This window comes from Lonchura striata, chromosome 8, assembly GCF_050655825.1.
Source record: "Lonchura striata isolate lonStrDom1 chromosome 8, ASM5065582v1, whole genome shotgun sequence".
NCBI lineage: Eukaryota > Metazoa > Chordata > Aves > Passeriformes > Estrildidae > Lonchura > Lonchura striata.
Window position 1 is genome coordinate 21554356 of NC_140710.1, and position 233785 is coordinate 21788140.

The window sequence follows — 233785 nt, forward strand, 5'->3', positions numbered from 1 at the left end:
GTATGCTTTATACAAAGAATTAATAGACATATTCTCCTTTCTTTTTTATAGAAACTAGAGTGGGTGGCTGGGATCACAGCTATGTATAGGACTGTGTAAGGGACCTCCAAGAAGGGTGCATGTTTCTCAAGTTATTGTTTTGGCCAGCTGCTCTGCCCTTGTTTTCAGCAATGAGATCTATTAGCATGAGGCATTTTGCTAAAAGAGGAGGAAGTAGGAGTGTTTGATGTTGCTTAATGGAAACAAGACTGTAGTTTTATCTTAATTTTGCTGTTTGAGAGCAGTCTGACGATTAACTCATGAGAAACAAAGACATGGAATTATATTTGTAGTCTTAGCAGATAAATCTCTGGAATTTAGTTAACTAACAATGCTGGTTAAGCTTCAGTAGCTTTATTGCCACTAGGAATATAATGGCATTAACTACAGTCAGCTACATTTAATATGAGCTCAGGATATGGTCATTTCTGCTTTCAACGTGCCACCTTTGAGATGTGTTGCTGCTTTCAGTCTGAGTTGCTACTACTGTGTCATGATGTTCCTAAACCTGTTGGGCAGTGGCAGTCCCATTGCAGAAGAGCCTTTTCTGCCCCTGGATTCTCCCAGCTCTTGGTGTCAGATTTTTCCACAGATGCAGAGAGACCTTGAATATCTGAAAGGCTTTCTAAGTTTCAAAGAGGAAGAACACTTGCAGAAACAGGGAGAAAGTATATGCAATTATTCTGCTATTTTTTTGGCTGCTTCTTTTTAGTGGATGCATAAGACAATTCTAAAATTAAGCATTTATGTGGGAGTGAAAAGAAGGATGCTCTTGCCCTGCTGTTAACTGGTGATTCTCTAATTCTTTTTCTAACACAGAACTGTCCAGCTTTTTCTGCCAGCATAGACAGAGCATGGGACAAGGTCTCTGTCTGCTTCATGCTGTTCCTGCCTTTTGCAAGAGTAGTCTTGCATCTCTCAAAGAGATGAGCTATTGTTTGGAAAAGCCTTTTCCTTTTTCTATTGTTCTTCATTTCAAAAAATAGACTGTAGAAGATAGATGACATTTGCCTTTTAATTAATTTTGCTGTGTTTAATTCAAGAGCAACTTCAGTGACTGTTTATCAAATACCATCACACTGCTTACTTTTTAAAGGAAATGGAAAAAATGTCTGAAACAAAGGCATCTGAAATGAAACACTAAATAATCACAGTATATGAAGATCTTACCTACTGGAAATACTGTGTGTCAGTGTTAAAAATAAAACATAGACTCATTTAGTCCTGAGCAATTACAAGTAAATTGTTTGAAACTGAAGAGAAAGGATGGAAAATTAGTTTTCCTGGGAAATAAACTTGAATACTTCAACTTGTACTTCTTGCAATAGGTATTTTATCAGTGTGTATAATAAATGTAAAGTTGTTATTTAGTAATGTGAACAATAATGTCAGCAATAATAAGGATGGGTAATGACAGTCCATCAGCATTTTCTGGCTGAGCATACCAAGGGAAAAACTGTTATTACTCTGCAGTTGGTAAAGTATTGTATATATATTTTCTCCTTCTCACTTCCTCCAAGTTGCCTGTCAATCCAGTGTTACTATGCTGGTTTATGTCGGTGCATTATAGGATGGGCTAGAAAAGCTACTCATGAAAGATGCAGCTGCATTAAAAGAATTTGTTTAAAAAAGGAATTCCTTACTGGCTTTACAGGACTGCCCAAAGGAGTCAAACATTTATGGATATGGCAAGTAGCTATTTGGTGGAGCATAAGGAGCCATAAAGTGTAAGTATGGAATATTGAATCCTGAAAAGTAAAAGCAAGTGTGATATATGTTTTGTGTAACAAACATCTTTAAGGATGCAAATTAGCCATAGAGAAGTCACTTAATACCTTGCTTCCCTTTCTACCCCTCTTCAGTTCACACTAAATGTGCAAACTAAATTAGATTCTGAGTGAAAATTAAATACTGAGAGAAAAAACTCAATGATTTTTTTTCCCTTTGGAAACATATTTAATGACACTTGCCTAACTGCTTCATATTTCTAGTCTTTCTTTCCCTCCTTGAAATGGAAAGATTTACACAGCATCTGCAGTTGTATGAAACATGACAAAACGATTGGGTAATTGTTGGGCACAGTATGCTAAACATATAAAGCTTCATGTGACAGAATAAGGTATAAGCTGCAATTGAAGATAAATGTATATTCACATATTCTGCATACTAATTGGTGAAGTTCTGCTTGAGCTAGCATCTCCCATATCCTTCCAACCTGAAAAATGTTTTCTTTAAAGAGAGGGATCGCAGTAGTGGTTTGCACTTAAATTTAAGATGGTTTTATATTTTTATTTTTATATTCCTTGATTCTATTAAGAATAATTGTAGATAAGACACAGGACAGATTTCCATGTTTTTAGCTGGAGGTGCTTTTAGAAGTATCAGATCTTTTTATTGCTCTTTCAATTAAACAGTGAAAAAAGAGTTAAGAATGAGTTACAATGCAGGATGAGTTTATAGTTCTCAGGTAGCTGCAGGTCAGTTTAATGAAAACTATTTTTGATAATTTCTTCAGTGTGTGGGGGGGAATGTAATAGAAGAATATCTGTTATTTCACAATATCAAATATAAAAAAATTCACAACACTCAAAGTGCTTCTGATTACATAAAGTATGTTTAGTGTTAATTTACATATCCAACTTTACAGGCTTTTCATCATAAGGATTTTTCTTTTTACATTGATATTTCCTTTCACCATTGTTCTGAAAAGGAAGGGGAAAAAGAAGTCTTTGAAGTAAGTACCTATAGTTGAAATTAGTGTGGTCTGAATTCAGTGTAGCATAGAAGCAACATCACCTCAAACTGGGACACAGAGGAGGAGACATAGCTCATAAAGTACTTGGTGCAGTCAAAATATTTAGTTTGACATTTTTCTTGCTATGGCTTTCAAGGCTTTGATCTCCTTGCAAAAAAGGAGACTTGCAAGGGGCAAATTAGAGCCTAAATATTTAGTAAACTTTATGGTACTTAGAACAATTTAAAAAATGGAGCATTTATGAATTGGACATTAGCATTAATTATTAGTGTGAATAAAAGTATGATTAGTTAAGCTATTATTTGGTATCTTTAGTGTCTAGAAGTGCCCCTTAAAAATTGTTTTCATGTTTGCCTTAAATGCTACCCTTCCCCCCCCCTTCAGATTTATTACAGTAGTACTACATTTGTAGGTTTTCAAATGTAGAATCTGAATTTCCTCAGCCTTTTTCTGTATAGCTTCTTGCCTTCTTGCTTTCTGTTTCACTCCAGTTACCTTTTTATTACCCTGAATCATTGTCTGTTAATTGTTCTTTGTTTCTCTTCTGGTCCAACTATGACTGTGACCTTTAACACACAAAGAAGGCCAATTTCTTTTTTTCTGGTATTACAAATTTATGTACAGGACTGTGATTGTCTTTGCAGAGAAACTACCTCTTTTGTTGGCTTCAGCCAACTAAAAGCTCTGTATTTAAATTCTTAATTAAGACTTCTGTGCATTAAACTTTTTTCTCCAGATCATACACCTCCCATGTGAAGAAAACACACGCTTGCAGGGTGCTGCCACTGCTATTTCCCTTTGACTGCATTGTAGGGATTTTACACCCTTTAACTTTCTCACTGTGGGAGATAACTTTGCAGTGCATGGTGGAAGGAAGCACTGGGGAGCGGAGTAGCTCTGGCTTTAAAGCCAAGTCAGCTGCGTTGTAGAGGCTAAAAGCAAAATTCAGCAGTGTGGAGAAAAGAAATTGTCTGGGAGAAATAGTTTATTTGTGATGGTTCTGTGACATCACTGAACAACTGAAGTAAATGTTTGCTAAGTGTGTCATGAAAGCAGCCCAACATCCTCATTAGAGGAAGTTCAGATTTTTTTTTTTAATAGACAAAAAGATTAGATGACTTATTCATGGCTCTAAATACAGATGGACAAAAGTGTCTTATGTTAAAGTGATTCTTTAAATAAATGTATTCTGGTTAATTTCTTGCCCCTTATTGCATCAGTATTTTAAATTTTCTTGTTGCTTGTAGCTTTGACACATTAATTTAAAGAGCCTAATATTTTTAGGATCTGTCTCCTTGGAATGGCTAGCCTGTCCTGTTTTACAGGAACATACTCCATGCAGATGCTCAGTGGAAACAACTACTTTTCTATTAGTTGCCTCAAAATTAATTTTTTATGTGTGTCCTCCTCCTTTGTAAAGTTCGAGGTCAGTTTTATTAAAAATAGTTGTGTGATTTGTGTCTGTGACTCGGTGCTTTGCCTAGCCCATCAAAACAGAAATGGTAAGGCCACCACAGGAGTCTGCCTTGGGTTAACATCAGCGGTGTGTGAAACGGGGAAAGCTTTAGTACCCAAATATAAACAAGGCTCTTGGAAAGTCCTCAGCGGAGGAACATGGGCTGTTTGTCAGTTTTGTAGTGTTTACATGCTTTTCCTATGGTGACAACAGATTTTATGTCCGAAAGCCTGTTTGAGCCTCCATGTCCATGTGCCAACCCGAGCGGCTCCTTGGGCGCGCGGGGGCTGAGGCGGGACAGGCGTGCGGGCCGCCCCTCATGGCGGGGGCGCGGAGCCCTTCCTGCGCTCTGGAACGCTTCCATCCTGCCTGTCCCCAGCAGCCTGCGGGCCGGGCCGGGCCGGGCCGTGCTCCCGCGGCCCTCAGATCCCCGGCCCGGCCCGGCCCGGCCCGGCCCCCGGCGAGCGCTGCGCGGGCAGCGAGCGCTGGGAATGGCGCGGGCGCTGCGGGCGGCGCTGGCCCTGCCGAGCAGCTCCGTCCGCAGCAGGGCCCTGGCGTGGCAGGGAGGGGCTGAGGGACGAAGAGAAGCCCGAGAGTTCAGCGTTCCTCTTTCTCTTCCTCTGCTGACTTTGGGGCTCCGAGTACGGTATTTCCTGGCTCATTCCTTGAAAGTAATCAGATTCAGCTTTCTGCTGTTTGAATGAACATCTTAAGGCAGATTTACGAAATAGTCAACAGATGTATGTTCCCTGCCATCAAATAGGAAAGCAGTTATAGTTTGCTTCCCCCGTCCCTTTTTTTTTTTTTTATTTTTTTATTTTTTTTTTTCCCAGTATGTATAATAGAATATTGTCCAAGATGTCCTGGAGGGATTGGGAGTTTCCATGAACTTGTCTTTCGGTATTTTTTTTAAGGAATACTTTTTATTCTTAAAATTTATGTTAGGCAATTCCTCATCTTGCACTTCTCTGCCAAAACGCATGATTTCTTAATCAAGCTTGTACCGTCTGTTTTTCATTCAAATATTCATCGTGATTGAATCCTGTGTTATCAGAGTGACTGTACTTGTTCCCAGTCACTAACAAGGTACATAGTTTGCTGACATCTGCATATGGATAGGTTTGAAACTTGTTGTGTCCTGTAATCACTCCTCAAAGAAAAGGCTTGGTGAGGAATGAGCCCTCAGGAGATGATGGCATTTATGGAGGGGTCGTCAAAATTCCTTTAATAGTCTGTTATTCAGTGGAGTCATAGCCTACGGTTCTCTGAGTTTTGCAAGTTTTGCTCAGTTTTAGAGCATACTGTTATCAAGTCAAGGGTTCTTAGAAGATGTTTTTGGGGGTGTTTTTTTTTTTTTTTTTTTTTTTGTTCCATTTTGAGCTGATTGCTTCAATCCTTTCCACCAGCTAGACAGGGTTGCAATCTATTTGTAGGTTAAGCTGATCATAGTATCTTAATGATAACAGAATTGTTTATTTTCCATATCATGATGATTCTGGATGTTATTCTTTCACTCCAGGGCTTACAGTTCAAGGGGAGAATTTCATTGCAGAAATGATTACTTTCAGGTATTGCTTTAGAATTGAATTTGTGTGGCTCAGACGTTTAGTATTTAAATAATTCCATTTAATGATACATTTTGTAGAAATGATTACTTAGTTGTAATTTCAACTCTGTTTTTCTCATTCCTTAACTAAAAATAATTTTGCAGATAATGTTTGATTTTTTCTTTTAATAATAATTATAGAATGGTTAGGGTTGGAAGTAACCTTAAACATAATTTACTTCCAACCCCAAATTACTAGTTGAGAATATGCAAAATTTCTGCTCAGGTGACTGGGGAGAAGCTGAACAGCTCTTGATGCTCCTGTTTTCTGCCCCAGGTAAGGGAGAAGGAAATGTGCTCAGTATCATGAAGAAAAAGAAACTGCAGTGTTTGAAGAAGCTCAATGAACCCGGTAAATTATTGTCTTGATACCACTGTATGTAAAGGTGAAGGAAAATTAAGAAAAAGGTGTTGAAAGCTCATTTAGCAGGGTCCATCTAAGTGTGATTTCCAGCCTGCTGAGTAAAGAACCCTGATAAGCCCAGATTGTCTTTACCCTCCCTCTGCTACTGAGGTTAGGAAACTGCAGCAAGGGAGATGTGATGATGCTGCTCATTAATTTTCCAACAAATGAGCTGTTGCAGATAGGTAGGAAATAACCCAGGAGTTGGTTTTGTGGTTTTTTTTTAATTTTATTTTTAATCTTTAATAATGGCATTTGAGCTTGTTTCAAGTAGTTACAGATATAACTCACAAATGGTTCAAAAATTATTTCTTTTTTCTTTCTCTGAGAAGTACGATCTTCAAGCAAGGAACTTTTCTCTACCTTTTCTTCCATTTTTGGTTTTTCTTCCTTTGCACTTTTTGACCTGAAGATTTGGGCCAGCCATCTATTATTTTTGCTTTCTAAACAATTTACAGTGATGGTGTAGCTGTGCAGTGTATGTAAGCTGTGTGCCACAGGTTGAGAACAATTTTATTCCTGTATTAATTGGCTTATAATTCCTACTAAACTCTGTAGAATTTAACTGAAAGTAATTTAAAGTAAATGTATTATTATTTCATAATAATGCATCCTGCAGAGGTGTGTAATATTGAATACACATTCTCATGCATGAAAACTCCTGGAGTCCTTTGAGTCAAAACTGCCATTGGTTACAACACAAAGGTGGTTTGTTGTTTTTGTTAGGTTTTTTTTTTTTTTTCCATTTGGTGGAATTTATAAGTTTCTCTCAGCTTTATAGACTGTTGTAGTGTTAATTTAAAAGGTGTAAATACTAGCACTGAAAGGATTCATTTGAAAAGATGGTAAGTTAAATCATATATTTACTATGAAGTTTTATTACTAGATATTTAATCTTGGACAGATGGAAAAAGTAGTGAGTTACCTGTTTTTTCTGGTTTGTTGGATTACTAAGGGAGATGTCTTCCTTTTGCTACTGGTAGTACTTAACAGACATGTATTCTACTGCTGTTGTGGAAAGCCAAACTGGAAATGGCGAGTAGTGGATTCTTTGCAGCTTCTGAGCAGATGATTCTCTAAATAAATCAGTGGTTAAAATAATTTGAAGCAAGCACTGTTTCACTTCTACAGCCAAAAGAATGGTGGCTGTTGTCATGAGTATTACTGAAGAAGAAGTATAATATGTATGTTTGGGATATTATCCAAAGATTCTAGAGCATAAAATAGAAGTTGCCTAGAAACATTTTGTGTGAAGCCAAGTTGGAGTCCTGAAGTACCTTATTATGCCTAAGAAGTGTTGATATATATATTATCTTTTAATATTAAACATTGTTTAGAGTAGTATTCAAGAGTCATCCTTAACATTGGTTTCTCTCCCTTTTGGATTAGCAGATATGAAGTAGACAAAATAGCTGCAAACATGTTATCTGTTCTGCCTTTGCTGTGGATATTTGTGATCCACTCATACACACTGATTGGTGTCTCAAGGGCTTTTTTTCCTCATCCTTTCCTTTTGATGTAATAAATTTAGAATTAGTTAAGAGGAAATGCAGAGATGGTCTGTAGTGCCAACAGTCTGGCAGCTTGTCACAGAGACATTGCACCTCACCATTCCTCCTGAAAAGCTGGGCTCCAAAGGCCACTGTCACGCTGTGTTGTCTCTGGAAGTGACTTTCCATTCTGAACAAGCTGTATTGGCACATTCTTTTTCAGAAGAAAATGTATGTGCTCCTGCATTAAGTTATGCTGGCTCTGGATTTTGTTAGATTAAAGTTTACTTCTTTACTTCTTAGTGCCCCTGGCAGTTGTGTTTTATGAGACATGGATAAATCAGCCCCATTATGTTTGTGTGCTGTTTCAGGTATGGTTTTGCATCTGTAACCAACCAGTGGGTAGTGAACCTTAGGATAAGCAAGGGTTTGTCTGCTTCAGCAGATTGGAGTACTGGTCTCTTCCTGCATGTTCTTGCTAAAATACCCATTTGCTTAATGACTGAAGACAAATGCATTAAGGATACTGTGACCTATGTCTGGAATCATTAAATAGGGTTGTGATGATGAAAAAAGAATCAGGAAAATTAGGTACTCCTTCAAGAATTTTTTTTTTAATTTTTGTTGCTGAGACCAGCTTAATTCACTAGTCTAACAGATTTTCTCTGGCTTTTCTTGCCCACAGACTTTGAAAAAAAGATGGCTGTTTTTCATTATTAAATCCTATCTTTCTCACGTGTATCAGTATAGTGGTGACCAGAGAAAAACTGACTGAAGCACATATTATGTTGTTATGCAGTAATTACTTAAGACATGCAGCGATCTTTTTCTATTCCTGTCAGCTGTGTAGCAGGTTCAGTTAATAGATCCACTGCCCTGTGCCTTGCTAATACAGACTTTTGTGGTGTGTGCTCAGGCTGACTTGGAGGAGTCTGGGTTCTGGGCTGTTTTCCTTGCCTGTGAATCATGCAGCCAGTGTATTTTTAGTGCTGCAATGTATTTACGTTCTTAGCGACAGCCTCTCCTGGACATGGGCAAAGCTAAACCAACTGGGAATGCCTCCACAGAAGATGATGCTGATATTCTAGAGGGACTCTTAAGGAGTGTTATGTTATCCATCTGATATCTTAAGAACATCAAATAGTTTAGGTGCAAAACATATGAAAAGTTGTGAGTACAAGAAACAGTCCCAAAGTACCTTAATCCTTCTATCGATAGCACCGCTATTGGGTTACACGGTTTTAATCCCAGAGGAGTTGTTGCCTGACATTAAACTGTCCAAATAGTATTTATATCTGCTGCTGCCCTGCAAGATCACTTAACCCTGCACTGCAGTTTAAAAGTAGTTAATGACAGACCCAGCATGACTTGCCCCTTATGAATGATCACATAAGTTCGACCTGTGCTGTCATGGTTTATGGAGGAAGGCAGTTTGTCCATAGCCTGCTTCAGCCACAGCAGGTAATTTGAAATGAAATGAGACAGTTTCTACAAGCAGATTGATTTGGGAATCTTGCCTGTTCTTCCCTTTGACCCTTGACAAGTTGACACTACAAAGATTGTGACTTTAAAAAATGATTGGGTGCAAATACATTTAGGTAGATGATTTACTATGTGTTAAAGCAAGGACAGTGCATTTAGAATGGAGCTATGAGGGAAGGTAATTGTAAACTTTAACAACTCGTGTTTTATGCTTCTGTATCTTATTAATTATCTGAGTAGGTGAATCTTTTGATAACAGGAGACCAAGTACTGTATCTAATAAACTGTGTGTGAGAGTCCACAGACTCTGCTTACCAGTATGCAGTATTTTGGTTATGCAGAAATAAATGTGTGGAATTTAGAAATGCAACTAGAATGCTTTCTTTGAGCTGCAAGGGTTAAGTCTGAAGATGAACATCTGGATGTATAGGTTTCCCAATCCAAATATGTCTCTGTTTTGTTATTCTTTTGTAAATGCAGTCATGCAAATACAAATATTGAAATGGCAAGTTCCAGCATACCATAGATAACTGGCAAATAGTGAAATCATGAAAGGATGCCAGAGACAGAGAGAGAGAGAGAGAGAAAATCACAATTATATATCTATAAATACTCTGGTTTTGCAAAGCATGCACCCTCTTAGTTAAAAATAATTATGTAGATTTTATAAGACACTAAATGGAGATTTTATTCTAGTGCCTTTTTCTAATTTTTATAATTGGATTTTTCCCAACTATTATGTGATTAATTGCATCATTTGAAAATAAATAGCTAAAATGTATTGCTTCTGAAGAATTACCCTGCAATGATTGAGGATAGTATGAAAAACACAAGTACAAATGTTGCTGAAGTATGTATCATATACATTTCATTATAATTTAAAATTTAATGTTTAAATAACAGTCCTAGAAAGCACAAACTAATCTTTGATAAGCCACCTACATTAAATGTGCTATGAATGTGTAATTGTAAAGGCATAATGCAAAGTAAATGTTTGCACAAAATTAATCTCTCTACAGGTCTTTCTCCTCCTGTCTGTTCCAAATGCTTTGTATGCAGCATTATTTTGAAGATGCTTATAAAAAAATTCTTATTGGTCTGGGTTGAAATTGTTTAATACCTTTTTGACTGTGTCTTTACTGAAGAATATTAAAAGTATTTTGCTGAAATGTTCCTTTATGTTGTCCATTGGTTTTAATAGACGTGCCATTTAATAAGCTCTCTACCTGTAAGGATAGACTATTTGACCTTTGTGACCTGCCAGTGGTAGACATAGTATAAGATTGCTTTGTGAAATAAAGCTGTCGGTAACATCAACAAAATAAAAAATGATCGTATTCCAATACTCTCTGCTCAGTACTATGACAGCACTGAAATATGGAATAAAATTGAAAGTAGATTAGTTTTGGGTCCTAAGTCATGTTTTGACAAGATATAAGAGAGGAGAACATATCTTTGAACTTTTAGTTTTAAAGTTTTTTAATGAAAATATTTATCATTTTGTAAGGTTCCTTCTTTCTTTATCACAACGGGGCTGTATAACCTTAAAACAATCCATTCTCTTATTGTGAGGGATATAAATACTGTACTATCTTTTATATTAAACATCATAAAGGATACATGCACAGTATGAAATTGCTTGACACTTGCAAGTAAAGGACTGTCATGTTAATAAAAAGCTTATTGGAGAGGTTGAAAAAGAAGTCATTAATAAGCCACATATTTTTAAACTATGTAAACCATGTAAATACTGCAGACAAGAAGGCAGGCTTTGCCATATTTTCTCCTCTCTTTTTGAAATACTTAAGGTCTAAAGCAGTAGTGTAAATGAAAATTATCCACTTGCCCCTTCTGTGCTTATTTCAAACTTTGTATGATTAGAAAATAAATGAATACTTTTACTTGCAGTTATTAGTCAAATATTAGTCAAATCAAATGAAGAGTTTGGGGGGAGCAGTGATGATGTGACTGTGAATAATAGAATTTAGTCAACTTGCTTTCAGTCTTTTCTGAAGAAGAAAAAAACAAACCAAAAGAAGAAACATTTAAAGAGGGAGTAGGAAAATCCTATTGCCAAAATCCACTTTGTACTATAGCTACATAGTGTGCGAGATGGAAGGGAAGGTATATTAAAAATTGACCATAGTCTCTCTGTCTTCATTTATAGAAATCAAATTCATTTCTGCTTGTTTATTTTTTAATACTATGTTTTTTGAAAATGCCTTTTAGTTTGGTTATCCTCATTTGTCTCTTCTATTCCCCAAAGTGCTCAATTGTTAGTCTTTCTTAAAAATACTTTTATATTAATGGAGTGGATTTTTTTTCCCCCATGGCAAACATTTATTTTTGAAGCCAAAGGAATAAAATACCTTTCCTGAATGAAGTCAAAGTATTTCTGCAAAGATACTAGGCTGGGCAAATTACGGCATTCTCTGAGGAAATGTGTTATTTTTTAATGGTAACTTATAAACAAAAATACTAACATAAAATCAGGTAGAAAATTCATACAGAATTTCTGTCTTACCCAGTGCCTCTAAGAGAGCTGCAGTGATGTGCTTTTAGCAGAGCTTTATCTTCTTGGAGCATGATACAACTCCAAAGTTTAGTAAAACAATGTAAACCGATAACAAAGGAATGCTGCCCATCCTCAGGCTGTGCCTCAAGTTGTTTGAGTTGGAGAAAAGCTTGCAGGAAAATCTACCTGCTCTGCATTGGACTATACTAAAGGACAAATGCATTTGACTGTGTTATGACTTTGTGGTTTTGCCCTTTCAGATGATGTGAAAGCAATATAATTGGATTATCCTCTGGCCCCACAGATGGTTGAGGTGCTCTGCTGCTGAGATCTTTGGTGGAAACTGTTCTCTCTCTCTTTGAATGAGGTTAATCCCCATTACTGTTGGTTTCTGTGACTGTGAGCCAGGAGCCATGGCCCCGGTAGCAGCATCTTTGCTGTTTTGAGTTCCCAGCACTCTAGGGTCATTTCAATGCCAATGGCCAGAAAGTGGCGCGTGGATGGAGCGCATGGAGTATTGGCCACAGACAAACACTGAGGAGGAGTCTCCTGCTGGAGCTACCATGTGCCGCTTTCTCAGTGGTGAGAAGCTCCTGGAGAGAGTAAACTCTTGCTGGCACAGTGGGGTATGGTTTCCATGTTGCCTGGCTGGGGTTGTCAGCAGCAACAGGACATGGCTTTGTTGTGGATTCACTTAAGCAATGCTTCTCTGCTTCCTCAGATTTTGCATCAGTAGTGTTTCTTGTGGCGGGACTATTTTTTTTCCTTTGAGACTTAGGAGCATATTTTAATATATAGTTTATAGTGTTTTTCCTGATTTCTGGTGATTTTGCAGAAGCCTGTTTTGTTGGAGGTGAACTGTAAGGTAGTGAACAGCACAGTGATGAAGCACATGGTTTTGTCTGTAGCTGTTAATTTGCTGTTTGACTTCATGATGTGTCTTCTTTATCCTACCCTACTGATGTTCCCCCCACCCTGCACAGCCCCTCAAAATATCCTAGGCTAGCTCAGAGGTAAGCAGGCTGTGAAGGGGAGGAATATCAGGAGATGGCAAAGATTTCCAAAAGAGGCTCTTACCCCAGGTATGTTGGTTCAGCTCTCTTTATTCTGTGGTGTCCCAGGGGAGAGCGGGACAAAAGAGCACGAACAGGAAATGTCAGGGTCTCTACAGACTTTGGACAGGGTGGGCTTCCCTGGCTCTCCGCAGCCCCGTTGGGGCAGGAAGGAGGGGTCCAGGGATATCTGATCAGAGTCACAGGGTCCCGGGGAAGGGGAAATAGAGTGCCCATGAGCTCACTGTAACACCCTACTATTCCTTGCCCAAATTGAAGAAATAGGTAGAATTGCTCAGAAAATGGGCAAGAGAAAATAGTGTCTAGCTGCCCATGATTTGCCAGCAGTTCTTTGCATTTAGACTCCTTGCCTGTCTATGCCAGGTAGTTTTTAGTCATTACATTGCTAACTCCCTGAGATGAACCATGTGGAATTACAAATGGACTAATCCTAAATGTTTTTTTAAGAGTCAGTATTTGTCAGTGCTGAGAACTGTTGTTACAAAGATGATCAGGAATGTGTTACTTTAAACTCAGATTTTTGGAAACCTTTACCTCAGTGGCTTAAATAGACTGAGAACATTGAAACAATCAAGCAGGTTTTCTTGCCTTTCAAGAGGAACTTTGGGGTCTTATGCCTACTTGACATGGTATGTGTTTCTTAAAACTTTTGACTTGTTTAAACAGCTGTGTAACCATGTATCTTTTAATTTAATTGCTTTGCATCAAAATTCATAAAGATTTAAGCAGAAGCTCCAGATTCTCCATCATTGACCTGAATAAATGGCTTAAAAATGAAGGTGTAAAAAGTAACATCTAAAACTTGACATTAAACCAAAGGTAGAGGGCAGGACTGGGAAGCATCAAGAGAAGAGGAATGGGGTAGCCCAAGAGACAATGGTGTAACATACACTGTCTCACAGATCTAGGTCACTCATAATGCTGCATCTTACTTGGACAGTTCTGGGTGGTTGTGAAATAAGTCTCAGTATAGTCCAGACACAATTGTGGAAGGCAGCTGTCTGTCACTGTTTTGGTTGGTCTTGGAAGAGAGCCTGAGACTGAATGAAGTATGGGTAGGTGGAAATTTTTGAGTATGGACCTATTAACCCTATTACAAGGAAGCTGCCAATTAGCCCATTATATAATTTCTGAAAAGAAACCTTGCCTTTTAAGAATGCTAAGTTGCTATAAATCAACACTTGAAAAAGAAGTTATCCCACGGATCATATGGTGGGCTCTGACCTGGATTACTTGGCTCAAGAGTGTTTTGACTGTCATTGTGTAAAAGCCTTTCTTATGAGTTCACTCACTGCACACTGGCACTAGAAATTTAGCTTAGATTTGCCCTTTTGAACAGACATACAGAAGAGTGCAGATAGAAATGGTGAGCACAGTATAAAATACATACAAATACCTAGTGTAAAAGAGATGTAAATTATTCACCAGTAAGTATATTTCTTTGGAAACTCTCCCAATTTTACTATACAGTATAGACTTTCTTTTAGCAATTGATCAGCCTTTCTTTTCTTTCCTTTCTCACCCCATCTGTGATTATTCTCATACCTTTCTACAAAAATCATAATAGTTGAATTTGCTACTAATTGCTTGTTCTTGAACTTACAGCTCAGTTCTTTATAGCCTTTTCCCAAAATGCTGCAAAAGATTTAAATTGCACAAATAGGACTAATTCGGGAAGCAGTATAAGCAGAGGACTCGTGCAATGATTTTTTCATTCCGCTGTGTCCCTGGTCGCTGAGGCCCAGGACGGTGCAGAGCGGTCCGTGTGGGTGTCGCGCTCAGGATTCCAAGGCTCGCGTTTCGCCGGGCGCGGCGGCGCCGCTGGTTCTGCTCCCGCGCTGCTCCGAGTGGCCGAGAGGTGGCAGCACCACCTGCGCGGTCCGTGCGCGGGCCCGCCGTGGGGCGACGAGCGGGGGCAAACCTGGTAGAGCGGAGAGTGCCTTGTGCCAACGTACAAGTGCTGTGTTAGCATGAAAAATGCATTACTGTGCTGTGCTTTGCTGCCTGCTTGTGCTAACAGAGACACAGAAAGTCATGCTAATGATTTTGAGTGTCGCACGCAGGCTCTAGGCATGACATTTCAGTGACACTCATGAGTAAGTGTGTGTTTGTGTAAACCCAAATATTCTCTTCCCCGGTGCAGGGAGTGGCAGCTGATAACGCAAGTCTCAGTCAGCTGCGTGAGGCCCTGGCACACTCTGCATCTGTGAGCTGCTGCTCCTGTCAGCCAGGGCCACAGCAGAATCGGCACAGTCCTTTGCTGGCTGTCTGTTGTTCATGGAAGGTTTCGATTAATGACTTCCAAGGCATGAAAACTGAGAGGATTTGCAATGGTGGTTTGTCTTCAGTTATTCTCGTAATTATTTTTATGAGTAGGACGTGCTTAAATAATGTTCTGCATTTTGACCACGACAGTTTGCTTTGGAGTGCAGCCTTTATAGCAGCTATTACTGCTGCATGTCACTTTTATGATCATAGTGAAATCATCTGAAATACAGCTTATTTGTGTTGTACTGAGGTTTTCTTCTTTTTGAGGATGTATGATTTTTGGGGTTTTTTTTTTTTTTGTTTTGCCATATTGAGTTAAAGTCAATGGTACTGCTTAAAAGCTGTTCATTTTTTCCTTCTTTCTGCTTCTGCCAAATGCTTTTCCATTCACTCTTTCTTGATGTTTCCTGCATGATGTTTTTGGAGGCAGAGGACTTGATGTTATTACCTTCAAGGGCTTCACCAACTGGTTTTCACCTTTCTGTTGGTAATCTGTGATAGGTGAAATGCACCTTTATTGTGTGTGTAATTCCATTTTGTCAGGCTCCAGAGTTTGTTTCAGAGTTAAGCTTGCAAACAGAAGGCACATGCTGGAGTTGGTGGAGGTCTGTTAGCAGTTTGTATTACTCTTTCTTTGTGTTCCTAATATGGAGCAAATGTTAAAGGGCCTTGTAAAATGCCTCCTATTTTCTCAGACACAAGAAAATGGTAATAGACTTGGGCATTGAGAATCACAGGAAACTCCTTAGGAGTGGGAAGCATGCTGCTTTCCCTGTGGATGAATGAGCTGTTCTCCACTACAGTTCGAGTCCCAATTGACTTGGGGAGAGAAATGGGAGACCATAATGATGAATGAAGCCGAGTGTCCCAGATGACAGTGTTGTTTACTTATGAAGTACTCTAAGTTATTTACTGATTTTTTTCCCCCCCACAAGGCTGCACTGCTATACATAACACAGGTCAGATCTCTACAAGAAATACTACAGTCTAAGGTGTTCCTGGTACTTCTTTTTCTGCCCTTTCATCTCCTCACACTCTTCCTTCCTTCTCTTCTCCCCACCCCCTTCTGTAGGAGGTAGAGTTTAGATGATGACAAACCCCATCTATCTGACCAGTGCTGGATCTGCCTGTACAGCTCCGTGTTACTGCAGTGCACTATGTAGCAATTGCATGTCAGCTCTAAAACAAAGTTTATGATGTTTTTGAAGACTCTGTTAGTTTCTGCCAATGTTAACCTAGAAACAGCAACAGCAATTCACTACTCTGTGAAGTTATTTTATGGATCTGGTGGTGCTTGCCAAGAGGACTGTTACCCAGAAATGGTGGCATCCTGCAAAGAAATAAAAAAGGAGTGGGGTGGATATTCAAGTGATTAAAGAGCTGGGGTATTGCATGGTTTTGTCACTGCCATTATGGTCAAGCCTCCCATGGAACTGCTCTTTCATGCCACCAGTTAGCCAGGGGAGCTGAGTAAGATACAAATGCAGCATAAATAATAGTGGTTTCCTTGCCACATCTATATACCTGGGATTTGTATCTCCTTAATTCTGAGAGCGACTTTAATTGGATGAATTAAAAAAAACCGAGCCAAGACATCAATATTATGAAGCCTTATGATGTGTTCCAGCAAGGTTTTTTTTCTTGTTTGTGGTTTGAATATGATTTTTTTTTAGTAATCATGACTCTGTGTTACTTCTGCATTATCCCAGCTGCTGAAAAAAAAAACCCTGAGAAACACGTTGTAATCCTCTCCTTGAATGTGTTATTTTTCTTTCTGCCTCACATAGCAATGTAATAATATGTAAGCACTGTCAATCATGCATAGGCTTATCTACAGTCCTTTGTGGAGGTAGGGAATACTATAGAATGGCACCTAAAGTACAGGGTCTTTGCGGAGTTCACATAGGATGGTGGGCCCTGTAGTTGCTGACTGCAAGACCCATGTTCCATAAACCATTTTACTTCTCTAATATATAATAGAGGTAGAGGACTAAATCTGAAAACAAAACAACAACAAAAAAAGAATCCCCAAATGTGTATATTGAGTGTTGCTCAAAAGCTCTGGATATTTGCAGTTTGAATCAATAACACGCAGACAAGATCATGTGCACGGCAGTCTGTGCACATAAGAAAGAGCTGTTTCTCATGTGAACATGTTTTTATATGGAACTGTAACACCCTTCAAATACTCCTTTGTGATATTTTAGTATAGTGCTTTCATAAGAAGATAAGACTTAACCAGTGTGCTATTAATCCTCTGTATTCAGAAGAAATGCAGCTAAGTGTTGCTTAGTGACTTGTTTCAGCTATTTCTGTGCAGGGCAGCTGGATGTAGCATTCTCCCTTATCTTTTTCTATCTGTGGAAGATATAAATGCTTTTTTTTGTAGTTTCTGAGACAAAATTCGGTGTTTTTTTCTTTATCTGAAAATTAGCACTGTATCATGGTAGCATTAGTTCAGCTTCAAATACTTTGTTGCTCAGATTTGTTTTGGATTGAAGTAAGGAGCTGCTGAGTATCCTGATTCCCTTCAGACCTGAGACCTGCTAGTGCCTGCATCAGGGAGTGGTGTGGGTAATGAGGGACAAGCTCTGTCAGTGCAACTGTAATTCCTGCTTGTCCTTCCTGTTTCAGGATAGCCCCATTGTGGGGGTATTTGGTGAGGTTGGAGATGTGGTAATGATTTGTGCCAAGACTGTGTGGTGCTAGCAATGCTTTATTGCTGTAATCCTTGTGTTGCAAGTTTTTAGGAGACTAGCAAAGGCTTGATCTTCCATGAAAAGGAAACTCTGAAGAAACTGTCCTTTTACATGTGGTAATGAAACTCTTCTTTCCCAGAGGACCATGCCATATCTGAAATCCTGAATTGCGTGGCACTTTGATATGGAGGTGGTAATTTGGTTAAATTGCAGACTGTCTTAACTCTTTCTGAGGGGCATCATACCCAGTTTGAGGATTTTTTTTGGAAAATAAGTATTTGTCTTTGCTGGCCTGTTCTGCAGGGTTCGTGCAAACTGCTGCTGTCCTCATGTCCTCAGAGCAAGGCTGAGGTCTTCTCTGCAGAGACACTGCCTCTCTTTGCTAATGCTCTGAACCCACTGACAGTCACCTGCCTCGGAGTAGGGCAGAGCCACAGGCATTTCATTCTAAACCTCTGTTTCTCTGCTGAGCAAGAATTTATTTTATATATATAAAATGTTTATAGTAAAATGGAAAATCTGTAATAATATGTATTTAATACTACTAAAACTAAATTTATAAATATACAAGTTCTGTTCCTCATCCTGTACTGAGCGTATATAATATTGAGATGGCCCTTTGTATTTCTTCCAAAAATACAACAAAAATAATTAAGGTGTTGGCTCAGAAATAATACTGTTTTATTTTTAAACTATAAAATAATATTTGGCTTCTTTGGACTTTTTGTCAGGGTTTGGAACCTACATGGTACACTTAGATTTTTTTCAAACGCAAACTTTATTTTAAATAGGAATCTTCTGTAATCTTGTCTCTCCATGAGCCTGATGTTAAAGTGAAACATGAAATATTCTGCAGCTTGCAGTAATACTCCGTAGTCTGCTGTAGAAAGCAAGTGTACTATGTGATCCTTAATAAGAATTAGCTGATATTTTTCATGTCTTCTATCTGAATTGTTTGCAGGCTCACTGTGGGTGTGTCCCTGCCCACATAGATTAAAGCCACAAGCCTATCTGTTCTGTAGAAAATGGAATATGAAATAGCCTTTAATTCATGCTTGCTTTTTCCTGGCAGAAGGAAATAGTAAGGAATTCAAGTTGGCATAACATTTGACTTAGAAGAGAAAGATTGGGCCAGTGGATACCTGTATGAATACTTTTAGAAGTATTCAGAAGTATTTTATTGGAAGTAAACTTCTGTATTTGTATGTGAAATAAGGTTTTTGGTAGGATTCAAATTTCCAATGACATGGTGTAGGCCTGTATTTATCTCTTGAATGAATGTGTTGAATAGCTCAAGAAGTAACATGTTTTGTTCTTCAGAATATTCATATTAAATTTGCTACCAGTGTGGGAAAGCTCTCACAGCTATAAGAATACATAAAGCAATGCTTGAAATTGTAGGTGAACGACATAATTATATTCTGTAGTGTTATAAATGTTATGAAAAGACACTACAGAAAAAATATGCAACTATTTAATGCCTATTTAATGTAGAAAGGTAGGAGCTTTTCAGAGAAAGATTTTAAGGCAGCTGCCTTGCTTTTCTGAATGAGGAGAGAAAGGAAGCCCCTGAAGGCAGGAATGGGTGTAGATTTTGGGGATTTGGATTTGGGTTTCGTGTAAGAGCTGCTGCTGACCATGTCACGTATTTTATATGTTTTGCTAGAACAAGCTTTGAAGTGTTTGGTGAGGCCAGAATTTCAGTGCAGGGATAGCTTTGAAGTGATGGGGATAAACAGGCCTCTCCTTGAACACAAACAATGTGACTAGCTTCAGTGGAAGGAAAAATCCTTATTCTTACAATAAAGCATTAATAGCACACGTACATGCCATTAGCTTCAGCTTAGGGACGCTGATATTGACAAGGGGAGAGGAAAATTGCTTTGACATCTTAGTGGCCATGTTTGAAAGGACCTCTCTTTTATCTCCATCTGAAAAGGTTTTGTCAGGATAATGCCATTTGGTTTTGCTTGCAGTGATGTCAATAAGTATTTTCCATTGTAACAGGAGAGTGTGTTCAATATTTAGGTTGCCTTCTTTTCATTCATATATGCTGTAGTTATGCTGGCTGGCCACAGTACTGTACCCTCCTTTTGTTCCTTGACCTGCATGCTGATGCAGAAGTGACTCTGAGACAGAGGACAGAGCAGTGCAGCCCATGCTCTTCCTGGGACAGCAGCTTCTCTCCATCTGGGGCCATCCTTCCTCCCTTGCCCAGCATACTGCAGTGTGCTCCTGACAAGCAGGACAGCCATGAGGGCCACGTGCCTTCCTCTGAATCAAGTCTCAGGCATGGTTAAGAGGTATTGACTTACCAGCACTAGAAATCCCTTGTGTGTTTTGGGGCAAAGTGGGGGATGGGTTGCCAGCATAAGTTCTTTTTTTTTTTTTTTTAGTAGTAAAAAATAGTCTAATTAAATAGTAACTAATCTGTCCTTTTGTCAGTGCTGCCATGATGGACTGCCTTGACCAGTCAAGTGCTGTGTACCCCTGTGGCAGTAAGTGGCTATAAGGAAGCTGGGAGGGTAGGAGTGCCTGCTTGCTTTCATCTGGTTGTAGAGCTGTGCATCCTCCTCTGGGCTCCTGACCACCTTGAAGTCCCATTGAGGCAACACAGACTCCTCCTCTGGCCCATAGCCCCTGTAATGTTGTCCATGAATCCCAAGTGCAAAGGCTTTAATAGCTTTGCAGTAACGTGAGGTACAAATGCAGTGTCTGTTGCATTGCAGAATCCCTGACAGCAATACCCGGGCTGGGAATTGTAATTGAGGTCCTGTAGTGGTAGCAAGTTTCTGGATCATGTCATGCAGGGGTAATAGACTGATTCTGCAGCCCAAAGGGAGCAAACTCTGGAGGAAGGGGTTCCAGATGGCTGAGCATGGCTCATTTGGCTCAGTTTGTTGGAATTGCAGTGAGCAAATGACTCAACTCTACTTTAATAAAGCTTTGTGGATACCAGAACAAAGGAGTTGGAGGAGACTGTAAGGTATGACAAGACAATTGAGCCAGGCTACTTAGCTGCTTATAGACCCCAAGAGAATTGCTTATTCTGCTGTGTCTGAAGGTATATCACATACAAATTTATCAGGTGCTTATGCTTTAAATAAGAAGGTTCAAATAAATTATTTTGTATATTTAATCTAGGTATATAAAATATACAATTGTGTGTAATATCTATTTATATATAATGATATGTGTATTCTTTTTCTGGTGGGAAGCTATTTTAAAATTTACAGTTGCAATAATCTCTTTATATGTATTCAGATTTCAGATAATGACTCCATCCCTCAGGTTGAGTGACTGATCTTCATTTTCTCTTTGAAAATGTAGATCAGCTAGGCAATTTAAAATGTGTTGCTTTCTTGCAGGTCCTGATTCTGCAATCCTTATGTGGAACAGTATTTACCTGAATGAATAGTACCATTGTACTAATTTGCAGGAATAATTGCTCTTTGGTTTAGTAAGGGTGACAAAGTTGAGCTTTAATTTGCAACAGCTATGACATGTGCTAGTGATTTTCTCTTTGCTGCACATAAACAAAGAGTCAGCACAGAAGTATACAATTTAAGGTTTTCCATGTTGGTATTTTCTGTTTGGTTCTGAGGTATTAAAGGAAAAATCTTAAGGCAGCATTTTTTCATTGTATGAGAATATTTGTCTAGACTTGTTAAAACAGGGACCTATTTCTTCCTTTCTCCTTTAAAGAAGCACAACATTGATGTCAGAAAAGTTCTGACACTTAAAATTGCTTCTGCTCTTGGGAAAAAGAAATGGGAAGAACCAAGTACAGATTTAAAAGAAAAAATGTTGATAGAAGCTTAGAATTAAATACTTGCTTTTGAAGAAATAGTGAAGTTCAGGCTTTTCATGGAGATTTTACAGTAACTATACTTGAGCATACACGTGATATAATCCCTTATCACACGTCTCGGCTATAGCTGGTCAATTTATTCAGTCAGTGGAAAACCAGTCACTCCTTCCTCTCCATCTTTCCTGACAATATCAGGTAATAGTGTAAAGACAAAAAAACTCTCCAAACAACATGGGGGGTGTGTCATATACAAAAAAAACCCAAAAAAACCAACAACCCCAAAGCAAACAAAAATTAATTCTTTCACAACAGTTTTGCTTTCCTCTGCCAGATTACACATTTTTTTCCATCACCTCTAAGAAGAAGCTTCTGTCTCTGAAGAAGTAATGAGATAGAAAAATACAGGGGCTTGTTTACCTTGGGTAAAGCCAGAACAAGTTCAAGAAACAGGGACACAGAGACTGCAGGAATTCCTATTAGCATTTTAATAAATCACAAAGAAAGCGAAGTGTCAAGCCTTTTAGTCTCACGATAAGTTGATGGAGGCTTTTCTTTTTTAGTAGATCAGAAATCCTTATTCTTACCTCCTGCTTGTATATTTTTGTTGGTGAAAAGGTAGAGGCAAGTGAGAGAACAACATCTTGAACTTTGGGGTTCTTGCTGTTGGATGCTCAGGACAGAGACACTTAATGATATGTACCTAAAGATGCTGAGTTCTACTTAAAACGACCTGATCTTTTCTGGTTTTGTTTGAGGTTTTTTTGTTTATTTGTTTTGTTTGGGTTTTTTGGTTGGTTGGTTTTTTGAGGACAGGAGGGAATTTCTGCAATTTTTCTTTTTTCATTTCAGTGAAATGCAGTTTTGGGTAAAAATTTTCTTTGTTTTGGTGGCACAGTCCCATTATAGGCTGTCTCAATGGAAGTCACTCACAAAAGAAAGGACCTGACACCTGGAAATCTTGTGCTATCACAATAAAAAAGTCCTCCTTTCCCCCACAAATTCTGCATACTTATTTTGTAGAATAAGTCAACTTCAAATAGTTTTTCCATTGTGAAAGAAAAAATATAAAATAGAAAAACAACTATGTCCCTTGCTCTATTGTAACATCTGTTAAATATCACCTCTTAGTTTATTTTTAAAAAAATATCTCAAGTAGTGCTACAGCAAGGTCTATGTAGACCTATTTCTGAAAAAATGCTTAATTTAACATTCTGCTTGCCATATCACCTGTTATTTATCACTGAGCTTCCTCCAGTCTCTTCCTGTAACTTTAGCAAGCTGGACAACAACCTCTTTTGATTAGTATTTATTTAGTTTTATATAATTTCTTTTTTCCCCCAAGTTAGGTAATTTTGCAAGTGTTAGAGCATTTGAAGAGATTGGAATACAATGTCATAATTGTGACATCCTTGTAATCTGGTCACCTGTAGAAAATGCAGTGCTTCTGGGAGGGGTTAGATCCCCTGAGGCCACAGCAGCTGAGGTACTGGCAGTGGTGACAGAGGTGACAGCTCGAGTTCCCTCTGTGCCTTGCTCTTTGAATACACAGATGTGACCATGCCCATGTTGGACCTGCATCCCCCAGTCCAGTCCTGAGGCCACCTGTTGTTAGCACTGGGGAAAGGAGCCATTTAGAGCTTGTGCTTTGGGTTCCTCAAGGACTGAGCTTTTTCCCTAGACTCTCTGGGAGCTCCCTTGAAGGAAGAAGCATGAAGCAGCTCACAGCATTCCAAATACCCTGCTGGGAACCATTTGGGTTCCTGCTTGCTTCAGAGGAACCTGCTGAACTCTTGCTTGAAGGGACCAGGCAATTTTAGGTGTTTTCCTATACATTTCAACCATATTGTCTAAATATCTCTTAATTCTGCATGCACATGTAATGCTCTGGCAAAATGTATGCAGCTTAAAACAGACTGGAGAGGGTGTTCACTTGGTTGTCTTTTCCAATTGCAGAGAAAACATGATTTTAATTCTTACTTCAGGCAAGTTCCTATTTCACAACCTTTAAACAGAACTGTTCCGGAGACATGTATAAAGCATATTGTCTTAGTGGGCTTTCATATGGGAAGAACTTAAGCAACAATTCCATAACATGTAATATAATTTCAACTTCTGATTGTCCCTTAAGAGACTTTCAGTTGTACTGCACTGACTTGGTTGTGGGCAGCCTTTTGCCTGTGAGAATTCAGGACAAATGCATGGAGAGCACTGAGGGATGGTGAACACTAAGGCTGCAAAAACAAAGCACAGTCCTCTAGCTATGAAAGTATTAAATAAATCTCTGTGGCATTTCTTTTAAGTGGACTTTCTTGTATATTAAACTGGTTTGTAGAAATAGAGGTACGTTTTCTGCTCCATGTTTGCTCCCTTCCTTCTGCTGAGACAGTGGTGTACCTGCTGTGATGGGAACATTTATTCAGCTGGACTGAAACCATCAATTCATTTTTACAGAGGTCACCAAAAATCCATCAGGTGGTAATGACACTCAGTCACTACTGATGTGGGCTGGATGCAAGCCAGTGATCTAGAGGGGAAAGGCAGTCTAACCCATTACCAATCCCCTGGAGCCACTCAGTCCCCCACTTTTCGCTCATCTTTCTGCTTCTACAGTTCTCATAGGTTAATCTTTCTTTTTCTCTGTCTAATGTGATAATCTTTCTTCTCTTACATATCTGCTTTTGACTTTCATGACAGTATGGCTGACAAACATTCTCAGCATTTTTCCTTCTGATGCAGATGATATTAGTCAGTAGTGCAATGGTCAATAGGGGTTATTAAAAAGAAGAAGAAAAAAAAACAACCAAAAAATAAGGGCTGGAGAGAGAAGGAAAAAAGGCTACTAGACAAAGGGAAATCTTTATTTTAGACTTTCACTGTAGGAATAACTACTTAATATTTTGAAATTTGTATCTTCTAATCAGAATATGGCTGTGAAGGCTTACTGTCTATACTGTGCCTGTGGTAAAGTGTCCTGTAATTCAGGGCAAAACTGGGAAGGGGGGAATAGCCACCTCAGCTACTAGAGGTGATTACACTGGGAATTTGTACTTGTCATGCTCTAGTGTCCTTGATGTGGAGATGTCTGGAGTAATTTGAGTGTTGAGAACAGGCCCACTGTTCTGGACAGCAGCAGTGTTTCAGCACATCAACCTGCTGGGACTCAGGTACAGTGCTGTGCTTGGGTGGCTGTGCTGCTTCTGATGTTTGGGTTGGTTTGAAAACCTGTGTGTCCATGGGCCAAGTGACAAGAATCCAGATTCAAAATGGGATACTGATAAAGGTTTGCCTGGACCATGTTTATTTTGAGAGAATAAAACCCATTAATTATTCTTGACTTTTAGAATTTTTCCTCCTTACTGCTATACTGTATAAATGCATCCAAATGAGTATTTCTAATAAGAAACCAAAAATGAGATATAAACTATTAAATTGTGTAAGTACATATTTATTCTGGAACAGGACTTGCAGACATTCTGAGAATACTGCTGGAGTGTACCTAGTTAGGGAGAGAAAATATCCTGTGACAAATTAATAACTTGCAGGAGTTGCTGTGAATACTTTGGGAGATGTGCTGAGGTGATTTTCCCTAACAAACCATAGTCTATTTTTATGTACTTTGTCAACCTAAAAAAAGCTTTGTTACTCAAATTAAGTCTTGTTGCATCACCTCAGATTAAAATGGATCTTTTGCCCTTTATTGTGCGATATTCTGATGAACTGGGAGTTATAATAGGAACATATCCTCTTGTATCCTGTGCTGTTTTCCTCCCCTCCTCCCCTTCCAAATTAAAGAACCCGGGGCCTACTGTTTCCATTTAGCAGAAATTGTTTTAAATTAGCCTGGAGGTGTGGTTACTCCTGTAATACAGTGCTTGTAAACATGTGATCCTGCCAATAGAACTGCACAGGGTATTTTAAGCTGATACAAAGTGGACCTATGTCAAGAATTTTTTTGGTAGGAATAATTAAGTCTATTTTTCAATGTCATGATTTGCTCTCTTCAACCTCAGTTACAAAATAGTTCTGAAAATAATCTCAAACCTTCTGTGAGGAAGTAAGTTGAAAGTGCTGAAAATTACACTACAGCAAACACAGCAAGCCTCCTTTCCCTGTTACTGCAATTTTCCTTTCATTTACGTATTTGAAATCTGAAATTACTGGAAATGAATTGGTGCAAAGCTAATATTGCCACCACTTCCCTTTTGCATTTTATTACACCTTGTATCTTTTCAGGAACAGTTTGCACTTATCAGTGGAGCTTTAAATACTGCTCTAGTGAATAAACATTTCATTTCAGTAAACAATCCCCAGAAATAGATTTTTACCGCAAGTAGTTTGTTTTTAATAACACGTGTTGCCTCTTGGAGTTAGATTCCTAAAGGAACTGTAAAATGAATTTCTATCGCAGCATCTGACTTCCCTTCTTTGTCAACCTTCTCACAGATGTGTTGGGTTCCCTGTAGCTACAGGTCAGTTTCTGTGTATTAAAAACTAAATCAAAACAAACCAAAAGGAAAAAAACCCCTGAAAAAAAACAGTGGAGTGGGGAAACAGAAAAGGAGTGTACATATACCAAGATACATGCAAAATTGAAAACTTTGGAGTCAAAGCAATTTTTTTTCAAGTAAAAACTCCTCACTTCTGGAACACAAATTTCAAATTCTTGAGTGTGGTATGAAGGCTGATAGGAGTCAGCATCATTGGTCTTTATGGTTCCTCTTTTAGTCAGAGAGTTTTCACTGTCATTTTGATGTTGCCAGCATTTTTCAAAGTTAATCTAATTTCTGAGGAACTGATTTTGAATCTTTTTTAAAGTAATGTAAACAAAGCAAGATTTCCCTGTGCAAAGCACTGTGGAAGCAATGACCAGATATTCAAATCTGGATCTGCAGCAGAAAGCTCCCCTACAACTTTTACTTTTTACATATGGTGATTTGAAAACACTTTGGTCTGTCAACAATTTTCAGGAAAAAAATCAGCTGTGAGATTTTTGTGGACCAGAGGAAAAAAATCAATCCCTTGTGGATTCATAGTGCTTGTGTATGAGGATTAGGCTAATGCAGATTCACAGGCAAAAATCAATACAGATTTCAGAAATCCCTTCTGCAACGATGGAACTGATCATGCAGTTCACAGGCTTAATTATGTATCTTCTTTATGAGACAACAGTAATATCTCTTCACATGGGCATACAAGCTGAATTTAACCTTCACCCTGTACTAATATTTTTCTTACTGGAAAAGTATAAGTAAAGCACTAAATATTATTTGCTTGATCAAAGAGTATTAAAAAATGACAGACTATTGTACAGTTTGTTCAAATTAACTACACTGTAAGGAATAGATTGACTTCTCCCATTTGTCCACCCAAACATCAAATATAAAGACTATTTCCAGAGTAATTTCATCTACAGAAGTTGCAGCATTAGACAGAGGTTTAAGGTAATTAGCATAGCTATCACACAGATTCTATGCTTTTGTGGAGTAACCTTGTAATCTGAGGGTAACAATATTTCTGAAGGGGAAAAAAGGACACATTCCTTTTAAAGGGATGCATGTTTCACGTGAAATCTCCCAGCTTGTTCTATTGAAGCTATTGAAGAGCTGAAACACAGTGAAACCACTAGTGATTTTTTTTTTGCCTAGGGATTGCAGAACAGTGCTCCAGGATGGAGTTGTATAAGGGCACAGAGAATGCAGGGATGGTTCACACCCCAGTAAAATTTACCTTCACCATAAGCATATTGATGATTTTAACAGGAGGGGCAGGTCCTGGGGATTTCTTGCACTGCCTGCCATGCTTCATTTTGAGACATGCCAGGCTTGTTGGTGTTAGGCAGATTGCTTTCTCCAAAAAGGGCTTGCCTTCCTTCTCTCTGTTTGTCAGAGTCATCTGTCCTGAGTTTCACTGCATACACTGTTAAATATCAAATAATATATTAAGCCACATTTTCTGCCTTCTGACCCCTTTGATCTGTCTCACTTCTCTCTGCCATCCACCCACCACCCACCACAGTTAGAATTACTTCAGCTGGTTCTGCAGTGCTGTGGGGTTCTGCATTAAGGTGAAACTCTTCCTGTGGTCTTGAACAAGGAGGATGTATTTGAAACCACTGTCTCTTGTGATGTTTACAGAATAAGCTGAGAGTTTTTGTTACCATCCTTTGTGCTTTAATGCATGTGGAAAGGATAGAAATAGTTTTATTTGGTGCTCCCTAAGGTACAAGTAAGGTTCCCAACAAGCATACATTAAGAAATAGATATTTGCTATCTATTAATTACATTTTTGGGTATTTTTAGATTTAAAAAAGTGAAAACAAACACCTGGGTTAATACGAAATATTTTGCTGAGGTTGAGATGCATCCATTCTTTGTTCCTTCTAGAATAATGCAGCATATGGTGGTTATTGCTGGATTAAAGAAGAGGCCCAATTTTAATTCCAACTGTAATCACCTGCTTTTTTTTGTGACTTACAAAGGCTGATGAGAAATGGATTTAGAATATGGGATTTGAATTTTATTACCCGAATGTTCTCTTAAAAGGGAGCTTTAAATTGCCCATTCTTTATAGATGTGGGTGTGCTGGAGCTGTAATGTTAATGGAAGCTGGGCACAGCTGGGGTTGGTTAGGATCATCTTCTCAAGGAGACTCCACTGGGTCACTGCAGAACGGAGGGCGATGCAATTTGTTAGGTGTTTAGAGTAGTTGAAGTTTATCCATTAGACCTGAGATATAACTCTGAGATGTAATGTATTTCTAACTTACAATGTATAAAAGACATTTTAGTTCACCATTAAGAACTCAAATGAGAAGGGAAACTCCAGAGGTGGTGATAATTAAGCTCAAATGGAAGAAAACTGTCTAGATGGGAGAGAGACCTCTTCAACCTTTACAAAATTGTAGTTTGAGTTTGCCTTGTATCCTGCCATGAAGTGGCCAAATACTCAGTGTTCACAGGGGGATTTTGCTGTTTTCTAAGATTTTGTTGTTTCCAGTGTTATGCTAAAGTTATTTAGGAGGGGATTTACAAGGAGAATAAAATTTATGGATGGGAATTTCCATGCTCTTTCAAGTATATTTGGTGTTTTCCAAAAGAATTAAATCTCTTGACCTCATGAATGCTTTCAGATACTTTTCCTACTTCCTTCCTACCCCTTTCAAACATAAACAAGCCTCTTCTGTACTTGACTTTGCTTCTCCTCTTGGTGATTTTTGCATGGTGAAGTCAGATTCTCTCTTCACTACCACTGCATTTTTCTTGAATAAAGTCAATAACGGGTTTCTCAAGGCAAAATCTACTTAGTCTGTTGAGGTGGGTTTTTTTTGGCACTTTTTTTTTTTAAATACAAACAGTATTTTCTCTGCTTTTAAACTTTCATCCTTGGGCTTCCAGGTTTCAGTCAATGTTTTTCTATTGTTCTTTGCACATTTTCCTTAGTCTTCATGGTTACTTGTTCCTGTTTGGTCTTCTCTGCAAAAATTCTTCCAAATCCTCACCCTTTCTTCCTGTGCTTTCTCTGTGACTGCCTTCTACATTTGAAGATTTGAATTGTATTTTCATGTTGATTGACATCTAAATTTCCTTTGAAATATTTTCATATTTCTCTTGCCTTTTCTTTCCTTGTTCTGGTTACCTCCAGCTCCGTCCCAGTCATTGTTAACTTCCCCAGGTATCTTGCCATTCTCTGGACATGCTCCAGCTCCTCAGTGTCTTCTTGTGAGCAACCCAAAGCAGGATTTGAGGTGTGGCCTCACCAGTGCTGAGTACAGAAGGGCAATCCCTGCCCTGGGGCTGTTTGCCACACTATTGCTGGTACAGGCCAGGATGTTGTTGGTCTTTGTGGCCACCTGGAAAATGTCCAGTAGCTGTCATCCTGAGCCAGCTACAGTCACTGCCTTGACTCCAATCCCTTATCTGCTCTAGTAATAACTCACTTGCTCCTACTTCTTATGGAGTACAGGGGAGAGAAAGAAAGTGAAAATAGCAGCACCTTCCCTCCTTGCTTATGGTGAAATATGGAAGATAGGAGCTTGTACTCTAAAAAAATGTGAAGGGGAAGCAAATCTGTTCTTTCCATGGCCTTGCTGAAAAAAGAAAGGAAAAGGGGGTGGAAAAAGAGGCAGGGAGACAGCAAACAGATACTTGAGAAGCTCTTCCCAGAGGAGCTTGGTGAGAAGGGCATGATGGCACCTATCTGCCCAAAGATGTGTTGATTGCTGCTGTAGCAGGACTTCCACTTTCCAGCTTTGCTTGTATCACTAATGCTGATGGTGTGAGCCCTAGCTGTGTGTGTCGGGATCAAACATCACCTCTTGCTTGAGAGTCATGCCAAGCATGATGTTTTTGGCTGTAGCCTAATGAGAGAAGTGTCTGACCAGAGAAGGCAGTGCAGATCAGAGCCAAGCCTTCCACTACTGGGCAGCTTGAGGCAAGAGATCAGTTTGTATTGCCGAGTATGTGAACTGCAAGAGGAACTAAAGCAGTTGTCTATACAGTCACCTTATAGATAGTTTGCAATTAAAAGTTAATTTACTCTTGGGCTCCTGTAAAAGGATGCATGCAAAATGCTGGTGTATAGATTTGTGTTGTGGGATGACAGGCAGCACACAAAGAGAGTCACAGCCATCTCATGCCGCCTCTCCTCTGCCTGTTTTATGTAGCAGTCATGTGAATGTGATTAAAAGGGAGCAATAAAAAATTAAGCAGTAGTTTGTTAAAACAGCATTGAAGGAAGTGGTAAACTTGCTTAAGTCCATCTCACTAACTGTTCTGTATCCTTTGGGTCTATTTGGTTCCACCTTGTTTATACAATATTTCTATTGCAGTCATAAATAATTTCAGATACTACTTTAGCTGTTTCTAAGCTCAGATTCAAAGTGTACATGGCACGTAGTGCCTCCTGAAATCCCGCATGCTTTGCAGTAGACATTTCTCTCTTATATTTACTCAAATAGAAGTGGATATAGTGTTTTCTTCTCAAATTTTTGGTCTGACTCCTGTGACTCTGACTCCAGTAAGTAATGCCAGTAGCATGGGTAGACAGATCTGACAGGGCTGAAAACTAACAGCATGTCAGACGCTTTTCTCCAATGAAGGCTATAGATCAGAGCTAGGAATCTGCTGGAGCTGGAGAGGGTGACAGGGGAATAACATCCCTTTCTCTTCCATCGACAGGGGTAATAACTCCTGGCTCCCTAGGGACAGATTGTAAAAGCCAATAGCCAGAAGCTGTGAAGCAGGGAGGGTAGAAGAATTGAAAATTAAAGAGGGAGTGAAAATTTTGTGGAAGGCTTTAGTGAGATGTTGGAATAAACCATCAAGTGTCAGTCTTTTAATTGCCTTATTGTTGACAGGGTTTTTGCAATGTTGGGTTTTATTAGTTTGTAAAGTTAAAATACTAGTAAAATACTAGTTAAAATTATTAATATATGCCATTCTTACTTTTATATGTAGCTAGACATTGTGTATTCTATGCTGTTATTATTGAAAGTATGTAGAAAAAATGTTTTGCAAATACTGCTTTAAAATGAAATCAAACAATTTTGTTAATATCATTACTACACATAAACATATTTTGAGCATGGTGATGCTGTACACTATATAAAAAACTGATCAATTTAAATGACTATATGATTTATAGGTGGTATCTCCATTTATAAAATTCCGTGTTGAATCTCTCATAGTTCACAAGCATTTAAACTTTGGCTGCCTTTGTGTTCAGGAGGAGTGTTCCAGTCCTGATAAATTTTACTAATGTTGTGGTACTTGCATTATACTGTGGGTCTTTAATTAACTTCTTTGTGGAGCAATAGCTTTTAACAGGTTAATGACAAACACTTGAAGAAGCAGAACCATAATAAAAAGGCACAGCTCCTGAACTTTTAAGATATAGAAGTGCTTAAAAGTGTTATTTTTTATATGAGTTGTTCTTGCTTAGTTTTTAAAGTGTGACTGGTGTTTAGTTAAATCTTTTACAGACTCAGTTCACTGAAGGTGACAGAAGTACTCACTTGAGCTCAATGAAAAGTAGACGTGACAGTAAATTTTTCAGTCAGAGACAGGAGATCTTGTTATAGGAGTCAGTATGGGGGTCAGGGCAGAGCCTGTTGATGATTGAGGAAAAGAGAAGTAAATTCATTCTGCTTCATGCACTTTGTCAAGTGCCAGTAGCTTACCATTGAGAACTAGTCACCCGTTCTAGTCTTACGGCCCTAGAGGTCACTCATTTGATATAAATCATAGCACTGCATGGGCTCAGCAACCTATTGCCATTCCAGATGAAATAAAAAGAGAGGAATGCTTCATTCTGAATTAAAATGGCTGTGAATATCCCACCACATGTTGCTGTTCAATGCAATATGTGGTTAGATATTGATCTCCAAAATCAAGTCATTAAAATGTGCAGTTTTTGTTTATTGGAATGAAGCAATTAAATGGTTCAGTTATGCCAGACCTTACCTTTTCTGATGAAAACTATTGATTTCTTGCCACAGCTTTATAAGCGACAATGTTTTTGATTACTCTTGACAAACCTCCTTGGAGTGTTAATTAAAATTGTACCAGATGAGCAGGTGTGGGAGATCATTAGATTGCCCGGATCACACACTGTACTTCATATTCTGCAGCCTTGCATAATGAATAGGGCACAAGAGGGGAAAAACAATATCTTCATCAGCAGAATTAGCATCTTCTCTCTCTTTTCTTTTTTAACTAGGTGACATTACGTTTTACAGTACATCCATTTATCATTTATTGAATAACTTCTTCTGAATCTGATAAAATTAAATTTCTTTTGTAATATTACATTGCTACAAAAATACAAAAAATTAAGTACTCAATTATTTTGTGTGTGAATGCTGATAAAATTGCAATACCCACTTCATTCTTTCAAAAACAAAGCAGAAACTTTGACACTTTCTGAGATAAGACATTTTAATAATGTCTGCATTTTTCTTTTGCTTAACTACATGATTGTATAAAATAGCATGATAACTATTGATTATTGGTTTTCAAAGAGCAAATTATTTCATGATTTATTAGTTTACCTTAGATATCTTGTCTGATATAATAGTGATTGGTTGATAATTTTTTAAACCTTAATATTATGCTGAGAAAATAACTGTGTTCTAGTTGTGTTGTACAGTATAAGGATGGTCCATGGTACTGATTATGGAGTCTGTGCAGGGCTGTTCTGTGAACTAGGCAGTGTAAGGGAAAAAATAGGAGTAAAAAAACTGAAAAAAGGATGTAATGTAATTAAGGACGGGATATTTGTTTGCAACAGCAGAGGGAAATGGGTAGAATATGTGATCATAAACCTCTTGGCCTGTAAATAAATAGCTGCCATTAACATCACAGGTGTGTTGCAGTTGTCACTAACTGGAAGCTTGTGTGATGTGTTTGTAGCTCAGGCCAGGTCTTATTGAACTGTCAGTTTGAGCCTTAGAGGCTTTAAACTGAAAAAAGGGGGGATATGAAAGAAAAGACATACTTGGGATAATACTTGGAAAAAGGTAGTGCATGAGCAGTATCTGGGATAGGTGTTCTCTGGAAGGGGGCCAGGTAGACATATATGCCCTTTGACTAAGCTGCCTTCTCTGTGCCTGTCTATCTTTCTGGAAATTAGGTAAAAATTAGTGGTTGCAGTTCTTAGTTTTGCAGCACTTATTTAATAGAATAAATAAATAAAAGAAATAAAATAAAATTAAAATAAAATTAAAATAAAATTAAATTAATAAAATTATTTGAAGTCAGCATAACTGTAAATTCAAATCACAAAGAGAGTGGAATTTCTTAATGATTAATTAGCTGTGCATTATGCTTTTGAAAACCTGTCCAAAATGGAAATAATACTGAAAAGAGGCAATCCTATGTTAACTGTTCCTGTTGCAGAATTGTAAAAGCTAGCACATTGCAACCATAGAAGAGAAGGTTCAGAATTTACCTACACATTGGAAGTGTGGGTGTATTGTCTTCTAGCAGAAATCCAGCTGGATGAGTTGAGTTGTCCCATTGATTTAGGTGAGCAATAGAAATGACTGGATATTGTTAACTTCACCTGTAGTGACTCCTTTGCAGTAGTAGTGGTCTATATTTGAATGTTGTAATTTGATAATGTTTTGAGCTTGACTATAGAATGTGTTGATCATGTATATTTTTTGACCTGATTCTAGAAGATGTGGATATTTTTGAAGTTCTGTAGAGCATTCTTTAAATAATGAATCTGTTACTTGCTGACCTCATTCACAGATATTGCCTCTGTTGATTACATTTGAAAAGGATGACATTATGCATATAATTTTCAGGACAATTTTCTGTAGATTTCAAATATAATTTGAAAGGTTTCTCAGTAATTTTTATAGAACAAAGTATTTCTATTCCTGTTACTATGATTTCTTTGGGGTTAGACTGAAAGAAAGGGAAGAAGATGTTACTTGCAGAGCAACAAAAATTGCCATTCACATGGTGTTTGCTCAGTAGCTTCAAAGTGAAGATTCATCCTTGCAGGATGGTTTAACATGAATACCTCTAACAGCCACTGTTGCTTGGTACCCTTTGGAATAGCCTTCGGGAGGCTGTTAAAGCAGGATGGAAACTAATCTGTGCTCTCAGCCCCTGTCAGAGCTGAGGTATAATGTGGAAACCTTGGAGTGTGGCTGCTTGTGTGCTACCTTTCTGGTGGATAAATAGGCTACTGCAGCAGCTTGTAAGAGTCAAACAGGTGTAACAGCTAAACTTTGCAGGAAAAAGCCAGTGACAAAAAAGATGACATAATGTAACAGTATAAGTGAAAGAGAAAGGAGAGAAGCTTGTATGCTATGGGCAATTAGGGTGGGTTTCCTTCCCATGTTTTTCATTACATTTGTGCCGGTTGATTTGAGATTTAAAAATCAAATTCTATTTGAACTAGTGTTCTGAATGTCTCATGTGATTTAGTAAATAGTAGTACTTCCACAGATGCAAATCCAGTTCTGCACTATATGATCAGTACCGTAAGAAAAGGCTGAGTGCAACAATTTCAGTTTTTTACCCAAGATGTGAAAATACTTTTTTTGGTATGTGAATACACTTAATTAACTTTCAGATTCCTGCCTTTTCTGCTTTCCAAAAGTATTAGTTGTATAAAACTGAACTGAAGGGGTATTTATGTAAAGATGCAGAACAGTAGTAGTAATAATAATAACAACAACAATAATAAAAAAAAACTTATACTTTTAATTTAAGGAGTCAAAGCATTTCAAAATCACAATTTCATTACAGTCAGTGATTAAATGTGAAATTGTCTGAGTACCTGAAATACAACTTTGATTGCCAGCTATCCAAAATGCAGGCAGTATATAATGTAGTACATGATAGGATAGGCATGGGAAAATCTCCATGCTTCTAACTGTTGATTTCCTATCTTTTCTTCAGAACAATTACATCAGTGCATTTATAAGTAACTTTTTTCTTTTGTGGCATTCCCATGGCTGTTAGCCACATTGCATGTAAAATGAGTAAAATCTGGAATCTCTCAGGATTAGTGGTTCTCTTTATTCTTTGCTCCGTATTGAAAATCGTTCCTGTCAGCTGGTGCTCTCCAAGCTGCCTGGAAGAACTTTGGCATAGTTTTCCTAACCTTTCAAACAGTAAAAGCAAAATCCTTCTTTGATTAAAAGAGAAAAACAAAACAAAAAAAAAAAAAGCAAAAAAAGCCAGAGGACTTTGGCCCTGAGCCATTAAGGATGCAGGCGACTGCGCTGCGGGCTGACGCCGTATTCCACAAACCCTGCAAAGTTCTCCTCGGGGTCCCTGGAGTGGCTGAGGCACTTTGCTTGTACTTAACATATATCAACTGTCACCCGACGGCAGTCGGTGCTGCACTGAACACAATGGAACATCCAGATGGTCTAAACAAAGCCAACAAATGTTCACTGCTATTAAAAGCTGTTTACATCAACTTCCAGTATTTCATGTGCTGCAGTTTATATTGTGTCACTACTGGGGTGCTTCGCTCCATCCTCAGTTCAGAGCAGGGATTTCTAAACTATTGTTGCTTATGTGTTAAAATAACATTCTGAATCTGCCTTAAATACATGCCACTGAACTTTTTTTTCCTTTTAAATAGGAAATTGGTCATTGTATGCTAATTGCATGCTTTCAAATATTGTAATTGATTGTCCCATCTAATTTCCACTTGCTTTTCCTCCCCGCAGTAGTCTCCTCCAGCTCCTTCCCCCTGGCCGTGCATGTCCCACCCATGCTGCCCCTGTCGGGCACACAGCTGGTGGTGCCAGTCTGGGCTGTGTCACTGCCTCAGCACAGGGTACCCCACTGCTTCCTGGCCAGCTGGTGGAGGTGCTGGTGTGTGGTGTGGTTTGCTTTCATCCCTGAAATACTCTGAGGCATCTCCTGCTGTCCTATTGGTGATCAACACGCGGAGGTGACAAACGGACATTTTACACCTCCTTCCTCTGACCCTTGTTCCTGGTGTCTGCTTTACTGGAATCCCACATCCCTGCCTTCTACTTGCTGAAATAAATTAATTGGTGGGACACAAGCTTAGATCAGTCTATTGTTTTCCATAAGGTTGCAATAAAATTCTTAGGGAGACTGTGAATGAGGAAATCTTTCCAAAACAGTGCTATATTTTGCAAGTGTGATTTCTGATTAATCATATACTCTTCTTGAAAAAACTGACCAAAAAGTGCTTAAAGCACTAAAATATCCCTTAATTGCAGTGCTTTAAATAATTGAGAAGTATAATATTCTTTCAAATATATGAGTAAAAGATCACATGCAAGCTGTTATTGATCCATGGAGTGTTTGCAAAATAACAAACAACTTTTTTTTTTTTCAATTAATTTAAAATGAAGCCTGACTAGCCTTCCCTTCTCCCCACAAGTACCAGATTAAGGCATTAGAGAAGAACAAATTCAATCCCTAGCCTTTTCAGGTAAGAACTTTTTCTTTTGTTTGCACCCTCTACATCTACCTGTTACTGGCCACCATGCTAAAAATAATAAAATAGAAAAAAAGGAATCAAAAAAACATTTTTAGAGCATTCACTACTTTTTATATATCTGTGGTTTTTATCCCAGCATATGTCATTTGCCTGAATGTTACTTGTAGAATTAACTTTCACAAAATGAACAAAAACATGCTTATTTCTTCTGACAGAGAAATCCAATCACACTTTATGTTTTCTAAATAAATAGAGCTCTGCAGTACTGTAACAGGGCTACTGCAAACATGTTTGGAGGTCTATATGGGGTATGCTAGCAATATTCTTTCAAATTGTTTATAGTTTGAAGATTTTTGAAGATGTAAATGTATGAATGAACAATTGAAACTGTCTGAATCTTGCTTGGTGTTTTTAAAATCTTACAAAACTGAGGTACTTCTGTACCTCTGAATGCAATGTGTTATAGAACTATTTTCCTTTTTGACAACAGCAGGTGACCATAGAGTAAGTAAAAAATATTAAATTTTCACTATTAGATGCAAAGGGGCAAATAGGGAATTTTCCTGGTGTGTTCTAGCTGATACAAGACTAATTCCTATTCTCAGAATCTTAGAATGTGAGATTCCCAGGTTCAAATTTGATTTGCAAAACTTTTTATAGTTCCATTTCATTCTGAGTTTTATTAAATATTTAACTTTACGCTGTTTGTTTGAAAATCTTGTTTGTAAGGATTTTCCCCCACATTCCTCAAAGTGTTGCAGAGAACCAGAACAAACTCCCCTGTTTTTCATATTCCTCTCTGTTGAAAATGCAACACCACACCTCTCATTATTTTTCTGTTGCATAGCTAGATCTCCTTTCCATACTCTGTTGTACAAAGACCAAATCCTTGTCTTGGCTAACATCCTTAGGTATAAAGTTACTGCTGTTACTGAATTTCCATGATGTTCCACAATGTTCTTGTTGTTTTCAGAGATGAAGTGACTCCTTGCAGGCATCATTATCTGGAATCTAATGGAAGGGGCCCGATACATCTCTCTGTCAGGAAAGGTCTGTGATTCACCTTATTGTCCTGAGTGTTTCTGGTCATTTTCCTGTCCTGGTTGGTAAACAGCACTCTCTGCACCGAGATCAGCTCCTGGCATTACGGTGAGGTTGTGTGCAGGACGCACTCTGGAAACACCAGGGTAAAGGTTTTGCATAATGAGGTTGCACAGTATTCAGTTCTTATGGGGTCATTGCATCAGAAATGTGGAATATATAGAAGAAGTAGGGTTAAGTCCTGGTGGAACTGAAGACATAGCATTTGAGATTTCTTTTCTGGAAAATCAAGCTAGTTCCTATGTTTTGCTGGAACATTGCAATAAAAGAACCAAATATTATTCTGCATTAGAAAATGATTAATCTCTGATGTTTCCATCCCAGAGAGTTTATTGCCAAAACTGTAGGAAGTGGATGCATAAGGAAATGTTTTACAATAAAGATGACATCATTAATCTTCAATATTTCTCTAAGCAAGACCTTTCCTGGCCATGCACAATGATAGAGAAAGAAATATTTTACTTTATAGAAGGGAACCCTGAGAGGTATTAGGACTGAAAAGTCTTCCAAAGCCATGGTTTTCATGTTTGACAGGGGTCAAGCTTTGTGCCCGGTGTAGATGAGCCTTTTGGAGCCAGATTGTCAATCCAAACGCAAGCTGCTCCATTTCCTGTTTATGCCTGTGCAGAGTTACACATCCTGACTCGCCTGCCTTCAGCTGCAGGTTTTTCCGCACTCCCTAGGAGATTTCTTCCTTAAAATGGTTTGTTATTTATCATTTAAGTAAGCCATTGGAATTTTGTTAATTCCTGTTTTATTTAACGCATGCAAGATGGTATCATTAGCTAAAGGAAGATAATGTTAAGGTAGTAAGAGTTACTAATACTACTAATTAAATGACCTTTGCAAAACATAATCTGATCAGCCTATGCCTGAATGTAGAGAACTGATGCCAAGTTTACTGCTTCACAGAGGACTGGCCTATTGTATATCTGACCTGAGGTTATCAGCAATTGAAACCTGGTCTAGTAATTTAAAAATAAGCTTTTGTATATTGCACATTTCCATTTTTCCATCTGTCATAAGATTAAACATGTTTCAGCATAAAGGGACATTCTTAGAAGAGCAGTTTACTTGGTATGCTTAGGAAGCTCCTCCATTGACAGACTCTAAGAATTTTTTATTGTTCAGCAGTATAGCTGCTAAGTAGTATTTTTGTTTTTTTAATTCCGTCATCCAGTAAAGTGGACTGAAACCAAAGAGATCTGACAGTTCATGTTGCTTTCTCCTTTGCCTTTAAGCTGGAGCACAATGAGAAAAAATTTTGATTATAGCAAGGTTAGGGCTGTCAGAGTTGTTCTGCATTGGCTAAGTCATGCTTTTCTTTATAGGTAAAGTTTTACTGAATTTAATGAGCTTTTGTAATAGGTACCAAAGAGCTTTTGCTAATGGTGTGCATGCCTGGCTTAAAAGCTAAAGAAGGGTAGTTACTGAGGAAGGTGATTGCTAATTAGGCCTTATTTCCAAGCAAATGTGATAAAATGACTGACAATGAACTACATATTCCTCCCTCCACCTCTTTTGTTGCTTTACTGTAACTAGAAATTGGATCTTTAACACATGCTACTCTGATTGATATAAAAGGACCATATAGAAGTTTGGAATGGATTTTATTAGTTTAACAGTGAACTTTGCCATAAAGTAATTAATATATAGCATGAGCAGAGTGAGTGTGTAATAAAAAGTCATAGTATTGTTGGACCAGCATAATTGCAAGGCAAAAGAGAGCATTTTGCAGCTTTTCTAGAAATTTGACAGAATTAGGAGGAGCCATATTGTCACTGTACTCAGTAGGAGCAGAATTGTACATGATCTTCAGCTGGAGTCAATTGGCCTAATTTCAAAGTTAATGGTCATTTTGGCCTTTACACTATCAAATAATATAACCAGTGATAAACTGATAAAGACTGGCAAAAATAGCAGCTGTGATGAAAATTAAGAATTTCTTCCTTTGATCACCTTTTCCTAGTTTGTGCCTAACTCCATTAAAATTAGTATGGCTACATATGTTTATTAATATGGTTCCTATTGGTATGGTGTTAAGTACTTCCCAAGGATTAATGGGTTTTAATTTAGTGATACCACCATGAGGTACAAAAACCTCATTGTTCCCATTTTAGGAGACTGAAACTAAGTGACTTTATGCATTGATTTGTCTAACTTAGTGTAATACTCTTTGAGACATCTTAATTCTTTGGTGTTTCCACTTCCTGCTCTGAGGTGGGCTCAGCCACTCCTCTTAGAAATTCAAGTACCAAAGATACACACCTGAAATCTTAATACTGAACTTTGTGCCCATTCAAAACTCTCCTTCTCCCCACAAAAAGGAAACCCAAGGCAAACAAAAAGCCCCCTCCAAAGCATCCCAATCCACAAGCCAGCTTTGGAAAAGTCATTACGCAAAAAAAATTTTTCATATGCACAGCTGAATGAATTCCTTTTCTCCCAAAGCTTGATTATATTTAACGACACGGTAGAGCAGAGGTTTAGAAATTTGGTTTTAATAGATGTTAAGCTAATCATTAAATGCAATCAGCTTTGTTTCCTATGTTATTTGAAGTCAAAAGGGTGGTCAGAGGCTCTTTCCAGACATTCCCTGCTGTCTTGATAATTTTTTTTAAATAACAGCTGATGAGAATGTTTATATCTTGAGTAATGTCAGCATTGTTTGTCTATATTTTTCTATTTTATCATCATTTATTGTTTGCTTCTTACATTATAGATATGCCTGATGTAAATTGCAGAAAATGGCATTTTAAATGCTTTTCCTGAATTGTCTTCTAAGTACCTGTAAGATCATGAAAACACCCTGCTGTACCCAAGTTAACTTAAGAAGGGTTAAGCAGCAATTCCCTTGGTGACCATGTTCACATTGTGAGATGCATCACCACACATGTTTTGTCTATCAAGCCAAAAGAATATCCCATTTAGGGCTTTTCCCCACAGTAATCAAGGCTGAAGACAGTGAAACAGCATTCCCTTCAGAGGATGCAGCAACAACATGAACTCAACCTTTGTTAAAGGCTAAGCTCTGCTACCAGTTCCTTTTGCAATATGTTGTAGTGTGACTTAGTTTCCTACAGTGAAGGCAGCCAAGGTAAAAAATACAAGACTGCAGAATAATGTAACAAAAATGTGCTGCTCTGCATAAAGCTCCTGAGTTTCAGACTTGCTGCTGGTCAAAGCTGGCCTATTAACCCCTGTCCACTCTAGCTGAGTAAACCTGCAGGTCTTTGCTAAGGTATGTTTGCAGCAGGAAAGGTCTTGGGCTCTGATTAAATACAGAAGGCATGCAAATAGGCTTTCCAGATGGTTTAGTTAATCAAATTAATATAAATCTGAACCTAATGCCTTCCTTTATTTTGGAGGTGAAAGCAGTGTTGGGAAATACTTGAATCTTTGAAAATGGTATTAAAACATAGTATTTGATTTTCTTTTTTGTTTTGCACTATTTTTTTCACTTACAATGAAATTAATTTTTGCCTACAAAAAGCATTTTGGCTGTCTCTTTCTGGAAAAAAAATTGACTGGCATAAAAGCAAACAGTCTTTGCTGTTTGTGGATTTGGCACGGTGATAAACACAAAGATTTCTCTTCCATTTGCAGTAGAATATTGTATTATAAGAATCATAAATAGTAATCTCACTTCTATGCACCTTGGGACGGCTTGCTGGAGACCACTCAATTTTACTTCAAAAACCAACCAAATATAACTAAGGAAAACAAAACAAGATATGTTCACAGCTTTGTTTTAAAATATCATGGGCATATTTTTACTAAGGACACAGTTTTGACAGCCTCTTCTTTGTAAAATTCTCATCTGTTCTGATCATTTGATAAAGGCTAATTTTTCCAGGTTGCTTTCCTTTTGTTTATTTTATTTTTTTTCTTCAGAATTCTTAACCTTTTCATACTTTCAGTGTATTTTTAAATTATTGCAAAAATTCCCCTTCCTTCTCTGGTGGCTAAGCAGGAAGCCAGCAGGATACCAATACTGCTTACTCACGGAAATTAAAAACAAAACAATAGGTAAGAAAAATAAAGAAATAGAACAAACAAGAGACACTATCTTTTCTGTTAAAGCTTAATGTGTCGTGCACTGGATATTCAATATACTGGACCTTAAAGTACTGAAACCTCTGCAGGAGAGTTTCTGCAGAATTTGACTCTTAGTTATTTATTTCAGTGTCTGCAGCTGAAACATGCAGTTGAACTGCTAGTCTGTCTGTGTGCCCAAACTCCAGGGAGAAAAAGCAGTAAGTCAGCAATGCAGCTTTGCAGTCCAGAGCCCAAGTTAAGGGGTGATAGTTTTTGGAGAGGCATTCATTCTGTGTACTGGTTAATTTTACCATAGCCCTGCCAGTGCCGGTGTGCATGGGGCTGTCTGGACATGTGTGTTCCTCCTACTCTCAACATGTGAGGTGTCTCACTCTTGTCAAGTCTTTCCTGAGGTGCCTGGACTACTTTTCCCAAGCAGAAGCACTGTCCTTTGAACCAGCTGAGACATAGCACAAACATGTCCCCTGCTTGGGCAGTTATAGAGAACCTTAGGGATAAAGGCAAGGGGAAAGTATGCTTCCATCTTTTTTTCCCTTCCAGTGATGTGATCTAGTTGCCTATTTCCCCTTGAGTCAAAATACATCTCATTAGGGTGGATATTTGAAACCTCTTCTGATGCAATTACTTAATTTATGTAACTTGTAACTCACCACGCCTTCAAAAACACTGATTCTGAATTCTCAGACTCCTGTTTTTCTCCAGTGTTGCCTATATTTTATTCTTTTACATTTTCATTTGTAAGTTCATATGAATGGAGGCTTGTATCCAATTCAACATCTTCCCTCTAGACTTTGGGATAAATAGACTTCCCCATTTGCCACTGGCGTGAAGAACAGTTCATAACATGATTGAACTCCATTGATTTTTCATAAAAGTTTAATAAGCTGGTACAGGTCAAAAGCATTGCAAAATTTGTTATAAATTCCTGTGGTGATCTGAACAAGACAGTGGGGAGAGCTGGCACTAGATACACTTTGAATTACATGGAGGATAAATACATGCATAAATACGTGTTGAATTATGTGGAGGGTAACAAGGACTTGAAACCTTTTGGTTAATTATTTTGAATATTATGATTCAGATTATGAGCTTTATAACATTGCATAGCTCTCTTTGTTTATGATCTATATTTGTTTACAGGTGATTTGCTCATAACTGCTTTAGTAGGAGATGGATCTTGGAAAAATAATTGCTTCCCAAAAAGAAAACCTTAGATTTACGTGTGAGCCCCCCTAAAATAGTTGACTAACATTGCATGAATCCATTCAAACTGGAGGAGGTTCTAGCTGTGCTACAATTTTTACTCAAGTCTGGGCAGAATTGTCTGATAAGTTTCCTGAGCTGGTTGCTGTATGAGTTAGGTAATTTGAAAATTGCCTGGGCAAAATGCAGAGCCAGTGGTGCATCAGTTACAGATGTCCTTTGGGCTTACAATGCAGAAAACTCAGTAGCTTCTCCAGGAGCTTGGAGATTGCCCCAGGCCCCATGCCCTTCTCTGTGCTGATCTGGGGGCCTGTGACTGCAGTGGGGGAAGCCTTGCATGGCCCATTGCTGCTGCTGAGCTTGTGGCCACGGGCCAGAGCTGCAATCTGACCACTGGCCACATCAGTCTGGTGTGTCATCCCTCAGGACATGAATCTGTCATGAGCAGCAAAACCTTTTTATGGCTTAACTTTGTTCCTTGAGCGTGCAGAACTGCAGAGGAACAGGATGTTTATTGTATGTACAGTGACCATTCCCACTGAAGAGGGAATCCTTTAGGATGGCACAACGCCTTTGTGGGAAGCACCTCCTGTACCTTGGCACAGGGGTGTAGATGTGGGTCCTGAAGACTTCTAGTGTGTGCTGTGTTCCTCCCAAATGCACTAAGAATAGAATTTTTTACAAATAAGGCACCATGTTTAATGTAGTCCTCAGGTCAGCATTATCAGATGAGGTCTCACAGGGTATGGTAACATTCTTATCACTAGCTGATATTTTGGTGTCATATGTGCCATATAGATGACTTCATGAATACGTGTAGAATTTTCTTTCAAATTCAAAATCTCTACATATAGTTTGTTAAGAACATTAATAGGTTTTTGCCACAGGCTTTGTGGCGTAGTGCAAGTATCCTTTAAAGATAATCAAGAATGCTAACTTTCATATGGATCTAACACAGTGAAAAATGAGCCTTGTGCTCCCTTACTAGCTCACCAGTATAAGGGGAGAATTCAGTGCATGAATCCAAAATCCTCTGGAAAGCCTTTTTTAAATAGCTCCAATAAAGTCCTTTAGCTAGTTCAGTGTGAGCTATTGACACCAAAGACACCTGAATATTCCTTAATGTACTGGAATGTCCCAGAGGGTCACTAGTAAGAATTGTGCATTTTCTGGTATGGCACACAGTTTTTAAAGGTTCCTCTCTATTATCATCTTCATTGCTGTCCTACAGATGAAAAAAACCAGGCAATTTCCTCTTTGCTTTATGTGCTGCCTCAGTGCAACAGCCGTGTTCCAGCGTGATGCACTCAAAGTGTCAAGTACAAACCCAAAACTGGGGGGAGGATTCTGCAGGAGCTATAAATTCCCTCTTTTCCAGATGTTATTTCTGCACTCACCCTTGATGTGCAGAACTTATTTCTGTGTTTGGGTTAATGTTTAGGTTTTCTTTATAGGTCATCTTTTATTCTAAAAATTAAATAGAAATCCTTCTGTTCATCTATTAAATTTGTGGGTTCTGTGTACTGTACAATATATTTAAGGGAGGGGTATTTTCTTTTTTGTATTATAGTTCTTCAAGTGAATTGGTTATTTTCTCTATAACCTTTCCTGTCAGTGCCTTCAGAAAGGCAGTCCAGCAAATCACTTAGGTGTTTATATTTTATGGTTAGTATCTTATAATTAAAATATGTTTTCATATAATTTTAATTTATCCAGTCTGTACATCAGGCTCAAGATCTTTGCACAGTGTCTGTTGCTCCTAAGACACAGGAATTTGTTAATAGCTCAGCATCTGACCTGTTCAACATTTCCTTCACACAAATAGGTCTTGAGTACGTTGCCATTGGTTTTTGTTCTGATATAAAGTATTTATAGCAAGATAGGGACCTGCAGATGGTTAGCAGGTTTCAAAAGTCAGTGGAGAAGTGATCGTTTAGCCAAGGTGTCTCACTAAGGAAAAAATATTTTCTGAGCTGGTGATGGACCCAGGAAAAAGGTGTGGAGGACAGGACTTGGTTGCCCACTGGTGGGTGGATGGCACACGTCTCAACTGCAGCCTCCTGCCTTTGCTCCAGCTCTGCTCTCAGGTGTAGCTGGAAGGGCAGGGTCCTAGGACCACCTAGTCTTGTGATTTATGCTGAATGCTGGACAAAGTAGGATACAGAAGCCATTAATTTTCCATTCCTGTTCTGCAATGCCCAAATTACAATGAAATGTTCCTGAAAGTCACTCAAGTTGGATAAGTTTTGTGTGTCGTGTGTCCCCCTGCCTTAGCTGTAAAGGGGTTTCATCCAGGCGAAATATTTTTTGGACCTACTGGGAAAGAGACTGTATTTATGTGAAACTGTTTGTTGGGATTTTTTTTGTGCTATGTGGCCATTGACTTTAGACATGAGAAAAGTTATTTTTATGAATCCTTTCCTACCCTTTAAACATTGAGCATCTTTTTACTGTTGTCTTGGTTGTATATTGTAGTGCGTGTTATTTTATCCTTCTCTGCAAAGACTTGTGACTTTTCAAATGCATGTGAGTAGCATTTATCCCTCTCCCTTCCAGTAATATTTTGACTATTTTATGTTTCTGAAGGATTCAGCACTGTGGGAAAACATAGACTGCTGTGTAGAAAAGAAATCAAAAAATATTAACGGATTCAAATGAAGGGATGTGAAAATTGAATCCAGACTCACATTTGCCTGTAAATTATTAGAATAAGCACAAGTATAATTTAATAGTAAGTAACTTAACTGTAGCTTGGTACTGCTGTACTTCATCCTGTGTGTGAATAGTAAGAAATGTGGTGTGCTAGGCAGGGAAAACAGTGTTTCTTACAGTTTGTATTTGACAATTGGAAAACAGTAATGTAGGGAATCTTAGTGAAAAATCCAGAAAAAACAAGTTGGCATTTATAAAATTGGCTTATTTGCGTACAGACAATACCAGAGCTGCAGTTAACTCCGAACGCTCAGGAAACTTTCAACATGGATTTCTGTCACAGGTCTCTGAATTTTCTTCTTGTCTCTTTTTTGTCTTCTCTGCCCTCCTTGCCATGTTCCTCTTGTTTTCCAGCTCCCTACTTGGCAGTTCCTGCTCCCCTTGCATTGTCTCAGCTGCCCAGGGAGGTGGGCACTAATGCCAGTATGTGGTGCTGTCTTCCACAAGGCTGTCTGAAGGTGGAGGTACTCCAGGAGCCACTGAGGACTGCCATTCTCACAATGCCTTTGTAGCCACGGGTAACCTCCACTGCCCTAAGCAGGGGCAGAGGACACCCAGAGGGGCTGCAAGAGCCCCTCACATCAGCACACACCACACAGGCTGTGGGAGTGAGCCTAGAGAGCTGTTGAGGAGCAGTGATCTCTGTGCCAAATGCAGCCACCTCTCACAGCAGGAGCTGCAGGAGCACGGAGAGACTGGAGTTTTTGGAAAGCAGTGGGTGTGTAGGAACAGGCCTTGTCTCTAGTGGGACAAATGTGCTGCCTTGGACATGCCACAGTGTTGAGCAGAGGGGGAAGCTCCCTGAGGATGGGCCTTGCCTCAGTTGTGGGGATGCTCATGGGAACTTCAGCCAAGTGCTTTAAAATGAAATGTATACATGTTTCCTGTATGGCAAGAGCTGTGCCCTGAGGAAATGGGCAGTGCTTTGAATGCAAAGGGCTGGTGTCTAAGCTAACTTTTCTGGTGCCAGAAAAGGAGGAGCGTGGGGCTGAGGAAAGGAAATGCAGCTGAAGGATTTATGTATCTTACTATTGTTTTCAGCAATTATTGTCTTTGAAGTACTTTAAGTTAAATAATTGAAAAATGTATGAATAAATAATAGGAGAAAATACTTAATTTTGGCCATCAAAATATTTATTGACTAAGCTTTTAAGCTTTCATCTTAGTGTGTTAGGCTCTGTAGTACCAAAGAATGACTAAAATGTCATTAATTTTCATTTCCCTTTTACCGTGTAATTTTCATAGTTTGTCAGGGTTTGGGGCAGTAGTCTGTAAAGTGATGGGCACCTTTTCTCATGCAACCTGTGTGCCGATCTCCCTTCTGCCACCAGGCTCTGAGCCTGGGTGACAGGTGCTCTTGGGCTTCTGCTTTGCTGCCTTCTGTGACAGTCTGGATGCCTTGCAAGGTCTGTTAGGAGAGAGGGGGAAAACCTTTGTTTGTCCCTCAAAACAGAGGCAAGCAAATACCAAAATACCTGAAAGCCTGTAAAACTTTATGAGAAAGAGGGAGGTTCAGATGCACCATTCAGTGTTACTGATGTGTCTGAGAGCCCCTATCCTCTGGTTTCTGCTTTTGTTTGTGCTAGAGGAGTGGCAACAACAAAATCACAGGGGCTGAAGTTTTCCTTTGTGGGTGTTGCTTGGGTACAGTTTTTCTGAAAGGTTTTTGAGGAAGGAACTTGGTTTTTGTTTTTCTTCAGTTTATTTGTGAGGACTTTTTTTCTTTTCTCTCTCTATTTTTTTAACTTTTTCTGTTTGCTTCTCAGACTATAATTCTCTTTTCTCCTTTCTGTCTCTATTTTGCTGCACGCACTTAATTTTAGATTTTTGTTATGTTTATATCTTCTGTTATGTCCCAGTGTGTAGGCTGGTTTTACCTTGAACTTTTGCAAAATATCCTTTCCCAAAACACACATGCCTTCATGATCTGCTTTATCTTGTGGATATATAAACTCATTGATCAGACTGGTTTTGGTGTGATTTTGGCAATCATGCAGGTAAACACCAAGAGCAGACCTACCTATTCTATGTGAACAGTGAAATGCAACTATTATCAGAGAAATTAAAGACTAGTTTATCTCTACCAGCATTACCTGTTTTGCCAGGTGATTGATGTTACAATCTGCACTGACTAAAGCCTCTAAATCTCATAGAAATGCATGATACAGATGATCAGTTGAAGTTTTTTTAAGGGGTTTGAAATGGGGTGCAACCTCTATTTAAGAGGTCCCCCCCAATCTTTCTGTAAATAGCCTCTATTAGTAATATAACACACATGTCACTGGTATGGTCTATGTTCTATGTCATGAAATGAGTACAAAAAAGATGAAATTTTCATTTTGTTAAATTCTTCCATAGGTTGCCAGCAGAGGAGGGACATTGGTGGATAGTGCCAGGTGCATAAGTGATGAGTGCACACCTCACAGTTTTGGTAGACCTTTTGGTACATCAGTGCAAATGTGAGCGCAGATTTAAATTAGTGAATTCTTTTAAAATTAATTAAATCCCTTTTCTGGCAATACTTTATTGAATAAGGTTGTCTGTAAGAAACCCTTGATTTTACAGAGCCACTGCTGGTGGCTTTAAGGAGGAGCTGGTTGTTTGCAGCATTTGGGTGTGACTGCAGAGGGGTGATGCCCCAGCACTGTGTGCAGGGGCTCAGGGCAGAATGGAGCCTTGACCAGCACTCCCCTCTTCCCCAGGTGTGTGTGCCCTGGCACAATGATCCACACTGTGGGTTAGGATGTTGTGCTGGTTAGGTAGTGGACTGTGAAATAGCTTCTTAGCTATATCAATATTTATGTTATGACCTTCTGTCCCTAGTAAGTGCTTATTTCTGAGAAATTAAAATGAAAGAGAGAAACAATCCCCCTCCCCCACAACAACAAAAAACCCCACCCAAACTCATAGAATGTAAATAGGTTGAAAACCCCACAAAACTTCTATTGAGAGCTTTCTGGCTGTTGCTGTGTTTTGGAATAATCCATTGTCCAAGATACAGCACTGCTATGATGTATTAGACTAATATATCATAAGAGTGTCATAGCTTTGATGATGTATTAATGGAATACATCATTAAGGTGCCATAGCTCTTATGATGCATTACTCCAAACATGACCAGCTGGGTGGGTTAGCATACAAGCATGTGTGTGTATGAAGTAGTGTTTCTCTACCTAAAAGTTCATGTGCAAGAAAAGTTAGGAAGACCTGAATGTCAGGAGCTTCTGAAGAGGGGGGTTGAGCTGGGTGGGACCAAAACTAAGGCTGGAGCTGTATGCTTGCAAAATCTCTGAATGAACAGAAAACACAGGGAGGGAAGAAGAAATTGTCTTTATTGAAGCAATGATGAATATTCATTCCCTTTCAAAGAGTACAGTGATGTGTGTGGTATTATATGAACAAGTTCAGCATTTTTCAAAAATGTCTTGACAAGTTTTTTTCAGAGTATTCTTTTCAATGTGCTATCATGTTTTCTGGGAAAATTAGGTTGAGTAGGTTTTATGCAGACTTAAATATTTCTGTCGTAGCAGTTATTCATCAGTTTTTTTGTGTATATGTCAGCTATTTCTGATTTCAGAAAAGAAAGTAAGGTAAATTCTGGTAAGCAGTCTTTTAACAAAGTTTGTTTTTACCACATTTCTAGACATAGTCAGCTTTAGACAAGCTTTGGAGAAGCAAAGTGATAAATCCCACTCATTGTGAAAGTGGTATCAAACTTGAACAAAAGGCATTATAAAGCACATTAAATACTGATGATGATACTCACCTCCTTGTTCCCTAACAAAAAGTCTTTGTGTTGCGTGTGTTTATACTTACAGACTTTCTTTCTCTTGCCTTTTTAGAATGTCCTGTATTGTCATGTTATGGATGTTACTGACTGCATGTATGTCCTTGAATAGAATCTACTTATTGCCTGGTTTTGTTGAAAATCCGGCTCACAATTGCTCCAGACTTGCAATGGTACACTTTTAATAAATTTGAATATTGCTGTTTAATGTAATTAATCTCTTGGGGATTTTTTTGCCATTCATAGAGCTGGATGCAAGATTTGCCCATTATTGAGTCTTTTCCCCCTCTGCCATGCTTTAGAAATAGAAGGATGCAGAGGCGGATGTAAAATACCACTTTTTGCTAAATCTGTAGTGGGGAAAGTGTGAGAACGTTTCCAGGTACTGAAAATCATCCTTTCCAGTATAAATTGCTCTTTCTCTCTTTATGATGAGAAGCATAAAATATCCAGTAAAAAAGTTTCATTTTTCAAATTTCACAGCATACAATATTTGCATAACTTTGCCCACTTTTTACACCACAGTATCTTGAACACTAGATGGCATTGGCATTGTTAGTGTAAGTGGGAAGGAGATGGAGGATTTACTCAAACCTTCTCCCTTCAATGACCCCTGTCTTTCTTCCTGCCATTCAAGAAGCCAAATCGGACAAGAAAATCCTCAAGTTCCCAGAGTTACGACCATACCAATGTTGCATTTTCAGGTACCCTTCACTAATTGCTGCCCAGTCAGTGCAGAAATGATCCAACCTACTCAGCAGATTTCTGTTGCTGGGTGGTTTTGCACTGCCTGTGCAGAGCTGAGATTGCACCTGCAGTTATCCCAGACATAACCTGTGGAAGACACTGTGCATGGACTTGCCAGCTACTGTGCTACAATGCACTCACAGTGATTAGCAGACTGCATTTTATCTTGGCTGAGGTCTTGTTTTGTTTGTTTTGTTTTTGGTTTTGGGTTTTTTGTTTTTGTTTTGTTTTGTTTTGTTTTGTTTTGTTTTTTTTTTTTGTTATCTGTTAAGCTCTGCAATAGTTACTGCAGTGGCTAATTTCTTCTGATCCTGTCATCACTCTTGTCTGTAAGTACAGGAAATTATTATGTTAGTAAGTATTCTAGGCATCTCTCATTAGAAGCAGCAGGTAACTAGGGATGTTAAGAGCAATCTGCATATATAGATTTGTATATTTTTCATGCCAGCAGAACAGTGTTTTGCAGCATGAAAGCTGATATTAAAAAGTTGTGTTGCTGTTCTTTAATAGTGCTGGTATGACCTTGGCTTTGTGTTCCATTTTGTTACAGGCTTATTTATGAAAACCAAGGTGCAGAGCTTGAAAAAAATCTTGGGAAGCTGGTTATGAGAGGTAATTTCTCTGTGTTTCTGCTTCAAAGCTTGGTGTGAACTGATACCAAGTGACTAAGTCTGGGATTAGATGGCATCCCTGCATGGTATGGGAATTTGGCATCACCTCAGTGATACCTAGACTTTCTTTAAAGGGCTATTCTGACCCAAAACATTCTAAGATGATAGAAATTTAATTGTATTGACTGAACCTGTTCCTTTAGGGATGGCTGTGTAAAAAGGGCTGTGAAAGCTATTTGTGCTTGGTGATACTGCAGGATAAGACCAGTAGTAGACCCACAATTCCCTTATTTCAGAAATATACTGTTTAAAACACCCTGGGTAGGTTCCATCCCTTAATTAATATAAATTCCATCTGTGGAATTTATATAAGTATTAAAGGAATTGTTTGAGAAGCAATGCTTTGTTCCTACAGTACAGCAGTGTATTTTATACAAGTTGCTGTAGTCTTTGACTGGGAGTCATGTATAACCTAGTATTAGAAGCAATTATTTTAATGACAGTTTAGTGACATGTCAACAGACTTGGAGCTGATGGGTAAATGGACTCCCAGAAAACTGCCTTTTGTTCTGTGATTATTATCTAGCTTTTGCTGATTAAAATTAAGACAGGAGGTAGCAAAATAATGAAAGTAGTAGAGCCTGAATCAAGAAAGGGACTGAACTGTTTCATAAGGGAAGTAATGGAGAGAAGTATGAAAGCAGGGCTGTTTCTTGCCTGCTATTCCTTTATTAAGCATAAAACCTTTTCAAATGCTTATTGTGGTAGTAGCTAGAGACTCAGCCCTACGTCAGGGTTTTGTCGTGCTAATGATTAACATACAGTTTCCTGTGCAATGGATGAAATTAGTGTTTTGTTTTCTTTAATTAGGGTTGGGTTTTTTTTACACTATCATACAGGTAATATCAGTACCTTATTATTAGAGAGCAGGACATTTCAATTGTAGACATGCTGTATTTCACCTTCTCTGAACACAAAAGCACTCACTGCTGAGGCAAGGTGATGGAAAACTCTCTCATTCTTAACGTACTTCCTGTGTGTTGCATCATCCAGAGCTAGAGTGTGAACACACTTAGTGTTTGAAATGCACTCTTTTGAAGAGCTGTAATAGCTGTGCTCTGTGGCTTTACTTTACAAATCATATGGCACCAGTCACATGGTCCTATGGTTGATGCAGTCCTTATGGTGTGTTTACAATGTTAAGTGTCCCTCTGGAACAGTGGTTCCTCTCTGAGGAACCTGTGAACGTGAGGCACCTGAGGACCCTCCCCAGGAGTTGTGTAGTTTGAACCCTTGGCAGAGTCAAAGAAGAAAGGAGACTTACTCTTAGCTGTTGTTGAACTAGGAGGTCCAAAGCAGAATTTTCTGAGGGATGTATTTCCAGATTTGTCTGCTTTCTTCAAGGAAACTTGGAATTTGTGTTCCAGGAACCTGTCTCCTCTTCTACAGATGAATTTAGTTACCATATTGTTGACACATTTGCTTTAATATTGTAAAATAATCCATTATTTTTACTCTGTTTTCACAGGCTTAATGCTTCTAAAATGTTTGGTAACTTCCTTCTATGGGGAAGGACAGCTGGGCACAGTCCTGCTCTGCTTGCTGTCCTGACCAGCTCTGGCAAGGGGTGGCCAGGCAGTCTCCTGAGGGGGCATTTCAAAGCAAGGAGGTGGGGCAGGGAGGAGAGTCTGATGGCCTCTGTGACTGCTGCCCTGGAGATGCACCTTAGTAATGAAGCATAAACTTTTATGAACTTTTAAGGGATGTTGTATTGCTTTTTGAAATGGAATACAATGTTTCAATGCATTTATCTGGCTGCACTGCAAGGTTACAATGGATTTTGAGAGTAAATTCTTGACAATCAGTGGAACTCTCAGAACTTTCGTTGTAGTAGTTTGATATGGGGTCCCAGCAAATGTTGTAGCATAATTTATCGATGTCAGTGCTGGCTGTGTGTGCAAATGTGATCTTCCTGAAAATATGCATTACTAGAAGCTGCCATGTTTATCTCTTTGACAAGAGAGGCCGGTTTGGGAAATCAGCATAGATTTTCTATCTGTTAGCTGCACAAGAAGTTCCTTATAACTGTAACCACTGAGACCCAATGAGGCAAGTCCCCTCATCAACTGTTTCACTTAATGATGTCTTTTCTTACAGTTCAGCAACCCAGTTGAGTAGTTGCATGGTGAACCAAGTGCCTCTGAAAGCTCAGCAGTAAAATTTTTGCACATCAGGTGCTGTGGAAATGTTCTCCCATGGCTTGCATAGGCATTTTTAGTGTGGTTTAGGAGAAATGACACACTAGCAAAACAAATCAGGAGAATAAGTAGCCATCAACCTACAAGTAATGATCAAAGATCAGTTTTGTTGAGAGAGGTTTTAAAATGTGTTGATATCACCAAAGACATCTCTGTCTTGTATTTGACAGCAAATACAGAATGAGACCTATTCCTAACCCAATTTTTTCTTTTTTTTTTCTTTTTTTTTTTCCTTTCTTTTTTTTTTTTTCTTTTTTATTTTAATCATACCCATGCAATCCTCCCTCCTGGCTCTTCCTTGCAGAAAAGTGCACTCTTCTGTGGATTGGCTTGGGAGGTTTCCAATTTGCAGTGTGTCAGGGAAGAGAAACCAAATAAACTCTGTTATGTGAATGGGCTGTGGAAATAAATTTCAGTATAAGAAAATGAATTGACTGCCCTGAGTAATTCTCAACTACTTTATTTGCTCTAATTGGTTTACTTTAATTAATTACATTGTTTGCACTTCTGTTGTGATTTTGCCGGGCTTCTCTTTAAGCCTTGCTTTTTATCTTTTCCACTCTTACTGATCTGTGCAACAGGTATGCTAACTACCTTTTAGCATCCTGGCTGGAAAACAGAAAGGTTTCCATCAGCAATGTCTTGGTGGTTGTATCTATTCTACACATGCCATGTAAGTGCTGCTTTTAAACAGCCTGGGCTGGGGCACAGAGATCCTTTTGTAGTTCCAGAGGTAGGTGGTGGCTAGGGAATGAGGCATGGCAAAGGTCTGAAACTCAAGGGATTTATTTCTGGGGAAGTTCACATCCTTAAGTTCAGTTTTGTAACACAAGCTCAGTTTCTTGGAAAAGGCCCTGCTTAGTTTTATGTTAATAAAAGATGTGTATTTGGCTTCATGTCAGAAACAGGAATTCAGAGACTTTGAAAAACCTTTGAAGACTCTTACAGCTGTAATTGGTGTGTTTTGTCTTGGGTGGAGAATTTGAAAGGTTTATTTCGAGAATATACACTCTTAAGGGCAGGAACTGTTACTCATCTGTGTTTGGAAAGCAGCACCAACACAGTCTGGATAACAATGATACTACAGAAGGTTAAAAGAACAATTAAAGAGTGGAAATAATGACCTAAGGGAGGAACACTTAACTTTAGCACGCCGACCACTGCACATCATGTGTTTGGGGAAATCAGAGGGGGGAGAGTGAGAGAGTTGTCAGAGAGACTAATACTCTCAGAAGAAATATGTTGAAATCTCTGCTTACATTTCACAGAAATTATATCAAATAACTTGAAGAAAAATCCTTTGAAACAGAAAGAGGGAATTTGTTCTCATTTGTGTTTCCTCCCAGGAGAGCTTGACTTGTTTTTTGCTTCTTTCTCTTTCCTTTCTGAATACCTTGGGACAGAGGGAGTCTGTCAATAAAGCAGCATCTCCAAAGCCACTTTACTGTGTGCAGGGACATGCACACAAAACTACTGGGTAAATCCAGCTTCCCAAGGGCACTCTTCCAGAGCAGCCTGGATGCTCTGGAGCTAGCCAGCATCCCTCCAGGGTGGATACACCAGAGGTGTCATGTCTTGATACCACTTAGCAGCTATTTTTTGTGTTTCTTTCAGGTTTGAAGTGTTACTGAGATTGTTGTCTTTCTGGAACAGCACAGGATGTAGGTCAGCCTTGGCTGTGTCCTACAGGTGGGAGGATCAAGGCAATGCATCCTGGGCATTTTCAGGGATTGCAGGCAAGTTTGTGACTGAAGAGAATTATGAATTCCTGGGTTGTGTGCTCTGGATCTCCAGAAAACAACTTTCATATAAGCTGAAATACAGACCTGTGCTTCAAATACCTCATGACTGACAGACCTATTGAAACAGAACAGAGTTTTATATATATATATATATATATATATATATATATATATATATATATATATACACTATTATACATACAAAATCATAATAATGATAATAAAAATTAAGAATAATACTTTTTAAAATGGAGAGAATTTTCACTCTTTTATCCAACTTCTGGAACATGTCAATTATGTCTGTATATGTTTTTTTCTAAAATAGTTCTTTAAACTACAAACAAATTACCATTTTCTTCCTGGCTACAATGGTATTGTATTGTATTACTTACAGCTTTCATGAGAAGACATTAAAACAAAGCAGAACAACTATAAAGAAATTACCAGGAAGAAAACAGGGTTTTTCTTGTGTTCTTGGCCTCGATTTTATCACCCTGAAGTGATCATTTCCTTTCTGGAGCTTTTTTCTTGTTTTGTGTATATTATTTCTGTGCGTAGTTGGTCACATGAAATCATCCTCCTAACAGAGCCAAAATGTAAATTAAAAAAATTTGGTGAGAAGTGAAGCTAACAGCATCAGTAAAGTGATCCTTTAATAAATCAATTATAGTCTAAATATCTGAAAATACCTGTTACTAAAATTCTGTTCTTTTCTTCACAGCTCCCACAGGCAATAAGCAAACAGTGATTCTGTGCTATTAATTACTTCCAAGTATATACATGGGGAAACACAGTTCTAGAGCTGCAGATAATCTCCCTCCTGTCTGTGTTTCCAGGCTGGCAGCTGCTGACACTGATGTGCTGTGCCATCACATGGGGAGCAGTTGAGCTGTGCAGTGTTTGCTTCCAGTGAGTGCCCCTGTTGTCTCCTTGGAGCTGCTGCTCCATCCTGAACAAGACAGTACTGCGACACCATTGATGCTGCTCTGCAGGACCTTCTCAGGACTCTGGCACACCAGGTGAGGTACCAGCCAGCTTTTCTGACAGCATGGAAAGGTGTCTCCAATGTTTCACTACAGAAAGTACAATGGGTTTTCTTTTTTTAAATTTTTTTTTCTCTGCCATATGTCCAAGGGGCAAAATTGGGGCAAAGTTTGATAAATAATAATTAAACCCCCCCCAAAACAAAAAACCCAAACAAAACCAAAAAAACACAACAAAAAAAGCAGTATTTTGTTCCCTTTCCTCTTTTTGCCAATGGTTATTTTCTTGGTTATGCTGAACATTGCTGAGCATGTTATTAGTGAAAAAAGGGCTGTGTTCAAATAGTTTAATCCTAGTCCAGATGCCACTGCTCTGTTTAGATTAGTCTATTAATATTTCTGTGCAGTTCTTTAACTAAAATTCTGGGATGTTTCCTCTTTCTGAAAACAATGTTTGGTAAGGACTGTAGGTTGTTTAGGTCTGTGGAAGTGGTCATTGTAAGCCAAGACACAGAGGGCTGATTGGTGACCTTGTCTTGCTTTTGGCTGGAGCTTCTTCAGGTCGTTGTGACCAGGCCCAGCAGTTGCTTTCCTGTTTTGACATTGGTGGTCACTTTTCTGCTTCAGACATGTAGACAATTTTATGTCCTTGACTTTTCCCACTCCTTGACATATTAAAAACTCTCCTGAAAATCCTGATACGTTGGTAAAGTTGACTTATGAGTTTTGGTTTTGTAACAAAGAAAAGGAAAATTAAAGTAGAAATGTGGCAGAGGGAACCTGAGTGGTACAAAAGGAGTGGGAACATAACAGAAGGGTCCTGTGAAGAATGGGGGCTCTCACTGGCAGGGTGTGGGGAACATCAGCTGGGTTTTCAGTAACACAACTGAGCAGAGGAGGGACACTGAGACAAAGAAAAATACAAAAACTGTGGGATGTGTCCCAGCCCCACCTTCTCAGGTTCAGCACCACTGAGGTTCTGTATGCAAAAGCATGCAGGACTTGGGAGGAGGCTGCAACTGCAAATGCAGGTATTGTGAGACTCATAGGAAGGTGGTCTTAGGAAGAGTAGAACATTTCTGTGGAATACTTCAACTGCATTTGAGAATTGAAAAAAACAATTTGACACAGTTTGTTAGGCAGCTGTAGTGTTTGATGCTAAATGAAAGCATACTCCCATAATAAGCTTCTGTTTTCACAGCATGAGTTGAATGAATTGATTAAATAAGTCAATCAATTATTCCATGTCATGTTTTTTATCTGAAATTTATATACAATGAAAAAGAAAATAAAATAAAGTTTATTAAATGAAAATTATGGCTTACTATGGCAGGTCCCTAAAATACATGCATGATAATTCATTTAGGCCTTCTTAATACTTCAAAGAAATTATAATAATCCAGCATATTTTATTTAATTTTTTTCTTTTAGGTTTCAAGTGAATCAAGATTAAATATTTATGAAACATAAATGTCTTTGTGTCTCCTCCATGTCCATGTGCTTCCTTTTTCATTTCACTTTTGGAGCTATTCCTCCCCCATTATCTCTTTTGCTCGCTACTATAGTTTATGGACTAATCATAACAGACATTTACAATACTTGGTATTTTTTACTGTTGAGTTCAAACATAGGCAGTCCTACAGACCTTCTCTTAATGCACAGTTGTAGTGTGTTGCCTTGGTATGGGAAGCAGAGCTCTTTGCAGAACTTCCCTTCTTTGATGCATGTTGATCAAGTTGTAAAGAGCAGGACAGCTGTCGTAGTGCAAGGTAAAACACCAGGGTATTGATTTGAAATGCCTGCCTCACCTTTCTGCTATTCTGCACCAACACTCTTCTGCTTATATGAGTGGGTGGACACCACTGCAAAACAGGAATTGAGCTGTGTGTATGACTGAAACTCTATGTCCCTCAGGGAGCTGTGCCTCATAAAATATTCTATATAGGAACAGAAGTACTGGATGTTTGAGCATGCTTTAGGAATTCCCAGAGGTGGCATGTGGGGTGTGTGCACACATCTGTAGGCATGCCAGCAGCTGCTGAATGGCTGTCAGCATTTTCTGTTGTACAAACAGGAGCTTGTTTGGGGTCCTTCCCACAAACACGCTTTATTCCCTCTGCTGCAGAGTCCCTGTTTTGCTCCATAATTGCAACTGACAGCCTGGATTGGTGATATCCAGCTAATGTTCAGCAGCATCAGTGGCAGGGTGATTGACATGAACACCACACAGGGAGGCTCCTGCTCTGTGAAGGTTCTGATCTGCAGCAGCATGATAAGCAATCAGTGTTTCTGATTGAATCATTCTGACATGCTGCACCTCAACCTGAGAGGCATTTCACCCATTTACACCCTGATCCTGAACACAGGAAGGGCAAGATGTCAATGGACACAATTTTGATTCCAGTTCTGTTTGTTTTGGCCTCTGTTTTATCAGCAGCTAATGGTAAACCCTGCAGTCCTTGCTGAGGCAGGGCAGCAGTGGTCTAGGCCTCCATGAATACAGACAGCTTCAGGAGCTTGTTCTTCACCACCTTGCTTTACCTCAAATCTGAATTATTCCCTGGGGCACGCACAGGATGTTCACAGCAGTAAACGTAGGACTTAGAGAAGTTACAGTGAAATGGAAATGGGTCAGGACCTTCCTGGGCAATGCTGAAAACTCACCTAGTATTGCAAGTTCAAGCTTGCATGCCAGACTTCAAAACTGTCAGTAAAATTGAGAGCATTCTGTTATGTACTGGAGCAAACCCAAAGGTTTGCAAAGCGTGCTTGATGCAGAGAATCTACATCTTGTTCCACCAATGTGTGAATGTGTGCCAGACCAGACTGTAGCTATCAAGTAGTTTGTAGTGCTGCTGCCTTCTGCTGAGATCCACTGGCATCAGAGTAGGCATCAACTCTGTATTCCATCTGAGGGTCAGGTCCTCTTTTACCCTTATCATTTATGAAAAGTTTTTTTTGTTGACAAATTGCCCTTAGAAGATGAATCTTTTTTCTACTCAAGTGCAAATTGCCCTTAGAAGATGAATCTTTTTTCTACTCAAGTGCAACTGAATTTGCTTGACTGTTGCAGAAGTATTTGGGCTCATGCCAGTATCATAATGTAATACAGCTCTAGGATCTGCCCCTAAAAGTTTTATCTGCAACTTTCTTGGTTTTCTAGTCAGTTTAATGCTTTTGCCATTCCAAATTCTGACAGATGCAACTATATGCAATTTCCCTGGAAAAAAACCCAGCAACTCCGTTGCTGGTAAAAAGGTAAAAATATTGTTGAAACTCTTGTGATGTATTTAGACTATGGGCTTCAATGTAGGGGTTAATAGAGTGTTATTCAGTATTCCAGGAAATTGTCAAGATCACCAAGTATTGTACTGACTTGACCTGTGTTACATTGAACTCACTCTTTCCATGTTTCCAATAAAAACATACAGCAGATTGTTCCAGAAGCAGTGTCAAACTCAGTTAAAAATAAATCCCCTCATACTTTAAATGTGTAGTGTGTATACTAAATATATCACATCAAAATATATCTCTTGTAAGGAAAACTATCTAAAATATATCAACCCTGAAATCTCCCCTGGGTCTCTGCAAAACCATGGGTTTCTGTTATGATTCCTAGAAGTTAAAATAATCCTTCCTCATTTATAAGCCACCAAATCCTCTGTGTTTTACTCTGCTTCTATTGCAACACTAAACCAGCTTTGTTTCATTCAAGTGCAGGATTTGTAAATAACTAATTATAGCCCTGTTTTTTCCTTTGAAGCATTAACATTTGGCACCTGAGAGAACAGCCCCGTTTCAACTCTCATATAGTTCAGGGGAAGCACTGAACTCGGTCTCAAAACTGTAGGGTACAGCTGACAAGCTCTCTTGCACCACTTCACCTCCTGCTCTCAGAACAGCAATCAAGTGAGCCAGAGGGCAACTTTAGGAAAATATTTTCCTCTAGTAGCAGTAACATCTGTCTCCTTGGCAGCCTGCACTGGCAGTTGTGTTGGAAGCTGTGGGTTTGCCCCTGGCCCTGCCATGTATTTACATTGCTGAGAGGTTATCCTGAGCTCTGCTGGATCCTGTTACCTGATTTTCTTTTGTTCTGTCATTTTCCCTCCCTGATGCTTTGGCTGCTTAACCCTTTGTGGGTACATGTAAAGTGAAAATTACGTGTGCAGTATGAGATCAAAGGTATTAATTAGGAAGTATTAAGCAGTACATTTCTCTTTGATTAGAGATTCAGCTTTTCTAAACTGTTTTAGCTGTATTTACTTGGCTTCAGCCTAGGAAATGTCACCATTGCTGTCTGAGCTTTTCAAGATCTTCTCTATCTACACTTGTGTCTTCCACATGTATCAAATCCTCTTTAGTGCTCATATTTCTCCTGCATTTTACTCTCCTCTTCTGAATAACTGATTTTTGACTGATACTTCATTTCAGTGAAATGATGGTATTATAAAGAAAATTATAAAGTAATCAGCACGGGCATATCAATATTTATTGAAATACTGAAAAAAATAATCCCATTGGTGATGAGAAACTCTTGGCAAGAACTGACATGACAATATGTATTTCACTGATACAGTAAGAGAACTTCAACTTCAACAAGTAACTCACTGCACATTCTAAGAGTTGCATGGATTTAAATCCAAGGCAGCTGCAGAACATCTGTAATACAAATAATCATACTTTACAGATTGTCTGTTTACAAACACAGAACAACTATAATAAACCAGCCAAAGCTAAACCTTTTGAATTTTAGTCTGCTTTTACTAATATATCCTGTAATCAATAAGGCAGTCAGAAGAAAATGCTTGGTTACAAAGTAGTTAACAATTAACGTGAGTGGGTTCTTTTTGTGGTTTGTTTTGGTTTGTTCGTGTACTTCGGGCAATACGATGGGGTTCTTGGAACCCCAGATGTGGGCAAATATATGTTCGATTATCTGAAACCATTTTCATGAACCTAAATTGTTCCTTTCTTCTACATTCTTATTTTAATTCTTCTGTCATGTATATGGATAATGGTGCTATGAATAGTTAGCAATATTTTTTCAGCTTTTTCCTTAATATTCAGTGAAGTTCACTGTAGCATTTCAATAGAAAAAAAAAAGAAAATACAGAATGCGAACACTTGAAATAATGCTTCACTTTTCTTTCTGAAAGGAAAGAATGACCACACTTATCTTGTTCATGTATTTCACAGCCACCATCAATGGCACCTGCACTTTACTGTTAATTTTGTTTGTTTGAGGGAGGGCATTGGTATTTAAATAATGCTTCTGTCTGCCCTGGGGGATGCTGAGGGGCTGTGCGCGGTTTGCTCGCTGTCTGTAGGGCAGTACATGTGTGCTGTGGTACAAGACAGGCATGTAGGAGTTGCAGACACTTGGCTTTGCTGTGTTGGTACCCTATGCATGGACAGAATATTAGAGCTGATTAATACAGGCAATTGAAATAGTGTGCTTCGTACTAATGCAGATGCAATAACTGATGTCTTTGGTATACAATATATGAATGGTTGGACAAAAGTGAGAGAAATGCACCTTTTCAAGTTCACATGAAACAGAAAAAGTTACAACTCACATAATTTACAATAGATTTAAATAAACTACATTTAGGATTATGAAGATTTACAGACATTTAATCAAGTGAATGATTTTAATTTGTAAAGACCCTTCTGTGTCCCTGAACTATGTTCCACTAACTTGAAGACATGCTACAGTAAACACATATATTTGGCTTCTTCATTCTGGCTATATCTTATATAAAGATGAAACCAAAGAACAATAAATTAGCATTATAATTGTCTACAGTGAAAACTATCATATACAATATAAATAAACTATTCAAAAGCCAGCAATCTTCATGAAAAAAATTAAAGTATTAGGATTTTATACAGTTTCTACAAGTGATTGTGCAGCCGATAATCTCAAAAATTAAAGTAAAAATCAAATACCCCTATTGATTTTAGTGTCTCACGACATACAGTAATTAAGTACTGGTAAAATAATTACCAATTTAAAAGAAATAATAAGGAAATCACTGCTCTGCAATTTTATCACAGTTTTTTCCCCACAGGACCTAAAGAATGTAAACACTATGTTTTTGTTAATGCTAGAGATTAATACTTTATTTTGAAATGTATCTTGATCTACACCTGCGCAGTTACCTTTAAGGGTAATGAAATAAGGCAAGACTTATAAATGTGGCACTACATGTTAATACTGATATCTTCATTTGGACAGAGAGAGAAGTGTTTGTTCTTTTCTAATATTTGTTCTGCAGCAGACTTTGGCCTACACAGACACAGCAGTATCACTCTTCTTTCTTTGTGTAAAATAGGTATATTACCTAACTTTGAAAACAGGAAGTTTCATTAGATATTGGATGTTTGAGTTGAAATTTAGTTTCCAAATTACTGGCAATTTTAAAGATTATTTCTTAATAAGCTCCATGGCGTCATCCAGTTGTACAGTTCACTTGTCACTTCTTTTATCACAAAGTTATTATTATTTTGTTTTTTAGTTTTTTAACACCAGTATTTGGTGTTCTAATTTCTATTTTCTTGTCAAAGAAAGTATTGTTTGGGATGGCTGAAATATCTCTATTTTCTTAATTTGGAAACAGCCATGAATAAATAGTGGAGTCATCTTTTAGCAGCTGGTTGGTAAGCAGTTGAATTAGCTAATTTATTTTGGAGTATTTCCTTAGCTGGTTAACAGCTATCTGATAGGAGCAGTAGAAGAGGGATACTGCCTGGTAGAACAACATGAACACGTGACAAAACAAACTTCAGAACACAGTTAAGAATGCCAAGCTAACTGGGTAAAGATTTCCTAGGAGCCTCGGAGGGTTTGGTGGCCACAGCACACAGCAGTGCCTAGGCCAGCTCTCTCTTACAGCTTGTTCAATGGATGCCACATCATTTAGCACAAAGTAAGTGTTGGGTCCCTGCAAGGATGACAGAAGATGCTGTAGATGCAGGTTTGCATCTGTTGTAACTGTTTTACGAGTCCTATGCAGTGAAGGAATTTAGTGCACTCAAATTCCCCACCATCTTAGCTCAATAATACAGATCAGGTTTTTTTTTTTCACCTAGGTTTCTTCATGTTGGCAATCAGCAGAGTTAAATATACAACGATCATTCTGTCCTTTTTCTTGTTGACATTGGTGATGGTATCCACTTGGTAAGTTCACTCCAGTATAAAGTCCTATATAGATTCCTCTGGGGATGTGGAGCATATGATTCACAGTTTGCAATACAAATACCCTGATACATCACTTATTTACTATTAGTATTTGATTATTATACCATTTTGCAAAGTCTTAAAACCACGTTTTAATTAGTGTTGCTTGGAGCAGTTCAGAATAATTTCTTTTCCTTGAAAGCAGAAGCTCTAATGGGTATAATTTATGCTCTCTTTGCATGCAGCATCTCAATGAGAAGGTTATTACAGGGCACATCCCCGTTCAGGTGTTTGTAATAGAGGTATTCTTCGGCCTGCATACTGATGGCCCGGATTTCTGGCAGTCGCAGGAGAAGCTGCCCAAATTTGTCTGTTTGCTGTGGGTAATTACACATGGTGTAGTCCAGCAGAGCAGCATTCACTTGTTCCTGAACACCTTCCACAAGCTGGAAGTTCTCGAGATTTTTGACATCTGAATGATAATAATAAAAAAAAAAACAGGTAACAATTCAGTTGCATTTTAATTCCTATTTATGAAGTCAGTGTTTCACTAAATGGATGGAGCTTTTTTTGCCTCCTGACAAAAGCATACTTTACAAGCTGCTGAATATTCAGTGAACCCTTTTGCCAACTTTCCTGGGAAAATGATCACAAAAGAGCTTTAGTGGAGTGTCTTGTTGAAATTCTGCATATACCTCAAATCAATTAGACACCAATGGAGTCTGAGCAAGGTCAGCTCTTTTCATAGCTAACAAAAAGAAAGGTTGAGGATTCCTAAAGTAGAAGACCATAATATATTGCTAGCAAATGAGTCCCAAGAGGAAGCCCTATCTTTAACCTACTATGTTACACAATTCATATAATTCTGTATTAATTTTTCTGACCCAAGGTGAAATCTGTGTCCAGGGTATGATGTAGTTAATTCTAATAAAAAGTGACAGTGCTCTTGTTTCTGTTTGACATTTTCAAAATGATTCTGAAAGCCTTTGACTTGTCTAGCCTATGTTAATGAACCATCTGGTACACTCCAGTGACTGCCAAAATAATATTCCCTACTAGAAACTCTCTAAAATATATATTTCACTGACTAATGATCTTTATAAAATGAAATCATTGTCCTTTGGGTGGAATACTAGATAAGAATGGTGCCCTTTAACCTGCATATGGTTTCTGAAATCCAACACTGATTTTTTTTTTCTGGTATTGGACAACGGGGCATTTACATCAGCACCCCAGGTACAGTTTGTTCACTCTGCCTCTATTTGATTATCTTCTGTTCCTATACAGCAAGTTCAAGCTCAGAAATGCTGGTCAGAGATAAATGCCAGTATATTATCTCCTCATTGTTTGCTCCCCTGTATAAAAAACACTCAGATGAAATTGTCTTTTAACATGTCTGGTGAATGCAGAAGTTATTCTAAAGCTTGTAAATTAGAGTGCTGCTCTAATGCAGGAAGAGGGAGCTGATTAGAGAGCACTTGCTGGGAGAGCTTGTTTTGGTTGTGTTTGATCATTTTTACCATTAGTAGAGTACTGTAGCACTTTCTTGTAAGGCTGAAGCGTGGTGCTACTGGGCACAACTATGCTGCTTATTGACTTTGTATAAAGACAAATCTGTTCATCTGTGGATATTCTTGGAGCCCAAGAGATGGAGAATTTTGCGGAATTTGGTTCATTGTAAATGCCAGCCTTTGATTGTGGGGAAATGAGTGTTTTCCTTTGCAAAACAGGAACACACGTTGGTCACCCGATCAGGAGCCTGGGAGGCTGTGTCAATTGAGTCTCACTGCAGCTTTTCCTACAAATGCTCTAAACAGAGCAAATACTGGCTTCTGCAATAACTTTGTGCTGGAACATGAGGGAAACGGTTGGAGGAGGACAACATTGTCTTTAGAGCAAGAGGGTAGGAAAAATGCCTAGATCCTGGTGGCAGCTGTGGCAGTGCGCACGGCCTCCAGAGCCTGAGTTCCAGGCTTTGAGCAGGAGCCCCTCTGGAATGTGCTGGCTGCCAGCTGCTCGTTGGATTCCCTCTTGCATGAACCGGGGCCAGTGTTTCCTGCTGGGGTTGTTATTGCCTGCCTCTTTCCTGTCCCAGTTTCACTGTGGAAATGAAGTGAGTGACTCCTGGATTTGTGCTGCTTGTTTGGGAACGGGGGATGTAACATCCACCAGAATTTTGCTAGCTGACTTAAGGAGCTTGCCAGTAATACAGAACTTGTGATGGCTGCCCAACAAGAATCATCTGAACTTTACATTATCCCAAGTGAAGAGGAAACTTCAAAGCTGCTACGCTTGGTCCCTTAGTTATTCAAACTCATTTATCCAAAGTCTTTTTGCCAGTGTCTCTGGAGATCTTTGGATAATCATGTTTTCCTGTATTACACTGGACATTTTCTTATACAAAATATAGCTGTTGATAATTTTATGTACCTACAGAAAATTCCCAAGATATTTTGTAGCTAGTGTAACCTGGTTTAAAAATTGGGCATTCTAAGCATATTTTTATAGTTAAAAAAGAAACGGTATCACCTATCACAATTAGCTTAAATAGGTTGTTTCAGATGCAAAATATAAGCATGAATGAATTGCTAGAATACAAAAACTCCCACAGAAAACAGGGACTGTGCTGGAGATTAAACTGTTAAACAGCAAGGTAAAATGTATGATGATTTCAGAATCAGTATTTGGAACTTCTTCCCTCTGTAAAAATAACTTTAAAAGTCAGGAAGTTTTACAAACTGTTAGCTGATTCAACCCCTTTCAAATTCAAAGGGCATCTTTCTGTTGCTCTTGTCTATTTTGAGCCATAGTGTGTATGAGATTGTGCTGGCTTCTTGGAAAACCAGGTTCATTATTATTTTTACCCCCTGTTTAAATGTTATTGTATGGGTTATACATTTATTGAAAAATCACAAGATAAATTTTTACAGAGATAAAAAAGAAACAAAATCTGATAATTGCAAAATTTAAATATATTTCTACAAAAGTGGCAAATTTAATATGTGTTTTAGAGTCACATATTCTTCTGTTTTAGCTGTATTGATGCCATACTTCAAGTCAAGAGGAGGCATAATATTTTATGTATTATGTGTTAGCCCCAAACAGATGATCAGTGGATTCTGGTAGTGGGTTCACCAGTGCAGTGTGAGCATTGCAGAACTGCAGGGGAAGGTCTGCACTGTTTTCTTTCCTCATCTCAAGAGACAGTGATTTCAATACTCACATGTGGCAACATAAGCACTGCAGCCAGGATGTAAAAACAAGTCCAGTTGATACTAACAGTAAACAAAAAGTAGTTCTGGGCTCCTATGCCACATTCAGCCTGGGGAAATACTTTTAATGTCTTTCCTCTAAACAAATTCTTGCTATTTGGGGTGAAGCTCAGTGCTTGTAAACAAGATGTTATTAGTTAACCAGTGACAATATGTAGCTTTTCCTTACTTTCTATACTGAATCAGAGACAGTCCAAGTAATCACAGTTTAGGTCATCACTACACAATTTGTTTGTGTGTAGATCTCTTCAGGACTGCAATTACAATAGTAGGGATGTAGAGGCAACCTGATTTGGGATGAATCTCTGTGAAGTGACCAAGATCTCTGCATATGACTTTTGATATGTGTTCTTATCTCATATACATTAACAGTGAATGTTGCAGTGAAGCAAATGAGACAATCTGAACAGAGAGAAGTCAAAGGATATCTGCTGAGAGCACTGTGTAAAACTCCACTGTCACTCCACTGTCATGTCTAAGCTTTCCTGAGATACTTATATATAATCAAAAATAGGTTTGCTGAACACATAATTGCAATTAAAAAATACATGGGTTTTTTTGAGAGAGAATCATAAACTGTAGCTCTGGTTGCGATGAGTAATAACAAAGGAAACCTTGTGACTATTAAGTTATTTCCAGTAACTTCAAGTTATGTATGTAGAACAACATGGTACAGCTTTCACTGGTGGTACTTAGTGTGGGTTGGTAGTGAAAAAAATGAGATTAAATAATAACTTTCGGTTTTAAGTAGATGGTTTTCCTGTGGTTTGAGTTTGGTTTTGTGTTTGGTATTTATTATGTAACTCTGGCTAAACAGATTTAGTTTTACAAGTATTTCCTTTGACTGCTAAGGAGTTAACTTGGTGAGACACCAAGCAATGCTGGTGTAACTGCTGAAGGCAGTCGTGTACAATGAGCGTGAAATCTGCTACTGATGTGTACAGCACGACATCCCTTATGCTTTCACATAATTCCTCATTCCTGTTATATTTTTTTTTAAACTGGAATGTCTCCTATCGATCTTTACATCGGTTAGTAACAATTTGAAGTACACATGTTTAAGCTTAATGCAAGAAATCATTTTCTGAAGTTTAGATGCTTGTAAATTAAATGAGTAGGAGTAGGTCCCCCCCTCCCACCCACACACCCTTTAAATCCTTAGCAGCTAGAAAATGTGTTTTGTGTTGCTACAGTAAGTATCAGTCTCTTAGCTCTTCTACTTTATTCACTCAGGGACTAATTACCAACTTTTTACATGAAACAGCCTTACTGTGAGCTCACAGTGGGGCGCGCATCTTTTTCTGTCCTTATTGAAAAGTAAACCCTTAGGTCTTCTGGAATATATTATATGTTTTACAAGAAATAGCAATTGCTTTTCTGTCAAACAAAGAATTTTTGTTCTCTATAGCTTACTTTTGACGATTAAGACAAAAACAGTATTATAGTGTGTCAGGATCTGCTCTGCAGTCACAGTAAAGATCTGCCAGTATTCCCAGATATCCCCCCATTTTGATTATTTTCCACAGCTGCCATAAAACCGTGCATTAAGCTGAAACTACATACCACATTCAGCCCAAGGAAAACACTTTTGCATATTTTCCCCCAAAATGGGTCTGGTCTTTAGAGGGGAAAAATATTTAGGTTTCAGAGAGATTTTTCTCCCTCTCATATTCCAAACATGAAATACTGAAAATTTGGGGGTGTATTAATCTATAGAGAGTTCCCTTTGGTCTGGGAATTTTAAAAAGAAAAATGAAACAGAATGAGAGATTTAACTTTGAAAAACAGTAACTCCTTGGGAGCACTAAGTATTTCCCAGAGAAACCTGGTTAAATTTTACTGCTCATATCTTTTATTTGATGCTATTTCTACATGAAGCAATGAAGAGGTGTGAACACAGCTCAGTTGCCTCTTTGCATTTTGCACCATTGCAAGGACAAAATAAGATTTCGGGCCTCTCCATGGGAAAGAGGATTTCTCCCTTTCACAAGGCTGCTTCCAGTCTCATGGATACTCTAGGCACCAGGGCTTGTTCCAGCCCTGGCCTGAGCTTCCTCACCCGAGGGGGCTGATGAGCCCCATCATTTAAGGCCTTTATTAAAACCCAATGTCTCTAATATTTAGCAGCTCTTTGGAAAAATTGATTAGCTCATTGATAAACTGTTCAACCTTCCAAACTGCTAAGGCTGGTTTGGCCAGGATGGCCTTCAGGCTTGCCCTCTGAGAGGTTTGCCTGGTTCTTTGCAGCCATGCTGCATGGCTTGAGAAGCAGCACTGCCTCTGCCTAGAAACATTCTGTTTTATCAGGGAAAGCAGCAACCTCACATGGCTGGGGTTCTCATCAGGGGCTTTAGTATGAAGGCAATTCCCATTTGAGCTTGAAGATAGAATATGTTAGATGAAGGTTTTTACCCCAAAATAGTTCAGAGAAAGGAAATTAAGCAGGACTGAGGTGATGTTACCGAACCTTCCTCTACTTGAACAGTTTTGTGCTATTTCCTACTTTCTGCTAGCCCTACAAAATCTGTACATTACAGGACTTAAAACATGGGTAGATTTTTGACATGGGGCAAAAATTTTTTTGAGGGCAAGTATACTAATGGTTGATAAAGTGCCAGTCTCTGAAAATTACCCACAATTCTCCTTCATTGAAACTAAGGGCAACAGCAGCAGTTCCATATAGCACATCTGTCATGAAGGCAGATGCATGCCATTCTATAGCTAAGCCTTCTTGACAGACAAAATGCTATAATGAAGGAAGATTTATGGTAAAGATAAGCTCCTTACTGCAAAATTCCCCTCAATTTTATTACAGTAGGACTGTGCTGAATATTATTCACTTAGAAGTCATGGGAAACAATTCTTGATAGATGTTTTTTAATCAGTGATAAGCTGCATATATTTAGCACTTTCCAAACCTTGAAAAACCTCTACACTGTAAGAACAAAAAGCACTTTTAATTCTTAAGGCTCCCAAGTCCAAACTGAATGTGTAGAAAACATTTCCTGTCTTTGGGATTCTTTTTTGTCAGTGGTTAAGCTGTCTGTAACAGTGCAACAGTCGATCTCTGACTATTTATTAGGGTCATAAAGTAATTTTCATTTTCAGTTGAATGTAACATCTGATAAAGGGCACATTGTTTTGAAAATATTAATTAAATTCTTTTATAGCAGATTGTTTTATTCATGCCCAAGTATTGGGCAAGACTATATATTTTTAAAGTGAGAAAAAGGTACTTAGGAGAACAAGTTGTAATTTCTAGTATGGATCCTATTTCACTCCCTCAGTTTGCAATCTTGATGGACTTCTGGTTTCTTTCAGAAGAAGTATGGCTCAACTAAAACATTTTTATATTGCTTTATAGTGGTAGGCTTCTTTCTAATGCTATTTAAAATATCGAAGCCTATTTTTCTGTTGTAAAAAAATTGTGAAATGATGGATTCTTACTGAGAAGCTCCTGATGTCTGTTAAAAACCATGCTTATTGATTTTGTGAGTAATTTTAGAATTGCTTTTGCCACTGTTAGCTCTGCAATGGGAAGAGAGACATGGGGAAAAAAGGTGACTCCTCTCTGTGTGCAACTGTGGAAGTAGGTTACTACATTTCAGTTGTTTCTTTTCTTACAGTCCCAGTAAAGAGAAAGGGCAAAGCTTAATTCGATTTCTTGAATCTTTATGACTGGTGTAATTACTGAGTCATCACTCAGGAAAATAAAACAGCTTGACTTTCAGCAGCTCAGGCTACATTTACTCTCTTGGAAGTTAAGCAAACAAAATCTCCACTCACTTCTTGTCCTGACACCCCAGGAGCCAACATCCTTATTACTTGCACATGAGGCATATGTGATACGGTGGTCATTGAAACTCAATAAAACAAGATCTTGCTAGGCATCTGATGGAAGAGTTGCTCACAGATCCTGTCCCAAATTCCACAGCCAGCTACACCCTTAAATACAAAGTCCAGCATTTCTCAGTGCAGCTTGGGAGGGAAAAATACGTCCAGGTACAGCCACAAAGCCAGGGGTGGTAGATCCACACAGCCAGGGGTCTGGGGAGCCAGTGGGGATGAAACTATGCCCCAGCCCAGAAGATGTGGGGACAGACCACAGCCCCAAGCAGTGGTTTCACTGCTGGCATTTCAGCTTTGCTGTGATTAAACTCTACTACCACCTCACTTTCTTTCAGTTAGTGAAGCTCCCTCCCTGCCTGCAGTTCTTGCCCAGTTGAAGCCCCAGCCTGGCTCCTGCCCTGTGGGTCAGCAGTGAGACATGTTTGGTGTCTCTTGCTCATCTGGGACTGAGGGCAGCCCATCCATGGCCCAAAGGTTTAATCTGTAGGTATTTTAGTCCGTGCTTAAGCATTCACTGATAGGATTATGTTCCATATAAAAGAGTAGCTGCTGCTTTCTTTGAAGATGTGACAGAGGAACAAGAATTTAGAGAGCAGTTGCTGTGTTGAGTCTTCAAGGAAATTCCCCAAACAACTGGAGTCTCTCACCCTTCTAATGGGTGGTCTCTATAGCTATTGCTTGCTACAGGCTGTTCTCAGTGAAAATGTGCTTCAGGCTTCAGGTTGAAGCTCTGCTGGTGCATTGGAAAAATAAACCCAATGTGATTAAGCCCAAATTTACTGCCTGCCTTTGCAGGCTGGTAGAAAGGGAACCTGCCTGGGCTGATGTGGCTTTCTGGTTCCTGCTTCTAGGCTTGTTTGTGTGTTTGATCCAGTGACCGCTTAAGGTAAGCAACAGATGAATTCTAGAAAAAAAGTCTCAATCTAAGTCTCTCTTTTCTAGGAAGAAAATCTGTAACCACTGTCTTCTGGAGGTGTGGTCATAGTTGTATGTGAGCACATGTTAGTAAACTAGGGCAGAAATGATTTAGGGAAGGTCTCACAGATAAACCATGAAAGAAAGAGTGTCAAAACTTATTTTTTTTTTCTGAACTCCTCAGCTCATCCCAGGGCCATAATATATGTTTCGGCAATATGTTTGTCTTTGAATATTCAGTTAGAATGAGCATTGGTAACAAAACTATTGTGCTAATTATCATACTATCACCAAGCTTTTATATATATATATATATTCTTATATGTAGGCAAATCTGCCAGAGCAGTAGGATCACAGTATCAAATTTCATAAAGGCAGAAATTAGGCTTCTGATAAGTTAAAAATGAGTCTAAATAGGAAATTTATTGGACCAAAGAGTTTCCTCAGTTATTTTCTGCAACATCATTTTAATCGTCAATAGCACACAGAGTTGTTTGTGTTTTAAGGGAATTATCTGTCAATGCCTGCAATTTGTAGGGTGTGAATAGTTTAAGATGTTATAAATATTTATGAAGTTCCTGGGAATGGTGATAGGACATCATACAAAGTCCTTGAAGTTACGAACTGAGGCAGAAAAGGTGTCATATGCAAATTACAATAATAGTGTGGTATAGTTTTAAGAGGAGCAAAAACCAATGTATTATTTAGGTGAGAAGAAGCTGAATATTTAAAAAATAAGGAATAAATTTTTTTGAGAGATTTGCTTTTACCTAGAAAAATTTTGCTCTGCTTTTACCTAGACATTTGTAACTTTTTTGAATGTTTGCCTTTACTGGTCTCATGAGAAGCTGCATGTTATCTACTCTTTCCCTTTCTCTCCCTCTCTTGCTATTCAAGTACCATTTAAAGTAGGAATAATGGAACAGATTAATTTTGGGGGTATTTCTAGTGCTGCCACTAGAAGTTGACTGAGGGGTGATATAGTCCAAAAAGAAGAAATATAAATATTTTCTGGAAAAATATAGGCTATAAATTTCTACTGAGGTTAAAACACAGAAATGCAGCTGCCACTAAAACCCTTTTGAGTATCAGGCTCTATCCTTTTATAAAGCCCATCTGTCTCTGCAGATTATAAAAAATGCATGATCATAAAAAGCAGTACTCCTTAGGGGAAAAATCTCTCTGTACTAATCTTGTAGTCACTTCACAAAACAGTTTTTAATCCCAAATTTGCATTTGATTTTCAGTCAGGAACTTTTGTGGTTTTTGCAAAGTTTTCTTATTCCATTAGAATAAGATATTAGGTACAGTTTGTTCAGGTGGCAAGTCCAGACTATGAATAAACCAACCTTATCATATGAAAGAGAATTAAACAGGCAGATCCAAGTGGGGATATATTAGGCCAAATTTAAGCTCCAGTAGTTGAATTTAGCCTGTACTAGATGTCTGGTTTGCCTCAGGATATATTCAGCTTTCCAGCTAATCGACTGAGGAAAACTGCCTCAGGTATGATAAAATTTACAAGAGAGCTCAGTCGAATAGCTCTTGTTATAAATACTAGCTTAAAGGCATTCTTCTGGTCTTTGGGATCAGAACTGTATTTGCATTTAATTATTATATTTCAAACTTTTTCAACTTGGTTAAAAATATTAGACCAGCCAGTTTGGATTGTATCATTAAAGTGCTTTCCAGATAATGGTTGAACTTCATACCAGATTTTTATTACTGGAAGAATATTGTTTGGCTTTATTCTTTTGTTAAATCCAAATTCCCACAGGAGCAAAAATTATTATAATATATTCTCATTGAGAGAAGGAGAATTAAGCAAAGGTGTTTTAGTGATGTGCCAATCTAAGAGGTACAGCTCTCCACTATGATTTTCTGTCAACATAATTGACAAATAATTCAGAGTTTTAAGCCTCTTGCACTATTTTCAGACAAGGCTTAGTGTGAGAACTAATTGTCTTTTAGTAATTGATTTCAAACCCCTTTTTTTACCCTTTTCTGAGACTTTTCAAGACATGGTTTTACTAGTTCTATGTGCCAATATTTGCACTAACAGTTTGAGGTTTTTTTTTCACTGAACCAAGTTGCATCAGTGGAAGCTGATTTTAGTTTAGAAAGAACATGAGAAAGACAATCACCTCTGCCTGTGTAACATATGAGAAGTGGAAATCAGTAACAGAACTATTTTCTTTTATAATTGGGCTGAAATAACATACAATTAAATGCTTTCATTTATTTGCTCAGTACTTAAAGCACTACAGTAGAAACAAATACATGATGCCTGTTTTCCAAACACTTGAATTCTACTATTTATTAAGAGGTTGACTCTACTTTAGGCAGTTACATTTATTTTCTGTGTAAATGTAGCTGCAGATGGCTCACAAGACGTTGATGGTACACTGAAGCTGGTGCTGTTTCAATCCCCTATCAAATAAGAACTGACAAAAAACCACACTGGCTTAGATGAAAGGAGCCAACAAGTTTGGTAATGTCATATACAGGAGTCACCAGATCACTGCCACACTTGACTGCAGCAGCCCATGAATTTGCTTAAATGTGCAAAGGAGTACTGCCAGTATTGCCTTCGTGGACAATGAACACAACTAAGGGGGATCATTTTCTGCTGCAGTATTTCAGAACATATTGTTTCTGACATTTGATCTGAGTGGGAGTTGCAAATTTCACTTTTTGCTGTCCCAGGTGTTTGAGCTTAGTTGTGGAAATGGTTTGGCAAATGGGATGACAGAAGCCCAAACAGGGACACCTACAACTACATTGCAAGTGTCAGTGCTGCCTGTAGGAAACACTGGAGAGGCACCCAGTGTGTGTCAAAGCAGCCTTTGGACTATTTTTCCAAAGACTTGGCTGTGTTCTTCATCCTTATTCCTTAAACTTTTAAGCATACAGATATGAAAGCTTAAGGAAAGCCCATTTTAAAGTCCCTCTGGCAGCATGGTTACTCGTCAATCAAACAGGGTAGGGAAGTGAGGAATAGAGCAAATATTCTTACACCTGCATTTCAGACATGCAGCTCTTAGGAGAGAGTTTTATTTTTCAGCTGCCTCTGATTTCTTGACAGGAAGTCCTGGTCAGAAGAGACTGGACACTCTCAGTAAGGTACTGCCTCAGCACATTTTTAACATTTCAATTGCTCAGTCAGGAACAGCAGCAGGAAAACTCCAGATTTGTGCTCACTGCTCAGCTCAGACTGCAATATTTTGTTCAGATATGGATGAGATGTTTCCATAGACAACACAGTCACAGGCTTAACAGAGGAGCATGAATTATGGGGCTCCAGATCCCCACTAGCCAAGAAATTGTGCTTTCCTGTAGCCTTGGAGCCACAGCAGACAGTGGGATAAGCATTTGGCAGGATACAATTAATGTGCATACACATGTGCATCCTCATGCTTTAGTTTCATGGAAATCCACAGGCTTTCATTTTAATTTTTCATCATAAAAATGAAAATTTTATATAATTTTTTTATAATATAAGGCTTTCAAATCTAAGATACTGAGCATCAACCACTGCATTTACAGCTGTAAATCACCAGTCTCAAAATGCCAAAGTTACCACTAATTCTGGCAGCAGAGTTGCCCACCTGCCCTGCAGGGACTCCTGCCCAGTTGCTGGGGAAATGACCTGAAACGCTGAATGGCCTGGGCTCCTTCAAGGCAATGCACTCACATGCTTACTCTTCTTGCCTTTCTTCATTTACATTCACTAATTGGAAGTTAATTTGTTCCCAGAGGCAGGCAAATATTTTTAAACCAAAAACTACACTGTTTTTTTCCAAAACTTGTGTTGAAAAGCAACTCAGTGCTTTTCCTAGTGCACAGTCCTAGGAGCACCTGTGAGTGTGTGGTAACACTGTACTGCCTCTTTCAGCTCTATCCTATTTGTGTTTAACACAGAGATTATTGGTCTCTTCACTAATCATCTTGCTTTGACTAATAAGATAGACTAGTTCAACAAAGATTAACACAATTCTTACTGTTCCTGTCCAATCAAGCACAGGCCAGAAATTTATTTTGGTATTAATTTCCTCTGTCAGCCTTATATTAAAAAAATACACAGATAAGAGTACAGAAAGTACAAATCAAGCCTGACACTTTAGGGAAAAAAATCTTATACTGGAAAACTTGATGTAGAATCCAGTGGTGTCAAAAATCTTAGATATTTGTGGTTTTCAATTCAGACAGTCTTCATTTAGACCAAAATAACAGATATCTGTAGTGTACCTTACTGTTGGTGACTATTTAAGAAGTAGGTGCTCTCACAGCATGGTACTCTTTATGTGCACAGTAATGAAAGTTCACTATTGATTTTTCTGTAGCTGCTTGTAACTATTATAGTTGATACATCAATAGAAAAGGAAAGCACAATGTTTCACAGGAGGCAGAAAATCAGAGAATACATGATGCTGTGACAGTAAATCATGGCATAATCTCAAGAATTGATAGATGGTTACTGCTAACTTGAAACCCATGGCTTTCTCTGAAAAGACTAACCTATAATCGTCCAATATGTTCTAACAGACTGACTGCCCATAATAGTGGTAAAGGACACAACACAATGTTTCATTTCCAGAAAAATGGTTTCCCAAACCAGGTTGTTGTGGTGGAATTAGTTTTGTGTGTTACCACAAAGGAGGGAGAAAGAGTGGTGGGAATGCCATTTAGACTAATAGTTACAGGTTGTAGGAAAAAGACATTTTTTTTCAGAAAACAGCACAGAAGGGTTTTGTTTAAAAAAATAAAAGAGGAAGAGAAGTTGTCATTAATTTTTAACTTGCAAAAGTCTGCAGTTAGTTGAAAAGGAAATGCAAAAAAGCTGATTATTCTTGGGATCAAAATATTGGAGGTGTTTTGTCAAGAAAGGCTAATGCAGAGAAAATACATTTACTGTAGCTGTTTCCAGTTCCACAGTATCCTGAAAGGGAGCCAAAGGCACGTAAGTAATGAAAGCTCTTTTAAGTGTCTGCTTCTCTCTGCTGTATTTTTGAGGGGAATAACAATCTCTGAATTTTACAGTATGCCTAGTGAATTTTTAACAGGAAAGTTCTTAATTGCTTTGTTCCCTCTTTACTCCCTGGTTCATCTCTGGTAGCTTCATCTATGGTTTTAATTAATTGTGAGGGTCTTTTTTCCTGTCTCAAAACAGAAAGCGGGGAAGTGCTGCCGGTAAGAGGCGGCCAGCTGGAGCACAGTGTGCAGTCTGGATGACACTGCTCCCACAGTCACCTCTCACAATGTTCCTCTCTGGAAGAGATTTTCATTGTGCAGCATTGTTTTCCAGCACCTGTTTAGGGCATGTAAGTTTGATACCTGCCTTTTTCATCTTTGCTGGTCACTCCATTCTCTAAAGACAAATGTGTCCCAAATAGGATGGTCCTGGACAAGAGGAGAGGACTTTCTCAGGCTACCACCCATCCAACCTGCCTCAACCAGGCCTGAAGGACACTTGTCCTACTTAGGCTGTAGGTTTTCCCCTGGTGAAGGACTGGATAATGTCGTCTGTCTTAACCTGAGCAGTTTGCTGATCTCTGTTTCCATTTTTGGCCTTGGGGAGGAAAGATGTTGTTTAGTCTCCTTCCCCATTCCGTTGTTGAAATCTTTCTCTTTCCTGAGAAGAGACTTTCCTTTACCTGGCAAGCAGAGTTGTTATATGTTTATATAGGTGTTATATGTAATATAATACTCATCAAATCCTCCCTGCACTGAAGATGATATTAAATACAGGATTTTCCTTAATAATCTTTGAATAACCTTATAAAGAAGACTCTTAAACTGCCCTTAGGATGATGTGTAAATTAAAATTTTGCAAGCCACATGGACTGTTTTGGGGTTTACTCTTTCAGTTTGTTCCATGATAAATGGCTCTGAACAGGACCAGGCAATACTAGGAACTCCTGCTCTGAAAGGTTTATCCAATCTTGGTAGCAGCATTGCCAGAACCTAAGGAGTTGCAATTTTCCACCCCTTTCCTGCCAGCAGAAATAATGTGGGACATGCTCCAAGCCACAAGCTTGGGAAAGAGTGTTTCTGCACAGTCCCCTTCTGTCACCCAGTTCAAGATTCCAGCTGTGTTCAAGGCTGGGCCATAAAGTTTGTTTCTGAATGTTCCTTCATTGTTTCATTCCTGTTTGGTTCTGTTTCCTCCCTTTCCACCTCTGGCTTGGCTTTGATTGCACTCCCATGGTTTCTCTTTCCTTCCTGGCCTTTTCCCCCTATTTTCATGACTCCTATCTCAAGCCCTCCAGTCTCTCTCTGTTCCTCTGATCTACACCATTGCTGTCCCTTGTTTTCATCAATCACTCCTGGTTCTTGATCTGCCCAGATATCCTCTTCTCTGCCACTCTTCTCCCATCTTTCTTGCAGAACCTTTTTTTCACCTGTGATTTCTTTTCATTGTTCCTTTGCAGCATTTCCCCTCTCTATTTTAATTCCCTTGTTCCTTTAGAGATTTCACCTCTCTATTTTAATTCCCTCAGAGGCAGACTTTGCTTTTGTTTCTCATTCAATGCTCAATCTTGCACAAGCAGCAAAGGAGTAGGAGAAAGAGGGAAATTTTCCATAGTCTACAGTGCATCTCCAATAAATGGCCAACACTACCCATGTATAAACTTTCAGGTAAGAGCCTCTGCAATGTGTTTTTTTAACCAGAAATACATGAGGCAGTTTTCAGGCTATGTATTTGAGTTTTAAAAGTATTTAATAAGTTGTCTGTTACTACTGCAAAGTTAATCTCATTCAGTGAAACATTTAAGATTATACTCAAATTAAGACTATATGGTAGTATACTGGCTCCAAGATTTAGGATATTCATTCATTATCTTCATTTTAATAGATAACTATTTATTCCCATGTTATGCTAAGTACTTGATTAACAAAAGGAGTCACTGATGTTAAAGATTTCTGCCAACAGCAGCTGAAAAGATTCTGTGTAATACTGTATTTCCTTTGTTAACTATATAATACATTTAAACTTGCAGCTTAAGCATCTAAAATGGTAAGGAATTGTAGAAGGATTCCAAAAGTAGAGACACCTATAAATGTGGGTTACGTGCAGGTAATTTTTCCCTCTTACAGGAGATGTTTAAAAGCCATCCTTACTAGTATTCGATAAACATAATGGGAAAAAGTGCAGAGCATACTGATTGGGTTATTCTGAAATCCCCACTGTCTCCACACAAAGGCAACAGTACAGAATACAAATGTTGCCTGATACCCATGTTTCTAATTACTTGCAAGATTTGTATCTAACAAATATATGACCTAATTTTCTCTCAAGCATGTAATCCTATTGTTATTTCAAAACCTTGTTAAATATGCATTTTAGAAAAAAAAGGACATGAAAAGGAAAAGTACTTGCAGAAGACGGTTAATCTTTTTTCCATGGCTTGCAGCTGTCAGACAAGCAGACAACATAACCAAGTAATGAACAGATTGAATCAAATTCATGCCTCAAATAATGCCATTGTACTCAACAGTTACATGAGGTATGAATTTGCAGCATTCGTTGCATTTAATGAAATAAAATCAGGAACAAATCAACAGGAATTATTAACTTTCCTCTATAATTATGTGTAGTTTATTCAAAAAACTCAATCAGCCATGAAACAGAAGGCTTTCTCTGGATTCCTGGAAGAATTTTATCATTCACTACTCCTACGTACATGACTGAGATGAATGATTAAAATTTTATTTATTAAAAAACATTGGTTTAATTTTGAATTGTTCCTCATAACCCCATAATTTGTATTTCATTCCTTTTATATTACATGCTTTTTTTCACAAAAATATTAATTGTAGATTTCATTCAGACAGATACCTGGAAGATAGACACTGTCCTACTTTCTTTCGTGCTGCCTGCACTTGTGTGCAACCTGCAGAGGAGGATGGACTAAAACCTGTCAGCATACTGAAATAATGTTCTTAGGAGTGAAATATTGTCAAAGTCATGACTCTACATATCATTTAACGTCTTAAAGAAATGTAAGGATCGATTTTTAATTGTTTGGCTTTTCTATGGATTTTGACAGGTAAGAGAAATTAATATGTTTTTGTTTTTGTTTTTCCATAATGAAATAAAAACCAGGGCAAAAAACTGTCCAATTTTTCCTGCATGTGCTAAATACACTTCTAAAATAGTCCCTCAAAAGATGAATTGTCAAAGTTTTAGACCCTGAAAATGCATCAAGGAACTACTAAGTGATTTATAAAGGTAAGGATCAAATTTTCTCAAAATTTAATCAAGATATTGTAAATCAGATTAATTTAAAAATGTTGTTTGTTATAGAATCTGTTGAGATTTCAATCTGTATTGTATCTTCACAACACAGTATCTTTACAAAGTATCTTTAATACTCTGGATTTCACCACTGTTTACAAAGATAGAAAACTATTCCTTTTGTTTACCAGATTGCATATAGTTGAGATATTATTTTAGGGACTTCAAAGTAATGAAGTGAGAAGCAGAATTAGAGACAAAAGGGTTGATTTCTCTGTTGAGCAATGCTGTATCCATGAAAGGAGAACATCCCTCATGAGATTATTCTGAAATGAGGTTTTGTCCATATTCATTTGCTTTACTTTCCCAGAGGGTTAAAGTAGAAAAGTGGAATAGCTCTTCTAGTAGCAGAGTGGAGTAGCCTGGCTGCTTTGCCTGAGATCCAGAGAAGAGTTAAATGTTCCAGGAGCAGACTGGCTGTTTAACTGTCCTGCTGGCCCTCATAATCTCTGGTAAGAAATGGATCCCTGATTTCCAGGGCAGTGTGGAACACCCAGCAGTGAGGGACTATGTGAGATTGCTGATAACTGTTCGCATGAAAAGCTACCAAATTTGAATTTTTCAAATGCAGAGATATTAGTAAAACTGAAATTAGAAGGCATGATAAATTTCAACTGATTGACTACTTTGGGACAAGAAAGGACCCCTATAATCATAATTGTTACCTCTTTCAGTCTTCTGCACACTGCAAGCCATAAGTTTCCATCCAATGGTTGGGCATCAAGTCTGTAACTTTGGACTGAGCTTTCTGTCATAATAATTTAGAGAAGCACCATCTTGACTTCATATTTAAAGAAGCAGAGTTTTCATTATATCCAGAGATGATATCTTCCAAAAGACAATGATCCTCACCTTGAAATTTGTGTATTCCGAATGCAGTTTATCCCAAACTGATATTAGAGAGTTAATCCTGCAAATGTATTCTCACTGACTTCCATGGGATGTGCTCAGGGGACATTGTTTAGTTGATTAAATTTTTAACAGACACACGTTGCTTCAGCAGATCACATCTCAGTGGCCCAGCATTTCATCCTTTGGCAGTGGCAAACGGTGCTGCTAAGGTACCCTTCCTATTCATTGCTTCCCTGTCTTGGCAACTTTCCTTTCCCTGCCACATTCCTTTCTCTGCCACGTTCACTTTCAAGGCCTTGTGGCTGTTCCTGCCTTACCTGTCATCTGTCATTCAGTGTCACAAGGTCACCTTCTGCCCTGGACTTGCCTGGAATGCCATCTCCATTTCCCACCCACCACATTTCCAGACCAATTTCTTTTCCACTTTCTCCTTTCTGCCTCTCATGCTTAATATGCCAGGTCTATTTATCTACCTTCTTCATTCTCTTTCAAAATTTTTACAGTGACATCTGAAGGAAGCCTGGGCTGGGTGTGCTGGGACTATGCCTGTGATCCCTGCTTTGTCTGCCAGTCAATACCTGTTCATCAGCACATCTGGAAACTGTGTATTTTAAAGGAGCATTTTAAAATGTCACCTGTCATTAAGGATTCCTCATCATAAAATTAGGATATGTTCCTATTGGTAAGTTTGTCACAGTGAAAGGATGATCCTAGCTAAACGTCTCGTTCTCCAATTTTTTGGGTTCACTCCCAGGTACTTTGCATATGAGACAATAATTTCAAAAAGTCTATTTGAAATGATGCAAAAAACCGCTCAGAATCCAAGAGAGCAATTTTTGTGTCAGAAATTGGTATGTGAAAGGTACTTAAATCTTGATTTTATTTATTATTAGCTGTCAGCTAATAATAAATTATGTTTAGTTCTTCCCTTGTTATAAATACATATTGATTAGTTTTAAACTCTGAACTTCAGAATGAGTTATAGATGGTCATTGCTAAACTGCTCTCTTCACTAAGAAAAATATCCCCAACACCTATTATACTGCACTTAATTAAGACAAGCATCAGCTTTATGTACCTTTATTTGCTTCTGCCAAGTCTCTCTGGTATAAATATTGAGCAGTTGCAACTCTTGAATACTAATCGGTCCTTCCTGAATTCCAAATTATTACACAAAGTTTAGGAAGTGTTTCTTTGCCAGTATTAGGCTCCAGTACATACTCGGGGTGGACGTTAGGGTTGAGACAGCCTGAATCAGACACGTATGCAGTAAGTATTTTTCTAAATTCAGATGTAATGTCCTGAAAGCTGTGCCAGAGTACTTCCAGAACCCCTGGACTGCTGGTTTAGTGGTGTTTACTAGGTGCATTTGTACAGACATCCTTGGGTAACAGAATGGGTAATCTAAGAAAACTGCCAATGGTTAAAATAAAACCACCTCGTTATGACAGCCCAACTAAAACTAAACACGTGTGTTATAAACAACACATAAATAACAAGACCTATTGAGGTCTAACAAGACCTAACTATTTAGCTAAAAATAGCTGTATATTTACAAACTCCCAAAAGTAAAAACAGCAAGAGTGACCACTTTGAAGAAGGCATTAAACCCTAAGTACTGTTTGTCTCCGTGAGTGAGAAGTCATTTGTAATGACAAGTCCATGCCTGGATAAGCTCTCCACTAGTGACTTACACTGGCTTGCCAAGGAAGGCTGTCATGTAATGCTTCTCACTTCAAATTCACAGCAACTACTTCATCTTTATCTGTAATCAAGACTTACATGCAAAATTTGCCAGGTTATATCTTTATATATGTAGCACACTTAGTTAGCTGTAACTCTGCATGAATTGATTCTTGTCTAAGTTTCTGGTCTTCTTTCCTGTTTTTTCCCTTTTGTTTGATAAAACCCCTGCCTCACTAATTCCCTCATTTCATTCTCCTATTATATTTGTTTGTATGCTCTTAACTATCTTAATTAGTACAAAAATTTAGTCAACATTCCCTGTTATATTACCTCCAGCTGATGCTTATACTCTTATTTTCCTGTCTGTATAAGTATGATACTAAACCCTCAGCAAAAGTTACGGAAGTGAAGGTAAGAAAAAAAAAAAAAAATTCTGTGTATTTAGACTGCAAGCTCCCTGAGGCAGAGATTCTGCTGGTCTGTAAATCTAATAGAACAATTACTAGAACAACAGTATTACATAAAGTACATTAAAAAGTGCAATAGCTATTTTTTTCAGTGGTAAATTGTTGTGTAACTGCATTGATGTGAGTTACTGCACCAGGTGGAATGGAGCACAGGCAGGCTTTGTGCTTCTGTTCCCTGAGTGTGCATTTGAAGGGAACACCTTCTAGTCTTGTGAGCGCTGGGGGTAGAGTCTGCCTTGAATATGCTTCATTTCAGCCTTTTTCATCTGCATTAGGATCTTAACAGGCACATTTATTTTCTATATTTGCAGATGGTAGGGGCTAGGACTTCAAATACCTCCTCCCATCTCAGCTCTGAGACTAAAAGCTTTATGGAGGCTAAAAGCAAGCAAAGATTCCTTTTCTAATATTCCTCTTAACCTGCTAATATTCCTCTCATTTTAACAGAAATGAGAATGGAGTGTTGCAGATCTAGATGAACTTCTGCTGAATTTTCTGCTTAAGTAAGACTGTGGTTTGTTTAAAAGCTGAGTTCTTTTTTGCTAGTTTTATTTTTTTTTCCCTGTTGCTTAAGCAAGAACCCATTGTTTGATGTCTACCACAATTAAATGTTTATTATTTTTACTGGACCCTCTTGTCTGACGTTAAGTGGGATGTGAGATCAATAGTTGCTCTGCAATTATTTATCCATTGATAAAGCCTTCGTTTCTCAAATGAAATACATTTGTCTGCATCCTGACAGTGATAAGGGAGCAGTACCAGTCAGCTGCTCCCTAGTCCAGCATTTAGCTCTGCAGCCAACAAGTGCCTGGACATGGGTCAAACCATGTCTAACTTTTTATTACTGGCATTTCACTTTACAAAGTGCTCTGATGGGAGTTTGAAAAATCATCCTTGCTGAGTTCACATAATAAAAACTAGCAGCACAAATGGGAAGTTTTTGTAAAGAGAAAACAATGACTGATTTCAGGTTAAATGATCAGCCCGTAAAGCTACTGGATGGTAAAATGAAGATGACAGAAAAGATCCCATTTAAGGCACTCATTTGGTTCTTTAAGCATCATTTAAATTTAGTCATTTGTCAAATTTAATTGATGAAAATTTCTTTTGAATTTTGTTTTGTGATAGGGAAACAAATTTTGACTCCAATAAAAAAAGAGTAAAGTTCTCTTGGCTTTAGCGAGGTCAAAATTGCATCTCCCAGTGGAGCATATAAATCTATTTCAGCCCCAGAATTAGACAATTCAACAGCACATGTGGGGCAATTTGTTGGTTTTGTTTATTTGTTTTATTTCTAATTCTGATTTATGACAAGGAAAGAGTTTCCCAGCTAATGTCAAATTGGTAATGAAAATTCAAAGAGCTTTATAAACTGACACATTTGCTTTTTCTATCCGTAATGTTTCTTGATTCAAGCCAGCAGTTATTAAAGACAAATAATTTGTATTTAGTTTCTGGTCTTCTTTTTGATAATGAGTACAGTGGGCTGTATTGGTTATAGGCTATAGAAAATTCCGGTGTATTTTTACTCTGGGATTAGGGCAAAGAATTCATATTATCCTCAATTTAGCCAACTTTGAGAAAGCTAGAAATGTTTATTGTATTTAGGGGTGAATCTGATAAACAGTTGCAGAACTGTGTGATCATCATCTTTCTCAGATGTTCACATTCCATGTGTTGGACATAAACTCATCAAGTACTATTAAAAGTAGGTTTAACACTCAAGTTGGTCAAAGATTGCTTTATTTTTTCCTATTTTTGCCTGGCCACTAACTTCCCATCAATGGTGTGACTACAGTTGCTGCATTATCATATCCATGTTGGTTCTTCTTCATTGGAGGAAACCTGTCAAATGCAACTAAGAAGTTGAGCTTTGTTTTGTTTGTTTGTTTTTTAAGCCACCTATCTTTAGATTGCAAAAAAAATTGGCTGACATACCTGAATTAAATTGTGGTTTGACATATTGATTACTTCACTCTCTAAGGTGGAATTAAGGGGAGAAAATCTCCATATGTGAAATCAAAAAAATGATGCCCCAGAAAACAGACTTTCTTTGGGCTTTGCAAATATAATTTAAAAATCAGTCAAAGAAGGGTTGGCAAGGGGAACTGCAATGAAAAAATTTTATGTACAGAGAGGTAAGAACTAGCTACCTGTAAAGATACTTGCTTTTTACAACTGAGAGACGGAATTTAAAAATTATGTCATTCTACATATTTAACTTTTCTATAGCACTGAACTAAAGAGCTATCACAGCTAAGAGACTATTTACCAAACTATTCTGGCTTATTGAATGATTGCTGAATCAACAGTACTATTATGTGGTTGGCAGTATTGGTCAGAGGGTCCCAGCCAGAGCAGGTGGCCCTGGAGGAAGGACTGGAGCTCCTGTGCCTGGGGTCCCGCTCAGCAGGATGGGGCTGTGCAGTGTGGCTGCAGGAGGAGTTGTGCACTGTCAGCCACAACAGCCCCACTTAATATGCATCTTGCTAAGACTCAGCAGCATCTTCTTTGATGCTGCCAAAAATCAAAAAGATTTTACTGTATAAACCCTTTGGAACTCCTTGCGAGTAGATAATGAACAATTACCTCTTTAATTTAAAATCTTGCAAGCAAAACTGATATAGTTCTATTTTGAAAAATTACTTTGGGTTTTGAACGTGGCTTTACTGTTAGTTTACTAAGATAATCACTTCTGAAATGTTAAGAAAAAAGGCAGAGACCAGATTCTTTGCCCTAAAGGAGATAGCTGTCTTTTAGAGAAACAGACAGGATGATACAGCCATGAATAACAAACAGCTTTACAAGGCAGTCTCATATCTATACAGTTATAAAAAAGCAAACACCTTCTTCTCAATAAATTAATTATGTGGATTAATGACTTCATATTGCCTTTGAGAGGCTTTATGGTAAACATTTATTTTTCAATCAAGTACTGGACTAAAGAACAAAAGTAAAAGGTTCCAATGGCTTGGTTAACACTCATATGAACAGCCTCAGGAACGTAAAAAGGCTATGTCATGAAGCACTTTTTATTCCATTAAACATTACAGGGCCAGATTGTCAACAGCTGAGGTTTTTGAAAAATATTTTTTATTAAGTGATACATTATTGGCATTAAGACCAGTTTTCTGTAGAGATGCCTAGGAGATGTAGGTATGTGCTAAATGAACCTAGATACTTAGGTAGAATAATTGCTCCTAGTTATTTATGTAGAATTTGATGCTTAGCTACTTCTGACAGCCCTGTTGAATGCCTACCAGCATTGTTAGACACTTCAATGTCTTCTAAATCTGACTTGCTCTTAGGCTGTGAGGTGTCTTATTAATTTCAGCTACATGATTCATTTGTTCTTTTGGGCAGAAACTTAAGTACTAAGCTGGAAAGGGTATCTGTGTTTTTCATTTCAATCTTGTAATTTCAATCATTTTAATTAAGTATTTGCCTCTCTCCTGTGGGTCAAGTGTAACGTCTTTACATTTTACTCTTTGCAGAGTAACATCTAGCTCTGACTACTAGTAAATGGAATTCTGCAGTATGCTAAATAATGAACGAATAGATTTCAAAGGTGTTGGACGGGTCTTAGCTACATCACTTTTACATGCAAGTGATGTGAATACAAGATTCCTATTAGCAGCAAAATTAGCTTGTTTTATAGTAGCATAAATGAGAGAAAAACTGGCTAACTTGGCTTGGTACAAGTTTGCAGGCTATTCCTACCCAAGTGCTTCAGAAGTTGAGCATAGTACCTGGCACAAATAGAAGAGCTAGAGGTGTGAGAATGATTCCTAAATCAGTGAAAAGTACCAGAACAGCTGATGAAAATCATTAAATAAAAACCCTCCTAAATGTGAGAATTTTGCAAATGCATTTCATTTATTCAGCTAATTTAAAATGTTTCTGAACTGACATGAATTTGCTAAATATTTTATAAGAAGAAAGCTACAGGCTTTATTTGTGCCACTGTATAATGACTGAAAAATCTACTTATGAGGAATTAGGAGATATAAATTCTTGTTATCCATCAGATTAATTAATAAAACATAATTTCTGCAACAGATGGTTTGCTTTCACTTCTCTGAATTTAAGATATTCAAGCAATGAAGCCCTTAATACAAAATGTTAATAGTTACCAAGGAAATCCATAATCTCTTTCTAGGATTCAAAATGGACATACCTCAGAATGATCTATTCCATTAGCATCATTCTAATTTCATTATAATTTGTAAAATCTTTTCTACATTCTTCGTGTTCTGTCCCCTATACCTCTGAAGTATTGGTCTTTTATCTTCCCTACATTTAAAGGGAGCTTTATCTAAAATTTTCTCAAGCAGGTTCAAATTCTGTAACACCTAGGAGGGATATATTTAAGACTGTAATTAAGACCTACAGTGTGAACAAAGTGTCTCTTTTAGTCTACTTGCAATTGTATCACAATAATTTATTTTTAGAACTTAATTTACAGAATTTTTTAAAAACTGAAAATGAAAGGAAAGCATTACTAAATGTACTAAATGTCATCACTGCTGATATCTTTCATTGTGTCCTTGGCTCACCTGATGTCTTTGTAGACAAAAACACCTTTTCAGTAAAACAGGAGGTTTTGCTATGGAGGCATGGCTGGGTCTGCCCTTATTTATAAGTTTCTCCTTTCAGCGGTCTGCCAGAAAAAAGCCACTCACTTGGGCAAAGTTCATTTAGACCAACTTTACAACAAAGTGCAAACCTGAGACAGAGGACAGGTAGAAAAATCTCTTCCCATGAAGTCAATAGGAATCCATCGCCCTAAGATCTTTTTTATTCTTGGCACCAGTGATTTTTCTCAACTGATTTATTGGAGGGCACTGGTTTAACTAATTTGTCTTGCATAGGTATCTTTCCCATTCTGTCCTCTCCACTAGTACAAAACAATCTTCCCTTTAAAGGTTATTTCCTAGCCAGATCTGTCCTAAAGCTATTATCATTAGTTTGCACTTCAGGAGTTCTTTTCACTTTTAAAAAACTATGAGATACATTCCTGATTTATGGGTTACAGTGTGACAGCCATCATATGCAAAGAAGATTGTTTATACTTACCACAGATGCCCTTGAATAAGAGGGAAATTTCAACCATATCCCCACTCCATGTGCTTTACATAACTGTATTTGATATCCCAGAAGAACATGGCAATCTCTATTTTCCACTGTTCTCTAGGATGTCTAGTAGAATTTTATCCTTGTTCTGGAAAATTCAGTATTCACATACCAAAATACAGAAGGTTTATAATACTCCATAAAATTTTGTGGGTTTTAGGAGTAATTTCCATGGAATCACACTTTTAATCCTTATACAAAATTTTCCTGCAGCTGATAATTAAAACATTATTCTCAGATTACTGAGAACGTCATTAAACATATTTCAAAATCATGTGTTTCACAAAAAATTGAAGAAAAGCAAAATATTTTCAATGCTTTTTAGAAAAAACAATCAGTATGAAGATTAATGAGTGTACCTACCTAAACTAAACAGCACCAGGAATTTGAGACAGACAAATTCTCGTAGGTCGAACTGCAGCGAACGAAGCTTTGCTACCAGTTCTTGTGCATGGCTCATAAGATTGTTGAGGGTGGCTCCAGCTTGAGATGCTATTACAGAATAATCCACCTGTAAAAGAGAATTGTATTCCTATCTGGTTGTCATGCCCACACTTTGGGATGTTTCAAGCAATAACATACAACCAGGATACTCCTGAATATAGAAATCACTCTTAATTTAATTATGTTACCAAGTCTAGATGATTTTATATATAACCAATTTTAACACAATGGTATATATTGAAAATAACATTAAGCCATCTATCTTAATGGTATATGACATCACAGTGCTGGTTTGTCTGTATTAGCTTTTTTTTAGAAGCTTTAAATAGCTATATATGACACTGGTAGCTGTCCACATCTAAGTTTTATTCACTTGGTGTCTCCTATTCTCATTGTAATAGTATGATCCTGCAGAGAACGACTGATGGAGTGAGCTTTGTGCCTACCCTGGCTGTACTGCTGCAGAGGGGCACGATGATATTCATGGGAAACAGTCCGTGTCCAGAACTTGGCCAGAAACATCTATTCAGGCCCTGAAATGTCGGTGTATTCCTACAGGAAACAGGTATTGTGTGGGTGGTTGCTGTTCTCAGCTACACAAAATCACTTGTTCAGGCAAGTGCTGCCCTGCAGGGAAGGAGGGGTGGCAGGTGTGTGACAGCCCAGCTGCCCTTGCACTGTCCCCAGCAGTGATCACAGTGCACAGAGCTCCTTCCCCTGGGCTAGGGACACAGGTGGTGCTGCTCTGGGCTCTGCTGCCTGTCATGCTGCCCAATGTTCTCGGGGCAGGCTGACCTGCCTGGGAGCTTTCCTTGTATGCAGAGATCCAATGGAAAGCTGGAGTTAATAACACTTAATCAAACAGGGAAAATTCACAAGCACCGGAGACTTAAGGCCTGCCGTTGCTGACTCATCCTGGGGTGATCCTTGAACCTTGGGCAACCTCCCCAAGCCCAGCATGCTGAAACTGTTCTGGCTAATGCCAGCCCATTGCAGGGATGCTTCCATGCAGGAGACTGCCCCAGCCCTTGCCACTCTGAAGGTGTGCCTGCTTTGTCATGGGATGGTGACCAGTGGGGAAGGGCACAGCCTGTGGGAACGCTGTGATGGGAAGGTGAAAGGAGGTCTGGGGTGGGCTGGCTCCAGGACAGGGCAATGGCTTGGTGTGGAGCAGGGTGTAACTGCTGTATCAGAACTGAAGTGACCTGAACAGCAGCTTCAGCTTCAGTGCTCAGCCCACTTTTCATCAGAGTGCTCCACATCCCCTGCAAGTGCCACTGTGCCATGGACATGGCCTGCTGTGCTGCTTGCTGCCCACAGAACCACTCCTGGACAACTGGCTGAAACCTCAATGGGTCAGTGGCACATTTTCAAAATTACCATCACCTTTCTTTTGTAGGAGCCTCCAGAACAACAGGGAAATTGCTAATCATACTTCATCTAAGTGAAGTCTAGCTGTAAATTACGACTAACCAACATGGTAAGTACTTGCTTTGGATTAGTAATTTGTTTAATGGAATCAATGCTCTCAGCCTATCTCTAAGGTTTCCCATAATAAAGTATTTAATAAAGGAGATGTATCACGACAAGAAACAAGCCAATACTGCAAAATTTTGTTTTTCCAGGTTCTGATGCCTTAAAATCCTGTTTTAAAAAAAACTGTATTAAGTAACATGTATTTAGATTATTAATTTTTTAAAAATTACTTTACTTTAAAACTACTGAATTGATTTCACTCAAGTATAAACAGCAATAAAACAAGAAAAAACCCCATACTTTTAACCTGACAAAATTTCAGCAAGGAAAGATAGAAAGATGATAAAATAAATGAAAATTAACTTTTCGTGGTAATGACCTTAATATAATTAATTAGTTACAGACTTTTAATAAGAGATTGTGTTTATATGTACTCTTATTGCTCCCTATAAACTGGAGGTAACTGCACAAGAAAAATGAGGTTACACTTTTTGAATGGAGGTTAAGAATAACAACACTTTGCAGTGTTGGAGCAGTTAGAGTTGAGTTGATGCTTCAATTAAATCAGTGGATTATGCTGAAGAATCCTGTGAGGTAGATTATTGCTGTCTTTTACACCTGGGGAAACTTGAAGAAGTGAAGTTAAATTGCTTACTCAGGGCCAAAGAAATCTGTGGCAAAACTATGATCTGATCTTTAGAAACCCCATTTTATCCATCTTTCAAAAAGTACTTGCTAGTTCATCTCTTATTTATCACTCTTTCTATAGATGCATTTAGGCATATTTCTTTATGTATATATATCTATATAATATGATATATATATATATATATATGAGATATATATATATATATCTATATAATACCTCAAATATATTTTACTCAAAGATCAGTTTAATGTATTGCTATGGTTCAACTACTTTGTATTGAGAAACTGGTCACATATAAATATGAAATTTCATAACTTAATATCTCTTTTGTAATTGTTAAGAGGGAGGCAAAAAGCTCCAAATCCCTTACTGAGCTTCCAATTTGTGGGGAAAATATGCTACTCACTCCATAAGAAGAAGTTAAGATGTCTGAATGTCAAGAATATCAGTGGCCTTAGTGCATATGCCGATTATGCCATAATGGAAAAACCCAGTAGATGCCTGGATCTCCCAGCATCCCTCTACTGGAGAGCTCTCAGGCAACCTGCTCCTCTTTCAGGTGCATTTAATATTTGCAGCACCAGCAAATTTGTCTGGGAGGCAAGTCCTCATCTGCCACTCACCAGGAACAGGCTGTATTAAATTTTTATATTTATTGACATTTCATTACCATAATTGACTGCAGTTGGTTCTCTAGTAGAAGGCACAGGGCTGCCTCCTAAGCAGGAGAATTGGTCCCTTGAGTAGGATTTGCAATTAAAAACAACGCAGAATGGATTTTTTTTTTAATTGTGTAAATATGATGAGTTGAATTTTCAGCTTTAACTAGAGAATAGTAGGTGTGCAGAAGGCTTTTTTCAAGAGTGAGCAAAATTATGAGTCAGTGGAAAGACGACCCCCAAAGGTGTCAATCAGTTTATACAAAAGCAACTGTGCATGAAAAAGCCTCAGTTAATGTCTATTCTGAAAAAGTGGTCACATTAAAGACTACACTGTTCTGCTTGCTTGGTCCTTTATACAGAAATTGATACTAAAATGTGTATTAATTCTTTTACCTTCCGACATGATTAAAAGCACTTTTAAAATACAAAGATTAAACCAGCTCGGATTTTGTGCAAAATGCTTAATTGCATAATGAAGTCTTAGCATTTACTTTATATTGTACATTTTACTTCATATTGTATATTGATTTCATTTAATAAAATCAAATCCATTACTAAAATATTCTTGCATCCCAATTAATACTACTACATTTCACATTGATTTTGATGTTGAGGTTGTTGTTTGGCTTTTTTGAAAACGGCAGCTTTGTCAGGGCTTCCGCATAACCTAATTTGGAAGTACAACAATGGGCTGAAGTTATGGCTGAACAAACAGAAGTGGGAATTCCTCCTGTACCCTGGGCTAAATAAATGCTGTGGCTGAAGGCCAAAAATAAAGGGAGCATCCGTGGTTTTTTGTTTTGCAAATTATGTTTCATGGTAATTAAAGATGTTTCAAGACAAATTACTGGGCTCAGTAATTTCTCTGGTGGAATCAGGTGGTGGCTTCAGGTATCACCTCTGTGCTTGTAAAACAGTTGAAAGTTAATGGTGGAATAAAGTTCCCTTTTTCTTCTAAAATTAAGGAGTGTTTGATTTCTAGAATATGACTGTGGTATTATGGGGAAATATTGTGTGGAACTGCACCATCCCTTTCAATGCTTCAACAAACTTGAAATTATATCCAGAATATGATTAGAGTGATTTTACTTTTTCATGGTGGTGCCAGGTGCTAAGTACCGCTGAATGCCATTCCTTTCAGCCAGATAGGAATTGCACAAGTAAAGAATAAAGCCCCTGCTGTAGCTCTATTCAGTATAACCTAGCAGACTAAGGCAGTCCAAGTTAATAAAAGATTGATTTCATATTGGATTTAGTAAATTAGACTACTGTGAGCTTGGGGTCCGAAGGCAGAGGCAGTGGGTGCCCAGGTGCAGCAAAGGGAGCGTCCTGCTCCTCCTGGTCTACAGGGTGCAACCCTGGCCAGCACCTCTGGCTGCTGGGAGCTGCTCCCCCAGTGCCCCCGCCTTGGCTGGCCCACACTGACCTGCCCTGGGTCCCTGAGCCCTGACCCTGCTCCAGTGGATGCTCAGTGGGTGGATGAGTCTCTTCTCAGAAGCATACAAGCAAACATACAGCAAACAAGCTCATTTGCTATTGCAACCGTTCCATTGTTTCCTGAGAGACAGGTTTCACTGGAAACTGCTGTGGTTATTAAACTCATTTTTAACATTTCAAATAATTCTTCCATTAAAAACAACATTTCTGTTACATTTCTAAGCAAATAAGCATGGAAAACACTTTGAAGAGGTGCCTACATACAAAAATTGAGAAGGTTTCAGAATGGACAAAACCCACAGATATGTGTGTATCTGCTGGTTATCAGGTTTGGATATATTAATTAAAATTTTGTTGACTTATGCAGCATAAGATGCTTGTCATTTTAATGTGAGACACAATAATAGAAGATAATGAATTAAGTTGCCAGTGGCTCTTTCCCCTAGGATGATATGGTGCTTGATAATTAACTATAATATGCAAATAGTAACACTCCAAAGTACTGCAGAGTAAAGTAGAATCCATTTCTTAACCAAAGTGTTATAATATACTTTTATGGTTTTTTTTTAAATATTGAGATGACAGAAAAATCACTGCTGTGTTTGATATTCTGTAAAGTTTATCAGAAGACAGAGAACCACTGGAAAAATTTTTGTGAATGTCTGGGTAACATCTCACAAGGCTGTGTTAACTCAAACTGCTTCTTCAGGATCTTTGAAACATGTAAATAAATTCTCCCTTCAAGACCCTCTTATTTTACCCAAATTTCTGCTCTATTGTTTTAAATCCTTTCCCACTGATGTGTAGTCAAGGCTGGATATGCTCACCTTGGATCCCATCACTATCACTACTCCAGTAGGCAGTTGGGACAGACTCATGTGCTGCTTTCTTCAAATAGATTTTCTGAACAACTTTGTCTTTCATGCTGGGCAAGCTTAAAATCAGCTATGGGATTTTACCTGAGTTTGTTTTGACAGATTAGTTCACTAGCATGGGACTGGTTTGAAGAACTAACAGGCTTGAAGAAATGCTGCCAGATTCCAGGCAAATAACTTTAGTTTTCTTTCCTGCAGATGGGACCCATGTGTATGAAATACAAAAGAAATGTGTTTCCCATGAAGACAACAGAGTTAGCGTGTGGAAAATGGAAGAGTTCTGGTGTTCAAGGATTTGTGTCAGGTGCTCTCTCCATGAACTTTTACTGGAACAGGGATTTTAGATTAAAGATGTAGTGCTATGATGGTTTCATGGAAACACAGCAAAGTACATGTGAATTAGGATCAGGTTGTTCATAGGTATGTCCACAGCTACATGAAAGGCTCAAAATATGTAACAAATATTCGGAAAAACATTAATTCAGGGCCTTTCATGGTTATAAATGAATTTTGATGTGTTTTACCCAGTTTAACTGAGCACATCTAGTTCATCCCTAAGGAGCAGCCAGCATAATATCTTCATATCTTCATAAGGCCATTTTAGCAACTACCACAACCTTACTTTCCTTTAGGCAGAAACCACTAGAATAAGGAACTGTGAAAAAAAGCTAATACTATACTGAATAGTGAAATAATGATTGTTTGACCTCATTTGTATCCTCCTTGAATCAAATCCTGTGTTTATTTACTGATGTAAGTACTTCTAGATTTGGCCCTCAAATGCCAATACCTCTTTTGTGCTCGCCACAACTATGAAGCCTCACTGACCACAACACAAATTGAATGGGAAAAAGATACTAATTTCCAAAAATATAAGAAGTAATAGGTTTCCACTAGGTATCCATGAGCTTTCTATACCTATGACTTGTGGACGTCCTTTGCAGCCACTCCTCTAACACTCTTGTGCTTTTGTACTTCAGTGATACTTCTGCAAGGGTGATCTTTCTTGACAACACCAGCAAGATCTCATGCTCTTTCTCTGATGCTATGCTTTAGAATAGAAATCCAGATGTAAAGATGTGTTTGTGTGATGACTTCAACTAAATCAATAGTTTCAACAATCTCAAAAATGTCTGAGATTTAGACACATGATTGGATGGCCTTTTTAATTGGAAAGGCTTTGGCCAAGCTCAGCAGAGAGAATATTTGGCAACCGTGAGCAGAGTTTAGGTATGAACAAAGGGAGCAGATGAGGCTACAATTCATGTGTTGTGCATTGACTGTTGCAGGAAGGTGCACAAGCAACAATATTCTGTGCAGAGCTTTAGCTTATGTGTGCTGGGTCTTGGAAGCTGGCAGTGTATTGCACATGTAGAAGATACAAGGAGAAAGTGCTCAAGTTGGAGGAATTAGAATTCTATAATTAGAAATGGTCTGTTAAAATTACATGCTACATGGCAAGCCTACAAAACTCAGCATGTGGAGAGCATATTGGCAATGATTTACAATTAACCACCACATTGCAAATCACTCCTTAGCTGTTTTCTATTATGAAATTTTGAGAGTTGTAAAATGCATTTGTGCTACTTTATTTCCTTTTGAAATGGTAATTGCTACTGCTGAGGGGCAGTACTTAGTGCAGAAAATGAAGTGTGCAGCACAGGGAGGAACTTGTTTCTGACGAACTGCTGAGGAATTGTAATGATCTGAAAAAAGTGCTTTCTTGAAACACATACAGACAAAAGAGCTTCATTTATGAAACCCCAAATAAATAACAAAATACAATAAAAAAACCCACAGTCTCTTTTTATGCAAGGGCCAGAGCTTACTAGTTTGTTGCTGACTGCACCTTTTCCCCATCAAAGTGGGAACAGTGGATTGACACTGAGTAAAACCCATAAGTCAGTGGCTTGAGGGAAATGCAGATATATGGAAATGTGATAGGAGTGCCCTAAAGTAATGGGTTTTGAGCCAGTGTGTTTGAAAATTATCAAGTGTTCTTCTAACTACTAGCCCCTTTTAGATACCTAGTACAGCACTGACAGTGGTACCACCCTGGGGACCTGGATAAAGTTTGGCTTTTGTGTCTGAGGAACAGAGGCTGTGCAGTCTGTAAGTGGAGAGAGCAGGTATATTCTAATTAAGTGATGGCAAGTTCCTCCTTTACAGCTTCCACCTTGATGGTGATTTGTAAAGAGGACAGTGTTTATGAGTAGCTTTTATGGTGGGATATATTAAAGAAAGCAAGGAGTGAGGCTTCTCAGGTCTTAAATTTGCTAACTTGTGTCAATAATCTTGATCTCTCAGGTAATAAAGTTGGCAATCTAGCTCAGGTCCTCAGTTTAAAGTTATTATCTTTGAAAGCCAGGTGATTGACTGTAATTTTGCTCATAGTGCTTTGCTGGTAGCAGAAATAAAAACATCTACAGCACTTTTCATCAGAAGTGTCAGAGTGCTTTCCACACCTTAATCAACTAATTTTTATGAAATGGTGGCATGATTTTTCCCTGTCTCTTCTGTGGGAACTGAAAGGATCAGGACAGTAATCAGAAAGTATGCAGGAATGGTGCACTAGCAAAGACTCATAATGCCCAGGTCTGGAAGGGTGGCTTCCCAGAATTATTTTACAGTTGTTACAGAGTATACAGACACAGTTGTAATTGTCCTTTCATAAATACATTTGAACAGATGTTGTGTCTAAGAGTTCAACAGTCTGAGTCAATGCTTCCAAGATGGACCACCTTGATAGTTAGGAAAAGAGACAGTTGTGTTGGATCAACTTGTCTTAAAAAGTAACTCACTACTGAACAGGGATGTGCAAAAGCAGAGCACAGCAGCTGAAGCTGAAGGAATGGCTCAGGATGGGTGATGTGGAAGTACCGTCCATGTCTACTGCCACGGAGTGATAATGTTAAAAAGGGGTTAAAGCTGTAGTTGAAGCTTGCGAGGAATGTTAAATTGCTATTCTGGGATAAACCAGGAAAATGTGGTACTGCAGCTGCATTCAGATGGTGGTTTTGTGGCAGCAAGCACAGACCAGGCTGAGGTTCTCAGTGCCCCCTTTACCTCAGTCTGTCCTAACAAGATCTCCTGGGATCTGCATTGCATCAGGGCTCAAGGAAGAGGAGAGTTATAAGCACTGGGTGTAAGTTGGGAAAAAAAAAAAAAAAAAACCAAAAAAAAACCCCAAAAACTTCATAGGAGAACTAAGGAAAAAGGAAAAACTTTCTCCCCATGGAGATTGTCAGGCAGTGGTACTGGCTGCACACAAAATTTTCACAAAATTTTGCAGTTTCCATTCTTGGATGTTTTCAAAGCCCAACTGGGCAAAGCCCTGAGAAACCTGGTTTGAGCAGGGGTTTGGACTGGGGACTCCTTAAAATTCCTTCCAGTCTAGATTATCCTATGATTTTAAGATTTGTAGCTTTGGCAATTCTAGATATTTTAAAACTTCTGGTTAGCTCACCCAGCCTTGTCCATAAAAGAGTTTCTTCAAGGAATGATTTTTACCCATGAAAATAATTTGAAAAGATGCTGGTTTGCAGTAAGTGCTTTTGATGCAGAAATTGCCTACAAGTCATGTAGTGGCACAACACTGGCACTGCTGCAGCACCTCGGTTGCCAGCAGCCTTTGTGTGAAGCACATGCCATGCACAGCCCAGCGGGGCAGGTGCTGCTCCTGGAAACAATCTGCCTTTGCACCGAGGATCCACTGCAGCCAGAGCTGAGTGACACTGGGACAGAACAGGGGCATTACAGGGAGATTTCAGAAACAGCAGCCAGACTCTGTAATTCAGGTCTAGTGTCTCCCTGTTTCTCAAAGAGAATCTGTGATACATCCATGGCAGTATGTTCTGCAGCTGTTAGGAGTTGTGAAATGGGAAAAAGGACTGACTGTAGAGTTCTTGTTGCTGTTGTAATCATACTACTCCTGCTCTTAGCCTAAGTGCAAAGAGGAAAGTAAAGAGGGTGTTAGGAGACTCTGGGTGTGCTTGCACCAACTTCAAAAGGACAAATTTTGACATAGGAAAGGGAAATTGGATTCAAAGAAGGATGTATTAAGACTAGTTTACAAAAATGGGAAAAATTAATGCAGTCATTCCAATATAGGCAGGTTTTAACCTAGTTGGACACTGCCTGGAAATGCACAGCTTCCCAGTTCAGCTGCTGATTTGCAAGCAGTACATTTAATAAGCATCCTGCTACCTGTTGTCCAACAGTGAAGAAACATTCTGCTTTGCCTCGAGATCATGTGCAGCTGGGGTTTTTATTTTCAAGAAAAGATAAAAGTGGCTAATGAGGTAAAAATTACTACTGTGGGAAAATGGGGACAATGGCTGGAATTTAAGGGTAGTTAGATACCTCTAATGATTTCAGTGGGACTTAGGCACTCAGTACCTTTAAAACACTGCTAATCACATAACAAAGGAGACACTAATTTAGCAGTTCTCTCAGGAACAGAAACCTGTCAATGTACTTATAGCTTTATAAACAAGCAACCTATGTGGTAAATGAAATAATTTCCAGTAAAATTGTCTGTCTTGCAAAGCATGAATTGGAAAGGGAATCAGTCATCATCTCAATTGCACTAATAGAAATCAAGAGTAATGTAACTAAACTAACTTTTGCTGATGCTGATATTTGAGATAGGTTAGTGTCTTTCTATGAAATGCAGGAGTCAGTTCTACAGACAGAATTTGAGTTTTCCCAATTCCTTTCTTGAAAAAGTGAATAATTTCTCCCTTCTACTGTAGACGTCTTAATCACAAATGCAAACAGGAGAATCAGAATCCTTCTGATTCTTACAAGTATTTCTTCTTAGTGTTGAGAAATAGCTGTAGCTTTAAAATTGTAGCTAAAGCTGTAAGCAGATTCCACAACATGCAGACACAAATGGTGTAGCATAGGAAAAGAAGCTCTTTCCCATGTGTGTATAAATTGAGGCAGTTAAGTTTGCAGCTACTTAAATACCAAAGAGACATAATTTTTTTCACTTCAAGACAGAAACATAATGTACAGGCACACTTTGATTTTCTTTGATACTCTCTCTTATTTTTTCTTCCTGTTAAAAGCAGAATAACAATCTAAGGAATAAGGTTCTTGTTTTATTGTTAAGATCGCTGTGCTTTGGAAAGCATAGTGGAGACAAAACTTTCTATTTCTTTTGTATTTTCTCACAATTTCCCTAATATTTACTGCATTATAGCTCTTGCATTTTGGGAGATCCTTGTATCTGACACATGAAGAAAATTACCCCTCGATAGCTGTGCAGAAACTGCACACTGCATACCCTGAGACAGTTTCTTAGACACTATCTGCTTTTATAGCCTATGGACAGAATAATTTTCCTGTGATTAGATATCTCAGCAGTCCAGTTTCTCATACGTCTCTAAAATCAAGGTATTTCTGAGGTAGTAAGCAGCAGGTTCTCTAGATTTCTGACCCAGCCAGTGCTTCTTTTCAGTAAGTCACAATTCTGAAGGGAAGAAAACTATACATGCTTAAACCTAAAGCATTAGGTTTGGCAGGGTTGTTGTCAGAAACCATTTAGCCCTACTACTTCTTGAGAAACACCTCTCATCTGCTGCTTTTCAATTACTGAAGTATTTGAAAAGCAAAGTGCTGATGATTATATCTGCTTTTTTACATTTATCTGTGATCAGCAGACTAGAAACAGAGTGCACAACTGATTTTACCTACACTACTTATGAAGGATCTCTGAGAACACAGTAGTGCTTCTGACCTAGTGAAACTCCTGCTGTTTTGCAAATGATTATAAAAACAAGACATGGCTATTTCTGTCAGACCACACACTCACTTGTTGCCCGGTAACCAGAAGGATGGAGCCTTCTTTCCCATGTACCACTTGCCGGTAAATGTGATCCAGAATTAAGAGCTCGCTCCAGCAGTTCTGAAGCAACTTCATTTGGTCATCAACCTGTAAAGAAAACAAACACAAACATTGGTGACATGGGAGTCAGTGGTGACTCTGGGAGCAAGTCTGACATCACACTAGGGAGGCACCTCTCCACACAGCTGGCTGACATCAGGAGAATAGAGATGCTGTCTAGAACTATTCATGCCCAAAATTGCTGTTTGCAGTCAAATAAACAGAGCACTGCTGTAGCCTTTATCTGTGAAATGTACAGAATGCTTACTCCTGATTAGATTCTAGGAAAGCAAAACTAGAAATTAGATTCTAGGAAAGCAGAATTTTGCATTGTTATGCCAAGTAGTAATAACTGTATATTTATGGCAATGGGTTTTTATTTCTACCCAAAACAAGAACAGCAAGAAATAATGCTGATGTGAACTTTCTCCTATTCCTCATTTTAAACCTTAGCTTCTGGAAATAATAAGGAATCTGCAGATTCACAAGTGTTATTGCTTCCAGAGGCCTAAGTCAGAGACCAGTCCCTTGCAAATTAAAATGTGAAGAGAGGTTAAAAAACTCTCTACAAATGGCTCTGGTGCTATGAAAAGAGAACATTTCTTAATGAACAGAAGCTGAGCAGCTTTGGATGTCACTCGTAGGGCAAGAAAGGGCAACGCACAAGTCAGTGGTGAGCAGCAAGACACATGTGTGAGTGGATTTTGAAACAGAAGGAAGATACTGGGCACCCAGCACAAGGAACCTACATTAAGATTTTCTGTAATTATTTGGGATCTATGTCTTAGAGGACAAAGAAATTTATCACTAAACTGACTCTAAATGCAACTAGATTGCATTCAGTCTTCTTCACTTAAAGACTGAAAAAAATTTAGGATTTCCAAGGAAGTGGGAGGAAAAAAAATCACAAATTATTGGAAGATAGACTATGAAATTAAGTCATGGTAGACATCAATATCCTCTGAACCTATTCTTACTGAGCTTCCTGATTTCTTTTAAAAATCGAAATCTTTGACTTTAAATGGGTGCCCTGAAAGAGTTGATAGGTGCATACATTAGCCTTGCTACAATTCAGAGTGGTAATAGCACCTATGCAGTTGAAAGGACTCTTAAGAACCTGCACAGATAGTAATTGCTGAACAAATGAAAAATGCTGTAGATGCTATAAATCTAGTTTTAATTGCTCTAGAACTAGATTTTGTCATACACAGGAAACCACACTACAAGGAGTAATCCTGCATGAGCTGGATTAGATAATGCACTAGATGTTTTCAAGTTTTATCAAATATGACCAAATGAAATTTAGAACTTTATTCTTTCAGGCTTGTTTTCTAGTTGTGTAGTAGAGAAGGAAGTAACTTTTCTTAGTAATAGATTTTTGTAATGTCACCTTGAAAGTTACCTACTATTGTCTCTCTCTTTCCAGTCATTTGCCACATAGCTCAGACTTTAACATCTGAAACATTGAAATCTTTACTTCTTCCATTTGTCTTCCCTTTCAAAGGCACAAGAGGCTGTGTGCTGCCGTTCATGTTTTCCACACAGATACAGAGCAAGGCTGATTTGGTATTAAAAATCTCTTGTTCTGCCTACAACATGTATTTGACTACAAAACTATTTCAACTAAATGATTTGTTGGCTCAAGAGAGGACAGTAAATCACCACATGAATACACTTGGGCCAGGTTTAAATTATTTGAAAAATATATTTGAAATATACAGATTCTGTTAATCTTGCTTTTTACATGAAACAATTATTTGATCATTTTCTCCTCTGAACAAAAAGGAGTTGAAAAAAATCACAAAAATCAAAGATATCATGATAACAGGATAATATAACCCAAATTACCATTTCACACAAAGCTATCACAGATTACATCCAAAGAAACCAAATTTTGAGAGACTTTAAACCTTCAGCATCCATATTGTAACACCTAATACCTGAGTAAGAGGTCAAGCACTTGACTGTACCATAAATGACTCTGTATTTCCCATGTAAGCCAGCTGTCTCAGCCACAGGCTTTTGAAAACAAACTACACTTTACAGGTCTGCCTTTCTGAAGATCCTAACAGCAGCTACTCCACAATCAAAGCTTACCTCCCAAGCTTTATCCTGTCATTATCGAGCCAGTGCTGTGAGAACAGTGCGAGATGGCAAAATCACAAAAAATTATTTTGCACATAGTCTGTTCCTGCTGTTTTACAAGCCTCACAAAACTAGCACAGTGAACATCTGCTAGTGGTTCAGAAAGTCTGCTCCTCTGTATTCACTGTAATTTAACCAGTGAAAGCCCATAAAATGGATAGTATAACCAGCTCTATACACAACCCAAACACCGTGTTGCCTGCAGAAGATTTTTAGATGCAGCTACTATTGCCATTTTAAGAAAGATGGTGGGGCAGCAGATGCTACCAGTTTGCACTAGGAAGAAAGAAACATGACTTTAATGAGGATTGTGTATAACTAAAAGGTAACACAAATGACCAGTTCCAGCCTACTTCTGAAAGACATGTAGATGAGGAAAAGCATTTAGATCACATTGAACAAAACCAGTAATGCACCACTTCTTATGTTGGAAGGAGCTGGTAAAGTTTATGACATGTGTAAGTGCAGCAGAACACAAACACCATTGTGTTTCCATGGCACGTCAATAAATGTGTTGCAGAAGCATGTTATCTGTCAAAATGAGAAAATCAGCCTTTGACCAAAACAATTATGTGCCTTAAACTGAATGTGCCTGAAGGCAAAGACACACAAGTTTGCTTCTGAAGAGGAAGATCCTCCCACAGGAGAATGCCCTTATTGACTTCAGTCTTCTGACTCCAAAGCTGGAGAAGGCTGCTCTGCCATTAGCAGTGTAAGCAGGAGAAAAGGTAAGATTCTGTCACCAAAACACTTAAGTCCAGTCTGGGACTACACCTAATCAACAACATTTTCAATTGTGGTATAAAATAAATTAAAACAAGCTCACAAGCTTTTACTGCTGGCTAAGTTTTGAGGGTTTTTTCAGTTTGTGGGGATCTTTAAGAGTATTATCAATGTTTTAACAACAAGAAAAAGTTCCTGTTGTCCTAACTACTAGGAATGCTTATAAATAAAAGCTAAACATCATGTGGCCAACACCTCCCTGCTGCAAGAGCATTCCCCAAATCTGCTGCTGTCATAACAGAACACTGACATGAGGATAATGTAACCTGGGTCTTACCTAATCAAGTTGTCAAATGAGATGCCCATTTGACAGCTATCGAGCCTCAAGCAAAAGTGTCAGTGAATACTGTGCCCAGATGGTTACATTTCAGCCCTCTCTGGCCAGTGGCACTCAGATAAAGACACACCAGTGGGGATAGCATAACTGTAAATTGTTGCTGAAGAAATAGCTTTTAAAAATAGATGTGGAAAAAGGTAAAGAGAGCTCTGTGACTTAAAAGAAGTAGGAGATCATTTCCAGCAGGCAGGGTGGCAGTAAAGAGGAATAATGTTACAAGTATGAAATGAGTAAAACATCACACATGCAAAACTGCTCTTAAGTGACAAGAGAAGCAACAGGAGTGCTTAGGAGGCTGCTTCAAAGGAAGAGAGAAGGTTGTGGGAGAAGACAGAGGGGAGCTGTATATTGGGTAAAACCTTGAAGGTGAGGAGGACAAGCTGCAGACTAAAAGGGTTTGTGTGACTGCAAGGGATGCTGCTGGGGCAGAGGAGGAGCAAGTTCTGTTTGTTAGAGAAGCAGAGAATGGTGGTTGACAACAGTACAGGTGTAGTATTGTTCATCTGCACAGTGAACTCAATTCTGTCAAATGTCTGAATACAGGTTTGCAGACAGAACTCTCTGGTGGCATGTCAGAGTTCTACGCTGCCAGCTGGAATTATAACGTGACTTTAAAGAATTTTTTTTCTGAATTTTCCACTAACAAGGATTGGAAAACAGGCATGCCTGAGAATACATTTAGATGCGTCTATTAGTCTGCATAATTTATCTTGTCAGTATAATGCAAGTTACATAGAGTATTTCCAGGAGTGGAGGAAATGAATTCTCAATTTGAAGAGGAAAGGTCTAACCCTGAGCACAGTGGTGACACATTATCTCTTGAGAGGAGAAGAAGATAGGAATGGGAGTGTCACATCTGCCTGCTAAACCCTGGCCTTTCCTCTGCTGGGCCCTGAGCTTTTGATATGGGATTCAATGGAAGTTTGTAAGTCTCTCTGAGGCCTCTGTTGACACTGAAATACACAATCACACCTTATCAATTATAGTTAAAGGGAGGACTTATCTCAGAAATGCTGGTTACTCATCTGAAAAACTATTTGTGCTGATGTTATAGATGAGGAAAGCTAGTGTGACACAAGAGTAGTATTGTTGTAGAGTGTATGCTTCCCACAGCACAGAATGTTAATCATTATAAACTTTTGTTTTTTCTGAAGAACAACACTGAAATAGCCAAATAGTAGAATGAAGAATAATGTGTATGCTTTGCTGAAATTCACCTTAATCTTATCAAAACCACACTGTGTCTTTCTTTTAGGGAAGTGTTTCACAATATTTTGCACTGTAACAAACAACTGCAGATTCATTGCAATTTTTCTTCTGAAGAGATATTTTCAGCTTGAAACTTGATGAATTACCTGTTAAAAATTTCAGGGTCATGGGTTTTTTGTGTTGTTCTAAGTTAAATATTTTCCTTATAATTATTGCTGCAGATTCAGTTAAACAATGTGCTCACCTTTTACCCAGTTTACACCTGCTTTTCTCAGAAGCTGAAGAATCCTTTTTCGTCTCTGTTCATTTACATCAACTTGCCACAGTAGCTTTGGGCTTTTCTGCTACTAAAAATTTAAAAGGGAATCTAATGATTTCAAAAAAACACAGTAATTGAAATGTATGTGATAAAACTGTGCTGGATTCAGCTGAATTATTTTTACTTATGATTCTAAGAGGGAATGCAAATATGGAATAACATGAAGCATTCATCTCATAGTGCCACTTTTAAATTCTATGGCCATTGAATAGCCATTTCCTAGTGAATATGAAGTGATTAAACATCTGTCTGGACTGTTCAGCTTGAAGCACATCGGTTCAAGGAATGGTTGAACTTTCTTTCAAATGCAGTTAGGAGATCACTCACAAGTCATTGCAGACATATAGTTTGAGTTGTTACTCCATTTTCTTATGCTATAGTGGTGCAAATCACCCCAAATCAAAGTTTTATAAGACAAGTGCACTCCAGAGACTATTTTTTACTCCTGAATGCACGCATGGTTTCCAAATCATTATACAGGTAAGGAAGGATTTGGACTCTCCAGATGGCTTGCTGCTAACAGTGGGAAACCTCCTGTGCAAGGTTGCTGTCAAAAAGCAGCACGTAACAGCCAATATGATTTTAGAAGTGAATGCACATAACTTTCAGAATCAGTGAATGCCCTAATAAAATGTGATTGCTGCCTATAACCTCAGTAATAAAATGCTACAAAGTTCAAGAAGAAATGATTTAATATTAACTATGATTGTTCCACCTCTTTACTAGAAAACTGTGGGTTATAAAAATTTCTAGGTGAAGGCAGGGAGAGATCTTTACAAGTCTGTGTTTGGTTAAATTACAGTCCTGTTTCCATCGAGCTCTAGCATGAAGGGAGTAAAAATCTATTCAAGTTTGGTACCGCTTTACATTTGTCTTGTTTTAAAAATTAAAAGAAATACAGAAATACTTCAGTGTGTGCCTTTTCCTGCTCCTTTACAGCCTGTACAGAGGCTGTTACACAAGTGCAGTTGTAATTGGAATGTACCTCTGTGTCTATGTGTAACTGTTTCTCTAGTAACTTCTGAATCCACCAGTCAGAGCCAGAATATTTCAACAGGAAGTTTTTCTATTCAAGATACTAAGTTTCTATATGCTTTGTTTGAATCAGTGTCCACACAGAGGAAAGTAAATGCTGAATACCATGCTGAAAGAAAGGTTAATGTGCCCATCCTTTATTCAACGGCAGGGAAGTGAGAAAGAGGAAGAGAGAAGGACTAAAATGCTTCATTAACTCCTTGCTCATGGAACCATTAATATTTGGAATATCAAACTACTTTGGAATTTTTTAAAGGACATAGATAAGGAATTTATAGCACAAAGCAGCATTTGAAAAGTCCCATGCTTTTTCACCCTTCCAAGCTGTGGAGGAGGGGTGCATGTGTGGTGCCCATGCTCCGGAAGGCATGTGGTGTTTCCAGCTTAGGAAATGCAGGCAGGGAGAGCAATGGCTTTGCCACAGCTTCTCCACTCACATGCCCCTGGACAGCTCCCTGTGAGATCACTGGGAAAGAGGGGATGAAGGCAGCACTGCCCAGCCATTTTCGTTTCTGTGCTGATCTTCCAGAGAGTCAAAATACTTTAACAAAGCAGCCTTGAGCATCAGTTCACACTCATCCTGTTTTCTTGCAGGAATAGAGCACAGGGTACCTGAGTCTGGGGGCCTCAGATTGCTGAAGGAGTAGGGGCAGACAGCAGATGGTCATCCTACTAAAGAATAAGATCTCTCTTATGGATCTTTGGGCTCCATTTAGGAATTATTCCCATCTGTTAAGGAGAAGGTAAATGACCAATCTCATTTCTACAAGCATCAGGTGAAAAGGCTGTTAGAATAAGTTTTCTGTGTATATAAATCTATTATATAGGGCATCAAATGCGACAAATAGCACTCCTATTTCTTCTCCTTTTCCTCACATCTATCTCTGTGCAAACTGCATGAAAATGACTTGGTGTTTCACAGTCAGCATTATTTCTGATGAATTATGAATGTGTTTTTCTTAGGTTCTCTTTTGGGTGGTTGTGGGTTTGTGTTTTTTATTTTATTTAACTGAAAATAAGAGAAGTATTTCTTTATAGTCCCAACTGAAAATTTTGCTTACAATGCAGTGTTTCTTGCCTCTCAAAGTGAATAGAAAGATAAGGAAAAGGGAAAATTAATTATTTTTGCCATCTGTTTCACAGAGTGGAGGTACCTTCTTTAGTACTGGACCCATAGAATTTACCTTCAAAATTCTACTCCTGTATAGATGTTAGTTCAGCCTAAGCTTATGCATGGTTGGGTCTAGAATTTTAAAATAATTAGATAAAGCTATGTAGTTTATGTAACAATTTTGGTACTAGAGCTTTGTGATCCCTTGAATTTCTCTGGAAATACACCTATTTTTTTCTGATGTCAAAAAACTAACTACAAAATTGTGTTGGACCATATTCTTAACTCTTAACTTGTGTGGATATAATTTCATTGACTTGCAATAAAATCTGAATTAGCCCCACCTGATGAACTGTTAGCCTTGCAAGTCTGATCTGCTTTTTAGGCTGCACAGTGATGTCCCTCAGGGAATTAGAAGATAAAACTGAGTCCAGGAAACTTTGTGGTACTGCTGGTGGATTCATTCTTAATATATTCAATCAGCAGTTTCACTCTATTGTAGAGCAGCCTGTGATTAAAGTTTTTGTGATCTTCTCCAAGTCACATCTTTTCTGAGAGGATTTATAATGTCTATATAATGTTTCATGTCTAATTTGTATATATTGTTCCTTTCCTGTCTGGTGATGAATTGGTTAAATTATGTTTTTATTTTTCTTCTAATTAGTGTATTGCTCCAGATGAAACTTATTCTGAGTCTGCAAGTAAACTCCAATATTAGCTCTCATTTTTAAAATTCTAGATATCACAAACATCAAATCTCAACAGAGATCAACACAATATATAGGGTACATTATTAAAATTAAAAGACAAAGTTCTAATAAGAACTAATGTTATTTTTGACAAAATAAATACTCTATTAAAATTCAATCAAGTAGGCATCGTATAGAAAATGTTTTTAACTTGTGACTAAAGACACATGCTAATTTCAGAAAGCAATCTTTAATATGGTAACAGGCAATCAGAGTAATTTCTCAACACACTTTGTGTCCCATTCTTTCAAGGGCTGCATGCCCCAGAACACTGTTTTTTTGCATGAGTTTTTAACAAGAGTTACTTAAATCTGCTCTTATTTAAATTACACTATGTGGTTACTCTTCTGTTTAACAGGGTTAGCGTTTATTTCCAGTACAGCTGTTAAGTGGGTGTGGAGTATGGGAAAAAGGCAAGTCATACGTGAAGAATAATCTTACTGCCTTTTAACAGGTGACACCTACAAATGCTGGTTTGTTTACACTGTGGGACTGTATTCATGATTACACCAATGGGAATATGCAAATAATCTTCTGAAGTCATGGCTAAAAAGAAGTTACTTTAATGGTAGAGCACCATAAATGAGAGAAGGACAATTTGCCAGGTGAGTTTTAGTGACAGTCAGGGTTGGACACTGACAAACCACACCAAGAATCCAATATATCTAATGTTTCATACCATTTGTAGTTATCAGCAAATCAGTAGTTCTTTATTTTAAAATAAACTTTATCTTTTGATTGCAGGGCACTGCAATATTTCTCCGGAATTAAAGTATGTTGGTTTATATTTTACATTTCAAAGTCCTCTTAAAACTTTTGGCAGACATCCAACTACAGAAAGGTAAGTATTTCCTTCTGCCCATACTTGAATCAGGGAAACATAAGGATGTAGAGTCTCCAGACTGAGAGCTGGCCACAGAGTCACCTGTAATACACTATGGCAGTAGAGGCTGGTGTTACTGCACTTGCCACACAAATATATTCCACTATGTTTTCCTCTGATTTGTAGTAGAACAGCCAGAAAAAGCCACAGCAAAAGCAGTAAGAAATCATGAGAAACGGTATCTTCAGTCAAGATGTGAAAGGAGATGGTATACTGATGAAGAAAAAATACAGAAATGTTGTCTTACATCCTGAGAGCTGTAGCAGTAACAGTAAGTCACTGGGGCAGAGATTAAATGAGGAAGAAGACCGAATGCTAACGGAGAAAATGAAAGAAAAATCAGCCTTATGAATGGGTGTTGTCATGTATTAAACCAGTATCCATCTGACTTGATAGAAACAATTGCTTAAAAACACCGCCAAAGGAAGCTGAAGCCATACAAGAAGGTTGTGGAGGTGTAGTGATGCATGATCCAACAAGGTACACAGCAATGATCTGTAAAACTTACTACTTCTCTTTTTATCTTAAAAGCATTGCAGGAGGCTCTCAGCATGCAGCTACTACCATCTAGCTAAATCCTTTCAACTAGGAACATCGTCTTCAAAATATTTCCTCCTTTCCCAACACAGTCAAGTGTGAAAGAGCAGACAGAGAGCCATGTTATTAAAAATCACAGGAAGTCCTGATTGAATGAATGTTTAGGGAACAGGCAAGTGTGTATTAAAATGTTTTTTTTTTTCCATTCATCCTTTCATTTGGCTTTGTTTCATTTATTCCTACTTCCTGTTTCCTGTAGTCTAATTTGGAAATCTCTGAAGCATCATTAAAATACAATTGTCGCAGCTCTGCTCAGGTCCCATATTGTCATTAGCTCTGCAATTAAGATTAATATTAATTTTAAAAAATACCTTTGAATATGTTGATGAGAGGAACTTTTGCAGTACGGAACACAGAATGAGTAGGAACCTTATAGGCAAAAATGAAGGTAGACTGTCACACAAATCAGTCAGCCTCTGACTTTCGCTGCTGTCACAGCTGGACAGAGGTCTTTGAGTCTCTCAATTGGGTTCCTACATGTCTGCATGCAATAGAAGATTAGCTGTGTGTTTAGGAAAAATGGAGAGAGTATGTACATCTAACTTACTGGGTTGTTCTTAGCTTGTTTCTGAATGACAGTGATTAGATGCCCAAAATGATGAACAACAAAATCAGGATGCTCTAATTACTTCCTGTTCACCCATGAGTGCACCACACGCCTCAACTGCAGGAGCTGAGTTTCAGACTGGTAGAGACATAGCCAATGGGCAACAGCTTCCAATAAAATGGAAACATTCTCTTCAAAAAATCATTTTTCGCATTTCTTACGTGCAAGTATCTGGCAATCTACTACGAATCTAGGCCTAAGAACCAATTACTTTGGTTTGTAATGGGGTTTAATATTAATTTTATTACTGAAGGTTTGACATGACTAAAAGATTACCATAACACCCAAATGTAAGAAGTTTTGTTGTTTAATCCGAGGTTTATCCTTTTTTTACCAAAGTAGAGTTCATGATGACTCTGCCTCTAATGAGTTTTTTTGAGCTGTATTAAAACTTTTTAAAATATGGCTACTTAAATCTATATCAGGTAATTTTCCTGATACATAGAATAGCTTGAATGATGCTATTTGCAAAATTATGCAAATATTCAGCATTGTGTCACTGACAGGTAATAGACTGAATTCTGTCTTTGGCTAATCTGCCTGAGAGTCTGTTTCTTTTAGAGTATAAGGTCTTTAGGGATGGACTGACTATTACTGTCTTTGGGCAGTATCTATCTATGTTACCATAAATCAAATAGCAGAAAAAGGTTGCCTGACTGCATAGAGCATACATGGACACTTCTCTTTAAATGAAATGATCAGTCTTTCAATCTAAACGGCCAGCCTGCTAAACAAACACAGAATGTCCAGTTAAATAATACAACAAGATATTACTGGTGAAACTCACTGACTCCTTACATAAATATGACAATCAGCTTGGCAACACCATGAGAATATTTTGCTCAGTAATTTTTGCACTGCAACATAATCATTTAACCTGACATCCCATGTAACCATGAAATACCAACAGTTGTGGCATTATACAGAATCCTGATCTTGGATGGTGCACAAGAAATTCTTACATTAGGAATGTCTTCAAGACTGATTATACAATTCATATGCAGACAGAAATACAAAAATGCCTGGGTTTCAACAAAAGGCTTCAAGGAGCCGGTCCGTACTTTAATTGCTTTGTATCTGTAAAGCCTTTGATAATGCACACGTTTTTAAAGTACATCCTAACATAAGCCAACTTCTATATTCAGCTTCATGAGACAGGTCCTTTTGAATTTCCTCTTGCATGAGCACACACTGCACCAAAATCCAATATACTATATCAAATTTATACATTTTGCAAATATATGACTATTTGATAAATGGAGTTGAATGTGGGGTGGTTTTTTTCTTACTTTTAGCAAATGAAGAATGTGCCTAGTTTAGTTTGTAGCTAACATGTTGCATTTAAATGTCTTCTTTCTACAGTGCATTCTGCATATGAAGTTCTCTGAGATGTCTGAACTAGATTGACTGTAAGTACTTATCCAGAATATGCAATTAAAATGTAATTCATTTCTAGATATCATCAATATTCTGTCATTGCATAAGGGGAATGGACTAGGTGACCCATGAAGTCTATTCCTACCCTCATATCTGTTATGATTACTTTATATTAGTAAAATTGTTTTTTAAGGTCACTTTTATGTCATGGTTCCCCTTACACAAATATTTGGTACATTTAGCCACTTACGTGTATTTTTTCCAGTTCTGCTTTAGAATGGATTCAGTACAGGCAGATCACCAAATGAAGGAAAAACATGATATTTTGTTGTAAATAATTCATAAAACAACGTTATGACCCTTATTCCTCATGAGGCACCCAGATAATGAGCCACCCAAATGAAGCAGTGAAAACATGCACTTCCCCTGCCATGGGTGTGCCCCTGACAGACTCCTCAGGGTCACAAACCCATCAATCTCTTTTCACACATGAGCTAATCAATTCAAAGAGGGAAGTGCCAATGAGCTATTAGATCAATATGGTGAAGTATGGAGATTGATCTTATCCCAGAGTGACTACATTAACAGACTCGTCAGTGTGACCTCTGCCCTGCGGCGCACATTATACAGGATTGCAAGTCTGAGATCTGAATGAAGACCTCAGGTCATTGCTTTTAATAATCTGCTTTGCTGAAAGAATTAAAAGTAAATCTGTAAAGGGATGACTAATGAAAATATGAAGAGATTTCTGCTCCTCTAGTCTTGGTATGCTTGCAGAAATCACACCAGCTTTTCACAGCAGCCTGCAGCATCGGCTGTCTCCCACAGGCACCTGCTCAGCCGTGCCGGGCTATTGGCACTTGAGAGAACAGTTTAATACAGCCACTGAGAGAGCGTGCTCTCCAGAAACCAAATACAAAATGATAAGAAGTACTAGCTCTGTCAAAATCACTTAAAGTCTTGGCTGAGCTGCCAGACTGAGAGCTGGACTGGAGTCCTGGTGGTCTGAATTATTTAGCTGGTGTAAGTGGGATGGCAGGAGCTGCGGCTGCTGTGGAAGTTGCTCAGAGTGCTGCCATGCACTGAGTGTTCCTTCACCAAGCAAAATGTTCCCCATACTTGCATTAACTCAAGGTCCAGCCCTGGGAGCCAGTCCGCTTTCAGTTAGGCCAGAGGCCAGTGACTTTGGGGAGAATTGATCTGATCAGAGGAGCCTGGTTCACAGAATTTATAAGCAATATGTGCATGCATTCTATAATGCTCTGCTGTCCCTCAATCAACCTGTGCTGGTAAACATCACCAACTCTGCAGGAAGTCTGTACATGAAGTGACCACATGTAATACTATAAGCAACCATTTCGGGCATCTAATTTTAAAGACTCATTCTTTTAATATATAATTTCAGAGATGCTGAAAAAAGGGTACACTTTTTTGTCTCAGAGCATGATATTAGTATTGTTAATATTTTTAAACTCTGAATAATTTCACTGCAATGAAATATTTATGTATATAACACACTTTTAATACTGTATTTTTATTATACCAAACATTTTTATTGTTCATTGTATAATTGAATCAATGAATTAGGAAAAGGTTACTAAAAAAGGATTAATGCATTTTTAATGAAACTAAATGATATAACTTCTGTTAGTCACTGAGAATAATGGCAGATCTATCAGGTTTATACAGATAAGAGCTTTGTGAGTTTATCTGAAAGCCCACATAATGGCCCTCATTTAGCTGTAACCTAGAAAAACAGCTCTAGCAATCCTATTCAGGATTTTAATTCATTGTTTATGTATATGATCTCTCTTCCGCCTTGTGATCAGAACACCTGTCTAATGATGCAAATATGAATCTCTTTAGCAGACGCATCTATTTCCACTTGTAAAACACTTACTGAAAACAATGCTCTTTCAAAGTCTAAATGGAAGAACCAAGCAATGCAATACCACTGGGAAATGTTTCTGAACTCAGGGTAACAGACAGGGAAACCAGTGAGACCTCTGCACATTAATAGTGAGAATGTGAACATTTCAATACTCACATACCTCAAATCCTTAAATTAGTAGACCAGTCTAAATTATAAACACTTTGCAGGTAGAAACTACTATGCTTAAAGATATTCCAGTAGAAAATCCTTATATTGGTATAACACCAATTGAAATGTGAACGCTGTACAAATGTCATGTAGAAAACTGTACGGCAGTTGCAAACTCAATTCTGACTCCTACAGAGACACTAAATATATGATCTTTGCAACCTAGCATTTAATTTTTGATTCTTTTGGAATGGATATAAAAACAGATAACAGCAGGTTATATTAGTACAGGAGATACTGAAGAGGAGGGACTTTATAATGACACCCTTAGAAATATATTTGCATTTTTTCAATTGGAGGTATGTAACCAAACCTCAAAAGAATGATTTTGGTACTTTTCCTACCTTCCAATAGAAACTTAGAGTATGCAGAACATGTATGGTGCACAAGATGCTGCAGTATTCCTCAAGAACTTGTCTGAATTCTGTGAGACCACATAATTCATAGTGGTGAGGCACAGTTACATAAATCTCACAACCAAAATGGGCATATTTTTTCCTACCACTAAACTGTGGTTTTTACATCATGTCCTTTCCAAACAAACTAAAATCTATTCTATAATAGAAGTGTTTTAGATCTAGAAGGGGTTTAAAATTCTGATATTATATTTGTACATTTCCACTTATAACGCAAGGAACCTAATACACATCCAAGAGTACAGGTCTCAGAAGGATTTTGATTCAGGAAAGCTCTTGTCCTTACCTCACTGATGGGAAGCTGGTGATTAAATATTTTCACTAAGATGAGGGTGGTTCTCCTGAACAGGGCCAAGGGCAAGTAAGGTTATAGCATATACAGAATAAAAACACCTTTTTGAGAAATAATAGTAACACTATCTTTTTAAGACTCAGTGCCTCACACTCAACAAGTGCTAGAAGTAAATGCTGCCTCCCAATGGAAATATATAGTTTGTTTCCCAATAAAACAACCATAGAATTTCTGATCTGATTGTTTTAACCTACCTCTAGTAAGAAAATAACGATTTTCATTCTAGATTTCACAATCAGATGTTTTGGTTTATGAATTTCATACCAATGGGCTCACAGTGTACTTCTGGAGTAAGGCTATGTCTTTTCCCTTTAAAAATAACCACTTGAAAACTGATCAGAAATATGAGGAAGCAAAACTGGAATAGTGGTTGAGTTCAAACAAGGTCATGAAGTTAATGAGAAATATATTTTATCTTATGATCCTGCAATTTACCATACAGCCTCACAACTCATAATTGCAATATCACTGTCACACTTGTGCTATCAACAGATGCCCCTGTCTGGTCACAGAATCTGTAGCTGCATTAGGAATATCTGCTAGTAGCATCTATTTAGATGCTTATTATGTATCTGAGTGCAAATAAATAATACACATAATGTTACAGTCAGCAAGACATGTCACTAAGTTCTTTGTAACACAGGAATGGATTTTAAAAAACCAACTCAAATTTCCACTGTAAGCAAGAGCTTATAGGCAGAGAACACTTCTGAAAACTTTCAGAACAGAAAAATAATCTTCTGGGGAAGTTACAATAGATTCTAAATACATGTCTAGAATCTAAATGATTCCTTAGCCTCGATAGAATAAATAATGCTTTCTAGGTAAGTACTGCAGCTCTTTTGATAACATATATATTAATAAATTAAAAATGTCTGTAGATTGACAAGTGCTTTGTGGGCTTATACTGAAAAGCCAATAGCTAATTATGAAAGCCTGACTTGACTAATTAATTATTCAGATGAACATTAGGTGCCTATTATATGCGTAAACATGGGAATTATATTTCCCCTAAGTAACTTTCTAAAATAACAAACCCAAAACATGTAAATTTGAAACAGACAGAAATGGCACTATTATGCCCTTATTGCACATGCAGAACTCCCACTGAATTATTCAGGGAACAGTGAATCGGGAGCCTCGATCTTCTGACTCTGAGCAGCACAGCAATAGCAGCACATGCCATGTAGTATTTGTTATGCATGTAATATTGATTTAGCTCATTCTTGCTGGTCATGTTTCAAATTCATTTCATGTTTGGAAGATAGGAAAAAGGAGTAGCATCAATCTCTGGATTGATATTTGCAATATATTTTTATGCCTGTTGAACACAAGATTATCTGATAAATTAGTAACACCATGTCTTTTGATTGCAGGAAGAACAAGCCTTTGAAAATGAGCACCAGTGAGATAATGAATTGTGTTTTGGAAAGGTTTATACTTGCTATGTTCCCCACCTCCTGTACGTAAAGACTGGGAGAGCGCTCGTACTACGGAATGGATTAGCTTATGTTTCTTTACGGCACAAACCACAACAAAGTAATGCATAATTGTCCTTTGCATTTAAAAAAGACCATGCTCTTAAACAGGATACAGCAACAGGGAAACCAGAAATAGATGTGACCAGACACCTGCTGACAAACAGTGACAAATCCCACTGACACTGCAATGACCCCCAGTTAGTCAAGATTTAATTAAAGAGTATAATTAAGTCAGTGGAACAGAACTCTAATGAGTGGTGTTTTTTTATATGGGTAATTACACATAAGAATACAAAGTAAGCTAGACCCTGACATATATCATTAAAATGAACAGTATAGAAGGACAACCAGGGCTTAAATATTTTTGATTTTCTCCACAATAATGCAGGTTGTAACACCGCATCTTGCCAAGCGTATGTAACATGCTAACAAATGCCCCTGGCCCAGCAAAGCATGTGTCTAAGCATGATGGTAACATGACCTTGGTGGCACAATGCACATCACCAGGGCTACACATGCATGGGTCTGCCAGGCTCTGTCTGTCACTGTGTTTGCCTGTGTTTGTTCTGGGCAGGGGTCACTTGGGCTCCTTTTCTAACAAATGACATTCTGTTGCTATTCTCTTACAAGTAACATAGCCTCTGGATTTCATTTATCACGAGTGTTGATTACAAGAAAGACATAGGTTACAAATTGTTCCTATGATTATCTGCATGTTTGGCACAATATACCTTTACAATCAAATGACAGAGATTTTTTACAGCACATCGAGATCCAGTTCTCTGGAATTTATTCTGGGAATCTTCAGGCAGTTGAATGAAATAGCTGAAATATCTCTGACTACGTGGTATTTGCTGATATTTGCTTATATTTCAAACATAAAAGTATTGTAAGGTAGATTTACTAGACCAACATTTTAAATTAGGGTAGAAAACATCATCATGAATAATGATGACAATGGTAGGGGAAAAATAACTTTCCTATGGTCTTGAAGATTTAAAAGAATGCTTGTGTAGTTTGGGGCCAGTCCTCTGCTGGGATTACTCTATCTGCTCCCAGCTGGTAGCCTGCAGTTCATGACAGCCTTTTATCCGTTATCAAAGCAACAAGTGGAAAAGCAGATCCTCCTGCCTGCTAACACTCTGTTCTGTTCTCTCTGTAGAATTTCTGCTTCTAAATCTTTCCTTTTAACAACTCAGATTTCCTTCCTATGGCTGCAGGAGACACTAAATATCTCTCAAGTTTCTAGCTCACTTGTCTAACTTAAACTCTGCAGAACACTAAAGGAAGAAAGAATAATTGCACTGCACCAACAAGTTTTCTACAGGAACTGACTGAAATGCAGAATGAGCCCGATCTTCTCACACTGGAGAGTTTAGCAACTGAATTCAGTGACAGCAAAAGAAGAACCTAATTACGCAAACAACATGGTACTAATATAATGCTTTAAAATTTATGTTAGTACAAGTTTTACTGTTGCAAAAACAAAGCAATCAAACTGCATTGAAACTTTTGTCATATATCCTGCATTTACTTTGCATTTTTAGTAGCATAGGAAAAATAAAAAAAGGTAGAACTATGAGATATTTAAGTATATTTAATGCAAATTCTTTCAAGCAAAATTTGTCCACTGAAACGGAACAGTTATTTGTTATTAAAGCAAATATAAATTAATATATTTTATATTGTAAAAATATATATCCCACTTTCCTTAAAATCATGCTGCCATGAAGTAATAGGCCTTAGATACACAATCCTGTAACAGTAACTACAATCAGGTAAAAATTAAGAGAATTTACTAAGCTGTTATGTAAGCTATGTTAAACAAAAATATACATTAAGATTTTGGGGGCTTTTGCTAAACACTTTGGTTTTCAAACAGATTTTCCCACAATTTATGACAGTCATGCAATGACAGAAGATGCCATGGGAATGCCATCGTGGCAGTAAATTTGGCTTCCTCTCTGGACCCAGGCCTTTGCCACCAGGCTCCTCTGTGCATGCCAAGGTGCCCCTCTGTGCTGGCCACAAGTGATGGGGCAGGGCCAGGTCCCAAAAGCACTGTGCCCTGCCCACAGCACAGTCCTGTCATACTGAGGAGAACCAGCCCTGGGGCCTCTGGTGCTTTGCTGAGATGTGGGCATAGCATCTCATTTTCATGAGGTGCCTGAGGTAAACATTCTGGAGAAGGACACAAAAATTTTAAGATAAGAAATTTCTATCCTAGTTTTATTCCCGTAAGCTGAAGCACATGCAAAAATCCTATGCAAAAACAAACCCAAAAAACTTTAATACAATAAAACAAGGGAAGTAATGAAAATTATGCAAATTATTTCCCCATTTTCATTTTTCTGCAGGCATGTGCCAGAATAAAATAGGGGTCAGCAGGAGTGACTTCTGCATGGGCTGCAGACACACGAGTGCATAATGGGTCCCTGACGTCGTCTTCTGCCCCATGTGTGTCCCCGCGAGGCTGCCCCTGCCCGGCCGCGTATGAATGAACAGAAGTGCCTTTCATCCCCCACTTGCCTGGCGCTTCAAAAGGAATTACAAAAATAGCAGCAACAAAAATCCAGCTGCCTGCCAAAAGGCCCGCACACGTCCCATTCTCACAGGCATGCGAAAGGTTGGAGAGCTCAGCAGAATTTTTATGTACGGGAGCAGGCCCAAGGAAAACTCACACGCCATAACCAATTGTGGACAGAGGATCATCTATCAGCAGACAAATGCAGGAACTCCAGAATGTCTCTCCTCAAATGAAATAATATATCTTTGAAAGCCAATGCCCGTTTTAGGCCTGAGGCCCATATATCAAGCCTGAGAGGCTTGTGGATACGCTCCAGGGCCATTAACCTTCCACCTGTTTCCCCTTGTCCTTCAGGATGAGACCCTGCCCTTGATTTTACTCCCTTCCCCTGTTCATCTTCCGACAGAGTGTAAATGTAAAGCAGAGGGCCTGCGAAATAATTCAAAGGCAATGGACCAGGGACATGGTTACAAATCTCTGCCACTGGCACTGTGACTTATGCAGGCAGTTTGTCACACATGAGCCAGGTGACCTCTGTGACATAACAGAGAAAAATATCGCCGGAGATCAAAAGATGAGATTCAGAGCAGTCTAAGTAACTCTGGTGTACACAACCACGCTATGCAGTGGCCAAGGGTTTCCTCTCCTCCCAGTGCTGCTCGCTCTACTCACTAGTGGGTGAGACACACTGCTGCTAATTTCAGTAACCTCTTTTTCTCTCATCTCTTTGGAAATTTTTCCTATAACCTGAACATCAACATTTGTCTCCTTCTGAAGCCTCTCTTTTTCAAAAAAGATAATTAGTTTGACAAAGAGGGACAGCAAAGTGTTGTTCAGCAGATAAAAATTAATGAAAAAAATGCATCATGATTGAAAAGGGTGGATTAGTCACCTTTGTAAACATGTCTATTTTAATAAAGTAATTTTTGAAATTTTAAGTAATATGAGCTCTACTATATATCTAGTATATGTCTCTAGTATTGCAATAAAAAGTGTTCAAAGTTCAAAGTTTTATTGGGATTCAACCCTCGTGATGGGAAAAATGAGAGTAGAGTTAGTATTAAAAATGATGTAATAGACCCAGATAGCACACTTCTGTACCTATTAATATTTTACAAAGAGATATACTACAGAATCAGAATAACAGTCACTTGAAATAAACCAAATCAGATTAAATTTTAAAAAATCTTGAATTCATTTTTCAAGCTGTGTGCTACATAGGAAGTTTCCCAGCTGTTTTGTACATTCAGAACTCTGCTGGGTGCAGACAAAAGAGTAAGGACTAATGCAGTGCTTCTCTTTCACTCCCTGTAACCTAATGGTATGTCTGGTATGGACATTTAATTTTGTCTATTTCATAAATTAAAGAAACCTCACAACTGTCACAGTATCCCTGGCATGATGATGAAATGAGAAATACAACTGTAGCTAAATCAGCCTAAATCCCATTCTAATCCTAAATCACTTTGGCACTTGCCAACATCTACTTGATGAAAAACTCAGTTTAACCCATGAATGTATCTAAAAATATACTTGCACAGACACACACACACACAGAGAAATTCAGCACATTGATTACAAGTGTGCTAAGTGTTACCTTATCAGCTATTTCATCCTGCTTCGTCTCATGCTGACTTGGAAAATTTTGCAATGTTCAAGCTCTTTCTCAAAATCACCTCGTGTTCCACTATGGAAATATATCTAAATTCACTACATCTAAAAGCATAAAAAAACTGGGCAATAGATAGGTTTTGAGGCTAAATCGTGCAGCAGTTACAAAGAAATGCACAGCTGAAAATCATTTCATGTTTCCCGTTGACTAAAACCTGATGTACAGCATAAACCACTCTGTTGCAGAATGCTGCAACGGTAAACACAGTAAATGCAAAATTAGTATTACAAAAAGATTACTGTGAAGTGTTGCCACATGCATTTGTAAAAATAAGACAGCTGTTTGATTTTATAGTGCTAAAATCTTTTGCTTTTGTTCAGGCCATATGATTAAACACACATTTTCTTCTTTTTAGTATCTCTAAAAAAGTCTGTCAGAGACACAACAGTCAGCAATTACAGGTCACTTTTGTCACCAGTTTCAACTGAACTCCAAGTCAAATTCCAGATGTCTTCATTTTTGAAAATATCTAGTGTTCCTTTTCATGTAAAATATAGGTGTTATAACCAAATTTTTGGCAATCAGATCTTTAGCTCTTTTGCACTCCTACAGAATATATTAATTAATTTTTATTTCATTTTGGTTTTGCTTAGGCTTTCTGCATTTTTTCATATATTTGATGTATCGCTGAAAAAAAATTAATATTTAATTTCAAAAGCACCTAACCCAATCCATTTCCTTTTACAGTAAGTATGATCTAGTGCATCTGCTTTTGTAATATTCATGAAATCTGGAAATCAAGGCTAGGCATCATATGCTACCATCATATGCTAATAGAGGGTTTTGCTCATTTGAGTGTTTGATCTGTTTTGAATGCCCAAATGGCCTATTAGAATTTCCAAGACATAAACTACTGTAAATGTTATTATATGTATAAAAATACTATTATGTGGATATAATAAATTTTAATTTTTATAGATACACACTCAGATTCACATGAAATAATTTGTCGTTTACCTCCTGCCATGTGTTTTTTGTGTAAATAGCTGCTGAGCTATTTTATAAAACTGAATGTTAAATTATGCTGATTCTAAAGAAGAGAATTTGACTCTTGGTTATAATATAACACAATATTTTGTCTTGAGGAAAAAAGCCTTAAAATAATTGGACTACATAGTACACGCATGCTACAAGCCCAGTTAATTGTATTTTTGAGTGGATATGCCTCTCTAATTCAGGCATTTGAAACAAAATAAAGCAAGGAGTATTTATCATTAGCAGTAATATAAAAAATAGTAATAATTTGGGGCATGAATCATTCCTTACATTCCTTTCCAACTACAGACAATTTCTGTTGGGAAAAGTGCCATATAGTATCGACAGTGACAACAAATTGTATTGTCCGCTGAACATCTGTTTCCGACTCCCACACTGATATTGCAGGTTGGCTACTTCTGATTTAGTCTTCACAGGCTGCCCAGCCACAGAGGAACTGGAAATTACTGGTACATTCAACTTTTATTATTGGAACACAGGAAAACTTTATCATCATGCTGGGAAGGTCTATGTCTTTTGAAATATTGGAAGGAGGATTATGTGAGCACAGAAAGTCACATGCGACAATTCTTAGGAAGAAGAAGAAAAGTGACTCCTGTTTATTGTGTCTGTCCATACACACGGGTATGAATGTCTGAGATTAAAATCTCAAAATGGAACAGCATTTCTATTTGCAAGATGTGATGTTTAATGGCAAGGGTTTGATGGGGCCTGTTTATTCTTAATAAAACCAGCAGCATTGCAAAAAAGGACTGGGTTCTCCCAGTCTTCTCCCAGGTAGCAGTGCCCCTATACAAAAGACCTCTGGAGCTCAAAGCAGTTTCTGAGGTTTAGTTTGAATTGCAGGCTCTAGCCCCAGAGAACTGAGCTGTTCTAATTTGCGTTTACTGCACCAATTTACCATGACGGCAATTGAAAAGGTAAGGCTGTGTTAACTAGCTGAAAATACACCTGTTAAAAAAATCAAAGCCAATACTAAGCAATTTTATCAAAACTAAGGGGAGTTTGTTAGAATCATCAATGTCATTTTTCTCATAGTTACGCCACCATTGTTAGAAAAATGTTAAGTTCCACTTTGGCTGGGGAAAAGAAAAGAAGATACATTCTTGATAGGCACTGTGTATCAGTTTGATAAAGCTCCAACACCTGATCTGTAAACTCTTTTGCAGAGAAAGAAGAGCAAGAAACTCCACTGAACTCCTGTTAACACTAATTAGAGTTGCCAGCATGCAGCGGAATCAAAGGCAAAACATGTGGAGCTCCCACTGAAGTCAAGAGGAGAAGGGTATGACTTAAAGGAGAGGCATGCAAATTAAAAATAAATGTGGTTTAACTTTACCAAATGAGCTACTCATGTAAATACACACTTTGAGGTCTAACCCTTCCTATTGGGAACACTCTCCCTGCAAGTTCATTCCTAATCAGGAGACAGTATTGTCCTTGACCACACTTGCCAAATAAGAACCTATCTTGTAAATGATGGGTCCAAGCCATGGACCAAGCAAAGCAATTGCCATGTGTTTCTTTCTCTTTGAAATTGTTACTGTTGTTGCTGTTGTTAATATTCTTGTTGTTTATTCACTGTATTATAAATAAGAACTATTAGTTTCCAAGCCCTGCCACCAGAAAGGTAGTGCTACTTTTTACAGCAATTTTAGATTTCTCAGACTTGAAATTCTAGGTAAAATCTTAGCAATATGGCAAATATTCCAAATAGTGTTAGGACAACCCACATCTTGGCCTCAGATGCAGAAAATTGCCTGTTCTTGTTTTTCATGAGTATGATATGTACTAACCAAAACAACAATCAGTAGAATTTGTTTGTGAGCAGCTGTGTTTCTATGTCCTGCTCTTCTCTCCATGTGTAGATTAAAGATACCTCAGTGACTGTGGGGTTGTCAAAAAAGAAAATGAAACTGTTTTATGCTATAGTGACCTGGGTACAAGCTACACATTAGTTTTGGTTCCACTTGCACATCAGACTTATTTGCACCACCTAATTTAGTCTCATGTCTCCTAGCAGCCACTCTGATACATCCCTGCCATTTCCCACAGTTCTAAGGACAGGGTTGTTATTGCCCTAAAACCACTCCACAGACAGGAGCAGAAACAGAAACGTTGGGCAATTGTCATCTGTTATTCTTTCTACATGTTTTAGCTGTTACATGAAGGAAAGATAATACTTAGGATTAAATAACTTTGTGGTCTTATTGTGATTTTTACTGAGCTCTAGAAAGATCAATATGATGACTGCTGGCCTTTATGATCCACATACCATGAAACTTTTTCTCAAATATTTCCACCTTTTCCAAAAAGGGTACACAAAGATTTTGAGGGCTTGTCAATGAAACCACTGACTGATTGAAGCAATGTCAGTGGAACCCAAAGCCACAAATAATTGCAGTTACTGCTGCCTATGTAGTGGCCATGGCACTAGCACAATTTCCAAGAAAGAGAAAGGAAAAGAAGATAAAGTAGATAACAAGGAATTTAGAAGTAGCATGTGGCAAATGAAACTTAAATGCTTGACACAGGCAGCTTTACAGAAGAAAACAGAAAACTGGCACATGCTATGAGTGAAAATGGAAATACAGTATTCAAGATCTTAACTTGCACTTTTTATTTGGACAAAATTCTCATTGGTTACAGTAAAGATTTTTCTGATATGCAGTACCAGACTGGGTCCATAAGCACAGCCTGACTTGCTCTGAAAAATTCCATATACAAGGCTGATTTGTTCAGCTCTCTATTTAGGAGAGCAAGCAGTTACAGGCACATATTTATTTTTTTACACAGTGAATTCTGGCCATAGCATGGAGATGAGGAAGGTTCCCATCACTGTTAGTCTTTTCTGCCCATACCTTGGAGAGGGATGAAGCAGATGAGCGTGTGATCAGACAGCCCTGTCTCTTCCTCCCCTGAAGTGCTGGATCATCCCTCAGACTAATCAGTTGCCTAAGAGATGCAGAAAGCTGCTTCTTGAGTGGTGAGGGATTATGACTCAGCACCACCAGTGTGCTCATTACTCAGGATAAACTGAGAGACTGCAGTAAGCATTCCCCAATAAATACCAAAAGGTCTCCAGATGAAACAAAAAAGAGACAGTATTGACTGTAACATCAGAATAAAGATACAATTCTTCCTCACATTCAGTGTCACTTAGTCAGGATGATGTTTCCTGTACTCAGTGAACACGCCAGTAAAAGAATTTCCTTGGCATAGAGACAACATGGAAATGTCCTTTTAAAATCAGTTAATACCAATAGAACTCATGAGCTAGCTGGAAGCATTTCCTATGCTATGGAAAGAACACTCAAATAAGGTTAACCAAGACATTTCACCCTCCCAGCCTCCCCCCCCCCCATCTATTTCTGGATGTCTTCTTTTGTTCACCCTTTGCTAATTATAGTGGCCTTGCTTAGGTGATATTTATAGTCTTAAAAGAGTTGCCTGACTTTTAGAACACTTTATTCATGTATATTTCCTGTGTTTATTGTTGCCTTAACTAATTTTTTAAAATTAATTTTACTTGATCCAAGATTTTATTTAGCAACAAAAATCAAAGTAACTTTTCTTTCAACAAATGCAAGAGCTGTATTTAGATGTGAAAAGCATTTTTCTATTTCTGAATTTCCGAACACAGATTTTAGTTTCTTTCCCTCTCCAAATGATGATTATGACAGAAACCTCCAGAATCAGATAAAATGAAATTTCTTTTTTCACTGCAGTATGGTTACTTGGTATTTTATTTTACTAATTTATGCTTTTTTGTCAGTATGGTTGCTTTAATGAGGGGTGTTTTCAAGACACGGTGGTTTTTTTTTTGGTTTTTTTTTTTTTTTTTTTTTTTTTTTTTTTTTTGTGGACTACCCTAATGTTTTCCTAATCACCTGTAACTGAAATTCCACAGGTTACAGAAGTGGAAAAAAGTCACTGAGAACATCTACATGAAATTACATCTTCACTTTCCCACCTCCACCATATTTCATCACTTTTGTAGTTTTTCTTCATTCCTTCTTAAATCTGCCCTTTTGTTTCTTCTGCGGTTGCACTGAAAATGTGCCTGTAGTGATGCCAATAGCAACAACTTTCAGTCCCTATTTCAAAACAGCAAATAAAGAACATTTTAGGGAAAATTTTGATGCGCGCCTTTCAGCTTTCTTGAGAGCAGTTGGATTTGGGGAATGTCAGAGCCAAACCGGTGTCTCCCCTTTCAGCCGAAAGGCTCTCCCGTCCCCGGCCGCGGCCGCGCAGTCGGCGCGGGCGGCCGAGGCGAGGCGGCGGCGCTGCGGAGCGCGCCCGTGGGCGCGTCCCGCCTCACGGGGAGCCCTGCCCGGGCTGCAGCCGCTCGGGGCCACAGGGAAGCGAGCGGCCCCTTCCCTGCGAGCCCTGCCCGGGCTGCAGCCGCTCGGGGCCACAGGGAAGCGAGCGGCCCCTTCCCTGCGAGCCCTGCCCGGGCTGCAGCCGCTCGGGGCCACAGGGAAGCGAGCGGCCCCTTCCCTGCGAGCCCTGCCCGGGCTGCAGCCGCTCGGGGGCACAGGGAAGCGAGCGGCCCCTTCCCTGGGAGCCCTGCCCGGGCTGCAGCCGCTCGGGGGCACAGGGAAGCGAGCGGCCCCTTCCCCGGGAGCCCTGCCCGGGCTGCAGCCGCTCGGGGGCACAGGGAAGCGAGCGGCCCCTTCCCCGGGAGCCCTGCCCGGGCTGCAGCCGCTCGGGGGCACAGGGAAGCGAGCGGCCCCTTCCCCGGGAGCCCGCGGGAGCCCCTCGAGGCTGGAGCCCGGGCTGGGCACGGACCCCGCCACAAGCCCGGCCCGGCCCTCACCTGCCAGCGGGCGGCACCTCGGGCTGCCAGCCCCGACCCTCCACTCGGTCCAGAGGCAGCCCCAGAGAAGCAGAGCCGTGGCTCGAGTTAGCCGCTTCCTTTCGGCTTTTCTCCCGTGTTTTTTGCTGGGCACAGCCCCTCGCCTCGGCTGCCAGCCCCAGCACCCTCACGGCCCCGCCTGGGCGTCCCCCCGGCGCCGCTCAAGCTCCGGCCTGGCCCCGGGCTCCTCGCTGCCGGTACGTGTCCTGGTCTCGTCCCTTCCAATGCTGCCACGTCCCTGGGGCCCCCAAGGCTCCCTGTGAGGGAGGAGGGCTGGGATAGTCCTGTGGGGATGGCGGCTCTGCCCCTCAGTGAGGCTGGGGTGATGCTGCTGCTCTGCCCCGCGGTTTCTGTGGCACACGGAGAGCGAATGTTTCAAACCCATTTTGCCATGGGCTAAGATGGTGTGTTGTGATTTACCCGACATTAGCTCTAAAACTGTGCTGGGATGGAAAATACTTAAATCCTTTAGTATGTTCCTGTGCTGAATAAGGTGTCCAGCCTGTTCTGAGTGATCCTACAATTTGCAGCACAGTTTGGAAGCTCTCAGCTTTAGGCCTTCTCTCCAATAATGAGTCTGACGACTCAGTGCTGTGAAAAATGTATTTGTGGTGCTACTAGAGACAGCACCAGTAACATTCATGATGAGGAGCTACACAGTTTCTCACTCTCCTAGGTATGTTGTGTTCAGATGTTGTACTTCTACAAGGCTGTATAGAACATCCATTTATACGATGCAGCTTCAGCAGGGCTTAATAGGAAGTCTGTAAGTGACTTCAGTATGGCTGGGATTTCATCCTTACTGCATGTAATCTAAAGGCTACAGGTTGATAGAAAAACATCCTTAAATCTGACTAGTTTTGATAAATTTATAGAGGCAAACTTCCACTGTAACTGGGAGCCATTCCATAGATCAGAAATATGATACAGATATTGTATACAAGTGCTAGTTCTGAATGACACAGATACCATGCAAAAATTTTGGATTAGAATGAAATAAGCTCTCTTCCTGCTCTAAGATCTACAGCTGGTTATACAAAATAACTTACAGATGAAAAAACAGGTCTTTTTGGGATTTGTTTTTTGGGCAAAAACTTGCAAAAACTGGAGATCTTTGCAAATGAGGCTCTGTCATTCTGACAATAAAAATGTGACGTTACTAAGTGAAATCACACAATATATCTATTTTTCCAAGAGATTGGAATTGTTTCATTTTCAATGTGTAAATTTCTCCATCATTTGGCAAATGATCAGGCCTTCACAGCAGAAAGCAACAGCTAAAAATTGTGTGAAAATACAACAGATTGTCAACATGGCTAAGCATTCCCTGTTCAGTTTCTTAGTACAAGAGTTATTGTTGGAGTTAACTTTAACATGCCTTTGGACTACTCAGCATGCAAGATCTAAAGAGCACTGGTTTTTCATCTCGCCCTACAGCAATGTGATACACATTTGCTAACACACCCAAGTAATCTTTCTATGTCACTGCTGGCAATTGTCAAACTTGGAAGCTTACATTTTGAAGGAAAACAATTAAACTGTAATATTAAACTTCTGTTTTGTGTAACCAATACCTCAAACTCAGATTAACTCAGTGTCTGCTTCAGGACTTGTAGCAGGGGTGGCTGTAGCTATGCAACTCAGTGTGTCCATAAATCAGTCTGTTACTTCTCTACTTAGGGGCTGGCAGCTTTTTGGATTGTTACTTGCTCAAATTTTCTCTGTAAGTAACAAAACTTTGTTAGTGCACCACGGCTGTTCACGGTTACTTTGCTGGTGAAGTGCTGCGGGCAGGTGCACTCAGGTGCAGAAGTGGCAGTGCTTCCAAAAACACCTACACAGAACATGGTTCTTAGTCACAGCATGATGCTTAACTGGGTATTAGATAGAAAATTACTGAATCCAGAGAGACTAAACTCAGTCTCTTGCTATCAGGGGTGATAACATCCTACACCAGAGTGAAACTAAAGTACCAGCTCTGGCATGGAAGGGCATAAGAGAATGCCATCTTTCTCTTTATGCCTAAAAAATGTGCCAGCACTGAAGAAACTTTATAGAAAGGCTGCAGAATCACTATGCCCTCATGCTGAAACACAGTGTTTAATTTGCCTTTGTCCAGAGAAGAGCCAGATCATAATGAAATTTATTCTAACAATGTGTTCCTCTACATTTTTAAGTGTTTGAAGAATATTTTTCTTAGCTCCAGATACACTGAAACTGATCAGACTAAAAATCAACAGTTACACATGATAACATATTAACTAATCTGATTACTGATATCAAGTGTATTCCTGCACCTCAGTTTCTGGCAGCTTCTGTGACTGAAAGAACACTGCAGAAATTTTATTTCATCCGCTATGTGAGTTGCATTTCCTGTCCTGATAAACACACACTACAAAGTCCAAAGGCACTTCAAGTTATCAAATTTCACTTGATTACTTAAATCTTAATCATATATCAATCTTTCATAATCCTGAAGATTTTTAAGGTATTTCACTGCTGATCTTTTTCTCAAAAAACAAAACCCCAGCAGAAGCCAAAACTATTTTTTGCTGTTCTGTCCTAATTCCATTAAATTATTTAATTTCTGTTGTATAATTCATTACTTTCTATGCATTCATTGATTCTCAACCACATGTGGACTGAAATTTGAAATTAAAGCTGGTATGTAAGTATTACATTATTACATCTATCTAAATTGATTTCACAGAAGAAATTAGGAGCCTCCAGGAGTTTGGTTAATCCTATTCAGATTAAGTTTCCACTTACAGAAATAAATTGAAACACTGATAATATAGTTTCACTTCTGGGGAATATGTAACACAAAGCTAGGCCTTTGTTAGTTTATGAGCTGCCAAAATATCTGTGATGCCACGTACAGTGCAAGCTCTATAGACAGGGTCCTTTGGAGATATGTGCTTAAACCACTGTTTCTTTGAGGGCTACAGCTAATGTAAGGATGAGCAAATTTACACTTACAGCAAGAAATCTGGCTTGGGACTGATACAATCTGACATCAATGAATGGTTTAAATTTGCAAACTCAGTGAATAATTGTAGGATGAGTTTCTTTACCATGAAGTGCACTGGTTCTTCCTGCAATCATTCACTACAAGGTTTGTGCTCACATGGTACTTTGACCTACGACATCCTCACTAAAACAGCCAAATAAGGAAAGGTAGGGTTTTTTGTGAGTCACCATTCTTTTAGTGCCTTTTGTAACTATTAACATACAGTTGATTTTTTCTGATCTTCAGCCAGAAGAAAGTATCCTGAGGATTGTTTTACAATGCAGGCCCTGTGTTTCTCCTGCTCTAGGCAAAGACTGTTTCTTTTATGGGTTCAGTAATAGTTAGCTCTGGAAGCAGTCTTTGAATTTCCTGATGTGGGCTGATGAGGAAAGACCAGTCCAGAGAAGATGTCTGCATCATTCCTTGGGGCCAGGCAGCCTTTGGACTCTAGAAACTCTTGCAATATTTTCTTTTTAGCTTTGTACAAAGACCTTTCACCTGACTAAGACAGCTGGCGACAAATCTAGCATCCCCAGGGCATTCCTGAGTTTTCTTAGCTGAGGATAAGTTGGATATATCTTACTTTTATATTTACTGAGCTTTCAACAACCCCAGAATAGCAAACAAATGCCTTCTTTACTATTACTATTACTATTACTATTACTATTACTATTACTATTACTATTACTATTACTATTACTATTACTATTACTATTACTATTACTACTATTATTATTAATTATCCCAAGTCTCTTGGGATGTAACCTCTGTATTATTTCATCTGTGTATAAAGACAGAAATATATCTCATTATGAATAAAAAAGTAATATGTAACATCAACCCCCAGAATTTATGGCTTAGTTATTCCTTACAAAGTATTCTGACTTCACAAGATGTGTAGGGATGTTTGAGATTTTAGCAGGTGTTCAATTCAAATTTACTGGATTGCAATTGGCTGCCTTGGATCTTACTCTGACATTATTATTAATCCTGACTAGTTGGCTTCTTTAATTTTACCATTAGTTTCTGATATCCTGCATGAAGATGAGAGGATCTGCTCCTCAGCAAGTGTGAAAATTACCCTTAAATTACATACTTAAATCCACACATAGGTGATATTCAAATGCAGTGCATGCTGTGGGTAGTTCTACAGTGCATGCTGTGGGCAGTCCATACTTTTCCCTTTTACATCCTCAAATTGTGACATATTCCAAAAAGGTGACAAAAATTTGTAAATAACAAGTGAGAAGGTTGTGATAAGCTTGTAAAAGCTTCAGAAATTAAAGTTTTAAAACAGAATTTTTCATTTTCATTTCTTAAAAAAAACCCCAACTCTGCAACCAGAAGGAAAGAAATAAGGGAAACTTTAAAGCTGTAGCTTGGTGGTGGGATTTTGTTATTATCTCTAGGGTAAATGTGGCCTAAACCACTGCTGGACTGGTACAGCATTTTTTATCATATCCTTCCGCTGAATTCTGCTAACTACAAATCTGTACATTTAGCAGAAAGGAATATGATTGATCCTTTATGTTAATTGAAGAGATGAGGGTATAAGACAAAATTTACAGTTAAAAGATACAATAAATAATTGTAGACATGCTCCTAGTAACTAACAGCCAGCTGTGCAAGGCACCGCTTATCATGACAAAGCCAAGATGAATTGCATACAAAACACATTTACAATTTCGTGCTGTTTAATTATTTGAGTAATTTAAATTTTTAGTCCCAGAAATCTGGTAATGCACCTGTCTTGTCTGAAAGACATATCAATATTCAGTTGTTTAGACAGGTAGTAATAAAACTAAAATATCTTTTTGAGCAAATACATACTTCTCAGCTGTGACTGGATAGGGAACAAAGTTAGCTGTTCTGAAAATCTAATTGCATCTTTATCACAATTGCCTCCCTTTCCTTCTGCATTTAAAATACATCATATTCTTAGGTGGCTTTTTTTTTTTTACCCTCTTCCACAGGTATTCATGTCCTGTGGAGCAATCTGAAGTATCTGTTTTTGCTACCTTGATCAGAAGAACCTGAAATCATGGATGGATAGAAGAGAACTGCATTCAGGAAAGGTTTGGAAATCTTTTGTTTAATATTGTTCTTGTCCTCTCAGCTGTAAAGAGAGATATTGTTACCCAGTGCTGTTAAAAAAGTAGGGTCTGATCTTTTGAAACAAAAAAGCATAAAGTTCTTAGCATTATATATAGTCTGGTCCCTAGATTTTGGATGTAGGTGGATTTCTTAATGAATTGTTGTTGTTCTGGAATGTTGTGCAATTTTGTTGATCTTGTCCAGCTAAAAAAAATAATCGGGATATGCCAGGAGGTATGAAACTGTCTGACCTCGAAACTTCCAAGATACAAAGGGTACAAACACTAAGGTGAAAGCAATGCCTCCTACAAATGTGTGAAAATTAGTTCATAAGCCAAAGGCTCTATGTAGCAAATTTTTAGAATATGTGTATTTCTAGAAGCCCGTGTGGACATGGTAATGTTATAATATATCCAGAACCAGGAGAAGTTGGTCAGCATTTTCATAAACAAATTTCTGCATCTTTTGTGTCCATTCTACTAAACACAGGTTGGTTGAAGAACATAATCCAGGCTGAGGTTGGAGGTGAAGGCCATCTTTGAAACTGTTCCCAGTATAGCATGTTGAATGCTTATAAAATTTGTGACTTAAATCATAAATGAAATTTTAGGGCAGATTGTAACTTAAAAGTTTTTACACTGAAAGGTATATGCAAGTCAGTAATTTTTAACTCCAGAATACTTTACTCTTGACTAAAGTACTCTCCAGTGTATGGATAGAAAGATCTGGTCTCAGATATTTGCCACATAGTCTATTGGAAATATAACTTGTTCTCAATTTCAATTTTTAAATTATTTAAAATGAGTAGCATGACTTATGGCTGACTACAAAATTGTAGACAACTGAGATAGCAAAAATGTGACAATCTTTTACTGTCTTTAGTGTAATTTGGTTTTCCTCTCTAAGTAAACCTCCTCTCTTTTTTCTCTTTCAATAGACTGAGCTTTCAATGATTCCTGCAATCATTCTCACAAAAAAATGGAGTGAAGCTGGAGTTGCATATGCAGCATAGACAGCTTGCTTTTCTTGTAATGTGGCTTTATGTTATATGTCCATGTCCTTATGGTCATGACAGACATACTGTTGTGGCAAGCACTCCGAGTGCAGCTTTTCAGTGGATCTCCCTTTCATGCTCTTAACTCATGTAGATTCAATTCTCAGTGAACTTCTACAGTAATTATTATATTTGGAAGCTGAGTTAATTTATATTAGTTTGAAAGTAGTCAGAAATTACAGGCAGTCACAAAACTTTAGAGATTTCAGTAGCAAATACTTGTGGCAAAAACATCTCTCTGTAGCAGACAAACACAGTAACTAGCAACGTAACAGGGAAACTCAGATGTGAGTTGAGTTCACCATCTTGAGGGTGTTTTGAGACTGAAGATTATTCTTTCCAAAGCTGATTTTTGTGTCAAGACAGTGGTTAAAAATGGTAGTTCATATCTATTGTCTGATCTCAAATTTCTGGCTTAAAATTTCAGACTTGAAATTCCAGACATGCTCATAGCAGACCACAAAGCTGCTTTAACAGTAAGTCTGAAAAACATAAGTGGGTGAATTTCTGTCCACCAGAAAGCTGTGCATGAGGATTTCCCTGGTGTTCCAGCAAAAATAAGAGCATAGAGGTTATTGTAGCAGCCTGAGTAAAGGAATCCCCCATGTATCAATGATGATGAGAACCAAAAAGAGTCCTTGAGGTATCTACCTCCTCATTGCTTTCTGTTCCATGTATATCCTGCTTAGTTTTCAGACTGCACAGTTAGTTAGACACACAGGAATGCATAAAATAATATCCCATTGAGAAACTGAATATTCCAAATATGGACTTATACAAAGTGTGAATGGAGGTGGACAGAAATGGCATTCTCCCAAATGTTAAGTAAGGTAATGAAATAGTTACATAAATGAATGTGGAATGGTGTAACAGGTGTGCTTACAACCCTGAGTACAAGTCAGACAGTGAGTGATGCTGACAGGGAAGGAGTAAGATTATGTGAGGCTCTGAGGATGTTAACAATGGTTATGATAAATACTGAAGTACAGAAATTTGAACTGGATATTGAATCACTTTGCTACACTAATTACAGGCTCAGGTGGAAGTCAGCGGCCAGTTTCCCCTTCTAATAGTCTGCCTACTTCAAGCCAAATAAATAAAGAATGAGATGCTTGGGAGGGAGAAAACAAAATTCATGCTTTCCTGATTGAAATACAAGATTGTAAGAAATAGTATTTTTTTTCTTGACTGAATGATAATATAGCATAAAATTGTTACCTACCTTAAGTTCTCTAAAGAAGATGCTACTCCTTGCCCACTCAACAATGGAGAAGAGGGTTTGGTCAGCCATTTTACACATAAGCCCGAATGTGTTGAGCTTCTCATGTTTGCTTCTGTTGGCTTGCTCTTGCTGCAGATATGCCATGATTTTAGCTTGGACTTGTGGCTCATCAGGCTCACATTTCAGGAGTTCCAATATCAGATGTGGAATACTTGCTGGTGAGCTTGTTTGATAACTATCCATGTATGAGTAGCCCATTATTGACTCTGGTGAGCTAGTGTAAGGGTCAGGGTACTCGGACTTGATAGCACGGCTTGGAAAATGGCCATAGGTTTGGTAGCCTTGCAAACTGCCGTGGGGCGGCATTGTCATGCTGATCGGGGAGGTCACAAAGGGACTCCTGTCATAGTCTGTAGGAGGCAAGGCAGTATGGTTCAGAGGTAGGCCTTTAGAAGCTGAATGGATGTTCTGGATTGCAGAGGATATTGTCAGGTCGGTTGGCATTGCTTGGATCACCTGAGTCATGGCTTCCAGTTTCAGTCCGTTTGCTCGGATAAGAGCTTTCTTCTGCTGCTTCAATGCCCTGTCTCTCTTGTACATTGGTCCAAACTTGTTTCGACCGCCACGCATTCGGTCAGCTCGCACAGCTGTCAGGGGAAAGGAGGAAGTAAATCATTACTAACACTTGGAATTGACACTCGTAATCAAACATACATTAGGAAGAAGCAGAAATATAAAAATTTAACTCTTTTTTTTTTTTTTTTACAAATTCAGAGTTGCACTTTTATTCCTAAGGAAAAGGATTTATTTTGACTTAACAAATGTCACTTTTTTCTAGTGATTTAAATGTCACATGCATATATTACTAACAAAGAAGGACTTCTTTCTACATTGATTAGGACACAGGGACAAACACAATGGATGGCTACAGGAATTTCACACCTGCTATGGGATCATGTGGAAATCTCAATGTACATTTGGGTTTTTATCAAGCTACTATGTCATTAAGAAACAAGGGCTGAAGTCCAGAATTTGTCTGAGACGTATCCAGCAGACCACATGTCTCATTATAATCATTCCATTACTGCCTTCCACCGCAGCAAAACATCTGAAATGTAAATTGTGAAATGTTCAGTAGTCACAAAGAGGAATACATTTCTCTTGGCAAAAAGGAAGCATTTCCTTTTGATGATTCTGTCCAGGTTGGTGTAAAACTTTGAGATTTCTAGTTAGTTGAGCTCTATGGTAATGTTTAGCTGCAGTTGGAATGTGCAGAGAGAAAGCTGTCAGCTTGCTGCCTTCTATGTGGAAAATAGAAGTGAAACAGAAACTATTGACACTGTTCTGGCTTATAATATCTCTGGAATTAGAAATAATTAAAACAAATCCTACTCAACAGCTGCCTTGGGAGTCATACTGGTGGTCTCTGTCACTGAAGTGTCTGTCACCATGGGATATATGTGATGGACTAGTGAGAAGCTTTCACCAAGCCCACCTTGCCCAACGGCAATTAGATTGAAAGAGGAACCTTTGACAGCCTGGTGACATGTTGAGACTGCTGAGATTGCTGGAGGTTAAGTTCTTGAGCTTTTTATCTTAGGGATTAGTAGGACATTAAAAATTTATTATGAATGCTAGATACGCATAATACTGTACCTTCTCACGTAAGGACTTTAACATTTAATGATTTTTTTGGTCCATGGTAATTTATGAACTCAACTTTTAAGGCTATATATATCACTATCAGAGAAATACACATATAAATGTCACCAGTATTTACAATTAAGAGAACACATGTTCTTCCAATTTTCTAAACGGGAAAATAAGTTGTATGGATGTGTAGATAAGAAAGCTAAAGTACATTTTTCTGCAGTACCTTTAAAACTACAGGTGTTTTGCTTGAATTTGTAGGAAAAATGAGCTGCCAATATTACTGATGAATGTTGACTTATAACAAAATGAATTAAATTAATTTTATCACTAGTAAATGCAATTAATTTAAAATCTGTATACACAGTATCCTCACAGGTACTCTGCAATTTAAAACTGTAAGCCAAATTGAATTAGCAAGTGCTTTTGTATACATCCCACTTAAATTTAAGTTGAACTTTGTGTAATGACAGAAGACAAAGTTTAGTCCTGTATCACTGTCAGCAAGTGAGAGGAGTTAAAAGTAGGAGTAGACAAATGTATTTTATCCTCCTTCTTAATGCCAACAATGACAAAATGATTCCACATGTCCTGTAATTGTACTGTTTGAATTTGGAAGCACATGCAATGATTCAGGATGTTTAGTGCAATGTGTCAATGCTGGCTCAGTCTTGTGGGCAAATACGACACTATTGAATCAATCAAACTGCAGGAGGCTGATTTTCTGTTTATCTTCAGTTATATCAACAGCTTCCCTTTGCCAGAACCTAGTGACTGCTTCTTGTCCTTTCTGGTTCCTTTCATGGCTTACAATTTTCAGTTTTCCTCCTTGGCCTGATTTTTTTCTAGTTAAGCATCTAGGGTGAATGTAATTTCATACAGTTGTAACAGTAAGGAATTTAAGAGCTTGTCCTTGGTCAAGGAAAAATGTAATCTGCTATGAAATCTGAATTTTAATATTTGATATATCAAAGTTAGAATGAACCATGCATGATTCACAAATTTAAGTTACTGATATTTTTGCATTTGGTTATCTCAAAGGGTATTGTACACTTTTCATCTCTGTAGATAAGAAAGTGAAATGAAGTCAAGAAGTGTACTTCAAAATGCCTTATCTGCTTTCAATTGCAATGGCCTTGCAGGTGTAGCATCACAAAAATATAGGACACAACTTTAGAGATTATTTGGTTCCTTAATCTCAAAGGCCAGTCAGCGTGAGAAAAACCCTTATTTTATCTGTTTCTTTTTGTTCTGCCTTGTTGTCAGGAGAATATATGTAAAAAAAACCAAAACAACCCTAGATGAAATACAAATAAAATCAGATCACTCTCCATAGCAAAAGAAATTTTTTTTCTAATCTGGTCAGTTGTTTTATGTTTAATCTAAATTAAGTCTGTTTTAAAAGCTGCAAAACTATTCAATCTATATCCATGAATTCACAAACTTTAAAAGCCTGAAATATCAAACTATATACTTATATGACAAAATGCATCATGGTTTTGACTGGTTTCTAAATGATAGTGATCTACCATTTATGTATTAGGTTTTTTAATAAAGCAACAATTTCACTGACCATACAAAGTAACCTTTTATTAACATTTCAAAGCCATTATTGTATAACTTTTTAATATAAAATACAATGTATTAACATCTTCTCCTATAATTTTATAGTATAGTTGAAGACATCAACAAGACTATAGCTCTTACCTTCCAATTTCATTCCAACACTTAGACATTTTTGAAATCGACAGTAAGGACATCGTTTTCGCTGTGTTTTGTCAATCTGGCAATTCTGATTTTCTATACATGTGTACCTTTTGTTATTCTGGACTGTTCGCTTAAAGAATCCCTGTATGATAGACACAAAAATTAGCCTGTTTTGCTTGAACGAGTGTTTCATTCAACATTTTATCATTGTAAGATAATTTTCAGATGCCATTCAAGCACTTACAAAGTTACATAGTTTATTTTAAATTAGCTAGCTGAACCCAGGAGATAGCCACGAGATTCCAGAGGAGTTTCTCTCATGTTAGTGCTATGTTTTATAGACTTAAAGCTTGGTGAGACTTTAAGGAGGCTGTAGCCTTCTGTGCTTCTAACACTGGTGGCAGAAATAGTGACACTGACCACTTCCTTTTGTATTCTTAAATCATTGCAGAATTATTAAAGTCTTCCTTTTCAAGTAGTTTTACATTAAATAAATAGTTGCAAAGATAAGAGCAGTACAGAATACCTCTGGCTATTTTACATCCCAGTGGGGCATGCTGGAGGCATAGTAAGTGCTTGTCATTCACTTCTCATTGATTATTTTTTTAGTGAAAATATAGTGGGCTTAGTTAATCTTTCCTTGCAACTAAGTGTTTTAAATGGCATTGTTCTGGCAAAGGAGCTTCACTTACAGTGCACTGCTTAAATAACTGTAAAAACCCTTAAAATTTTTACATGAAAAATCTGACATAAATTCACTATTATTTAAACCTTATAGCACAATAGAACAACACAGGTATATTCATCTTTCTATGTTATTTGGTTACTTGACTTTGTGTGTCAAAGTGACAGTTACAGTTTGCATTAAAAAAGTGCATGGTCATTATAATCACAGAGATCTACATTGCAATATTGAAGAATGAAAATAAAAATCTTAAGAAAGCTGCATTAGATTTTGCAAAGCTGGTCTGCATTAAGGATAATCTTCCTACTTTATCCTCCAGAAAAATAAATATAAATCAATTAGAACCAGTATTTAGCACAGTTAGCAAGGAAAGTTGTTCTAGAGCTACATCACAACAGCAAAATACTAAAAAAGCAGTACAATGCAAAACTACAATGTAAAACAAGTTGTTTGCATTTGTGTAGATGTCCCTCTCAAAGAGAATTCTACATCCTAAACCTTTTTGGTGGTTAATAATTTTATGTGAATATATTAAGAAACATATGAGTAATAACCTAAAATATTATACATCTGGTTTATTTATTATCCTTTTTTTTCTGCTTGTATTTGAAACATTTTTGCTGTACTTGTGTTTTTATGGACTGATTAGTACAGAACCTTGCAGCTTTCACAGGTGAGAAGTCCATAATGGTACCCAGACACTTTGTCTCCACAGACTGGACACAGCTCTTCAAGATCTTCATCATAAGAGTAATTCACCATTTTAAACTGAGACACTAGGGGAAAGGAGAAATAGCATATTCAATTAGAATTTACATTACTAACTCAAATATTCTGCAACTCTCTCATCTAGAGAGAGAGCTTACCTAAACAAGCACATCACTGAAAATAGGGAGGAAAAAGTTTTATTTAAAACATCAAACTGCATGGAGACATGCAACTTCCCATCATCACTGCACGAATCTGTGTATTACCTTAGCAAGTGTAATAAAATGCATCAGCTTCTAAGTTTTATGTTCTAAATATCTATACTTATAGAGTGCCTTTAGCCTAGTCCTTATTTTGTGGAATCACAAACTGAAAGAATTCCTTTAAATCTGAAAATGATCAGGGGCAAACTTTAAAAAAGCAGAACGAAAATATTGTCACTTGTATATTGAAAGTAATTATTTTCCGTTAAAGTTTTCTTTCAACATCAGCCCGCAAATTTTTAGCTAGACTAAAGCTTTATCTCACAGATCCAGCACTTTTGCACCGTGTGAAATCCAAGTTAGTTACTCGCAAAACCAGGTTAAAACGACGTACTCCGCGCCTCCCAAGCCCGCCGTCTCGGTGTGACCGCCACCCTTGCGGGCCAGGGCAAGCGCTCCGTGCCGGCACCCCTGGCTGTCGCAGCCAGCAGCTCCGCGGCCACTGGGGAGATGCTTTTTAGCTGTTCACGTGTCGGCAGAGAGACACGAGCCGGGGCCGCCGTGCTCGGGGGATGCGCTCAGGATCTGCCCGGCCGGCGGACCCGGCATCCCCCGCTACCGGGGGCTGGCGTGAAACCTGCGCGCCGGCGCCGCCTGAAGTTTCTGCCGCTCGGGGAAAACCAGGGGAGAAGCCGGCGGTCAGGAGGGAACGGGGGGCTAAAATATGCGGAATGAATGCCCGGAGCGTGCCCACTCGAGCCGGGCTATCCTCACAAGGAGTCCAGTAAGCCGCTCCGGTTACTCCTATGAAGAAACCCTGCTGATCAGCGCAGGGCCGGTTTCCTTCCCCTTCCCTGCCGCTAACCCTCCGACCTGTTCGGCAAGCACTGTGGCAGCGGAGGACTCCCGAACACGGCGAGAGGCGCTGGGCATCGCCGCTGGACTGCTTAGGATGTCGCTTCTTTGTCTTTTAACTCTGAGGCTGCCACAGTTCGGGGGCAGCGGGGCGGTCAGACTCCGCCCGAAGCGCCCGATTCGGGCGCCCGGCTTGCCAAGGCAGGGGGCTGCAGCCCGGCGCTCGAGGGAGCTGCCGGGGAGTGCGGGAGCATTATCCCACCATCACACTGCCGGCAAAACGTTTCCTGAGCCGCCTCGGCACGGCCGGGGATCGCCGCCTGTCAGCGGAGCGGGGCGGACACGGGGCGGCCGCAGGCGGAGGAGGAGGAGGGCCGGCCCTCCCCTCTGCTCCCGCGGTTGCGGCTCCAGGGTCCGGCTCTGGCACGAAGTTGTCCTCCCCGTAGGAAAAAGTGGGAAAGCAGGGGTTTTCCGAGCGCCGCGCCCTTCACGGAGCCTCCTCCACAGGAGAAAAAAGGGGCGGTCGGGTCGCCTCCAGCACCTCCGAAGTCCCCGGGCCACCCTGCCCCTACTTCCCAGCAGGCTCCCAAGAGGAGAGGGGACAGTTTCTAAAGAGCAGCCGGGACGGGAGTTTCTGCCCCGGGAGAGTCGCGCGGGGCGGGGCGGCCATACCGGGCTGCCGGTTCCAAGGCAGGGAGCCGACCCTCGGCGGGGTCTGCGCCACCTCCCTCTGCCCCCGAGTATGGGACCGCGAACAGCCCGGTCCCGGTACCCGACATAGATATTTCCGGCGCCATCCCATCTGGGGCATCCCTCTGCCTTCCTGGGTATCCCGCAAATCGCCACGGAGCTCTGTCCTGCAAAGTTTCGCGACACCGCCTCTGCCCACCTGCACGGTACCTACGGGCGCCGCACCCGCGGAGCAGAGCTTTCGGGTCCCGTTTCGGGACGGTGTGTGATACACGGGGTCCTCGCCAGAACTTCCACGCGTACCTCCACCTGCCATAAACTTCGAGGCAGTTTTGCGCGGAACGGGAATTAGACCGAGATCCCCTGGATCTGCAGCGGGGCCGGGCAGCGTCCGACGGGACGTCTGCACCCCAGGGTAGGCTCGCGCCGGCCGGATGCTTGGCGGCTTCTCGGCCCCGTTTGCACCTTCTAAACAGGGCCTTGTCGTCGCCTCGGCCCTGGCACCCCGGCCCCCGGTACCCGCTCAAGCCACCCTGAAAGCTGGCCCGCGAATGCAGGGGCTCGGCGGGGCGCGGAGCGGGCGGTGACGGGGCAGCTCGCAAGCAACTGCCGCAAACTTTTTTGGCAGGACGAAGGGGCGCTTTGCCGAGGGAAACCCGAGCGTGCGCGGAGGGGGAGCGCCCTGCGTCTCCCCCCTTACCTTGCATGTTTTCCGGCATCTGCCCCTGTTCCCCATTCGACCGGGCGAGTCCCAGGGCCTCCGTTTCCACTTTGGGTAGCATGACAAGGCGGCTGCGGGCCGGGCTGGGGGCTCCGTGTCCGTCCGCGACACCAGCACCTGGACACGGCAGCACAGATTTAGCTGGAGCAAGGGGCGCTCGGCGGCTGCTGCCTTTTCCCCCTCTTCCTGTTTTTCCCTCCCTCTGCTCCGCGCCAGCCCTTGCCCAGTTGCAGCGGGAGCACCGAGCGGCCCCGGCCGCCGGGAGGAGCCGCCGGGTGCCCGCGGCTAGGGGAGCCGCGGAGCGGTAGTCGAGCTGCAGGCGGCGCGGGGCGGAGGAGAGAGAAGGAGGAGGAGGAAGACCGGGGGTGCTGGGGAGGAAGGAGGAACCCCGGGAGCCCGCAGCAGCTCCGCCCGGGGCTCAGCACGGCGGCGGCCCGGAGCCCCGATCCATGCGGAGCGGCACAGTGCACAGGAGCACTCTGCCGCCGCTGGTGCTGCTGGACAGGGTTCCCACCCCCGTCCCCCTCCTCCCTTCCTCCCTCCTCCTCCTCCTCCCTCTCCTCCTCCCCCTTTTCCCCCCGGTACAAGTGCGGAGGTGCCGAGTCGGGACCTCTAGCCCCGGGCCCGCGGGGAGGCGCTCCGGGAGCCCGGGGGCTGCAAGGGAGCGAGGTCTCCGGCGGAGGGGGGCCCCGACACCGCCGCTGCAGCCAATAAGGCAGAGGCGGGATGAGCAACACCCCCAGCGCACACACACGCACAGAGCACACACAGTGGCTGAGTGCAGTCACCCCTACCCGGTTCTTAAACGGGGCTGCGGTGTGAAGGTCTGGGCTGTTGCCTCCCCTCCCAGCCCCAGAGGAGCCCGACGGGCCACCAGCCCCGCCAAGCCGGGCTATGCCTGCACTGCCTTCAGCGGCCGTGCCTCTTTCACTTGGGGCCGGTGGGGCAATGCCTCCGCCCGGCCAGCGCCGGCTGCGGAGACCCCGGCCCTCGCTTTCCCTCTCGGCGGGCGGGGGTGGACAGCGGAAAGCGCTGCCCTTGCGGACACGTTGCCGCCGCGCAGCCCCGGAGTCTGAAACAAGCAAGCGGGAACCGCGTTGGAGCTCGCTTTACCTATTTAGGCTTTTTGGGTCTCCATTCCCTAAGCGTCTTGCGAAATCGGTCAGTGCCAGTCGCATCCTTTGCACAGAGCCCAAAGCCCTGGCAGAGTCATCGCTTGAGCCCCCTTTCCCCAGCTCACAGTGCAGCAAGCGGCACTATTTTCCTAGTTGTCCTAAAGAACTCGTTTCTCGCAAGTGTGTGCCCCAGCAGTGAGAGCCGAGCGGCCCCGCGGCAAGAAGTTGTGGAGGCTCCGGAGGCAACTGGGTGCCGACTCCCCGGCGAGCCGTGCCGGAGGTCTGCCTGCCCTCGTTGGCCTTTCCGCCCCTCTCTCCGGGAGGGCCCGGGGCGTTCCGCGCCGCATAGGTTTGATGGTGTGGGATGAGCGATATTTGCACCTTGGAAAGCATCCGAGCCCCTCGTGCGAGCGCTCGGTTGCCCGTTCTCCTCTGACTCTTTAATCTGTATAAAGTGTTGGAGGAGCTGAATATATTTGGCGGTGAAAACTGCTTCCGATGGAAAGTGAGGCGCGGAAGTGGCTCCATCGCGGAGTATGGCATTTCCCATCGGCTGGGAGAGCGATAGTGAAATCTGGCGGTTGTTGTAACTTATTCAGTAGTGCTGATGATCGCAGGGTGAACCCCAGCGCCACATGCAGAGAGCGAAGTCGGCTATGCTCTTAACTTTTTGCATCCAGTAACTGGGACACCTTTGCTAACTCAACTCAGATTCCAACCGAACACCGGCACCACCGGAGTAGAAGTCTATTTTCCCTTCTCTTGCAGCGTTTGATATTTGGGGGATGGATCCAACGCTCAGAGAGGCCCGGACCTCTCTGTCTCTTTCCATTCTCACCTTTCTCCATTCGCCTTTGGGCGGGAGCGTGAGCACGAAACCAACACGTACTTTCTCAAGTTATAATTTCACAATTAAACAGGTTGTCTGCGACTAAATTTTAGGACAGCATTATAGCGAGATGCGGGACCGAGTAGTTCGATGGCTAAGACGAATTGGCTGAAAACCGTCTAGGGAGAATGACCCCGTTTCTCGGCAGAAGTAGCTCGGGTTGAGACCCTGTCTCGGCCCTTGGGAAGTTATTCCCAAGTGCACTGGCTACAAACAATCCCTCTGTCAGGCGCCACCGTGTAGCAGCATCGCCTTTCGCTGATCCCGGGCGGCTCAACACTGGCGGCGACAGCAGCACAGCGCCGATTCCGCTCCCTCCCTCGGGCGTCCGCCGAGAGGGATGCGGGTCGGGGGCCTCTGCTTCGCGGCGGGGCCGCGGCCCTCCGGCCTTCCGAGGCTGCGGCCGGGCCGGCCGCCCGGGCCCGACGGGCGGCCACAGCTCTCCGGGGGCGGCTCGCAGAGGAGCGGCGCCTCCTCTCAGCCCTTTCACTCAGGAGAAGAGTCCTCAGGGAACAACTCCAAGCGCATTTACAACAGACCATCAGGACACCTGCGGACCTGGGTCATGCAGCCCGCTGGGCTCCATGGGGGACAACCGGTCCCCTCCCTCTCGCTCGCCGCCGGGTGTGTCACGCCGCTTGGCGATTCACCGACGGGGCGCTCCGTGCTGCCACTCCCGTTACTGCTGCTCCGGGAAGGCAGCCGCGTTTTGGGGAAAAGCCGGGAAAGGAAACGCCGCATCCGGGCAGGCGAAACCAGCCCGAGTGCTGCCGGGGTCAGGCGGGCTGCGGCCCCCGCGGGCACCGCGGCTAAGTGCCCCAGCGGGCGGGTGGCCCGCGCGGGGCCGGCTCTCCCTGGACAACATTTCCCCGCGGGCACGGCCTTAGCATCAGTCCCGGACTCTTCCCTCCTACTGGGGGGCTTAATGTCATTCTGCCAGGGAATTGTTTGGAGCGAGTTCCAGTTGTGCATAGCAAAGTAACTCTGCGAGCTATCGCTGTGGATGAAAATACTTTGGAGTGGTTATTATACATCCACATTTCTCCGAAGTAACAGTTTAGGGCAGTACATATTATAAATGATACCTGGTCCCTTGTGGCTACATTTAATTTAACATGGAGTTCTAGCTCTCACGATTGCCTTGAGCAACCTTAATTACCCTTTCTTCTAATCTCCATTCCTTACCAAGTTCTCCAAACTTTTTTTTTTTTTTTTTTTTTTTCTTAATGCGATTTCTCTCCTGAGTTTGCCTGCCTTGTTCTGACTTTGCCTGAAGGTCTTGATTGACGCGTGTAATTATAATTATAAAAGATGATGGCTCGGGGAGCTTCCAGCAGCCTTGATTAGTACAAGGAGCAAGACCTGGAATACTTTATACTTCTCTATTTAAATGTATGTACATTTACATTAAAAAACCCCACTCTAATGTTAAATAATCTGAAGCTTTTCCATCTCTTTGTTTCCAAGGTAGAGGCTTCTGTGTGATGATATTTCAAGGCAAACTCTCATTGCTTACAGCTTCCAAGAGGCCATAGAACCTGAGCAAATGTCAAAGTCTTTTTCCCTAAGCAGAGACATTTCCAACTTGTAGTGAGTGGTCTGCTCGATGAGAAACAAATAGCATACTCTCTTCGAGCTTTGTGTCGGGAGGTGTACCGGAGAAGATTTCGTTTACCTTCCCAGCAAAGTAGCGAAAGAGAACGTTTGTGGGGTGGGATGAGGGGGGGAGGCGGGACGTAGATGTTAAAGAAAAACTTCCCAGAAACAAATGAAATAAATAAATCAGCGGAGGACTGAAACTCTTCTGCTGGGAAGTCTAAATCCAAAACCGATCAAAAAGACTTAAAGGAAAATACTTAAGGAGGGAAATCTTCATCCTGTTTCTCCCGCTGAACATTCCTGTTTGCCGCCAGCGCAGAGCCGCTCTGAGGGTCGAGGGAGTCAGCATCACGCATCCTGTCCTCGGCATAGGGATGAAGCCTCGGACTCAGGCTGTCACTGCCACGGGCACGCAGTGGCGCTGCCTCGAGAAGTGCCCCGGCGAAGGCAGCGTGCAGCAGTGCGGCCGGCACGGGATCCCTGTGCAGCTGGGAAGGTTCAGATCGCGATTTTGCTGCTTGACCTCACACACCTGTCACGCCCAACTTTACGAGACTGTTTACACCAGGAAAAGCATGGCCAATATAGTTCTCTCCTCTCCTCTCCTCTCCTCTCCTCTCCTCTCCTCTCCTCTCCTCTCCTCTCCTCTCCTCTCCTCTCCTCTCCTCTCCTCTCCTCTCCTCTCCTCTCCTCTCCTCTCCTCTCCTCTCCTCTCCTCTCCTCTCCTCTCCTCTCCTCTCCTCTCCTCTCCTCTCCTCTCCTCTCCTCTCCTCTCCTCTCCTCTCCTCTCCTCTCCTCTCCTCTCCTCTCCTCTCCTCTCCTCTCCTCTCCTCTCCTCTCCTCTCCTCTCCTCTCCTCTCCTCTCCTCTCCTCTCCTCTCCTCTCCTCTCCTCTCCTCTCCTCTCCTCTCCTCTCCTCTCCTCTCCTCTCCTCTCCTCGCCATAAGCAGATCATCCCTACAGTACAAAGAGCAGACTACCTCAAAACCTTCCAAACCCCGTAGCCAGCGGTCTCCTTTCATCATTTTACCGAGGCGATATTGCATTCAGTTCCCAGGGATTCATTAAATGGAGATTGCTAGTGCCTCCAACTCGGGCTTTGGGAAAGAAACTGTCCTTTCTAGAAAAAAACCAACAGACAACCCAGAACAAGTGTCTCTAACTTACAAAATCAACCCACTACGAACACAAAAATATATTTCCCACTTCCCCCCATTTTTTCTTTTTCTTATTTTTTTTTTTAATATTTTTTTGTTTGTTTGTTTTGGTTTGTTTTTGATCCACTCTCAGCAAAACAGAGTGGATGCCTCAGACTGAAATACTTATGTAGTAAAACGCACACCACAGAGGATCACGTCTGTGCCTGTTGCCTTTTTTTTTCATGCAACTAATAATTCATTCTTGCTTCACGGAGACGTCGTTCCTCTCTGGTTCGGCATAGAGAGCCATTTCCAAACGGTCAATTATTGACTGAAAAGCTATTTTTCAAGCTCGGCCAAGACTCCTGCTGTCCGCTGGAATGCACTGCTCTCTTATGAGCGCCTGGCAGCACCGTGATGCAGAATGACAGGAGACTTCGGAGTGAGCAGGGCCAAGTGGGTGGTAAAGCATCGCTCTGATTGCCTTTCCTTTATTGGTAAGTGAGTCATCAGCGAGGTGTCGTAACACTTCAGCGCATCCCGCCGACGTCTGCTCCGTCCCGCCCGGGTCGGGGCCCCGCCGTGCCCCGCGAGCATCGCCCGCTCGGGGCGCGCTCCCTCCCGCTCCCGCTCCCTGCCCGCACGGGTGTGGGCAGGGACGGCCGCGCACTTGTTGCTGCAAGGCATTCCGACCGGCATTCTGCTGAGCTAACTGGAAGGCGTGGAAGGGCTAAGGCATGCCCGGGCACCCTTGGGGACGGGGCTAGCCGTGCCCAGGGCTGGCGGCACGGCTTCCCTGGATCGATCACATCATCAGGTCTGTTGCACTCAACACTTAAAGATCCAGTTTTGCAAGCAGGCCCTCTATTAGAAATTCCCCCATCCCTTTCTCGCCCCGAAATTCCATGAATTCTGCATGGAAAACGGCTTCTAGTTCCGCACTGCCTGGACCTGTTGCCGCTAATGGTGGGACGGGGAAACGCGCTCGCTCTGATCGCTGCTGTCTGCCGCGGGGGCGGCGGCTGCCCCAGCAGCCGGAGGCGGGGAGGCGGATCCATCACCGGGGCTCCTTTCCGCGCCCGGGAGCGGAGCCGCTGCCCCGCGGCGGCCGAGGGACTGCCCGGATCATCCCGACTTTCTCCTCCGCCGCCCTCCCATCGCCCCTTCCCAGCACTGATAATTACTGTTCTGATGAGGCTACTTTGTTTCTGTCTGTGCTGCCCTTTTGGAGCCGAGTGTGGAACCTCTAGTTAAAAAGCCAGAGCTTAGTCTAGGAATAGAACTCCAAATATATTTGTATATACCGCAAGTCTCCTGTCAGGGCTGAGCGCCGGTCTCTGTATCATAAGAGATAATTGATTTCTATCCTGCACAGACAGGCTTAAAAATGAAATTTCTTTTGCTGAGGCAATTGACCTTGATCTGCTGGTGGAAAAAAGAGATGGTTTAGGTCTGCTTCTTCCCTCCCCCTCCCTCCATGTTTCAAAGCTTGGAAAACTTTATTTTAAAATAATTTTTATAGCTGATCTTTATAATGAAAAAAGTTTAAGCTCATACATAGCTATCTGTCCCAAGATTTATCCATAAACAATGTAAAACAATAACTATGAGAAGATAAACTAGGCATAGTTTACACTGAGAAATCCTGATAAGGATTGTGTACATTTGCATGTCTGCTCATTGCACATAAGACTCTATTAATATATATTAATACATAAGATTGCATATCTATGTAACATATATATGTACTCATGTAATATGTGAGTAAACTCTAGACATTAATAATGATCTCTCATGAGAAGTTTTAATGGGTTTCCCCACAAGACAGATGCACACAAATCCTCCTGCAGACACATTTATTTTCACCCCATATATATAAGACTAGTTTGAGAGCTGACCTTTTAATTACCCACAGAGACAAGTAGCTTGGGGCGTTTTGTCAGTAGTGGAGACAGCTCTCAGAAGACCGCAGGCATCATCTTTGCCTCATGTATTGTGGTGTTTAAAATCAGACTAACAGAAAAAAATGGATGTAAATGTAAATGCTGCCCCTTTGTAGATAGCTCATTTGCAGTATAAGCAAATGAGAACAGGAAAAGTGGGAAGAAAATTGATAAAAGAGTAACAGCAAAAGTCCAATGATATAAGAAAATAATCTGTGGCATGTCTTACAGTCCTCACACAGCTCTGTTCACTTCTGTGAAAGTTTTGCCTGCATAAATGCTGGCCAAAATCCTGGTCCAAACTTTTAAAGATAGTATATGTTGTCTTTGTTAATCATATGAAAATGCTACTATTCCTATTACTACTAAACATAAAAACTAACTTTGCTGAACTCACAAGGCCTAATTTTAATACTATTAATTGCCTGAGGACATACATTAAAATGAAGATGGCAGTAAGTATTCTACAAGCTGAAAAATGTCACAGTTGGAAACTACAATTAGATTGTTTTTTCTCTTATAGAACCATTTTTAAAAGTAGATGAAACAGTTATTTCTGTTAAATAATCATAGCTAATGCAAAAAATTGCATAGTGTCCCTGATGTTGCTAAGACAAGAGGCTGATTAGAAGAAAAATCATACTAGTCAAGTATCTTTGTATTGCCTCAGAATCTGGTAGAAGAAAAAAATCATTGCACTTCCATAAAAAAACATTTATAAATCCATATGGTGTTCATCATCTGGAAGATAGGATGTGCTATTAAGATTTTGTGAATTCTGGTTGCCTGTTTGATCGTATGACTATAAACCTAAAAGCAGGTGTCAACAACCGGTAGTGCCCACTCACACCCCAGCTCCAGGCTGGTTGTGTTTGCTCTCCAAGGGAGAGGTCCACTGCTATTTATATCAGTGGAGTCTGATTTGCATTCATGGGAGCTGGAAGATTCCCTCCTTGCTGGGAGGAAGATGGGACATGTCAGTGGTTGATAACAAAAACAAACTTATAGCCAGGTGCTGGAATGCAGAGGGCTCCCTGACAAGGGCAGCTAAGCCTCTATAGTGGAAAGCAGCAAGTGTCCTGTCCTGAGGGGCTGGTGGGATGAGGGTGCAGAGGCTGTGATAGCCTCTCACAAACACCCACTCTGCCTTGGTTAGAAAGGGAAAAGTGAAGGAGAATGCCAGGAGGGACGAGACAAAAGCAAAAGTCTAGGGATATGATTTACTCTTATGAGCATATGACCCTGTTGCTGATTGTACTTCTATCCTGGGAGGAGAGCTTTTTCTCCTAAAGAATCACTCTTCAGTGCAAATAAGAACAGAATCTGACTACTTCCTATTTGGTTCCCCCAGCTCCAAGCATAGGCCCTCAGGTTGGTGCAGATTCCATTTAACTCTTACAGGTACATGGTGATAAGTTCACAAGGCTGAGTTAGGTGAGCTTTTCAGGGCTGCTACCATGGGTTCTGGCTCAGCAGTGCCCTGGAAGGACAGAATCCTTCCTCTGACTTGGACTACACAGGATTTTGGAAAGTTTCACAAGATTTAGGCCTGATTATTTCTGGGCCATGCTTTGTGAATCTGTCCTGGTATATTTGTGACACAGCACATGTATAAGTGGTATGGTGACAAGAGTCTCTGCTACTCCCTGTAGCAATCTGTTTTCTCATATCCACATGATTTTGGGAACTGAGACCTGCCAGACTCCTGGAAACCATGAAAATTGTATTTAATTGTTCTAAATATCACAGGTGAGTTTCTTATTTTCCCTTCTCCTAGGATTTTATCCTTTCACCTTAAGAAACCTTATCTGAGCTACCATTGCTCAAATACATGAGATGTATAATTATTTTACTATTCCTCAAGAGAGAGAACCAGAGGGTCTCTCTGTGCCAACCAGAAAGAGGAACAGTTAGAGAAGGTCCTGGAGGGGAAGCTGGACTTGCCACCTTTTCAATGTATTTCTGGGGGCAGAGCTGTGCAGAAGAGTACCCCACACCTGTAGGGAAGAACAGGGACTCTGAGGTGACATCTGGCTGAAGCATAGTCACTCCATGGTGGGAGCCTTTCTCTAGGAGAAGCAGCAGCTCTACCCAGAAGATAAAGATCAGTCATGTTTGAGGCTCTTTCCTGCAGCTGTTGCTGTGCCCTCCGTCCCCACAGTCCCAAAGCTTCCCCTGATGGCGAGGTGCCCACGTCACACCCAGCATCAGGGTGAACTCCTCACCTGCCATGTGATGACGCACTTTGGGGCAAGAGGAGGGAGGCATGCTCTGATTCTGCTTGTGGCCAAAGATCCCTTCTTTCATCCCTGCTGGGAAATGCTGTGCTGAGGTACAACCTTGCAAAACCCTGGGCTGTGGAGCCTGTGGAGACAGGGGATGTTTGCCCTGGCAATGGAGAGACACCTCACTCCAGGTGTGTGGTGAGAGACAGAATGGCCTGAGACAGGAACTGTGTGGAGAAGGGCAGGGAGGTGGTGGGGACATGCACCCACAGGGGCTCGGCCACAGCCACCACAGCCTGGGACAGCCTGGGACATCTGGCTGTGCAATGGCCCTTGCTCCTGCAAGCCAGAGCAACCTGTGCCTGCAGGCTTTCTGACAGGGAGTGGGTACTGTTCCCATATGCCACTGAAAGTATTCACTTCTTTGCTGCTCTGAAGTCTTAACTGACTTCTATTACCCAGCCCACTCCCACTGAATGACGTATCTTAATTTCAACTGTAAGAAAGAATCTACATTTGACAGAAACTACAGTACTACTAAAAAGACAAAACCATTTCTGTGGTTTTCTTCAATATGAATTATCAGGCCAGAAGCAATTTAAATCTAATTTTTACAAAAGTTTCTACATGCGCACACACAATTTCACAGCTATTATCAATCATAATAGATAAAAATATTGTTCAATGATATATATTTGATGATTGCATTATCTCTAGAGAAAATTGTTACTCTATATATCATAATCTGTTTCCTTATATTTTTACACGGTATTGTAAAATTATTTCTAGCCTAAGTATATGTGCAAATTAATCATAGGCTCACCCAATTGTAGTGTTTTTTTCAGTTTGGATACCCAGAAATCGAATATATTTACTCAGAGTCTTCAAAACAGTTAGAAAACTGTTACTTACCAGCTGATGTAGGTCCATGTTTTATAGATTCCTGTATGATGGCTGCGTGAGAACCAGAAGACATTATTAGGTGTAAATATACCGTACCCTTGGGTACAAGGGGTACAGCATTGAGTACAGGAGAGGTGCAGCCTGTAAACTTTTCTGGCCTTGAGACCCAGGGTATGATAGCCTTCAGTGAAAGTCGGCGTGATGAACAACAACAACAAAAAAAAAATATCCAAGAATTCAGAAAGTAACAAGCATGTCTTTGAGTGGACTCTGTACTTTTTCCAGCATTAGTGACCTGCTGTAAACCATGTATCCCATTTCATGATAGTCTCTAATCAGAAGAATTGCAACTTGTGATAGGTTTGGCACCATCACGTGATTTAGTACACCTTGATAAGAGACCCTGTTATAAAGTGACAGCAAAAGAGATAAGAACTGTTGGCAGATAATGGCAGAGAAATGATTAACCTGGAGTGGAGAGGTGCTATGAAGCCCAGAGAGGGGAAGGTTGTAAAGTTGTGGGGTCATAAGATCATACTGAGTGGATGAAAAGCCATACCAACATGAGTGTAATGTCTATAAACTCAGACTTGTGACCTGTCTTCTTGATGTCATCACCTCTTTGCACAGTGGACAGCAAGCATGGTTGTTTTGGCTTCTGTAAACACTCTTTGGATGGCAAAACAATCAAGCATTAATTCCTTAAGGGAGGCTTCTGAATGCACTGGGGATTCTACGCTCTGACTAACAGCACCAGCAAATCTCTCTTGATAGTTTGTCACACAAAACCATTTTATTGCCCCAGTCTTCAGGCTGGAGAGTAGCTCCGGTTGTAGTCATTTAGTTGAAAGCATATACTACTTTCTCACTAAAGAGCTTTACAACATGGTTAAACATTGATATCCCAGGATTATGATACGTAGAGTATTGCACTCACCCCTAAGGCTGTGAGGCACAAACCCTACCCACAGCATGTCAAATGCTGTCAAGTGTTTGGCTTTAAACAGTTTTTACGAAAGTGGGCAGCTGTGCAGATGACTGGGTGATGCTTCAACTTAGCTGGGGTGGGTCAGGTTCTGCTTTCACCCTGTCCAGAGCAAGGGCAGGGGCATGGCAGCTCCCAGCCTGAGCACAGTGTGCCTTGCTCTGCAGTGCCACCGACAGCCTCTGCAGCTCCAGCCCAATAGATTAGGTCTGCATACACTTTGTGAGATCAGACTCAAGCCTGAATAATCAGATGGTATTTTATATTTAATTTCTCTTGAAAAATAGAGTGAAGCTGTTCCACTGTGGACTAGATCTGAAGCCTCTTGAAGTCAGTGAGAGTTTTTTTTCTCTTTAATCTTGCAGAGGGCTGTAAAGCAGCATGTGCCTTTTTATATACTTTGTCATGGTGGTTAGATTTTGGTGATACAGTGGCAAACAGATTAGCTCATGCACAAACTGAACTGCTTCTCTTGGCTAGGATGAGAGCTTGAGAGCTGGTCTGAAGATGGGGCTTGTGTGGCAAACCAAGCAGTGACAGGGCCTTACTGCCAGGAGCCCTGAATTATCACTTGGTGTGTGCAGTACTGCCCTCCTGTAGAGGCTCTGTTAGTAAGGAGAACAGGCTGTAGAGGGAAGGTCTGATTTCCCAAATTATTTTCTTAATATTTGTCACTGGAAAAAATTAATTTACAAATCTTCTTAAACAGGTACTGTATCTTTTAAGGATCACTGGTATTTTTTATCTGTTTAGACTGAGTGAAAGCTGGAAGCCAGCTTTTAAAACAGATTTCATATAAACCTAAATAATTGGACTCTGTCTCTTTTAATTCATTTGGTTATCAAATAGATTTTAAATTCTATTCATAAAAAGTGGAAAGAAACATTTATTCATCAGAAAAGGCATGTCTTTGGGGACTGGGGATAAAATAAATGAGAAATGCTGCAAATGATACTGTGGTTAGAAACTTTCCATTGTATCATCAGAGACATTGCTGGAGCACTGTTGGCCCATCTTCAAGAGCTTTTATAAAGGAATCTGCCGTATGTGGGGGAGAGAGATATTAAATCATAGGAAATATAGAGAAACTTCATGCTTTTGGCTTCAAACACTGTAATTCCTTTCCTTTTTTGCATCAGTATCAAATGTCAGGGTCACTGAAAAATGTTCTATTTTTCCCTTTCTGATACTTTGTCTCCACAGACAGAGGAATGTATGCCAGGTGCATAACCAGACAGATTTTCTTTGCCTTTCTTTATACCTAGTTTAGTAGGGGAAAACAAACTCCTAGGGAAACTCCAGAACAACCTATATCAGCCTGTGATCCAGCAGCTCAATGTGTTTAGCAGTGATCCATTTGGAGTCCAAGTGAAATGAATCCATAATGAGCCTTACGAGTTGTGCCACTGAAGTACCTGAGTTCATGGCTCATTACTTTGCTTGATCAGGAATTTGGAACTGTAACTTTTCGCAAATAAGTCCCTGGTAAGGCAGCCACCAGCCTCACTCAGACAGTTTTTCCTTGCTGTGCTTGTATTTCTCTGTTTTTCAGTACTCCCCTCTGCTTTTCTTTCCTTCCCGTTTTCGTCCTGACAAAGTGAGATGAGTTAATTTTGTTATTTCAAACACACTTTTCTGTCTCAGATCTTTCAGGAAGATAATTAATTGATAAACATTTAGTTTCTTTTTTGTTTAGCCAATTCCTGTGTGATGAAATTGTCCCTTGTTTGTCCCTCTGACAAATGTCCCTCAAAGAAACTGTTCCTGATTTCAAAAGCTTGGCAACAATCCCTTCTTTGACTCTTGCACATCAAATTATTTTGCAACCATTTACCACAAAAATGTAGCCAAAAGGAGTTTCTCCTCTCGTGGGCATTTCCATATGTTGTGGTTCGTTTGGGCACATAAGAATATAAAGAAATAAGCCTTGAGAATGGACTGACTGAAATTAAAAATGACCTTTTCAAAGAGCTTTAATCCCTGACTTGTATATCTTGGTGTAAATTTAGTGAGCTTAGTCATGATTTTGTAATTTTCCTGTAACGTTTTGGATATTGCTTATCTAAATTCAGCATGTTCCTTGTCATTTTCCTATGCCATCTCTATGTATTGTTGTTTTTATTATCTATACAACTCAGAAAAGATATGTGCTCAGCACAGCACACATCAAATGAGGAACATGATTCTCATTCTACTGGAAGTTCAGGGCAAACGTGGCATTGATCTTGGCATGGCTCCCTCCAGGCATGAGCTCTCTGGTCTTGAGAATAGTTCAGTTGGTTTCAGCTGGAGCTTTGCATAGGTGGGAAAAGATTTGCAAACTGTTCTTTGATCTAGAAATCACTCTTTTAAAACTTTTCTCTATTTCAGTCATTTTAGTCATATTTCAGTCAACGTTGGTTCCTCCTGATCTATCACAGACATTTAAAATTCTTTTGGATGCTTCAATGTATTTTCTCCACCTTCATGAATTTTATTTCAAATATGCAAAACCAAGTCATTAAAATAGTTTTATGCCTTTTCCCTAATAGTTCTGTAAAAGAAATTGTGAGAATCTGATATATCTGATAATCTCTACCCTTTGGATTTTTCAGTGGTTATAGTACTGAAATAGAAGGTTTACTTTATTAAGGAATTTCCATCAGTTGATCCTTAATTCCTGTTTGGTCTTATGGTACAATTGCACTATTAAAATTTCTTGTTAGTTTTGTTTTTTTTACTTGTATGTATTTTACACATTATGCTTATCATCCCAGTAGAATGCAATTGCATTAAAATACATTTCAGCATCTGCTACTCCTGTACTCAGGATTTTCAGCTTATTGGAAAGGAACTCTGGAGAGCAGAAGCTTCTACATGGTATCTTCTCTATGGGTGTCTAAATAGAAACTTTTTTACATTTATCAGAATATATTAGTCTCTCATGTTTCTGTTCCCTGTTTAGATGAATGCAATTTAATATAAACCATATTTGGAGATGAATAATGAAATGTAGGAATTATAGAATTGCTTCCTGTGACTTTTCCTTAATATTTACAAATATATTTAAGTTAATATTTCTGATGATAAATTAATGTCTAGAGGAGGAGGTAAGTACAGACATTTGTAAACACTTTTTTTTAGGTTAATTGAGCAATCAGATAACCTCCAGGATTGCTTAAAAGGAAAACTCAGTTCTGTGCAAATGGAAGCATACAGTTGTGGATCACAAAAGTTCTCATTTAGCTTTAATTATAGGAATAGCATGAGCTTCGTTGGGACCCACATTTAGTGCTAACTCTTCACTGAAAGATAAAACTTTTTCATGGAGTGAGGAGTTTCATCTGCTGGTCTGTCTTCAATTTTAATTTCTTGTACACCTTTTTCCCCCCACTAATCTATCTTATTGGTGTACAAAGAGAAAGTTATTAAATAGTTATGGACCTTTACAAAGCTTATCTATGAGATATTTACTGGTAATGGGAGCAGAGTGTTTGTGAGAAAAGAACAGATTTCAGTGAAACAGGCAGGGGGAAATTACTTGTACATATGTAGCAGTAACAGGTGTTGTGTACTCATCCATCATCTCACACAGCACTCAGGAGCAGACAACAGTTTCTTCATAGAACACTATTAATAATATATCAGGAATTTATTACTTTGAAAGGAAGAGAGGAGAAAGAGGTGTGAGGGAATCTTGAAGTGAATCTGAAGTGGAACTTAAAACTTTCTGAACTTGGTGTCTAGATTTTTTTTTACGATACATACATAGGATGTAGGGATTACTTTGTTTCCACCCCTGTCCCCCCACCACAAAAACCTTCCAAAATCATAGCTGGAGGCAGGATGGAAATACTCAGTCTTACATCAGGAAACTAGTTTGTGAAAGACCCTGAGTGCTCTGATGAGTTTATGATTAATGTCTACTCCTGAAGGAAGCTGCACATGTACTACACCACACAGACTGGCTTTTCTTGAGACCGTGAAGTACGTACAAGTTGAACGCTACTGAAAGGTGAAAGACTGGTAGAAGAGAGCAATTCAGTGGCATTTCATGTCTAAGCAGAGGGTGTCTCCTTGCTGAAGCTCATTTATTGCACCAGGAGCAGAAGGATGTCAGGAGGCTGATGAACTGCAGAACCACATGTAACACACTTGACAGACCACATTCCAGCTGGAGGGAGGAGAAATCAAGGCTTAGTGCTCCAGTGGCTGCTCAGATCTGGTGTACGGGAGCACTCCCACTTCTTTCTGTATTCCCAGTGAGCACGTGCAGAATTTGTTCCAATTTCCAAGCTGGCTTTCATCAGGAAGGACACTGGGCAGGAGAGAAAACTGGGGTAAAGGCCATTCAGAAGTAAGGATTTCTGATCATTTTATTAATAACTGTGAGAAATGTAGCAACTGGCAGGAGAGATAAGTGCATTTTCCTAAGCTCTGTTATAGGCAGGTAAATATTGTTCTGGTTTATGGCACTAATAATTAAACAGAACACTAGTCTGTCTCTTGGCAATTTAAAACTTAAGGGGGTTGGTTTCTGGAGGTATGTGCTGAAATCTGAACAAAAACTACTTTACATGAAAACTTCATAATAGAAGGCTGTATATATTCTGTCCAGTGGATATATTTCAGGAGTGTATATAGCACTGAAATAACACATTTTTTTTTCATTGTCTTTCAAGTCATCTAGGCACCACTCTTGATAAATATTGCAGTTCTTAAAAAACAGACCAAGTAGACTTAAGATCTGAGAAATACTAATTCCTTCAAGAACATCATCTCCATAGTGCTGTTACATGAATAATAGATTAGTATAACATTATACTATTTATATATATAGCAAGATATTTTTGTATCTTTTATACAACGTGCCCACAGTTTGTTAGACAGTATACTTATTTTGTGTGCTTAGATCACAGTAAAAAAACGCAGATGGCCCTGGGTTTGGAGCACCTGTAATCCTGGGGAAAGCAGTAGCACCTGGGACTTCTGAGAAGTCCTGACTTTCAGAAACCAGCTTTAAATTAGACTGCTAATGAGTTTACAATGGCATGCAAATCTTGTTTATAGTGCCCAAAGCAAGTTCTGTTTTTAAGACTGGGGCTTCTGGGCACTTCTACCTCAGAAAGGAAAATAAAGATATGTCCAGGTACCCTTAACCACAAACTTACATTATTCTCATTCTAAAATCATTACTCTTTTCTCTGGTCACCCCTGCCAACAATCTAATTAGACTGAAAAGCTTTTCAGTGGTCCAGACAACACTGTGTATGGCTAAAATGGAGAACTGCTCACAACCTCTGGAAAATACTGTTTTACAGAGATTTTTATTCACTTGAGAGATCTTTACTAAAGCAACAGTAGTGTGATAAAACAGGAAGCTTTTGTCAAGGCCCCAGGTTTTAATGGGCCTTAATGGCCCTGATCACTGTCACCTGGGTCCCCCTCATAGCTCCTGGCCACTGGGCCACCTGCTCATTTAAGCTCTAGCTGGGAACATAGCCCCCTCCCTGAGCTGTGCTGGATGGGGACATGTTCTCAAATTATTCTGTGGATTTTCTGGTGTGTCTTCAAACTTTGGCTGCTTTTATTGCTTCTACACAATGACCATGGGAACACCAATAGGACTTGGTGCTGCTCTGCTTGTCTGCTGTGGGACTGTGCTCTGTTGGTGAGTTCCCTGCCCAGTCTATGTTCTGACTGCCTTTAGCTCCAAGTTTGCCTCCTCTTAGGGTGCAACTGCCTCTTGCTTTCTTTCCCCTGAAGCTTTTTGTAGGTGCTTTCCACATCTCTTCCTACAATCTGGCAGTAAGTACTCCTATAAAGTAGCACAGGGGCTTGTGGGGGCCTTGAAGTGATTTTCAGTTAGAATGTGGAGGCTTTTCAGAACAGTCTGATTGTCTTTGGTGTCTCCCTATAGTTATATAGTTATGTTGTGGGTTTTTTTTCTGTTTAATTTATTGTTTTTCTTTTATAAGGGGGGAAGCTTTTTGCTCTGATTGCTCACAATGAGAGGCATTTAAGAAGACTGTGCTGTTTCCCTCTGGTGAAACCTGGGCAGGACACTTACTGACCCTCACAAGATATTGCCTAGGAAAAGCTTGCAGTAGCTCCAGGCCAGGTGGTTGCTGTGTGGATGCATAGCCCGTCCTAGCTGCTCACTAGTGTCCCAAGAGGGGACAGAGCACTTGGTAGGTGAGAAGCTAGGGCCAGGACATCTGTAATGTGCAGCTCAATCATGCTTCTGAACTGCAACCTCTGTACCTTGTTTTACCATTAACCCACTGCCATGTCTGACACTCGGGCATCAGTTGATGGGAGATAGTGGCTGAACAATAGCTATTGATTTCTCATTTCATATTAACGCCATGGCAAGCTCTGAGTCTGATAGTGAAGGTAGGATGCTAGTGTAGACATTCCTATTTGGCTGTGAAAGGAGTCTCCTTGCCTTCCCTGGACCCTTACCTTGTATAGGATTTTCTCATTAAAGCATCAAACTATAGTATAGATGTATGTTTCTGCTGTTTTTTTGTCTTGGAGCAAGTATCTGTTAAGCTTAAAATAAATAAATATTTATCAATTATTTAGCCAAAGCACACTGAGGGAAATGGCAAGCAATGACTAACAGAAGAGGGATGGAATAGAGTGGAAGCTGTTTCTTATTGGACATCAGTGTTTAGGCAAGTACGGAGAGACACTGGCTTCATTTGGTGGAGCATTCAACAAGCTCTGTGGTTTTCTTTATAAGAAGAAATATTGACCTAGAATCCTTTCCTAATTTATCCTGGTAAGATCTGTTTTAGTCGAGTCACTGGCACTAGTATAAAATGTTGAGAAGAGATGAGATATTATTTTGAGATTTCAAAAGTTTGCAAAATTTTTATAATTTTGCAACAGGTCCTAGGATTTTGGCAGCAAGTTAAGTGGAATGCTTATATCACTTCAGAAGTATCAGCAGACTTAAGACTAGCAGAATTCAAGTGAAATAGTTTTAGCTAACAATGTTTCCACAGCATGAATAAAAAGCACAGGTTGTTACTTTAAGCACAAACATTTTAATGCTTTGCTTTTTTATTCTGTTGCTGTTTGATTTTATTCACCCTCCCTTTTGGCTGTAGATGTTTGGTTTTTTTTTCTCTCCTTGCCTAGCCTGTCTCTGCTCATGGACAGCTTTTCTCTGGCTGCTGATTCCCTGAAATCTTGGTACCTGCACAGAGAATCACCTGCTATATAGATGTTGAGGATGTTTCTATGTTAGATTTTTTTGCTGCTTGTAGGAATAGAACTGCTGCTGTTAATAGAAATGATTATATAAAAAAAGAGTGCAGTAAATAGTCTTTATATGCAATACTACAATAGGCAGTACAAGCAGTCTAAATCTGAGCTCTTGCACTGTAGTCTGGAAAAGTAAGGATTGCTTTTAACCTTTGAATTTATAGTATATTCCTTTACTTCCTGTGATAGTGTTTGTCTTAATTGCAGTATGGCATTTGGTTCTGCTGGAAAATTTAAATTCACAATATTTTGGTTTTCAAGTCCCTCTGACTACTCTGGATGCTGGGGGTGTTGAGACCCCATTCCTGGTCTGGGCTATGTGAGCAGAACAATTTGCGAAGCTACAGCCTGAGTGCTTTGCAATGTGGAAAGGTCCTGTTTAAAAAAAAAAAAAAAAACTCAAAAAGAATCAACAACTCTTTTGGTTGGTAAAACTGCAAACTCCACAGTAATGCTAGAAAGCTTTAGCTCTGGGGCTTTATAATAGATTGTTAAGGGATCTGAAACTAATCCTGATTCTTTACAAAAGGTCGTTGAGAAGGTCTTCAACTCAGACAACCATGACAGTACGTCTAATGACCTATATTGCAGTTTGAGTAACCTGTGCAAAACCTAAGCACCCCAGAAATACCACAGCTGTTTTTTGATTCTGCCAAATAATCTTTGAGATGAGCTAATTAGAAAATAGAAATTACACATGTTAAAATGAAACCTTCAAGAAAATGGAGCCTTTCATACAAGGCCTCTGCATATACCAGGAACCTCTGAGACCTGACAGTGTTTCCGAGCTTGGACCTGAAAGCCTGCAACTTTCTGCTTGTGGAAGGTAAAAAGAGCCATCCTTAAAGCAGACAGACTCAGGTGGCTGGTGAGTGAAAGAGGTGATCCTCACTTTATCTTGTTTGATTTCGTTACTCACAATGTTGAAAGCTGTCTGCAATGTGTGGTATTTTGTGCTTCTCCTTAAGCCTCAAATGGTTTTATGCCATTGTTCTTAGAAGCTATTTAATTGTTCTGAAAGGCCATTTAGAGAATTTTGAACCACTGTGATGATATGATTCAGCCTTAGAGTCACTCTGAAGCACAAAGGTCCTATTGTCCTACCATGTTACTGAAGTGTTGTAAAGGAGAGCTTGCCACTTGTAGTTTTGGTATGGTTTCTCATGTTTCAAGCATGCCAGCCAAGAGGAGAATCCTTACTAAACTATATGACTTCGAGATGCAACCTCCTTGGGACCTTCCCCAGACAGTGTGCACGTGCCTTTGCACCACCAGGACATGCTGCATTTCTTCACAGCCAAGAGTCTGATTTCCAGGGCTGTCTACCTGCTTCATAAGTGGGTACGTATATTCACTAATAAGGAACTAGACTTTGTTAAATGCTTTTATTAGGGTTTAACAGTCTTCAGAATTTAACACGTTTCACAAAAGTGTGGTGCAGTGAATTGTTGTCTTCCCGGCTAACCTATTATTGTGGAATTGTACTGATCTATCAACATTTACCAAATGCTTTAGCAACATCAGCTTAAGTTGTATCCATCCTAAAATTGCATTTAAACAGGACAGCTACTACAACAGAAGGGGAAATTCGAAATCCACTGAAATAATACACAGATCTTCATAATCAGAACAATGTTTTGGAGACTAATAGAATTGGTCTAGCTAATTTAGTTTCTGTTGGATGTATGACTGCCTTATTTCCCCATTTAAAATGGAATAAAATGTTAGCTGTAATTCAGCAGATATCTACTAGGGTGAAGTTGTGGTGGTGTGTGGGAGAAGATAAAGCCCCTTCCTTCTTCCCTCAGAAATCTGAATGTCAGCAGGGCACAACTGCCTCGTGCTTCCTGGCTGACTGGGCAGAGATCCCTGGAGTACCTAAGGAGGCAGTCATATTCCTACAGTGTCGTGTGTCTTTACAGGCAATTACATCACATTCTCTGGACTCTTACAGTTCTTATTCTTAACTTTCTGTGGACTTTCTTTTTACCTTGCATTACTTTATTTCTCCTTTTTTTTTTTATTTAGAAATGAATTCAATCAAATCTTTATTGGTGTTCAGGAAAGACAATAGTGTGAGGCAGTGGTGTTTTCATTAATATAAACAATTTCTATACAAAAATAATTCAGCTCTTTTAATAGGAGCTATTCTGTAGCAGGGTTTCCTGTACATCTGTGCTAAAGTGGAGCACATCTCATCCCACTGAGGGAAGTGCAACATATGAAGCTATTAGAGAGAACCTATAATATGGAATAGAAAAGATGGCCAGATGAATGCATTAAAATCCCTTTATCATACTGGAATTTGTGTTGAAGTGAACAATTTTATGACCTGGGCTGCCCTACCAGCATGAACACAATGAGAAGGCAGAGTAGTGTAGTTGGTTTGTCTTTATTGTATAGTGTATATATAAAATGCAATGGAGTTAATCTCAAAAGTGCATTTTTTACTGTGTGACATGATTTGATTCAATGGAAAACACCCCAGATGAGCCATAAGTTATAGTCTTTAAAATCCACAAAGTTGTTAATTACTTCTGGTGAACTTTAATCAATTTTCATGTTCTAAAAGTTTTAAGTTTAAAACATTTAAAGTTTTAAGTTTTAAAATTGCAATTCAACAGGATGTTTTTATAAAATATTCATAACCTCATGCCCGAGACCTGCTGCTTTAATGTCATGCTATTGTGATATGTCCCTTCTCTGTCTACAGGATGGTGCAATATCAGTTAATCACTCTACAGATAGCATGATTTAAAACACTTTTATGAAAATCAGGATTGAGCTACAGTGATTCACACTTGCTGAAGATCTAGCCCAAGGTTCATAAAGTACATTGAAATAAGAGATGGCAGGTATCACAAAAATGTATAGTATTCCATCATTGAGATAAATAGAAGACAATTGTCTTCAATTTTTAACAATGGAAAACACAGAAGTCTGAAAGAAAATACTATGTACATCATCAGTGTGCAATGATTTCTGTTTGTCTGGTGTCAGTTCTGTAATTTGTTATAAACAGTAAATTATGATGCTTGAATTTAATCTGTTTCCTCCACTCCAGATTAACAATAGACTAACTTGTTATCTTGGAATTACAGTTACTAGATTTTGGGCATTAATAGAGGTTTTTAAAATCCTTTTTCCTCAGTCTAATAATTAGAAGTATTTCAGATGCAAAGTGAGAAACTGTTTGAAATGCTATTTGTACTTTCCAAATGCTTGGTCAGAAAAGCTGGTTTTTTAATCCTTGGTTTTCCTGGGGAAAATTAACCTTATGATAGCAATTGGATTGATTCCTCTACAGGCTCTCATGACACTAATCATTGAGAAGAGGGAGGCGTCTCAGTGCCACCCATGGTGAGTTCTGTCAGTCTTGAAAGTTGACTATTTACTTTTGTAAATAAAAGTAAATAGTTTTAATAAAATGAACTTTATTAATAAAATAAAAAACTTTAATAAAAGTTTGCTTTTACCCTAGTGAGGTACCTGGGAATTTAATTTGGAAACCTTGGCCAGGGGTCTTGGGACCCAAATCTGGAATGATGTCTATTTAAACTGGCAGAGATTGAATGACTGATGTTGAGCTTAAGTAATCTATGTTGTGAAACTTTAAGGTGCCATTAGTTTTGAAACAGTACTTGCTGTCATTACTGCTGAAATACGAACTTTTTGAGACATAGAGGTATGTCCTTTTGAATATTCTTGAATAAAGCATAAGGTAATCCCTCTTGTAGGCATTATGCATGTGCATCCCATGGTGAAAAATGTGTGTCCTTGGATCTGGTGGGACAAATTCTTCCCTTGGTTAACTGAGAGAAAATGCAGAGTAAAGTTATTGCTATTGCTGATTTCTCCAGTACTCGGTGATGCAAATGAGGGCTGAATTCATTCCACTGCCTGTATCTATTATTTTGCATAGAAGTGCTCACTGTGCTGAAACTTACTCACATTTGCAAGAATGTGTCTGTGCAGTTTACATTTCCAATTTTAATTTTTGAGCCATGTGTAAGAGACTCCAGGGAACAGTGTGTACTGTCAGCAGAAGTTATCTTTTTGATGAATCAGGCACATTGTTTGTTACTGTGCATTTGATAGGCATGTTGTAATAAGGTCCTGAACTGCTTACTGTGTCTTTATGTACCTTCCCCCTCAGCAGTTGTAACTATTGTGCTGCTTGACCTATATTAATGGTACTACAAACAACAAGTTTAACCATTAACTTGTGGGCCCTGTTTAAATGGATTTTACCAAGAGATGAGAACTGAAGATTTAAGGAGGTAAAAATTAAAAAAAAGGGCTACCCAATATGATGATTTTTAGTGCTTACTGATCTGATATACAGGGTAGGAAGGAGTTCAAAGGCCCAGGAATAAAGGCTAAAATCATATTATTATAGTCTGAATGACTAGTGCAATTAAAGGTATGGACAACCCTTCCTTAGATGTTTTGTTTATTAAATAACTTGTGAATTTATCTATGTGGTTATTCCAATGAGGTTTGCTTGCTGTATTTTCTAGTCTATACACGCTGGAGCAAGAAGAGGCTGAGAGGGTTACACTGATGAGGTTTAAATGTTGCCTGCTTGTGCTGTCTGGGAAAAGGAAAACTGGCTTTTGGGTAATGTGTGAGGAGACAGTGAAAGCTAGAAAGAGTCCATGTGGAAGGAGCCAGTGTCAGAATAATGCTTTAGATATGAAAAGAGCTGAGCAACTTTGCTTGATTTATGTGGACTGCATTTCAGGAGCTTAAGTTCACTGTGCAGAACTTGCATTTTAGACCATTAAATGAAAGCCAAATCTCTGATTTCTGACATATATGATTCCATAACCTCAAGAACAAGCAAATTGTAACATCTGATCTATGCTAAGTGACTCATGTGTGCACAAAGCCAACAGCAAACCTGTGGTGGTTCAGTATCTGATGTGATTTGATCCTTCATGGAAAAGTAATTCTCTGTTTCTAATTTATTGACATTGGTGATCTTTGACTGGGGTCCTTAAAGGGTAGGCATGCAGAAGTTAAACTGGGGAATGAGGGGGTGGGAAGTGCTGTGCTCTGGGATGTCCTGGCAAAAAGCTCAGTTTTTCCTGATAAAGCTGCCTCATCGTATGCAGGCAGGGCTTTAAATGTGCTACTGTTTCCATTCGGTGGTTATCTCTGTCTGTGGGATTTCATCATTCTGGCTGCACAGGGCATGTGCAGGTGTCTTGTGCAATCCAAGTGTGTCCTGCTGGGTTTTGGTGATTGACAGTGGCAGAAATTGTGCCCTAGCTAAAAGTAGCAGCTGATATTCGTAGGTGGAAATGTCTGTGGCTCATTGCACCTGAGCTGTTGATAGGCTTTGTTAGAGCATGGAACAAGCATTAAGTAACCCTGTGCATACAGTCAGAACAGAATCTGAGTGAAAATCCCTCACACTGACTTGAGGCTCTTGCAGAAATACAGAATTGCTCGTTTTACATAAGGTGTGCTAAAACCTGCAGTTAGAAACATGCTCTGGAAATGTATGGTATTTATATATATGATCCTTCTTTCAATGTAGTTGAAGCAAGCTGAGTGGAAATGTACCTGTCTTGTCACTGATGTAGTTTGTTATTGAAACAAATCCTTGTCAACCCTGACCATTAAGAATTGTTACCAGAAATCTTTGGGCCTTGATTTGAAAATTGTAAACAGCTTGGTAAATACTTAATTAAATCACTAAAAACTTCATAATAGGAAGGGAAGCAGTGAACAAGACTGTCAAACATTAAGTGATGTATAAGACAAGTTGGGGAAGGAAGCCCATGATTTTAATTGCCAGACTTCTCTTACCAGGGACTTCCTTGTCTTTTTTGGATTCCTAAAGACAAAGAGGCACCAAGTCACCCTTACGAGGAAGTGATCTCAATTAGAGTCAAAGGGAAAAAGCCAGAAATACTGGGGAAAACTTACTGTGAGCAAACAGAAATGCAATTGTGCCAACAAATTTTTCATGCCCCTAAGTTTCTGTAGTTGCACTTTTCTCTCGTGCCAGTATTTCCCATGGTTTCTGTATAAGTAAATTAAACTGATAAAAGTTGGTGTGTATGGAATTTCTGAGGATTATTTCTGCTTTCAATAGTTATTCCTAAAATTCTACAGGAATAAATTTAGCTGAGGAAAGTCTGTTTTCAAATTTGTCCATAAGTTTAGTGGCATTAATTTCTTTAATCTGGATTAGCAGGCACAGTTTTGCTTCATCCAGAGCAAAGGTAGGAGCAGGGCAGGCCCCAGTGGTTACTCTTGACTTTTTTTTTTTTGTCTATCTATTCCTTCAATTCAGAAAGGGCCATGTTCAGAATGAGGTCACAGCACTGTGATTTTGTTCTGAACGTTAACTTTTGTTCTAGCAGCTGTGCTGGCTGGCACCCATGCAAGGAAATTTAGCATTTCCCACTGTATTGGTACAACAGTATGATTTTTATTTTGCTCTAATGGGCACGTTCCGGCTCGTAATCATGAGAGGGCCTGGCAGATGAGCTTTTGAGAAGATTGTGAACAACTCTGGTGAGAAGCTCCTCACAGTTTTGTGTGTTTAAACTGGCTTGCAAGTCTTAAGATTTTTCTCCTGATGACTCCAGGTGGGAATACTTGTTTACTTACCAGTTTAAAGCACCTTGCATAGGTTCATGTGCTGCCCTGATGGGAAGGAAGGAAGAAATCTAATTTAATAAACTGTTTGTTTTTTGCCAGTTCTCAGGTATGTGGGGAAAAATAGGCAATTTAGTCACAGAATGTGACCTGTGCAAATATGAGCAAGACAGGTTAAATTAAAACAGCAGTTTTAAGTTTGTGTCTTGTTATAGATTGTAAAACAGTTGTCTGCCAAGAAGAGTATTCTGTGACCCAGTGACAATAAACTGACACAACAGTGTCACAGTTCAGTTACTTTTTGCTCATTTAGTCAGTCTCTCTACCTTGTAGTAAGTAAGCCCCTCTATCCTGCATGGTAAGACTGCATCTTTTAATGTCTTGATATTTCTGTGCTAAAAGTTTAGTGTGAGCTGTTTGAGAGAATTTTGTCTTGTATCAGAGCTATAAACCTTATCTCAGTAAATAGAATAAAGCTGGCTAATGATCACCAACTCTTTTAGGGGATAGGCTTGAAAAGGTAGTAATTTCTTTTGACAATGTAGAAAGCTTCATAGAGAAAATAGTCTTCATGGCATATCAGTAAAGATAAGCAGCCTTTTTCAGGCTGCATATTCCCGTGAAGAGTACAGGCATGGTGTGTATGTAACTCGCTTGATGCTCTCTGTTCCTGAGAATCTGGGTCTCAAGCCATAGTCTTACACAGAACTTAGGCTGGAAATCAGTGGAAGTTGTGCACGTCTAAGGATTGTGTGATTTTATTTATTGCTATATATATATTTGATTTTTAGTTGAAGACATCTCATATTAACTCATTAAAACCATTGGGGGAAATGAAAATAACTTGTTTGATTGTGTGGCTCTTCTGAAATGGAGGGTTGCCAGCTGGAGGCAGCCATATGTATGTAAAAGATTGCAGCTGGGACTGCAATCAAAATTCCATAAAAAACTAGATGGTGCTTGCATTCATTGCAAATAGTGTAAGGTAAAGCTCAGGAGCAGGGAAGTACATTGTGGAATGGCGAAAAAGGTTCATGTTTGCAAACATCTTCATTAGAAGTAAGTAGCAGGACAAAGTGAGATCTCATGAGACACCTTAGGATCCCCATGAGCATGTTAAGCCCAGTTAGATAGAAAAAAGCCATACAGGACCACAATGTCTCAATTTGTGTCCAAAAGACTGAGGTACTGTTATCCAGCAAAAATTGGTTTTTCTCTAGCTCTGTGTATTTGGACTTCTAATGTTTGAATTGACACACAGAAGCAGGTCTTTTAGCCCAAGAATCTTTTCTTTCTTAGTCTCACTTAATTGCTTTAGCTCTGGGCTTCTCAGTGCTTGCTTTACTCGTTTTATCACTTGCTCTGTCAGAGTATCTTTTTATGTAAGTTTCAGCTGTGCTATTAATATTCCAAAGGATGTACTGGTTTCTAAATGAAATAATTCCGTTTCATTTCTTTCCTTGTGCCCATATCTGTTACCTTATGAACTCTGCAGTACTACACACAGGTTATCAAAAGTTGTTCTATTAAATGATGCATTAACCAGCACTATATATTTACACTGTGCATGTTTAATGTCATCTTACTACAAATACTGCACAATATAAGGACAGCAGCTTAGTAAAAAATATATTATGAGGTGAAAACCAGAACTAATCAGGGTTTGAAACGCTGTGAAATGAGAAGCTTGGATGGACCAGCTCTGGGAGTTTACACACTATAAAATGTACTCAGCGCGGATTGTTTCCCCTTTCTCTGTGGGGAACACCTTGAGCTCTGCAGGAGCTTTACCAGTGTAGGGTTGGAGGATTGTAGGGCTAGAGCTCAGCTGCAGCACTATGGAATTTTACCTGGGCCAAGTTATGTATTTTGGAATGATTTGAACATTTTTACAACTGTTGATGTTTGAAGAATATTTTGGTGCTTTTTGGAGCAAGCATCACAATAAAGGGGTGCTGAAAGCAGGTGATGACTCTTATATGACTGAATATTACAAACCTCTGAGAAATACAACTAAACTGTTCTTGATAGATACATAAGAGGATGTTCATGAGAAAATAATGCATTTACTGGCAAGCTGCATCAGGAAATAGAGATGTATGTCTGCCTCTGGTGTCCTCTGTTGGTTTTGGTTGCGCAGAACTGGCATCCAGGCATGCAAACCAGTCTCTCTCTGTTCTGATAGCTATTAGTGTGTAAAGGGAATATTAGTATTTTCTCTGAGGTTTTTGTGATCCTTGGACACAAAGGTAAAAGCAAGGGCTATATTGCTGTAAATTTTGGATAGGTCTAGGTACAAAGTGATTAAGTAATTTACCAAGACCATATGAGATGGGAAGCTGACAGGTCTTTTGATTGTGGTTCTGTGTTTTCATCTTCATAACAAAGGGTACACTGCTTTGTAGTGGAGGTATTTTTTTGCCTTTTAAATAAGATTCTTGCTAGACAGCATAAATTTTGTCACAAACATTGGTTTTTGTCACAGCTGGTCTAACTGGTATATATGATATATATGGTATATATGACCCAAACCTCCTAGTTTTGGCCAAACACTGGCTTGCTTCCTGGCCATTCTTGTATTCCTATAAAATATATACTCCATAGTATTCACATTGCAAGACTTAATACTTTGAGAGTAAAGATAAGAAATTAAATGCTGTCAGTGTGATGGCTATACTCTACACAGAGGACATTGGTGGATTCTGCATTAGAGTACTGTGGATGCTGAATGCCTCTCAAATGTAATTTTTTTTATAGTCTCTGGTCCAGGGCTGCTTGTGACTGCCCTTGAGTTGCCAGTTGTGGTGTCTTCCAGTGTAGTGTTCCTCAGCATGTACTGTGGGAAGCAGGCACTGTGCAGTTCTGCTGTAATAATAATTTCTTTCCTTATTCTAGTCAAATTGAGTTTACCATTTGGGTAGCTGCAGCTGGGACAAGGTTTGGGGGACTGAGGATTTGGGTTTTTCTCATAACCGAAAGAAGTCTTAGTGTCTTTGACATTGCATGGGACTGGCATCCCAAGACCCTTGTGTTATCCAAACCCATTGGAAAAAAGTCTTCCTGGAGACACAGGAGGACTAGAAAGGTGAATTTTACTGGATAATAATCCTGAGTTGCCCCTGTGGTCCAGATATTTGGTATGTGATAGAAATACCCTTTCAGCTCACTTGTATTTTGGCAGATATTGTTTCACTACTTCCACCCAAAGTCTTTAATTCACATTCAGGCCAACTACTTTTTCATGATCCTCACTTAAAAAAAAATGTGACATCTCTTATTATGAAAGACTCACTGGTGCTTTTAATAATGTTTTTAATACTTTATTTTTTGGCAAGTAGCCTGGACATGTTGCATATTATGAAATGAGCCAAATGGCTCTTCACAATAGCTGTGGTAAATGCACAAGTGATTTTGCTGCTTTGAAAACAGGAAAAAACCTCGTGTTGCATCATTCTGGCTGGGAAGTGTTCAAAGTTATTGTGACAGGACTGTATTTTGAGCAATTGTTGGTGATTTGTTTTTTAGCACACAAAGAAAGTAATAAATCTGTCACCCTGAAAAATCAGGTTGTGACCTAAAGGAAGGAGAAAATTGTGGCTTTAGGTAAAAAAGAGTGACCTGTCTATGAGGGTCATTTATCATTATAACAAAATTGCTGGTGCTCTCCTAGCTGACCAGGAAGAAAGGCTGTGGTAAGCAGAATTGAGGGATGCAAGCGTCCGAATATTTTTAACGGATCAATATTTTCAGGATTTACAAGCAGCCAAAAACCTGTCAGCATGCAGAGTAAGTTCACTGTGCATCTGTTCTAAGAAAGAAAACAAGGGAAAAAGAGTTTATTTTGGCCATTAAAAATTAAATGTGTTTTAGATTTGTCATCAGTAGTTCAATTCACAACTGTATCTTAGTACAGATGCCTTTAACAGCATGAATGTCTTGTAGTGATACAGAAAATATATATGAAACTTAACTCCCAAGAAGGTTGAAAGCAATAAAACCCATACATTTAGGGTGGAGTTGGCAGCACTGAGTGTCCCAGAACTCACTTGGGGTACGTGGTTTCATTGTTTGAAAGTAATGGGACAAAAGTGGTTTTGGTTAAAAAAGGAAACAATCCCCAAATTTTCATTCTTAGCTCACCCTCACTTATTCTGCATTATCCTATATATAAATAGATATGCATGTATCTTATTAATTAAAAAAGGTAAGTTCAGTGCTACAACTGAGGTTATTAGAGATTGGATCCATTGCAAAGGGTATGTTCAATGAGTTCATGTGACTTGCATGGAATAACAGCTGAACATGTCTTATACAATATTGACAAGAATTCTTTTTGTCATTATTCTTAGGTATCAAACATATCTCAAAATGTAAAATACTTCTGGTTAATTCTGGAAAATAGTTTCCTACTGTTCCATCAGTCCTAGTTGTGAATTTTCACTTTAATCTGTTTTTATAGAGTTCACAAAGGCATAATGAGAGAGCAGGGAGAAAAACCCAACACAATTTCTTGTTCAGTAATTTTCATGCCAATTGCTAATTTCCACTGATTGCCTTAGTGTAGGAGTGTCTTATGAGACCAGAACATCCAATGCTAAAAATAAATTCTAACATGTTTAGAAAAGCATTTATGATTCAGGCTATAACTTATCATTTGGCATTACCAGCATTATATGGTACTAGGAATGCTTAACAAACCTATTTTAATACAATTTATGAGGGCATTTTAGTGTATCGAAGCTGGTAAAGTACTGTACACTTTACAGGCATTATGAAGGCATTAAGATAAAAATCACGTAGAAGGTAAAATAGGAATTTAAAATATGAAATTTTTTTAATGCACTTTGATAATAATGCTTTTATTGGGGCTTTATTAAGGAAATTACTTTAACATAATTATTTTAAAAATATAAATTATATTGCTTGATTCACTTGACTGATTGATGGCAATGCCAAATTCTGGTGTAATTCTGTACCAAAGTGCCCTGTCAGATTTTACCACTGTGGAGGACGAGGCTCGACTAGAGGCATTTAAGTTTCACCACTTCATAACTGAAATTTTCATGCTCTAAAACTGATTAGGGTCTCTTTTAATCATTTCTTCCACTTTGAAGAATCAACAAAGTTGGCCCAAAAAAAGGGTAAAAAACTTGTTATGAAATATTAACATTTTCATCTCACTCTTTCCCGAGAATGTTGAAAGTGATTTTTATAGTGATAGTAGGATTTCCCCCCCCATACTTCTAATTTTAAAAGAATGAGAAAGTTCTGTCACCAGTATATCTCAGATATACTGTATTCAAATATGGCTTGAAAATTTCATACAAAATTTTGTCAATCTGTGCTCAGACATGTTTGTTATTTATATATGTGTGTATATATATATGTATATGTATATTATTGACTGAGGTCAGACTTTCAGAAAAGCCTTTGCCTATTATTTGCATTTATTATATTATATATTGTGGCTTGGGGTTTTTATTTCCATTAAGCCTATATTTACAAGGTCATGTTGTGATAGGACAGAGCGAATGGGAGTATGCACAACTTTGATGTACAATTCAGGTTCAGAACTATTTGGACTCTAGATTATTATCAAATGTGTGGATAATTCTTCCTTTCCAATATATCGAGGTTAATACTATTAACTATCTGTGAAACTTCCAGTCAGAGACTTTTACTTTAGCAGATCAAACGAGGATGTGTTAAGTGTTCTGATTTTCTAATGCCTTGTTAGTACAGAAATCATTGAATAGTATCTGGAACATCCCTGTTGTTGTTTTGCTCCTATTTATTAATGAAATTCTAAATTGCAACACTTTTTCCTTGCATCTTTTTTATTGTTCCTGATAGGACTCATAGCTGTTGCTAGAGAGTTCTTTTTATCCTATTATTTTTGAAGAAGTTCCTGATTATGATGTGAAGTGTTATTAGGACAAAGATGACAGGTTTTATCTGGGTAAATTTTCTTGCTATTTTAGGAACAAATGTGATTGTATTGGGCACCACAGATTGGCACTTAGATGAGCCTGGGGCAAGCAGCTAATCAATCATATCTGGGTAATAGACATCAGTGATATTGCATTGCAAGGTTTACCCTCTTTGATTTATACTAGGGGATTGTTTTTTATGGGACTTTTAGAATATTTGTCACTGAGTAATGTTTTCATGATCAAGCCACAAACACAAAGCCAATATTTCTTTTAAAGCTGTCGATCAAGAGTTTGATTAAATTTGTACATATTTTGAGAGCATTCAGACTGGATGCCATCAAGTGCGATGAACAGAAGATGCTTCTAAAGCAATAGTGATGCTCAGCCTGAATTGCTATTGACCATCACCTTGTAGAGTCATTTACAACAGGAGGATGTGAAAATACAACTAAGTCAAAATGCCAGCACTTAATAGGCAGCCTGTATTCTGCTTTTGTTGATCTAAAGCTCTGCCATTGTCCATTAAGCATCACAAAATATTCAGCCAAAACACTTTGACCTATTTCATTGATTCTGAAAGGTTTAAAATCTTTACTATAACTCAGTGCAAAGAAATAGAAGCTATGGCTATCTTTATGAGCAGCTCATAATTTCATCTACTTTTGGGTCCTGCCCAGTACAGGAAAGAAGGGATTGAACTGGGGTGAGTTCAGTGGAGGTCATCAAGCTTCCTGGGTGCTGTGGCCCTGTGGAGAAAGGCTGAATACCCAGAACTTGCTCAGACTGGAGAGAAGGCAGGATGGAAGCAGGGCGAAACCCAACAGCAGAAATGGACCCAGGCTCTCACTGAACTACATGGCAAGAAAACAAAAGACTGGTTGGAAATTGAATCTGGATGGTTGTATGGGGAAAAAGAAGTCACTAGGAGCGTAATGAGGCAGTGGAACAAGTGCAATCAGTCCTGGAGATTTTCTGGAATTGGAAAAGCCCTGGGAAACCTGCTCTGGATTCACTGCTGAAGCTGCTCTGAGTGGGAGGCTGGACAGAGGTGTCCTGAGATTCCAGTTGGAATGATTTAGTGTTTTTCTTTTGTCCTCTCAGGACTAGGTGTGGGGACTTGTGGAGTGGTTCAGGGCATCTGGATCCTCCAGAGGACTTACCAGAATGCATGCAAAAGGGTTTGGAGCATAAGTGGGCTGTCTTCCCAGAGGTGAATGGTTAGAGAGGGCTGCACCCTTGGGAAACTGTTCTTATCTCCACCTTCATTTATCTGAAAGATTTCAGTGATTAATGTGAACTCATTGAAGTATACACAGAGCAAGTACTCTGCCATGTGATGGCAGTGAGGCAATTGAGGTAAAATCTGTCAAAATCTGCTGGGTAGGTAATTAGGGAAAAATGTATTTGGGCACTAGGGAGATCAAGTTCTCTTTAAATCACTATCTGAGACTTGGCTACACTGATAAGATAAAACTAAGACATTACAAGTGAAGCAGTGGAGATTTAGCTTGTAGCTTACAGTCAAAATTAAATGCCGTTTTAACTGTATCCTTGAGGGAAATTACAATGTAAAATGATGAGAACTACATGTTCCTCTATGCTATGCAGAGGAGGCATCACAATGAACAAATTTTATCTCCCTGTTTGTAAACTAGTACTTTGTCTTTAATCTACCAGTGGACAAAACTATTCTGATGCCCTTCTGTTTTTCGTTATGGTCACTCTGGTCCCCATGTGCTCAGCTTGATTCAGCTCCAAAGCATCCTTTCTAACCAAGACATTCTTATTAGAAGAACAACATATTTCTGATATTTTGTTAAGAAAGACTGATATTATTCAGCAAAACAGATTGCAGTTTTACAGTGCTTGGTCTGATCAAATACATTTGCAGCAGATTATGGCCAGTCAGGGCAGGGGAGAGGAACTGCATCCTCATTCCCCAAAGACGAGTCTATCAGAAATGCCACATGCTTCCTCTTCAAAACACTTGCATTTTAACACATGAGCTAGTATTTCCTCCTGCTGTCTCACACTCTGTATCCCTGGGCTTAGGACTCCACAGAACAAGAACTTTATTGGGATAGAGCTTTCTATATAAGATTGTCCTTAGATGTTGTAAAAATGCTTGTTCCAATTTTCCATCTTCCCCTCATTTGTTTGTTATGCTACATGAATGGAAGGTCAGGCAGAAAGTAACTAGAGGAGTCTTATTTTGGAGCTATGTAAATAAATGCAATAATTACTGCAAAATAAAGGACAGCAAGGAACAATGCTGGCAATACTCCCTCTATTACCTGGATTTCAGGAGCTCTGCACTTGGATGTGACACAGCTTCAACCATCACCAGAAGGGTGTGGAGAGATTTGCGGTATGGGTCATTGGTGTGATGAGATGTGCCTACTCAGGATGGCAGCAAAATTTTAACCAGAATAGCATGGCAAACCTCAAGTATCTAGCTTAGGGATCAGTTTTTCAAGAACAGTTATGTTTCCAACCTTGTTCCTTAGCACATGGCATTCTTGTGAAGGTTTGGCTTTCACCAATCAAATCACCATTCCTTCCTGCATTTCTTTAGCTGTGAATGCTGCTACTTAATGAGGTTTAGTTTCCTTCAATGGAAGTTTGTAGTTTGTGGATTACTTTTGCTGTCACACTTTTTGCTGTCTCTTGTTTGAGAGCATATATATATATATATATATATATATATATATATATAAAAGCATCTCTGGTTTGAGAGGACATAAAAAGAAGTGGCTTTATGATTATCTGCTGGTTTTTAGCTGCACATTGATTTTGTATGGTGTTGCAGAGCATATACAGGTGACTGTGATGGAATGGGGCAAAACAAAAGAACAGAAAATGTATCTCAACACATAAGCACCCACTAAGCCCAAGGCGGGGCTCACAATTTTCAAAAACACTATTGACAGGAATTTCTTGTGACAATACACTTTTGAAAATACACTTTTTGTGTAGTTATTACTGTGAACTCTGAGTTGGGTTTTTTTTTTGGGGGGGGGATTGATGATGGTTGTTTGTGGGTTTTTTTTTTTGGCAATATGAGAATTAGGGAATTTTGAGAAGGAAGGAAAAGAATAAGTTAGAATATCCTAGACAGTTTGGTTGTTATGGAGCACTGTCCTGTTTGGCTTTTCCATGCATGCTCCTTCCGTGTTGAATACCAACTTGAAAAAGACAGATCTGAGAGTACACATGTATGAGGTTATATGCCAGCTGCATACCAGACACTTAAGACATAAAAGAAAACTCCTGACTCAGACAATGCTTTTAAAGCTGTTGAGATAAGAAACTGAAATTCCTAAAATGCAGGATGTCCTGCTGCAGGAGGGGCCATTGAGAAGGAAGTGGAAGGAAGCTGGACAATCCCAAAGAGAACCATTCATAGAAACTTATTTTCAAGACCAAATCCAAAACACAGCCATGCAAGTTAACTTACATAAGAAAAATGGTTGCAGCAAACAAACATTCTGCCACCTGTTGCCTTAAGGTGATATTGGCAGTGTTGGTAGTTTTAATCAAGAAGCCGAACTTATTCTTAGTAATTCAAAAAGTTTTAATGAAATGAAGGTATGTGATTCAGCTCCCCGAAATGAGAGAAACATACCTCTTCCCATATATTTTAATAAGGTTTTCTGTGGTATGTAAATATACAAAAACTTTAGCCATACAAAGTAGTCTAGAAAGAAGCTTAGGATCTGTTCCTAATCCCTCTAACTCATTCAATAAATCTTGGTAATGTGCTTTAGGTCAAGTCTTAACACTCAGGAATTTGTTTTTACTTATTAAGCTATTTACTTGTTTCACTTTTGCTAATTGTCTTATAGCCATGGAACTTTGGAAAGAGAATTTTATTAACAAAATTTTTAGCTAGATATTGACATTAAATCCAAATGTGTAACAGTAATTGTTCTGTACATGTCTGTATAGATATGAAAATGAATTTAATATATATAAAATTCAGTATTGATATATGTAAACATATGTGTATGGATATGAAAAATATATGTACAAAAATGTAAAAACGCTATCGCTACTTGCTCTTGGTAGTTATTTTTTGAGAGAAAAGAGGTTTGGAAACAAAGGATCTATCCAATAAAATTGAATTACTTCATTTAGTTAGGTGGAGATTTTTGCAAGAAGCAGGAGGACACATACTTGACAACAGAAAACAGTATCAGAAGACTGCAGTTTGACATAGAACACAGAATCAATTTGTTTTAATTCATTAAGATGCATAAGAAAATGTGAGAGAATATTTTTGGGTTTTTTTACATTTTGATTAATATACATACATTTTAAGTGCTCTCCCCGGTTACATTTTTAATTGTGTTGGAGAAATGTGCAATGTAGATTTTTCCTTCTCAGATGAAGTGTAATATTATAGAAATATATTAAACTAAAGAAAATATAATCCTGGAATGTTCTCACCTGCATCCACGAATGTGGTTCTCAAATATAAAATGGATGTACATGACAATTAGCTCAGGCTTTGCCTTGGAGAAGCACAGAACAGGATGCCAAAGTTCCTATCCTATGATGCAATAAGTTCTTTTCTATTAGCAGAGCTTCAGTTTTCAGTTAAAAAACAACCTAAACTTGCACTGTGTGCTTTATTCTCTGTGATGTGACTTAGTGCTCCTTCATGGAATAACTGTTCCCACTCTTCACAGCAATTCCTTACAAGAGAACTGTTAGCAAAAACTGACTGGAAATTCAAATACTTTGAGTGCAGTTAAGATTGATTTACACTTGCAAGAAAATATTTCAAACTATCATATTGCTGGTTACATTTTTTCCTATGTATTCTACACACATGGAAAAGTAATATCATATGTGGAACATCAGTCATTCAATAGACTGTTTCTTCTGAATTAGTAGTGAATGCTACTTCTCTTAGATTTTTCCATGCAACTGCACTTTAGGCAGATAATAGTGTTTAATGCACTTGCTCATTAAGCCAAAAGTAGCAATAATTTTGCAGCTATATTCCCTCAACATATGGAATATTCTCCCATGTTTTAAAAAGTGTAATGCACCTCTGTGGCATACAAAAGCATGTTCTTTAGGTAGATAAATGTTTTGGAGGATTAGGACACTTGCCCTAATCAGGTTAAATGTCAAATCATTGCCCATTAGACACAAAATGAACTATGGACACTCTTACAAAATTTAACTCTCTATCAGTCTCAGAAATTATTAGTTTTTAACTAGACCTGACACAAGAGCTGATGGCAGAACTTGGATTCTGCTAAGGTTCTGTTTTGCTGGTACTGTAGAAGAGTTTGTTAATGATCAAAAATTTTCCAAGTCATTCTCATTTTGGAAGCATACATATTTAGTGTGTTTATACTACAAAAGCAATTACACATGGTTTCCCTGATTTGCCTTGAGATTACGAAGATGAGAATTCAGCCTTAAACTCTGACAACCCTTCAAAATGTGCTTACATACTGTCTACATGAGCATGCTATGTCTCATTTTAATGCAGTTCTTGGAGAATTTATTGCAGTTCAACTTCACTAAAACCCATGGCTTTTCATCCCTGAAACACCACTTCTGTTCAGAAATGTGTCCTATTTAGACTGTCCTGGCACCAGTTTGGGGTAAATCTTACCTAGCAAGGAAGTCTAGCTTTAGGTCACATTTTTTCCTATGGCTACTTTAATCATGTGACATGGTTTCCAATAGGAAAAGTTACCTTGATCCATGTCTTTGTAGACTGATACAGCAAAATCCTGAAGTTTGTACTGAACCTTAAAAGTCACAAGAAGTCCTAAGTACAGGGAGCCCATGTTTTAAATTCAAAACAATTAAAATCAATCAAAACATTGTGCCAGTGTAACTCTTTGGCACTATTGTTTTGGCATGACTTCAGCATGTTTTGCTGCCCTATCATCTTTATTTGGGTAAAAGATTAATTTTGTCTTATAGCTCATGAAGCAGGGTTTTCCAGTCCTCCATGAAAGAGCTGAATGCCTCAAATGGTGAATAAAAATACACAGGTGTTGGTTATATGGGGACTACCTGACAGTGGTGCATACTGAAAAATCTTGTCTGCATATTCTGTGTATCCCATGTGAGCTCTGAAAACATTTTCCTTACAAGACAGACTTTATTTTTCCTGTAGGGCCATTAAGTTGCCGAAGGACTGATGGCTTTCTTTACTTCTGTTTCAGATCAGCTTCCTTACTTCCTCTCATCAGGTGTCAGGGGAGACTGCACATCACAGACTGATATGTCTGTCATGGCTTGGTCATGTCTCTGCTTTGCCTCCTGCGTTTTTCAAATGCCAAGCACACCAAGTGTTGCACACCAAATGCCAGGCTTTCCTTCAGTGTTGCTGGTGGGGTGTGATTTCCCCTCTCCATGAGAATGAGTAGCTGATATAGGAGCTGTTGGCCAGTGTCTCTCTCTCAGGCTGTGGTCAATACCTGTGCTCCCCAAAGGAGTGCAGCAAACTCTACCTTGGCTAGTTCCTGATTTCTACTCCTTAAGGTAAAGATTTTCCTGAAAGCCACTGGAGATTTGCATATGCTCCAGGCCAAGAGGGTAATTGCTGCTATCAGTCACATGAGAATAATATGCACTCTGGTGTGCTAGAGATGAAAAATATATATTGATATTTCAGAATTAGTGTACAGAAGAAGAAGCTAGGAATTTTACTGCCCCGGGGCAGCTGAGCATTGCAGAGTCATTACTGAGCTGTACCAATATTTTTTCAACTGAAGAAGAACCCTGGAAGCATTATCAGGATTATAATGATTTTCTGAAGTTATACAGTACTTTTTGGTGGGGTAGAGGAGAGAGAGGAGAGGGAAAGGCACATGGTGAAACAATGCTCAGGCTTGCTGGGTGTAGATGTTTCCTGCAGACCTGCCAGCTGGTTTCTGCAAGTGCTCTTATGTAACACTGCTGGACAAAACCATGTAGGTGGACAAGTCCCAGTTATTTTAAACCTTTTCTGCATGTCTTTGGAAAGGCTCATACATTTATCTATTACTCTGGTTTATTTAGTGCAAGAATTTTGCTATAACTTGTTCTTTGCTAGCTCAGCTTCACACCCATGTGGCAGCTTGAACTGTGCAATGTGCAGGCATTTTATAAATTGACCAATAATGCAAAAGCAATAATAAAAAATGAGTGAAAGAACTAGTGTGGGAGAGCTTTTTTCCTGGAAATATAAACTCAAATGTGAGATTAATATAGAAACACGTCACAGCTTTTGTACTTTTTTCTGCTGGCAGCTCCATGTTTGGGGATCAGCTTGCCCCCATGCAGGCTGTACAACTTGGGGAGCCTGACTGCAGCCTTGGTTGAGTTGGCTTGGGAGGCATGTAGCGTTTCAGAGGATGGGAGGAGATGAAAAGTTGTCCTGCCTCTGTAAGCACCATATGACTTCTGCTGTCTTATCTGTAGTGGCAAAACAACTCAAGTTACAGACCTAAAGGGGAATCCAGTAAACTAGTGAAAGATTTTATGTCCTTCCTTTCAAGCAGCTATAGGACGCCAACATAATATTTTTTTCCTGAAATAAGCCACTAAACCAATTTTATACCATTTTGTGTATTCTGAGGCATATGTATTTAAAATAGAATTTTAAAAGGAAAATCAATGTGAGCTTTGGTGTTAAATTTAAAGTACCTGCTTTCCTTCCAACCTCATATAATCACTATTACCTGATAATTTTGGTTTTTATTTATATGTGCTGGTGTGTTCATAAGTAGATGCTTATGCTGCCACCTGCATACAATAATCAGTTTGTGCAACTTCAGGGATGAACTCAGCTGGTGGCATAAGCAGAAGTGCTTTAACCAGGATATGTACTGATACATAATCTTCTATGCCTTGATAAAAGTAGATCTGAGGCATTGAGATACATAGCATGGCCAAAACTAGATGGGAAATCACCCCTGCTTGGGAAAATCAGAAAGTTAGGCCAAAAGTGAGGTGGGAAATAGTCAAATGCTTTGAATTTCTAATGCAGTAAAGAGCCGCACAGGCTGCCTGACTCCAGGGTAGTGCCACTTAGGTCTTCTGCTGCCTCCTTGTGCTGGGCTGGGTGCTGGCCTAGATCTCTTGCACTTTACAGTCACCTGGCAGCAAAAGGGGGAGGTTTCCTGTAGGACAGAGAAATCTGCCTTAGCTGCAGAATAAGAAACTTCATCAGGTCAGAGAACATATTAAAGTTTCGGGGTGGTGTGTATGAGAAGCAGAAGTGAACCTATGGTTTAATGAAAGATCACTGAGTCCCATGTGAATGATTGCTAGATAAGGAAAAACACAGTCCAGGGAACACCATAATGTTACTAGAATCTATTCACTGCAGCACAGTACATGGCCATAAATTTCATATGAAGGTTATAACAGTTTTCTCTTCAACAATTACACACTGAATGACTCTGAAAATGATAGTGGGCTCATCTGGCATGTTTTTATAATAAAATATTTTTAAAAAAGGGAAAATCAGAATGAGAAAAATAAGGCGACTATTTGTATTTTGCCTTCTTTTGGGGTATCAGAGAGCTATATGCAAGGGTGCTCCGTAAAGTCATATGGGGGACAAATATGGGGAGAAGTGAGGATTTTGTTTCTCATGGCCACATACACAAAGGCAGAGACTGGCACTTTGTCTAAGATCTGTGCCAAGAGAAGCAGAAAACAGCACCAAAATTTGGAGACTGATACTCTCCATTACCTGGGTATTCTGGAATGCTTTTCTTCCTGCAGTCTGTGCAGGGGTGTTGCAGTAGCTGGCATGTTCCTGTTACAGAGTCTCACTTTTCTGTTCTACTTCCCGTCCCCTACCCTCAAGAGTCTCCTTCAGCATTCAAAGGTTCTGGGTCCCAGCTGCTCCAGGATCAGAACCATCTCTCCTAGGTAAAGCCAGTAGCTTCAGCAGCATCTGGCAGGACTCAAGGCCCTGTTCTTTTCCTTGTTCTCTCCTAATCTCAATTAATGGAAAGCTCTACTTCAGAATGCATTTGTCTTTTTTCTTTCCTATTCTTAGTAAATGGTTTTATCTGCATTTTCATCAATTTAATGCATCAGACAAAATCCTGAATCAATTTTCACCCAGGAATCTTATAAAATCAATTAAGAATGTTTAAAATTTGAATACATAAATATTTTTTTATAGACCACATTTCATAACATGAGCAACCTGATGACTGAGTGGTGCTCCAGGGATAGGCAGTATTCTACAACACTGCAGAAAACACTGGTGTTAAAAGTTGGTGCAGTTTTACTGTAAACATTGTTGAGAAAATAAAAGAAGCTGCAATCTACCTTTGGTGGAAGTGAATTAACTGGCAGTATCTTCATTGGCAGTTTGTCAGTTTTACACCAAAGCCTAATCTAGTTCTGTAAGAACAATCTCAACACAAAGATACTGTAGTAGGAAGCTGCAAACAATGACTTCTCTCTAAGTTCTTCTATCCCTTAAACTTTTACCAGGGATGATTTGGCCAGGTTTCATGTAGTGTAGTTAAACTTCCTTCTTTGGTATTGCACTTTTTTTCCCCTTTTCCCTTTTTGAACACGTGTTTTTTCTCTCCCTCTCGTACTAGCAGATGGTCTCCAGTAATATGCAGGAGCTTCTGTTCCCTGGGTTGCTATGCAACAAAAGGCATCCTATCTGCATCCTTTCTGCACTGTATCCCGTTTCCGTTCAACAACTCAAAATAACCAGCTTAGTGCTTCAACATGCTGCTTCCTCTTTTCTACAGAGTTGAATATCTATCAAGTATCTTCCTGGGCTTCCTATCTCTTCCTGTTACAGCCTTGAAAAAAAATGTGTTTGCCCTGAATTGATTTTCCTCATCACTTCCTATTTACATCAGTCCACTTAGTGCTAAGGCAGGCAAAACATACATAAATGAGTCACGCAGCTGCTAGCCCATAAAAAAATAGTGTCAGCCAATTGTGTGATGTTTGAAAGCAAGATTCTTCATTGTTGTCAGGTGTGGAGTTCCTGTTTGTCCTTTTTATCATGGCTTTGTTTCCCTACTGATACCAGAAAGTTGAAAACAAACTTTTTCTTTTTCTTTTTTTTTCTGCTGGACTGGTGAAAAGGAAAATATTAATCTCCAGCAAAGCAAGGGAGAAGATGTGACAGAATTAGTAGCATGGTGTTCCCTGACTGATAATGAGGGAAACTTTTTGATGGGGCTCATTTTGTATTAGTGGACATTGACCACTATGGTTAATGTCCAGTAATGGTTGCAATTGCAAGTGTTATTAAGTACTTGTTTAGCATTCACTGCTAACACTAAGTTTTGCATGTTCTAAAGCATCTACACTGCTTTTTAATGCTCATCAGGCTAAATAAAACTTACTTTGCACTTCTAATACTTTATAGATTGATTAATTCCCATTTTGATCATATGTTGACTTTCTCCACAGCAGGGAATGTAAGCCCTGGAAGACCTTTTGTTGCTTGCTTTATAGATAATTTAGTAGGTTAAAGGATACAGAGATTTCTTTTTTGTAACTTGAGCAGTCTAAAATCATGCATGTGGTATGTCCTCTGCACCTACACTCCCTCTCTAGTCAATGGAGAAAGAAACACCTTCAGTAAATGAATTACAGTAATTCAGTCATTCACTAAGATAGGTGGGATGAATCATTGAGACACAGGATTTCTGTCTCTTTAGCGACATTCAAAAGAATTTGGCTGGCAGCTTGAAATATCTGATTTGCAAATTGCTGAAGTGAATCTGGATGTTAGCAGTCTGTTTTTGTATAATTACAGAATATTTTTCTGTTTCTCAAAAATAATTTCCATTTGTTGGTATCTTGTGCCATAATTTCCTGGTACAAATAATTTGATCAGTGTTAAAACTATGAATATGAGTAACCTCTCTGCCAGTTTGGCTTTTTATAATTGTTCTTCAGGGGTAATAGATACAACTAAATATCTGGGTTTTTTTGTAGCCTGAGCTCAGCCTATGTTACACAAAATCCATTCTTACATTTCTGGAGCAGAAGTGTGCCTAAAAACCCTCTTGTTGCCGATAGCAGTGCCTATGCTCAGATAAGGACTAGGTTAGACCAGCTGAATTTCAGTGCCTGAATCTGTCCAGCTTACAGTTGAAATAAAGCTTTTGGTGAGAGATTATTTAAGGCACTTAGACAATGCTTATACAGAGCACTGTGGTAAACTATGTAGAACAATTTTCCACATTGCCTAAAAACAGAATTTTAACAACCATTACCTTTCTGAAGGAATCCAACAAGTTCTTTTATTAGATATCATTAGTTTTCTACAGATCAAGTGGACTTTATAAATCTGTGCTTCCTGCATGGTTATTGACTTTTTATTTTATTTTTCCTAGAGCTATTCATCAGTCATTCTGGTTTTGACTCTCTGGCATGACCCTCCTCCAGGAGCTGGAGGTGCTGGCCAAGGCTTGTGCTTCTGAGGCTGCTGGGCTCCTGCTGTCCTCACTGCCAGTGCTTCTCTCAGCCCTCTGGCCGTGGTTCTTGGCTTTCACCTTCCCTCCCAGAGCCCAGGATAGGCTTTGGCAGGGACAGGCAGATTTCTGCAGCTTGTGAGGGCTGCCTCTGCGTTGCCTCTCTCCCTGGAACCTTCTTGGCTGGCATGAGGCGCATGAAGCAGAGCAATTGAATTCAAAGAATTCCAGGCAGAGGTACAGCACTTTGGAGTACAGCATTTATTGGGGCTGGGGATCCTCTGCTCATTCTCTTTCTAGCTCTGCAGCAAAACCTGGGCACTGCCAGAGGATGTCCTGGGAGCAGCTTTTCCTTCAGGAAGCCCAACCCCCCACTGCCACTTCCTTACTCTGTGGTGGCAGCCTGTGCATGGGTATGTCCCTGTCAGAGCCCAGTCTCAGGGCTTCTCCTTTTCTTCCACCTCCCCAATGTGCTGTAAAGTTGAGGATTACCAGTTTTGCTGCTCCCTCTCTACTCTGCACCAAGGTCTTGGTTTAGAGGCTCCCACTCTGCCTTCAGGAGCAACACAACTGATTCTAGCCACCAGGTTATAGTTGTCCTCAATCTGAGACAAACTAAATGGATTCCAGCTTGCTGCAGAAGTAGCAGTAGATAATAAACAGTATATTTATTTAGAAAGTGCCAGTTTCAAACTGACTTTAATAATACAATAAAATTAATACACAGAGGAATTTTTCCCTGTTGGATATTCAGAAAACCTTTACATTAGCAGAGGAGGAGAATGAGTGCTGTAGTTCAGCAAGGTGTGGGAGTTGTTGGATGTTATCTAAAGAAATCTATGTGTGGAAAGAGCCTTGGGTGTTCATGCTTTGCTCTAGCTTTAATGTTTTGGAAGCTGTGCATTCAAAGGATAAGCAATGAAGGAGGATGGCTCTAGAGAGACTGTTATGGATCATCCTTTTAAGTAATGTGAGCCATTTTCTAATATGAGATAGGAGAGGTGTTAAATTCAGGAGGGGTAAGGGAGGTAAAGGAGTTCTACCCAGTAGGGACTTTTACAGCAAAGGGTAAGATGGGTTTTGTTATGAGAAATGATGGAAGGATCCCTCTAGACAGATAGTGTCTCTTAATGAGACAGGATGTGAACTGGAATTTGGATTGTAGCCCACAAAATTTAAGAATCAAAAAAAAATAAAGGGCAAGGCTAATCTATACTTTATTCCTTCATTCTGATTAGTACTCCCACAGCCAAATATCTCAGATGTCCCAGGATGTGTGCACAGGGGGACATTTGAAAGCTTAGGTCCCACATTCAGCATATGTCAAATACAGAGCAGTGGCAGATGTGCTGATTGGTGTTGCTATTTTATCCATGTATATTGAAATCTGTACCACTGTTTAAAGTCTATACTAATATTTCTGGACTCAGGGCTTACTTTTGCTAGCATGGGATATGTATAAATTAAAGCACAATTGGTTCTTTTTGTAGATCTTTTTGTAGATCTTTCCTTTTAATAAAGCAAATGCCACTATAACCACAGAATAATAGGAAATGCTTGCTGTGGCCAAGTTATTTCACAGTCAAGTTTTTATTGTGAAAATGATACTTCCTTTTAAATGAGCTCAATGGTTATTGCTTCTCAGTATAGAATTTGAAGTAACATATAAGAAAAATATATCCTCAAGACATTACTGCTCTTTAGGAGATATAGAGAATACATATATTGGATTATGACTTGGCAAACTTCTCTTTAAAAGGGAGCTCTGTGCCCTGTTGATGTCTGTCATAGAAACATGCAAATTTGACACAGAAAAATCAGCATAGACTAACACATCTTCAGTTCTTTTAAAGCAATGGAAGTCCCGGTTTCATGGAGTAAAAAGTTTGCTTGCAATCTTCCCTAGGAACCTGATGCAATTTGTTCCTATCTGAACTTTAAATTTAGCAGGCACTTTTCCTGAGTGTTGGCATGGCTTTTTTAAATTGTAGTAAGAGGTAGGTTTAGTCCCTTTTAAAATATATTCTGCCACACATAGTATGATAAGATCTTTTCTAGCTCTGCCTAGTAGCAATATAATGAGGGAGTTGGAGAAACAGATGAATTCATATTTTGTATGACAAAAATTTGATGAAAAATGTTAGGAAAAATCTCCTGGGCCAAATCGTTGTACTTTCTTTGTTTCATCATCCAATAACAAACAGGAACTCCTGGAAGAAATTGACTTCACTATGATTTTTGTTTATTTGTTTTAAAAAGTCAACAGGGCTAATCCCTGAGAATTAGAGGCCAGTCAGTGGGAGGTCAGAGTGGAAAGAAGTGCAAAGCTGCAACTCATTTAACAAGAGATGAAATTATGTCCATGTGTTTCTCTAATAAGCAATTTGCATTAATCACTTTCTGGTAGCTTCACTAGTGTGTGTCCATGGAGGCATGTTCTTTCCCAGGCATTGATTGCTATTATACATTTGAGTTGCTTTCAACGTATTTTCTGATTATATTCAGTATGCACATAGAAGGGTTTGCAAGAGGAATATTGTAAACCAGATTTTAACAAATATGACAATTACAGCAAAATGTTTCAACCCCAGCTCTTTGTTATTGACACAGTAACACAGAAGAGAGGTAAACACAGTAATTAACAAAGCAATCAATTCCAGTGTTATGCAGATTATCTGCAAAGGAAAAGAGACTGTTCTGTTCACACATCATGGATTCTTTGCTTTTTGCTGTCTTATTTCTTCATGTAGCATGGTCAATAGAACCCATTTAAGAAAGTCTGGGAATTCATAATGAGTTTACAATCTGACTATATGAAATCAATAATATGTCAATAAGCAACAGTTGTTATATGTAAGCAAGCTATGACCAATATATTGATAGGGATAGGCCAAGTTCTAGCTTTCCCTACAGAAATCTGTATCTGAAATTCATGCTGAGAATGAGCCCCATTTAGAAAAAAATAAGAAATGGTATTCTCATGCCTCTTCAGAAAGACGGGGGTAGCATTGTGCTGCAGGTTTAGATTTCATATGTAATAATGTGTTATGGCAAGTGCCCTTGCAGACTCCTGCTCCTAACCAGCTCCTGGCAGTGGTGGAGCTGCATCCTTCATCCCATGCAGGTCACTGTCACTTCAGGACTGGGAATTCAGCTGGCACTAGCTGTGTGGGCAGGTGGAGTCAAGCTCATCAGCACAGTGTCAGGGTCCAGGCAGGGCCACAGTGGCCTCTGAAAGCTGTAAGGGAGCTTCAGACTCTGGGTGGGGTAATGTACACGGTATATCCCATGGTATGACCTTTACAGCATCATGGCTGTCCTTGAATGTAATTGTTTCAATGATATATAATTGCTTTGATTGTCTAGCTTTGGTTACGAGTGATTTGTCCCATTGAAGGAGTTATTTCTTTTTTAAAGCAGACTCAGTAACTAAACTAAACAAATTGAGAAACAGTTTGGTTATATAAGTATATTACCTCTGAGCCCAGAGTGGTCCTTTTCAGTCTGTTAAGTTTAAAAAATATTTCTAATGCTAACTCTGTAGAAGGTGTTCACAAGGGACAAATAGCTTAATATTGACATATCCTTAAATATATTGAAAATACATAAATCAGAATAATGAGATTCATAAATATGTTAATATTAATGGAGAAACCTTTTGGGAAATGTAGTCTAAAATCAAAGAAAAAGATGAACTTGAGATGTAAGCAATGATTCTAGTTAAATGAATAAAAGATTGGATATTTTGTTCCTCAAGTCAGAAAAAGACATTACATCCTTTTGAAATTGTGCTTATGTCTTTAATACTGTCATAAACAGACTGCAAAAAAGCAGTAGGGGAAAAACCTAAAGGTATTTGTAAAAGCCTGATAATAAATTAAAACACTGGAATGATTTGTTTTTCGCATCATGGAAGGAGGAAAGCACCATGAAGCCTTTCTTTCAAAAATTCTCCCTAGAATCGATGGACTAATTCTACACTGAATTTCAAGGCCATAAAACTTTATTAGCAAGAAGAATATGTATATTGTTATTCATTTGTTCACACTGCAATGGTTAAGGTCCTGTCAGCATTTCCATTAAAACCCCCTATAATTTAACAGGAAACTCCAACACACATAAAAATACATTCAGCCTACATTTGACAAAAGCCTACTCTAACCAGATTGTCAAAATTAATTCTATTAAGATGTTTTATAGCTCGAAAATAAATGAGTCATATTCTTAGAGGTACATACAATCTCATACCTTCTGCAAAGTACCACCAATGTCAGCAGCTGCCAAACCAGAGCTCTTTATCCCCCCTTTCCTGGCTGACCCCCACTGTCCACCCACTGCCGTACAAGGAAGTCCATACCTCCTGTCCTGCTTCCAGTTACTGTGCCACGTTTGACTTTCTGTGTTGGGCTGTGTGATTTTTGTCTTGCAAATTCTTTCATGGAACTTGGCACTGTCCAGGGCATGGGACAGATGCTGTATGCAAAGATCCTGTGTTGTCTGGACTGAGCTTCTGATGTAGCCTTCTAGGGCAGCTGCACTGTCTGTGGATGAGGACCTACTTCTGCCCCAGCTGGGGAGCTGAGGGTGATGCACAGAATCCCAAAAGGGTGCTAGACTGGCCCAGCCTAGTGTCCCCATTGTAGAGGTGCAGGGGCTGAACCCCATCCTAAACTCTGCACTAAACTCAGCAAGTGTGCTGATGTAGAGGGACTTCTTTGCAATCCCCACCTCAAGCAGTTAGAATATGAATGATCACATCCTTTGCAAAAAGCTGAATTTTGTGTCTTAAGACCAATATATTTTGAAATAGCAAGAAATACTTTACTGCTAATGATTTAAACAGGTGCTTGCAGTATGTGTGTCTAAGGCAGAATACAACTCAGGAGTGTTTAGATAGACTTTGTTAGCAAAGTAAACTTAGGCTGCTGAAATTACCACACCTTCATGCTTTAAGCACAGTGAGTGTAGGGGCATCACACCTCCTGGATATCAGACAAACCCTGGTTCTGCACTGATCACCGTGCAGAGCAAGACAGCCTTGTCAGGGTGGGAAACAAAATAGTTCAGATGCTTTTATGTTTTCTAATATATCATAAATTCTTCAGTGAATGTCTCAAAAAACTGCTTGTTAAGATTGCAGAAAATAATGGGGCTTTCTGAGCAATAATTAAGTTGAAGTTGTTTGTAAACATTTTCAGGTTCTCTACTGCTTAGCTGAGCTGTCTGCTGTGTAACAGCGGAAGCCAGACTGTAAAATACTGTATGCTCCATTTCTTTGAAGTTCCATCAAAGATCACTCTCATTCATGTATAGCTGACTCCTGTACATCTGTATTGTTTTAAAATTTCAGATCAATATTCTGGATGCTTCCAGAGAAATTAATTAGTCTCACTGAGTTGCTTTCCTAGTTTGGAAAAAGCCCCCTTTGCTCCTGTTGGTATTGACTACACAGTCAACTGGATGGACACAATGTTTACCCTCCTAAGAGGTCAGTTTAACTGCTCCAGGCACTACAGCAAATGTAAGAATACACTTTTCTGCTGTTTGGTTTATAAGCATTGACCACACACAGACTCTTGGTTAAGTAAAAATGTTTCACGCTATTGTTTCACTACCCATTTTTTTGAATACCTATCCTTGATTCTAATATGATTCTTAAATTAGTAAGTTTCTGTTTAGAGATAGTCACTTCCCTAACAGCAGTATGTATAAAAAAATCTTTATTTATTTCAAGGGAAGCAGACAGATTTTATCAAAAGGAAGTTTTATGATTAAATAAGACATTTAAACACTTGAAATGATGGAATCCTACAATATGCATTAGAAAATAATTTTTGAGTACAAAACAAAAGCTCATTAATATAATTTGCATCTGTTGTCTCCACAACAGTACTAAGAATATTTATAGTCTCTAATAGTGTAGGAGTGATGCAATACTTTTCCCAGTCAGAGCTGTCCTTCACATTTTTATGTAAGATATTTCTGCAGGACTTCACCATGTAACTTAGTGATATGCATTTTTAAAACTACATTAAAAGTATATTTAAGCTGTTTATGCTTACATGGTACAGATTTTTATGAGAAATTGATGACTTCATTGTAGACTTTGGATGAGTGTTGCAGTGCATCCAGAACTGCAGTCCTCCCACCCCTTGGTCTCATGTAAAAAGTTTGGAAACTGGGAAATTTTATTTTGGTATTTCCTAATGAAATTGTTTTATTTTATTTATTTCATTTTCCATTTTCCGTCAGTGAACATTTTCCTAGAAAACACCCAGCAAACCCCACAGAGGAAAAATCCTAGCAAGCTTAAGTGGCCTGAAAATGAAAGGATGTTTGTTGGGCTGCCTTGCACGGGCTTATAACCATTGGTCTTAAGGTCTCCAGTTTATAATGTTAGCATGTCATCAGGAAATAAAACAAGTAGTGAAATTCTCCCCTTATCTGAAACGTCCTAGCTTAGCTGGAGTTTACTTCCCAAGAGATAATGTGAACTGTAGGACCACTGAACCCCTTGTTTCAGCAAATAGTTTGGTGTTTTGTGTGTCTCAGGAGCCAGTGAAGCTGTCCTTTATCTTACTGTTTTGGACACGTTCTGAGCAGAGAGGAGACATGGATCAAGGGCCCTTGAGCAGAAAAGGAACTCAAACACTGTTTTCTGAGGGGGAAGTTCTCTCACCTCTGGGGTCCTGCTGGCCAGGGAGGGACTGCTTGTGCTTTTTTTTTTTATTTTTTTTTCTTTTTTTTCTTTTTTTTTTTTTTAAGTCTTTGGTTATTTTGAGGTGAAACTGTAACTTTGGAAATAACTGAATAGGTCTTTGCCAAAAAAACACATTAACACATTTGATGAATGCTTCATTTGCTGAAAAATCCCTCAACTTTGTGTGAATAATTATGGATTTAAGTGAATTCTCTCTAGAGAGTATATCAGATAATTTTCAAGTGCATAAAGTTAGAAACCCAAAAAGTTCTGCAGTCAGCTTCCTGCATGTCTGTTAAAAGTGGGAAGCCCTGTTGGGTTTTCCTTCCTATGACAGCTTGCCCATAACTCTTTAATCAGTTTTCCATAGCTGAAAAGTGCTGTTGGCTTTGTTTATTACAGAGAACTGTGAGTTTGCGTTTTCTTCTTGGTATAGCCAACATGAATCATGGTTTATAAACATCCTGTTGGTATTGATGGAATAACTGGGGACTTAATAAGACTTTGATCTTTTCAAGTAGCTCACATATAAGGCACAATGTCAGTACTCTTCAAAGTGTTAACATAAAAGAACCAAAACCAAGAAACCCTCATACAGGAAAAAAAAATCCTCCTTGAGTGTAGGGTGTACACTGAAATGTTATTTCATGCACAGTGTTTCTAAGAATATATTTGAAACCCTCTAACATATTTGGATCCAAGGAATACAGAAACTGATTTGATTTCTTTCTGCTGTGAGAATATATTCAGGAATTTTGTTGCAAGAGGTATGAGAAGGATAAGCTATTTTGAAATCCAAAATTTTCAAAATTATTTTTCTGTTTTCTTCTCCATTTTTTTAATCTCCTATATATACAATGGCTGACATAATTTTTAGAAATGGTTATATATATATATGGCTATTTACATGGTAACATGATTATCCTTTAGCAAAGACCAATTTCTTCTTGGTTGTAAGGCTGGGAAACAGTTCTGCATGTAAAAACAGGGTTTTAAAATGACATAATTGATGATGCAAGTATTCTGAAAATAGAACATTTGTGAAGCACTCAACAGTTATGAAACAGATTTTAGAAACATCATTTACAAGGTGGGTTTTTTTTGTTGGTTTCTTTTCTGCAAACTTGACAGTCCTTTAAAGATGACCCTGTGGAGTACAATAGATGGGACAAACAGTGAGAGACAAGTTTCAGACTGCTTTTGAATAACATCTAAAGCTTCATGGTGGCCCCTTTGATGTGAGTCCAATGGGACTGACCACCTGTGTTGCTTTGTGCAGTGATGATTTGTTAATCAGGAAAACAAGAAATACAATACAGCCTCAAGTAAACCTTTAAGGAATCAGAGATTAAATTTAGTGTCTTTTTCATGATCTTTGTTGGTCTTTATATAAAATAAATAATTTCATCAACACTATTACTGCTTAATTCAGTGATTTTGCATCCAGACTTCCAAGATCATAGATTTTTTATTTTAAAAATTATTTTCCCTTTATCTCCTAGAATAAACTGAATAAAACAGGTTAGTCTTTTTAAAAGCACAATTAATGTATATGACCAGCTCCTTTTTACAGCTTTACAGATGTGAAATTTACTCAGGGATTTTTCACTTCACAAGTCATTACAGATTATTGAATATATTTCTGAAGGAGCCGCTACTATAGCAAAATTTCCCGTGGCCTGATTTGTTCCCTAAGAATAAACAAAAGGACTAACAATTATTATTTTACAGACATGAAGAAAGATGAAGTAACCTGATATTATAGGATAATACATGCTGATATCCACACTCTTTCTTGTTTCCATGGATTTCGATACTTATCAATGAGGCAATGACAGGTATTTTTCAATTTTTATACTGGCTGTAAATCAACAATTCTGCAGTCATCTGAAGTGGTAGTAAATACCACCTCTTTATAATTTCCTGAACATAAAAATTATATCTATTACTTCAACTAGGAAGTTAATGTCAAGAGGATATATTGAAGCTTGAATTTCAGTAATAGAGTGCTGGACTGGTGGGCATCATAGTATTTAAGATATTTGCCATTCACTTTTTCCTTTTCAAAGAGGAATTGCCAAGGGAGAGGGTTTGTTATAGATGAACCTACAGAATACTGTCTTCTAGAATGTGTAATGTTCTTTCTCTACAGAGAGTTCCAAACAATCAGTAATATAAGTTTTTCTTCAGTAATGACATTTTAGCTTGTCATATTTCTTTCTAGAACACATATCTGAAGGAAAGCTCATCAGGCTTAGGTGTATTTATAATGAGAAAGTTGCTAGGGAGTACTTAAACTACAGATATTCTTGGGTGAAGGGCAGAGTGATTGAGAAATGCCAGTTTAGTTCATGCAAGGACAGAGTTTGGTTCATGTCTGTAACCCTGGTATAAAAGAGGCTTAAGGCCACAGAGTTACACTCATTTGAGTGTTAGGGAGGAAGCATCAGTGTCCTCCAGACTTGTTTTACAGATTGCTAAGCTCCCGGGTGAATGTAAGTTACAAATGGCTTACAGGCCTTCCTCCTTATTCAGGACCTGAACTCAAAGCTATCTTTTAGGATTTAGGCTATTAAGGGACGAGGCCAAGAGGTTCTGTTCTGTGGTGTGCTGAATATCTGCTGAAAGAGAATATCCTAAAAATTCCTCCAGCTTTTGAGTCCTCACCATAGGGGCTGGGAGCAGCTAAGGAGTTGGGGCTGTAGCTGTCCTAGGTTGGCTATAGGGACCCCAGCTCTCAGTTCATGTCTCCAGAGCACTTTTAGCCCACACCTGGGAGTGCACATTGTGGCTCTTCAACCCAGACCTTGGAGCATTCAGAAACACAGGCATGGACAAATGTGGGAGCCCATGCCAATCAAACCTGTGTCTTTGGGTAAAGGACTTGGCTCCTTACAGAGTGGCAGCCTGCTTAAGAGGTGGGGTAGAATAAAATGACATAAGCACAAAAGGACAACAGTAATAAAATTGCACGGGCAAAGTTCTCTTAGTACTTTGTGCTGCAAGTTTATTTGTAGGCGTCATTCTTGTCTCAAAGTGTGCCTTTCTGATACAATTCCATGTCAAGGATATTCTACTGTCATCCAGATAAACATGTTTCTACCTCAGTGCTACTGCAAGCTCACAAATTCCACTTAGGATTTGTTTAGTTCTGTTTAGTAAATCTTTTCAAGTGAAGTGTTGCTGTTTTTGCCTTGCTTACTTTAAATCCACCGTTGGGATTAGTTTGGTTATTTACTCTTAATAATGGAAATAAGTCAAAGGGGAAATGCTTTTCTCACTGAGCAGGCACCATGTTCTTCTGGAATGAGCATTCTTTTCCTTTGTTTTTGAAACAATCTTTTGATTTCTTTGGTTTTCCTTTCATGACGTTTAGGAGAAAAGGAAACTGCTGTTGAATACGGGATGCCTGGGATTTCTGTTTTACATTAGGCTTTTTAAAATATTTGAACTCTGCTTTGTGACGGAACAAATTAGAGCTGAAACCACAGGGCGGGTAAGGAGTTTCAAGGTTTCCTTATTTGATTTTCAGGGGTCTATATTTACCCTACTCCATTTTATACTGTGAAGTACCCTTTCTGCTCATTCTAAACAGTCTTTTTATTGGTAGCAGGCTTCTAAACTCAGAGTTACCGGCACAGCAGCTGCCAATCGTCTCTACTACTATGTTTAAAGCAAACCAACCAAAAAACAAAACCCCAACAAAAATAGCAGATTTCTTCTGCTATGTGCTTTGGCAGACAGATGAAAACTTCCCTTATGCCCTGTTTCATTTTTGTTTATTCTCTCTGCCTATCTCAAAGCACAGTTTTTAGTAGCTTGATTTCAGCTCTATGAAAAGTTAAAGCAGTGTGTTTTCCCTTCCTTAGTAAGTAGCTGGTGAATCAGAGACCTGCATGTTGCAGTTTTGTTCAGTGGGACACAGCAGTGCTGGCACTGCAAACTGGTGCTTTCCCAGAGTCCCAGCAAGGCTCCATCTAGAAACCAGTACTCAGTTCAGATGCTTGTGACAAAGGGGGGTGAAATGTCCTTGCTTCCATATTGGGCATACTTGCTGCGTGATAGAAAGTTGAGAGAGATTCACTTGTTCAATAAAAAGGCAAGTGAGATGAAACTAATTTCCTAACATATTTTATCTATGCCAGCAGGTTGGTAGTTCTTATATACAGTAAGCAATAAAACTAGTTAAAAGATCATTAAATAACTCCCATGAAGTTATAACAATGCAATAAAAAATCTAACCAACACAGAGCACCTTGCATCATGGAGCCCTTTAATCAGTCTTTTCCTGGGCTGTGTTCAGACCAGTGACCATAAATCTATCAGCTATTCAATCTCCAGCACTGCATTTCCTCTTTTGCTCTGAGATCCTGGGCCACCATGGAAGGAGAGCTGAAATCTTGCTGTAGTTGCTGTGGTGTGCTAAGCAGCTGTTCAAAGCTAGAGAAATTGCTTTGAACAAGGCAGAGAGAAGTTCTGATTTTAAACTTCTATATTAAAGTGGTAATGAAATGTATTTTTGTACATAGCTTTGAAAATTCCCACTGTGGAATCGTGTGCTATCAAGGGTCATTTTAATAACATTGATTGTTAAAAGACACAGCTCCCAGTGTAAAACCAGAACTCATTAGAATTCAGGATAGAGCTGATTACAGAGGAATGCGTAAAACTGAATATTAAGAAGATTAAGAAGAGCTGGATATCAGTGCTATATTCCAAAGGGAAATCCACCATGTACTTACTGTCCCAATCAGTGGTACCCAAAGGCAATGTGTACCTCTGTGAGTGTACCCTACTGGAGAGGGAACTCTCAGAGTTTGGCCAAGGGTAACTATAAATATTAAAACCTTTATTAACAATGTTTGATAGAAACATAAAAAATTTATGGTTGTATACAAATTCTTTCTTTAGCAGAGGAGACACATGAGATTTTATACTGCTACAGTTAAGTCACTATTTTCTTTCAGACAAAATCTAATTATTTCCACCCAAATTTATTTAATTCTTTAACAGAGGTGGCATCATCCAAAAGAAGTAAAATAGAATGAATAGCTGAAGCCCTGTATATAGTTAAATAACAGATTCCATATCAAGGTCATTCAGATAGGCTGTTCTGCTATGTTTTGTTTATTTTTCTTTCCCCCCCCTTTTTTAGTTTCCAATCCCCTAGCCTCCCTGCCTCCTTTTGCTATTCAGTATGTGTTTGTCACAGACTCTCTCTTGTTTAGAAACAAATGCATTCAGACATTTTTGGTACTTGGAAAAGCAGTCTCAAATTATAGCAATCATTAACATACCAGGAACACACAGGAGTTATCCAGCATATGTAAAAAAAAAAAAACAAAACTGGGAAGATTTCAGTGCACTCCCTAACTGTAGAAGAGGGAAATTAGAGGTATCTACCCAAATGTGAATTTCCATGCCCCTATAACATGCAAATGGAGTTACTTTCCACATTGTTGAGAAAATTCATTGTGTAGATGTAGAATCTGAAGAGGGAACCTTGTCTTGTAGTGGGAAGCAGTATGAGATGTAGTAACACCAATGTATTTAAAAAATGATTATCAGAATTGAAATGCAGAATTAACCACCTTACACTATTTATGCTAATGGAACAATAAATGTAAACTTCCTGAAAAATACAATGTGCAGAGAAACTAATTTAGAAACTAACAGTCAATAGTGGCACTATATTAGTCTAGAAATATATTTCATAGCTCTGTTGTGAAGTATACAAAAAATCAGGACATACTGGGTTTCTACATTTTACTACTGTTTTCTACTTTCTCAGCTGGTGCCTTTGAAGTGGCCAGACAGTACTCACTGGGACCCTTTCCCCCTCCCAGCATCACCTCCAGGAAGGCCCCAGCTCGGCTGTATCTCTGTGTAACACTCTGCAACACATGCCAATATTCGCCTCCTTAGTTTGTTTTGGGCCCTCTGCAAGTCCAGAAACATTATTGTTGCCGAAGCATTTTAGAAATACAAAGAGGGGATAAAAAACCCCCAAACCAACAGAAACCAGACTTTTAAACTATTCTTCTTATACTATGCTGCCATGGTAGTACAGTTATTTTTCTTGTGGAAAATTACATGGATCCTCTTGGTTTTCATGCAAACTACACTGTGTGGCCAACAGAGTGTGAATTTTCATATAATTTGAGAAAAAATGTGCACCTAGTTGTGGCAATATGTTTGTAGTGACACTGCTATTGCACTAGTAAATTGCAAGATTAGTTTTACTTACATTGCTATAAGTTTATTTAATTTAGATTAACAAAAGCCATAATAGTATTAGGATAATCAAAACTATATATATAACTGAAGCTTCTTTTGAATAAATTAATTTTTGAATAGACAATCTAGGACAAAATGCTGTGTATAAAAGTTTCAGTAAGTGTCCATGGACAGTCTTTGCTGTAAATGAATGTTTTTGAATAACACCAGTAATCTGAAGGTAATGAAAGCAGTTTATGCAAGGTGCAATAAACAGCCATTGTTGTGTCTACAGAACATTACTTTATGCTACTGTGAAGATTATGTCTTTTTAGTCTTCCATCTGTTTTGAAAAAAAATAAAATTCAGAGGCCACTAGTTTGAAAGAAACAAGGACAAGATAATAACTAGAGACACAATCAATCCCTGTGCTTTGGAATAGGACAAACTGTTACAACAATCACAGCGAAAGCTGTACAGAGGTTACAGGAAGGCAAGTTAATGCAATGCTTAAAAAAGGGAACAAAGAGTGTTAGAAAGAGCTAAATTACTAAAGCAAAGAAATGAAAATACAGCTTAATAAGGAACAAATGTTGCATGCTGTGTATTAACAGTGGAATGCTTGCAGAAAATATGGAAAAGTCTTTGTTTACTCAACCCTGACTCACGGGCAAAGGTTTACATAAACTGAGCTTCTCTCCTGATCACAGGTATGTGAGAAGTCCTGTGGGGATGGGTAGTCAATAGGGCTTCTCACTCACTTGAAATCAGACAAACGTTTGGATTCAGTCACTCAGGGTACAAACTTGGTTGCATAATTGTCAGCAAAAAGCTCCTATTTTATCCCTGGGGCCAAGATCGCACCGGTGCAGCAGGCTCCAGCTCTGCTGCCAGCACTGGCTGCGGAAGGAGCAGCAGGGCGCTGCAGCCGGGGGCCGTGGCTGGATCCCAGCCCTGCTCCCGGGAGCTCGGCAGCGCACGGGGCCCTGCCTTCCCGAGCCGCCCCCGGCCCGGGCCCTGCCTTCCCGAGCCGCCCCCGGCCGGGGCCCTGCCCTCCCGAGCCGCTCCCGCGGCTCTTCTTCGCTCACTGACAGCAACGAGCTTTTGTCTTATGTGCAAAGGAGGAAATGTTAGCAATAAAAGTCTTGATTAATGAATATACAAAACACATCCTGCTTTCAGTCATGCCCTTGCAACCTCACTGAAGTTGAGGCTGTCTTGAATCTCATCAGGACTTTTTCAAGCCTACATCACCTCCAGAAATCCAGAGAGCCTTTGGGATGTTAAGGGCCAGGACCAAGAAAGCAGAGGTTATATAGTGGGACATCAGAATAGGGAAGAGAAAAAAGCACCTAGAAAGGAGCACAGCAGGTGATGTAAACTCTTATTACAGTCTAAAGCAATTTAATGAAAGTAAGACAGAATAAATAAAATAAATACCAGAGGTGGAACCAAGAGGTAGTTGACCCAGCCTGAATGGGAACTAAATTGCAGTTGACCCTATTGCATCACTAAATTACCCTCCTCAAAGGGAAGGAATAAAAGTTCCATGTTGTTGGGTTTTTTTCTGCTTTAAAAAAAGTTTTAATAATTCAAATAAATGTCTATTGTTACTAAATGTGCATGGTAAATACTTGATGGATTGAATTAATTCACCTCTTTGTGTGCTGACATCCTTCTTGCTGCATAGGGAGATCCTACAGATGTACAAAAATGCTGCACAGGATGGGATGTTTCTTTATGGCATTTCCTTGGGTTTAAATCTCTGAAGAGTTTTCTGTGTGTGTGCTTTATATTGAGTTGTTAAATACAAAAACAAACTTATTCACAAACCAGCTTTGATCTAGGCTTCCTGTGATTTATCTTGGCTGCCTATAGCATTCACTGAAATCCTACCTGCTTGTTATTAGCTCCCCAAATATTTATATCACTCCAGATAATCAATGCTTATCACAGCCAATACAGACGTTACGAATTCCTCGAAGAAAGGCACTGTCAGCATAATAGCATTTTAATTATTGCAGCATATGTTTTCAAATAAGTCTTTTCTTTCCAATATCAATTGAACAGAGTAACTATACACATCTTATTAATAGATGATGTTAAAAGCATTATACATGTAAATTACAGCTTTTCCCACTAAGTGTAAGAAGCAATAATGCAATGTCTTGGAGGTATTAATGTTCACTTAAGTTAAATGATGTTGCTAGTGCTGTTTTCTGTTCTCATTCCCTTGCGTTTGCACTCTCTACAGAATGTTTTGCATTCAACTGCTGTGTAAAACAAATTTGCTTGTGGGGGTTTGGTGATATAAAGTATCTGACTGGCACCAGTGCATTAGTTATTCTACATGTAACTGAAAACATAAATTCAATATTTGGAGAAGTAGAGATAGCAGCATCTACTGGTTTAGGAGATGCAGATGACATGGTTTTGGTTATCAAGTGTGCTGCAAGTTCATGGGGAAGTTCCATGGAGAACATGCTGAGCCCTTCTGTCCCTCAGCTTCCCAACTTTATGTAGCCTCTTACACCCTGCACCATTTTGAAGTTGTCCAAAAGGAAGTGAAATGCTTTTTTCTTTTTTTAAAAAAGATATTTCAGAGAAGCTAGTATTATTTACTTTGAAAGGAAGACCTGTCTCCCAAGAGCATCTAGGCTAGGAACCCTACGAAATACTTCTGTAGGTAGCATAGTCGTGCTTTGAAAAGGGGAATTGCTCTTTATCTCTTTATAAAAGTAATTGCTGCTCATGCAAGATATTAGGGACTCAGCCTGAATCAGAATTGTGATTCTGTCTTCTGGATAGATACAAATCAGAAGATAGATATACAAATTGGCATTAGGATTCTTCATGCCTAGACTACCTAAAACTTTGACTCTCACCTAAAAAAAAAACCCTACTAAATTAAAATTATTTTTGAAGTGTTTGAGCATATTTCTTTTATTACTGTTCTCATGCCATGAATCTGTAATTGTTTTCTCTCTGATGTATACAGAATATACACACATGTATATATATGCAGCCACATGCAGACATATAAAAGTTTGTTGAAATTCTTGGTTCTTCCAACTCCCTCTGAGTACAATAATAAAAAAATTTTCCTGAATATTTCTGTTCCTGAGGTCATTGGATTAGTTAAAAATTTCAGCTTCTGTTTGAAATGCAGGCTTTCTGCAACCTGAAAACCACCTGGTAAATTTGGACCTTTTATGACTGACTCCAAAAGCTGAAACGTAAGAGTATTAAGTTATCTGTATATTTAGACTGAAAGAATAATTTGGATAAACAGTTACTTGAAAGTTTATAATGCATCTGAATGAGACTTCTATTTTCTTTTGCAGGCTTACAGACATACCATTTTACAAATCATGCAATGTAATCAATGTAGGTCCCCACAGCCTATATTTCTAGTCATGTTGCCTGTGAAAGGCATGTTTCTTCTGCTGGAAAATATCTTATTTGTCATTTTTATTGTTACTTATTAGAATAATAAAATGATTTTGGTTAGAAAATACCTTTTAGCTCATTGAGTTCAACCGTAAATGAAAAATTTCACTGAGTGTGGTGGGTTTTTTTGAAGGAACACTTTGTTTTTCTGATTTTTTTGGGGTATTTTTTTTTTTTTTGGTAGATATTTTCTATATTGGTTTGAGGGTGATTTTTTTGTTTATTTGTTTTTTTTTTTTTCTTTTTTTTTTTTTTTACTTTCCAGATTCAAAGTCATGGCTGGAGCTCACTTGTATGGTGATATTAGATCACTGATCACCATCACAGGACTGCAAACTAAAAAGAAGGCTAAAGTTAAGTTGATTTAATGCAGAATTGAATTGAATGTAAACTCTTGTTCCTAAAAAATAATTGCATGTAAGTGGGTAATTTTCAATGCAGTGAATAAACTTTATATTGAAATATATATATATATATATATATATATATATATATATATATATATATATATATATATATATAGTGAATAAACTTTATATTCTTTCATAATCCATTTAATTGTTTCTGTTCAACAATCTGCCAGAGGACTCTGACAAAAGTGATACTCATGCTGTGTGAATGTCTCATTCATGTGCAAACTGTACCAATTCAGAGTAACAACCAGTGGGAATAAAGCACTACCTGCTGACCTATAAACATAAAGAGAAAAGAAAATTGGAAAATAAAGGACCATGTTGGTAATGCACATTCCATTTCAGAATTAAGGAAATAGTCACTGGAAATAGTTGTGGTTGAGAAGACTTCACCTCTGTTGATTTCTATTAGAAGTGTATGAATTATTTCCTTTACACCATTGAAATGTAGAAAAGGGGTTTTAATGCAGACAGTTAAATTCATGGTAAAGGGCAGAGGTGTACCTGGGAGCAATATCCTTGTGACTTGGTCTGTTGCATGGATCTCTGCGGACAAAAAATATCAGGAGATTCAGTGCCACTTGCACACACTAAAAGGGCAGTGGATTAAAAGTTGATCCACTGTTTTCCTTCAGCATAAATTGAGTCTCTTCAAGTAAAGTTTCACGTCACTTCTGGAGCATCACTGCAGGTAAATGAGCTCTGTGTTTATTAGTCTCTCTGGCAGATAAGGAGGTTTCAGTTTTAATGACTGCAAGATCAAATATTTGACAAAAAGTGAAAAGCAAAGACCGGACATATATATTCTGAAGTGGAAGAGGGAGGAGAATAATGAGTTTGAAAGGAATAAAACACAGGCTGCTCTGTGGAAAAGAATGCTACAAAGGTCTCTGTGTGAATCTTCGGTTCCTGGAGTTTCTGCCAATTCCTTTTATTACTATTTCAAGTAACCAGGTACATATGGCATGTTTGTAAGTAAAGCAGTCAATGAAGTTAGTTACACCTCTGCATTTATTACCCTACCCCTGAGTATTATTAACTTTTACATTCCCCATAAAATATAATTTATCACTTAAATAATTTGCTTTGTGTCAGGGTTCAGTGTGCTCCAGTGCTTTCCTGCTCATTAAATGAGATATTTTTACTTAATGAGCCCAGAATGTCCTTTGCATGTAACATTAGAATTGATTTCAAACACTCCATTTTTCTAACATATTTGTATGTAATTTCAGAATGTGGACTTCATTCCTCAGTCTTACTCTGAAGAAAAAAGAGCTACAAAGAATAATGACCCATGAATTCTGGAGAGGAATGCAGTAAGTATGTGTGAATATTTAAAAAAAACCCCTGTTATCTGCCTCCTCTTTGCATTCTTTCATCTAGTTTGAAAGTCTGAGTTAGTATTTGAGCCTGATCCTGCAGTTATTGCAAACATAATACTCCATTAGAAAAGTGTTTTTTAGAAGGGACTGCAAGGTATGTATTTCCCTGAAATTAACAGCATTTAAAATAACTCCACTCTTAGATGTATGTGTGTGATGCCCTGATTGATATAGCAGACAGCTAGTTGTTCAAATCTACACAGTTCACATATAAAATATATATTCACAGGATAAATAAATATCATAGAACTCTAACAGTGTGCACCTAATGGGATCTGGCTCATCTCTTCGCAATTGCAAATAATCACTTTGCAATTATTTAATAAAATCTGAGTAGAGAAACCCTCTGTTGTGCAGTAAATCATTTGCTCATAATAATCACTGGAACCAAAAACCAGCCCAAACCTCTGAGCTATCTCAGCAATTCCAGGATAAACACTGTGCCGCCACACTTTAAATGGAATTTTGCCACCAGCTAGGTTTCAAGGAGTCAGTGAGTAGTATGTGATGGATTCACAAGTGGGTGTTCATTTGAGTCCATTATAACAAATGTGACCATCTGTGCATCAGCTGTACACCACTGACATGCAGGGTGCGAGTCTGATCAGGTGCTCAGGATCTATGGCAATTTGTATGGCATGAAACACTCAATAAAGTACAGGAAAGCTGAAATTCAATCCCATAAAAATGCTAATATATGTAATATAGATTTTTTTTTCTTCTGTGTGAAAAAATATTAACTCGTGAAATAAGCAAAAATATATTTAACCGAACTTACAACTTTTTTTCAGAGTGTATTTGGCCCTCATTAAATTTCATATGCACATTTTCCTATGGTCACTTTGTCTCACCTGATTAAGAGCTTGGGGCTGTCTTTGTGTTTGCTCCTCTGGGCTGGGTTCCTTGGCTGATGTCTGTTTCCTACAAGGCACATGCAGCCATGTACCTGAGGTGCAGGTGTTTATTGTGGGATGTGCCGTGGCAAAGGAGCACGAGTAGGAGGTAGCAGTGGGTAGGCAGTCTGCACCTTGGTGTAGCAGCCTTCTTTAACACAGTCATGTTTGCCAAAGGAAATCTCAAAATTCTCATCAGACTGACAGAACCAGCCTATTTGAAAAAAATGTTTTTAAAATAGTGTAATACTGTTTCACAAGACTGGATCATGACTTGTAGGTCAAGGATAAAAAGAATATTTCCCTGATTGTGGCAATAGGAGTTAACAGTAGTGTGATTAACCATACAAGTTAATGAAATGTGAGATCTTTGTCATACAGGGAGAGAAAAACAAACGAAAAATTGGAATCAACTGTTGATTATAATTTAGTGAGGGGTGAATACACCCAGGTTGTTTATTAAGGCCATCTCATAATTGAAAAGGCTACTAAGTAACATAATAGCTCTGATACAGATTGGGGAAACCAGGTTACTGAATTTGTAAATTATGAGAGAATGTGTACTGTTCTCTTGCTGTTACCCATCAGAGGGTGCATCACATACCCCTAGGAAATCAGTTTATTTTCCTTTTCCTTACAGTCCTTCATCATTTTGTCCATTTGAGCTGCAGACAATTAAGGTTGGTGCACTCAAGCTGAATGTGCTTTTCTTTTTCATATTTTTTACTGTAACATGAGTGTTGGTGTTTTGTTTTATGCTTTATTTTGGTTATGTTCCCTCTCATTCCTTCCCCCGCTCCCCAAATAAAAAATAATGCTATCATTTACTCCAGGAAAATAGAGAAATATGACTTTAGATACTGAACTCTGTAATATTGTAGCATATTTATATTGTCTGATTAATTCTCAGTTGATAAGAGACTTTTTTCCCTTCTGATTCTATAACAGCAGTAGACCTGCCCTTCATTTCATTTTTTAAAGATAGACATGAAATATTTTAAATTTCATTTGAATTACTTTTCTAGATGATAATTATAATTGATTGTTATGTTTCAAATTCTAATGTCAAAGAATTGATTTTTAAATGAAAAATAAGTGATTTCAGTAAAATATCATTAAAATATCCAGCCAAAACAATTAATTTTTAAAATATTTTTTTATCTTCTGCACTGTGAATGTTTAGTTACTCTGGATGAATAATAGTTTGGTTGTTATATCATATAAATCCTGATGATGTCTCAATGTCTGCAGAAAGGAAAATGTGATGCACTCGAGAAATTTCTAAGATGGATCAGTAAGTCTTTTGGGAATGGGGGTTGCTGTGTTGGTTAGAGTTGAGACTGGACCTACTGGAGGTGCAAAACTGGAGCTTCCTCCCCTTTAGCATGTACCACTCCTGGAAACACATTATATTTTAAGAAAATTCAGGTATATTATAGAGGAGTCACACCTATAATATTTCCTTTATTCCTGCAATTCACAGTTTGCATTTTATTAGTATGTATACAGCTGATCTTGGCATGGGTATTAGGAAATAATTATTTTCATCAGGGAACTACCAAGGCTGTTGTTCTAGATCCTAAGCCTGGGGAAGAGCACAGTTTGTCGTGGAAAGTCTGTGGCCAGCAGTCACATGTGAGGTATTGCAGAGCTGCTCACTGGCACCACTGAAAAGGCACTGACAGGTGCCTGCAGCCCTGCTGAAGGGTGCTCATATGGGGCACCTCAAGAAAGTGAGGAGCACAGCAACCTAAGGTCATACTCTGATTTTTCTCTGATATTTGAGACCCTTGTCTGTGACTAGAAATGGTTGAAGAGGGAATAAATATCAGATGGATACAAGTGTCATTTAAGGGATAAGTGACATTGCTCTACTGGGCTTGTATCAAAGGGTCCATTATATGCATCTGCAGGCAACAAATATTACTTAAATTTTTTTTAAAATAGACTATTTGTATTTGAGAAATAATATCTGTCGTTTCAAGAGACGGTGCAATAATGGTGCTTATCAGATTCTTTTTGGGAATGGCAGTATTTTATAGCTAGTTTCAGTTAACATAAACTTTCCATAAATCAGATACATAACTTTTTACACATGTAGACTAAGGCCAAAGGTTCTCTTCACTCTTTGAGAGCATTGACATTAAAGGTTTTATTAGTACTCAGGATGAATAATGCACTTGACTTCAGTTTTAACAGTCCTATTGAGAGAAACTACTGCATGTTTCTTGCAGAAGTACCTAAATAGCCATCTTTAATGCTGAATAAAAGTTTATTTATTTATTTTTTATTATTATTATTAAAATTAATTATTTTCTCAGTTCATTACCTCCTGACAGCTGCAGCCTTTCTTGCATCAGTGTTCTCTGTGTTGCTGCCATCATATTGTGTGTTCATGGCTTGCTTTCAAGCTATCATTTCTTTGTGTCTTGGGGCTGTGTGGCATGGTTTTACAAAGGGATCCTGGATCTAGTATTGCCACTGCCATCCACTTTACCACTACTGTGTATACTTGCAGATGTCCAGAAAGTTTTGCAGAGAAATGTAAATTGTTATTCTTACACATAATCACAGATTTTCATATTACATACTATTGGCCACTGTGCCCAAGTTCATCTGCAGTTATTTGGGCACTCTCCTGCTTTTATAGCTCAGATTCTTCACACTTTTCTATTTGAGTCCTGTGATGCTTTGACTTCTCCGCTATGTTTGGGATGCTCTCATATTGTTTTCCATTTGGCTGGAATAGCTTTGCTTGCTTGCAAAATCCCAGGCTTTATTTTAGATCTTTGGTACACTCTTTCCATGTGATTTGATACACTCTCTGAGTGTTTTATACCAAATCCAAAGAACTATCCAGCATTCTACCAGGAAGCTAACCCTTCCCTTCATATTGTGAGGTTTATTGCAGTTCAGATCAGTTAAAGGCTTCTCTGTGATTTTTCTCTCCTTTTCTATTGCTTGCTTGAAATTGAATTTCTTGGGTTTTTTTGCATGGGAGTATTTTACATGTAGCCTGATTCATATCTCCTAACCACTGTAAGTTTTAAATGAGCATTAAATAGTTGCTGAAAGTTGTGAGTGGCACAGGGCAGATTTTCTTTGCATCCTATGTTCCTGGGAAGTTAAACTGCAGTAAGAAATTCTAAGCAGTACAAAACTTTAACCAGAACTTCTGAATTTTCTGATCTGTCATCTGAAAATTGTAACTTATAGAAAATAAAACCTCTGTAAATGAAATTGGTTCTGATGTTCATGAATCAAACTTTACTATTCTGCAAGTCTCCTTTTACATGTGAAGTGCAAAATGATTCCATGAGGAAAATGAGCTTGAATCTCATTAGACATCATCGTGTATTAATGGAACTGGTTCACTCATATTTTATTCATTAAATAATATTTGTCAATGTGTTTTTCTGTTTTAAACTCTTACTGTAAAAGAGAGCATTATCACCTCAAAGTATTTGTTTCCTAGAGTGAATGCCAATATTATCCAGTCACGCCATAGTCTCCTAATTATGCTGAGGGTTTCTTTCCTAACGGCATTTATTTTCGGGTGTCAACAATACTTCAGTTAAATGTAGTGTAAAGTGCACTTATTTAGCAAACTTGTCCTTCAGAAAAGGGTTTTTTTTGTCTTTAAAACACCACCAGGTTGTTTCTTTCTGTCAGCGCATGATACAATAGAAATCTTAAATCAATAACACTTCTTATTCCTATGCAATTGATGCATAACATCCTTCTTCACACACAGGTTTAATGTGTTGTAAATTAATTATCTGGAATGCATAGAGGGTCAATGGACCTTGGTATGACCAGGATGTAATGTTAAAGTGTTCCATTTCCTTCCAGCCCTGCTCAGCTCTCTTGCTGACTCTCTCTGTGTCAGCTCTGCCATCTTCTGCACTTTGGTCCCTTAAGTGTTGTTAATGCCCCTCGAGGGCTTGATCAATAGGAAAAATTTGCTTTACCATAAATTTGTCCAACAATTTTCTTTCTTCTGAAGATGGAGTGCCTTTCTAAACTGGGCTTGTATAATGTTCCTTAGTCAACTATTCTTACTCTCAGAGAAATTTAAAATAATAGCCTTATTTTAAAACATAATGAAATTGCAGAGATTCTGCATTAACAAATGCAGATGTAATTTTTGGTTTTTAGGTGCCAAGAAATGAATCAACTATGCTTCAAATGTCTGTCAGGAGGAGTTTTGCTTTACTGTATCTACACATTGAACCATATAGATGACTAAAACTGTTATTAACTGTGAAGAAACGCTGAGGGAGAGATTCTCAGCCATGAAGAGTGCAATTAAAACATGCATTCACTGGGTTTAAAATAGCCAATTTCCTTTAAAAATCAGAGAGGCCACCTCTATTATGATTTTTGAAGCCAGCTTGGCTATTAGTTGCTAGGGTAACAAGATCTAAGACAGTGAATGAGTCCTGTCCAGGCAGCACAGTGTTATGGGTGTCTGAGAAGAATGCAAAGAAATGCTGGTAGGAACATTCAGTTATGGATTAATATAATTTTTATTTACCATTCTTTACCTTGTAGTCCCTGACTACAAGGATGGTCAAAATATGTATATGTTTGTAATTAAAAAGGTGCTAGTTTATTTTAATTGCCTGAGTAACAGATTAAACTATTAAAGCAGAAGATGCTTCAAATCTCAATAAAAAAAAAAGAAAGAAGCGCTATCTAAAACTCCCAGCATGTTGGTGGGATCAATTTAATGTCCTGTGCTGTGTCAATGTCACTTTCATAAACTTTTGCTGAAGTGCTTTTCCTACTGTATGTTGAATGATGTTGTCAGGACTGTGAGTCGGGGGTATGGTGGATTTGAGTCTACTTTACTTCCCTTGATGAAAAGGTCACTGCCACTTGTAAATCTGTTTTACTCCCTGCACAGTTGTTAGTGTCAAAGTCTGTCAGCTCTGTGGGATGTTAAAATTATACAACTGTGGTAGAAACAAGGATCACAAATTCCCAAGTGGTACATCCCAAGAAAAAGTCTCTGATCTTTGTGTAAAAGTTCTGTGGAAAGTTTTTCATTCAGGATTTTCAGCTCACTTTGGCTTGATTGCAGAAATAAACAAAATTTCTGTTCTTCCCATCTGGTGGGCCTTCCCCACTGATAGCTCATCACAGGGCCACTTATGTCTGCAGCTCATGGTTGCAAGTGAAAAAAATCTCTGCTTTATTTTTTTAAGGCTGCAAGGGCTCCAGTTAAAGCACAATTAAAACCTGGCCTGTGTTGTGTTATATGATTATGTTTTGACAAATCATCACTTTAGATCAGCTTCACAATTATTCATAAGTTATTTGGAAAATACAAGGAATAAACACAAAGTAAAACAACTGGCCAATTTAAGCAACAACACCTGACCTCCAAACCAAGCTTTCAACCAATGTAAGAAATGCAAATGAAAAAACCTCCAGAAACCTAAACTCTCTTTTCCCTTACTCACAGCATCATAGAAACTGTTCTGTGTATATGCAAAGACAGTTTACTCAGCACTTTTCTCATGTGAGTTGTCATACTTTGCTAGTATGCAGCAAATGCAGTGGGAGCACAACCAGCTGGAGTGCCAAGAGCTGTGGCTGTGTCCTCTGAGCTTGATTGATTGCAGCATGGAGTTTTTGAAGTTTTATGTTCTGGCTGTGCAGGAGATGGACACAAAGTTCTTTGCATGTGAAGTATGGCCAAAGCTTTTAGGTGGTCAATTGCCTGCTTAATCCAAAGGCCCTTGCTAAGACAGAGTCAAGCTTTTCATACCGTGAGCTATTTCCATATGACCTTGCGACTAAATTGATTTTTGAACGGAGTAGTTTGCTGCTGAGGAGACAGAATGGGACCCGAAAGGGGCAAACACTGAATCTTTTTGGCTTGACTTTCAGTCAAGGTAACTCACTGGGGTCCTGAAGGTGATGCAAGTAAACATCTGCCAAGTGAATCTTCGTGTCAAGGCAGCCATTGTGGGCAAACTGGGATAGGCAGCCGTGGGTAAACATATATCAGTGTGCCAAGTAACCATCAGCATGATGGGGAAGAGGGCACACTATGATGCTGATTTTCTTTTGCTTTGACTGGAAAATTCTCTTTATGTGCTGCTGAATCTGATCTAGAAGCTGTCTTGGGCACTCTTTTCAGTGATGTGAAAGCAAAATCTTTCATATGCAATTTTTCTTATTGTCAAAGATTTGAATGAGAGGCAAACAAATGAGAGAAAAAAGAATAAAACCTGAAGCTTTAATTACTCTGAGAATAAAGTGACTGCTATCTCTATCAATCACTATCTTGGTTTTATAGATATCTTTAAAAATGTCATCCAATTTGCCTTTAAGATCACAAACACTTCTTAATTCTGCTTCCCTGTCTCCCAAGAGAATTGCAGCATAAAAATTCACCTATTCTTTTTCTTATCAGATTCATTTCTACTGTTTGAGATTGTCAAAATCCAAATGGCAGATATTTGTACTTACGTAATTAGAAAGCTGAATAGATGCCTGTCATATCAGTGCTCGTGTTTTCTGAAGGCTCACAATGTTAGACAGAGGACATGTCTGAGGATGTAAACGAACATCCACCTTATCAGGACTTTTACAACTGAGAAATAGAAAATAACATTTTTTTTTCCTACCCTCTGCCCTCCCTTATCCCTCCAATTCTCTAGACTTTGCTCAATTTTTTGCAGTTTCTAATTTTCAGCTTCTCTAGGCACAGGCAAACAAAGTACAATTACAAACTCTTGGAATGTTTCTTTTAAACAGGAAGAGTGGTTCCACACTCTGATGTCTGTACACACTTATATAATGGGTATCTGATATATAGCTGCTTTTTCACTCTGAAATGAAATAATGTGCATATGGTAATGCATCTGCATACACATCAGGGATATTTTTATTCTTTATAAAAACAGATTATCAAAAACTGATGATATTTCAAGATAAAAATCAGATATCTATGATATAAAAAATCAGATTTATTTAATTATTTTCTTCTGGACCAGTCTTCTACATATATTTCTAGGCAAAAGTAAATAGAGCTTAAAACAAAGACTCTGCCAGGATTTTGAGAGCTTTGGAAAAGTTACTTAAAGATCAAACCTACCAACTTATCTGAGATAATTTACAGACAAAAAAAAAAGAAAAAAAATTAAGGCCTTGTGTAGCACTTTTAGCCTTTCCAGAGAAAAACGTTGCCTAGTTGTACAAATACTCAGTATCAATGATTTAACCTTTCTCTTAGTAAATTAATTTGAAATACTGAATTTTAAAATGATTATAACACATTGTGGTCCTTGTGATAAAAGAGACAATATTTAGGTGCTGCTTATTCTTTGAGTCTCATTTAGCCATTGTAAGCATCGTACAGATGATCTAAAATGGGCTTGTCAAACACCTGCCCATGAGTATCTCCCAGGTATTACTGGGCTTTTTGCTTATGCTTAGCCCTTGCCTTTCTTCAAGTTTTCAGTCATGTTCTTACTGCTCCCTTTCATGGAAGACAAAATTGCATCCCTTTGGACTTCCTAAATGTATGTATTCTACATCAGCCTGCAGAGCTTTCCTATTTTCTCAGTCTCACGGTATTATTATGCATTGCATCCCCTCTCTTTTATTGTATTTTAAATAAATATTTCAACTTTTCTTTTTTTTTTCAATGCACTGAAACACCCTTTCACTTTCATCACAATTTTCCAGATCTCCCATCTGCTTGCACAGTCTGTGCTGTCCATGTCACAGCCTCTTCTCTTGGTATTCCAAGAAGGCACTTTCTCCTTGAAGTTTGTTTTTGTAAATCTTGCCTGGAAACTTTCCTTTCCCTCTTGGCTTACCAGGCAATATTTTGGGATATTCTGTCAGGTAGACTAGCATGCACTACTACTTTATTTTGTGGATCCAGTGACAGAGCCCAGAGGAGTGCTACAAGGTAGTTCTGTAGGTCTCAGCTGTGTGTGGATGAAGGCTGTCTCTTGTTTCAGATTATCTTCTGATGCTGGGGGAAGATTTCCCTTTTTTCTTGTTTATTTTGTTCTAGTCTCCAGACTGAATGTTGCCTTGGAGTCCTCTTCAGGTAATTGTTATTTTTATTCTGAGAATGAGGTCTTTTGATATACATGAGGTGAATCAGGCCAGGTATGAAGTGCTTTGCCCCAGTATGGGTTCATGTGAAGAATCCTTGTGTGGGTTCTCACAGGAGCAGCCTGAAGAACCCCTTAATTGTATGTCCAAGACTAAAGAACTTGCAGTAAGTTTTGCAATATCTGATATGAAGCATCAATATATTTGTGTTAGGCTAGAGGACTGCAGGGTTTTTTTTTGAGAGAAACAGATGTATCAGATGTGCATCATGTTACCCGTGGTAGCATGGACAGCATTTTTTGAAAAAACTTCAGCTCAAAAATGTGGCTTAAGCAGAGGCTGAAACTGAAGCCTCTGCTCAGCTGAGATGGGAAATTGTATTTGGAAAGAAGTGAATAAATACCCATGACAAATCTTCAGCTGCTCTAATTCATAATGGAAGTTCATTCCCATAATGGAAGATCATTCATAAATGATCATTACCCCAAACAGAAGCTCTCAGTGGCAAAAGTAATTAAGGCTGTAAGCAAAAACTATTATGTTAATCAAACTATATTAGAGGAGGAATTCTATAAAATTATCAATTTGTGACAGACTTTCTGCTCTGAAAAAAGGTTTATACTGATACTTAAATTTGCAGAAGCATATAGTCTTTATAAAACCCCAAAGAACCCCTAAAACCTTTAATGCTTTACCCAGCCTCACTGAATTGCTCTTCTGCAGAAATTTTGAAGGAAAAACAATTAAGAGCTGGTGTATGCATAAGTGCTACATGTGTGGAACATTCCCAGCCACTGCCACATGACAGCACCCCTGTCCCTGGGGTCAGGCTACTCACTGGTAAATTCACTGTGAGGAATCTCTGGGACAGTAAAGCTGCTGAACAGGGGAAAACTGGTGATCTGCCACTCCTAAACCAGGATATACTCTGCTCTTATACTTGTTCATTCAAAAATCTGTGCCACAAATCCAGATAAAGTATCTTTACTGCTACGATGCAGAGCTGAATAATTTTATAAATTAATTCTTTTGGAAACATCTTTCTAACTGCTTCAACATTTTCATTGTTTCATCTGGAAGCATTGTGTCTACCTCACAGGTGCAGTGGCATTCTGCATTATTTATATCCAATATTTGATGTATCATTTTTAACGCAAAAAATTGGTGCTACATAAGTTCCTTTATATAGACCAAAAAAAGGAAGGAAAAAACCCTCCATCATTTCCACATGCTCACCCTCCATGTTCAGTTATCATCTGGGTTGCCCCTGTTGTTGGTTAATGTATGAATAACAGCTTGCATTTCCCACCTGCGATCAGGTTTTACTGCAGGAATAAAGCAAGGTCAAAATAATATCTAATGTTTAGACAGCATGCTGGTAGTGTCCCCTTCAGCAGACTATTCTTAAATAATAGCAACAAATTAGCATTAAAAGCTCTCCACAACAAGATGTGCTAAAATCATACTGGATGCTCAGTGACCTGTGCAAAGAAAATGTAATATGCTGCTTTCTAGTGCTCTCAGCCTCAGCTGCTGTAGTGTCGATTATGTCACTACAGCTTTTCAGAGGTGGAACCAACATGACTCAAGAAAATAAAACAATAAAAGAAAAGAAGAAAATAAACAAAAATAAACTCTGGATGCAAGAAGAGAGAGGGTTGCAAGCAGAGAAAGGGTTGCTCCAGTGCTGAGTTTGAAGGGGCTGCCCTCTTTAACACAATGGGAGCCAGCTTCCCTGCTGTGTTCTCTGAAGTGGTTCATTGCAGCACAGTAATATTATATCTTAATAAGCATAACACTCTGAACTGAGGCATATTTTTAAGTCAGACACATGGGAGGGAAACATATCAGAGCAGAGCTGTGTTATTTTTAATGGAACATGTGTTTGTCTTGTAAGTGTGTCAGAAGAAAAGGAACAGGTCTCAGGTTTCTTCTCACCATGTCTAATGTAGGATGGGCACTCCAACTGCCTCTGTAAGCGACATCAGTGGTCTTTGATATTGCAAATGACACTGGATGGCCAGGACTACACTTGTACCTCACATTCAGTGACACTGAATACACATTGTGTGTTTCAGTGCTCATTGAAGCTCTCCTTCAGATGAAGCTCTTTGAAAACCAAGATAGTTTTCATTCAATAAACAAGATTGTCAGAAGAGACTGTCCTTTTCCCAGATGTGCATGGGTAGGTGGTACAGGTGATGGGGCACATGCAATGCAGGAAAACATTTCCATTTACATTCAGCTGGAAAGTAGATCTTGCAGCGTGGAATTGATAACTGCCATGTGGACCATACTGCACCCCATGCCACTCACCTCTCATTCTTAACATCAAAAACAATATTAGAGTAAAAATGTTTGCAATGAAATTCCTAAGGAAATTTTACATTTCAATTAATATTTATAATGGGTTTTTTAATAAGTTTTAGGTCAAGATGTTTCATAAATCTATTTTCCACAGAGCACAGAAAATATATACTTATTGTGTCTTTGTGGTATGACCGGATCTAGTCTTACATCCAGCAGCCAGCTGAGGCTGCTTGTCTATTATAGTCTCTTCCACCATTCCTGACAAATGAACAAATAACTAGATGCCCTGTGAAACATTTTAAATAGAACTGTCTCCTGAAAAAGCCGTTACTGACAGAGACAGGTTCGATCCAGATCAAGGGAACCTGCTGTGGAGTAGAAAAGATCAATACTGGTTGCTGTCTTTTTTATTTCAGATTTCTTTTTTTTAACTAAGTGTAGGTAAAGATTATGATGACTAAAGTAAAGCAGAAAACAAGCAATCTATGAACTGAAGTGCATCCTTCTTATTAAACCTTATTGTGCTCTTACAGCAGTAGCTGAAGCTGTTGCTATGAACTCTATCATGTAAGAGGATTTCAAAACAGCATTTAAAACTATGTATTAGCTAGAAACCACTTTGCCCACAAATTCTGAAAGAGCTGAAAGTAGGTTTTGAAAAGGAACCAATGTATTTCATGGCAGAGTAAATTAGCTGCTCTTTTTTACTTTTGAAGTATTTGATCAAAATCCAGTACTGAACATAGTGTCTTAAATTAATTCTATTTAGAGTGCTCCTCTGCTGGTTACAACATGGATCCTATAGCACCAACTACCCCCATTTCCTGTTGTGAAACATGCACAAGGCATATTTCCAACGCCAGCTGGAGGCGCTGAGGTCTCGTTCTTATCTTTGGAAAAAAGGCATGGGGTTTGTGGACAGATCTAAAACGTGATAGTTTTTATTTCTTGTATTCAAATAGCATCATCCACTCTGCTTAGCAATTGAAAATAGCAATTAAAAGTCGCCAAGACCAAATCAGCCCAGCAATGAAAAACTTTGACAGGTTTTAGGAAGCAAGGCTGGCATTATAGCCACCATATTCTTAATAGCCTTTGGCTAAGTCCAGGAATTCAGTTTGCAATAAAATCAATCCCCTACAATCCACAAGTATTAAATTCATCATTAGAATGTTGTTTTCCCCTTCTCAAACCTTCCATGTAACAAGCAGCTCAGTAAGATGAACAGCATTTGTTACTGAGAACAGCCTTAAGGAAAGCAAAAAGAGCAAATCTGGAAAACAGATTCATATTTTTCTGGAAATGGGTAGTATTCAGAAAGCATTTAGCAAGTTCAAGGTCAACTTGTTCTCCTTCTGTATACTATTCATAACAGGCATTTGACAACTCAGTGACAGTCAATCTAGCAGCTGAACTGAATATATTGGGCCATCCAGTTTAAATAAAAACTAAATCTTCATTGTGAAATGAGCACAACAAACCCAAGAAGAGCAAAAGGCTTTCCTGTTTCTGAAATTCCAAATAAGATCAACAAATTACAAATGAGTTACAAATGAGAGGAAATAGATCTAATTTGGATAAATAAGCAGATGTATGTATAAATGGCAAGAGATCATGATCCTTCACACCATGGTGGTGTTGTCTTCTCACTTAAGCAAAATTTAATTATCCTGAGCATTCTGCAGATTTTTTTGTCAGTATACGAGGTCTGCAAAATTATTTAACGTCAATAAGATATTTACATTTTGCAGTTACAATTACTCTGAACTTGTTTTTTCGTTCCCTAAACAAGACCCCTCTGGAGTTTATTTAATATTGACTGTTTCTCAATATGCTCTGGGATACAGTAAAAGGTATCCTCAGTTGGCTGTTGTCCTACTGGGAAGTGAGGAGATTACACTCACTCATTGGATTGGAATAATGAGATTTTCATCTGCCTTCAAAACTTGGTGAAAATAGCTGCTCAGGGAGCCACAGAGACATATGTTTTGGAAATCCTGGGGATATTGAGTTTTGTGTCCATGCAAATTCTGAGGTTGGGTCCATTTTCAATTCTAATACTTTTCTTTTTAGTTATTGTTATCATGGGTCTTAGAGAACTCTTTGTCATGTACAATCCAAAGAAAATGGATAAACATAACGTATACCTATCTTTTATAACAAATTCTTCTAACTAAAAATTGATCTTAAATATGGTGTATGTTGAAGAGCAAATAACCAGCTTGTACCATCCCTCCATCACTTCCAAATGGCACAGATATTTCTAACAGTGAATGTGCATCATATCACCAATTGCTTTTTCTCTTTCAGCAAGACATACAATGAAAATCAACTAGCAATTGTTTTGTGGGTGAGTTCACAGATAAAAGATTGACTATAAGTTGAGAGGAGTATCGAGTTCACAATATACTTGGCTCCTTTTTGGAAACCACTACCTGATTTTGTTTTTAAAGCTGCCATGGGTTTTCAACAGGATGCTTACTCTAAGCACTCAGTATCTTTCATCAGCTAGCACCCACTGAATGACTACCAGGGATGTCAGTGTCAAATTCCTCTGCAGATGTCCAGCTGGACTCTCTACAGGGATTTATCTAACAGGGCTTGCTGCAGGAATGATGTTACTAACAGTTCCACCTTCCCTGCTTTGCATCTTTCAAATATCATCTATAAATATTTTGAATATGCTCATTATTTAAAATTTTAGACCTCCTCCCCAATTTTATCAAATATTTTAGAAGGATTTCTGCCTACAGTTATAATGTATGTCTGCACTCCAGGAAGACAGCTGAAAGCACAATGGCTCTGCCTCTATATTTGGAAACATCTGCTGTTTCATTTCCATGATGCACAGTGATGTGCAGTCTGAGAGGAAGAACAAGTCTGGCACAGGAGACATTAGTCTAGGGTTAAATATTTTGATACTGAAATTGGGATTCCCTCTTATCTAACCCTCTGCTAGTACTCCTTCTTTGAGTAAAGAGTGCTGAAATAGTGGCTCAATGGTCCTCTGACTGTTTGTTATGGAAATAAATCCCCCCCTAGTGAGGCAGCCTTTTCAGGTATCAGCAATCGGCTTTCTCCACATCATTTTGTCATTCTTGAGAGAAGCATAGAAACAATAAAGTGTGATATGGAGTGAAAACAACTAAATTGACTTAGGAGGAGCTTTGGTTTGAGGAGTCTCTAGATTGAGGGCGAGATGTTGAGGATGTGGGAGAAGATTTGCTCTATTAGAAGTTCTATGAAACAATCGTGCCAAAACTCCCATCATATAAAAGCCTAGTTGCATATTCAGGAGAAGTGCCCTTTGATGAGTTGAGAAAGCCTGGCAAAATTCTATTATTTATAGTGGTTTATTGTTTTTAATAGCCTGTCAAATAATTTGAGGAGAAAGTTGTGTGAATAATCTCAGCAACTCTATATGGGGGGCTAAGGCAAGTTGTAGCACTGGGTGCTGGGAATAGTTTTGACTCTTATCCTCAGCTGACCTAAAAAAGGGCCCTTTCATAGATATTTCCATGATCTTCCTGTTGGATCCAGGACCTGGCAGCACCATTACACCTATGGACATTTGTTCCAGATAAAAGGCCAGAGTTAAATCTTCCATGGCCTCCAGGCCATGGGTTTCATTCTTCCCCATAGTGATTATCAATGGAAAATTTAAGTTAGAGCCAGGAGAGGGTGTGGGGGCTTAGGAGACCTGGAATAACACATCTGGGAAATTGTTATTTGAGGTTGAGTATCTTCTGAGTGTGTCTGTCTGCAACAAAACTGTTAAGTGTACTGTAAGAAATTTTGGAGAATGTTAAAAATTTTATTTTTGAGAAGCCTTCATACAAATTGTATTTAAAATTCCCTTGTGCATTCATTATGTAGGAACTTTGTTATGTGTTTTCTTTTAGAGCAATATAATTCTATTGGCCAGGAATTCCAGGTTTTAAAAGACTGGGGCATGAAGAACTGCCTTATTTCTACAGAGAGAACAGACTCTTTTTTCCACTCTAAAATTTAGAACTTGGTGGAGTCTTTCTTCAGCAAAACTAAAAAGGTGCACATTTTTATCTGACAGATTCAATTTGATTTGTCGAATTTTCTGAATCTCTGTGATCAAAGCAACAAAGATCAAACTATTCCATCACTTGACCTGAAAGTAATACAATACAGTTTAATATAGCAACAATATTTTGCCCTAGATGTTATGTTAAGGCTGTCTATCAATAATTCAGCTCTTATATAAAATATTCTTGCAAATAAGATATTGTACCTTAAGAACAAATGATCTGTGCAGATATATTTTCAAAGAGTACCAGTCTCTCTGTTTATGCCAGTGAAGAGTGAAAGAAACCCAAGGGTGAGAAATAGAACAAGACAAGATTTAGTGAAACATGTGAGCTTGGAAGGAAAAACTATGAACATTTTGAGCAGTTGGACCTATAGCATGGATGTGTCTCAATAACTCTATAGGTTTTTTTTCTAATGTTTTAAACCAATGTTCAACAGATAAAAAGTTATGAAATACACATTCATGGCAAAATATCCTTAAGAACACAAGAAATTTAAAATAAGTGCAGTATGTGTGTAAAATGTAAAATATGTGCAGTGTAAAATGGGATGATCAAAGGCAAGGCACCTAACCTGAGAGCTAAAAGTGAAAAAAACAAACAAAAAATTTACTTAAATCTCAATTAGGATATACAAAAGAATCAATACCTTGAAGAAAAAAAAAAAATAAATCTATGCATTTGCCCTGAGGTGAAATGCTAAGGTGGGAACAGCTTCTATTGTAAGATGATGATATTATACCCCTGCATCTTATAAAAGAATATTCCATGATATTTTCTCTTTACAGGTTGTTTCATGTTTGCTTACATTATTCAAAAACATTTTGTATCTTCACCATCTAAACTGGCTGAAGAGGCATTGTCCAGAAATCTGTGAAGACAGTAGTGACTGAGTATAATATCACCGATTTGTAAGAGGTATGTTTGGTTTTGGAGTGGTGAAAGTTATGTCCCAAAAATTGCAGCATTGCCATCCCACACTTCAATAAAATATGTTTTAAGTATCTAGAAATCATGAGATTCACTTCAAAGCCATGATTTTGTAGTTTGGTGAGTACATTCGGTATGTCTGGTCTAGCAGGCAGTGTTGGTTTAGAAGTCACTTCCTAATGTTTCCTACAGTCATGAATTGAGTAGTTTTAAAAAAAACCCTGGCATTAAAAAAAAAAAACCTGGATGATTTTACAGCCATATGACTCTAGGAATTGATGTTTAAGTATGCCACAAGGAATTCAGGTACTACAATAACCAGTGCTACTAGTGTACTGTTTGCTCACAGGATTTTAAATGCCACCCTGAAGGAGAAGGTTGAAGACACCTAAATTCTTCCTGCCAAGGCTGTTTTTGTTTCTTAGAGAGGTCAGAATGAAATATCCCTTCAGGTCATTTTTTTAAACAGCCAGATCACTTTAACCACCAGCTCTGACAGTAAAATGATTCATGTCTGTATAGAGAATAGTAAAGTTAAGACCTTCTGGAGAAGAAGCTACCTAAACTGTACTCTTGTCCCGCAGGGTTGTTTTGGTGGGGTTCTGCCCCAGGTATCTCTTCAGGTGGGGAAATGGAAATTTATCCTAGTTCCTGAAAGCTAATACTGATAATATGCCTTTTTATCCAGACTCATTTGTCTTTCTAGAGATCACCAGTAGTATTACTGATACCACAACTTTATATTGCTCTAGGCAGCTTGTCAGCTTTACTGATCCTAACAATAATGAATGTAGATTTTCATGTGGGCAGGAGGCAAAAGGGACTATCACCTGAAAGTTTCTGAAAAGGGAGAATAATGGGAACTGCCCCATAAGTGAGAGTTAATATGTGGTCTCCAAGAGCCCCAGCAAACTTTCCTGAGGAACAGCTGCAGAGCAAATAATCCCAGCACCAGATTGTTTCTCCAAAGTGAAATAATCAATGTGTCAATAAAAATGTGTAGGCTAAATGTACCATTGAGTACAGATGAGCCCCCTTCTTATTCCAAATAATAATGGTATGTTTTCAGATTTATGGTGTTGCTCCTTTCCTTCTCCTGCTCCATCACTTCACTCTTTCCCTCCCCTACCCTGATGGCAGATAATACATAATCCATAAGATGTATTGGTGTGGATATGATGCTGAGATGGGATTTTTGTTTCTTCATTCTTTTAGTAAGGGGATCTGAACAGACACATAGAGATAGATGGGTGAAGTGAAGTAGAATATTACTGAATAATCTTCAACCTTGAATGTGGAAAATGAGATACAGGATGCCTAATGTTTCATTGACATCCATGAAAAGAGACATGAAAACATCCAAACCTCTCTCAGTGGAAGAAAGTTAATGGGACCACATACAAAACCACAGCTCCAGTGAGAATGGTGATCCTGGCAGGACAACAGGGATCCCATCCATGCACCTCTCCTTGTGTGGCCACAGGGAGAATCAAGAAGAAAATCATGTTTGGTGAATTCTCACTGCAGTGCTTTCCTTCTATTCCTGTGCAGGAGGTAACATAGAACTCCATGTTTCTTAATTTCTGTAGTAATTTCATGATTATGTTTCCAAAAGAAAGGACGCCTTCTTATTTTCATAATTAACAGGAAATACATGTTATACATTAAATGTGGCACAAGAGAGATGAATTATGCAGTAAATTCTGTGTGCTGATCAGCACAAAGCCCAAGGCACATTCAACAGAGTTGCTGTGAAAATCTGTAATGAGTTTCAAGTACATCATTTCCTGATGGAGGGTAAGAAAACATCCATCAATGCTAATTTTCCCACAGTTTTTAGCTTTTTATGAATACTTTACAGCTTATAAAAGAGATGAATTTCTAAAGTGCAACTTGAGGAAACTCTCTTAGTAATTAGAGAGTATTCCTAGCCAAAACTAATGAGGTCTGAACCTTAAACATGGGGATGGTTCAAAGTTGACAGCCCCAGCCTCCAATTCCTTCAAAAGGTTAAATTAATTCCTCAAAACGGAACATGGGTATTTTCTTTTCTAGTTGAATTTCAAACCTACCATTGTGCCTCCAAACATGCAGTATTTGGGTGTCATTCCTGATTCTCTAGTAGTTTTGTACAGGATTAAGTGGTCTGAAAAAGCAAGCTCCAATGAGATTGGGGCATCTTTACACCAAACTCAAGGATTTTGTGAAGTGTTGCTGACTTTGTAGTGGAGCACATGACCATGCACACAGCTCTGTTCTCCTCAGCTTCTGTCAAGATGTTACAACAGAGCTGTCCTGACATTTTAGAAGTGAGAAAATGGGTTTTAGATACTGGCAAGGAGGGAGGGACAACTTTCCTGATTAGGCAGTTGTCCATTTTATATTGAGAACTATCTACTTGGTTGCAGGCTTCAAAGAACACAAACATAATGTCCGGGAATATTTTTTCCAGCTTATGTATGTTTTTTACTTAGTGATAAAACATTAAATATATTAATTCCATGGTTAATTAAAAATAAGTATTTATATGTTGTATAAATAACAAACATAAATATATTAAATAGAAAAAAATTGTACCTGCTCTACCAAGGTGCTTAACACCTTAAAACTCTGGTGTTTTTAGAGAGTTTAAGGGTTATGAGGTTGAGTTGTGAAGAGTTTCAATATGTGAGGAGGATAAAACTTCTTATTAAAATTTACCCTCAGTGGGAGCATCAGGTTGTTGTTTTACTGCATGTGTATCCTGATTATGTCCTTCAGTTACGTTAAATGAACACTCTCTCAGAGGAGATCACCACTCTTATTCAATAAGAAATTAAGGGCTTTTTTCTGAGATAGAATTTAAAATCACTGTTCAGGTTTCTTAACAGAGACTACTTTCCAGCACCTGTCACTTGAATTAGAAGGCTTTTCTATATCCAGAGCATATTTATTTGATGAATCCCAGAATCAAAAGCCATAACCTGAACAGCCTCAGGGCTGAAGTCTGAACAGCAACAAGCAAGATAATTTCTGATATATGTGAATAAATTGAAGCTGTGCTTACAGAATCTAGAGCCACTTGAATTCTGCAAGACAATTCTCATTCTTCAGTGTTACATCAGTTCCAAAGCAGAGTTTGTTTCAGTATGCTTTTGTCAGCATTTATACTCATAGGAACAGATTTTTGTTCACAAATGTGTTTCAAGGAAGAACTGTACCTTCATGAGGTGCAGCTTTTCATGACCAACAATACTGCAGAGACACATTCATCCTCTCTGAAACATTTCAGCTATTCGAACAAGACAGAAACAATTCCCTGTGACTGCATGACTAAGTTGTGAAAAGTTAACAAACACTCTGGATTAATCTGGTTTCTACAAAGAATTTAAGTAATGAAATTTTTTTCACCCTAATTAAGCAGTGATCATTGTGAATATTCAGACAAAGAAGGATAGATTATTTCATGTGTTGTTATTATGAAATAAGAAAGGCTAATTTATTCTTGCTTAAGGTAGGCAAAAATAAGTTGTTGAGCTCTAGTCCTAATACAAAATTATTTTATGATCCAATAAGGGATGGGAATATAACACTGAATATCATTCACTTATCTTTGTAGCAAACAAAACTTTTATAGTCTAACTCTACACTCATTTCCCTGCTCAGTAGTTAGCTTGTCAAGTGTTCACATTGGACCTTAAAATGAGTTAGAAAGCTCAGGAGTATATCAACATTTGCAGCATAAAACTGTCTTCTCTTTGATCATTCAAGCTTTCTATCACTCTAGGTGGTCCTAACTAATAAGGAACTGTGATCCTCTTCACTACTTGATTCCAGTAGCCACACAACAGACCACATGCAGTTAATGCTTGCCATTAGTGTTTCAGTCAAATACCAACACTTATCTACAGATTTATGATCCTTTTAATTACATATTTATAAATCATGCCACTATATGTATGGGAAACACTGTCTCTTTTAAGGATTTGAAGATTCTTCATCTTTTTGTTTGGGATATTTTTTCCCCTCAAGACAAAAACCTGTGCAAGTTTTTAAATGTATCTGATATGTGTTATTGAGTAGGGGCACTGCTCTACATTCTACCTGAACATGAACTATGAAATATAGAACTCTGATTTTCTCCAGCTATTTCTATGAAGTTCTTTGTATAAGGATCTGGTTTACAAATCTGACATACCTGTGCAATGCCCAAACTGTCAGCATTCAGTCCCATATCTGTGCTTTAGCAGCTCTTGTTTGCCAGGTTGCAGATGCCGAGCACTAACAGCTCTTCTCACTTTTTGTGCTGAGAGCTCTGAGAAACATACCTGCAGAGATAGAAGGGGCAGCTCAGAATCAAACACATGCTTCTGGTAAAGCTCTTTTCCCAGGCAGCTATTCCATGATAAGTTTAATATAATTCTGAATTCTTTGAACAGTGATGATTGCACACAGAACACCATTTAATGTGTCCTGTCCCAATAAAGGAGAAACTGAGGCTATAAAATAACAGTCCCATGAAACAGATACCCAGGTGTGGGCAGAGATGTATGTATGTCTTGTTTAGGTATTAGGATTTAATGGCAAATTAGAAGGGCTGATAATGAAATTCTTGTGATGAAAATTAATTCTGAATAGAGTTAAAAACAGTTTTAACCAGGCAAATCCTCCTCAAATGTCTATCCTGTGAATATATATTAAAAAAAAACTGCTAAATTTGAGATTTTTGAGAATGAAGATGTTGCTGAAGGGAAACTTTGTTTTGTAACTGATCTCTATGAAGCTTTAGGCTCTGTCTTACTTTGATTATACGTTGTTTGGCTGAACTCATAATCTTAGAAAATATATATCTGTTATTGGGTCATGGTCAGCTATGTAAGTTAAAGCAAGTCCTTGTAATGCATAAATAATACCTATTTTAAAGGTTTATGATAGTAAACCCCTGTCCCCAAATCTTGTGCAGGCAGGAATTTGTGCTACAATCTCCCCTGGACAGTAATTGGTTCCTCTTGTAGTATCTACAGCACCTACTCCCAGCCCATGTATTCCTTTGGGATGCCTGCTTAGGCTGGATTACTCACAGTGGGTTTTTCTGGGGCTCTGAATGTCTCATGCAGAGTGCCAGCAATCTGAAGCACTGAGCACTAATTGTAAGCACTAGTAAGATGAAAAAAAAAAAGAAATTAAAAATGTGACCTTTTTAGTTTCATTGCCATACACAGTCCCATAATTCCACATACTCCTTAGAGTTTGTGTTAAGCCCCCCACTGGCAGCTATATGCTAGTGAAGCATACAGTTTTGAGACCTTCATTTTCTCCCATTTTCATATAGGAGTGCAAATTTTAAATAATTGTGAAAGATATGAACTTAAAAGAGGGAAGATATCTGCTCTAAGAGTGGAATAACAGTAGATTTGCTCTGAGCTGCCTGGGATCATTTAAAACCAATGAATTAAAAATCAGATAGTTGGTGAGGGCTATAATTTACACTACAGAGGTGATAAAGCCTTTTGTGTTCCTATTTGCAAAGAAAGCATTAAACTACAGTGATTTTTGATTTTTTTTTCTTCCCACCAGGGAGAAATGTGAAACTCAATTTTACCCCCAATTGGTAAGGTGCTAATTTGTCTGACAAGTTGTTGGAATCTCAGCATGTTTGAGGTATCCTTGATGTATCAACACCTTCATGCTGAATGAAGAATGCCTTTAATGTGTAAATGTTTAGTACATATCCTTTATCTAATTAGCCAAGAACAATACAAACCACACACAGGCAAGAATGGTCAGAAGCAAGCTCCAGTCAAAGAGAAAAATCTTTTATGTTCTAATTAAATGAGCAAACATTTGGAATACATCTCTTTTGCAAATACTTTATCAAAAAATACACTTGAAATTCGCAGCCTCACTTGAGTTCTAAAGCCCTGATGAATCTAATATCAAATGATACTTCTTACTGCATGCAATAGCACAAATTATTAAGATTAGTAGAAGAAAAGCTGTTGTTAATAAACCCACCAAGCATACTTCTCCAAACTATGTTAGTCTAAACCTTCATAAGTTTTATATAAATTTAGAAATTTAGCTTCATGACCCTTTTGTGGAAATGAAAAGTTTTCTAGGGAAAGCTGAGGGGTGATGGTGAGTGAAGTGAGTTCTTTGCTGGATGCCTTCTAATCAGATTTACCTGATTGTGAGATGAGAAAAGGGATGGCTCTGAGGATGTGGAGGATGTGTTCATACCCACTCACATGGTTCTCCACCTTGGCTCTGCTTCAGGGGATGCCTCTTGTTCTCTCTGCACCAAAGCATAAGGTGAACATGGGTCCACAGGGAGAAACACAGAACTTCTGCTCCATTTGGAGCCCTTGGAGGTGGACACCTGTCCTGCTCAGCCTTTGCTGTGGTCCTTGCCAGCATTCCCTTCCCTGCAGGGCACACTGGTGTGCTGCAAACTTCTGGCTGCACATGAGAGATTAGAGACGTTCTTTTCACTACTGTATCTCCACATTACATTACATCAGTCACATGTTTGTCACTCAAAGTTCACTTGCAATTGAGCCCTGGTCCTGGGTATGGGTTCATTCCTTCTTTCTGCTTTTCTTTTCCAGAGTCTGATCCCTTTGGACTGTTAAACCTGATGACTTGCAATCAATAGTCTGTGGAACAATAAGGTCAGCAGTGTGAAGATTCAGATTTTCTGCCTCTAAACGCAAACTGATCTGCTGGAACACTGAGGTGAGTCTGACCTGAGCTCATTGCCTGATAGAGTAATGGAGTGGGAGAAAAGGGATTCTGAGTACCTGGAGACATATGGAGCTGTTTATACACTGAATCCTCTTCACATAAATAGCTGGGGAAAATATACTGTGTAAACTTGCAATAGATGTGACTGACAAATGTCAGTTTCTTGTTAAATGTTAAGCACTGATGGGCCCTGAGACTGGAATTCTAAGCCCCGTATGCTACCATGCAACCCTGCAAAAATATCAAGAGCATATACAAGCATAATCTTAAGATCAGTTTGTTTGGTTGTTTTTTTGGTTTTGTTTTTTTTTTTTTTTTTTTTTTTGGTGTTTGTGTAGTTTTTACAAATATAAGAATAATGTATTTATTTTAATCTGGGGAAATAGAAATTTGCAAGACTTGCATGAATGACAGAAGTGTTATAGGGTGACATGCTTTGCTATGAAATGCAATTTTGGATTCAGCTCCTCCTAGACACTAAATTGAGGCTTCTCAGCTGGATCTCAAAATACAGCTGGTGTAGGGGCTTTAAACAATTTGGGAGAATTCTGTGCAGATGAACACATTATATGGGCTGTACAGAAATTGGAATCACAGTTACCCTGTGGTCTAACTTGTCCCAGGTGGATCAATGCTGGTTAATAGATCCATTTAATTTGGTTTCCACGAGTAAAGCAGGACCCCACAGAGGCTCAATTGCACCCAAGTTTTTGTGGCACTCTGAAAAGAAAACAAATACAAGGATGAGGCATTTAATTGCTGAAATAACACAAAGGGAGAGATTTCCCCCAGATTTTGATAAACTGGCCTAAGTGTGATCCCAAAGAGCTCTGAGATATTCAGATATCACACACTTATATTCATATAAACATATTCTGCTGTTCTCTGACTACATAACAGAGAGTGTATCTGTGAATATATTCACGCATACACAAAAATAGGAGGGACCTGTCCAATATATGACTGGCCTGGGCTAACAGCACCCAATGAGAGCAGCACTGGGTGCCTGGGTCTGTGAGTGAGTGGCAGAGCTGGGTGGGGATGGTTTCATGGGACCAGCCCACGGGCACTGTGGAGTCTGGGTTAGAAGGCACAGTGAGCTGTTCACAAGAGGAACTTGCACAGAGCACTTAGCCCTTAGAGAAAAGAAAGAAATTGGTACTTGGCTAAAGGATTGAAACTTCTTTTGTGCTTTGAGGCTATCTCCTTATGAGCAGTTTGTCTGAAATTACAGCTAGAGTGATTACAGGAGTGTGGCAAGGATTCCAAGTTCACAAGACAAACCCTGCATGAACCAGCCACAGCAGCTGTGTGTTTCTGTGCCTGGCTGCTGAAAACTCTCTGGATTAGTTAGCTTGTGTAAATACTCATGATCATGAAGTTGCTGTAGGCTTTCTACTTCTAAAACAATTTTCTAAGTACTGTTAAATATTTTCCTTGTATTTGTGTCTGGAACTCAAATGTGACAAGCTGCAAGAATTAGCCAGTCTTGACAAGATTCAATTTCTGCCTGACATTATTAGTTGGCATCAATTAAAAAAATAATCAAACAGCAAAACCCTACTGTAAATGAGGATTTTTATTTGAGAGTGACCAAAACAGGTCACAGGAAGGAACATGACAAATAAGCAAAGATAGAAAAAAAAGGCTAGGAAGACAGAAGCAGGTATGTCAACATAGTTTGTATGGACATTTTGACTTTCTTGCTATATTCATTTACTTTGTCACACTGTTTCATGTCACAGTAGAAGTAATCTTAAGAGGAATAAAATTCTGTCGCTGACATAAAACATCAGGAAAGAGATTTACGCATTTAGCTTCAGTTTAGGTGCCTGTACTGAAAACAATGAGACTTGGTGAAACTTGAATATACTTGCAGATCTTGTGACTGTTCTGTTCAAACACAATTTTTCAACTCTACAGATAAAGCTCTGGTTTTGTTAAGGTGATGATCACAGAACACTTGTCTACTCCTAATTGACAGAAGTAAATATTAATTTCAGATCTGAATCCAGCCCTCAGATACCTAGATATTTCTTGGTGCAGATATTGAAAAAATTTGCAGGAGTGCACGTGCAGAATTGGGAAATCAGACCAGCATCCTTGGAATTGCTCCTGGGCCATAAGCATATGCAAAGAAGAGCACTGCTGGTTTCCTCTGGCTCATTTCTAGTTTTGGGATCCCAGTAGTTCATGCTAAATGCAAACCCCTCAGTGCTGACCCCTCCTACATTTCCATTTGCAGCTGTATATTCTGAATGCTGTGAAAGCAGATCTCAGAACATGGTGTGATCTGCAAACATATACATGATACATGAGCCACAGTAACTGTCCAGGTTTGCAGTGGGAATCATAGACAGCTCACTAAAAAAGCTGTATTTTGAAATGAAAATGTGAAGATGTATGAAAAGATAAAAGAGCACCTTGGCTTCTGTGGAGGATTTTGCCCCCAGTACCAAAATGCCACTGCCTACACAAAGGCACAGAATTTATTGTCCCTATCTCTCATTAAGAGTGTTTGCCTGCATAATGTTTGGACCAGCTGTAGCTAAGACAAAAATCACACTTATCCCAGATCCATCTTCTACCCCAGTGCTGCTGGGAAGATCTGGCTAAGTCTTTCCTTGTTTCTGGACATTTTCCATTGAAGCATCAATGGCACGTTCAGGTAACAATTGTTTGCAATGCTGAAAGTGCTGCCAGTGAGAGCTGGATGAGCTTTCTGGCTGCTGCAGCTGTTTTTCTGTCAGGCTCCTGGCAGCCTCATGGGGTGCACTGGGATGTTCACGTGGCACTAGGTGCATGATAGTGTTGCACAATCCATGTTCTGCTCCTGGATATGTCTCCTCAGCTCCTTGCTCTTCCCACATAGCAGACACTGGGTTACAAATCTCCTATCTCTTTTTCTTTCCTATCGTACAGGCATGTGCATGTATTTAACATCAACTTCACAAACTATAAGCCTTAGTGCTATTACATTTTCCTACCTTAAAGAAGCATATTCATGGCTAACTGAATCTTCAGCTGATTCAAAGCACTGCAATTCATTGACTCAGCAACATAGTTAAGACTATACCCCCTGCGTGGTTATTTTTTCCCCACAGAAGTTCCCAGGGCACAGAGGGTCATTTTCAAGGCTTGTATCCATCTAAGGCATTTGAAGGTCAAGCCCAAGTGGTCTTTGGAACTGCTTTGAATCCTGAAATCAAATTCTTCCAAAACTGGTATCTCCTGGTAAGGAAACAATCTGCTGGATGTGGATTAAACAGATGTCTGAATGAGGGGCCTATTTCTCTAGGGTTCATCCTTGGAAGCAAACAGGGTGACTTTTGTACTTCTGAAGACGAGGTCTAGGATAAAATCTTTTTGCTAGGGAAACCAATAAAAGATACCAAAAATTTCCCCCTAGCATAAAAAAAAGGCTTCCTGGCAACTGAGGCAGAGCCTTACTAGTGTTGAACAGATCCCCTGGTGATTTTAATTCACTTCAATCTGAAACTTCATGTGTGGGAACAGTACTCAAAGTAAAGGATTTTGTTTTCATTTTTCTAAGGGGAAAACTGGATAGGACTTATGAGATAAACCAGAACCTGACTGCTTGGCATTGATGCCAGATTTTTACAAGGTGATAGCTTTTCATTAGGCATGAAGGAAGGGACAGCTAAAAGCTTTCACTACCCAGAGCACCTCATGACACTTGTGGACAAGCCCCTTCAAATCTCTAAAATTTCAGAACATATTACAAAATTTTTGCCAATGGCCTATAAAGACCAAAAGGGAGCTGGGCAAGAGCTGAGCCTGTGAGCAGCATACAGACCCTCCCTTCTTACTCCCCTCATTCTGTTCTGGTTCCCTCTAGCACAGAGGAACTGCTCTGGTCTCTCAGGGACAGCATTTGGTAGTTAAATTAATTTCTCACAGGGGCCTTCCCTCTTTTCCAGGCTACTTCAAAATGACTGGCAGAACCAAAATCCCATTCGATTAAAAACAAGTAAAAAATGGAGATGAACTCCTAGCAAACAAACAAAAACAGTTTGAAATTTTGACTTAAAAAGCACGGCAGTATTTTACCAGCAAGGAGTGAATTCATTAACACTACCTTATTTGTCCTGCCATTAAGAGTTGTTCACTCTTTCTGTTCAAAAACATTTTTAGAACCTGCTGTTTACTGCTTTGATATAGCTCTACCCAGGAGTGTATCTTTGCATTTATTTTCAAAACAATCAATTTTTCCATGTGTAAGACTTCATGTAAGTCCAGTCTTCAAAGACAGTAACACAAGGCTTCCTTATTCTAGACCACTTTCTTCTTCTGTTCCTCATGTCCTCTCACATTTCCTTTACTTATTTGTTGTCCAGCAGCAGTTCCTATGGTCGTGTGCTGGGGTAACATGGACATGCATGCCCTTGTACACACATATGAATAGGCTAAAAAAATACAGATCAGTACCTTTTAACTCCCCTATAAATTCTCAACTATTTTTATTTCTCCATATCTTCTCTTCTTTTTTCTATTTCCTTTCATTTTTATCTGCTAGTATTTTGTAGTGCTATTCAATGCTTTGATATTCTTTATCCAGAGTTTACTGCAGTCCTGAGGTGCTCTCATTGCCAGTACATCTTGACACTGAGCACTGTCACTGCTTTTTGTGATGCCGGAGCCAGAGGCAGAAGCCTGTGACCTCCACGATATTATCCTTAAACCATTTTGACCCAAACAAGTCCAGATTTTGACTGTTATTTTAGTATGACAGCTGAGGCCTGATCTGTAAGACCACTAAGAACATGCTGGATGTTGGAGCTGGGGTAAAAAGCATGCTTTTGTTCTGAAAAGTGGGAGTCCCACCACAGCAGGCTCCTGTGGAAACAGAAATTGAGATGGGCTCAACCACCTCAGCACCTCTGAGAGCCATTTAAACCTCTTTTTGAGACTTTGGCAGACATGTGTTACACAGCTATCTGGGTTAATAATGTGAACAGACAGGAAGCAAGAAACATTAATGCTGTGTCAACAGCGTAGTTCTCATCGCTTCCTTGGCAAAACCCCGTGCACACCGACAATCTGACAAACACATCCAGCTCAGGGGAAGGTTCCTGTCCTAAATGCTTCTGTACCTTTCAGACATGCTGGTTTACAGCTGCAGACTCTATGCTCAAGTAAAGTGCAAAATATTGGTGAAATAATTTAGTAGGATTTAAATAAAGAACAGAGGAAAAATAAACATGGAAAACCTAAATGGGTTTCCCCATTCTGGCTGGGGATGTCATCACAGCCCGAGGCAGAGGGTGTCACAGCTTCCCCCTTCTGAGCAGGGCATATGAGAGACTTCGGTAAGCAGTCATACAGGTGAGTGGCAAAGGTTCAAGTCGAAAGGTTAGGGGATTTTTCAGGATGGTTGTGTGATAGCAGGTAATGTTTTCAAGTGAAGATAACGAGCTCGCGGTAGATGCTGAGGGAATGGTTTTCCCCTGCCTGTGGCGCAGCGGAGGCAGGAGCACAGGGCCGCTCGCAGCCCCTGAAGCCGCGCAGCAGCAGCGGGACACAGGACGGGCCGCGGGGATGGAGCCGCTCCCGGAGCGCCGCTCCCGCAGCGCCGCCGGCAGCGCCAACCGCGGGCAGCGAGCGATGGCGCCGCCTCGGCCGCCACCTCGCGGCCAGCGCCGGAACTGCGGCCGGCGGCGGCAGCGACCGAGCTGATTGCAGAGCCGCAGCCGGGCCCGAGTCACGGAGAGCGCCGGACTGTGCCTCCTCTTCTTTCCAACTGTGAGTTAAATCCCGTTTTAATTTCATTTTAACAATGCAGGCACATTGATCGTGCTGTTAATAGGCCAGGACCCTTTGACACCATGTAACAAAACACAGTTAAAGCATTATTTCTTAATTTCTTTTATCACTTTTTTTTCTTCTACCAACCTGAGAAAGGTACTAAAAGTGGAAGGCAGAGACCCTGCATGCTTTTCTATGGACAGGCTTTATTGCTTTGAAATGTTAATAGAAAAGCAAGTAAAATAACAAACTACATCTGCTGCATCTCAGTTGTTAAACTGCTGCTGTCAGTCAGTGTAATTCCCACAAGCTAACAATAAAAATGTTTTGACATCCAATCTCATACACACTTCAACAATAGTTACCTAACAGGAATTTTCTATTATGGAAGTATTTCTTTCTCCACTCAGAATCATGAAAATGTTGATGTGCTACAAAGTCCCATTATAAAGGGCACCCTGTCAGGGACAGCAGTCACCAGAGCAGCTCCGTAAATTGCGCTGTACAGAGCAGTCATGTACAATGCAACTGTTATATTTCATACTAAAAACCAGCTTATCACCACGGACAGGCAGCTCTGGTTTCTTAAAAAAATACCATCAGACCAGACAGTGCTTGTAATTGGAAATTTAGTGTCTCCTAGTTCTTTGGCTAGTTAAGCTTTGTTCAGGCTGTACCCTGAGCAAACAGGGGAAGGTTTTCTTTGGGCAATTGCAGAGCTAATGGGTGCCCAGCTTATGCTTAACTCCACAGTCATTAACAGCATCCAGCACAAAGAGAGTCTGACAACTCCTGTTCCCAGCTCCAGAAGGCAACTGAAACCACAGCAGCCTTGAGTCACTTGAGCTGCGTTTGCAAAGCAGCTGGACTGTGCAGAGGAGCTCTGCTGATCCAGACTCTCCACCACACTTCTGCTTGCAAAGGTCAGGCAGGGATGTGGTTTTGATTCTGTGTGGAAGGAAACTGTAAACGATTTGAAGGTTCGGAGTTCAGGGCTGGTTTGGAAAAACACCCATCGGACTGCAATGCCCACAGGGGAGCTGTCTGGTTTGGTAGGGTGTCTCTGGGTATTTCTGGCATTTCACTTCCTGGCTGTAGTCAGGAAAACTCAAAGAAAGAAAGAATATGGAAAAATACATCCAGATACTTCTGAACATGGAAACCGGTTTCCTAATGTTTAGTCAAAGGTAGAAGTCAGTTCTTATTTTGCCCAGCCTCTTTGAATTAGAAAACATTCAGTGCATTATTAGATAAGGTGCACAAATAGCTGCCCAAGAATCAGAAGCATGACTAATTCTTGTTCATTAGATGTGCAACATAAATAACTACTTGTTTTACTACTGATTAATTGCAGTGAGATGCCTCCAGCTCTGTCACATGCATCGAGATCTGCTTCCACACTGCCTCCTTTGAGTAAATCTGTGTCATCATTCTGCAGACTTTTGCCACCCAGAGGAAATGGGAAAGGCTGGGTGCCAAGGGCATCTGGCTCTGCAGCTCCTGGGGATGTAAGAAGTAAGAAGAGCTCCAGGGGGTGAGATACAGCCACTAGTTCTATTACTGGCATAACCCCCTGTACAAGGTACAATTCCCACATGGCTTTCCTAGGTCATCATGTTGCAAATATTTCTGGGGAATTCTGTAATTTGCCTCAGCAGTATACACAAACATTCCTTAATGCATGACTTTCATACTGTCTGCCTGCTTCCAGGATTTTCACTGGGTCACTGCGTTGATGCTGATGCATTCCCTGGGGCTGCACATGTGTTGCCACACTGCCAAAGGCAGGAGAAACCTTGCTATTTCAGGTCGAGTTGATTACAGGTTTTTGACTGAAACATGCTTTTTCTTTTTTTTAAAGAAAACACTGAGCCACAAAAACTTAAACTTACCTTTTAAATGGATTGATTTTGAGGGGAAAGTTTCTCAGATGTGGTGGTCTTTCTGTGTATAGGAAAAAAGGAGATCTTCCATGACCAGGGCATTTCTGTGTGGGTGCCCTGTAACCAGCAAAGTGCAGTGAGTTGTGAAATAACAGTCACTGAGCCTGAGAGGGAATCAAGCAGGGCAATGGTTTGGATCTACTTTGCAGAATAGTTTCTAAGTCTTTGGGCTGTGGTCTGCGTATACTCTGTCAATCCATTTTGTAGAGCTAATTTTGTAGAGCTAAGTTCAGTGGATCAAGGAGAAAACATCCTAGGCTATCATTCAGAACAGCTGGGTGAGATAGGACCAGTCACACATCCAAGCCAGACGCAGGAATGAGCTGTGCACAGATATCTCCCATGCAACAAGCCAAGGGTTGATGCTACTCTTTGTTCAGCATGACATAGAGGCAAACTCAAAGGCCTCAACTGTTTTTTTTTTGGTTGTTTTTTTTTTTTTTTTTTTTTTGATGCAGCCTTCCTTGTTTCTTTCTACCCCAATGTAACACAGATGAATAGACTTAAAAGTGGGGCTATCTATTTATAATCTCATTTTCCCCTACCTTCATCTTGCCTGCTTTTAAATGCTTGCATTTTAAATGCTTGCATTCCTGTGCATTGAAATGACTAATTTTGTTTAATTTCAAAACTGAAGCTGGTGGGAACCAAGGATGGCCTGAAAGTAATTGTGTTAACAGAAAGTAGTGCTGTGAGGTCAGGGGAAAGTGCAGGACCCGAGTGCTCAAAATACCATCAGCTATGTCATGAAAACAGATGTGCTCTGTAGGTCCTTTCTGTGTGTGGGGAATAGGCTCAAGATCAGGGTCTACTCTGAACAGCTCAGCAAAGGATTTTGTCCTGTTCTTCTACTTTTTACCTTTCCTTTCAGAAAGGAACCTAGGTGGTGGGTTTTTTTGGTTTTGTTTTTGGTTTTTTTTTTTTTTTCTTCCCTCTCCCCACTTGGTTTTCTGGTCACTGTGGAGGACTCTCTGAAGTTAGTGTACAGAAATTCTGACTGGTTTTAAAAAATCCCTAAACACCAAAGAGCCCAAACTGTCCTATTTCCTCTATTTAAACCACATGTTGAATTATAACCATTTAAGTAGGAGGAAAACAAAAACATATTTCACTGGGTTCCAGAAAAGGTCTGAATGGATGGCATTTTAATCAAGGTTTTATGTGCCCTATCCAGACACCCAAAAAATTGTGCTGTACATCAGATTTAAAGTGAGCTGTTTTATTATGTGTCCAGAAGTGACCGCCTCAATGGCAACGTGCACAGCTTGTAGTCCCAGCCTCAGGATCCAAGGCTGAAGCTCTGAGGTGAGATTTTGGGTGGTGGAGAATGGCTGGTAAGTTTTCAAGATTCAAAGTATTATCAGCTATTTCTAGTGCATTTTAAAACTGCACAGGATGAGCTCTTGAGCTTCAGGTAGCAGCAATACAAAATACTCCTATATTTTCTCATGCACTCAAAATAAATGTGAGTTTGCACCCTAGTCTTCCTCTTGGGTTTGGGGCTATCATTGTCCCCAAAAGGACTACTTGCAGATGTACCTATCTTTTGTTAATTTGGTTGGGGCTCAAGTTTATACTTGAATTTGATTTTAATTCAAATCTAACCTCACATACTGTAATTTTTACTTTTCCTGGTAAAAAAAATTACAGATAATGTAACAAAGAAGATAATGTAACAAAGTTAATGTTACAGATAATGTAACAAAGAAGAAAAGGTCTAGTTTGCAGAAAAAAAAATGTCCTGATGCCAGGGAAGCGAGGGAGTCTGACAGCCTAACTTGTGGTGTTCATTCTTGCTCAGCTACAGTGAAGACAGATTAAGGACAAATTACTCAGTGAACAAATGTCTTGTTTTCTCCGTGACTCCACCTCTTTCGGGCATCCTGCCTATCCCCACCCCTTACACTTGTCTGCATGTCTTAATGGCAGTATTCATGCAGCTGGTAATTTATGTGTTTGAGAGATAAGATTTACACACAGCCTTCCCTCTGGTTATACAGAAAATTTGAGATTCAATTGTGTATGTGATTTGTCAGGTTCCACACTTCAGCTTAAAAATCATAAACATCTTAGGGGCTGGACTTGAGAGAAATTTTAAAAGGAATAATTTCAACTACATGTTAGTTCTTAGGTCCTCACTTTACACCTAGTTACAAAAGTTTGTCTTCAAAATAAAGACAATGCCTATTGTAACATAAGCACAGAGTCATCTGGCTGTGACTGGGGCAGTTTGGTGTTGTGCTCTGCAAGAACCACAGAGCTGATCCTGTTACTGAAATCTCCTTGATTCTCTTGGTGTCTGGTGTCATAAACATGAATTGTTAATTTCATATTACTCATAACAGGCACACTGTGAATGTTTGCAGAGTTTATAGGGGATCAGTTGCAAATGTGATTATACCAGCCATTCCTCAGGACTGACACCAGTTTCAAATTAGAAGCTGACAGGCCTCACCTGCTCCAGAGTTCACTGACAGGTCACCTTCTTGTCATTTTGGCTATCCCCCCATCAAAATGACACCTGTGTTCATAAAGGGACAGCAAGGGACTCGAAGTTGTTAGAATTGTTGCAGAATAAGAATAAAATGTCATCTACTCCAATAATGTAGTGCTCAACTTTGGCCTTTCAGACAGCTTGATGCTTGCAGCCCCTGACAATGTTTCCAGCTACAAGAATAGCTGGATGTAAGGGTCAGCAGTTGTTCCCTCTTCTCCTTGTGGATGTGAGGCATTCAGCTCAGCCCAGGCCACAGGGCACTGACAACCCCAGAAAGAAGCAAAGAGCTTGTAAAGTGCCTTTGCTTTTCTTCATGCAGGACAATACATGTAGATAAACAAACATTCCTTACAGAGGCTGGCGTTACACATCCATATTTTTAAACAATGTGTGAAAAACAAAAGGTAAGCATTGTTAAGCAACTGGATTAAAAAGTGAAACTTAATTTTCAATTTGTTGAAACCTATTTCTTCATAATAGAATATTTCTTACATTCACTCAATTTAATGGTACAGAGCTAGCTAGGTCAGTCCAATTCCAACCTTAAATTTCTCAAAATTAGGAAAATAGACTGCATCTTCAAATAAGAGACTTTGGGATTACCTCTTATATCTGTAATTCAAAAATAGAAATATCAGATCCCAACAGTGTCAGACTTTGCTGATTAAAGATTGGTGCTCTCTTGAATTCCAAGTGTAGTAAATAATTATCTAGTGTATGTGTGCCAGCTATGGAACAGTTATACAGCTGTCTTCTTAAGGCTTGGCTTTTCCAGGAAGTGAAGGAAATGTAGGTGTATATAATCCCACTGAAATGGGATCATATACACCATCACTTCCTTCACTGAAGCCTGGCACATTGTGAGCAGAGAGGAAGGTCTCTGAGTTGGGGGATATTACAAGCTCTCGTAAGGCTGCTGGGAAAAGAACACAAACATACTTTTTAAGAGAGAGGGTAGCCAGGGATGAACAAGATGTTGAATTACACTTTGCAAATGAAGGGCTCAGGGCAGCCAAGGCAAATCTTTTTGTTTTCCTCTCCCTAAATGAGACCTTTATTCTTGGCCTTTTATTTGTGGCTAGCAGACCTGTAAAGACATTGACTTATCATAGTTGCCATCATTCTCTGAAATCTGTCCTTGGCTTTATTTGCTGGTCCAAGTAATATAATACTATTGGCATTTTATCTCTATTAACTAAACATAAGACCAGATTCCTCATGGTGTAAACAAGCATGACTTTTGGGAAAGCAATGCCAATTCAGGCCACCTGAGTGTCTGATTCTTAATATAACAGGGACCGCACTACAAGAAAGTGAACAGAAGCAAACATTTGTTATAGAAACTCATGTCACCAACAAAGACTCCCCCCACAGCATTCAGCAGGGAAAAAAATATAGCT

At 39.0% G+C, this 233785-nt stretch overlaps 1 protein-coding gene and 3 long non-coding RNA genes across 12 annotated transcripts; 3 read left to right on the plus strand and 1 right to left on the minus strand.

Moving 5' to 3' along the window:
* The first annotated feature begins 4749 nt into the window (after nucleotides 1–4749).
* Nucleotides 4750–46173, plus strand: LOC146766771 (uncharacterized). Its single transcript, XR_014956923.1, has 3 exons — nucleotides 4750–36533; nucleotides 37516–37592; nucleotides 45972–46173. It is a non-coding gene; the product is annotated as an uncharacterized LOC146766771 (long non-coding RNA).
* A 779-nt stretch (nucleotides 46174–46952) lies between these two features.
* On the plus strand, nucleotides 46953–117802 carry LOC110479802 (uncharacterized). 8 transcript variants are annotated; one of them, XR_014956916.1, is made up of 16 exons: nucleotides 46953–49577; nucleotides 50702–50763; nucleotides 54635–54756; nucleotides 55599–55781; nucleotides 62838–62925; nucleotides 76132–79194; nucleotides 80616–80794; nucleotides 88244–88407; nucleotides 89242–89322; nucleotides 93140–93245; nucleotides 105254–105402; nucleotides 106974–107124; nucleotides 107264–110015; nucleotides 114229–114391; nucleotides 115610–115763; nucleotides 116691–117802. It is a non-coding gene; the product is annotated as an uncharacterized LOC110479802 (long non-coding RNA). The 8 variants fall into 8 exon arrangements; XR_014956922.1 differs by having other exon boundaries at nucleotides 107264–107360; nucleotides 107529–110015; nucleotides 114229–115763; XR_014956917.1 differs by having other exon boundaries at nucleotides 76132–77600; nucleotides 78794–79194; nucleotides 114229–115763.
* On the minus strand, nucleotides 60215–149138 carry NR5A2 (nuclear receptor subfamily 5 group A member 2). Of its 2 annotated transcripts, XM_021547288.3 has the most exons (8): nucleotides 148807–149138; nucleotides 138965–139102; nucleotides 136466–136584; nucleotides 135124–135265; nucleotides 131767–132413; nucleotides 98760–98879; nucleotides 87762–87909; nucleotides 60215–63397 (listed from the first exon to the last, which is right to left on the minus strand). In XM_021547288.3, exons 1-8 carry the CDS (start codon nucleotides 148868–148870, stop codon nucleotides 63150–63152), a joined length of 1626 nt encoding a protein of 541 aa, XP_021402963.1. In that variant the 5' UTR covers nucleotides 148871–149138; the 3' UTR covers nucleotides 60215–63149. The 2 variants fall into 2 exon arrangements, with proteins under 2 accessions (XP_021402963.1, XP_021402971.1); XM_021547296.3 differs by lacking the exon at nucleotides 138965–139102.
* On the plus strand, nucleotides 124317–197846 carry LOC146766772 (uncharacterized). The gene is made up of 3 exons (XR_014956924.1): nucleotides 124317–124583; nucleotides 129370–129471; nucleotides 197648–197846. It is a non-coding gene; the product is annotated as an uncharacterized LOC146766772 (long non-coding RNA).
* The last annotated feature ends 35939 nt before the right edge of the window (nucleotides 197847–233785 follow it).

Bases quoted from the DNA above. Each gene is read 5' to 3' on its own strand.
- NR5A2 (XM_021547288.3), bottom strand. From the start codon at position 148,870: ATGTCTTCTGGTTCTCACGCAGCCATCATACAGGAATCTATAAAACAT. The intron at 136,585-138,964 runs GTAAGGGGGGAG...CCTTTCCCCTAG, and splicing joins GATGCCGGAAAACATGCAAG to TGTCTCAGTTTAAAATGGTG. The intron at 63,398-87,761 runs GTAGGTACACTC...ATTATCATTCAG, and splicing joins CCTGGTGCTGTTTAGTTTAG to ATGTCAAAAATCTCGAGAAC.